The 229235-nt window shown below is 40.6% G+C and overlaps 8 protein-coding genes and 2 long non-coding RNA genes across 10 annotated transcripts; 5 read left to right on the plus strand and 5 right to left on the minus strand.

The window, feature by feature from the left end:
• Positions 1-57780: 57780 nt before the first annotated feature.
• On the minus strand, positions 57781-77724 carry LOC135084098 (uncharacterized). The gene is made up of 16 exons (XM_063978841.1): positions 77636-77724; positions 76659-76817; positions 73596-73705; positions 72326-72445; positions 68134-68258; positions 66811-66960; positions 66659-66711; positions 66355-66475; positions 65315-65478; positions 63992-64609; positions 63548-63659; positions 62968-63100; positions 62422-62585; positions 60016-60908; positions 59257-59511; positions 57781-58237 (listed from the first exon to the last, which is right to left on the minus strand). Exons 1-16 carry the CDS (start codon positions 77722-77724, stop codon positions 58204-58206), a joined length of 3300 nt encoding a protein of 1099 aa, XP_063834911.1. The 3' UTR covers positions 57781-58203.
• A 7-nt stretch (positions 77725-77731) lies between these two features.
• On the minus strand, positions 77732-79539 carry LOC135084222 (uncharacterized). Its single transcript, XR_010259791.1, has 3 exons — positions 79515-79539; positions 78888-78991; positions 77732-77807 (listed from the first exon to the last, which is right to left on the minus strand). It is a non-coding gene; the product is annotated as an uncharacterized LOC135084222 (long non-coding RNA).
• A 19887-nt stretch (positions 79540-99426) lies between these two features.
• LOC135084221 (uncharacterized) lies at positions 99427-102280 on the minus strand. Its single transcript, XR_010259790.1, has 4 exons — positions 101897-102280; positions 101557-101710; positions 99987-100182; positions 99427-99578 (listed from the first exon to the last, which is right to left on the minus strand). It is a non-coding gene; the product is annotated as an uncharacterized LOC135084221 (long non-coding RNA).
• Positions 102281-102325: 45 nt separating this feature from the next.
• On the plus strand, positions 102326-155757 carry LOC135084099 (tyrosine-protein phosphatase 69D). The gene is made up of 30 exons (XM_063978844.1): positions 102326-102573; positions 104646-104793; positions 106008-106166; positions 110961-111073; positions 113471-113665; positions 113999-114549; positions 114977-115156; positions 116379-116485; positions 117191-117335; positions 117409-117836; positions 117915-118065; positions 119470-119549; positions 120071-120208; positions 121579-121848; positions 123044-123168; positions 123984-124093; positions 128398-128522; positions 133393-133537; positions 134682-134867; positions 136078-136289; positions 137076-137179; positions 138078-138229; positions 138902-139093; positions 140825-140974; positions 141678-141855; positions 142171-142286; positions 142919-143050; positions 145992-146143; positions 148273-148408; positions 150873-155757. The coding sequence occupies exons 1-30, from the start codon at positions 102489-102491 to the stop codon at positions 150942-150944; spliced, it is 5037 nt and encodes a 1678-aa protein (XP_063834914.1). The 5' UTR covers positions 102326-102488; the 3' UTR covers positions 150945-155757.
• A 3138-nt stretch (positions 155758-158895) lies between these two features.
• Positions 158896-159726, plus strand: LOC135084216 (protein lethal(2)essential for life-like). The gene has a single exon (XM_063978953.1). It carries the CDS (start codon positions 159010-159012, stop codon positions 159631-159633), a length of 624 nt encoding a protein of 207 aa, XP_063835023.1. The 5' UTR covers positions 158896-159009; the 3' UTR covers positions 159634-159726.
• An 8161-nt stretch (positions 159727-167887) lies between these two features.
• On the minus strand, positions 167888-168688 carry LOC135084206 (protein lethal(2)essential for life-like). The gene has a single exon (XM_063978942.1). It carries the CDS (start codon positions 168579-168581, stop codon positions 168042-168044), a length of 540 nt encoding a protein of 179 aa, XP_063835012.1. The 5' UTR covers positions 168582-168688; the 3' UTR covers positions 167888-168041.
• Positions 168689-174549: 5861 nt separating this feature from the next.
• On the plus strand, positions 174550-180665 carry LOC135084215 (next to BRCA1 gene 1 protein-like). Its single transcript, XM_063978952.1, has 7 exons — positions 174550-174744; positions 174925-175094; positions 175415-175599; positions 175811-175910; positions 176531-176737; positions 178110-178262; positions 178744-180665. Exons 1-7 carry the CDS (start codon positions 174653-174655, stop codon positions 178854-178856), a joined length of 1020 nt encoding a protein of 339 aa, XP_063835022.1. The 5' UTR covers positions 174550-174652; the 3' UTR covers positions 178857-180665.
• Positions 180666-180753: 88 nt separating this feature from the next.
• LOC135084214 (heat shock protein 68-like) lies at positions 180754-183157 on the minus strand. Its single transcript, XM_063978951.1, has one exon. The coding sequence runs from the start codon at positions 183024-183026 to the stop codon at positions 180918-180920; it is 2109 nt and encodes a 702-aa protein (XP_063835021.1). The 5' UTR covers positions 183027-183157; the 3' UTR covers positions 180754-180917.
• A 323-nt stretch (positions 183158-183480) lies between these two features.
• LOC135084100 (titin homolog) lies at positions 183481-220274 on the plus strand. Its single transcript, XM_063978845.1, has 21 exons — positions 183481-183711; positions 184060-184198; positions 184413-184424; positions 184883-185002; positions 189080-189244; positions 191724-193119; positions 193826-193963; positions 194871-195044; positions 197547-197747; positions 201103-201220; positions 202239-202380; positions 203477-203997; positions 207061-207699; positions 208365-208521; positions 213843-213987; positions 215264-215397; positions 216007-216082; positions 216504-216609; positions 217896-218097; positions 219151-219330; positions 220078-220274. Exons 1-21 carry the CDS (start codon positions 183616-183618, stop codon positions 220272-220274), a joined length of 5058 nt encoding a protein of 1685 aa, XP_063834915.1. The 5' UTR covers positions 183481-183615.
• An 81-nt stretch (positions 220275-220355) lies between these two features.
• Positions 220356-222975, plus strand: LOC135084101 (uncharacterized protein DDB_G0284459-like). Its single transcript, XM_063978846.1, has 3 exons — positions 220356-220445; positions 220885-221094; positions 222139-222975. The coding sequence occupies exons 1-3, from the start codon at positions 220356-220358 to the stop codon at positions 222973-222975; spliced, it is 1137 nt and encodes a 378-aa protein (XP_063834916.1).
• Positions 222976-229235: the final 6260 nt, after the last annotated feature.

Raw genomic sequence — 229235 nt, forward strand, 5'->3', positions numbered from 1 at the left:
GAATAAAAACTTTAAAAGCAATTTTAAGAACATTTGAGCCTGTTTTTAAACGTCACATAAGTTTTTTCGTCGCTTAAAAGTATAAGAGCACTTTTTAAAAGCCTGTTTGCAGAAATTAAACATTACTTTTAAGTTTACCAACAGGTTTTGACAAATTGGTGTAAGAAATGACATCGTACTCTGGGCTCATAAGAAAGAAAATGTTCAATGTAAGTCACAACGAGTAAATATAACAGTGTGCTTACCATGAGTTTACGTTAGGTGTGCTCGCTAGCGAGTACGTCAAAAAAATCTATGAAGATTTTATTTCTTGAAAGTAGCCGCTAGGGGCGCTGCACAATTATGTCATACATTTAAATGTCACTTTTTTACGCAGTCGCTAGCGAGCACACCTGTAACGCAAACTCATGGTAAGCACACTGAGTGCTTATAATGCTAATGTGTGCTGGTAATTTATTCAGTTTTTTCGCTCATCTGTAAAATTTATTTGAGCTATAATCTAAATATAGCTATAGCTAAAATGATAAAAATTTTAGCAGTTTAATAAAATTAAGAAAAACTACATAAGAATAGATTCCTGTAGGCGTTAATATTATTTTCTTGTTCTAATCGGATTATCGGAGAAAATTAACATGATCCGTTGTTAATTGATTCAAGAAATTTCCATTCACTATAATTAGGTCGAAGGCTGTAACGGCACGATTAGATGCCAGATGGAAAGTGGATGAAGTTTAATGTAATTACATGGAAATAGTGTTTAAACAAAAACATTTACCTACTGATTTCTTCAGTATCAATCAAGCCATTTGTGAAAACAGATATATTTTATAATAGGTTAATCTTTAATTGGGTATTTAACACAATTTTATTGTCAAATTATAAGAGCTGTTAAAATAATCCTGAGTTACGAAGTCACATTTCTGCCAACTCAATTGACTATCTATATTTATATTGACTATCTATATTTATATAAAAGCGAAAGGTCACTGATTGACTGACTCACTCATCACGAAATCTCAGAAACTACAAGTGCTATGAGTCTCCAAATTTTGCATGGGGGTTCCTTTTAAAAGGTGCTCACTAAGAAAGGATTTTACGAAATTCCACCCCTAAGGGGGTAAAAAGGGATCCATGCGTATGATCGCGGGCGGCCACTAGTATACAAATAATTTCATGAATACTATACAAAAAATGTTCAATTTCACAAGACCTCTCAGTATAGATTAGCATGGGCAGTACCTTCATCAATCCACCCTACATAGGGCACGTGGGTAAAACAAGATAACGTATCATCGACCGACTTGGGTTAATCCTAGATTAGGGATTAGATGCGCGGTGAAACCCGCCGCTAAATATAGTACCTACGTCACGATAACGTGACGTCTTTCATTCATCCCATTCGTTCAATAAATAACCAGTAAGGCTGGTTTTAGTGTCACGCGGACTGTCAGTGCGGATCGCTCCGCACAGCCGATCTGTATGAACTGCTTGGGAGCGCAGCGGTTCCTCCGGACCGCATTACTCTAAAACGCTCCCTAGAAGTTCATACAGATTGGCCGTGCGAAGCGGGTCCGCACCGGACGGTCCGCGTGACACTAAAACCAGCCTAATACAATGCTTGGTTGGTACTATTTTAGTACATTTTTTCACTACGTTTTCTGTTTGATTTGTCACTAAAATGAGTCTTCCAGTGATTTGGCCCACTTTAAGCTTGGTACGGCCAGGTCACTGGATTGATATTTTTAATATTTTTTCTTCCAGTAACTGGGCCCACATTCAATGTTTTAGTAATAAATTAAACACCAAATCAACCAAAATCTACTCTAGAATCTTAGAGAGTACCCAGTAGCTGGGGAAAAAAAATTCAGTCTATTAATTTGACTCGTGGACTAAGAATAACTAAAAGTGGGCCAAGTCGCTGGAAGACTTGCTAAAATGGCGCTATACGAAAGTTCTTATTGTTATACGAAATCTATGTCAAAATTAGGTGAGTGCAACCCAACGATGTTACTATGACTGCCAATTTCAGGGTCGGTAATTAGAACCATGGCATCCAATAGACTTTTATGGTGAACCCACTCTGTTGTTAACACCCCATGTTAACGGGACAGTTAAGCCTTAATTTGTGCAATACAAAACTACTAGAGCCTTTTTTTGGGATGGACTGTCCCGCTTAAGGTGATGCCTTGCGAATATTGGGCGTTTTAAAGAAGCGCAGAATTAGTTTTAATCGTACTTTTCTTATTACTTATGTTCTTATTTTGAAATATGTCATAGTTGACTAATAAATCTAGTGTCTGGTCGAAGCCGAAACATGAATGGAAACAATTTTCTCGATAGAAAAAAAATCCGAAGATGACCCTTCTATTACTCGGTTTTCCGTTTTATAAGCAGATAGGCTAATATTTCAATACCAAATTTTGTATATTGGTAAGGTAATAACATATTCTAAGTACTGGTCGAGTTATTTTCTTTAAATAGTGTTTGGTTTTTCAATAAATACATGATTTCCGATTTTTGTCGCTTACGTTATTTTATTCCGCGCCGCGCGCGCTATTGCTGTCCCTTTCCTCGCACTGAGAAATCATATTTCTATCCCTCTGTGTGCGAGGCATTCAGTCGGCCGAAAACTTTTACGAGGTAGCGCCTTAAGCGCACAGTGACTTCGCTTCATTTTACGCCCGTTTCCCATATTCAATGCTTGTCCAAATCCGGATTTCAACTGTCAAATTTTCGATGCACTTTAATATTGTCTAAATAGTCTTATAAAAATATGAAATCATATAAAATATGATACATCGAAAACCGCAGATATTTTGACTAAAACATATTGAAATTTGACAGTTGACAGACGAATTTGGATTAGGATTAGGATTGAATATAGTAAACCAGCATTCAAGTAAGTAAGATGTGGACGCCCCCTTATCTCGGATAGCGAACAGGCCCGCTCAAGCGCGCCTGATTACTGGCAGACGATGTTGCCAACTGTGTAATTGGGCTCAGATAGATAGAGCCTTCATTACTCACTAAAATAGATATGGAGGCGGGTAATGGCAACACTACGCAAGTTGAGATTAGTGGAGCCGCTAGACACATTTGTGGTTTAAGACTTGGCGGCTTAATACTAAATTTGGAGTTAGAGTTTCGAAGAAGATTAAATTTTATCGATAACATGTTAATAACAATAAGTTTAATAACACGTAGATGGAAAAGTCTTCATACAAATGCTTCGTCTAAAGTGACAATGTCATCTTATTAATAGAAAAGTTGAAGAATGCGTTTGTTTGGTTGAACGCGCTAATCTCAGGAACTACATATTTGGTCCGATTTGAAAAAATATGTTTGTGTTGGATAGCCGATTTATCGAGGAAAACTACACGAATATGGTACTCGTAGATGTACAGGGTGGAAAAGATATGTGATCTCACTCGATTATTTCTAAACTATATAAGATATCGAAAAACTGGTTACTGATCCTGAAAGTGCTTTACGAGCTCTATCAAACTCATAATAAGTTACAGAATAATCTGTATCTATCCGAAATTTCAATGTTCTTTAATTTTCTTGGAGTTACTATCCGTCTACTAAATGATCTCATAATTCTATAAATAAACAGCAAACACGTGGCTGTAATTTTGACACAATATTTTCAACTTTTCAAAAACAATGAGAGTTTTGAAGGCTGTCGAAAAGTGGGGTATGGACCCTTCAGATTTCAGGGGTGATTAGGAAAGTTAATACAGGAAATTATGTTTACATTTTGGTTTGTTAACTTAAGTTTAATTAGTTTTATGACCCTTCAACGTTGATGGACTAAAAAACCACTGTTTTTAGTCCATACTTATACATTTTGCTGCGTGAAATTGTCCAAAGATATTTATTATTATTATACATAGTTTTCAACTCAATGTATAGATGAAAGCACATCAAGCTAAACAGTGGCATTTTATCTCCATGTAACACAGGCTTTGTTGCAAATAAATGTATAGTTTATTGTGCAATCGACTGACGTCCACATTCCTCGGATATCATGTGGCAATCCTTTACCAGTGTGATACAGATCTTTACCAAACATGTACACAAAACGATACAAAACCAATGCCTTAAACCTGGGGAAAATTTCTAATACGCATTTAATACCCGATATCTTCCATCCTTTATTTACGATCACTCTAGAAATATCCAAAAAATATCGGCACGTTCGATTTTCCATGGGTATGTATGACCTTCCAGAACTTTCCTGAACGATCGACAAAATTACATAACTTAAAAAAGTTGTTATTTTATTACCTTATTGGGATTCTTCTTTCGTAACAATACGAAACATAGCAACTTGGCAAGGCATTGGTAATAAACAATAACATCGAAATCTATATTTAATTTTGTAACCGCACAAAGAAAATCCTTAATACATAAAATTAAAAATAACCATGTGATAAAATAGTAGTTTTAGACACGCTGCAGCGTGTCAAGCCAAGTTTAGTCAATATTACTTATTTAAATAGGAAAAACGCCATCAAATGGTAATAAAAAAAATTACACATTGCATATTATGTCACATAAATCACCAAACATCTCTTTTATGAGTGAGCAAGTAAAGTACGTATGATGCATGAACGACTTTGAGATCAAGGCACTAAAGTCTTCCGTCATAAAAAAATCCGTTCATCCGTCTTTCTATTATTTTACCTACGATTGTTAAACTCCAAAAAAGTATGCGAAAAGTATTTTTGATTAAGAAACGACTTGCAAGAAAAAATGTTGAAACTTTGCTTTGATACGACTTTATTAAAATGAACAACGTGCTTCGAAACGAAATATCTTTTTTTAACATTGATTTTATGCATTTTAGATATTGAAAATTTTATACAAGTTTCAGTCACGTACCTAGTATGAGCTATGCTTAAAAGTTGAATTGATAGGAGATTTTAATAAAACTAAATAAAACTTATTTTAAAAGAACAAAACACCGTTGGGTGCAGACTTTTTCTTACGACTTTTTATGCTAAGTGAAAATTTTATTTGACATAAGTAATGTCATTCTTTGTAAAGGTTGAAACGACTATAATGCAAGGGATGACGATATTCTTAAAGTTAGTTTCTACTGTGTGAAAGAAATTTAAAAATCCATGCTTCGCAGGGCATATTCGTTGAGCAATGTTAGACGCCTTTTGTGACTCATGACACCAATATGGTGGCCTGATGCCGGTTTTCACCATCAATCCCTAATTTTTAAGTGACCCCGATGAAAACAAAATTCCTGTAATGTATTACCATAGGAGTCACTTAAAAATAAGGGATTATGGTGAAAACGGGCATGGCACACTATAATAAAGTTAAAAATAAGTAAATACACTAACGCCCGTATTCACAAACATTACTATGAGGTCTAACAGTGCGCGTGGACGCACAGAGTGACACACGAACCAATCACAGAGCTCTATTCAACGCTGTGCGATCGATTCGCTGCTTCACTTAAGCAAGCATCGTTTGTGAATACGGGCGTAAGAAAAGTTTTAAGAAAAACACCATAGTTATTTTAAATGAATTACTCTATATCTAAACGCGTCAGGTTCGTTTTAATCAACGCCTTGAAGGCCAAGGTCTCCGATTCCCTTAGGGCTCCGCATCGATTGGAGCAGCCTTGTCTTGGGAGGGTATTTTAAACCTCCTCTCAGAGGGAAATGTTTAATTTACTCTGAGTAATGAATTGCTGGACTGTGTGCACAGTGCTGATCATTACATTTTTATTAATGTGTTTCTCACAGAGTCACATATTTGTAGTATAATAACTCCATTCTCCACGCTTCAGTTACTATTCTATGCTATTCCATTTTTTAACCGACTTAATATCGTGTTTACTCGTAGAATGAAATAATTAACTTGCTTCTCTTACTTTACAATTAACTGTTTTTTTAACAAAACCTGAAACGTTTTCTAACGTTTTTTTACACCAATCGTTTTCGTCATTTTTATTTTAACCAAGTAAAAATGCACTTAAACACAAACAAACCCTTTTTGCACAAAAAAAATATTCTTGTAAGAAGTAAAGAATACGTACAAACATAAACGAAAAATACCGAACTTACAAACCTTGCAAAAATAACGAAATTTTTCTGTAAAAATTCCACTCCCCATCACTTTCCCAGCTAGATAACGTTCTTAGCACTTCCATAGTAAGTGCTCCCTTAAGTTCCGAGTGTGTTGAGTAAGATAAAGAGCTAATTGCTAGTACTTAGCCTTAAAGGATTACTCACTTCACGGTCGAGCACTTGACGAGAAGCGGCTGCGAAGCAAAACCGGCAAAGTATACTTTATTATTTTTTGTTTTAATCAAAACTTGCGATGAAAATGGAAATCGTAAGCTCACGAACGTTGAAAAAGATTTTAAAAATATTGTGATTCTGTTGTACTTTCTTTAAACGAAACAAAAGTACGTCAGATCCACACTAATCTGTTCTTATGAACAGATTAGTTGTTCTTATAAACAGATTAGTTTAATTATTTACAAAATCAGTAGTCCTCCATGGTTGAGGATTCAGGGTGAAACTCGCTTCCACCTTCGGCCTGATCGTCACTTACCATCAGGTGAGATACAGGCCAAGAGCTTCCTCGTTGTGGATAAAAAAAAGTCTTGGAAGTCATTTCATTTATATGGACACTGCTATTCTATTGCAAAAGAGCAGTCTGTCATGTTTATAGCGGACCAGACCCTAATAATATTTGTTCGTTCGTTTCAGCCCAAAGACGTCCACTGCTGGACAAAGGCCTCCCCCAAGGATTTCCACAAAGACCGGTCCTGCGCCGCTCGCATCCAGGCACCTCCCGCGACCTTCACCAGATATGATATTACATTAAAGTAATTTCATCCATACTGACAATGTGGTGGGTAGAATGAAGAAATTACCATTATAGTGCGACAAGCTATTTGGGGAGATTTAAATGTCATTACCGAAGGAAGCATGTCATTAATATTGACGTCATTATTACTCATAATGTGAGGAAGCCTTATAAAAGAAATGAAATAGCATCAAAGAGTACCAGAGTCAATAAGCTTCAGTAGATGTGGGATGACGTCACGATTTTAAGTAAACACGTGGTCCATTTATGGACACTTTCGCCCACTAGCAACCCATTCGGGTTATCATTAGTCAGCGGGCACGAAACTGGCGACGGCCGAGCGATGGCGGAGCGACGCGACGGCAAAACGGCGGCGATGCATACAACAACATACAGGGTGACTTTGAAATCGTTGGCTTCCTTTTATCATAAGACTCTACTCATGATACATAGTGCATTCCCCAAATATGAGACAAATCCAATGAGATTTTTTGTGATAATTTTTACTATAAATTAATCACATTTAACAGTGATTATTTAATAATTCAACCTTGGTACTAACAAATTTCATAAAAAAGAACAACATCTTGTGTACGTGCTCGTGTACAGCCAAACTTTTGAACGTTTTGATATCATATATTAATATAATTTGGCATAATGAGTTTGGAATGTTTCTTGCATAATATTACTTTTCCATGATGCCTATAACATAATGTTTTGATTTAAAGTGAAAAATAGGTTAAGGTGCGGCGGGGGTGGCCCTTGGGCCACCCCTAAGCCGCCTATTTAGTTTTATACACACATAAATGACCTCATATTAATCACATTTACTAAATCGTGCGGTGATTATTCATAATAACCGGCGATTATTCATAATTTTCACATTTATCACTTTGACCGTAACATAATATATATCCTCTCCAGTTATCTATTAGTACATCGTTCCGTCAAATCTTGTACAATACCAACGACACAAAGACCTCGGATAATATTCAAAAAGGGGTTTTGTATGAAGAGCCTTTTATCCCTAACGCGTACGTGTTACAGAACTCATAATCGCTTTCAAGAACTTTTCACTCCGTTTAATCGTTTAATAGCAACAAAATAAGAAAAATTCATTCAAAAGACAATGGTGTGAGACAGATTTAATTTGTCGCCGCTGTTCCGGCGAACAATGGCTTCTTTTGAAAGGCTGTAGCGGAGTTTTTTAAAGAAAAATGAATCAATGGGAGAGTCCGTGTGTTCTTTTTAGGCCTTGATTACACGATCAAATGTCCGAAAGGCGTTGAATCGAGGCTTACATAGACTTTATTACGCTATGTTAGAATATAATATTAGAATATGTCAGCTAGGCATTATTCACATAACACTACATTGTAATACAAAACAGTATTCACAAACCATGCTTGCTTAAATGAAGCAGCAAATCGAACGCACAGCGTTGAATGGAGCTCTGTGATTGGTTCGTGTGTCACCCTGTGCGTCCACGCGCACTGTGAGACCTCATAGTAATGTTTGTGAATACGGGCGTAATACTTCAACCTACCCGTTCTTTTGACGACTTGTGTCATGTCACGATTTTCGCTGAGCGGGCGCTGCTTCAGCATGCCTCAATAAAAATAAACAATGTATTTTATCTAAATTATTGTTAAGTGCTGAATAAAGTAACTCTATTCTATTACACACTACAATGCCAATATTTATAACCACTTTTTCCGTTGGATAAAATTATTAACACCAAAGTGACTACGGACTACGGCAGCTACGAAATCCGTAGCAATGCCACTACGCAGATATGCTGTAGCAGAAATTCGTAGCGCTACGATCAATTCAAGAAAATCATACAAGTTATTTATTGGGGAATTATAAAACGAGCGACTAAAAAAAAACTTTGCGACTGATGATGGCATACTGTTTTAATACCTTGAGCGGTATGAATTTGAGTAAGCGAAAAATTTACCAAACTATCGACGAATATTGATCAATAATAAAATCCAGAACGAGCTTACAAAATGTTGGTTTTGATTATTACATTTCAGACATAAAAATACTATCCGGGCGACTAAATTACTAAGTGAGCGACTAGAAATACAGAGAGGGCAACTTTAATATGAAGATACATTAGATTTTTCTAATTGAGGTTTTACTGAACGAACTACAAAAAAGTTAATTCTAAGCAAAGTTTTGTGAGCTGCTTTATTAATGATTATTGGTTACTGATATTATATTTGAGGTCTCATGTTTCTTAATTTGATACGCTTTATTAATGAAAACTACAGATTGTTGCAGCGCGCGAATTCGAATGGGGGCGGGGCGACTGTCCCGAATTTTTAACAAAATATGTATGCAAACACGTTTTGGGTCTAGCAATTCGGCTGAAACTAACAACACCGCCACTGGAAGCAAAACTGATACCTATTGGACAAAAAAGAAAACGAGGCCGGCCCGCTAAGTCCAAGCCAGCACTTATCATACAGTGACGATGAGTAGGTAGAGCTCCTCAATCCTCATAGGTACCAATCAATGAACCTTATTAATAATATTACTTTTTTTGGGTTGACAGAAGCGACTTATTTTATTTTGTTTTTTTTTGTTGATTCGATTTAAGAAAATACAAATTTATTTCATTTTTCGTAATACATTGTTTCATTTGATTACCTACCCTTAAATTTTAATGATTAATTGTTTTCGCTACTACACTCGCGAGCAAAAATATGGAATCACCCTATTTATTCCGAGTGATCATAAGAACTAAATGACTAATAGAAATTCAATAAAAATGGTACTATTTTAAAGGTGATATTATAAGCTTTAAATTGATACCATAGATACATACAATACGTAGTCATTCAGTACTTAAGACCGCTCGGAACACAAAGGGTGATTCCATACTTTTGCTCGTAAGTATAGAATAGTGTTCCGTCAAATATTTATTTCATAAGATCATTTTTTATTTAAATGTGGGCTCATAATACGCTGCTCATAATAGAATTTTTAAAGTAGTTTTTGCATTCGAAACACTTCATTAAAGTTAAAAATACCGCTCAGTATAAAAAAAAGCATTTGCCAAATATTGAAAAAAATGCAGGACCTAACGTTGACACTCAATCAAATATTAGGTCGCTCAAATATTATGAAGCTTCTCATTTTGTATTTTAAGGAACTCAATTTTTTTTTGTAAGTTGCTGTTCTTTTGATTTTTCGTCACTCGCACTCAGTCGCTCACTTAGTAATTCTTTAGCCCACATTAATTATTTTTGACACTTACAACATAAATTTACAGTCACTCGTTTAAATACTACCCTTATTTATTTATACGTTATTTCTAGAATCTTATATTATATTATATTATATTGTATTATTACGTTACGTTATTTCATTTTTATGGTTCTGCTTGTTTCGACATTATCCTATGTTATAATACCTAATAAAATAAATAAATAAAACTACAAAAATGAGATACTTCAAGTTATATGATAGCTTTAATATTCTATAAGTTACCTTCCAAGAAATAACAATTTCTAACACTTCTTGGAAGCTTTCTCTCGATTCTATTTATCTCGCTTTGCTTCAGGCTATTTTATTTAGTTATCACGAAATAAATTACAAATTATTTCCATTGTCATGTAATGAGGGCTATCGTTTTTATACTTAACAGTTGGCACCCCTGGCGATTGACAGGACCTTACTCTACAGTGGCGCCATCTTGATGAGTGCAAATGCGATAGTCCTCCTACCACTTTCGCGCTCACCAGTTGGTGCCACTGTCTTCGCTACTAGCAAGTGACAGGACCTTACTCTACAGTGGCGCTAACTGGTGAGCGCTAAAACGATAGCCCTCATTGTTTTAGATGTTTAAAGTTAGGCTATTTCTTTCAATCTATTTTGTATCTCTACCAAAGTGTACAGTCAGCGTCAAATAGTTCACCCAAAGTGGCCAAAAAGTTAAATAAATATCCTTGGACATTTTACACTGCGCTTCTAGTCCCAAACTAAGCAAAGCTTGTACTATGGGTACTAGATATAAACATACTTAAATACTTTTTTTTTGTAAATACATACATATCTATATATATAAATAAAAATGAATTGATGTTCGTTAGTCTGATTAAAACTCGAGAACGGCTGGGCCGATTGAGCTGATTTTGGTTTTAAAATGTTTGTCGTAGTCCAGGGTAGGTCTAAACGGTGAGCAAATACGCGCGCGATATTGTTTTTCTGTGACAGACAAAATTCCACGCGGGCGAAGCCGCGGGCGGAAAGCTAGTTATACATAGAAAACACCCAGTCCAATACAAACAAATATGTTCATGCACACAAATGTTTGTACTGTGCGGGAATCGAACCTGCAACCTCCGGAATAGTAGTCCGTTTCGAACCACTAATCTATACCAAACGGCCGACTTGACAACACAACCTTAATCCAAAGTAAAAAGACGTGTTGCGATATTTTTGGCTACTTTGGGTGTCACGTACCTATGGAATTTTACTATCATTCATAGAATAGATCTGTTAAATGCCAGCTTAGGATTTGATATGGTAGACCGATATGCTAGGAGGTTGGTTAGCCATTCGAAGTTACAGAGAAAAGCCTTTAGAGCCTTTTTGATCTACATACCTCATGTCAAATTGCTTGCCTTTCGTATTTTCCTGATACACAGATGTACCTAACTACTCTGGTATAGGAGTGTAAAAGGGACTTCACATAGTCGTCCAGTTCCTTTTTTAGCGAACTATACGGCTAAATATCCAATGTCCATTCTTTCGCAGTTGAAATCCCATTGGTGCGAGTACAAAGGATTTAATTACATTTACATGGGTACTGATTGGATATTTTCCCTGTTTCTATCTTTCTGCACTACTGAGACTTTGATTAACGTACGTGATTTAAACATCTCATTTTATTTTATACTAGCGACCAGCCCCGGCTTCGCACATGTGCTATGATTTATAAATATAAACCTTCCTCTCGAATCACTCTATCTATTGCTGAAAACTACATTAAAATCGTTGCGTGGTTTTAAGATCTAAGCGCAAGACAACACTGTTTTATGATGATTAACTAATGTGTAAACATTTTAACGAAATGTTTCCATATGAGTCCCAAATGCCACAAGCGTTAAAAGTAAAAAAGTGTAAAACGCAAGCTCTTAGATATAAAATAAATTTAATAAGTGCCTTTTCTGGTTAAGATTGAGGACCCTCTTCCCACGCCGTCCGGTCAAGATGAAAAAGAAGTTCCCGACAAATACTAGCCAAATCTATTTCAAAACAAATATTAAGTCGCAATTTTGACATACCTAACACTCAATACTCAATCTCTTGCAACTTAGGCAATATACAATGACTAGCGGCCGCCCTTGACTTCGTACGCGCGAATCCAGTTTTACCCCCTTAGGGGTTGAATTTTGTAAAATCCCGTCTTAGTGAGCACCTACGTTCTAAAAGGAACCCCCATGCAAAATTTGAGACTCCTAGCACATGTAATTTCTGAGATTTCGTGATGAATGAGAGAGTCAGTCAATCAGTGACCTTTTGCTTTTATAGTTAATGATGGACCCAGTAAAAGTCAACTTTTGGAAGGAAGCAGAATGCTCTAATTCAATTCAATATTATTTATGGATTCAATAAAGGTTGTATGAGGCAAAAATAAACCTAATCTTCGATATTTGAATAATATTTGGTATCAGCGCTACAAACTTGAAATACTTCTGAAGCAGAAACCAATACAATGTCATCGGTAAAGATAATATCCCATGGAACTTGTTATGTTGACTCAGATCCCCTCAAACCCTCTTCAGAGCCAAACAAATAGTAGAGTAGTCATATGACCACGCGAAGACGTGAAGCTTTAGTAGTTCCCATGCGGCCATGGTAGTCCGAAGGATTGGAATCATATTATGATTAGGTACTTTGTACTAGATGTTTTAATGAAACGTAATAAAGTGTACTTTAGTTAACATTTTTGACTGCCGACTTTAAATCGACCAATTCAATTTCAAATGCTTATGCTATGTAGAAAAAATACAACGTACTCTTAAGTGCTGACTTTTGTAGACTCTTGTGTACTTTCAGATGACCAGATTCAATAGTTGTCTGTGCATGGATTCTTTCATGATAGTGACAGTTCTTTCAACAAAGAGTTTTAATTAGCACCCTAAATTAAAAAAGAAACATGCCTGAGTATTTATTATTAATATGCTGAAACATTGAGGGGATTGGCTTGACTCTCTTTTGATATGTGCTCAGTAGGTATCAAACAGAGATGTATTCGTATCTTCAACATAGAGGGGATTGGCTTGACTCTCTTTCATTATCAGCTCAGCTTCAAAAAGAGAGATGATAAAGGGTGAAGATAAGCTAATCTTAAGCATAGAAGGGATTGACTTGACTCTCCTATTTATGTCGTCTATCAACATAGAGACGAGAGGATGAATGATAAATCGTTATGATTCTATCGTAAGATCGTCATGACTGCTGACGGATTGTTCATGCTCTATGAATCGAGAGACATTTCTTTTCATACAATCAGGTTTATTTAACCCTGTATGGTTTTACTAAACTGGAAATAATTACTATCTGGTATCAAAATATATAGATCTCGTGTCTTGGCTACCAACGGACATCAAATATGCGAACATCAGGCCAACGAAGGGAGACCAAATCCTTAATTTGCCTCTAGCAAATTAGAGAGGGTGTCCAATGGAGATTAAGATTAAGATACAGATTATGACTTGGGGCTAGATTGGTAAATATACAAAGTGTTTTCTAACACCACTGTAGGACTGAAATCCATGTATACATGTAGAGCTTGGCAAATAAAACTAGTAGGATAGATAATCTCAAGGAAAAACGGCACTGTTCTCTCGCTATAGATCAAACAGTTCGAGGTTCGATTAGAAGCTTCAAGGTTCGTGCCCCAGGCAAATTATTTTTACTGCCTGCCACTACTTTTCTAAGATTAAAAATTAAAAATTAGCCTTGAGATTCTCTTTGTATTCCAGTTCGCTTGAAAGCTAATATAAGTATGATATCAATAAATCCGTCGAGTATAATGATGTAAAAATCAATTAGCTCATTCTGACTTGGCACAGCGTTACGAACTTATTTTATCTTATCTTTTTTGCCAGAAATACACTGAAAAGATGTTTAGTTACTGCTTACACAAAAAAATTACTTGGGTATTAAACATTAAGTTTCATTCAGTACTATTGAGGTTTTTGACGAAGGCTTCGATATTTGTTTAAGTAAAAAATACGTTTCGAGTGTTGTAGAGAATACAACCCGCCCAAATCCAACCTGTTCAGGCCAAAGTCACCCCAGAGACAATCGATATAAACCTTTTCTTCCAACGGGATGTCCCCACGACAATCTGCGCAATATGAGGTCCTGGACTACGCCTAGGGACCTCAATCCCTTAAATATTTAAAAACTATCTTACATTAAAAATGGTTAAACACATTTTAATACATTTTGGTTAGGGAACCTAAGTGGACATTACGAAAGACACAAAATGGAATGGGTTAAATACTAGAATGATAAATTCAATGTACTGATGGATACAATATTACAAAATTGGTTAATGAACATTGATTTAGTTTTATGACCGTTGCTCGTCCTTTTTTCGTATTTTTTTATGTTTAATATACATAAACATGCCAAAAATAATAAATCTATATTTTATTATTTTACAAATGCACATAAATCTTAAAAATATTAATAAAAGAGTTATCAGAGATCTGTGGAAATATAAAACATGAAAAGGATCGCTCACCTGTTGGTCCTGACGGCAACCGCTCCACAAAACAGTCCTTTAACGTATATTTATTTACAACGAATCTACTAACATCAATATCAGTCTAAATTATTGTCATATATTTTATGGAAGAATATTCGACTGTTTTTTATTGTCAAAGAGTCATTGCCGTCGCGCGGTACGGGTCTCACTCGCGTTCAGTTGTAGTATTGACGCTTGGGGCAGGGGTGCGGCACGGAGCGTGCGATCTCAACGGCCTCGGAGGTACGACTGAGGCTGTGGGCTGGAATCAGGGTTATACCCACGTAGGTGTACCTCGAGTGGGTGTTCATAGAACAGGACACAACATACAACCGCACCCAGGCGAAACAAGGATAGAGGATAGGCGCAGGGGTTGCCACTCACGTACTCTTGATGTCAGGAAAAAATGTAGGCGTACGTAATTGTACCTTTGATTGGGGTTTTCCGAATTTAATAAGTGACTATGTTGGCTTTTATAGTCCTCACCTGCTGAGACGGGGACCTTTATAAACCATTGGCTTTTACAACAAAGGGGATGATTATGAGAATAATGGAGCCTGCAGACGCTAACTGTTTTGTGAAAAGAATTGAATAGGAGGGCAAGCGTAGGGTGTGCTTACAGGAATTCAAATTAGGAAGCTTAGTCTTTGGAGATTACAAAAGATGGGGATGGCGGCAATTAAGATCAGACGAACGATTTTTAATGGTGCAATTTTATTATCTGTCATTTATTACATTTCGGTTAAGATTAGATAATGCGATTAAGGGTCGATTCGACCAAACAAGAGTAAATATTAATCTCAGAATAAACTTGTCATTTTGACATATTTCCCATACTGAGACTGTCAATAAAATTTGCCAGTTATAGGAATTATTCTCGGATAAAATTTTGGTCGAATCGAGCCTAAATGTTGGTTGTGTCTTGTCGAATAAGGCATTCCTTTTTGAACACTGGGTCTATACTAGAGAGGTCTTGAGCTAGACTTTAGCGTAAATAGACATACATTACATTAATCTAAACACTGTAGCGTCTTATAGGTAAAATGTTTGGTAATGCAAAATGTAAAGTGCAACATACTGTCAATAAATAAAAATCTCCTTTTCCACATTTGAGAAGAGCCTTTGTTAATAACATCGTACAATATAATAATTTTATACCTAATTTAGATTTATGGAAAGAAAATACAATAAATATTAGAAACAACGGTTACAAAGGCTTTACAAATCCGATAAAGTAGTCAAATTGATGACTATTTAACGAGTAAACTTGTTATTTTACAATCTTATTCCTTCAGATCTTAGCCAAGGAAGCTTTGCGTCTGAAATTTAAGCAGGTATTTAACTTTCTTGTGTACAATGGACAGCATATTTTATTGCAAAATAGAAAACTAGAAGATATGGGACTATTCCCACGGCTGCAACTCCTGTGTAGCTAGGATCTACAGCTTGATCGCCAATAAAAACCCAACCAGTGAAGGTCAAGTTTTTTTGATAAAAGCGAAAGGTTGTCTGACTCACTCATCACGAAATCTCAGAAACTACAAGTGCTAGAAGTCTCAAATTTTGCATGGGGGTTCCTTTTAGAACGTAGGTGCTCACTAAAACGGGATTTTGCAAAATTTAACACATACGGGGGTAAAACGGGATCCACGCGTACGAAGTCGCGGGCGGGCGCTAGTAGCTTGATAACAGCACAAAGCAGGTATTTGACTGCATTCACATCTGATGTTTAGTGTGATGCAGTCTAGGATAGTATGGATAATTTAAAATCTATAATTTCTATAGTTTAGAGACATGTTTTTTTTCAATGTGATACTTACGCCCGCATTCAACATTACTATGAGGTCTCACAGTGCACGTGGACGCACAGGGTGACACACAAACCAATCACAGAGCTCTATTCAACTCTGTGCGTTCAATTTTCTGCTTTACTTAAGCAAGCATCGTATATTATTTTCGTAGACAAAGTATAGTTGTAATAAGAGCGAGTTTACTAGGTACAAAAAACTCTTTATTGTCTGATGTGCGGTCTGTACATTGATATGTCGTACCAGAATTTCCGATAGAGCGTCGTCTCACCCCAGTTTCCATTGTAGCCAAGTAATTAGTGTCAAAGATGCCTTCGTTTAATCTTCGTGTATCCGTGTCACTCATCTTTGTAACCAGACAATTAATTAGGTAACTAACTTTACATTTTAAGGCACAAAGGTTGTTAGTGAAATGTCAGTAGATATTCTAAGTTCTTTGAACAAACCCACTCTATCATTCTGAATTATTACGATACTAGCTTTTGCCCGCGGCTTCACCCGCGTGAAATTTAGTGTACAGATCGGCATAAAGTATAGCCTATATGTTAATCTGGGTTACAAACAATAATACTGTAAAGTTTCAACAAAATCCGTTCAGTAATTTTTGCGTGAAAGAGTCACAAACATCCAGACATCCTGACATCCAAACTTTCGCATTTACGAGTATAATATTAGTAGGCTAACCTAACCTAACCTAACCTAACCTAACCTACCTACTGAGAATTATGATAACAAGATTGGGCTACTTTGCAAAAACTTATACCTATGTAGCATGAAAAAAATGTATTGCTTTTATTATTATCCACGAATTGGGCTACGGGAAGTCTAAGATAAAACAAAACTCGATAAAAACTTCTAAAATACATTTGGTATTTTGGTGGGTCGAGTAGGCGTACAAAGTACTTCGGCAAATATCCATAAATAAAGTAATATCCTTGGATATTATGAAAGTTGATTTCAGAAGAATAAACTTGACGAAAATCTCAAGAGCTTTCCAAGTTTGTTGGGAAGTTAAAAGTTTGATAGATCAATATCCTGAAGCTTAGACATACAATCAAAAGCGGCTTGATACCGGTCACCACCATTTTGACAGGCTGTTAATGAACTGTCAAAACGTTGTACCCCAAGGATTTTTTTAGGAATTAGGTAAATGACGAATGATTCTTAGGCATGATGATGAATGTTGCGTAATTTATACAGTCGGGAAACAAGTAGCAAGTTGTATTATTAGAAGAAAACAACATAAGGCGAAAATTTGGAAACAGGCAATTGAAACGATTGTAATTAATTAATTAATTAATTGATTAAATAAACATAAATGCAAAAAAGTATTCATAACTCGTTCGTTTTTTGGTTACCTTTCAAATTAAGCCATTGAACCGATTTAGATGAAATTTTCTACGAGATATAGTACTCTGAGACCCAGGAAAAAATACGTTTTTCCTGGCTAAAAAAACTGTAGCCTATGGCTACTTTTTATCCCAGTTATTTTTTAATTGAGGGATACGCGAGCAAAATGAACATGGACAAGACGAAAATCATGTCTAATGTCCTACTAGGTGGACCGACGATCTGGTAAAGGTCACGGGAAGAGCATGATGCGGGCAGCGCAGGACCGTTCATTGTGGAAAACCTTGGGGGAGGCTTTTGTCCAGCAGTGGACGTCATTTGGCTGAAACGAACAAACGCGAGCGTTTTAGTCCTAAATTCGATTGTCTTTGATCTAACTGAAATAAACGCCGTTGAATAAGCATACAAAAGTAGTTTATAAAATATTGAAAATGCATCCAAAACTCCAGTTAGCTCAACCATCTTTCCAGCACGTACAGACTCTCAGAACTTCCAGAACATATAAGAATAGAGAGTATTCTAAGCGCTGCTTTGCTTAATGCTTTCGCATTTTGCTCGCCATTTGGGAGAGCGATGCCGGCATTTGCTTTAGGTAAGGTTCGATGCACACTATCATACTTTAAAATTTAATCTAAATATAAAATATAAAAGGAGAAACTGACTGACTGACTGACTGACATATCAACGGCACATCCTAAGCGGCTAAACGTAGGCACTTGAAATTTCGAAGGGACGTAGCTTAGGTACCGTAGAGGTGCGCTAAGAAAGGAATTCCCGAAATTCCCACGGTAACGGACCCCTAAGGGGGTAAAACGGGATCCACGCGTACGAAGTCGCGGGCGGCCGCTAGTAATATTCTATTTCCAAAATAACATTTTATAATATCTTCAACGGCTAACATAGCCCTCTATTAGGGTTTTATTTAATTGTGAATAGGATAAGACACCAGTTGAAATGGTGTAGTCTTGTACTCTTTATTAAAATATGGAAACGTCGTCTACGTATGGACTTCCACTACAGTCGGGTTTAATTACAGTAGGTACTTTTTCATTTGTATGTTTGTGGTGCGACGTGCTTATTACAGACCTTAGTAACCACAGTTGCTAATTGTACAATATTTGAAATTGAAATTGAAATATTTATTGTCAGACCGGGGTCCATAATCGTGTTAGTAACAATTTTCACTTAGCCTATGTTAGTAAGATACAAATAATGATGATTATAAAGCCGCTTATATAGCACTGGAGACGTGCAAGCTAAGCAGTAGCACAATAGAAACGCGACTGCAACGCCAACCAATGACAGTTGCTTGCAATTCAATTGCTTGGCGCTAGGTTTCATACGATTGTCGCAGCAGCGTTGCTATACAATTAGCAACCGAAAATAGAGAAACTCGGGTCTCAACGCGCGACATTTTTTATATGAGTTCACAAGTACTCACGGCTTGACGTTTCGGCTGCTATGCTGCAGCCCGTATTGCTCGATTTTAGTTGAAATGGAATATGAAAGTAAAATCTTAAATTAGCAACCGGTAGCTGGATTATTGTCCCGCGGATATGTGCGCTAGCCTTTAGGAAGCTCCCGGGTATTCGGTGGAACAATGCCGCCTTTCCACGGATAATTCCGGTCATTCAGGCCCGAGCCGATATTCCATTCACCAAAAGACCAATACGCCGTTCCCGCCGTTGCCATATCCACAATAGATTCGAATCTAGGATTGTTCTATCCTGATTTACGATGGGAAAAGATTTTAAGTATCCATTAATGTTGCGAGGTGTACAACACATAAGAAATGTTTTAAAATATATGTTGATATGTTTTAAATTAATGCTTAGTTCAAATTAAACTACAGATTAGATTATAATGTAGATATCAGCTCAGAGTAAAATATAGAGCCTTTCACTAATGAAGTACTAAGGGAATGACATAGGCGCTGACCTCAAACATTATAGATGTAATAAACAAGACATTGTAAATAGTAGACATTGCGATTGAAATGTGCAATCCTGGTTTCAAGACTTGTAGGAATCACTCACAGCACTTGGACTTATTTTATCTACGAGTAGGTATATCAAGGCAAATTTTAGGATAAGGCCAATTTTAATACGCATATTTTTGCCACCCACAAGGTGGACCGACGACATCATAAAGGTAGCAGGAAAGCGCTGGACGCAGGCCGCTACCAACCGGGCAACATGGAAAACATTGGGGGACGCCTAGTTCAGCAGTGGACGTCCTATGGCTGAGATGATGATGATGATGATTTTTGCCAGCTTACAGATGACTCTTAAAAAATAACAACCTTTCCAAAATAATATCCTCTTTATTTTATTAGCTAACGAAGTTAAAGCAAATAAGATTGTCTAACACGAAATAACTTTCTAACCTTTAAATTAGGAGGAAACTCGTGCAAATAATAAACTTCCAACCAATTTTGTTAATTGATTTTACGAGGGTGGAAGGCACTTATTTAATAAACGGGTACATCCATTCGTCTTTATTTTTCTTCCTGATCAATTTATTGATTATTAATAACCTAGTCCCACGGTCTTTGCTAACTTTTTAAACTTCCGGCCCGTGGGCTGTAAAAATGAAGCATTAACACAGCCTTCGGACTTTTTGAGCTTTTATGTAAGTTGTTACCTAAGTACGAGACTACGAGTATTTAAAAAACCAGAGTGTAAGGTAAAGTTTGGTGTGGATTTAAATAATTCATTTTTCTTAGTCACTAAAAATAAAACAAAACACACATCAAAAGAAATACTCTTACCAACATTGGAGAAGCTCTTGGCCTGCATCACACCTGATGGAAAAATATGGAAGCGAGCTTTACCCGGAATTCTCAACTACAGTATACACAATCTTTCCATTTACAGAAAATAGTACTCTTACGTATAAACTAAGCGTAGTAACTGGCACTAAGGAATCACGCCCGTATTCACAAACAATGCTTGCTTAAGTGAAGCAGCAAATCGAACGCACAGCGCTAAATAGATCTGAGCTAGATATATGTATAGAGGTCTGTGATTGGTTCGTGTGTCACCCTGTGCACTATCCACGCGTACTGTGAGACCTCGTAGTAATGTTTTTGAATACGAAAACTGATCTTTTGCTGTTTCAGTCTTTGATGAAAAACCAATCAGACCTATACCCTGTAAAGGTATATACCTGCACACAATATATTTGTAAGTAAATACAGCCTGATACAATTTGGATGCCGCCCAAGTGGTGATTACGGCGCCGTTTGTTTGATACGCTCCATATTTGAAGCTAGTGATGGGAACATTATCGATATTCAATAAACACAGAACTTTTTTACTCGACATTGGCGAAAGCAGTTTGCTTCAAATACGCACCATTGAAGCCATTAAACAGAATAATAACAGAACTATTTAAATGCAGAACAGTTATTTGATTGCAATTACACCTGATATTAAATAAGATGCAGTCTAGGATGGTACATGATGGTATATGATGGTATCTGACCTGTAAGCTGTAAGTGCCTATTCACTCTCGCCTTGAAAGGCCCGCTGAATGATCAAACGAGAATTTGCAAAAACCGGACATTCTTATGTCATAGACATCATCATCCATCATCATTTCAGCCTCAGGCCGTCCGTACTGCTGAACAAAGGTCTCCTCCAATGATTTCCAGATTAGCCGGTTCCAGGTTGGTAGTTTTGTTTATGTCATCGACATAATACTCGATAACTTTCCTAATAAAACCTACGTCTAGTACCCATAGTACAAGCTTTGCTTAGTTTGAGACTAGAAGCGCAGTGTATTTATTTTATTTATTTATTTATTTACTTTGGATTTCAACTACAAAACTTTAATGCACAAGCTAATTTCCAATTAATTTTACTGGCTTTAACCGTCTTATAGCGGGGTACGGTATGTCTGTGTTAAGTCTTAAACTATTTTATCGACAAATTCTAATTTTCGGCAACACTATAAGCACTCATTCCATCGCAGATCAATCAACTTCCCATTGATCGATGGCCCAGACTATAGAAAAAGCTAAAATAACAGTCTCATTTACGGGATATAATATCAACAATAGATATTGTAATCTTTAAACCTGAGCAAGCCACGTGTATGTAGGATTAAATATTTAGTAAAAAAAATGCATCTATAATTCTTAGGATTTTTGCGTTCATGATTAGCTTTGCTTTAAAGAAGTAATTAAAAAAATATACTGAGGCTGTTGATTTTTGATATTTGCAAGTTTTAATCAGAGTTATTAAACTCTCTGATTGATGTGTTACATGGGTTCAAATTTCAGAACACTGAGCAATCTTTTCAATAATTATTGAACCAATATGTGAATGAACTTTGACTCTAGAATATTGAGATCACTGATACAGTAACCTACTCATATTGCACCTAATAGGGATGTTTCCTGGGCAAAAAAGCAAGAGTTTGAATTAGTCCGTCGGTTAACCCGTAAAAAAATACAGGACACGTATTTTTCACTTTTTCAAACTAATGAAAATTGAAAGAGATAATGTCCCAAAGCTCAAAAGAAGATGCCCGTGACGACAATGCGTGCATGAAAATGTAGCACTTTGTGACGTTACGTGTAACTTCAACGCATTATAATTTTGTAATAACTTGTTTGATTGACAAATAAATACGTGTCCAATATTTTTTGATAATATATTTGACGGACTAAAAGTTTTTTTTTGGAAACTATTATAATATCTGTTTGAGCCTGTGTGAATAATTGACATTGGCAGATCAGAGCTCACTATGTAAGTTTTGCCAACATGTCCCATACACTATACTATTTCAATATCATTTCCGGAGGGAGCGGGTTCGATTCCCGCACAGTACAAACATTTGTGTGCATGAACATTTTGTTTGTATTGGACTGGGTGTTTTCTATGTATAGTAAGTATGTATTTACAAAAAAAAGTATTTAAGTATGTATGTTAATACTTAGTATTATGTACAAGCTTTGCTTAGTTTGGGACTAGAAGCGCAGTGTAAAATGTCTAAGGATATTATTTATTTATTATTTATTTTATTTATTAACTTTTATCTCAAGAACAAAATCATTTTGACATAATAATATTTCCATACCTACATAATTCTTAATTTAAGAGTTATTCGAGAATTGGTGAAAATTAATTTATTTATTTATTTATTTATTCATGAATAGAACGGTAGTACCAATTACACTATTCAAACAAGACGTAACAAAGCTCAGAATAACATTTAAGTAATTAAAAACAATTTAACTTAACTTAATTTAGGAAAAGTACATAAATCAGATGCGATTATTTTAACAGTAATTAAATATCAGCCCCAAAACAAATATCTTTTCTATGGCAGAATACGTGTCGAAAGATGATTCAATGTTTAAAGTAGACACGCAGATATGAATTAATATGTAATAGAAAGAGAGGTCAATAAGACAAAATGACTAGCATGCAACTACTCGCGTATAAATTGTAATCACGCACTTATTACAATACATACATAATTAGTCCGTCCGTATGCGTACTGGCGATGTATATTTTGGAGTAAGATAATTGACCTAAGTCACTACAAAGTATACGCGAGCAGTACGCAGCATATGCGTACTGGTCGTGTATAGTTTGGAGGAGCTTAGTAAAGAAAGTCATCTCCAAACTATACTCGATTAGTTTCACACCCTTGCGTTCTGGCTATGTATAGAACGGAAAGACGCGGCGTGGCGTCATCCGACCCTCCGGAAGTTCCGCGCCGGCTAAAAGAATTTCAAGATTACGTCACCCGACCTATCGGTAGATCCTCGGGAGCTTGAGCGATTGGAAAAACATTTTATGATCAGTTACTCGTAGTAGCGATTATTTAGAGCTTGGATAATAAATTATAGTTGTTGCAATTCACAAAGCTTTGCATGTGGTTACTTACATTAATCAGTACACGCATCAATTTTGTTCAGTCTTTTTGTTTATTAATAAATAAAAACATCATACTAAAATTGCATACATATTTGTTTGTATTGGTCTGGGTGTTTTCTTTCCATAATTTATGTATAACGTATGTACGGGACTCTGTATCAAAAAGCTTGCCATCTTAAATGAACGGTATAATATCGAGGTTTCGTCAGTACAGTTGCGAACAAAGGTGTTTGTGTAGTGTAGTTGAGTTGAGAGGTCAGATTATTGAAATAATAAAACGAACATTTTATTTTTTAAATACATTTTAAAAATAATTTACATTACAGATAACAATGAGAGGATGACATTGCAAGGTGGTGCCAGTCCAGTCTTAAATCCGTTGATATATGCTGCATCTGCCATGGTTTTGGCTAAAAGATTCTTCTATCTTGCAGTTTAGACTTTTATTACAGACCTCAGACAGTATTTTTGGAAAACTTTTACGCATGGTGGAGGAAGGGACGCTCTAGAGACTCAAGTCTAGAAGGAGTCACATGAACTCCAAGTTTTAAATCCGTTGACATCTGCTGCATCTGCCATCTTTTTGGCTAGAAGATTCTTCTATCTTGCAGCTTAGACCTTTAGCTACAGACCTTAGACAGTATTTTTGAAACATTCTTACGCATGGTTGAGGAAGGGACGCTCTAGAGCAGTGGTTCTTAACCGGTGGTCCGCGGACCACTGGTGGTCCCTGGAGGCATTCCAAGTGGTCCACGATGTGCACTTGCACACCTTGGTCAAAACCACTTTTAACTGATTTTTGCAGTCAAACTGGTTTTGACCGATTATGAGGTGGTCCCTGACAAGACAGAAATATGGTGAAATTGTCCCTCATGACTTAAAGGTTAAGAACGACTGCTCTAGAGACTCAAAACTACAAGGGTACACATGAACTCCAGTTTTAAATCCGTCGATATCTGCTGCATCTGCCATGTTTTTGGCTATAAGATTCTTCTATCTTACGGCTTAGACCTTTAGCTACAGACCTTAGACAGTATTTTTGTGAAAATTCTTACGCATGGTGGAGGAAGGGACGCTCTAGACACTCAAGTCTACAAGGAGTCACATCAACTCCAGTTTTAAATCCGTTGACATCTGCTGCATCTGCCATCTTTTTGGTTAGAAGATTCTTCCATCTTGCAGCGTAGACCTTTAGCTACAGACCTTAGACAGTATTTTTGTGATAATTCTTACGCATGGTGGAGGAAGGAAGTCACATGAACTCCAGTTTTAAATCCGTTGACATCTGCTGCATCTGCCATCTTTTTGGCTAGAAGATTCTTCTATCTTGCAGCTTAGACCTTTAGCTACAGACCTTAGACAGTATTTTTGTGAAAATTCTTACGCATGGTGGAGGAAGGGACGCTCTAGAGACTCAAGTCTACAAGGAGTCATATGAACTCCAGCTTTAAATCCGTTGACATCTGCTGCATCTGCCATCTTTTTGGCTAGAAGATTCTTCTATCTTACAGCTTAGATCTTTAGCTACAGACCTTAGACAGTATTTTTTATTATTTATTTGTGTCAGTGTGCTCTTCTAAAGAGTGTAAGACGATTGTATGTAGGTACTATTAAAATGTAATTTTAACTCATTGGTTTTGTCTCATATTTGAGGAATGTACTATGTATCATGAGTAGTCTTCGTTTAAAAGGATGCGAACGATTTAAATTTCAATAGGTAGACAAAATTGAATTGAATTTAAGCTTTCTCCAGTAACACTTATATTATTATACTGTGACTCATCAAAGTCATCATTGTCAAAAATATTGACAAATCGCGAACTGTCACGACCAAAAAACTGACACGCGTCCGTCCTCCGTAAGCGCCACCGCGCGACTGATTGAGATTGTCCAAGCCGTCATGGACGATTTTTTCCACATTTATTAACATAGTAACTAAATAAGACGCAATTTAAAAATTTCATCCGTTAAAAGCCCTCAAGTTATTTCTGAACTTTAGTTTAGTAAAAGATTTAGAATCTAAAATCGCTTATTTTAAAAATAAAACCATAAATAGAAAACGAATAGAGGTAACTTTGGGAATTTATTCTATCGAGTCAACTTCATCAAATCGTGTTTCCATCCGTTAATAGCCCTAGAAAATATCCTCAACTATGTCCAATAAAAATCTTAGCCTTTAATTTTACTGTTTAGTACCTCAAAAATGAAAAATGAAAACCTCATTTTCGCCATTTTCTCTGCTACCCGGCCTTAAATATTAGTGACATAGAATATATTGTTTTAAACTATCATGGTCACTAACATAATTATTATTATTGACTGGATTACTACCATGGCTCTTGCAACAGTGCCGATATATCGGAAACACATGGTAGCAATCCCGTCAGTAATAATAATTATAGTGACATAGAACTTTCATAGGGGCTTTTTTCCCTGAGTCAGTCCCCATAACTACTACTATTTCTATTTATTTATATTAACCGGCAGACAGTGGTGACTGAGTTTGTTGCGGCGCTTCTTCTCAGCACTTGCCAAATGTTGGTCTCGAAGCGCTGGTAGGGTAAAAAGATTATGAGACATGTAGAGGCTCCTTAAGAGCAAAATGACGATTTGTAAGAACTATTTATTAGTCCAAACAAATAAAGAAATTTTGACTTTGACTTTGACTTAACAACAATGCTAACAGTTCCTAAATGTTCCAGCAGTTGCGAGATGAGATAGTCAGTTTCTCCGGGTGATGCTCGCTTCCACCTTCGGCCTAATTATCACTTTCCAACAGGTGAGATCCAGGCCATGAGCTTCCTTGTTGTGTATAAAAAGCTCTGATCAACTTTTTCCTATCAGGCAGTCCACTAAGCTACTATTTAACTTATGCCTTCTCAGTTCTCTCCATTCAGAAACTCTATCCTGTTCTATTCATAACCTCTCTTTCAAGCATCTCATCTATCTCACCCCGCTTGATTCCAATATTACAAATAAACGCTTCACTGATTTAATTCGCTTCTATATTTACCGTTGTCGATATTAGTTTTGCTTATTGGCGTCGGCTGATATTGAAAACATAGGTACTAAATTCATTATTAAAGCTTGATTGGCGTCGGGAAATATTGAAAACGTACTTAATTCATTATTAAAGGTAGCTTGTAAAAGTTCCTTATACACCGTGTTACTTTGCATTCTTGCCATATTCACAGAGATAAAAGTAGGTAACAATACCTATTATTTAAGATAAACAAGAGACTCTCATAAAGAAAGTACACTAAGATTTTAGTAAATTTGGTTTTTCAGTACAAATTGGAATAAACCTATTTTGTCTCGCACGTTCTACAGGTGCAAGTGGAATAAACCTAGTGGGCGTGGCCTAGTTCTTAATTTTATGGCTTTGGGTACCAGCCTTTTTATCCAGTCATAATAACTATTTTAAAATACTTTTCAGTTGATTTCAGATTTTCCTTTCTACTTTACGGGCTTAGGACCGTCAAAAATACGTAATAATTAATAGGGTTTCAATTAATTTACATCATTGTACCCTATTTTTACAAATTAATAAATTAAGTATGAAATGAAATCACCTTTTTCACAATTAATTATTTATTTATAAGTTTCTACTTACAAAGTTTACGTACTGCGAAGCAAGTGTTCAAAGTCTCCTCCGTTCTGATGAAGGCACAGTCTAGCACGGCGAAGCGTAGGTTTTTCGCTTTAGTTTTCGCAACACATAAACGTTTTGTATCACAGTTTCACTAAAACAATCCTTTCATGTAACGCGTTTACACTGTTTATCTCTTCTGCGCATACCAGTCGTTTCAAGTCACTCCAAAAATCCATTGGTGTCAGGTCCGAGGATCGTGGTGGCCAAGCTAGGACCCCTCGTCTAATCCACTGTTCACTAAACGTATTATTCGCGCACTTGACGTCCTTATTGTGGGGGAGCACCATCCTGCTGGTAGTAGAGCATTTGGTGTAACGCTAAGGGTACGTCATCAAGCATTTCGTCTAAGACGTCTTGCAGACACTCCAAGCACCATTTTGATTAAATTATTCGTTGTTTGAATACACTTCAGTCATTTTTGTATTATTTATAACGTGATTTGTGTTTGATGGATTTCTCAGTTTTTTACAAGTGTCAAAAAGACATTTTAAAGACAATAGATTGCAATAGATATTTAAAAATACAATAAAAAGTAAAAAAGTCACCATCGCCATCGCCAACATTAGTGATGTGCATGCGTTACGATAATTAGTGGTGTGTTTAACAGATTGTCGATAAAATAAAATACTCAAGATTAGAAAAAAATTTTTTCGGCCATTATTTTTTTACGGATTTGTGTTCAGTATCAGTAATATAGTAACCTCTGTAAATATGGCAAGAATGCAAAGTAACACCCTGTATAAATTAAGCTGTGTCGTGTCTTCACTACATATTATAAAACAAGATCCTTCCTGTACCTGTCTGTTCTCGATATACTTAAAAACTGCTACATGCGGTTCATGGATAGAACACAAAATAAGAATGATTCACGAGGATTTGTCACGGTTTTGTTTTCGTTCGTTTCAGCCAAATGACGTCCACTGACAGCCGGCCCTAAGTATGCTGCCCGCATCCAGGTACTTTCCGCGACCTGCACCAGGTTTTGTGTAAAGTGGTTGAAATATTTCAATATAGCGATATTAACTTACAAGGATACATAGTAAAGTAAGTCTGGCTGTGACAAATTAATTTTATACGAAGCCCCGGGCAAAAGTTTATACAGGTGGTCTAAGCTTTAATGAAACATGAAAGCCCAAGCAAGCTCCTACGTCACTTACGGAGCACGATATTGCATCCAAGCGCTTCCTACGCGGTTACAGCTTAGACTCCGGACCCCGGCAAATTGATAAACTTTGGAACGAAAGCGGTATTTTGGTCACATGAAACACATTTCAGCTTCGTTAATGTAGCCAAAACGCGTAGGTTTCACGTTATCTAGCATTTGAACGTTTCTAGTAATTAACATAAACGTCTGTAATTTTCAGTGCTTAATTAGTGTGCCCATAAATAACCTACAGGGCTCAGTTAGGTATAACTGTGTATTTGTGACGCACGTTGTACAGAATTACTTTACGTTTTACTTTTATTTTTTTATCATTGAAGACAGGTAGACTCATTTTATTTTGAGGCTTTTGATTGGCTGATATTTTTTTTTCATTTGTTTGGGACAAAAAACAGTCTTGCAAAATGGTTCTTAATTTAGAATCATACTGAATTTCAATATTTAGAGCAATCAGATAGCGTTTGACTGATTGAATCGATTGTTGAGCGTTGTACGCGGATTTTAATAATACATGTTCGACCCAAAAACGTGTATTCATAACTTTTGAGCAAATTCTTTTACCTTCGTCAAGTCTCAACCTACTGTGCTACTTAGAAAGTCTTAAAGATAAAACTTCCCTTTTTGCGTTTCGCTACAGTATCGTCTTTAATAACAAACTTGCTGCTTTTGAGTTTCAGTCCGACTGTAGGTACAGTCTCACACCTGAACATTTTCATTGCAATATCGTATTTAATACAACTACATAAGGTACCAGTGTTTAAATTGATTTGCCGCCTGTCCAAGGTCCAAGCATTTGCAAGTAGATTTTATTTGTTTTAGCAGCTTATTGAAACTTTATTTTCTCTTAGTCCATTTCCATAATCTATAAATTATTAAAGGAAAACCGCTCTAAGTTTTTCAACCGTTTTGCTTTAAAAGTTTCATTTACATTTCAAATGAAGACCGGAGGGAAAAGAATACATTTTAAATAAGATCCACTTAGTGTTTTCGTTATTTGCTTAAATGGGTAATTATTTGTATTTTACTTCGTATTTTAAGATCAAGGTTAATACTCGTATTAGGTATAGGGTTATGAAAAAGATATGTTTAAGACCTAAATTAGGTATGGACTTAAAGTCTCTGAAGCCAATACTTCATGAGTAGGTAAGGCTCAGTAAGTACACTTTACATTAAATATTTCCATACAAATTGACAGTATTTTCATCACACGCTACTTCAATAAACGTTAACAATGCTTACAGCTGTCAATTAATACGGAAATATTACACCACGTTCAAGCCTCACAGCGACTCGAGGTATATTTACGAGGTATATATGTTACGGTCAAAGTGATAAATGTGAAAATTATGAATAATCGCCGGTTATTATGAATAATTACCGCATGATTTGGTAAATGTGATTAATATGAGGTCATTTATGTGTGTATAAAACTAAATAGGCGGCTTAGGGGTGGCCCAAGGGCCACCCCCGCCGCACCTTAACCTATTTTTCACTTTAAATCAAAACATTATGTTATAGGCATCATGGAAAAGTAGTATTATGCAAGAAACGTTCCAAACTCATTATGCCAAATTATATTAATATTATGATATCAAAACGTTCAAAAGTTTGGCTGTACACGAACATGTACACAAGATGTTGTTCTCTTTTATGAAATTTGTTAGTACTAAGGTTGAATTATTAAATAATCACTGTTAAATGTGATTAATTTATCACTTTCACCGCTACTGTCGGGAATTATTCATAATAACCGGTTATTATTAATAATTTTCAATTTATCACATTAACCGTAACATATATACTATTGTACTATTTCATGAATATTTATATTATTTTAATCAAAATTATGAAAAATGAAGCTATGTAAGCTTGTCCCAGAATAGCCTTGGCACTGCAGGATATTTGAAAAGGAACTCCTTGATCGTCAAAATTGGTGTGTAATCAAGTCGAAAAAAATATGTATAGTTTTTTCAGTAAAATTCGTTGCCTTTATTATAAGTTCACCAATTTTGAAGATCAAGGAGTTTCTTTTTAAATATCCTGCAGTGCCAAGGCTATTCTGGTACATTTGGTCCTTCGAGCCGGATATGAACCAGCGACCTATGGAAGTTTTATCAACTTTCTAAAGTCGGCAAATGCTTTGCATATATTACCCACTTATGTACGAGTTGACAGAGGCCTTCCATCTTATGACCGAAACAACGGGGACTCAATAATCAGCTTATGACAAACCAGACAAAAGAAAGAAAATTATGAAAGAAGCCTTTCCGCCATTTTCCAAACAAATGAAACTTAAAGCCGTAAAATCACAAAGAGCAAACACGATAAATCAATGCTGACACGAAATCAGACCAGCTGGCTCGCTCGGGCATCGAACGTGCGACTGCGGCTGCGGGTGATTTATATGACGTCACCCGAGGAAACTATAGTGAGAGCACATGATATTTACTGCAAATTGAACTTTCAATTATATTTGACAACTCATAATGTACGGCTACTTACTTATAAATTACTAGCTTTTGTACCGTTTTGCACGCGTTGAATTTCGGTCTGTGACAGAAAACTCTACCAATATATATTTTTCCAAATTGAAAACTATGTATTATGTCCTTGCCAGGGTCTCACAAATTATGTCCCTATCTTTTATTAATCTACAACGAGGAAGCTCTTGGCTTGCATCTCTCCTGATGGAAAGTGATGATCAAGCTGAAGGTGGAAGCAAGCTTCACACGGAATCCTCGACCACAGAGAACAACCATTCATCTAAATCGGTTCAGCGGTTCAAGCGTGAAGAAGTAACAGGCAGATTTTCACATTAAATATCAGTATGGATTTCACCAAAAAGTGACATTCCATTTTTATTGATTTTTTCTACATTAATTCTTAAATTACCTTTTTTGTAGAGATCATATTACATACTTAGTTTATGTAAACAATCCAATTTTGGAAAGAAAACACATCACTTAATTGATTTTCAGAACTTACCTAACATTATAACCACTAAGTACGGAAATTGTAATTGTCCCGATCAACGTACTGGAAAAGATATAAAATGTTCAGCATTAATTTCCTGGAACGTCTCATCACATTTGCCATAGGGATCCGTATTTTATGTTATCTTTGGGCCATCTTAAACCTTTCATAGAAAAGTATTTTTAGCGTGGATAATATAAAATATGTCATTACAATATTATGTTGCTTCTTGCCATTGTCCAGAAAAAAAATGCAAAATGGAATTTGTAACAGTTTTTTAAAAAAACACCAAAATTTTTTTTTGTATGATCGCAATTTATCATAACGAATTCTACAGTGTTTATTTTTTAATGGAAAACATTTTCTCGTTTTTTTCTTGCTGGCCAGTCGTTTAGCAAACTAAGGCTGAGTTGCACCACCTAACTTTGACGGTAACTATTACGTTATCCGGTGTTTTTTGTATGGAGTTTGACAGATTTTTGACATTTGTCACAGTTAAAGTAAGATGGTGCAACCCAGCCTAAGAGAACGCAACACTTCTTTTAAATTACTTACAAGTCATTGTGTATACTGAGAATGGGTTGCAGCCTCTGAAAATAGCATTTCTGTAAACTACACTCGGCGTCAAATAAACCGCACCTCCCGCGACAAGCGCGTTTATTGATATAAAACTGTTAAATTGGGATTAATCGCTATCCATCTGTTAAAGACAAGTGAGATCATTATTTGGTTTTATAACCACAAAAAATTGGTCTAATTAGTCCCAGAGTTGTCCCAACATTGGCTTTTTCAAGTCACATTTGTGATACTCACGTGTTAATTGTTTATAAAAAAATCAATGTTTTTTTCTTTAACTTTATTATTGGGCTTTCAAATAACACCGACATTGGGGGGCGGGGTAAGTTATTGGGAGGTGCAATTTCTTTGACGCCGAGTGTATTGTACCTACCTAAGCTCTTTCTAAAGGGTCAATGGAAAAGCTTGAATATGCAGTACTAGAGCCTTCCACGTATTTCACGAGAGCTTCCAGAAACTCGAGAGTAAGTCTATTTTAGTAATTCTGTTGACTTGGAACCACAGGCTCAATAATTTAAGATCAGTGTTTTCGCTCAACATTATTAATAGGGATGATGACTGGGTAATGAAATCGAAATTCTATTTAGTCCGTCAGACAGATAATAAAAAAATTTTGGACACATTTTTTATTTTTTTTCATAATCGAATAATTATAGTATTATATTGAGTTGAAATGTCGCGTGACGTCAGTTTTGAGTAAAAAATCTACTCAAGCGCGACGTAACGCGCCATTTCAACTCGATGTAGCACTGTTATTATTTAATTATGAAAGAAAATAAAAAATATGAGTCTAATATTTTTTAATTATTTATCTATCTGACAGACAAATAATTGAAATTTTGTCATCTAGCCTATTATAGTAGCTTTATCCTTTCTTAGTCATTTTATTCATATCAAATATATCAAAAGACAATGAAATATGAATTTTTGTTTTATGGAAAATTATAAAATTGAGAATTATTGTGTCCTTATGTCCTTTTTCAAGATCCATTAGGTAGGTACCAAATTACCAAAATAAAATTCATCAAACTGAAGTCGGTAGAAAGTGTTTTAACTGAAATACAGATACTTTTGGCATTTCAAAACTTAATAAGTACCTACCTACTCAATAATTTTATTTAATTTGTGTGAGTAGACGAGTTCCCTAGAAACTTCGCCGGAATAATATTTGTGAATAAACAAGGATTTATTCTTATCCGTATTGGAGTAGACTGAACAAGGGCACCCAACAAGACGAAGTAAAGATGGCGAGGTTCGGAAATAATTTCTAGGAAATATTGTATTATTACTCAACGTGGTGGATTATTATATGAAAAGCTCAAAAGTAAAAGGAGATCATTCATGTTTTGTTGGTACCAACAATTTTTTTCTTTCTTTCTTCCATAACATTTTGAAGCCTTTTCTAAAAGAGCCTATCAACAAAAGACCTTTCTAAACAATAAGGTTACACCTGCTCATTACTAGCATGAAAGCATATCACTATTAATTGAGCAATTGCTACTTAGTAACATTTTGTGTCAAAAAATTGCTAATAATAAGCATGCTCATTTTGAATTGTTAGAGCACGCTTGTTTTAAGCATGCTAATATGAGAGTCATTTTCAGCTTGTGTAGCTGGTACCTTTAAAGAAGAAAAAATATAAGTCTGGGTTTTACTATCTTACTTTAACTTTATCAAATGTCAAAAATCTGACAAACTATACAAAAAACACTGGTTATAAGGTTAGGTATAGTCACGGTTAAGATATGGTGGTGCAACTCAGCCCAAGAATTCGTTCTTAATTTAACATTCGCTAAAAATCAATCGTATAAAACCTTATTTAACGATAAGCAATCAAAACCTATCAATCAAATTTAAAAAATGGAACGCGTTCAGCCAATCGGAAAACCAATTTCGAATTTGGAAGCGGCCCACGCGGCGTAGTATAGCTAGTATAGTGTGTACTTTAGGTCCATTCTGGAGGCACCAGTTGCTCTATGAATGGGCCCATTCAATAATGCTGGGGAGAGGGCGCATGCGTCGCATCGATCCGTGTCTGGAAGGGAGGGGTGGGGACGGTTGTCCAGTGGTTTGATGTGTCGATGATTTTGGGATGTAACGCAGTTTTAAGAACATGATGTCATAAAAGCAAACCGCGAAAGACAAGAGAAAAAAAAAGAATATGGTGATTATTTCCGTGTTCATTGGAAGAACATGTAATAAGTAGGTACCCTTGTTAAGAGAGTTGTTTTCCGAATCACTAATTCAACTTAATAAATTGAGTTAATTAAAAACGCTTTTTCAAAACCAATTAGGGCCATTATTCAATAAGTGACTGTTTTGATTAAGAGTCGCATATTCTTTTATCAGTCTCAAACTCTCAAACTTACTAATTGAAGTATCCTGTTTTTTTAAGTATGTGCTCTAATTTCCATGATACAGACGCTGGTATATCAACCTAGACCCTGTACAGCTACTTTGTAACAAAAATGTATAGTGTGACATTTGATCTAAGTCCTTTTTACAAGTTTTAGGGCACGTAGATGTGATTATTCCAACCATATCTAACTTATTCATAAAACACAATCGTTCAATGAACGCTTACACATGAATGAACCAAGATTCAAGCTTCCGACGCGCAGTTGTAATGGAGAAGCGCCGCTCACCAAATGTTACGTTTGGCCAAATAAGTTCTTACATGTAGCATATAGCTACGTTACATTATTGTGTTTTATTAACCCAAATTTTTCATACAGCTGCGCCGAAATTGATAGATTATAATGTTGGCTATAATTAGATATCGCCTGTTGGAAAAACCCTGTCGTATCTTTCTCAGTATCTGGTTTAGGTACTCAGTACTAGCTAAATGTTTTGTATCGAGAAATTCGTGAGAGCTCTCTATAAAATGCTAGTACTAAAAGTCAAGGGAAATGGAGAATATCATTTTCATTTGGGTATTTTTCTGGTGAATTTTTCTGGAAGATCTGGTGGAGGTCAGGGGAAGAACCTGGATGCGGGTAGCGCAGGACCGGTCATTATGGAAAGCCTTGGGGGAGGCCTTTGTCCAGCAGTGGACGTCATTTGGCTAAAACGAACGAACGATTTTTCTGGTAATATTTACTCAATAATTTTATAGCAAGATCTTATGAATGAAATAGAATCTACTACATCTACTGAACATCATAGGATAAAAGCTATTTCAAGCATTGTAATCCTCTAAAGCAACTATTTATAATCACCCTGAAGAGACCGCATCCTAAGTCGACAGAATCGTGTCCTACATTTTGTATTTATTTTATTTCTCAATTTTGTATCGTATCTACCTATAATATCTATCTATAATACCTATGTTCTTATTATCAGAAATCATAATATTAAATTTATACTCTCTTACGTTGTCAATGTCTTGCTGAGCCATCGTCGGTCGCATTAATTTATAGAAATAAAGATTTTATTTTTATTTAGTTCAAAACCCTTAGACTACAACATCAGTACATCATAAGTACATTAGTTTGTTTTATTTGAACCAAAATGGCAGCCACTCAGCATGTGTTATCTAGGACCTAGAGCATAACGCTGGTATTCTGTAGCAGCCATATTTTACTTTTATGGTTGAACCTAAATACTGAGCAATCCCATCGATCTGTCGCAGGCAAATTGTATGATTCCGCATTTTACAAACGGCGTCGTCAGTTTACAAACGCTCGCTGTTCTGTGAAATGCCGAAGGCAAATTGGCGACTCGTTCAATTGATAAAATTTCGACTATGATTGTTGCAATAGGGTGACCATCATAAAACACATGTAGGATAAATCGGACCTTATATCAGTAATTCAAATTCTATTCAAATAGACAATATCGATCTTTAATTTGGTACTGAATTTTGTCTCGACTACCATGTCCACTGTCCCTATGAATATCTAACAATATTTATTTATTTGGTCACCAGCAAGGTTACACTTTAGCGTTCACATATCATAATAGTCTTCCATAGGTATGTTTTCCGTTGGGCTCTCAGGGCTGTCTTTTTTCAGAATAAGATAGTCCACATCGCCAATACTCATACTGCTCATACATCATATTTTTTATACCATATAATATTCCGCAGCAGTCCTCCGAGCACCAGATCCCATTGTCACCTTAGCGTTTTTTACATGCCTGATAACCTCAAAAACTTTTTCATTTGTCCACGGCTTTTTCACTGCTCCTATTTTTGAATCGTAAAATAAATGTCTTTAAAACAATAGTTTTTTGTGAAAAGTCCTTTGAATACATAGAATTTGCACTGTTTTCAATATTTTTCTGTATCACAACACCACTACTCGACGCCATTTTTCTTGTTTTGATTGGCAGCGCCTTGCGTGGTAAGAAAAAGAACTAAATTCTTCAATTTGCCGCGGCATTTTGTAAACGGCGATTGAATTGGCTATCAAATTTTGTGGCATATTATAAAGTGCCAAGGCAATTTACATTTTGCCTTCGGCATTTCATAGAACAGCGAGCGTTTGTGAACTGACGACGCCGTTTGTAAAATGCGGAATAATACAATTTGCCTGCGACAGATCAACTAATTACGAGAACTTCGAAGTTCAGGACCAACTTCACAACTTTCCTCCCGTGCAAAGCGGAAGGCAGGTGACATGACATACATAAATCATCTAAAATAATTATACGGATAATTACCCCATTACGTAGGCTGTTAATTAAGTAGATACTTCTTAATTTATCACGTGGAAACGACTAAGGGTGACTAAGGTCATAACCCTTTGGGCTCTTTCAAATTAGACGTCTTGAAACGGACGTTTGTCTTTCGTTTGCAAGACCGCACACTGTGACATTTTTATATGTCACTAGCTTTTGCCCGCGGCTTCACCCGCGTGAAATTTAGTTTGTCACAAATCGTCATAATTTATAGCCTATATGTTATTCTGGGTTATAAACAATAATACTGTAAAGTTTCATCAAAATCCGTTCAGTAGTTTTTGCGTGAAAGAGTAACAAACATGTTAACTGGATGTTTGGCATCCAGTCTCCAGACATCCATACAAACTTTCGCATTTATAATATTAGTAGGATATTTGCAATGGAGGGAAGTCGAACCTTATAATTTCGAACTCCTCCTATGTTCTTCTGATAATTTCGTTGCGGGTCCAATGACTGTTTAACTTTCCCCCGGGACAAACTTGACCTTCATTGGTTGGGTTTTTATGGCGGTCAAGCTGTAGATCCTGGCTACACAGGAGTTGCAGTGGTGGGAGCGAGAGGTGGGAATAGTCCCGTAAGTATGTCATACAATTTTCAGTGTGCGGTCGCAAACGGACGACAAACGTCCGTCTCAAAACGTCTAATTTGAAAGAGTTCTTTGTGAGCCATCATCAAAACCGTGCCATATCATTACAAAAGCCTGAATCTTAATCCGTCAAATCATTTTGAAGATCATCATCATCATCATCATCATCAAGCAGCTTTGTTTGCTGATCGTAAGCCTCCAAAGCTAAAGAAAGCACGAAGCATGATATCTAGGGTTTTTAAACATGCGGTCGCCAGCTATCTTCTTGAGGTCGTCGGTCTATCAAGCAGGTGGTCCCACACTACGTTTGCCGTTGCCAAAACATGATCTCCAGTCTTTTAAGGTTTTCGGGATAAATGAGAACATTCGTTGGGACGCAAATGACAAACAAATTATAACTGTGATCAATGAATCACAGACATTGTTTAAAGCAAATTTTGAATAGCATTAATTCTAATAATAGCCTGGTGTAAACTCCAAGTAAAACAATATCCCAATTCGGCGCATTCTCTAAATCTAATACCAAGTCTATTTTAGGAACAGGGTTCCATTCCGTAAAATTTTTAGACGATTTTTCTCTATCTGTCTCTGTTACACAGCAAGAACAGCTGGTATGAGAAAAAGAGATAAAATAGAAGAGATGTGTCGACGTATTTCGGGGTAGACCACCAACTCTCTTGACCCAGATCGTAGTTAAAATTATGTGCCTCGGCGTTATTGGCTAAGTCTGCTTGGTTCAATAGTATCGTTTCATTACGAAAGTTTATATTAATTTTAGGTATTAGTTATGTAGAACATTGGAAATTGAATATTTTTCTTATCACTTCTACTATTTACAACAATTACTTGACCCAAACTAAGAAGATGTTGAAATTAATAAATTACAGAACATAGAATTATAAAAAGGTGACAACCTCATAAAGGTAAAAAGGCCACTACCAACCGCGGTCATTAAGGAAATCATTGGGGCTTATGTTCAGCAGTGGACGTCCTATGACTGAAATGATGATGATGAAAGAGGTGACAATATCCGAGTGGTGTCGGTTTCGGACTGCCGATTCGAGGGCTGGTACTTGATCCCTTTCGACCGCTGGACAAATGTGGTGAGCCCACTCCTCAACTACAAGGGTCAACCTTTGTTTTATAAATCAAAAATGGATAAAATATAAACCAAAATAAAGGAAGAACGATGTTTTAATTTCAAAGTGACCAATAAAATCCTTTCCATTAAAAGGTTTCTTGCCTCGAAAAGGTAAAATGGGTTGAGAAATACCTCAACCTTTTTTTTTTTTTACTTTTGGGATTATACTCTTAAAACGTTTTCTTATTTAAGTGCGAACCCTTGCTTAAGTAAGTGACTTATCAACATTATTTTTACAATAGATTTAAAACTAGCAAATCTTCTTAGATTATTTATATGAAAAATCTATTGATGTAAGACATTTATGAAAGCTGCTAAAATAAGCTGAGGATTAGGAATTAAGTTATTGTAAGTCGTCCGTAAATAGCAGCTAGCTATGTGGGCAGCCGCCCAGTTGTTTTCTTTTTTACATTAATAATTTTTTTCCAGAGAAAAATTCCAGAATTTTTCACTGTAAAACCTTTTCTTGGCCCACGTCTGAGAAGAAAAGGTAAGTAAGTACCTTCGCCAAATCCCGTTTTCTGCCTGGGTGGAGGATTGACTAACATAACACTTCAGCTTGTGCTATTTTTATCGAAATGTTCGATCAAATATTTTCGATGCGTGACGTGGGACGAAATTCCAAAACTCGCAAAACACGCGCCTTAAAAACTTGTTTAGGGTTGCTTGGGGGAGGAAAAAATTGGGGAAGGTCGCATCGGGCCGCTAAAAGACACAGGGTTTCGTATGAACATTAAAGACAACTATATTTATGAAAATAGAAATAACATGGAGTATCGCATAAAATATTAGGTATATTCTCATGTGAATTATTATTTATCGTCTTTCGACTCTCAAACAAAAATCCAAAGTAGGGGAGATGGGCCCAAAGCGGGTAACTTAAGGTTTGTGTCAATAAAAAAGACGTTACTGCAGTTGCAAAGTTATATATTTTTAATAATTCGTACAAGTATGTACTAAACTTTGTAATACAAACTAAAAATCACTTCTCTTGTAACAAATCACTTCAAAAATTTAAGAACTAATCAGTCGGTCATTTTACCCGGTTTGCCCGAAGGGGGTGCCCAAAGCGGGTATGGCCCCTGGGGCAAAACGGGTCGACTGGGCAAGGCGAGTTACTGACGTTGGCTTTGGCTTTCTTAATGTTAGTTGGGGATATCTCTTTTCAAAGGCTTTACACCAATCTTCTCCAGCAGTTTGATTTTTGAAAGGGTGCGGAATTCTATTGCTCACTGCATATTGATATACGAGAGATAAAAATCGGATTTTGTCAGACCAAAAAAAAAGATTATCCATGTGAAACAAGACTTCTATCAATTCAGATTCTTGTTCAGACAAAACAACAAAAATTACCTATGACACTAACATTTTTGTATCCATATATAATTAGAATAAGAATAAGAAGCGGTTACCCGTTTTACCCATACCCGCTTTGCCCAAAAGATACTTTTTCACGTTTTGTAAAATAATCTCAAAATCTTTATCAGAAATGTTGCTCAAACAATAAGAATTCTACGCTGATTTAATGCAAAATAATACACAAGTAACAGATTCAACACAACTTTAAACAGAATGAAGTAATTCATATTCACATATCTTGATATTTTTTTGTGAAACAGGCAAATAAAAACATTCGCGTCTCGGAGCTCCGCCACGCGTCGCCGCGTCTTTCCGTTCTATACATGGCCAGAACGCACCCATAGGAAACTGCTCGTGTATATTTTGGAGTGTCTCTTTGTAAGTCGGTCACTACAAACTATACACGAATTTTGCGTACTGATCGTGTATAGTTTGTATCGTGGATGGATTCCGTCTTCGCTCCAAACTATACTACACCACTTACAGTTGACTAGAGTGTGTTTAGTTTATTTGATTTAATAAAATATGGAATTATATTTAAAATTATTACATTTATTAGATATTATGCTCGTGCTTTGTCCTCGAGATTAGAAATAAGAACTACCTATGTAGATCACGTACGGTGATGCCATTTTTAAATTCATTAATTATTACATAAAATATTATTATTTTACTGAATCTACATATTATTATAATAAATCTAGATTTATAACACTAATGTAAGTGGTTTCTGAAATTAAATTGATTAGGTAGATTTCAAATTAAATAACAATTATTTATTAGTGAGAGTGAATGAAGAAAGTTAATCGTGCATTATTAACTAAAATTGTCGACCGTTCGGTGTAGTGGTTCGAAACGGATAACTGTTCCGGAGGTAGCGGGTTCGATTCCCGCGCAGTACAAACATTAATTTGTGTGCATGAACATATTATTTTGATATTTGTTTGTATTGGACTGGGTGTCTTCTATGTATAATAAGTATGTATTTACAAAAAAAGTATTTAAGTATGTTTATATCCGTTATCTAGTACCCATAGTACAAGCTTTGTTTAGTTTGGGACTTGAAGCGCAGTGTAAAATGTCCAGGGATATTTATTTTTATTTATAAGCTTTTATCTCAAGAACAAAAATCATTTTGACATACATAATTCTTAATTTAAGAGTTATTCAGCCCCAAAACAAATATCTTTTCTATGGCAGAATATGAAACACCAAAAAGCTCTTTATCAAAACAATGGCACGTGTCGAAATTGATTCAATGTTTAAAGTAGACACGCAGTTATGAATTAATATGTAATAGAAAGAGAGGTAAATAAGTCAAAATGACGAGCATGCAACTAAGTACTCGCGTATACATTGTAATCGCGAACTTATTACAATACATACATGATTAGTCCGTATGCGTACTGACGATGTATATTTTGGAGTAAGATAATTGACCTAAGTCACTACAAAGTATACGCGAGCAGTACGCAGCGTATGCGTACTGGTCGTGTATAGTTTGGAGGAGCTTAGTAAAAAAAGTCACATCCAAACTATACTCGATTAGTTTCACACCCTTGCGTTCTGGCTATGTATAGAATGGAAAGACGCCGCGTCGCCGATGTTTCGGCCAAACTGATTCGTGTCGAAACGAGTTCGGGCATTGCCACGAAACGCACACATGTGCACAATCGGCTTGTATACGTGAATAACGAAGGCTACCCGCTTTGGGCGGTATACCCGCTTTGGGCTCACCTCCCCTACATACATAGACTATCCTGTTTCTGAATAAGATATCATACATAAAATCGTACTCACTTCTTATACCATTCACTGTTTGGATTTTTGCTTACTAGGTAGGTCGTTTCGTTTTATTTCGTCCTTTTTAACGAGTGACAGTGTGACACCAAGCAAAAACCAATTCCCGCTTTTCCGTTTAGATACTAACCTATTTATGCGTAGGCTTTATAAGGATAAAGCTTACAGCAAGTGTGTCAAACTACAAATCGATTGTACTAAGTAGATAATTTTCGTTACAAGATCTTTTATTTTTTATGATTGTTTCAGAATTAGGTAACCTCCTACTTTGAACTAAAAATATAAATAGATAGCTCGCTTATAATCACATGAATTCTTTAAGGCAGTCGCTAATCGTTTCCATTTCATTCAGGTAACTGATGAGGCTGAAAGGCTTATTTTGGCTTTTCACAGTGCAAGATCAAACTAAAACATATTAACTTACTTAGTAAGATGCCATTGTAATTTTTCTGCGGAACCCTAAAACATATCGCGGCAGCGGGTGGACCTTTGTAGCCTAGAAATATTGCGTATGATATTGCCCTTCGTTCCCGTATTCTTGCCGGGAACTGAGGAAGGACACGCCTCACCGCATAAGTGCTAGTTCAAACTACTTCAGGGTCATGTCGTGGGTATACCTAATTTATATTACCTATGTAGGAGATTGGGATAGGAACGGGATGGGATACCTTCGATTGAGCAGACTCCACAGGACGGTCCAAGCTTGGTTCTTCTTTCACTTTCACAAACACTTGAATTTTTATTGAGATGAGTTTAGCGCGCGATTTGGGTTTATTTGAATTGGTTTATTTTGGATACTTATTTAGTAATAAACGCCCAGATAGGTAGGCGAAGCGGCGCGTTGCGATGCGAGAGCGAGACTGAAGGTGGGAGGGAGAGGATAGGAAAAAGGACTGTCAGAATGAGTGATAGAATAGTGTGACATGAGTTCGAAATGTATGAGGTTTTAATGCTGGCGCGTACAACTCCCCCGGCCTAGAGGTCTTCCTCTAGATTGAGTAGCGTTTGTAAAAAAAAAGTTAAAAACGTAAAAAAACATGCGTTAGAGAGAACTAAACGAGTTAAATTAGCGTTAAAGTTGTGTTAAATTAAAGTTAATGTTAAAATAAAGTTAAGAACATTATTTGAGTTACTGTAAAGGAAGAGGACAAACTCTAACTACAGGCCGAACATAAGTACCGGTTGCAGTGCGAATCTTTAAGGTGCGAATGATTTTGTCCTTTCCGGGATATACTTCCACAACCACACCCAATGGCCAACAAAGAGGATGCGCATTGTCATCTTTTATAACAACAACAGAGCCCACATCTATCGGTTTGGTCACCGTATTCCACTTTTCACGGCGTTGTAGAGAAGTTAAATACTCCTGACTCCAGCGACGCCAAAAGCTTTGCACTAATTTATTGACTAACTGATAACGCGTTAACCGATTGTCAGAAATATCAGAGACATTCTCTACTGGTAAGAATTTCAGTGGAGTTATATTGAGAAAGTGATTGGGAGTGAGAGCGGATATATCAGATGGGTCAGAGCTAAGAACACACAATGGTCTACTATTCAATAAGCCTTCTATTTGTACAAGTACAGTGTTGAACTCTTCGTATGTTAACACTTGAAGACCAATAACTTTATAAAGATGCGTTTTTACATAACGAACATTTATCTCTGTGATGCCGTTAAAGTGCGGACCATATGGTGGACTATGAAGAAACTTAATGCGTTGTTCAGCCAAATGTGAACTTAAATAATTTTTGTGAGAGTCAGATTCTAAAAGAGCGTAAATTTCGTCAAGCTTGCGTTTAGCGCCAATGAAGTTAGTACCTCCGTCGCTATATATCATGGAAACGGGGCCTCTTCTACAAATGAATCGACGAAAAGCGGCGAGAAATAGATCAGAGCTTAAGTCTGAAACTAACTCTATGTGTAGAGCCTTAGTTGTAAGACAGCAAAATAAACAAATATAAGCCTTCTGGCTTTTAACACCTCTGCGGCGAATGTGAGTAATAAAGAAGGGACCTGCATAATCGACTGATGTATAAACAAAAGCTTTAGCTTCTGAAACGCGGAATGATGGCAAGTCGCCCATAAGAGGGTTTGTAGATTTAGGGTTTAAACGAAAACAGATATTGCATTGATGCACTCTTTGACGTACTAAGTTACGTGCGGAAAGTATCCAAAATTTCTGTCTAAGCAGACTGAGTAGAAGTGAAGGACCAGTATGTAAATTACATACATGAAAGTAATCAACTAAAAGTTGAGTGAAGCGATGTTTAGGCGATAGAATGATTGGATGCTTTTGTCCATAGTTGAGTTGAGAGTGAGTGAGTCGACCTCCGACACGAAGTATATTATCAGAGTCAATGAAAGGGTTAAGTTTGAGAAGCGATTTGTTAAAGGGTTTATTATTTTTAATTGCGTGCATATCTTGAGTAAAAAATAGTGCCTGTATATGGCGTACTAAATAGAGTTCAGCGAGTTCTAAATCAGAGGATGTAACCACTCCGTTTGAACGTAGTATTTTAGCGAAGCGTAACACGTACACAGTAGCGCGTAATAATTTTGGGTACGTGGAAATGCGATCAATTAATCGATCGAAAGGGTGAGAGTTCGATTGAGAGTTTGTCTCTGAAACAAGAGCGATAGTTTTCTCTTCCCGTCGAACACTGTTAGATGAAACTTGAAATGGCTCGATAGGCCATTGCGAGATTGGCTGAGCTGTCCATTGAGGAGAGTGAAACCAATTTAATTGATTTAATAATGCTTTAGGAGTTACAGGTCGCGATATTACATCTGCAGGATTTTCATTTCCATTAACATGATGCCAAATTTTTGCGTTGAGTTTCGAATTAATTTCAGTAATTCTATTCGCAACAAATGTGTGAAATTTGTACGCGGGAGAATGTATCCACGTGAGAGTGACAGTCGAGTCTGAAAATGCGTAAATTGAGTTAACAGGATAACGATTCTCTATACTATCGCGAACCGATAATAAAAGATTTGTCAAGAGCAGCGCTGCGCACAGTTCAAGCCGCGCAAGAGATATTTTCTTTAAAGGCGCGACGCGCGATTTGGATGCGATAAGAAAGACTTCACCGGGTGAATCTGCATCAGAGCTCACGCGCACATAAACTACAGCTCCGTAGCATACTTCGCTGGCGTCCGCGAAGCCCATGATAGTGACGTGACAACCCGCGGTGATTCCTATATGACGAGATATTTTTAATTGCGATAAATTGTTAATCTCACTATCAAACCGATTCCATTTATTTTTTATTGAGTCTGGAACTGGCTGATCCCATTCAAGTTCGCGCTGCCAGCATTCTTGAATTAAAAGTTTGAGAAACGCTGTCACAGGGCCTAGCAAACCCAAAGGGTCGAATAATCTAGCGGTTGCGGAAAGAATCGTGCGTTTTGTGCATTGGTCAGAGTTAGTAGAGTTAATGTTGTAAAGAAAAACGTCATCATTAGGAAGCCACTGCATGCCTATGATTTTTGTCGTAATTTCTGAGTCAGTGTCAAAATCGACGAGCTGTGGATTTTTATGCGAATCGGGAATCTTATTTATAAGCTCAGGGTTGTTCGAGATCCACTTAACCATTTTAAACCCCCCGGCCATGAACATCTTAACCATTTGATGGTAAGATTGTTCAGCTTTTTCTAACCCGTCCATCGATGAGACATAATCGTCCATATACATACAGATTTGAGCTTCAGACGCGGCGATAGGATAATTCGCGCGCTCGTCCTCAGCGAGTTGGCGAACGACACGCATAGCGAGGTAAGGCGAGCTAGAAACGCCAAAAGAAACCCTATTGTATTGATAAGTATCAATCGGTGATTCAGGATCAAATCGAAATAATATGCGTTGAAACGGGTGGTGATTTTGATCAAGCTTTACACAGAAATACATCTTTTCAATATCAGCAGATAAAGCGACTGAGAAAATGCGTAAGTTAATTAAAAGATCAAAAATATTACTTTGTAAGTTTGGGCCAGTGTAAAGAACATCATTTAACGACTTTCCAGAGGTTGTTTTACAACTTGCATCTAAAACGACTCGAGTTTTTGAAGTGAGTTTATCTGGTCGGTATACTGCATGATGAGGTATATAATAATTTGGAGTATTTTCCTCTGAATTCGATGCGTTTTCGACTTTTGACAGAAAACCGCGATCGATACAGTCTTGAATATTTTCATTATAGTTAGTGCGTAAGCCCGGAGTTGAGTCTAACCTTTTCTCTAAGTTATAAAAGCGACGCCTAGCAGTAAAGTAAGAATCGCCGAGTTCTGATGGGTCAAGTTTAAATGGCAAAGAAACGGTATACGTCCCAGAGTCGTCGCGAGAATGAGTTGATTGGAAAATGTTTTCACATATTTCGTCGTCAGGGCTGATGTGTCTCTTAGTAGGTACACTTTCAAGCTCCCAAAAGCGTTGCGTGAGTGATTCTAATGAGTGCGAGTCTACATTGCAAAAGAATGCTTTATTATCATTGCGTGAATGAGCTGAGTAGCACTGAGCGCGTCCCATAGCGAGATATCCGAGCGTGGTTTCGATAGCGATGACAGAGGATTGCGGTGAAGTTATTTTATTACTACCTAAAAGAAGCGGGAATATCTCATTGCCTAACAAACAATCGATTTCAGCAGGGATATCGAAGCTGTCATCAGCCATAGGAAGACCTTGTAAATGCGATAACTGGGTTATGTCAACCCTTACATCAGGTAAATAATCGGTTATTGTATCAATGACGCGTGCGTTTATTGTGTATTTACACCTGGGATCAAAGCGTGAGGCAATTGTGAAAGATACATATCCTAGCGACACACTTTCAGACTGACCTATGCCCTTAATAGTGGTAGGTAGCGGATTGACTTTTAAGTTCAGTCGCGCACAACATTTATTTGTGATAAAGTTGCTCATCGAACCTGTGTCTAGAAACACGCGTAATTTTTGACACGTCTTATTATTGTCATAAGTATACACTGACGCGGTGGGTAATAAGACCGTGGTACTAGATTCATCAGCGATCGACGGCGTGACTGCAGAGAGAGATACATTGTTGGTTGGCATCGATTGCAACGGCGGCGTGACCGGACCGGGCGCGGACATGGACGCGTCGGTCGGCGAAAGCGTCGCGCTGCAAGTCAGCTGTTGTGACGTCATAGGTCTATTCACGTTAAAGTTATCTATATGAATAAGAGTGTGATGTTTACGTTGGCAAACTGAGCAACGATTTTGAGATCTGCAATCTTTGATGTTATGAAAGCCTAAACAATTGAGACAAAAGTTACATTTCGTAACTAAAGAGTGGCGAGTTGGCGCATTTTTCGAGAGAAAATAACTGCATTTGAACAGGGCATGTTCAGGTTCCGTCTTACAAAGTTGACAATTCTTGCGTACAGCGGATGGAGTGTATGAGCCTTGCGAATTCGGTTGAGATTGGAAGTAATGTTGATTGGGTTTTACTCCAGAAGCTGTATTAGAAACAAACGACTGTGTCGGTTTCGAGTTTTTAGACTGCGATGCGAAATTCGTTTTATTATTAACGTACAGCTTATTCTGCGTAAAAGATGAGCGTAAAGAATGGATCTTATTCTGTTCTTTTATAAAAGTCTTGAGATCATTAAACGTAGGCATTTTTACGTGCTTAATGGATTGTTCAAATAAATTTAGAGTGTCTTTGTCTAATTTACTGAGAGCAATATGAGTCAAAATGAAATCGGAAAGGTCATCAATCTGTAAACGTCGTAAGGCAGCTTCAGCTGAGCAATACTGTTCCAAAAATTCATCTAAAGATTGCGATTTGAAGTTTATTAACTGTTCCAAATACATAGAGGCTTGTACTCTTATGTCTTGGTATTTTTCTAATAGGTTGTTCCAAATTATGTTATAGTTCTCACCAGTCGGTGGAATACCCGAGCAAATTGTAAGTGCTTTTCCGGAAAGTTTTCCTATAAGGTATTGAGCCTTTTCACCTGGAGACAAACCAGTGTTCTCATGAATAAGAGTTTTAAAATTTTGGTAGAAAACGGGCCACTTGGAAGGGGCTCCGTCGAAAGAGACTAGTTCTAAAGGCGGTAATTTTTTTACGAAATCCTGTTTGCGACGCTCTGTGTTGGCCTTTAGTTGTGCGATGGAGCTTTGCACCGAAAGGATGTTACAGTACAAATCGTCAAACGAGTTGAGTGCGGCAAATGTAGGTTTGAGTTCCTCATCATTTTTCATATAACACAAATTAAGTTCGTCAATAGTATCAAGAAAATCCGATCTTGTTTTTTCAATCGAATGCATGCGAGACATGAAAATTTGTTCAATCTGAGGGTCGGAGACCTTTAGGCTGAGGTCGTATAGTTCCTGAACCCTCTGAAAAAGCGCTTCTTTTTTAGCTTCAAGCAAATTAATTTTGCGTTTTACTCCCTCCATTGTATTGTAGGTGAGCAAACACACGTACGAGGGCTAGCGTTAAAAATGAGTTGAGTTGTGCGTATTTATTTATAATCCAGTAGGAAAATAAAATGCGTAGCGTATGTAAGCGAATTTGAAATTGAATTGAAATAAAATTTTAAAAGATTGAATTTAAAAAATACACGTGTTTACAAACAACGAGTTGACGTTTGAGCGAATAGTAATTTCTAGAATGTGTCAAATGTCAAACGAATCGAACTTTCCAGAAAGAATGTGTCAAACGAGCGAATTTTCTAGAATTTTCTAGAGAGTTGTCAAAATGACGGATGCGTGAAAATGTGTAGTTGTGATTTTCTGTAAGTGTAAAGGATAGGAAATGAACCATCCGGCTCGAAGGACCAGAAAGGAGTTGTAGGAGATTGGGATAGGAACGGGATGGGATACCTTCGATTGAGCAGACTCCACAGGACGGTCCAAGCTTGGTTCTTCTTTCACTTTCACAAACACTTGAATTTTTATTGAGATGAGTTTAGCGCGCGATTTGGGTTTATTTGAATTGGTTTATTTTGGATACTTATTTAGTAATAAACGCCCAGATAGGTAGGCGAAGCGGCGCGTTGCGATGCGAGAGCGAGACTGAAGGTGGGAGGGAGAGGATAGGAAAAAGGACTGTCAGAATGAGTGATAGAATAGTGTGACATGAGTTCGAAATGTATGAGGTTTTAATGCTGGCGCGTACAACCTACATACTGCCTACCTAATATTGGCGTATCTAGGCTTCTTTTTCAGGGGGAGCCTGTGCGATATACGCGATATTAAAATAACAATTTCAGACAATAACCAATTTGGAATACCATAGATCTTATTCGAATAAACAATTAATGGAAAATTGCGAACGTGATTGTGTAATTACATGGTCAATTGTCGAAAACTAGTATAACGTACCTAACATGGCCGTGTTTAACTGATTACGTACTTAGTATGTGCACAAGTTGTAGCAATTTTATTAACTTGAAACTTTTGGATCGTAGTAAGTTATCAGTTAGCGTTTAGCAGAACGAAACGTGGTTTCGGTAAACTGTTTTCGGCTACTAATAAGGTTTTAGTTGGTAGTTTATCATCATCATTTCAGCCACAGGACGTCCACTGCCGAACATAGGCCTCCCCAATGATTTCCACAATGGCCGGTTGGTGGTGGCCTGCGTCTACATCCTCCTTACCTAGGTACGCTTTAAAATACAAGTATTGTGTAAACTTAAATTTAAGCTTGAAAAATCCCGGAACTGCTCTGGTTCTAACATATTATTATCTGAACATACCGTGGGCGTATTAAAATTTCATTGGTTTTTAGGACCAAGCAATAAAAATAGACGTAGTGAGTATGGATCACGTAAACGTAACGCATGTGTGTCCAAAAATTTTACTTTCTCAAGACTTTATACGAGTACGCCCGTATTCACAAACATTACCTACTATCAGGTCTCACAGTGCCCGTGGACGCATAGGGTCACACACGAACCATTCACAGGGCTCTATTCAACTGCTGCTTCAATTAAGCATCGTTTGTGAATTTAACGGGTGTAACTACTATTTTAAATCAACCCCTAAAACCTGAAATGAATGGACAAGTCATCTAGGTAGGTATACCTAGAAGTCCTGTTTGCATGGATCATACGTCAAATATGTAGAAAATCGTGGATTAATTTTGGCCATAAGCATACATGGGTAAATGGACATACTGTTCGACTACCCACAGTGGCGCTGACACCCGCACCCACGCGTTTACGACCGATAGCAGCCGCTTTACATAAAACTGTATTGTACCCGCATATTTTATGTGTGAAAATCGCTTCACAAAAAATATGGATGAACTTTGTGTAAAGATTTAAGTAAGTCTGAACACTGTTGCTGTGTCAACGTTTCGAAATTCTACATAAAAATTGCGGGGGTGGATCTTTTCAAGCACAATTTATTTTGACGGGTTAGGTATATTATCATACCATATAGACAACATACTTAGATAAGGTACGAGTACGTTGTCTTCATACAGTGTGTATGAAGATATACCTCTGATCAAAATGAGGTTCATTGAGTTCAATGAGGTTTAACCCAGCCTAAGGCTGAGTTGCACCACTTAACTTTGACCGTAACTTTAACGATAACCCGTGTTTTTGTATGGAGTTTGACAGATTTTTGACGTTTGTTTAAGTTAAAATAGGATGGTGCGACAGAGCCTAAATCCATCGTACGTAACGCGATCCAAACAGAAATCTACATCATTCAACCAGTTAGTATACTGAATCACGTATAATACAGAATATTATACGTGATTAACGTATGATGATCTCCGCTTACCTTTGGGTGGAAGTCAATCCTTTTAGATGATTCAAACTCCTTCCCTAGTTTGGTTCTAGCGGACAAACGGTTATCCTCAAGATTCCAGTGGTGGGAATAGTCCCGTTAAGAACAACTAAATAAATGTATGTTTAGGCACTAGGCGTGAGACGTGAGACTAAAATAGAACCATGTAAATTGTGGAATGTCCTTTCAGTGCGTGGGCGAAAGTATATAGCTCTTAACCCTTACACAAAGCAAAGGTGGAATCAGAGGCCAGATCAATTTGAACTTTATTCTGTGAAGATACAGTTGAAATCCAATGCAAATATTTTTTCCTAAGCTTAGCTAAGGGTTAACGGCTGAATTCTAGAGGATTATAAGGGAAAGGCGTCAAATAACACAACCATCTAGATTTCTTAATAGGTATATTTTTACATTGGAAATAATACAGGCGGTTACATAAAATAAATAGGGTACGATTTACATATCCAAAGTGATGTTTACAAACGAAATGCAAGAAATATACTTATCTACATGCGAAGTTGCGAACTACGTTGTTGTATTGATCAGTTTAGTAGATTGGTGGTTTTAATTATACACATGTTGTATTCTTGACGAAGTACTTTTTGCACCAATCTGTCAAAGAGACCAATACCTGATAGCCAAACTGTACAAAATATAAGAAAAACCATCCTTTGCTTAACAACACTAAAGATGGTTTCATTGAATCTTAAACCATAGTTCACACAATGTCCATTTTTATGTTATCAACAAAACAACCTTGTGCAAAATGGCATAGGATTTATTCTGTTAAAAAATAAATAATAATATCCGGATTTTTATGTAAACATTATGTGAACTACTCATAAGTAATTAACATATTAAATATATCATAAGGAATATTAAGGAAGGGGTAGTAATTAACTTGACACCAATGTGTCCTCGGCTGTACTAAAAAAGTGAATAAATTAATTTCAATTACATTTACCTTATCTAAATTAGACATCGAATAATACTTTAAGCATCTGAAAATACAATTCCTAAGAATCTAACAGCATTATTGTAATTTTTGGTATAGTAAATTTTTTTCTATAAAATAATAAACATAAAATAAAAAAATTACAACAATTATTCACATTTTTAATACAACCTCCTTGTTAAATAATATAGTTTTAGTAACAAAATTAAAAATATTGCGTTGTGATGGTAAATAATAATAACTTTTTCTTGTGCTTTCTTTTGTGTAGACTTATTTTTAATGTTAGTTTTAACGGTATACATTTCCGATACAATATTCATAAATCCACGACTTGTTAGTTAGTTTATTACAACTAAGTTTATGCAGAAAGCGTACTACGAATTGGTCAATATGATCAATTGGTAAAAAATGTATAAAAATCATACACATAACTAAATAATAATACATAATCTCAAAAAATACTATGCCGTAACAGTAATTAGTATGTGGGAAACTAACGGTGGATAATTTTAACCTATTTATTAATTAGGCAAGTGTAATTCGGTACGAAAAGCAGTTTTTATGTCAACAACCAAATTATTAGATTGATCAAACTTTGATTCAATTTTATATGCCAATATTTCAAAGTCTTTATTGTTTCAGTGATGTACGATACCAGCCATTTTAATAATGTGATGCTAACATAAACACTGCTTTCCTTTAAAACAAATTGGAATGCGTCATACCGGTAGGGAAGTATTAAAAAATTGGCACAGTAACGTACGTACAAAGGCGGTATTAATAGGTACACTTCAATATCGTTATTAAAAACCTGGCAACATTTTTACACCTTACATACTAGCAACACTCCTCAGGCGTACATACAACATAGAACATGAATTAAACTAGCAATCTTCTGACTTGTATTCATAGTATGACTTACCACTACTGTAGTGTTCATTTACTTACATTTCGACTACATAAAAAACACAAAATGCTGATTCTGGAGGCATTCTCTGTTTTTTGTTAAAAGAAAAAAGTAGCGCTAAAAATATTTACTTCAACGATACATGACAATACTTTATTTTTTTCTGTATTATACACCTAGTAATAGGAATTATCGTAGACATTTTCACTAATAAGAAATGTGGATCAAATCAATTATTAATAATTACGTAATAACCAACAAATCGTCGCTAATGGGACAACTATGCTAATAATCAAAATAGAATATTAGAGAATGCTTAGCAAAATCAGCCAAGAGCTTGCCACTTATAAAAAACGTAGCGTGTATACATAAGGCCGTGGACACACTGTATAACCCAATAAACGTTAGGTTAGAAGAGTGTAAGCTGAAGAAACAAGATACAATTTTAATAATGAACTAACTACATGGAGTTCTTCACACAGCGATGGAGTAATAAACAACATCTTTGCTATGTGTGTCGTGCCATTTTGAGGGCAAACTGTATGATACTTAGTCGGGGTCTTATCTTTTTGCAAATTGGTATTTATTAGAGCACTTTAAAGTTTAAAGGAAGGTTTGTTACTAAAACTATTAGATCACTTCAACTCAGTAAAGGTCAGATCAAACAGGTTTCAGATGACACGGACCAGGTTTTTAGACAAAATCTAACCAGTCACAACATTAAAAATGTATAAAGATTCAAACAAAATATGACATTGTTTATTATATTAATCAAAATATAATATAAACAAAAAACAAACTCAAGAAGGAAATGGAGTTATCAATTTAATCTAACAGCCTATTTAATATTTTCCAGATCAAAACCAACATCCGTGGTATTTGATATAATTTGACCCAAAAAAAAATATTTCAACTTCGAGACTTTGAAACTATTAATTTTTATTTAAATGCAGAAAGAGAGCTGTGAATGCGGCAAATGTAACAATACATGTAATAATATGTAAACTTTACATTTATTAAAACATGTATATTTAATTACGAATAACTTTAAAAGGACTCAAAGTTGTATCAATTAGAAAAAAAAATTTAACTGTCTATGAAATATTATTATGACATCCAGATTTCTAAATTGTAGCTAACAGTCAATAATGTGTATAAACAGGATCATACTTAATATTTTTAAAGTCCATGAATGTATGAATTACCCTGATCATTGTAAATAATGAATGATCGTGTATTTAACGCAAACAAAAACTAGATAATTTAAAAAATATACAAAAATAACTTTCATGTGTAAAAAATATATAACAAAATATGAAAAAAGAAAACTGTAGACTGTAGAAAATAAATATTGAGATATTATATTTAGATCTACTTTTGAACGCGGTCTGTTCTTAGTCGGGAGAAACTTCATTTAGAAATATGTGAGATTATTATAATTTGTAGTCAGTACTCAGCTTTACAATAAAATAATGGTTATGATGATGACTCCATAAATGGATTTCGAAATAAGAATAATAGGAGATAACGGCAAAAAATCGTCTACTTATTTATCTTTTGATTGTAAGTTATTTAAAGTACAGTCACGGAATGAAAAGGTTCGTCAGTTTTGAAATTGATTCCTTCAACGAATCGCGAGCACATATTACCTTTTGAAACTATGTTACAGAATAATCTCGAGTTAGAGAAAATAATCTTTAACTGTTCGTCAGTAAAGTTCAAAATTATTCAGATCAAAGTTGTTTGACGATTTATCTTGTCAAGAAGATTATTATGATTGATAAACTAAAACCTTCTTGTTGGTTCAACCTGCCATTATTATTTCTTTTAATTAAAAAAAAAATAATGGCAATTGGTCAATGTCATCATTGCATTGCACTGATGGGATAGAAAAATAAACAAGCAAAACCTTATTCGTTAGCAAACGTCATATTTATTTAAATGTTAGCAACACTGTTTCTTGTACTGTTATGTTGGCAGGTTTGACTCTTACAGTACCTAGTGCAAGCGAAAACCGACACTAAGGTGACGAACCTTTTCATTCCGCGACTGTACATATACCAATTAATTGTGGTTGTTTTCAAATTTTAAACTTTCAGAAACACAAAAAGTTGTATGAATAAATTTAGATATACCGATAGACATTTATATCCATAAATACATGCAATGTTGTCCCATAAAAGCCTATCCTACCAGTACGCTACAGACCGACTATCCCTACAACCATCACATATAGAACAACATACATTGACGCTTTTCTTTGGTTCACCGAGTAAATGCGGGTAGTTTGCGCGCGTTGGATTTGAGTAACCACAAGAAAAAATTTGGGATATTGTGGTATGTTATATTAGCTGTAATATACAGGGTGTTAGGTAAATGGGTATATGAGCCGACACTAGCCCATGTTAACATGGTCATATAAATGGTATGGTGAAGTCAGAAAATTGATATCTTCATTTTAATTATTTTAATTTTCATACAAATCGGATTTTATAAAATTTATTTTGTATGAAAATAAAAATAAAAAAAATGATGATATCAAATTTCTGACTTCACCATACCATTTATATGACCATGTTAACATGGGCTAGTGTCGGCTCATATACCCATTTACCTAACACCCTGTATAATACCTAATTTACTTGGAATAAAGTTCAACGTTTGTCAAAACTTTTGACTCAAAAGTGTTCCTGCAAAGATTTATTTCGTTGCAAACGTACATAGTAAGTTTTTACATAAAGATAACACATTTTAATCATAAATAATGACGGTATGTACTCAAGAGTTACAAAAAGCAATCATTACGCGGACAAATCTTGACTTTCCTCTTACGTAGTTGTAACAATTTTATTATTATTGGCATTGAACACTTCGAAGATAAATAAAAGGACATGTAACGGGAAATATAAACAAATGCGAATATGATAGAATAAACTATAGTGGAATCCGCTTGGAAAAGGTCTACAACGTTAACAAATAACTGACTGATCTTTGACACCGTACATAAAAAATACGATGTCAGCGTCCTATACATGACAGAAATGTCACGTATACTTGACCAATCCCAAACAGAGGTGGAATTGTGTAAAGCAATCGTAATCATTTGACAATTCATAACGTACGACAAAGTCAGTGAAACAAAGCGTTTGACAGAATAATCGTACGTTATGAACTGTCAAATGATAACGATTGCTTTACACAATTCCACCTCAGATGTAGTTCACGTGTATATTTACTAAACTGATTAAAAATTGAAACTATCTATCGGCGATATACATAGTGTATAATATTAGGCTACATGGCACGTTGATCGCACAAACGTCACCCGCTCTACGTTCGACACATTTCAAAGCTAGCAACACCGAGTACAGTGCCACAAACTTAAATACGACGCCAAAGCAAAGTAAATTCTATGCAGATGTGTATAAAATTTTGATTTTGTTTTGGCGAATTTTACGCAATGTTACGCAAAACGCTGTTGTCTCTCAATATAATAATTTATACCATCATTAGAGAAATCCTCTTGTCTTTTGTGCCGATTCATTCAATGATATGGTAAAACTATTTAAAGTTTTTGTAGGATGCAACATTGACTTCTTAAACATTTATGTAATCATACTTTTGTGTATTCTTTTTTTGGTGATTAAAGGATATTCCACGACCTCAAATTAATCATAATAATTAAGTTTTGCGAAATTAACCCAAGTTTGTAGCACTGTAGAACAAGCTGGAGGTTTACTCCGAAAAACGATAAACGATATATATCGTAACAATAATCGATACGATAACTATAACGAACATTTAAAGAGGTAACAATCCGACGCACTGTCGTTTGATTATATCGACATCGTTTATAGAGTAGACCCCCCAGAGTGGATAGCGAAAAATAACTGCAGACTTTAGTGGATTTGAATCCCGTGTTTTTCTAACGATTTACAAGGAACACGTAGCTATGAATATAATAATAACTAACATTTAGCCTCGTCTTGCTAGATAAAAAAAGATGGCAACACCAAGCTATCCACTCGTGCTATGTCATTATCAATCAATATCTGAGGACTTGACAACAATATTGAACTACTACTATTTTTGATGAAAATGGACAGAAAAATCTAGTGGCGCTCATTCACTGGGGCTATTTACGTGTAATGTTACCGTATAACGTTCTTTTTGAGCTTAATGTCTTAACCTTTCGCTAGAATACTATCTTGAGCCTCATGAAAATGCTTTCGGTGAATGAGCACCTTAAAAATAGCCGGAGAAAAGAAGACAACGCTCTATGAAACGCAAGACTTGTGTCTCTTTTACACCAAAACTTATTTTAAACGCATTAACATAAGATTGAATCTAGATAAGCATTTAGGTACTTGTAATATGAACATGTTGTGTTTTAAATGTTACGCTCTTCTTCCAATATCTCTTTGTCGAAGTATGTATGTTAGGGTACAATTCTTTTAGAAAGTCTTTAAATTATACTTATGCCATGATGAATTAATAAAATGATACATTACACTACAAATCATTGTAAATGTTGCTATAACATAATAAATATTATTGAAGAAATAACATGTTCAAAAGAATTATACCCTTTTCTCAAACAAAGTCCATCTTCACTTAATTGACACACCACTAACAGCAGTCTTCACATTTATATTAATTACAATACAATACAATACGCTAAATTACATTGTTATAATAAAAAATACTGGACCATAAACTTGATTTAATAGGAATTACAAATAATGTCCGTATGACATTCGAAAATTTACCGTATTGGTATAAAGAATAGAACGCAATTTTGCGCTAATCAATAGAGTATACTTTCCAATGCGAATATAGACTAATCCGTCTTATCGACGGTATGATATATTACACACTTGTGTATATTTAAATTACAAAGAAAAACTCCACCATCGACCGAACAACCTTCGCCTTACCATAGACAAAACATGGCTACGAAAAAAATATTAAAAATATATTCTATTCCTTGCCTATCGGAACACGTAAAGATACTATTGCACTGGGTCTATAACTGTGTGGAATACTACAATATGGCTTTTTGCTATTCTAAATTATAAATTGTTCGTACTGGTTTGCAGCGGTACCTTCGTGTATAAACTCACTGAATTTTCACCTTTGCTGGGACTTATTTCTTTTTACCACACAAAAAGATGCAGTTAAGAAAAAAATAACAAGCAGTATTTTCTCTGTAGCAATACACATTAATCAAATCAGTCTTGAACAGTCAAAAATCTCGTACCAATTGAGAGACTTGACCACATACAATATTTCTTAACAAATACACTGTAAAACTCAACTATGAGTGCATTTCAGTAGTTAATATTATGCATAGATTTGCGCCAGGTGTAATGTAGTTTCACAAAATGAAAATCCAACGAATTTATACAGTACTGCTCGTCACTTGCGACAATCTACCATACCATAGAAAAAAATGCTAGAAAAATCCACATCTGCTGTCGTAAATATATGCACACAACCACATCTTATTTCATAAGAGACGAAGCCTTACACCAAATAATTTATAAATCCCGCTAATTTTATTGTTTTAATACATTTGAGCATTACAGATTGCCACATTATTGAAAATTACTGGTCTATAAAATAATAAATGCTAGTCACGTACAAGCGTTGCCAACAATACGAAAGGCTTGCACTTAACTGTGTTTACTTCACGTTGGTAGGTGGTTTGGGATGTTCACAACGAATTATGTATCATAATAAGCTTGAAAAGTCATATACATTAAATATACATTGAGTATTGGACACCACTCTGCGCGTCAACTTGACGGATGGCCGTGCGTGAAATTCCCGCACGAATTCACGTCGTGCGCGTCACTTTGACGCATTTCGTCGCGGGTGAGTCAATACCTACTGTCCTACTTTGAGGGCGACAACTAAAACCGCTCGCGTGTGCACGCGTCTGAGTATTCATTCAATTCGGATACAACCTGTGTATTACCGTGACACTTGGTGAGATGCGCTGGAGTACCTGGAATAAGCAGTTTCAATTGGTGAATTGTTTTAAAATAGTAAATTAAATAAACTAACTTAGACATTGGATACATTGAGCAAATCATCGCGACATTATGCTTTGCAGACCGTAAGTAAGAAGTAACCCCTAAGTAAATAAGAAGATACGTAGAGCTAAAGTAACCTACATAGCCCGCACATTTACCAGACTGAAGTAGCAGTAGGCGGGGCATGTAGAACTCACGACGCGGTCATTGGCGGGCCATAATACAGCACCCGGGTCATGAGCGGGCAGGAACTAGGCGCCCGAGTCCTTAGCGGAAGGAACTAGGCGCCCGGGTCATTGGAGGGTCGGAACTCGGAACTCGGCACCCGGGTCGCTGGTTATAGTAACTAACAGAAGTTTAGACTGAAAATAGTTTACCTGTGCTCTGGCGCGGCCAACAGTGTGCCGTAGTGCGCCAGCGCGCAGTACGACGCCAGCAGCGCAGGCAGCGCGTGCGGCGCGTGGCCGTCAGGTCGGAACTCGGCACTGCGGTCGCTGGCGGCAAGCTTATACAAACTAACAGTGGAGACTATGGAAAATAGTTTACCTGTGCTCCGGCGCGGCCAACAGTGTGCCGTAGTGCCCCAGCGCATAAATACGACTGGGTCAGTAACGGCTAGCGTGCAGAATTTCAGCAATGGAGACTAATGCCTTATTTAACATAGTTTACCTGTGCTCGGGCGCGGCCAACAGCGTGCCGTAGTGCGCCAGCGCGCAGTACGACGCCAGCAGCGCAGGCAGCGCGTGCGGCGCGTGGCCGGCAGATCCGAACTCGGCACTCGGGTCGCTCGCTGTAGAAACTAACAGAAGTTTAGACTGAAAATAGTTTACCTGTGCTCGGGCGCAGCCAGCAGTGTGCCGTAGTGCGCCAGCGCGCAGTACGACGCCAGCAGCGCAGGCAGCGCGTGCGGCACTTGGCCGGCTGGTCGGAACTCGGCATTCGGGTCGCTCGCTGTAGAAACTAACAGAAGTTTAGACTGAAAATAGTTTACCTGTGCTCGGGCGCGGCCAGCAGCGTGCCGTAGTGCGCCAGCGCGCAGTACGACGCCAGCAGCGCAGGCAGCGCGTGCGGCGCGTGGCCGGCGTGGCAGCGCGCGTGGGCGGCGAGCGCGGCGCACGTGTAGAGCGAGGCGGCGCGGTCGCTGGCGGGTCGGAACTCGGCGCCCGGGTCGTTGGCGGTCGGGTCGCGGGCGCCGCCGCACGCTGCGCTGAGCGTGCAGAAGCTTAGGGCTTTGCTGCCGCCGTATCTGCAAAGTAAACATACGTATTAATCTTCGCCCTAAACGTCCCTTGCTTTACTAGCTAATTTAATTCTTAGCAGGTGTGTTACTGAAGCCACAAACCAAGTAGTGCAAGTTTGATTTATTTTATTTTTATTTTATTTATTTGGAAAACAAAACATATTACATTCTTTACATGGTTTAAACAATACTTAAATGTAGATATAGACTAAAATGTGACCCTAAATATGTTTTCACAGATTCGTTATACATGCATTAGGTACGAAAAGAATAAATAGTTAGATGATTAGTTAGGAACATAAGAATGTGCGTAACGGGTGGAACGTGATCAGCGTGACCTTATCTCAAAGTTATTGGGAACCGCCACGCCGCCAGACGCAGTACATTTTTAATTATTTTGAGTTAAAATTAAAATGTCAATAAAAATGAGTAGGTAGCCATTTCCGTGAAAAAAATACATAAAATTGAAGTTTTTAAGTGAAACAATAGATAATAAAAAAATACACTTACTTATCAACAACGACGACAGGACCGTTCTTGTACTCCATCTGGCAACCAGCGACGAACTCGATAAGCCCAAATGAGTCTTTATAAGGCTGTATGAGCCTGTCCACCGCCGCCTCCCTCTCAGAATCACTCGCGGCCTCTTTCACAGCCCTCACGAACTCATTCTCATCAGGGTTCCCCGCCTTATACTCCGTGGTATCCCCATCTAACCACCCACTGCACTTGATAAACTTAACACTGAGTTGGTAGTCGTCTTGCAACGAGTGCACACTGACGTTTGTGACCTCGATCACGCGATCCGAAGGTATGCTGTCAGGAACTCGGTCCACTTTCTCGAACATGTAACAGGGTCTCCGTAATTCGGCTTCTTCTTCGACAGTTAGAGCGGGGGCTACGGGCGGGGGAGGAGGGGCTACATCGGGGGGCGAGCCGCAAGCCCGGGACCCCCAATCGGGAAACTTGAATTTCGTGGGCGAACTCAACTTGAAGTTTTTGAGCGACATTTTCGACGGACTTCTCGGCGATTTGGGGCCGTTTTTCTTCGTTTCCGACAGCGAGGAGAATAGGTCCCCGTTGGCTATGGATTTCCGCGCAGATAGGTCCCTGTTTCCGCTGCTGAGGCGTTCCAGTCTCAGTTCGGTTCTGTCGAATCTGTACGCGGGTTCGGCGTCGTTGACTGGCGAGCCGTTTTCTGGTATGAGCCTCTCATCGTCCGCACAATCGCTGCTCTCCTGCCTCCTATATCCGTTAGTCTCTGGTTCCACCGGGGTCTCTACCGGCGTTTTTCTTTCCAACTTACGGTACGCCACATAGATGTCCTTAGACACGAAACTAGCTCTGAAGTTGGCCACAAAGAGTTCTTTTTCTTCTTCCGTTGGCCAGAAAACTTCGCATTCCTGTAAAGGAAAGGGATATTAAAATTTACGTGATACGTGAGATTAAAAATGTTGCTTGCGGGATATATTTGATTTTGTTATCTAACCATACACAACGAACAATCGACATCATATTATTTTTATTGTCCATGGAATGTCATATAATCTCCACTCCACACCCTCTTCGACTAACGAGAGAAAAATTGATGATTTGGCCTGTAGGCCAAGGAGTGTACTCCCCAGCCGGTCAAACAGGTTAGGGAGGCCTGATATTCGCATATTTCTCCCTGAACAACCCAACTCCTGTGACTCACCGGGTCATTCTCCGTGTCCGACAGCGTCAGCACCAGTTGAGCCGTGTGGTCCCACAGCAGCCGCCATAGATCCGGCACTGCCGCGGCGGTGGGGTGTTGAGCCAGACTGACTATGAGCTGGTCCTATCGCTGACTCACCGGGTCATTCGTGTCCGACAGCGTCAGCACCAGTTGAGCCGTGTGGTCCCACAGCAGCCGCCAGAGATCCGGCACTGCCGCGGCGGTGGGGTGTTGAGCCAGACTGACTATGAGCTGGTCCTATCGCTGACTCACCGGGTCATTCGTGTCCGACAGCGTCAGCACCAGTTGAGCCGTGTGGTCCCACAGCAGCCGCCAGAGATCCGGCACTGCCGCGGCGGTGGGGTGTTGAGCCAGACTGACGATGAGCTGGTCCTATCGCTGACTCACCGGGTCATTCGTTTCCGACAGCGTCAGCACCAGTTGAGCCGTGTGGTCCCACAGCAGCCGCCAGAGATCCGGCACTGCCGCGGCGGTGGGGTGTTGAGCCAGACTGACGATGAGCTGATCCTATTGCTGACTCACCGGGTCATCCGTGTCCGACAGCGTCAGCACCAGTTGAGCCGTGTGGTCCCACAGCAGCCGCCATAGATCCGGCACTGCCGCGGCGGTGGGGTGTTGAGCCAGACTGACGATGAGCTGGTCCTATTGCTGACTCACCGGGTCATTCTCCGTGTCCGACAGCGTCAGCACCAGTTGAGCCGTGTGGTCCCACAGCAGCCGCCAGAGATCCGGCACTGCCGCGGCGGTGGGGTGTTGGGCCGACTGACTATGAGCTGGTCCTATCGCTGACTCACCGGGTCATTCGTGTCCGACAGCGTCAGCACCAGTTGAGCCGTGTGGTCCCACAGCAGCCGCCAGAGATCCGGCACTGCCGCGGCGGTGGGGTGTTGAGCCAGACTGACGATGAGCTGGTCCTATCGCTGACTCACCGGGTCATTCGTTTCCGACAGCGTCAGCACCAGTTGAGCCGTGTGGTCCCACAGCAGCCGCCAGAGATCCGGCACTGCCGCGGCGGTGGGGTGTTGAGCCAGACTGACGATGAGCTGATCCTATTGCTGACTCACCGGGTCATCCGTGTCCGACAGCGTCAGCACCAGTTGAGCCGTGTGGTCCCACAGCAGCCGCCATAGATCCGGCACTGCCGCGGCGGTGGGGTGTTGAGCCAGACTGACGATGAGCTGGTCCTATTGCTGACTCACCGGGTCATTCTCCGTGTCCGACAGCGTGAGCACCAGTTGAGCCGTGTGGTCCCACAGCAGCCGCCAGAGATCCGGCACTGCCGCGGCGGTGGGATGCTGAGCCACTGCGTACTCCCGCGTCCGTCGCCGGCCACACACCCACGATGCGTTGACGTATTCACTACCTAGTTGGGTAAACACAAAGAGAAATAGAATTAGCGGTTGACACTATTACACTATTATACAAAAGTATTATTTTTGTGAAGAAATAAAAATAACAGAAGCCTTTAAATGTGACACTAGGGCGAATTTAATTTAAAACGCATTGTAAGGATAGTTATAAAAAAAACTTCAGATCACGACAATTTACTCAGTACAGTATTTTACTCGGTTCACTCACTCATGTAAGTTCAGTTACTCACTCATTCGTTCGCTTTATTGTGAAGGTTTTCACATTGAACTTGAAATATTAAGTCACTTTGAACTTGTTTTTGCCATGGACATGACATAGTTAAAACTATAAACCACCACCTTAAACCACTTCTTCCTAATTTTAACCTAACTAACCTTCGACTCCCGGTTTGGGTACAAGCATGACCCGAGCGGCGTCAGAGGGCAATACTCCAGAAGGTCTGTTTTTGCTTGCGTTGTGGGCGGCGCGCGCGCAAACACTCGGCTCCACGCACGACCTTGTTATTAGCTGTGGATTAAAAAATGTATAAATACTAACACTAGCCTGGAAGAGTTAACGGGGATATTCGTAATTTATTAAATTGTAGGCAGGTGGTCATTTTAAAAAAAATCTTAACTCTGGACTAAGAAAGTCCTTAGAATACCTACGCTGCCAAAATCTTGTTCAGTTTCTGGGCACAGATTCAAAACCAGAACTTTCAACAAACCTGAATAATTACACACCGATCTAGGTACGGGACTAATCCCACCTCTCGTTTCCACCAAGTCACTGTAACTTCTGTCAGCTACGCCAAAATCTTAGGCGTCAATGAAACCTAATCAATAGGCAAAAGGAAAAGGATTGACTGGTAGTGAAATAGTTATGTGAAAAAAAACATACATACAGCCGAACATATAACCTCCTCTTTTTTTGAAGTCGGTTAAAAAAACCTATTAATAGCCATATGAAACGTACCAGGAATTGTTTCTCCAGCAAGTTGACGGGCGGCGGGCCCTGATACGTGTGATGTCTGTTTGCGAGCGAGCGCATTCGCTCTAGAAGTGCGTAGTTTTCGGCGCGATTCACCCTGCAAACAACGATTTTAATAATGTAATAACACATCTGGTGGTAGCCAATAGAAATGATAAAATTGTCTGAAATCTTCTTCATCTTTTGGCCTTACGTAAACTCTAGATTATTGCTATAATTAAATAATCATTTCGACTTAAAAATTACGTAAAGAATAGAAACATACGGCAGTTACATAACAATTTCCTTATTACATAAGGAAAATGTAGCAACGTTATGTGTTAATATTCTGTTCAAATAGTACAGTACAAGTAAATTTTGTATTTCTCTTGTAAGTATGTAATTATTTTAGAGAAATAAATGTCTTAAATTAAACCATTAATCACTCACCTCCTAATTTCCTCTTTCTCCTCTTCATTCATGTTATTATACGCCATCATCTTCTTACTATAAGTATCCGTGGACCGCGGCGCCAAATCGTACACTCCCTCCGTTTCCTCCCCATTCACGAGAACCTCTTTCGTCTCCCCCTCCCCCTCCTCTGTTACATCCCCCATAGACCCCTCCGACTTGCTCTGATCCTCATCCAAGTCTATCCTGCTCGACACCTGACTCCCATTCTCAATGACATCCTGCTCGCTACACTCCGCTTGATTAGACTTGATGCTTGACGTATCGCCGTTCTCAACACCGTTCGTCAGATCGTTCATGCTCTGTTTCTTGTTAGAATTGAGGTCCAAAACGGCGAGTTCCTCCTCGGATATGGGCTCTAAGAGTTTGACTAGATATTCCCTCGCTTTGGGGAACTCGACTTCTGTGTTTCCTGAACGCACGTGTTCTAGTAAAGCGTCGTGGACGAAGACGTATTGCTCCTCGGTTTGCACGAGGTGGTTCCGTTGCGTTCGCGCGCGGCAGAGGAAGCCGAGAGGGGATAGGGTACCAGTGAGCTTCAGCTGATTCAGCTGAGCGTCGAGGACTATGTACGTGCCAGTGCGGCCGACGCCCGCGCTGGAAGTAGAAAAAAAAAACATATTATTATTTATATTGGTTTATGGAGTTAGAACATCCTATTTTAGACCTCGTCATCGCTCTTCCTCATCACGAGTAAAAGTACTTTTGGCGAGTCAATGTGCTTGTATTCTCCTACGATTTCAACTGTTATTTTCATAGAGTTATCGAGTATAACCTTCTTTATATTTCACTGAGGGCTCTAAGCTATGAAATATCTTTTGACATATCAGACTCGAGAGGCAATCTTTTATTTACAATTATCATCGGTTATCAATAGTAGCTTCAAGTTATTGACTATGACTGCAAGAGCGGTATGTTGATCACTAACTAATGCTCGAGTTGTCCGCTGTCACCACTCGACGTGGAAGTCGCACGGGTCCTTAGTGACTTCGTCTTCCCACCGGTACCTGGCTTACTTATCACCTAACTATCGATTCATTATTTACCAGTATTGCATAAATTGCAATGAACTAGCACTAGCTGTCGACTGCTCTCGCGCAGTCCGCCTGTGCTCTTCATTCCACGTCGCGCGCGCTTGTGACTTGAGCAGTTGATACCAACCGCTCCAGCTGTTAACAATGGCAGCTGGCAGCAGCTCGAGCTGTACTAGGTGGACCGTCGATCTGGTAAAGGTCGCGGGAAGACCCTGGATGCGGGCAGCGCAGGACCGTTCATTGTGTCCATGGTTTAATTATTATTTACCTGCAATGCACCAACACAGTGCCGGGGTCGGCGGCGGCGGCCCTGACAAAAGGTAAGACAGCTAGCGGGTGCCGCGGCGTGCCGTGGTCCGGCCACACCGTGTAGTGGTACTGCGCTATGGAGCGCCAGCCGCCGTCGCTTGATCCACTGCCGGTGTCGCTAGCCTGCAGAAAAATGTGATGGTAAGAAAAACATATTTTTTTTTATTCATAACAAGGCAGGTATTTGACCACAATCGCACCTGATATTAAGTGGGATGCAGTCTAGGATGGTACATATCTACCCTGTAAGTGCTTATTCACTCTCGCCTTGAAGAGGCCCGGATTATAGTTTTCGGGAAAGACAGCAGCAGGCAACGAATTCCAGTTAGGCAATGTTAGGGTAAATCGAAACCAACCAATAAAGACATCTATCTTTATGATCCGTTGTCTTGGTAAACGACAAACGCGGCAACGCGAATCGAAAATATCAAGCAGTCGATGAATATAATAGTGGCCTACGTAGTCGCGTGTCATGACATGTAATAAACGTCAAGTATTGGTCGCATTACGTCCCATCGCTTCATATCACGTACAGTTGCTCATCTAGGACAACAGATTCGTAATTTTGCCCAAAGCCGAAGACATTTACAACGCCTATTTACATTTAAATGCATTGAGTATCCGATTTGGAGCCATGTTGTTGAAAACGATTCGGAATCCGGATAGGCTAAACCTATGACGTCATCACCTACCAATAGGCTGGCAAGATCACGACTTCGATGTTTGTTTTAAGTGCTACTGTCCACGGCGCGTAGAGTACTAAACATTACATTGTTTATATGTAAACTGCAAGCAGGCGTACACCAAGCGTATAGCGACGAATACGCATCTAGTACGTTGCGGGCCGTGCAGTACCATTGAATCTTCTGTAAACGCCTGTCTGATAGACAATATTGACGTTTTCCTTAATCCCATGTCATAGCGATGCCTTCTTTGACAAATATTAGAATTCTTTGACAGTTCATTTTTATTTGCAAAATCCTTCACTCGTTTACGTACCTGGTCCGCCTCAGACGCGGCGAGTCGCACGCGCATGTGACGCACGGTGTAAGCTGCGCGCACGTCTTCGTGTAACAACGTCACGCGCACGCCGCCGTATTCAGCCGAGCTGCCGCGACCGCTGCCCGGCCAGTACATGTCGCATTTCATACCTGGTCCGCCTCAGCCGCGGCGAGTCGCACGCGCATGTGACGCACGGTGTAAGCTGCGCGCACGTCTTCGTGTAACAACGTCACGCGCACGCCGCCATACTCAGCCGAGCTGCCGCGACCGCTGCCCGGCCAGTACATGTCGCATTTCATACCTGGTCCGCCTCAGCCGCGGCGAGTCGCACGCGCATGTGACGCACGGTGTAAGCTGCGCGCACGTCTTCGTGTAACAACGTCACGCGCACGCCGCCATACTCAGCCGAGCTGCCGCGACCGCTGCCCGGCCAGTACATGTCGCATTTCATACCTGGTCCGCCTCAGCCGCGGCGAGTCGCACGCGCATGTGACGCACGGTGTAAGCTGCGCGCACGTCTTCGTGTAACAACGTCACGCGCACACCGCCATACTCTGCTGAACTACCACGACCGCTGCCCGGCCAGTACATGTCGCATTTACGCTGGAATAAACAATTACGGTCATACATTGATATTAAGCCGTGTGGTGACGGCAGAGTAGAATACATTTGTCACCAACCCCTACTCTTCCCGCGGGTGTCGTAAGAGGCGACTTAGGGACTACACATCAAACAGAGAATGGGCAGCAGCGCTCTCTGAAAAACATCAATTTTAAACTGCGATCTCCAACCCGCCTGCCAAGCGTGGAGATTATGGCAAAACCCTCCACTATAGTGAAGGAGGCTCATAGTCCAGCAGTGGACTGTAAAGGGCTGTTGATGATGATGATGATTGATATTAAGATCATTTCATTTTAGTCTCCACTGCAGGAGCATGATCGTCTCTAATGTACCAGAGACAAATGAGGGATTTGGCCTACACTCCTCTGTACACGTCGCATTTGCACTGCAACAATAACGGTCATACATCATCGTCATCAGGGAGTATAGTGCGTGTTTACATCAAACGTCATCACTAGCGACTGCGTAAAGAATTACATTTAAAATTACAATGATAAATGACATTTAAATGTATATTGTACAGCATCCCTAGGACCCTAGAGCATACTTTCAAGAATTAAAATCTTCATAGATTTTTTTAACGCACTACGTTCAATGCAAACTCGCACTAAGCACACAGGTCGTTTCGTCTCCACTTTAGAAAAACAACCCTCTCTAATATACCAGAGACGAATGAAGGATTTGGCCTACATTCCCCAAAACATGTCGCATTTGTGCTGCAACAAACAACATTCTCATCAGATCAATTAGTCTACATTGCAGGAACACGACCCTCTAATATACCAGAGACAAATGAAAGATTTGAGGTCTCGCAATACCATGTATAGTCTGGTCCGGGAGCACGTAGAATTTTGTCCAATGACCCCAAGCTACCCATCCTTATCGCTCGCGCGTAATTATGTTGCTGTCACGCTCGCACACTCACTGCGGGCGCCCGTCCCACAGTCGCGACAGCAATATAATTACGCGCGAGCGATAAGGATGGGTAGCTTAGGGTCATTGGACAAAATTCTACGTGCTCCCGGACCAGACTATAGTATTACTCTAAGAGGTCTTGAGTGAATATCACAAACTCTGACGTCACAGAAGTGCCCCCTTTGGGTAACCTTAAGCCTTCTTACGAATGGAGAAGTCATAGTCTACACAAATATTTACCCTGCCTCGCTCCACCAGATTGGTGATCATGACGATGGTGTGCACGCGGTGTTGCCAGATCATGCGCCAGAAGGCATCGAGTGTAGCTGGTGTTGGTCCTTGAGTCGCGATGTAGCGGCGCCGCCACACCAGCCATTCTAGTTTCACTCGGGTTGGGACGCCATCTGTGGGGGAAAAACATTCAAACTAATAAATTGAAAAGCGGGACAATATGATTTGAGCATGAATTCGCGGATAGTGAATATTTGTGCGATTTAGGATGCGAATGGCAATTTCCATAACTTCAAAATTCACTAAATCAGTGCTATGAACAAGCATCAAATGAGATTGAAGAGAACAAAACTTAAAAATATATTCGCCTCCTAAATTTTTGTTTAGGGTATTCCTGCTCCTTGAACGATTATACAAATACTAGCGTAAATAAAATAGCACAGTAGTTTGCTAAAAAAACCTACTACCAAACTAGACTTATATACAAAAATCGACTCTTTAGGATAAAAACGTTTGAGGAATGTAATCTAACGTTAGAGTAAATAATAAAGTAGTAAGGAAGGTTACAAACGAAGATCGTTTTTGTACAACGAACAAATGAAGATCATTTTTGTACAACGATATACGATAAATGATATACACATCTTCCAAACTCACCGATATCGACATAAACGTCGTCCAGCTCGCAATCGTCATCACTATGATCGCTGTCCGAGTCCTCATTCTGCTCGTCAGACTCCACGATGCCCGAGAACTCGATGTTCAGGAACGCCGACTCGATGCCTTCCGCTAGGTTGGGCGGAGGCTTCACTGGCTTTGTTGAGGGTTGCCTGGGGTTTGAGAAAAATTGAATTAATGTATGAATTAAGTTTAGTATTTGTTCGTATCAGCCAAATGACGTTCACCGCTGGACATAGGGTACCAAGGATTTCCACAACGATCTTGCGCTGCCTGCATCTAGGTGCTTGCCGCAACTTACCTGAAATAGCGGCTAATAAAGATCAAAGTTATTGATTCCAGTCAGAGTTGTCTCGGAGCCTTTTTTTGTCTTGAAGTCCGGATTTTGAACTTGCTCTGCCTGTTTAAAGTTCACAACGCATGTGCGTACAATGTATACTGCTCAATCAGCGGCTGCAATGACAGCCTTGTTCCCTCGCCATAAGGTTCTAACTCCTCGCTCACCTCTGCAGGCGGCGTAGGCACTGCAGGCAGCGAGTAGCATGGGTGCGTTCAGCGCTGCAGTTGTAAGATGCTCGCTCTTCTGTTCCAATAACATCCTGAGCTTTATCCCCTTGACTTAAGGTACTCCAGCCGGCGGCGGATGATGAATCACAGGCGCGTGATCTGTGCTCATCTATTGCAATATGAGCCTTATCCCTTCACTATAAAGTCCCAACTCCTACTCACCTCTGCGGGCGGCGCAGGCGCTCTAAACGGCGCCGGATGCGTCGCAGCGCCGGCGCGTGCAGCGCGGGCAGCATGCCATCAATGAAGTGACTCACGCTGAGCCATGTTCCTTCGCCATAAGGTCGCAACTCCTGCTCACCTCTGTGTGCGACGCTGGCAGGTTGGTTGCAGCGTTGCAGTGGTACTCCATAACTCGTTCTCGAGCCTTATTCCCTCACCGTAAGGTCGGAACTCTTTGTTCACTTCTGCGGACGGGCACGGGTGCGTGCAGCGCTGCAGTTGTAAGATGCTCGCTCTTCTGTTGCAATAACATCCTGAGCTTTATCCCCTTGACATAAGGTACTCCAGCCGGCAACGGATGAAGCACAGTACAGGCGCGTGATCTGTACTCATCTATTGCAATAAGAAACCTTATCCCCTCGCCATAAGGTCGCAACTCCCGCTCACCTCTGCGGGCGGCGCAGACGCGTTTGCTGTACTCATGCTGCTGCAATAAGAGCCTTATCCCCATGACTTAAAGTCCCAACTTCCACTCACCTCTGCTGGCGGCGCAGGCGCTCCAGACGGCATCAGATGAAGCACAACGCAGGCGCATACAATGTACTCTTCTTGCTCGCTCTCCTGCTGCAATAAGAACCTTATTCCCTCGCCATAAGGCCCCAACTCACCTTTGCGGGCGGCGCAGGCGCTCTAAACGGCGTCGGATGCGTCGCAGCGCGGGCGCGTGCAGCGCGGGCAGCATGCTGTCGATGAAGTGACTCACACTGAGCCTTGTTCCCTTCATTTAAGATCACATCTCACACTCACCTCTGCGGGCGGCGCAGGCGCGTTCGCTGTACTCATGCTGCTGCAATAAGAGCCTTATCCCCATGACTTAAGGTCCCAACTTCCGCTCACCTCTGCTGGCGGCGCAGGCGCTCCAGGCGGCGTCAGATGAAGCACAACGCAGGCGCATACAATGTACTCTCCTGCTGCAATAAGAACCTTATTCCCTCGCCAAAAGGCCCCAACTCACCTCTGCGGGCGGCGCAGGCGCTCTAAACGGCGTCGGATGCGTCGCAGCGCGGGCGCGTGCAGCGCGGGCAGCATGCCGTCGATGACAGTGCCTTATTCCTTTGAACTTAAGGTCCCAACTCGCAATAAGACGCATGCGCTGTACTCATGCTGCTGCAATAAGAGCCTTATCCCCTTGACTTAAAGTCCTAGCTCCTACTCACCTTTGCGGTCGATGAAGTGACAGTGACTCACACTGAGCCTTATTCCCCCGCCATAAGGTCGCAACTCCCGCTCACCTCTGCGGGCGGCGCAGACGCGTTCGCTGTACTCATGCTGCTGCAATAAGAGCCTTATCCCCTCGCCATAAGGCCCCAACTACCGTTCATCTTTATGGGCGGCGCAGACGCTCCAGGAGCGTGTAGCACGGATGTATGTAGCGCTGCAGTTGTAAGATGCTCGCTCTAATATTGCAATAGCAGCCCTATTCCCTCGCTATAAGGCCCCAACTCACCTCTGCGGGCGGCGCAGGCGCTCTAAACGGCGTCGGATGCGTCGCAGCGCCGGCGCGTGCAGCGCGGGCAGCATGCCGTCGATGAAGTGACTCACACTGAGCCTTATTCCCTCGCCATAAGGCCCCAACTCCCGCTTACCTCTGCGGGCGGAGCAGGCGCGTTCGCTGTACTCATGCTGCTGCAATAAGAGACTTATCCCCTTGACTTAAGGTCACATCTCTCGTTAACCTCTGCGGGCGGCGCAGACGCTCCATGCGGCGGCGGATGCGGTGCAGCGCAGGCGCGGACAGTCTATTCTTAATGCTCACTTTCTGGCTGCAATGACGTCCTTATTCCTTCACTATAAAGTCCTAACTCCCGCTCACCTCTGCGGGCGGGGCAGACGCGTTCGCTGTACTCATGCTGCTGCAATAAGAGACTTATCCCCTTGACTTAAGGTCACATCTCTCGTTAACCTCTGCGGGCGGCGCAGACGCTCCATGCGGCGGCGGATGCGGTGCAGCGCAGGCGCGGACAGTCTATTCTTAATGCTCACTTTCTGGCTGCAATGACGTCCTTATTCCTTCACTATAAAGTCCTAACTCCCGCTCACCTCTGCGGGCGGCGCAGACGCGTTCGCTGTACTCATGCTGCTGCAATAAGAGCCTTATGCCCTTGACTTAAAGTCGCAACTCCCTCTCACCTCTGCGGGCGTCGCAGGCGCACCAAACGGCGTCGGATGCGGCGCAGCGCCGGCGCGTGCAGCGCGGGCAGCATGCCGTCGATGAAGTTGGCGTTGACGTAGTCGCAGGCGGCGCAGCGCAAGCGCGTGTAGCGCTGCAGTTGTAAGATGCTCGCTCTAATATTGCAATAGCAGCCCTATTCCCCCGCTATAGGGTCGCAACTCCCGCTCACCTCTGCGGGCGGCGCAGACGCCTTTGCGTGCAGCGCGGGCAGCATGCCGTCGATGAAGTGACTCACACTGAGCCTTATTCCCCCGCTATAGGGTCGCAACTCCCGCTCACTCTGCGGGCGGAGCAGACGCGTTCGCTGTACTCATGCTGCTGCAATAAGAGCCTTATCCCCTTCACTATAAAGTCCCAACTCCCGCTTCACCTCTGCGGGCGGCGCAGGCGCTCCAGGCGGCGTCAGATGAAGCACAACGCAGGCGCATACAATGTACTCTCCTGCTGCAATAAGAACCTTATTCCCTCGCCATAAGGTCGCAACTCCTACTCACCTCTGCGGGCGGCGCAGGCGCTCCAAACGGCGTCGGATGCGGCGCAGCGCCGGCGCGTGCAGCGCGGGCAGCATGCCGTCAATGAAGTTGGCGTTGACGTAGTCGCAGGCGGCGCCGCGGCCGGCGCCCACGCAGCCGGCGGCACCGCAGCGACCGCCAGCCGAGACGCAAACGCGGGAGTGGTCATCTGTAAGGAGAAAGGTGTTATAGTGGTGTACGGGCGGGAGGCAGTGGTTGTAAGGCACCGCTCCCGTGCCCGGGATATGATGTCAGGAAGGGAACTAACTCCCTAGTGAGCCTAGAGTCCCTATTCCCTAAGACACTAAGTCCCTAGAGCCCTAGCCCTGCCTAACAATAGATACTTAGACATAATAAGGGTTTGATAGGAAGGAAGCTGCTCCCAGGTCACCCAGGGCAGCAGCGTTAGGACGGCAGGTAGGCGGCGGGGACCCGCTGCCAGCCCGGCAGACTCACCGGACTGATCATAGCGACGGCTAAGGGTGTCTTGGCCGCAGCGGGGGGAAATGAGACACAACGACGGACGGTTGATATCTGTTTATTGTTGTAATGCTATTGCTATTTATACATAAGTTATTTACTGTACACAATGAAAGGTATATGCTAGTGTGCCGTCGGTGTAGAGTGCCGACGGTGCACGCTGAGGGTTCATGGGTCGCCCGGCGGTCGATGCTGACGGTGCAGCAGGATGTACGATCGTGCTCGTACAAGTGGTGTTATATGCACGAGCCGTGGGCGATTTTCCAGGTTAAGACAATGAGGGTTTTCGCGAATGAAAAATCCGCCAGATGGCAATACGTAGACGCGAGGTCCAAATGCTGCATGATTGGTTATTTTTGACATGACATTGACAGATATGTCAAAATCCACCAATCACGCAGCAGTCACACCCCACATCCACGTCCCGCCATCTAGCGGATCTTTCATTCGCGAAAACCCTCATTGATCATACTCGGGTATCATTATTTAATTTTTTGCATTTTATGTTGCGTCTCCTAGTCGAAAACTAAGCAAGACTTTTTAATACGTAGACCTATAATAAGTATAACTGAAGGTGTAGCGCTCAATGGAGTAGTTTCCTGATGTTAAAAACAAGATTTATAGAAAAAAAATTGGAAACTTGTCCATTCAGTCAGTGACAGGGATATGGGTGCGGCACAGGAGGGGCGACATTAACATATGACGAAACAGAGCAAATAAATCTGAAGATCTGAAGTCTCGCTCATGTTTGACGTTACAAAAACACCCTCCCGTGCCGCTCTCATACCTCAGGCGCTGACTGAGTTCAACTCTAGATCTGTAGCTAAATGAATACTCACAAGCAGTAATATTCAAATATCTATTTTTCAGTCTGTTCTCGGGACGGTGGCTGTGGTGGCTCGTGTGCCCCAGTGCAGCCGATCTCGCCACTACGATCTCGTACTCCTTGCTGTGAACAAATAATAATTATCATTTTTAATACTTATAGCATGATGATGAAAGATAGATGGCAGTTTGAATCATACTGGAGCTTCAATGGACAGTGGCCAATTTATTTTTCGCAAAAGCTACCAAGGGTGACGTGAGATACGTATGGTAGCTCACGTCTTACGCCTACTACAAATGATTTCCACAATGGCCGGTTGGTAGCGTCCTACATCCAGCGCTTTCCTGCTACCTTTATGAGGTCGTCGGTGCTAATTTGTCGCTGCTGGAACCGCGGCTGCTCTAATGGGCAGCCTCGACCCCTACTCTAATGGGCGTGTCGCTGCTTTGTGGCCTGTATCCAGGGCCTTCATGTCGACAGGGTCGTCGGTGCTAATTTGTAGGTGGACGTCGCTGCTGAAACCGCGGCGGCTCTAATGGGCGCGTCGTTGCTTTGTGGGGAGGGGGGGGCACGCTTATTTACGTCTGCCTGCCTGAAGCCGATGTCTCCGTCAGCAAGGGAAGTCCTAAGAAGGCCTCGCAAGCGCCTTGAGCGTATTGTGTACAGGAGCGAGTGTTCTTTATGTCTGCCTACCTGAAGCCAATGTCTCAGCCGCGACGAAAGCCTCGCAACGTGTCGTGCCTCAGGTTGAGGCAGCGTCTCCATTTGAGCAGCCGCGAGGCTGCTTCTAATGGAGATCCAGCTTAATAACGTGCTTGGGTAAGTGTGCAGCGGGCACGGGTAAGTCTGCAGCAGGCACTGGGGGGAGGGGGGAGGGGGCATGCTTAGTAGTGTCCGACCGAATATGGATTTTCGGCCGAAAACGGAAACGAAAACGAAGCTTCGGCTGCAGTCTAATTTTCGGCCGAAAACGAAAACGAAAACGAAAATGACCTTCAACTCTCAAATTTCAATCTGAAATTATGTAAAAACTTTGAAAACCGTTAATGTTTTGACCAAAAACATAATGACGTTTGACAGTTGATTTTGATAAGGATTGATTAAAGAAAACCGGCATTAAAACACAAAAAATTTAATCATGAATAAATAAATATAGGGAAGTAGGGAAGTAAGTAAGTATATTGAAATATTGGGAAGTGAAGAAGAAATAAAGGGTGTCCAGTGGGAATTTTTGACTACAAATAAATTAATGATTTTTTTATTATTTATTACAAATGCAAACTGGAGTTTAACAATGCGAATTTAATTTTTTATAGGCAATGTCTTAGATGATGCCCGTTTTATTTATAGGCACTCTCACAGCCGGGCCCTTATATTCACAACTATGCGAGAGCAAATCGCGCTAATAATTTTCCTGCAACTTCACGGCGGATATTTTCTTACAGAACCTGAATTATTTAAGGATTGTTTGCTGTAAACTATTGACTTGAGATATCCCCACAAGAAGAACTCGCATGCATGGTGTGAGATCTGGTGACCGAGGCGGCTAGGGTATGTCCCTGTACTTGCTGATCATTTATTTGAAAAAAAAATAGTCCTCAGTGTCTCCATCGAGGTAATCTTCGTGTGTGGTGAGACACCTTCTTGCTGAAATAGAGTTACGTAGTTGACCGGGATGCAGTTGCAGTTGTGGTATCAGACATTCATCGATCATTCGATAATACATTTCAAATACTTATTGCTCAACTGCGAACGCTCTGTAGGCTCCCGACCAGTGACTCATGGCGTATTTCAAATCCGCATTAGACTCTATTTTGAAACAATTAAACTTAATGAAAACTCTTTGGTTTTATTTGTTTTCAATTTTGAACTTGGAAAATTCTCGCTGGACACCCTTTACAACGTAAGCGTCCGTTCAAGTCTGATTGGAACCATGAGTGCACCAGATTCATTCCCGAAGATATCGGAACGATAAACGTCACCATCTTATTCACGTATTTCTGATATTCGGTTTGGCCGAAGCTTCGGCTTGTTTTTGGCCGAAAACGAAAATATGGCCGAATGTCTATTTTTTGGCCGAAAATGGCCGAAAACGAAAACGAATATTCGGTCGGTCACTAATGCTTAGTTATGTCTACCTTCCTGAAGCCAATGTCAGCAGCCTCGACCCCTACTCTAATGGGCGTGTCGCTGGTTTGTATGTACCTAAATCCGGCATGGGGGGGGGGGGGCACGGTTATTGAACCCACCTGAAGCCGATGTCTCCGTCAGCGTGCAGCGCGGCGACGCGCGCGGGGAAGCGGGCGGCGGGCACGGCGGGGAGCTGCGCGCCGGCCATGCGCGGGGGCCGCGCCGCCGAGCACGCGCTGCCGTTGGCGGTGCCACGGGGCAACACAGGGAGCCTTCGGGCTTACAGTCACGTGATGCTGTTCTTTGTTGCTGATGTATTTTAGTAGATACGTGCAAGTCACGGGTCATGAACCTCAGAAGTTCTACGCGGCTCGTGCGTCTCTAATGGGCGCTTCGCCGCTTTGTAAGTGTGTACCTAAATCCGGTGTCTCCATCAGAATGCAACGCGGCGACATGCCCGGGGAAATCGGCACCCGTTAGTTGTACCCCCCATTTCAAAAGACAGAAAGCCTTTAGGCTTATAGTCACGTGACAAGCCTATGTATCATTGTTAATAAAGCCGCGTAAAGGCAGCCTCGGGCCGAGCGGCTGCCTCGTCCCGAGCGACAAAATATGGTTCGGTAAGAGGCGACAAAAACCTCACAACGTGTCGTGCCTTAGGTTGAGGCAGCGTCAACCTAAGGCAGGATCTCCATTAGAAGCAGCCGTGAGGCTGCTTCTAATGGAGATCCAGCTTAACGTGCTTGGGTAAGTCTGCAGCGGGCACGGGTAAGTCTGCAGCCTGCACTGGGGGGAGGAGTAGGGGGCATGCTTAGTTATATCTACCTACCTGAAGCCGATGTCAGCAGTCTCGACCCGCGGCTGCTCTAACGGGCGCGTCGCTGCTTTGTAAGTATCTACGTGAATCCTGGAATGGGGGGGGGCAAGGTTATTATTGTCTACCCACCTGAATCCAATGTCCCCGTCAGCGTGCAGCGCGGCGACGCGCGCGGGGAAGCGGGCGGCGGGCACGGCGGGGAGCTGCGCGCCGGCCATGCGCGGGGGCCGCGCCGCCGAGCACGCGCTGCCGTTGGCGGTGCCACGGGGCAACACAGGAGCCTTCAGGCTTATAGCCACGTGAGATGCCTATCATTGTTACGTGCGTGTAAAGACGCGTATCTACTAAAGACAGCTGCGACTACTCAAATGGAGACTAGGAGAGCTATCGGACCGAGCAACATTTTGTGGCTCGGGACGAGACAGGCTAAGTCGCCGAGCTGTCGCTATTGCAAGTCGCCTAGTGTCACCTACACTAATGGGGATTCAGCTAAATGGACGCGTTTCTGCTTTGTTAGTGTGTACCTGAATCCGGTGTCTCCATCAGCATGCAACGCGGCGACGTGCGCGAGGAAATCGGCAGTCGCACGCGCTGCCGTTAGTTGTACCCCCGATTCAAAAGACAGGAAGCCTTCAGGTTTATAGTCACGTGATAAGTCGTGTAAAGGCAGCCTCGGGCCGAGCGGCTGCCTCGTTCCGAGCGACAAAATATGGTTTGGTCCGAGGCGACCAAAGCCTCGCAACGTGTCGTGCCTCAGGTTGAAGCAGCGTCTCCATTTGAGCAGCCGCGAGGCTGCTTCTAATGGAGATCCAGCTTAACGTGCTTGGGTAAGTCTGCAGCGGGCACGGGTAAGTCTGCAGCAGGCATTGGGGGGAGGGGGGAGGGGGCATGCTTAGTTATGTCTACCTACCTGAAGCCAATGTCAGCAGCCTCGACCCGCGGCTGCTCTAATGATCACGTCGCTGCTTTGTGGGGGGGGGGCACGCTTATTAATGTCCACCTACATGAAGCCAATGCTGTCAGCAGCCTCGCTCGACCTGCGGCTGCTCTAATGGGCGCGTCGGTGCTTTGTGGGGGGGGGGGGGGGGCACGGCTATTGAACCCACCTGAAGCCAATGTCTCCGTCAGCGTGCAGCGCGGCGACGCGCGCGGGGAAGCGGGCGGCGGGCACGGCGGGGAGCTGCGCGCCGGCCATGCGCGGGGGCCGCGCCGCCGAGCACGCGCTGCCGTTGGTGGTGCCACCGGAGGCGCACGAGCGGAGCGGGGAGCAGTTCACCACTGGGGGAAAATAATAATAATAAATAAATATCCTTAGACATTTTACACTGCGCTTCTAAAGCCTGGTCCGTGAGCACGTAGAATCCCGTCCAATGACCCCAAGATGCCCATCCTTGTCGCTCGCACGTAATTATGTTGCTGTCGCGTTCGCACACTCACTGCGGGCGCGCGTCGCACAGTCGCGACAGCAATATAATTACGCGCGAACGATAAGGATGGGTAGCTTGGGGTCATTGGACGGGATTCTACGTGCTCACGGACCAGGCTTTAGTCCCAAACTAAGCAAAGCTTGTACTATGGGTACTAGACAACGGATATAAACATACTTAAATACTTTTTTTTTGTTAATACATAAGTAGGTACTTATTATACATAGAAAACACCCAGTCCAACACAAACAAATATGTTCATGCACACAAATGTTTGTACTGTGCGGGAATCGAACCCGCTACCTCCGGAATAGTAGTCCGTTTCGACCCACTACACCAAACGGCCGACCGTACACGAATCGGCACAGTTAGAAAAATATTCAAAAAATTTAACACAATACGGCCGATGGGGCAGCAAGGTTCTGGAGTGGAGGCCGCGTACCGGAAAACGCAGCGTGGGACGTCCACCCACAAGGTGGACCGACGACATCATAAAAGTAGCAGGAAGGCGCTGGACGCAGGCCGGTACCAACCGGGTAACATGGAAAGCATTGGGGGAGGCCTATGTTCAGCAGTGGACGTCCTATGGTTGAGATGATGATGGTGAACACAATATCAATAATTTGACGGATTATTGAAACAGTGGATGTCCTATGGCTGAAATAATAATAATTAAACTTGAGCCTTAGGATTATTTCTCCCTCATTAGATAGGATACAGATTCAACTTAACCCCTGAAAATAAAGTCCTGGAAAAATGTTCGTCATCATGTGACCCGCAAGTAAAATGTATGCAAAGATGTATGAAGCAGTCATGTACTAAAAATGTTCATTATTTCATTATAAGATCTTACAAATTTAACTGCACAGAATCAATAACACTTCTTATAAAAAATATCAGTTTCTTCCTTTAAAATTCAATCAAATGTTACCTGGCTTCTTGTACGCGTTGAGAGGCGCCCGCGCAGCTCTCTCGCCGCCCTCTTCCAAATAATTATACACTGCGCTCACGCATTTGCTGAGGCGCGATCTGCATCTAAACGGACAACACAAGAAACTGATTACAAAACAACACATTAGTAAAATGTTTCTTATTTGGCTTGTTGCAAAACAAACATCACTGAAATACCAATTTCTAGCAATAAAATGTGACATTAGATGCTTGATTCACGTCGTATGAGTGAGCACGTAAGCTCCAGAGCTTCAAGACGATGGCCCTGACACTAGACACCCTGTATATGGTTGATGGCATACCTCCAGTACATCAAGGCGACCCCAACAGCAGCTAGTAAGGCTATGGGCGCGATAGCAAACAGCGCGGCGGTGTGTACTCTCCCTGACACTAATGGGGCGTTGCTTGGTGGCCTCTCTGACACTAGACACCCTGTATAGTCTAGGGACATACCTTCAGTACACCAAGGCAACCCCAACAGTCGCTAGTAAGGATAGCCTTAGTGATGTAGCAAACAGCACCGCACATTGAACGCCCCTTGACGCCATTGGGGCGTTGCTTAGTGGCCTCCTTTACGTTAAACACCCTATATAGTCCAGTGACATACCTCCAATACACTAAGGCAACTCCAACAGCAGCTAGTAACGCGATGGGAGCGATAGCAAACAGCGCGGCGGTGTGGACGCCCCCTGATGCCACTGGGGCGTTTCCAGGCGACATCGCTTCAGAGTGGGCGGCGCACCATTCACTGGACACCTCCTAAATAAGAAATATTTAAGTAAATATGCGCAAACTACATACAAATAAACGCTTTGGTAAGTATACCAAAGTGAAAATTGTCTTATGGTCTTCAGGCAAGTTCATCTCATTGGGAATTGCAACCCTCCACGTAACTCATCGAATATTATTTAGTTCATACATAATCACATTAAATCGTTCAGGTTTAAAGTAGGTAGAATAACAATATTCTTACCGATCGATTCAAACAGTAACTAAGTAAATAGTAACTTTAATTCAAAATAAAAGCATTGCAAATAATTTTATTTTACTATTAATTGACTATACTGTTATTTACTATACTTTTACAGGATGTTATTGTTATTACTAATTAATAGATAGATAACTAACAATATAATAATGTATCACAGATCACAATTTCCTGATCTAACAAACTATTATAACCATACGTTTTTGTCTTCTTAATAACGGGACTATTCGCACCGCTGCAACTCCTGTGTAACCAGGATCTACAGCTTGACCGCCATAAAAACCCAACCAATGAAGGTCAAGTTTGTCCCGGGGGAAAGTTAAACTGTCATTGGACCCGCAACGAAATTAATCAGAAGAACATAGGAGGAGTTCGAATTTAAGCTTTGACTTCCCTCCATTGCAAAGCGGATGACAGGTAACAAACAAAGGTTTAATAACCTTTAAGAAAAGATACTCACCACGGACAATAAATATCAATTAAAGGGGCCTATCTTATGAGCAATTAGCTGCCTGTCAATAATATGTTTCACAAAATCGCTTAAAAGCACGGAAATTTTTCCTTGTCGCGACAAGATCGGTGTAATAAATTGCAGAAACAGAGGCTTCATAATAAGCAATAATACAATAAAATAGCTTACCTCGGGCGGAGATTCGGAGCCGTTGATCAGAGCGTTAGCGCGAGCCACCGACTGCGTTACCGCGTAGATCTTTACTTCATATCGCGTCACGTTCCACAGTTCCACTTCCTAAAAGATGAAATAATCCTTCTTCAGATCAGCCGCACTAGGATGCTCTGATAAAACCTTATCCACGATTTTAGACGACAAATGCATGAGCTTATCGTGCAAAATCGATAAAAACAAATACACACTGACCCGGGGCCTAGAGTTGATACGTACGCCCATTAGTGTGATCTACTGGTCTAGTAAAACGCCTTAACGGAATAATGTTCTGATGCAAATAATGCTATTTTAGTATTGCGTAAATATTAAACATTGAATTATCCTCTTAAATAATAATATTCTACGTTTCCTGTTTGGGATATGTGTGAGGGCGCTACGCAAGCAAGTCACTATGGGAATAGCTGTATGGTAATAATAATAACGCACGCAAGCACGTATACTTTGTATTCCAAGAAATACTATACAGAGTGGAAACGATAAGTGATCTCACACGATTATTTCTAAACTATACAGGGTGTTTGGTAAATGGGTATATGAGCCGACACTAGCCCATGTTAACATGGGCATATAAATGGTATGGTGAAGTCAGAAAATTGATATCTTCATTTTAACTATTTTAATTTTTATACAAATCGGAATTTATAAAATTTATTTTGTATGAAAATTTAAAAAAATAAAATGATGATATCAAATTTCTGACTTCACCATATCATTTATATGCCCATGTTAACATGGGCTAGTGTCGGCTCATATACCCATTTACCAAACACCCTGTAGAAGATATCGGAAAACTGGTTACTGATCCAGAAAGTGCTTTGCGAGCTCTATCAAATAGAAGCTAGTATTTAAATTGAAATGAAGCTAGAAAATAATTGAGGAGCTGTAGAACAACCAATCGGATTTCCGAACCGAATGTGAGGAGAGAGAGGTGATATGGAAATAACAAAATCTGGTTAGTTATTCGAACACATCCCTCCTCTCCGCTTTGGTAGAAACTGGGCCTAATTGTCTTCTTGCACAATTGAAGCTTGATTTTTATTTTTTTATTTGTGTTGAACGGCTATTCTGGTTTTGTAAAGTCCCAGTTCACTGCGACCGGCATCGGTCTATTGTGATCGTCACTGTTTTCCTTAAGGTGCGTACGGATTGCACCTACCCTGGTACGCGTACTCAGTTTACGCGTATTCGCCTAGTCCATGTATGTATGGACCAGTCCATGTATGTATGGACTAGGCGTTCCAGATACGCGTAAACTGAGTACGCGTACCAGGGTACGCGCAATCCGTACGCACCTTTAGGCGATATTTTATATTCTGTGGGCTTGGAATGTGTTTGCCCAGGTGCAAAAGCGTTGAAGCTTGATTCTTCATAATGCATTTTGTTTTTAAAATTGTAAGGATTAAGGATAAATTATTTCGTAAACATGACTTACCACACTGATAGTCGTCTCAATATCGTTCTTGTTAGTCGGCAGAGTGAGCCGAGTCCGCGGCTGCAGTTCTGGGATCTTCCGCAGCGTCACCACGTACTGGTCTAAGGTATTGTTGTATTCCGTCGGCTGACGCCACTGGAGGTACAACGTGCCTGCCAAGAAGGGAACTGTACTCAATATTTTGATGTTTTCTTCACTATAGAGAAGGCATTTCATCATCATCATTTCAGCTACAGGACGTCCACTGCTGAACATAGGCCTCCCCAAAGATTAATATGTTCTTTACCATAGAGAAGTAATTTCATTATTATCATAATTTCAGCCACAGGACGTCCACTGCTGAACATAAGCCTCCCTCAATGATTTCCACATTGCTGGAGAAGGCATTTAAAACGGGAATATTCCCACCTCTCGTTCCCACCGCTGCAACTCCTGTGTAGCCAGGATCTACAGCTTGACCGCCAATAAAAACCCAACCAGTGAAGGTCAAGGCTTTTAAAAGTGACGTCATTTTAGATAGTATTGTGGTAGTTAGCGTGCAGCTTGTTATGTTCTGACGTATTTAGTAAGTACTTACGAATTCTCAAGTACTTAAGAAAACAAGGTGTGCTTGTTGTACTTTGTCAGCTAGCTAAGTACCACCAGGTTATACTATTTGTTTCGATCATCTCATACAATGCAATAATACCCTGTGGGTGGACAGACACCCTAGTCAATTGACATATTTTTGTGGTTTCATATTTTTTTTTTGTTTTTTATTTTTAAGCTCTTGGCCTGTATCTCACCTGATGGTATGGTGGTATCCAGGCGGACTTAGAAAAATCCGTACCACAAAAAAATCTGCTCCCATGGGAATCGAACCTGACACCTGTGTCGGTTTATTGACACTTACGTTTAGGCATGTCACAGGTCAGGTTGAGGATCTTGGGCGCGGAAGGCGGCATGACGTCAGTCAGCGCGTAGACCGGCTCAGACTTGTTGCTGAGCCGCTCCAGTAAGTCCGAAGACATCACGCCATCTAGCGGGAACTTGAAGAACGCGCGCACCCAGATCTTGTATGGGGTGAAGGGCTCTGAAATTAGAACAAGATTATTAATAAGAAATTTTGTGAGAATTATGATTTATTATTGTTTGTTATTTCGTGCAAAAATTGCGGATTTTAATGCAACTTCCAATGTTAAAACTTATACCTACACATCAGGAAAGTCTAACCACTAGGAAGCTGTCACAAAAGCATGTCGTCTCCTGTTTTTGGTCACATTTTACAGCCAGTATCGTTAAATTACATAATGAAGGAGTAATATCAATTAATAAATATTGGTATACAATGTGGACCGACGACCTCATAAAGGCTACCTTTATGAGGTCGTCGGTCCACATTCGAACATCCAACTCCACATAGGAAGGCGCTGGATGCAGGCCGCCACCAACCGGCCATTGTTGTGGAAATCATTGAGGGAGGCCTATGTTCAGCAGTGGACGTCCTATGGCTGAAATGATGATGATAATGAATGATACAAGAAAAATATATTATTATTACTTACTCAGATTCTTCAACCTGAATCCGACAACGTTGGTATTCTTCCCAGACTTATTGACGAGGGTCAGATTCTTCGTCGACCTGGAATATTCCTCCATTCCAAGGTCACTGGAGAACACATTGTTATTCTTCACGTCCGAAGAACTCTGTACTGAATTCACTGTGGTTATATCGAACCTAGGAATTCCTTGTTCATAGTAGAGAACATACGCAATCTGGCTGGCGTCGACGTGTGTCCTAGTCGGAGTATAAGATTTCTTCACCATATCAATCGAATTCCCTATCTCCAGGGCTTGGTGTGTTTCCACATCCCCTGTACTCTCAAACTCCAAGCTTTTAGGATCCGTGCCGTTCTCCTGCCGTCTCTTTCTGTGCCTGTGAGAGCGTCCCTCTCTTTTCTTCCTGTACGAATTCATCATCATATCAGACGTTGAATAGTCATCGTTGTACTTCGGTTTGTCGTTCTTGTACAAGTTGTACGTTGCGTATTCGAATTCTTTTAACTTTTCCGCGGTGTCTGGTTGGTCGTTGGGGGCTATGACGTCATTGACGGGCGCATCTGATTGGTGCTCAATCTTCTTTTTTGGGAGGACGGCGAATTCTGGGTCGGGATTGGTGGTTTTCTTCTCTGGGGCGGGCAGAGCGTGGCGGTGGGCAGGCGGGGCCCATGATAGGTGGATCTCGGTTGACGTCACGACGTTGACAGCCAGATTCTGAGGTGCGGACGGAACTGGAACAAACGGACAACCTTGTTATATTTTATACATGATATAATTAAGGAAAACCATAGCAAGTCCAATGCAAACACACTGACTATTGTCCCATTGTGGTCGGGTGTCTACTAGGTATAAGAATACTATACTATATCCTCTATAAGCAAATGACGAGTGTGTTCCCAATAGACAAACTAGCAGGAAAGAACAGTTCAAATTCCGAAGGATGTGATGTGTAACAAGTCTAAATTAAGAACAGATAAGGAGCGCTATTGGCACCTCTTGATTTACTGGTGCACTAGAATAGTTCGTTATCTTGCCGTCTTCCGGCTTAAAACTTTATCTGGTGGTGGCAGAACGGCACCATATTTTGAACTTTAGTGAGATAACATAAGGTTCAAACCAATGAAAAATATTTTTCCCTATACCCTTTGCCCTGAAGACGTGTGCTAAACTTGTACCTACAAGAACAAGACCACCTTTCTCTCTTCAATAGCATCTAGGATTGTAATAATGGTTGCTAGACACAGGGGAGGCCTTTATCCAGCAGTGGACGTCATTTGTGACGAGGCCCCAAAGATTTTCACAACACCAGGTGATTGTAACATCAGTGATCATTTCAAGTTTACAACCCACTCGATAGAAGATCAAAAATAATAAACTATAATACCTAAGTATAATAATATTCCATAGTTAGGATTGTGTTAAAACGATAAATACTGCATTTGTATATTTATCGATTATTCTAGTTTCTATTCAACAAGGCTGCTACCATCCACAGTTAATCGATTCGTTTCATTTGCATACCTGTGCGCACGCGCAGCAAACAATATGTTTGATAATTTCTTCAATTGACCTAGAAATGGAATACCTAAAAAGGATATCTGTAAAGAAACTGGACAGCTTGTTTTGTCGTGTGTACAGTTAAGAGGAAAAATTTATTTTACTTTGTCCTTATAGGCGTGATAAACATGGAAGTGCAAGATGACCTAACTGCATCGCAAACTTTACTAAAACAAATGGCTTCGTTTTTACAACAACAATGTTGAAAGAAACTCGAATCTTGGAGTCTTTAATAAAACTTGAGCTATTTTTGAAGACTCAGTCTAGCTCAAAGCACTTAAAAGGATCAAAAGGACTCAGAAGACTTAAAGGACTTGGACTCATGTGACTAACAAGTCCGAGTTTTGAAAATAGACTCAAGTCTCGAAATCAAGACTGACTCGAGTTTTTTACAACTCTACCTATAGGAGACTCATTTGCACTTAACTTAAGAGAAAAAAATTAATTGTTAGTTTGTTTGTATTGGATAAGTAGGTTCCGAAACTACTGGACCGATTTGAAAAATTCTTTCACCATTACAATCCTACATTATTATATTAATTAATTTAAATAATATGTTTAAACAATTTATCAGTTTGAATGTGACTTCTTGGCTTTTCTAATATCATTCAATCAACCTTACTTTATCTCGAATCTAAATACAATGATAAAGTTAATAATGATAACATTGTTTTAAACAAATACTTTTGTTCTTTTCACTATAAATCACTCCACGAGAGTAGTTCTTACAGTATCAGTATCCTAATTACTTTTGCATTTAAAGTAGAGTCATAAAGAGCATAAATACTAAATCTATACTAATGTCTAGGGATAATTACTTCCCAGTCTTAAATCCAGACAGACACGAACAGACCAAGACGGGACAAAAGCTAAGCGAACATTAAACCAAACTTCATTATCTTCAGGCATTGTAAATCGCGAAGAGGGCCATTGTCGAAAGCGAATGAGGTGGTAATTATGACAGTCGTAATTGGCGGCAAAACAATACTTATGCAACAATACAGTTAGAGGTCAATGCCCCGATACAAAACGATTGATTGTTGTTGCAACAAAGGTGGTAAAACAGGTCGCAGGTATATTCGTCGGTCAAGGTAGGAAACGAGCGACAGAAATTATGAACACACTGTTTGGTTTTGCAAAAAGTAGGCTTGCAAATCCGGCAGATAAGTTATAAACAGTGTCTCTAGTATTTGTCTAAATCACTGAACAAATGTAGAATGTTTGACAAGATTAGTCTAATAGCGATATAGCAACTAGGCTACATAAAAACGTCGGTCGAATTCGTATTTCCACTCTCTCGAATCTAGTAAGAGTGAACAGAGTGGACTATGACCATTGATTGAAAATGCCACAAATGATAGAAAGTCGGACTGTTCCATCTACCACCAAAAACAGTTACCATGTAACATTGGGCAGGAATCCAGGACCAAAACGAGTTACTGACAATCATAACTAGACCTAGATGTGATCAGATTCCTAGAAACACTGAGGTACAGTACCTATAAGGCTCAGCGAGATCCCAATGGACCAAAGTCCAATGCTCATGGCCTTTAGAGGCCTAGGTCTCTACCAAGAAGACTATTCCGTCATAATAACAAATACGTAACGACATAAGTTACTTTTCTACTGGGACAACAACACAAATCACCAGTGACAAGCTGAAATCCATGACCGAAGCTACAAGCAAGGTTCGGATCCACCTTTTAGGCCCGGTTTCCATCAATGCATTGCGGACGAGAGATGTGCGGCAAAGCTGGCAGGCTATTTCCACCAAAGCGGAGCGGAGAAGAGAGCTGTGCGTAGCTGTCAGCTGTCAGTCTATTGCTATCTATGAGACACCGCACCGCTCCCGAAATCTCCGCACTGCTCCGCGCCGCCGCCGCCGCTATCAAATTCTATAGAAAAACAAGTGCGCCCGACACTTCCGCTCTTCTTCGCTGGATCCATTTCCACCGAAGCGAAGCGGAGTAGAGATGTACAACTAATGGAATCTGAATTCAGAAAACTTCTTATCTCCGCTACGCGTTGGTGGAAACCGGGTCTAATAAAGGAAGACTGCGTGAAGTTTCGCGATGCGAATACGCAGGGAAGGTCAAATCAATTTATCCTCTGACTCACAACTCGAACACTGCACCTACCTACCGTGTGACGTGTCAACCTGCATTTTACGACTAGTCTTTGAGCGTTGCTCCACTCGCGTGGACCTTACAAGTGGTCCAAAATCTTCTGATTGATTTCGTTGCGGGTCGAATGACAGACTAACTTTCCTCCGGGACAAACTTGGCCTTCACTGGTTGGGTTTTTATTGGCAGTTTTGGCAGTCAAGCTGTAGATTCTGGCTACATAGGAGTTGCAGCGGTAGGAACAAGCGGCGGGAATAGTCCTGAGCGTGGCCCAACATCAGTAACGAACTACATGTATTTCTTGATGATTCAAAGTAGGTCTAAAATTCAGGAACAACGTAGCTTTCTAATGATGACATAATCAAATAGCAGTTCCGCAGATTAATTCGAGCAAATCTGTTTACAAACAAACTTACAAATATCAACAAACTTGTATTGTGAACACACGCCATCATGCACTGCATTGGCAGAGCAGCGTGCGTATCAGTTGCAAAGCAAAATTGATTTAATTTTATATCGGATAAGGGCGACAGCATATACCTTGGATTGCTTTTGCATTTATACACCCACGCGGAAATAGTTTTGGTTCTTTTTTGTGGACTAATTCCCGTACTTTATCTTTATCTATCTCTACCACTCTTTAACGAATATGTATCAATAGAATGTACTGAAACACATTAACGACATTAGGAGTGACTGCACTGCTAAGCAGAGTTGATGAGGCGAGACACGCCCGTATTCACAAACGATGCTTGCATAAAGTGAATCAGCAAATCGAACTCACAGCGTTGAATGGAGCTCTGTGATTGGTTCGCGTGTCACCCTGTACGTCCACGCGCACTGTTCTTACAGTGAACTGGTCTTCCTCATAGTAATGTTTGTGATCTACGAATATGTAGCTTTATCGTCACTTGTAGGTACAGCGCGACCACATTTAGTCATAAATAAATTTCTTATACATTTTATTAAAGAACGGTCGTGTCCAAGCCACAGGCATTCAATTTAACCGGCTCGACAGAGTCTAGTTACTAGACTATTAGGCAGTTAGATAAATATACGCCCTAACTTCTAACCTGGATATCACTGGGAAGCAGGAACATTAAAGAGTTTACAAACAAGAACAGTAAGCTCTCTTAGATGATTCGATATCTTATGGAAACACGGGGTATTGTACTATTTAACTTCCTCATAGATTTAAGCCCCAACATACAGTTTGAGATACCAGATTTTACGACCTCATGGAAGATACTTTGACATTTCCTACAATTGCCAAGTCTATTTTACAGCTGTTTTGTACATCTGCTCTGAATCAATTTTATTTTACAGCTTTTATAATATCCAACCACCAAAAAGAACGATCTCGTGGCTTCACAGAAATAGATTGCTTTCTTTTTGCGGCGAATTTATTACTTACAATAGATAAAGTTTGGGTTTTAGATGCATGCAGTGCATTGGTTTGCGAACCATTTGACGAAACTTTCACCGCTCTTTAAAACCCAATGAAGTCTAGTCTAGGTTAGCCATGCTTTATCAATCTAAGCTAAGAGGAGGCTAAGGGGCACTTGACCCCTCCGTAATAAGCGCGGTCATCTGAGAACGAGGTCAAGTTAAAGTGGATGTCGTTTCTGTCTATCAACACTAACGGCGATTGGTTCCATGCGGGCGGAATCGTCGAGTAAGCTTGGTGGTTAAAAGATTTTTATTAGCAAAGCAACTCAATTCCCGAATATCGAGGCTCAGTGTTCTGTACAAGAATTATTATTATAATCCTAGGGACAAGAATGAAACGAGTTTTGATTGGCGTATTGACTCCAAAACGCAGTTTAGTTTCGGGTCTTCCACCGTCGCGTCGCTCACGCTGGCTTTGCGTAAGAGGGATGCAGATGGCAACATTCGAAACTTTGGATAACGTTTTTCAGAGTAACCCCCACGGACCACTTATCTGAAACTCATCAGAAATCTTAAGAATGAGACCAGAGAGTTCAATTGACCTACATATTATTACGAAAAGAAAACAACAGCTTCGTTCGAGGAAATAACTGCAATAATCTTGCGGTCGCGTTTCAACGTCGTTTATTCAATGCTAAAAGAGTCAAGTCATCCATGACCTCTTGATCTCATGGAATTACAACCCTTAAGACTATTAAAGGACATTGTCAGAAACCGCCTAAAAAACCGCCCAAAAACATTAACCCATCATAATTATTTTCTATTTTTTTTAATACATTAAGCACCCTTTCATTCTAATGGACACTTAAGCATTGAAAAATTAAATAAATAAGTCTTTTAACGTTTATTCTATAATACTATTACAACTTCCGGACGTTTTGGTGCGTGGCATGGTCTAAAACCTATCAAGTTCCATAATTTTTGCCGATAAAATCTGTACGAGGCATTACCGTACTTTATTGCTGGGAGTCCATGTATAGTGACGTTCCTGCGGCCATCATAGACAATAAAATATCGATTTTGAAAATAAAATAAATCGATTAAACTGCTTTGAAGACTAGATTTGCGTTAAAAGCTAAAAAGATATTGACAGTTTGACACTATTACAAGAAGATATCTAAAGTGTCCAACTGGTCGAAGGTCGTAAATAAAATAAAAATAATTAGGACCATAAACTGATATTCATGGTATCATAACTGTAAAAGTGTCAGAATCCGATGTTGAATCCAATGCCAGTTGAAGTGTGAGAAACATATATATTTTTTTTTTATGTGACAGGAGGCAAATGAGCAGACGGATCACCTGATATCAACCTAGTATAGTTGCCAGTCTCTCATAATCTATGCCAATGAGGGTTTTCGCGATTGAAAAATCCGCCAGATGGCAATACGTAGACGTGAGGTCCAAATGCTGCATGATTGGTTATTTTTGACATGACATTGACAGATATCCACCAATCATGCAGCATTTGGACCTCGCGTCTACGTATTGCCATCTCGCGGATTTTTCAATCGCGAAAACCCTCATTCATAGCACATGTATAATAATAGACCAAATGAACTTTTATAGATTGTGAAAGAGAAGATAAAGATTTTATTATTTTATTAAAATCTTGCCACGAGGTAGTTTTTCAGTAGAAACCAGGATTGGATAATCGCTACAGGCAAGTATCAGAACATTTTATAAATATTTTTAATCGATTATATCCATGTGAATCGTTTTAATAAATTGTCATTTTACTTTTTCAATTAAAACTTTTTCAATCCCTAGTCTTGTCAAACTGTCATAATGTCAACAAATTATAAATGTCACGTCAGTTGACTCAATTTCAGTCTTCTGTGCGTTTATTGTATTTTTATTTCAATGAAATAGTGCTAAAGGGTTAGTACTAAAACTGAAAGCCTTTTTTCAGAAAGAAAACCAATGTGGTGCCCTTATTATTCATGCTGTTTGAAAGTTACAAGTCAGTGATACAGAGTTGCCGACATTATAACTCCGTAGTGATACCATACCAAAGAAGAAGTTTTCCTAAACACTTGTGTTGTTTTTATATGTGATCGAATAAAAAGGATTAATTCTACTGCTCAAATGGAATAACTTATCCCAAGAGACCGAATATAAAAAAAACCTCTCCATAGAAATTATCACCATCACGAGGATGTGAATTTTTTTGAGAATTTGATATTGGTCCTGTAAGAAAAGTAGTTGTATTTCAGTAGTAGAATCAACCCTTCTTGTTTCATCAGCAAGAGTAACTATAAAAACGCCCTGTAGGTAGGTATTATTAAGCTGAAGAGTTTGTTTAGTGTCAAAGACTGTCACACAGTGTAACTTAAATTGGCATATTATGATAATGAACATAAAAACTTAAATAAATATTTATGTTAATATTTTTTCTATTTATTTATTTTCCCAAAGCTTCACAGTGACAGCTGAAACAGCAATACTGTTAACAAAACAGTAAAACTAAACTTGGAACAAACTGTTACAAATATGAGGGGTTTAATATTTTACAAATTAAAATAAAACCGCATGTTGCTTTACTTTCTCGTATAGGTAATAAATGTAATTAATGGCTAGATTTTTAATGTTACTTTGTTACCCTCAATAGTGAGGAAATCTTATAAAATGGTAACCCTGATTTTTATTGTCATTCAAGTGCTCTTTCTTCGCATAGGCTTCTGTGATTTGGCCAAGGGCCACACACATTGCGATAACATTATGCGACATTGATTTGACAGCAGCGGAGTGAAGTCTTGCGACTATGCAAAATGATACCCTGTAATCGTAGCGCATACAGACATAGACTGGGCGGGGCACATAGCTCGTAGAGCTGATGGCCGCTGGGGCAGGAAAGTTCTTGAGTGGCGACCACGAGCCGAAAGACGTAGCGTGGGCAGGCCTCCCACTAGGTGGACCGACGATCTGGTGAAGGTCGCGGGAGGTGCCTGTATGCGAGCGGTGCAGGATCGGTCTTCGTGGAAATCCTTGGGGGAGGCCTTTGTCCAGCAGTGGACGTCTTTTCGGCTGAAACGAACGAACGAACGATACGTATTACCACTATTTACCAGAAATTACTATTTATTGCATACTCGCCGGATTACACGTAGGAGCACGCGCGTAACAGCTTCGGCCTTGCATTATTATAAGATCTTGTTCCGCCCTTTTACGAACTTCCTCCGTGAGGATATCCCCGCCGAATTCTATGATGAACCTATCAAAAGTCATATTCTGCAATGTCAACCCACCACAAGGTGGACCGACGACCTGATAAAGGTAGCGGGAAGGCGCTGGATGCAGGCCGCTACCAACCGTGCGATGTGGAAGTCATTGGGGGAGGCCTATGTTCAGTAGTGGACGTCCTGTGGCTGAAATGATGATGATGATGAAGAAATGAATGAAAATGACAAATCTTCGCACGTGTATAATACCGTGCCAAAGTAATCATATAATTTTGGCACCTTAATAACTATTGCCGTTTTTGTTGTAAAGATCATGCAGCGCTACTTGCGGATATTATTGGAAAGAAAACTATGTGGGCTCTAGATCTGAAGCCGCTTTAACGAACACGAAGTGCTCATACAATGCGGCGTATTTTCTTCCAGTCTTTAGTCAGGACTTTAGTCGAATTAAAACCCCGGTTGAACGTGATATAGCCGCACTAGAATACGATGCTTTTTTGCATAATCGCAAGACTTCGTTCCGGTGTCGACCGAATGTTATCATGATGTATGTGGCCCAGGGGTTACCGTAGCCGCTAAGGTTTGAAACTTCTTGCTTAAAATATTGTAGTCTTTGGCATAGACTACGATGGTAGTCATGGAGATAGGAGTTTGTTATCTCGTGTCAGATGTAAATGGTGAAAAGAAAACTCATGATTCGTGGTATTTTTATGTAATATGTAGGTATTTTATAAAAGTGGAACCCCGAGTGATCTCCAAAACCCATTCTATTATTATATACGATTCGGCTTCGATATCTATAATACAATAGGAGTTTATTTCATGTGTCAGATGACAAGGGTGGAAACAACCTACGATTCATGTTGTTTATTTACGTGCAATATGTGGGCATATTGTAAAAGTGGAATGCCGAGTTGTATTTCTAAAACTTGTTCTATTATTTTATACTATTTGGCTGCGACTCGGCGTGACGACAATACAAAACATTTTTCGCGAATCGGTGTTCATACATTCACACAATACATTAGACGCCATGTTGTCATAAACGACATATTATAAAATCGCTGTGATTTAATATTCTTAATCATTAATTTTATGGCAAGTGTCCATCAGGAATCATTGTTCTTACACACAGAATCGTATTATTTCGCTTTCGGGTAGTAATATGTCAAAATTGTTGGTTCTTTAGGCGAACAATGTATGGAGAACGAACATTGTCCTTTACAACTCTTTTATCTTATAATATTACATATTATTAATATTCAACTGCAATATTATGGAAATTGTTGTGTGTACAGTGTACCTGACCTGTAATTGGAGAACATATTATGTATTTAATCTAAAACCCTACTAATTTTAATTTATTTTATTTTATTTTATTTTTCTTTATTCAGAAAACCACAGCTCTTTATAATAATAATACAAACAGGTTTTTTGTTCTTACAGCCAATAATACTGCAAATTGTCTTAATGTGTTTTGGTGTAACATACCTTTCTTACTAATATAAAGTAAAAAAATATCTCATCTTTTTTGTTAAGTTTCACATTAAAAACTTTGTTAAAACGGCAATTGTTTAGATCTAAACAATTGCCATTTTTTTAAGAAATAGACATAAAGATATACACAACACATAATAAAAGAAAAGTTTGTATCTGTCTGCAAAGATGTACTCATTTATATTTTACAAGGAAAAACTAATTATCCATGACTGTGAACCTACCAAGTACTTTCCATCTGGAGTATATGTCCAATTATTACAGCGCTTACTTGGACACAAAACCAAAACCTCAGTGCTGAGTATTCCTTGGGTAGGGAAGTTACAATAAAAATCTTTTGAAAAATGAAGTATATGATACATAATCATGTTGGGACGTGTGTAAGTGCCCTGGAAAGGGCCATGTACTGAATAAACTACATATTTTATGTAATTTCAATCATTAATTTTAACTTTAACATAATTAAACAGTGAAATCCCATAAATCTTCAACAATAATAAATCTTAAAGAAAAGTAATTTATGAAAACAGATTGTTTCACAAAACAATTTATAATTTTAACTACATCATGTCATGTAATACAAAAATTACAACAATCAATTGGAATTTTAAATTAATTGTTTAATTAATAATTAAATCAACTTCCTACAGATTGTTATTGATTGATGAATAACTGGATTTATATTTTTTAAGTAAAAAAATAAAAAGTTCCACAATGATGAGCTCTAATTGATTAATATTTTAATTCAAGATTTTTTATAAAAAACATAAAAGTTATTAGATTGTTTATTCTACATAAGTAATATCTACTCAAAGGAAAATAAGACTGTTCTTGAGTGCTTTACTTAACCACAGGAAAAAAGTATTTCAAATGTCTAGTAATTTATTTATTTATTTAAGTCTGAAATCTGTAATTAAGCTCAAACTTAATTCAAACTCAAACAATGGTTTATGCCTGTGCTCGGTTGAATTCCAATTTGGAAATCAGACTAATCTCCAGTCTTATACTATTACATACATAAGCATTATCTCATAAAGATTTACATACAATTCCCATGGCATATATAGTGGACTTTTGATGTTTCTGAATACTTTGCCTCTTAATCACTGTTTTTATGATAGAAAAACTTAAGAAACCTTTTAAAATCACCCTCTTAGAGTCTAATCTGTTGAACTGCAATAAACAAACAGTATATTAGATGACTCATCCCGTTTCTAAAAGGTAGATCATAGCAACATTTAGATTATGATCCTCTTTAGTGCCTGATACATTTCACTCAATAATCTACTTCCAATAAGAATAAACTCACACCTATGTTTTATTATTGTTGAAACTTTTTGGTGAAAAATAATTAGGCATCATTCCAGTACAATGCATTAGATTGCCACAGAAATTCTCAATTCAGACTACATTACACAAAACGAAGAGATAATTAAAACCAGTTCAAAATCAACCAGAAGCTCAGGATGTTGGAACTTGGTCCACGCCTCGGTCTTCACCACAAGCTTGACAGATGAACTTACGGGGTTGTGGAGCGCGTGAATCGTAAAGCATTCAAAAAACAACATTACCGGATTACAATACCTACTTAATCTACTCATTATCTTAGTAAAATCTGTTCAACTCACCATAAATTTCCCTAATTTCGTTGTCATTTCCTGCATTTACACAATGAACGCATAAAATAAATACAATAAAAATGGCTCCTAATGAGTACGAAAAATACATTTTTTACCGCGACACACGCGTTAGAAACGCGCGTTAATGCTTTATACAGAGTTCTTGAACCACATTTTCACTTGTATTATCAACAAAAACGGATATAATCTTTAAAACGAGTCATTAATTACTGTAAATTGTTTCGTTAGCTGCCATTGATAGACCCCGCCGTCTGTCATTTCACTTGTCAATAAACAAATAATGTTGCCACAAGAAAATAAACACATCCATACTAAATATTATCGTCGCAAACCCACTTGGTAAGAAAATCAAATCATATATTATGATGACTGACTGACAACCGATTCCTCCTTAGATTCTTCATTTAAATTCAATAACAAGAGCGTGGTACAAAAAAGCTAATGCAATTGGAGTTTGAATTATGGAGAACAAACAATAATTCCAATTTACGACCAAATGGACAGCGGTCTTGAGCGGTCTAATGGCAACTTGCTACATTGTCTATGTATTACTTAGTATTGCTAGAAAAAGGTGCAATTACCCTCTTTTTAGGGTTCCGTGTGTAAAATGAGCAAAAAAGATAAAGTAAAAATTAATAATGTTTTTGTAATTTGCTTGTTGACATAGAGCTTTAATGTTGCGGCGCCCGGGTACTGCTTCAGAATCTTAATAACAAGAATCTGATCAGACTTACATACTTCAGTGTAAAAAAAAAAAATTATCCCGATTAAACCCGGGTCTCCCTCCAGTGTGTGTTTTGCCCTACATAATCAATCGGTCTTGTCATCATTGCATGCATTACTTGTTTATGTAAAGATGTGTTGTTGGTAGATCTTTGTCAATAAATAATTAATAATCAATAAACATTTTTAAAGGCAATTTTGTTGAATGTTGACACAATTGTTTTTGTTGGTTGTTTGTGTAGCCTGTAGGGTAAAATAAAACCTTAGATATTTACATACATTTATAAGCGGCAACGTTTTTATCGTTATTTTTTTACAGGCTTTTATTTTTGTTGTGCTGTTGTATACAAAGTTTATTATTATAATAATATTATTTATCACCATGATTAAATAGAAAATAATTTAAAGTTGTTATTTACACTAATAATTATTGGCACATGAGCTGCTGAAACAACGAGTTACGGTGATAGGGTGATATTAACGGAGTTGAAATAAAAATAAATGAGGACAAACGTGTTGTTGCGGACGTTCAGTGGTAAAAGCACAGAATACATAATAGTAGCAACAGAAATTGCACTCCTTTGTGTAGGATCAGATGCCGACATTTTAACGGTAATAATAATAATGCAAAATATCCAACGCACATGGTGCATTCGAAATCGCACCTTACTACTACGCTCACAAGAGCGCATTTTTTTTGTGTTTAGAATTGATCTACGTCACCGCTCAAGCGTCAGGGTTGTATGAGCAAAGTAAAATAAATAAAAACTTAATTTTAAGAAGCATTTATTGTATTTACGATTAGAAAACTTTAATCTAGTGGAGTTTGTATAATCGTACCATCTCTAAAGTACCTATTAATAAACTTCAGTGTTGCGATAATTCGAAATTAAACAAACAGTTTTAAAAGGTGTAGTGTCGGAAAATAGACACGGTGAAGTAAAGTTAATGTTTTTATTAGCTAAAATAATTTTTTTGCTATAGTTTTTTGTCATAAGTATTTCAAAATAATTTATTATTTAAAAAGTGTAGTTTTTTTTATTATTTAAATCACTACAGTTAATTATTATTCCTAAATATTAAAAATTTTCATTAAAGAAGAATAACAGTCCTGTTGGAACAATAAACCTTGATTGCGACTATGATCGACCGAGCGTGTATAGATACGCGTGTGCAAACAGGCGCGTGGCGGCCCGGACTGATTTGCAACTTGAAGTTGTCGCGCGCTGTAGGTAATTATCTCGGCCGACATAGGCGAGTGACGGAGGCCTGGTAAAAGTAATTTTACTAATTGCAACACTCCCCAGTGGGATTGTTTGTTCGGACTTTTTGGCGGGCTTTTGAACGCACTAGGCGCGATTTTTGAAGCCAATTTTGTATTTTTCTCTTTTTGTGTTATAAATAGTTATCTATCTATTGGAAGTCGTTAAGTCAACTTAAAACTCGACTATGCCGGACGGGGACGGTAAGGACCCGCCCAGGGGCAAGGAAAAAAGGAAGGCACCAAATAGAGATCACACCTATACGACTGCAGATGAAGATTTCTACAAACCGTACGTAAAACCAGGGTATAGAAGGCTATTCGCGGAGAACACGGTGAGTGGCGAGTTTTCTGTATTTGTGGAAAGCACGAAAGAGAATGAGAAGATCGGGAACAACAATCCCATCCTGACTACCAACCTTTTCAAAAATGAAATCAAGGGCATTACCAATCTTAAAAGAATTAACGCCAATAAAATATGTGTCACATTTTCCCAGTCTAGTAATGCCAATAACTTCCTGAAAAACGATCCCTTCCTAACCAAACACCAACTCAAGGCATACATCCCAGCCACAGCAGTAGAAACAGTCGGCGTGCTTCGCTTTGTACCCACTAGTATCAGCAATGAGGAACTTTTTAAAAAACTCTCATCTTCTTATGAGATCATAGGTGTACGTAGGTTCACCAAAAGAGACAACGGCGACATAAAGCCATTCCAATCTGTGTCTATCACATTTTTATCAACTGTGTTACCCGAACATGTGTATCTAGACCTTTTTAGGTTCAGAGTATTCCCATACAACGCTCCATTGTTGCAATGCTTCAAGTGTTTCAAATTCAACCATGGTGCTAAAATTTGTAAATCTGTGCAAAAATGCTCAATATGTTCTGAAGAACATCATTTTTCTGAATGTACTTCTAATAAAATAGCCAAATGCATAAACTGTCAAGGAGCTCATCTTGCGATTTCACGGGACTGTCCTGTCAAAAAACAAAAAATGGAAGATAAAAAAAATAAATTAACTTACGCTAATATGGTCTCCAGCAGTGCTGCGGCTACTAAGAGTAGCCCAGTTATCAAAAACTACATAAGCGAGTTTCCGCTACTGGCTGCTCCTAAAACTAACTTAAAATCTATTGCATCAAGGAAGCCACAAGCTAGCTCGGTTTCAACAGCGACCTCTTCCACTTCAACTAACTCGATGGAAGTTAAAGAAAAAGAACCACTTACCAATGAACAATTAATAGATGAAATATTAAACAATGATTTTATTCGCAAGGGCCTTGTAGGCGCCCTTGTCGCTATTGGCAACGAAACGAGGGCAGTTAATAGTTCTATTATACAGGAAATTCTTATAAAAAGTTTCAAAGGGCTTTAAATGGATAAAAGTTTCATAAGAATCTCTCAATTTAACGTCGAAGGTGTTATTAACAAAAAGCCATTACTTATAAAATTTTTGATTGATAATGATATTGATATATGTTTGTTAAACGAAACATGGTTGAAAGAAAACAGTTCTTTTCGTATTCATAATTACAATCTAGTTAGTAAAATAGGTAAAGAAAAAGAAGGCCGGGGTGGAGTCGCCATCCTAGTCAAAGACACTTTGAAATATTCAGTAATAGAGCTTCCCTTTTATGATTTTCTACAACCTGTAGCTATTAATCTGCGAACTGGCATAGGTAATTTAAGTATTCTATGTATATATTGTCCACCACCTAAAGAAAATAGATCAAGATTCAATGGTAGCAAACTGAAACAGATTATTAACTTACTACCTAAGCCACTTTTGCTATCAGGTGATATTAATGCTCACCACATCGCATTCGGCTGTGCTACTAGTAACGGTCGAGGTAATGAAGTTTACAATATATTTGACGAGAGCGACCTCTGTATCCTCAACTCAGGGGCGCCAACCACTGTTGGTAGATCTGTTCATAATCCTTCGGCTATAGATGTAACATGTGTCAGCCCTTCAGTAGCTCCATTATGTGATTGGAAAGTCTATGATGACCCAATGGGAAGTTATCACTATCCCACTGTAACAGATATCCAGACTTCTGTTGATAAATATCAGATAGGTGAACCAGTACACAAATTTATTTACAATAAAGCTGATTGGTTTAAATTTCATACTGAAACAGAAAACATGGTAGTTAATATTAATTTAGATAATACAGATCCATTAATAATTTATGACGATTTTTATAATAATTTAATTAGTATTAGAGACAAATGCGTACCTAAAGTAGTCAAAACCTCTCCCAATATAATGAAAAAGCCTGTACCTTGGTGGGATGATGAGTGTAATAGTGCAGTTAAAAAGAGTAAAGATGCTTTAAATTTTTATAGACGTAATCCAAGCATTGACAACTACATTGCATATAAAAAATTGGATGCTGCTAAAAAACTAACTCTTAAGGAAAAAAAGAAAACTGGATGGAAATCTTTATGTGAATCTTTTAATAGATATACTCCTGTTAGTACAGTATGGAACTATATGAAGAGGTTTAAGCGTGTTTCAATTCCCAAACTGCCGAAGAATGATGAATGGATTCCCTCTTTTTTTGAGAAATATTCTCCTCTATCTCCTCCTGAAAAACAAGTAAATAATTCATTATTGCAAACATATTTCTCTCAAATTGGTGATGAAAAAGCAGCTTTTTTGTCTCAACATTTTTCTTGGGAAGAGTTTATGACTGCTCTGCAGTCTCGTAGGAACACTACTCCTGGTTTAGACAACATTCCTTATGAAGTTATTCGTCGCCTACATATTAATGCCAAAAAACTTTTACTCTACATTTTTAATTTACTATGGCAAACACAGGTCATCCCAGACTCATGGAAGACTCAATGTGTCATTCCTATACTTAAACCAGATAAGCCTCCTGATGACTGTAACTCTTATCGACCAATTTCTCTGTCTTCATGTATAGGTAAAGTATTTGAGTGCATGTTAAAGACAAGATTAGATTATTATGTCGAATCAAATAATATCTTACCAAATGAACAATTCGGATTTAGGAAAGGCCGAAGTGCAGCAGAAAGTTTTACAGCATTGGTCTCAGATGTTAGGAATTCTCTTGACGGTCACTCTGCAACAGCTTGTGTCTTCCTTGATGTACAGGGCGCATTCGATAACGTGGTCCCCTCAATTTTAATAGCCATCTTATGTGATATTGGAGTACCCGGGGTAGTCTGTAAATGGATTTTCAATTTTTTGTACAAAAGAATAATGTATATAAAATTTAATAACATTATTCATGGACCCGGATATGTATATAAAGGCACAATGCAGGGTGCTACGATTTCGCCATTATTGTACAATTTATACACCAGCCAAATTAATAAGTATTTACCACAAGGTGATATAAAATTTTTACAATTTGCTGATGATTTATTAATTTATACTGTAAATAAGAATGTAAACACTGCTGTGCATAATCTAAACCTAGCTTTAGTTGAAATTCATAATTTTTACTCTGGTAAATTAAAACTTGATATTAGTCCCAATAAGAGCGGCGCTATGATATTCTCGAAAAAGTATAATGACTGTAATTCTACTATTTATTACAATAATAATCCTCTTCCATGGATTCAGGAAAAAAAGTTTTTAGGAGTGTGTCTAGATAAAAAACTCACATTTGAAAGTCATATTAAGCTTCTAATTCGCAACTCTTCTAAGGCTTTAAACATATTGCGTTCACTAGCTGGTGTAAGTTGGGGCTCTGATCCCAAGATTTTATCAATGTTATACAAGAGTTTAGTACGCAGTCATTTCGACTATAGTACTTTGGCATATATGAACTGTAGCCCAACCCTACTAAAAAAATTAGACGTTATTCAGAATAAAGCACTTAGAATAATAACAGGAGCTATGTGTTCAACTCCTATCATTGCTATGCAATGTGAAACATGCATTCCACCTTTAGTACTGAGACGTATTCAACTAGCAGGAAATTTTTGCCTTAAACTAATAACTTCAACCAACAAACCAGTACTAGATAGAATCATGCCTCCCTTATCATCCCAAATGTGCTCTACTCCTCCTCCTCCAATTACAGGTAATGAGTTAATATCTGGACGCACTCCAGCCTTACTAAGAATTGCATTGTATATAGAGTCTCTCACTGTAAATATGTATAAAGATAAGCCATGGCCCATGTATAAAGTTAATTATGAAGATCTTGTTGTAAAAAATTTCACTATTTTAAGAGAAAAGATCACCAATCAAATCGATCTTAATAAATTTCTAAATAAGTCTTATTATAAAGTGTACACAGATGGTTCAAAGAAAGAGAATAGAGTAACCTCTGCATTTTATGATCCACAACTTAAACTTACTCAAAGTCATAAAATTGAAAGCCACTGTAGTATCTTTACTGCAGAAAGTTATGCTATCCTCTTAGCACTTAAACATATCTGTACATGTAATCCACCATCTGACAATATTATTATTCTAACTGACTCTAAAAGTGTATTACTAGCTCTGGAAAATAACTCTTGTAAATATAATTTGAATTATATAATTTATGATGTTAAGAAATTAATTAATAACATATATAGACTTACTGGTAAGACACTGCTCTTCCTTTGGGTACCATCGCACCGTGGCATCAGGGGGAATGAAATTGTTGATCTGGCTGCAAGGAATGACTTTGATGTTGACCATTCTACGTTGTTGAAGTTACCTCACACTGACTATCAAGCCGCAATCAGTCAAGACCTGAAAAAGATATGGCATGAGTACTGGACAATTACTAGTATGGAAAAGGGAAAATGGTATGCTAAGATCCAAGGAAGCCCGCCCGCCAAACCTTGGTACCATCGGAGGAATGAGAATATAGATAACAGGAAGTTTATAACCATCATAAATAGGCTGAGATTTGGCCATTGCCACGCTCCCACTCACCTGAAGAGGCTCAACTTGATTCCGAGCCCTGAATGTACATATTGCAATGAAGAGCTTGCTGATTTGGAACACATAATCTTGAAATGTAGAAGTTTTGGAGTTCAGAGACTGGTCATGATCGATGACCTTCAATCTATTTGTGAACGTGTACCAGAGTCGTTGGACGAGCTCCTGAAGGATCCGAAACTTTTCAAACCCTTATATACTTTCGTGGTTTCAACTCTGGGAACTATTTGAGAAGAGAATATCAGTGAATCAGTTGGAATCATCAGTGCTGTGCATCAGTGCAGTGAACTCAGTGAAGTGTCAAACACAGATGTGATGTGTCAAATTCAAACAAAAGTTCAACGGACTTCAAAGACTGGCTTAAAAGGGCTTGCACCCAGAGCCGTGAAAAACAATATTAAAAAAAAAAAAAAAAAAGGATTGTTTGTTCGGCTTCAGTCGGGTGTCAATCTCTAACTTTGTTTTAATTTTAGAAAATATCAGTGCTATCGCCGTGCAAATGAATTGAAAATGGTCTAATATCTGTGAGATGTGTTTATTATCGCACCTTTACGGATATCATTCGTGAAAAACTGTTGTTTCCGCCATGACAATGGGTCGCAACATCAGGAAGTCTTCGGCGACATTTGGTCTATATTTTGCATGTATTGCGTTGTGTTATCCAGTTTTAGGTGAGTAATAGTATATTTTATAACGTTTGTGCTAAAGCTATCGGAGTTTTTCATCTTGGTATGTTATTTCTGCGAAAACGACAGCCTGTCCATAATTTTTGTAGAGCGCATTTGCTAAATTGATGTTTCCTGTAAATTTACGGGGGGCGTGCTGATGTTTCAGTCCCTGAATGGAGTTTTTCTATCTGACTCATACAATTATCATAAATCGAGATTTAGGGATTTGTATTATCACAAAAATGTTTGTAAGATGAGCTGTAGGCACACCACTGTAGTTACTTGGCAATAAGAGTCAGTATGAATGTTTCCTAAATAAAAACAGTCAAGGAATAAGTACTTTTGTTTGTATTAAGTTGTTAGTAAATATAACTTTTACTATCTCTTCTCACCTTAGTAACTAGTGTTCTGAAAGAACTCATTCTTCTTGCTTTATAAACATCTTATGTTCAAGATATTATAAACTTTAGTTTATGTAGTTCATAAATATGTTAATTTTATCACTAACAATCCAATAAACTATTGGTTATTGCACTGTGACCTGCAATATTGAGTATTATCTATTGAATTACGTATTAATGAAATAACTAATTTCAGTGGTCAGCTAATATTATAATGGCCTAGTAGGTATTCTGTCTAATGTTAGTATAAAGTTGCTGCTAACAAAATAAATATTTACTATGTATTACATTTTATGATAGCTTCACAGATAATCATCCTTATCTTTGAAATTATCACACAATTTGCTAATTAGGTGGGTTTTATAAATAAAAAACAAGTCTAGAAAATAATTGATAATTAATGTCAATAAATGCTAAGAATTATTGATATTGTTTATAACATCTGTTATTATCACCAGTTCTGTTGTCCCTCCATATTTATTGATGTAATTGATTTTTTTAACTGATAACAAAACTAATTAATTTTAAGTTTAATATAATAAGTAGTTAGGATTTGCTGAAAAAAGATATTGTAAGTTGGGACTGAGTCTTACACAATTTCTCACCGCTAGCAAACAATATTTTCCCAAAGCAGTTGTGTTGGAACATTAAAAAAGTTTGTAGTGCTCATGTTACTTCAACTCACATTAGAAATGTTGCATTTGAGACCCATGTTTCCCAGTTTCCAAACCCAGTGTAAAATAATTTCTAAGTCGCAAATTTTTATTTATTTAATGAGCAACATAATAAGCTTACAGAAAACCCAAAGCGCTTACATGTTTAGTCACCACATCGATTACAATAAAATTATGTCAAAAAATTAATTAATTAATTTTAAATAGCAATGACATTATTTTAGTTATAACCCTTTATATGTATATCTTTACATACTATCCCCAGCACATAATCCTACACATTGCCATTGCAAAATAGCATCTATGACTATGGTTCTTAGCTTCATGTGCCCCATACAGAGTTCTGAATATGATACAGGCAAACCATAACATAATGTTATCTTAATTGCTCAATGACACATAACTATATTCCTGTTTTGTTAATAAAGTTGTTAAACAATGCTACATAAATGTGCTATTTGAAGCCTGGGAATGTAAGGAAGTTTAATAAAATGAAAAATGAGTATTGGCCATCAGTTGCAGTTGTAGGTAGATAGTTTTCTTACATTTCCTACTTAATGAAAAGATTTCCAAGAATATAATCAACTAGCTATGCCCTGCGGTAAAACGTAGCCTATGTGTTAATCCAGGGTGTCAGCTCCTTACCAAATTTTATTAAATTGCTCCAGCTGTTTAGACACGAAGAAGTAACAAACATTACAAACATACACACTCACATATATGCGCCTTTATAGTATTAGTGTGACTCCATATACAGACGATTGATTACTACTATAAGAAATAGGCAATTTAGAGAAATTTAAATTGTCGTTATCTTTAAAAAAATGTAAAGCTTTACCATCAATCAAGATATTAACAAAAACTCCTTTATGACTATTATTATTGTTACACCAATAGTGTCACTGAATTGGTATAGAAATTAATTCCGAATATCTACCCTCCCGGAAGCAATTTACAAGGCCTTCTAATAGTTTTAAACTTGGGTGGTTTATTGTTCCAGCTCAAGAAACCATAGACATAGATTTGCCTCCACCGAAGGGTGAAATCGGCGGAGATGCGAGCTTCAACTGCAGCGTGTCTCCGGAGACTGAATCGGTCGAGTTCCTCTTCAAGGGGCAGCCGATCACCGACGCTACACATCCTAAGCGGTCAGTAATTTACTTATTTAATTTTTAGCGTCAAAGAGTTGCATCTCAAACCAAATTATAAATAACTTGAAAAAATCGAACTGCCTAAGGCGGAAATCGAACCCAGTCGAAGTCAGTAATTTATCTGAAAATGAAAATATTTATTGCCAGATTTTAGTACAAAAACAATAAGACAGACCTCCACACTAGACATTGCCGGTGGAGAAAGGAATCACGATCTCTGTCTCAAAACATGATAGTAATTTATACAAGACTCATCTTAGGCAGAGTTTCTCTAACTTTACTGTAAGTTACCTTAATTTTTTCCATAATATGACTTCAAGCATCTTAATTTAAAAAGTTCTGGATAGTAAAACATTTTGTTTGCTGCAAAGTAGGTACTTACTAAAAATATGCCAAGTGCCATGATCACAGAGTAACTCCATTGTTACAGTGCTAACATAATATGGGAGTTTTTTTTAAAGAGATAACTTGGCATTGTCATTCTCACTAAAATGTCTCTGGGGTGGTGGCGTAGTGAGGCGGGTCGTTACATTCCCTCTAATATGGTCGAGTGAAGCGATGGCTGGTTCACTCGTCATGTCTGTGAACAGGCGCTGCTTTCGGGGACTGGTCAATCCAAGTTATTCAAATTTATGTATGCGAGTCATTTCTACTAGTACCTTAATATGTAAGTCTAGATATTAGCACGTCACTACCTTGTTTAATATACCACGCAATCTTGTATACCCATTCTTATGATACACCATACAAGAATGCATGGTAAATTCAGTGAACTGCTCCTGAATCGAATGTACCTACTACTACTATTTCTATTTATTTATATTAACCGGCAGACAGTGGTGACTGAGTTTGTTGCGGCGCTTCTTCTCAGCACTTGCCAAATGTTGGTCTCGAAGCGCTGGTAGGGTAAAAAGATTATGAGACATGTAGAGGCTCCTTAAGAGCATATGACGATTTGTAAGAACTATTTATTAGTCTAAACAAATAAAGAAATTTTGACTTTGACTTTGACTTCGTAAATAAGGGACATTGTAGCAATCCCTTTTTTTTCAATTCTAATGTTAGTGACCAACCATGAAAGTTTAAAATAATATATTAAAAACATGTTGTTATTATTGTTACCAAGCTAACTCTGTTTCAAGTTATTCCACTAGCTGACCAGTTATTGTACAAGTACTTCTCTGTAACATTAATTAAACTTCTCTCGTCAGGTTGAAAGTGGTACCAATCGAAACGAAGTTGCCCGACAGAGACCGCGATGGCAACACGAGGAAGCGCAAAACTGTCAAGTTGACGTTGAGCAACGTCACCGACGCTGATGCAGGCGACTACGTCTGCCTGGCCAAACTTGGCGAGCTCACAGATAACAGGTGAGGACTTGCACTTAGACTTTTAGGCTGAGTTGCACCATCTTACTTTAAAACTTTGACGAACGTCAAAAATCTATCAAACTCCATACAAAAAATACCGGTTAACGTTATAGTTACGGTCAAAGTTAGGTGGTGCAACTCAGTGTTAGTATAGGCGCACACTAGGCGATACGCGACAGCGACAGCTCGGCGAGTTAGACTTAAAGTCCGAGAATTTCATAATATTTTGTTCAAAGCTCCGTACACTTGGCATCAGAGTCGCGGAGACGCGACGACAAGCTAATATATGAAATTGACAAGAATAGGTGTCTAGGGGCCGTCCATTAATGGGACTTCTGTGCTTCTCTCTTTGAGATTTATATTATACTAGCTGACCCGGCGAACTTTGTTCCGCAATTTACTAATAATAAACTTTGTTTGGCAACAAATAAGCAGACTTTTTTTTTTAATTTCGAACGGGATAAAAAGTATCCTATGTCCTTCTCCTGGCTCTAACCTACCTCCCTGACAATTTTCAGCTAAATCGGTTCAGCCGTTCTTGAGTTATAAGTGGAGTAACTAACACGACTTTCTTTTATTTATATAGATATAGATATAGAATATAGATACTCTGTCACGTCATAATGTGTCAATCTCGTCATGTCTGTGAACAGGCGCTGCTTTCGGGGACTGGTCAATCCAAGTTATTCAAATTTATTAGTGCGAGTCATTTCTACTAGTATTTAAGTATCTTAATCTGAAAGTCTAGATATTAGCACGTTACTACCTTGTTTAATATACCACGCAATTTTGTATACCCATTCTTATAAGATACACCATACAACAAGAATGCGTGGTAAATTCAGTGAACTGCTCCTGAATCAAATGTACCTACTACTGCTTTTTCTATTTATTTTTATTAACCGGCAGACAGTGGTGACTGAGTTTGTTGCGGCGCTTCTTCTCAGCACTTGCCAAATGTTGGTCTCGAAGCGCTGGTAGGGTAAAAAGATTATGAGACATGTAGAGGGTCCTTAAGAGCAAAATGACGATTTGTAAGAACTATTTATTAGTCTAAACAAATAAAGAAATTTTGACTTTGAATTTGACCACAGAATAAGTAATAGTACAGGTACAGAAGGATTACTCCGCAAGACGATTTAAATAAATGCGAGTCTTGCTACGACGCGATACAGTGGAATTCAGCTCGCACAGCACTACGTACCTACAATTTTATTCACCTACAAGTTTTGTCTCTTTCTATCGCGTGCCTCTGAACTCTTCTTACGCTGTTAGGGTTGCTGTCAGTCTAGTAAAAAAATAATTAATCTACTTATTTGTAATGAGGTACGTATGTAGGTAAGTACGCATTCATTATGGAAAACCTTGGGAGAGGCCTTTGTCCAGCAGTGGACGTCATTTGGCTGAAACAAACGAACGCATTCTGAGCAGTAGTCATGGTAGGTTAGGTTCCTATACTATCCTAAGAATTATTGATTACTTACATGGCCAACATACCTTTCAGCATCTTTGGGAAGCGAAAAAAAAAGATAAATCCGGTAGATTTCTTTTCGAATTTAAGGCTTGGTATTTCTGCTAAAGTAGGTATTTCGCGCTGTCAAAATCTGCGCGCGCAATTCTTCGCCGAAGACAGCGCGCCAAGGAGCTCCCGCCACAATTTTCAGCTACACAGTATAGAAATACGCAGCTGGTTAGGTTAAGTTGACTTCCTTCCCTTCAAGCGTCACACTCACAACACTTTCTAATACAAATCATATCCAAGTGATACAAATTAAAACACCTTTTAGACTTTTTGGGAATATATTCTAGAATCGAATAAATATAAAATATAACTGCAGAAGTAAACACAGTTCAAAGTGGCCGTGGCGTCGCCCGACCTTCTGGAAGTTCTGCGCCGGCTTAAAGAGTTTCAAGATTACGTCACCCGACCTATCGGTAGGCCCTTGGGAGCTTGAGCGATTGGAAAAACAGTTTTATGATAAGTTACTCTTAGTAGCGATTATTTAGAGCTTGGATAATAAATTATAGTTGTTGCAATTTACGAAGCTTTGCATGTGATTAATAACATTAATCAGTACACGCATCAATTTTGTTCAGTATCTTTGTTTATTAATAAATAAAAATATCATACTAAAATAGCAGAAACATATTTGTTTGTATTGGTTTGGGTGTTTTCTTTCTATAATATGTATGACGTATGTACGGGGTTCTGTATCGAAAATTACTATGAGCATCACACGCGGTTACCTGCGTACCTCTGTGCACTCATGGGAGTTTAAGCAGAGGTCCCTAGAGTTTGACTTTGAGCTTTGTTTATAGTCATTACGAAGCAGACTGATGGGAAACTGCACTGTCTTGAATTCGAAAGGGTAATTTGACTGTGTTAGGGGAATTCTAGGAATAAATACAGAGTCTCCTCATTGAGATTGAGGTTTTTCAATTTGAGATTTCACTTGACATTGAACACAATCTGACATGGAGTTTTCAAACACTTGTAAAAATAAAAAGTAATTAAATCAAAGGCACGAAGTAGTATTGATATCAACTTCGAAGAAAATGACTGCCAAAATTACTTTCTACCCGTTCCACACGTCTTTCATGAATTATATTGAGGAATTGTTAAGCTAAATTTCAAGTAGATTGAACCAAGGAATCACTTTGTCCCATACAAACTTTGCCCCCTTTTTTTACCCCCTTCATTTCATGACCCCATTTCGGAAAATCTTTTCTTATGAGATGCCTAAGTCATACAAAGAACTCACCTTCCAACTTTCAGGTCTCTACGATATCCGTCAGTCATTTTTATTAGTTGTCCAATACTCTATCGTTCCAGGTATGTCATTGCCAGGAGGGCGCTACTATCTTAATGGGTTATTCATTATGCCCAACTTTATGCCACTTAACATTTCAGAATCATTTGAGTTTAGATACCTAAGCGATTTGATATTTGGAGTCTTTTAATGAAATCAAGTTCTGAAATAACTTGAGGTGTTGTACCCGATCAAGCTTTTCATTGCAGGACAGTTAAATAGTTTTATTATTAGTTTCTTCTCTAAGTCTTAATTTGTCAGAGTAGGTAAAGGCTCCATGAGAGCAAAATTTAGCTTTATAATAGTTTTTAATTTTTTTCTTGAAATATTTGACGCCTTGTAATCTCTCGTTAATATAGGGCCACACAAATAAAGAATGTTTGACTTTGACTTTAATAATTATGCTCTTACATAATTATAAATAAACTAGCTTTCCGCCCGCCGCTTCGCCCGCGTGGAATTTTTCGGTTTTTATATAACCTATCCTATTACACTCAGATATAATGTGGCTTTCTATTGGTGAAAGATTTTTTAAAATCGGTTCAGTAGATTCCGAGATTACCCCTTACAATTTAAAAAATATACAAACACACAAACTTTACCTCTTTATAATATTAGATATAGGTAGGTAATTTGAAACCCTATTTTGTTTTATTCTTTTTTTTATTTTAATATTTCACAATCCAAACTAATATTTACTGTAAGTAAATGCTAAATAGTAAATATTAGTTTGGATTGTGAAATATCCTACTAATATTATAAAGGCGAAAGTTTGGATGTCTGGATGTCATGATGTCTGGATGTTTGTCCAATTATAACTCTATTTACATCTGCATCTGTAAGCAAGGATTCATGTTCTCCAGCCCAGATGCCGAGTAAACAGAATCGTCTTTCAGTGACGTGCAGCTGCCCCTATATTTGACCCACTGACTTAATTTTTTATTATGTATTTGTGTCAGTGTGCTCTTCTAAAGAGTGTAAGACGATTGTATGTAGGTACTATTAAAATGTAATTTAAACTCATTGCTTTTGTCTCATATTTGAGGAATGTACTATGTATCATGAGTAGAGTCTTAGTTTAAAAGGATGCCAACGGTTTAAATTTCAATAGGTAGACAAAATTCATAATTCTTAATTATCAAAAATTTTAGCTTTCTCCAGTAACACTGATGTTATTATACTGTGACTCATCAAAGTCATCATTGTCAAAAATATTGACAAATCGCGAACTGTCACAGCCAAAAAACTGACACGCGTCCGTCCTCCGTAAGCGCCACCGCGCGACTGATTGAGATTGTCCAAGCCGTCATGGGCGATTTTTCCACATTTTTTAACATAGTAACTAAATAAGACGCAATATAAAAATTTCATCCGTTAAAAGCCCTCAAGTTATTTCTGAACTTTAGTTTAGTAAAAGATTCAGAATCTCAAATCGCTTATTTTAAAAATAAAACCATAAATAGAAAACGAATAGAGGTAACTTTGGGAATTTATTCTATCGAGTCAACTTCATCAAATCGTGTTTCCATCCGTTAATAGCCCTAGAAAATATCCTCAACTATGCTCAAAAAAATTCTTAGCCTTTAATTTTACTGTTTAGTACCTCAAAAATGAAAAATGAAAACCTCATTTTCGCCATTTTCTCTGCTACCCGGCCTTAAACACCCGAACGCCGCACAATAATATTTCTTTCTCTTTATGTCCATTTTTAAATAATACTTCGATCATAGAATTAGGTACTACAACGCACGCGTGACACTCGACTGATATAATACCCGCCGGCGGGGCGCTTCGCTGTAGGTAATTATCGGATGTACCGCGCGGAGTGAGCCAGGCCTGCTTTGACTTGTCAATGTCACGTCTCCCGTGCCGCTCCCATACCTCAGGCACTAACTGAGTTAAGCACTATAGACCTATAAATGCCTGTTACAAACACTTATTATTACAGCAGACATACTTTGTAACTTTTAAATTATTCCCACAGGACTGCGACCCTGGATCTCAGATTCGATGGCAAGCTGGTGACCAAGACCGCTGGCCCCTTGAAGCTCAATGTGTCTGACACGTCCCACGTGAAGCTTTACTGCGAATTCGAAGGTTTGTATGGTCTAATAGGACTAGCTTTTACCCGCGGCTTCACACCCACGTGACTTTTTGTCAGTCGCAGGAAAAATATCGCACGCATCCCTGTTTAAAAAACCTGGGCAAAAACTGGCCTATGTCCTTTCCCGGGACTCAAACTATTAACTACTGAGCCACGACGATAGCCGAACGGTGAAGGGGTCGGACTGGCCGACTCGTGATCCGGGAAACGTGGGTTTGGTCCCCGCCGCCTATTGATTATTGTGGTGAGCTCACTCGTGATACAAGCATATTTAGCTTAGTATGAGAGGCTAACGGGTATATTTTATTAGTCATTTGTGTAATATTAACAATAAAAAAAAATCTATACCAAATTTCTAAAACCGGTTCAGTGGTTTAGGCATGAAAGCGTAACATACATAACAGAGCTACTTACGCATTAATAATATTAATAATCTGGGAAGTAGGGATCATTAGTCGTGTGTTATGAAGTAGAACCTGTAGCCTTATTCACGTAACAAAATCAACGACAACAAAACACTCGAGTTGCGATCCTATCGAGTAATCGTTCTATCAAAATGCCCCTTGTGAATACGGATTTAGAACTGTTTTTCAATGGGACGACGTAACAAAACTTCAATGACAACAAATCGCTGAGTTGCGATCCTATCGAGTAATCATTCTATCGAAATGAACCTTGTGAATACGGATTTAGAACTGTTTTTCAATGGGACGACGTAACATAACTTCAATGACAACAAATCGCTGAGTTGCGATCCTATCGAGTAATCATTCTATCGAAATGAACCTTGTGAACACGGGTTTAGAACTGTTTTTCAATGGGACGACTTCTGAACGTCAGCGAGATCTTGACTGTCAAAATACGTGAATTAGGCCACTGACCATACACAAGTTGTCTATTGATGGGTTGTTGTTCCAATGAGGCTTTTCGCGTATGAAAGATCCGCTAGATGGCGGGACGTGGATGTGTGGTCTGACTGCTGCATGATTGGTGGATTTTGACATATCTGTCAATGTCATGTCAAAAATCATTTGGACCTCGCGTCTACGTATTGCCATCTGGCGGATTTTTCATACGCGAAAACCCTCATTTCAATATCAAAAATGTTAAATGATTTTAACCACACTGGATGCATTCTGCGTTCAGGCAGAGTAAATACAAATGAGTAGGTCATATTCATAGAAACGCACGGGCGCGATTTGTATGTGAGCGCGCCAACACGTATGCGGCGCGCACGCACACACTGACAAAATTTAGCGGGGAGCCAGTCGTGGTTGCGCCGAATTCTGTCATACAAACCGCGCTCGTTGCGTTTCTATGAAGATGGTCTACTCATTTGTATTTACTCTGGTTCAGGTCAAAGTGAACGCAGCCCAATGTTTTTAATATGTGATGCGGGCTGTGTTCACTTTGGCCTGACCGCAGAACGCATCGCAAGGGCACTGCACGGTGCGGCTCAAAGCGTCCAAATATTATTTATTTTAAATCGTATACTCATGAACCATTTAATAACAATTAAACTACTTTTCCCTGTATGAAGGAAAAAGCGATAATTAAGTATCGTTTGTAATATATGAATTATTTATTTTACTAAAAATAATATCCTAATAACAACAGTTTTCCTGAGTTCTATTATGTTAAAGCGATATTAACTATCGAATGTATGAAAATTGCGTCAGATAAGTATTAAAACGAATTAATTAGTGTATGAAAATTAGTTTTTATGCAAAGTGGCTGTGTTTATGTAATTGGGTTTGCGGTCAGACTGTTTCTATGCGAATCACATGAAACAATAGTTGAGGAAACAGCTGAATATCAGCGGTTGTAGGTCTTTTAAACTCCATTGTCTAAATGTGACATTATGTTTGCCTGAATAATAGGGAGAAATTTCTGTCTCAAATATCGTGGGACGAATCACGAAAAGGCGCATCTACAAAATGGCGATATTAAGTTAAACACTCCATGTTATTAAATGTACATTTTAAAACCTCACAAAAGATCGTAACTGAATTATTTGTCAGGAAGCCAGTATTGACAGTTAAAGAGGGCCAGGAATGATTTTTTCCATACAAGTGACAAGGGGGCGGGGCCGGTGTCGCAGCAATATGCCCAAAAACGGAACACATTTCTCGTGTATGCAATGATGACAGCAGCGACGTTATAATGTAAACAGTTTACATTGCTTGCGTAGTAGGTACTAAAGATTATTCGAACGTTGAGTACTGATACCGCAGTGGATAATGAGAAAATATTTTGATTACTTTGTGTGCGTGAATTTCTAATTAGACACTGAGTTTCAAACTCTGCGCATTAGTTGGCATCTCTCTATATTATCTCTATGAATTCTATCAATATTAAACTCTACTTATATCACAAAAACTGTCCGACAGTGTACAACAAGCCAACAGAAGTGCGATGGTACAAGAACGACACCGACGAAAAATCGCCGGAGCCGCAACTACGCAACGCGAACCCCGTCGGCTTGAAGCGAATCAACAGCACCTACGATATACACATCACGGCCAACGACAGCGGGACTTATGTCTGCGAGATCAACGATACTGTCTCCAATACTGTCATCAGGGGTAAGTTGATTCTTTCGTTTCAGCCAAATAAAGGACACTACTGGACTAAGGCCTCCGCCAAGGATTTCCACGATGACCAGTCTTGCTTGCTAATCTTAAGTAACGTTTGCAGTGTGGACTGGCCTCCCACTCGATGGACCGACGATTTAGAAGGTCGTGGGTAGCACCTGAATGAGGGCAGCATAGGACCAGAAGTTGTGGAATCCCTGGCAGAGGCCACTGGTCATGATAGTTATGGAAAGTGTAAAAGTCGACCGAGTAGCAGCCGACTAAATCTATAAGATAATTTCTGTGAAAATGTTTACTTATCACTGATGTATTTTTCTTAAACAGGAGCGATTGACGTCATAGTGTATGCGCCGCCGGAAATCGTCGGCTTCAACGTCACAGCCATCAACACGACCCAACTATACATCAACTGGACGGTCCGCGCCTACAACTCGCCCATAGAGTTCTACACGCTCCTCATTAGAGAACTACCCTCAAAAGACTTCAGACTGTACACGCGCGAGAAAATCGGACAGAAAAACACTTCGTTCGTCATCAACGGCCTAAACAAATCCACTGAATACGAGATCAAGTTGGAAGTGAAGACGAAGAATTGGGTCAAAAATGGAGAATGGTTACATAAGAATATCGTGAAGACTTTGGACAAGGAGCCGGTATTTGTTCCTAATATTTCTATAAAGGGATTCTCTGCGACCTCGGTGACGATAGGCTGGCCCCCGCCACCGAAGGATATAGCCGACTTAATACACTACTACATACTAGAGGCAAGGAAGAAGGACGACAACAAGGCACGCACGGCTTACCACTCGAGAGACGGTAGAAATCTACCGTACATGTTCGATAATTTAGAGCCGTATAGCACCTACGTGTTTCAAGTAAGATTTCACAAGATTAACAGACATTATGGCTGCAAATAGAGCTTACTTTAGAACGTAGTGATATGAAAGTAGAGTAGTAACTGCAATTATAGTATGTGACGTAAAATACGACTTTTTAAATTTAAAAGTCCACTATTGCATGCCGTGGCAACCTGTAAATCCTTTAATTAAGTCAGCACTTAGATTAAGTTCAAACACCTTGTAAATATTGTTTTAGTGCATGTCTTGTTGGTTGTCCTATGAAATAAATAAAAGAGTGAATAAAAGATATGAAATAAAGGCTGACAATAGTGACTGAGTGTTGAGACAACCCATTTGTCGTCCCGAAGCAGTGGTAGGCTTAAAATAAACTGGGGCATGTAAAAGAGTTTTATAAAAAGCCTACTTGCAAAATAGACGAATTCTTATTTGACTTTCATAATAGGTATCCGCCTGTTCGGACTACTCTAAGCAATGCGGGCAGTGGTCCGAGAAGATGGAAGCGGCCACCTTGGACGGCATTCCGGGAAAGCCCAGCAACGTCACCGTGGACTGCACCGGCGGCTTCATGAAGCTGGCCTGGGAGCCGCCGAGGAAGCCCAACGCTGAGATCAAGGGGTACTCGGTGAGTGTAATAGATATAGTGTCTCTTGTGTCCATCAGAAAGCTGCTGGATGCGGGCAGCACAAGCGATCGTTGTGTGTCCATCAAAGCCATCAAAAGACACCTCAATGCGGGCAGGATCCAGTCGTGGAAATCTTTGGAGAAGCCATTGTTCATCAGTGGACGTCCTTTGGTTGAAACGGCAAATATCAAGGGGTACTCGGTGAGTGTATAGAATAAGACAGCAGCTTGGGAGCAGGGCCGTCTTTAATTTACTAGGGGCCCTGGGCACTTAAGGATAAATAGAGGCTCTTCTCATTTGGAAAAAGGTATTTTTTGAGAGCAAAAGGGGCCCCTGGGACGCGGGCCCTGGGTACGTTGTCTTGGTCTTTTGGATCAAGGCTATCATCATGCATCCTTTGGTTGAAACGGCAGTGGTCCGAGAAGATGGAAGCGGCCAACCTGGACGGCATCCCAGGGAAGCCCAGCAACGTCACCGTGGACTGCACCGGCGGCTTCATGAAGCCGACTTGTGAGTCGCCGAGGAAGCCCAACGCTGAGATCAAGGGGTACTCGGTGAGTTTGATAGATATAGTGTCTTGGTTTTTCTGTGTCCATTAAGATCACCAGACCGATGACCTCATAATGGTAGCAGGAAGACGCTGGATGCAGGCCGCTACCAACCGCAACCGGCCTTTGTGGAAATCATTGGGGGAGGCCTGTGTTCAGCAGTGGACGTCCTATGGCTGAAGTGATGGTGATGATGAAGGCCACCAGAAAGCACCTGGATGTGGGCAGCAGAAGCGGTCGTTGTGGAAATCCTTGGGGAGGCCATTGTCTATCAGTGGGCGTCCTCTGGTGGAAACTACAAATATTATGCTACATGGTAAAACACGGAAATCGAGGGATACTCGGTGTGTGTATTGAATAAGCAGCAGCTTGAGAGTAGGGCCGTGTTTAATTTACTAGGGGCCCTGGGCACTTAAGGATCAAGGTCCCGACTCTTCTCATTTGGAAAAAGGTATTTTTTGAAAACAGACAAAGGCCCTGGGCATATGTCTAGAGTGCCCAGTTGGAAAGAGGAGCTTGCTCGTCATCCGAGAAACACGGGTTCGAACCCTACTGACGCTCGACTATTGTAGTGAGCTCACTCGTGACACAAGCATATTTAGCTTAATACGAGGGGCTAACGGGATTATTAGTAACTTCTGAGCTGCATTAACTATTTTAGTTATTCTTTTCAGATTGAGTTGACGGGCAACGCCACGTACAGAGACCGATTCGGAACTGTGAAGGAAGACATGTGGGGTCCCCTCGCTAGATTCATGGCCAACGACTCCAGAACTGCTAGGTACGTCCCATAATAAGTAACCCATAAAGTCTTCTCCTAAATCTACTATAGTTCTAGCGTTTAACTCAGTCCTGCACCTGTAACTGAGGTATGGGAGCGCCACCATGGGAGGGGCGACATTAATAGCATGACGTGACAAAGCACACTAATCTGAAAGAAATCGTCTTGTTGACGTTTGACGTCTCAAAAAACACACTCCCATGCCGTTGCCATACTTCAATCACTGAGTTAAGCACTCGACCTGTATTATTATTTCTCTCTATTATACTTCAACTAGCGGCCGCCCGCGACTTCGTAGGCGTGGATCCCGTTTTACCCCCTTCATCTATCTGACGCGGTTTAGATTTTTTCATACAAAATGTTTTTTCCCGCTAACTCCCGTTCCCGTGGGAATTTTGCAATATCCTGTTGTAACTAAGCTTTAAGTTTACAAAGGTACCTGCATGCCAAATTTCAAGCGTCTATCTTACGCGGTTTAGATTTTTTCATACAAATGTTTTTTCCCGCTAACTCCCGTTCCCGTGGGAATTTCGGGAATTCCTTTCTTAGTGCACCTCTACGGTACCTAAGCTATGTCCCTTCCAAATTTCAAGTGCCTACGTTTAGCCGTTTAGGCTGTGCGTTGATCTGTCAGTCAGTCAGTTTCTCCTTTTATATATTTATATAGAAGAAGATGATATTTTGACATTCATGACATTTATCTAGGTTCGACGACCTGCAACCGAACAGCAACTACACCGTTCGCCTCAGCGCCATGACGCGCACGCGGCGCCGCGGCGACGAGGAGACGCGCCACTGCAGCACGCCCCCCGCCCCGCCGCACTCGCCGCCCCGCCCGCGGTGGCGCAAGGTGAGAGTCATCTCCACGCAGCAGCCGCACCGCCCGCCTGGCGCCATGACGCGCACGCGGCGCCTGGCGCAAGGTGAGAGTCATCTCGACGCAGCAGCCGCACCGCCCGCCTGGCGCCATGACGCGCACGCGGCGCCGCGGCGACGAGGAGACGCGCCACTGCAGCACGCCCCCCGCCCCGCCGCACTCGCCGCCCCGCCCGCGGTGGCGCAAGGTGAGAGTCATCTCGACGCAGCAGCCGCACCGCCCGCCTGGCGCCATGACGCGCACGCGGCGCCGCGGCGACGAGGAGACGCGCCACTGCAGCACGCCCCCCGCCCCGCCGCACTCGCCGCCCCGCCCGCGGTGGCGCAAGGTGAGAGTCATCTCCACGCAGCAGCCGCACCGCCCGCCTGGCGCCATGACGCGCACGCGGCGCCTGGCGCAAGGTGAGAGTCATCTCGACGCAGCAGCCGCACCGCCCGCCTGGCGCCATGACGCGCACGCGGCGCCTGGCGCAAGGTGAGAGTCATCTCGACGCAGCAGCCGCACCGCCCGCCTGGCGCCATGACGCGCACGCGGCGCCTGGCGCAAGGTGAGAGTCATCTCGACGCAGCAGCCGCACCGCCCGCCTGGCGCCATGACGCGCACGCGGCGCCTGGCGCAAGGTGAGAGTCATCTCGACGCAGCAGCCGCACCGCCCGCCTGGCGCCATGACGCGCACGCGGCGCCGCGGCCGCGCTGGCGCAAGGTGAGAGTCATCTCCTTTGCCCGAAGCGAGGTTACGTATTTCCCGCACTGCCTTACCCATTTCCCATACTTAGAGCCTGTGACACCAGCGCTAGCGCAAAGTAAACCACTTAACGCGCTGCACTCGCCATTCAAGGAAAGGGACATCTCCTTTGCCCGAGGCGAAGTAACACCCGCGCCAGCTAAGCTGGCTTACGACCTAGATGGCTAACTTACCTCACCTCACCTTACGGTAAGCCTTCCTCCCATTCCCCATACTCAAGGGCCTGTGACACTAACACTAGCACAAGGTACTTAAACCACTCGACGCGCCGCACCCTCGCTCATCATCATCATCATCATTTCAGCCATAGGACGTCCACTGCTGAACATAGGCCTCCCCTAATGCTTTCCACGTTGATCGATTGGTAGCGGCCTGCGTCCAGTGCCTCCCTGCTACCTTTACGATGTCGTCGGTCCACCTTGTAGGTGGACGTCCCACGCTGCGTTTTCCGGTACGCGGCCTCCATTCCCTCGCTCAATGCAAGGTAAACCCTACACGTCTCCTTCGCCCAGGGCCGCGCTTCCCATACTCAAGGGCCTATGACACCAAGCGCGAGGTAAACCAATCAACGCGCCGCCCGCTCATTTCAAAGTAAACCCCGCCCTAACTCGCCTCCGTGCCGTCCCTATGCTGCTGGCTCAGGTTAACCCTACCCATCTCCCTCCTCAAAGACCCCGTAAGGCCTCAGCCTCGAACTTAGCGGGCAGCGGGGCGGCGGCGGCGGCGGGGCGGGAGCGGCAGGATCTTATGCGTAAAATCAAATAGACCGGTTCTCGAAAACAGCGGCGCGGCAGCGGCGCCGGAGCGAGCAACGAGCGGGCAGCGGCGAGGGAGCGGGCAACGAGCGGGCAGCGCACTCCTTCTTATGCCCACAATAAATCGAGCGTAAGGAATAAATTTGAATCGAAATAAAATTGTCGCCGTTGTTCAGACATTTCGTTCGCGAATAAAAACAAATATCTCGACAACACAACCCCGAACACAACACTTCGCCGCTAAAGCGCCGCGCGAGCTGCCCGCTGGTTTCGAGAACGGGTCTGCGTTGCCCGCGCCGCCGCCGCCGCCGCCCTGCTGCCCGCTAAGTTCGAGGCTGAGGCCTAAGGCCCGCGCTGGTGCTAAGTAAGCCACGCCGTATTACGCTGGTCCGCCTCTGCCCCAAAAACTTCGCTTTACGTGCCGTTCCCGTCTGCAATAAAGCAAAGTAGCCCCGTACTTGTTCTCCCACAAAACTAGCCCATATCCGCCTTGGCTCTAGATGCTATGCTGGCGCAAGGTGCGGTCCTTGACGCGGCTCACTTTCCTCTTGAAAATACGTATCGCCCCATTGTAACACGTAACAATAACCATGTTTTCGTTTTCTAGATTTTGGAGGAGGACAAATTCATGTTCAAGATGTACCTGCCCAGAATAACTGAGCGCAATGGCCCTATTTGCTGCTACAGGTATGTCCAGGAGATTGTATAAATAAAGTATTTCTAGTACTCTTGTTCGCTAACATATTCGTAGGCGTCAAGCCAGAGGGTCGCAAAGAACACTTCTTTCAAGCACCAGCCCTTACCTTCCCTCTATTCCACCAGTGAAGTGGTGGTAGGGTAAGTTAAACTGATTTAGACACTAGCTTGACGCCCGAGATATGCTACTAATTAGTTACTTTACTTTGTTAATAGTTTTTTTGCTCATCAATATAATTATTGTTATAACGATACGCTCTTGGAAGCCTTGTGGATTTACGCCCGTATTCACAAACTACTATGAGTGCGCGTAGACGCACAGGGTGACACACGAACCAATCACAGAGCTCTTCTTCTCTCGATCTTAGATTTTCTGCTTCACTTAAGCAAGCATCGTTTGTGAATACGGGCATTAACATCATAGGAGAGTACGCCGTGCGTGTTTTGTTTTCGATGCACACTCGCGGAGATGAACAGGCCTGTTAATATTTGTTTGTTCCAATGATTCCCAGGGTGCACATGGTCCGAATGCTGCCCAACACGGACTGGAAGAACCTGCCTTCGCCGCGGGACATCAGCATCATCGACTACGAGGAAGCGCACGCTGTTCAACCGGTGCTAGGCGCCTACATCACTGATGTCTTCTCCAAGTATGCTTCTTTTTTACCTACACAGCGTCAGCCCAAAACTCCACCACAAGAGTGGCGTTGTCAGTATAGTTCCAAAATACTGATCTGTCCTATCCATGACATTGACAGTGGGGCGCCACCGTCTATACCAGATCGCTAGTTCCGATTTTTGCCATGTTGGAAACCATATAGTTGAACGATGGTAGCGCCCCCCTGTCATTGAGTTTGGTGGGACAGTTCAGCGTGAGTCATCTATAGCCTTCATTAAATCTTCCTTAATTACATTTAAACTTGCCGTTTATGTCATAAAGGTATGAATTAGACATGGGGCGGGTACCCGGCTTGGATCCGGTACCCGGCAGATCCGGCACTTTTTGGTGGATCCGGCCGGATACCGGATAATTGCCGGGTAATTGAAAAAAAATAGTACTATAATAATTGGAGCACAAATGGTAATCTTATAAATAAGTAATAAAAGGCTGTAATGGACAATTTTTTTACGAAATAACGATATTTTTAGTAGGTACTGATATTTAAATATTGGTAAATTATGATGCAAAAACGCCAACTTTTCAGCCCGATCAGCATTGAAGCGGCTTCGTTTTTTTTTCTTTTTAGTTGCGCCCGAGCAGGCAAGCGAGACGCACGTCACACGACCTGTAAGCGCTGCCGGATACCCGGCAAAAATTGTGCAGGGTCTGGGTACCCGCCTGACGGGTACCCGGCAAAACCACTACCCGCCCCATGTCTAGTATGAATGCGCTTTTATAGTCGAACGATTTTGAAACGTCAAATGGCAAAGATCGGAAACAGTAACCGGCATTGATGACAGCGCCCTCCTGCAAATGACATTTCAGTTGCGAAAATCGGAACCAGCGATCCGGTATTGACGGTGGCGCCCCCTGTCAACCAAACGGATGGGACATTTCAGTGTAGGACATCTATAAAAAAATTGTTGTCAATTATGATTCTAAATGTTATATGATATGAGTAAAAAACACCGAGAAAAGGAAAATAAAACTATAAAAGCAAGTAAAACTTTAATTCAGCCATAAACCAAGTTTGGTATAATGATGGCTTAAACCAGCGTATTTTTTGTTCTATTTATCCTTGTGGTTTCTTTAAATTGCGCTCACTAGTTGGCGCTACTAGCTTGTGATAGGAACTTATTCGACAGTGGCGCCACTGTCTTAACCACTAGCAAGTGACAGGGCCTTACTCGCCAGTGCAGCCAACTGATGAGCACAATTAAGAAATTTGAAATTGTACCCCCTCATTGAAATTGTACCCACGAAGATGACGTTTTAATATTATTTTTCAAATGTCTAATTTTTCTGTCATTAACGCTTATTTTAAAACATCATTCACCAACAGTTCCTAATTATTTCCAGCGACAAATTCCCCTCGGATTCCGAACTAATAATGGGCGACAGAAAAAGCCTATTCGACGAGAAGGAACCAGTTTTCGCCAAAGACGCCTGCCGACGGTGCCTGTTGAAACCTCGGCGGCTGCCTCCAGACTTGCCTGTCCCTCCCACCACCACAACTACCACCACCACTTCTATGCCGACTACTACTGAAGATGATTTACTGGATGATACCACCGAGGACGTGTTGGAAGTCGAAGAAAACGTTAATAAGGTCCGGAGGTCTTTGGGAAGGTATGGTTCATTATATACTCAACATCAAATAAACCGCACCTCCCGCGACAAGCACTTATCAAACGTATGCATCCCCACTTCCCACCAACATTGGTACCATTTGAAAGCCTAGTTCTAAACTTCATTTCATTAAAGGAAAGGTTTTTACCCCAAAAATGTGTCTTTACAAGGATCCAGAGTCACTTCTTCAAAAAATAGGTGGTTACGCTATAGCCATTTTTTATGACTATAAAACTGTTAAGTTGGGATTAATCGCTGTACATCTGTTAAAGAGGACACGTGAGATCTTTATTTGGTTTTATAACCATAAAAATTGGTCTAATTGATCCCAGAGGTGAGCCCAAAGTGAGGTCTATTTTCAAGTCACATTTATGGTATATGTTAATCATTTATTTAGAAATGACATGTATTTTTCTTTAAGGATATTTATTGGGCTTTCAAATAACACCAATATTGTTGGGGTACCATGATTGTGTCAGAAGAAAATCTTTAAAGTTCGCGTCGCGGAAGGTGCGGTTTATTTGATGTTGAATGTAGTTTATCTTTAGTGCTTCGTTTCAGCCAAATGACGTCCACTGCTGGACAAAGGCCTCCTCCAAGGTTTTCCACAATGTACGGTCCTGCGCTGCCCGCATCCAGGCTCTTCCGCGACCTTTACCAGATCGTCGGTCCACCTAGTAGGAGGCCTGCCCACGCTACGTCTTCCAGCCCGTGGTCGCCACTCGAGAACTTTTCTGCCCCAACGGCCATCGTCTCTACGAGCTATGTGCCCCGCCCACTGCCACTTGATTTTAGCTTTAGTGCTTACTAGCTAAAATCCCAGGGTATAAAATATTACTGTTATTATAGCTTGACCACAAAATCTATACCGCTTTTGTATTTGGTCCGCAGCGAAATGCGGATTGCGAAAGTTATAAATTGTCTGTCCACAAAGATCAACTGTAACATCAAACGAACGTATACTAAAAACTCCAAATCGATTTGGTGCGGTTTTTTTTAAATAAATAACCCCTTCGTTCCTTAAAGCGATCGAGAAATTAATTTGACAAGAAATATGACTTTTTCAGTATTAATTCGTTTGAAGCAAACTTTAAATTCATCATTGACATTGGACATCAGCATGAAGATTTATTTACTCGTTCGAGCTCTACTCTTTGTTAAGCAAATATTAAAGGAACATCCACCTTATTTCCAGCGATTACAACAACAACCCAATGATGAGGGATAAAAACGAAGATGACAAGCCTGACATGAAGCTGAGACCCAACGATGGACCTTTGGACTCCACCTCCAACTACACTATGTTTGTGGAGTGCATCAGTAAGTATTCATTATTGTCTCTAATTTCAATCTTTGTCTCCGTATTCTCTGAACTGTCATCTATGCCAGTCTTTCCCAAAGTGGGCGATAAAGCCCCCTTGTGGGCGCTGCAGGCTTAAAGGGGGAGGCGGTAAGAGACCCAGAAAAAAAATCGGGACGTTGTATAGAGGCTTGGGAGGCGTCATCTACTAGGAGGACTCTTAGACACCGACTGAGTTCGACTCTTGACTACAAAAATGGGGGGCGCTAAAAAATAATTTATTATCAAAGTGGGCAGTAGACTAAATAAGTTTGGGAACCACTGATTCTATGCCCATAAATTGTGTATTTCAACATTTCGAACAATGCGGGCTCAACAGTTGGCGCCACTGGCGAGTAATGTCCTGTCACTCGCAGAGGCGCCAAATGGTGACCACAACTATAATATTCGAAGTTATTAGTATTTTCACTCACCAGTTTGCATCTTTATCAAGTCTAAAGCCCGGTCTGCGAGCACGTAGAATTTTGTCCAATGACCCCAAGCTACCCATCCTTATCGCTCGCGCGTAATTATATTGCTGTCGCGACTGTGCGACGGGCGGCCGCAGTGAGTGTGCGAAAGCGACAGCAACATAATTACGCGCGAGCGATAAGGATGGGTAGCTTGGGGTCATTGGACAAAATTCTACGTGCTCGCAGACCAGACTATAGTCAGACCTTACTCGCCATTTGCACCTAATAAACAAAAGACGGTAACCCATTGATCTGGTGATCAAAAATATTTCTGTATACGCTGTGAAATGCAATAAATAATTGAGTATCTTGTACGTCAACAGCTGAGCTGATCGACGTGGCGCCGATATACAGCGAGTATGTGAACGCGCTTACGCCGGCGCCAACACCGCCGGTTGCCGTCGCCTCCACACCTCTTGAAGTTGCTTTGCAGGTAAATAGTACTTTATACCTGGTTATAGAATAGAATATTGTTTATTTGGCACTATACACAATACAAGATATAGGCACAATACAAGATAAAACATACATAAAAGAACAAAAAAGAAGGCTTATCCCAATTAAAATAAAATAGATTTTAAGTGCCCTGTGCCAAAAAGGTCCCTGGCTCAGCATTAGTCGTGACAAAGGTGCCACGACTCTTATTTTCAGCAAGGACCTTTGGGGCACTAGGGTCGCCGTAAAATAAAAAAAAACACACACACACACACACACACAGATTATACCTAGGTACCACATTATAGACTTCGATATGGAAAAAGTATGATTAAAACCGACTCAAACCTTGACTAAACTGCTTTAGTAAGTCGTATAGATACTCAAAAGTTAAAAGGTTAATTCCAATGACCAGCAGTTTCTAGATGTAAAATTTCTGTTCGACTAATTCCTTTCAAACGGCTATTATATGGCTCGAGGGACTATTCCCAACTTGTGTTCCCACCGCTGCAACTCCTGTGTAGCCAAGATCTACAGATTGACCACCAATAAAAACCCAACCATTGAAGGATAAGTTTGTCGCGAGGGAAAGTTAAACTGTCATTGAACCCGCAACGTTCGCAAATTATGGGGCACACTGAAAACCAGCGTCGTGGCCTTCCCCACTGTGGGCCACGGCATACGAGTATGCTGAGAGGAGTCCCATTGCGATGGGCATCGCTGTTGCGACAGGGTAGCACTGCTCAGTTCACTTTTTATTTCCTTGTAATATTTGTGTTATTTCTGTCTTTTCCGTATACCTTCTTTGTCATTAAGGCTTGGTATTTCTGCTAAAGTAGGTATTTCACGCTGTCAAAATCTGCGCGCGCAATACTTCGCCGAAGACAGCGCGCCAAAGAGCTCTCCCAGCTACACAGTATAAAAATACCAGTTGGTTAGGTTAGGTTGACTTCCTTCCATTCAAGCGTCACACTCACAACACTTTCTAATACAAATCATATCCAAGTGATACAAATTAAAACACCTTTCAGAATTTTTGGGAATATATTTTAGAATCGAATAAATATAAAATAGCCAAAGTAAACACGGTTCAAAGAGGCGTGGCATCACCCGACCTTCCGGAAGTTCAAAAGAATTTCAAGATTACGTCACCCGACCTATCGGTAGGTCATTTAATGATCAGTTCATCAGAAAAACATTTTATGATCACTTACTCGTAGTAGCGATTATTTAGAGCTTGGATAATAAATTATAGTTGTTGCAATTCACGAAACTTTGCATGTGGTTAATTACATTAATCAGTACACGCATCAATTTTGTTCAGTCTTTTTGTTTATTAATAAATAAAAATATCATACTAAAATTGCATACATATTTGTTTGTATTGGTCTGGGTGTTTTCTTTCCATAATTTATGTACAACGTATTACGGGGCTCTGTATCGAAAATCACTATGAGCATCACACGCGGTTACCTGGCGCAGGCACTCGCTCTGAGCACTCATGGGAGTTTATGCAGAGGTTGCTAGAGTTTGACTTTGAGCTTTGTTTATAGTCATTACGAAGCAGATTTTGATGGGAAACTGCACTGTCTTGAATTCGAAAGGGTAATTTGACGGTGTTAGGGGAATTCTAGGAATAAATGCAGAGCCTCCTCATTGAGATTGGACATTTCAATTTGAGATTTCACTTGACATTGATTGCAAACTGACATGGAGTTTTCAAACACTTGTAAAAATAAAAAGTAATTAAATCAAAAGCAGTAAGTATCTAGTATTGATATCAACTTCGACGCAAATGACTCCCAAAATATCTTTCTACCCCTTTCACACGTTTGTCATGAATTATAATATTAAGGAATTGTTAAGCAAAATTTCAAGTAGATTGAACCAAAGAATCACTGTCCCATACAATCTTTGCCCCCTTTTTTCACCCACTTCATTTCATGACCCCATTTCGGAAAATCGGATGCCTACGTCATACAAAGAACACACCTTCCAACTTTCAGGTCTCTACGATATCCGTCAGTCATTTAGGACAAAGCATTTTTACTAGTTGTCCAATACTCTAACGTTCCAGGTATGTCATTGACAGGAGGGCGTTACTATCTTAATGGGTTATTTATTAGTCCCAACCTTATGCCACTTGACATTTCAGAATCGTTTGACTTTAGATACCTAAGCGATTTGATATTCAGAGTCTTTTCATGAAATCAAGTTCTAAAATAACTTGAGGTGTTGTACCCGATCAAGCTTTTCATTGCAGGACAGTTAAATAGTTTTATTATTAGTTTCTTCTTTAAGTCTTGATTTGTCAGAGTAGGTAAAGGCTCCATGAGAGCAAAATTTAGCTTTATAAGTTTTTAATTTTTTTCTTGAAATATTTGACGCCTTGTCTAGGTCTAATCTCTCGCTAATATAGGTCCACACAAATAAAGAATGTTTGACTTAGACTTTAATAATTATTATGCTCGTACATAATTATAAATAAACTAGCTTTCCGCCCGCCGCTTCGCCCGCGTAGTATTTTTCGGTTTTTATATAACCTATTACACTCAGATATAATGTGGCTTTCTATTGGTGAAAGATTTTTTAAAATCGGTTCAGCAGATCCCGAGATTACCCCTTACAATTTAACAAATATACAAACACACAAACTTTACCTCTTTATAAATTAGATAAAGATAGGTAATTTGAAACCCTATTTTGTTTTATTATTTTTTTTATTTTAAACATTTCACAATCTAAACTAATATTTACTGTAGGTAAGTAAATGCTAAACTAAATAGTAAAATATTAGTTTGGATTGTGAAATATCCTACTTCCTACTAATATTATAAAGGCGAAAGTTTGGATGTCTGGATGTTTGTTACTCTTTCACGCAAAAACTACTGAACGGATTTTGTTGAAACTTTACAGTATTATTGTTTATAACCCAGATTAACATATAGGCTAACACTTATGACGATATGTGACAAATAAATTTCAATAAATAAATAAGACGTGTCTAAAAAGCGCCATTTACCTATCGTCATTGGTTAAAATCTACAGCGCTGGACAAACTACTGTATGACGTTCGTAAATATTCATTTGGGGGAAGCCGTGAAACGCCATCTATCAACATGATATCTAACGGGGGTAAAACTAGGTCTACGCGAACGAAGTCGCGGGCGGCCGCTAGTTTATATAGGTAGCTTTCCCTCCGCAACCTTATTGGTATTCCATGTATGTGTCTTTTAACTGATTTCTGTTACACGTTTCATGTAAAATTTGTCCAGTTATAACTCCATTTACATCTGCATCTGTAAACAAGGGTTCATGTTCTCCAGCCCAGATGCCGAGTAAACAGAATCGTCTTTCAGTGACGTGCAGCTGCCTCTATATTTGACCCACTGACCTAATTTTTTATTATTTATTTGTATCAGTGTCAGTGTCTTCTAAAGAGTGTAAAGAAGTATGTAGGTACTATTAAAATGTAATTTTAACTCATTGGTTTTGTCTCATATTTGAGGAATGTACTATGTATCATGAGTAGAGTCTTCGTTTAAAAGGATGCGAACGATTTAAATTTCAATAGGTAGACAAAATTGATAATTCTTAATTATCAAAAATTTTAGCTTTCTCCAGTAGCACTGATATTATTATACTGTGACTCATCAAAGTCATCATTGTCAAAAATATTGACAAATCGCGAACTGTCACGGCCATAAAACTGACACGCGTCCGTCCTCCGTAAGCGCCACCGCGCGACTGATTGAGATTGTCCAAGCCGTCATGGACGATTTTTTCCACATTTTTTAACATAGTAACTAAATAAGACGCAATATAAAAATTTCATCCGTTAAAAGCCCTCAAGTTATTTCTGAACTTTAGTTTAGTAAAAGATTTAGAATCTCAAATCGCTTATTTTAAAAATAAAACCATAAATAGAAAACGAATAGAGGTAACTTTGGGAATTTATTCTATCGAGTCAACTTCATCAAATCGTGTTTCCATCCGTTAATTGCCCTAGAAAATATCCTCAACTATGCCCAATAAAAATCTTAGCCTTTAATTTTACTGTTTAGTACCTCAAAAATGATAAATGAAAACCTCATTTTCGCCATTTTCTCTGTTACCCGGCCTTAACTAAGTGATGTTCATCGTAATAAATGTTTCTTTCTTTCAAATTAATCAGAGGAACATAGGCGGAGTTCGAATTGAAGTTAAGGTTCTACTTCCCTTCAGTGCAAAGCGGATATATGGCTCATTAAAGACCTCTCTTGGTTTTACTAGAATGTTAAAAGATACTTTTACATTCCACAGGTGACTTGTGCCATCGCAGCTGTCGTTCTACTGGGCATGATAATATTCTGCATCCTCCAAACGCGGCGCTCGCGCAAGTTACCGCCGCCGGCGCATGAGATGAACCGCATACAGCAGGCTCTCAGGTAAGGCAAAACTAGAATGAGCTTTAAAGCTTAAGTGAATAAGGTCCGAATTACAAAACAACTCTAAAGTTTTACATTGGGTAATGTGATCGGTTTAAACATTGATATTCAATTAATCTAAAGCCACGATGTATGTTGTGTGTCTGCTCATGCAATTTAAATACATTATTTGTATTCAAGTTTGCTGTATCGTTTATGCGTAAATACTGTCCGACATTTGCCTAAAAAAGTGGAGCTAAGGGCTACACTACTATAATCGATTGTCTCTGATTCTTAGCTCACGATTATGTGAAGATTCATTTGAAATCAAATATCAAGGGTCATTTTTACTACTTTTCATAAAAGAGCATTTACTGGGCTGGTATGAACCACCCTAGACTGCATCTCACTTAACATCTAGTGTGACAAGTATATCTTTATTTGCTTCGATCGATTGCAGTCAAATATCTACCTAGTTCTGCTAAAAAAAAATCAGTTATAATAAAGTATTATACAACGTGCTCCTTTTGTTTTCCGGAAATTTTAGGGGTATATTCTATAAATGAAAACTAGTTAAACAGTCTAAGGAATATGTGTTTCTAAAAGCATATTTTTGAAGATATTGTGGATTCTAGATTTAGAAGATACCTAGTTGATTTAGATTATAGTATCATCAATATAGTTTTTTTTTAATTGTCCTAGTCTTTTTGTGTAGACTTTTTATTGATAAGTGTATGTAAATTATGAATTATTTCAGTGAAAAATTATGTTTTTAGAATAATTTCACATTTTTTTTTTTATGTGATAGGAAAAAATAACAATATATCACATGAAAAAATAAGTCGAAAAAAATTGTTAAGGCGATTAGAGTCCTCAATGACCTTGGGCGTTTGACCTTCACGCCGCGAGCAACACCCGCGTACCCCGCACCAAAAACTCCGATTTGACACCGATCAAAAATACACGGGCATAGGTAGATACAGAATAGAAGCTCTTTCTTCATACATTACTGCCTATTATTATAGACTTAAATTGATGAACCTTGATGTCGGTGTCATTTAACTCAGGCGTAAAGGTATTTAATAAAAATAACAAAATCCATGAACATTTTGTACGGGATAAAATTTTATTTTATTTTTCGTAAATTTTCTAATGCTTTTGTCGGTTCAGTCGTTCTCGAAATTTGAACAAACCCGACTTTATTACAAGCTTTTATTTAGCTTGCAATTTATGATGTATGTAGGTAATTACATAAATGTTTGTTCGGGTGGAATCTTGCAAGCTGAATTAGTTGCAAGCTGAATTAGTTAGACCAACTTCCTGACGACAACTAGGCTAGATGACAAACCCCTGACCCTGTATAAGCAAGTACCTAATGTTATGTAAGTAGGTACGCTACTTTGAAAATCACGAGTCTTCAATTCTCTAAGGGAAACTGCAGGGTCTGATGATGGAGCTGGAATGTGGCCATAGGAATAGGCTAGTTTCTTTAAAAAAGACTTTTGGTCCGTCAATTTTACATTATCAAAAAATATTGGACACAGGATATTTTTATTTTTCAATTAAACAAGTAATTACGAAGATAATGATGCGATGAAATTCCGCGTGACGACACAAATCGCCACAATTTTAAGCATGCCTTGACGTCATGTGCCTCATCTTCTGAACTTTGGTGCGCTTCATCTCTTTAAATTTTCATAAGTTTAAAAAAGTGAAAAATACATTTAGAGCTTTTTTTTTGGTAAGTTCACCGACGGTCTTATTCAAACTCTTGCTACTTTCTTGCTTTATCCACGAAACATCCCTATTCTTCGAAATTATTACGATCTACAAACGGAAAATCTCTGCTACTACGCCGCAGTAAATTCCCCATCATAAATAAAAAGATTTTTTTTAAAACAAGCTCTTGTATGCTAATAATTTTGGTTTCATGACATGCTCCTAAAATTCATCACCTTATAAGAGGATTTCAGTTTTTATCTGCGAAACTTTTTAATAATATAGGTACGTTTCATGGTTTGGTAATTTAGGGAAGTTTATTTGCACTTAACATGAAAAATATGGTATCAATGTACTGAGTACCTATGCACCTTCAGTGGCAACAACAAGGTCTACTGGGTACCTATAGTCTACTAAAGGCATGAAATAGATTAATTTCACTAAAAATTAAAACCAACTCCAAAACGAATCACCAAAAGGTAGGACACCGACACCGACTCCGAAAATGGCTAATTTTGTAATCAGTATCCAAATTTTTAATAAGCTCTATAGAACAATTCAATACCACTTTATCTTAATTTTTTTTAATGTGACAGGAGGCAAACGAGCAAACGGATCACCTGTTGGTAAATGATTACCGTCACCCATAGACACCCGCAGACCCAGGGGCGTTACAGGTGTTATTTTTAATTGTGGTATTTTCGCGAAGAAACATATTTAAAATCTAATTCTAATAAGTATGAAAAATATAAATTGTTTTCTTCACGTAAATCGATTAAGTTACAGATTCTGACTAGCTCCTAATTTGGATACTGATTGCAAAGGCCTAGTAAATAAATAACGTAATAATTTTTCTACTTGTATTTATCTAGTGCAGTTGTTTTGGAGTCAATTATAGTCTTTTTACACTAATATATTCTATTCAGGTAGAAAATAGCGTCTGAGCGCGTCATAATTCAATTGTATTGTCTGACTGCATGTACTCTATGAACAATTCTGACATAAAATCTATTGTCGAACAAAAGCTGGGTTGCACCATCTTACTTCAACTTTGACAAGCGTCAAAAGTCTGTCTAACTCCATACAAAAAACACCGGTTATCGCCAAAGCTACGGTCAAAGTTAGGTCACGTCAGGTGGTGCAACTTAGCCAAAGAAAAAATTCATTTTGATCGCTAATGTCAGTTTGTAGCGAGTGACACAACCTCCCCGTCTGAAGGCCAGCGGCCGACTGCCGCCCGCACCCCGCGAAGGCCCCCTCAACAGCAAAACGTTCGGAATTTATCAAAAGTAAAATTTATGAATGAAAGTAATGTTCGATTGAAAAACGCAACGTGTCATTTAAAAATTAAAGAATTCCCAATCTATTCGTGCAAAAATCTTTTAAATTAACATAGCCGTTTTGGAGGAGTAGGGAATTTAAGTAAAAAATCGATGTCCCGTATTTATTTTTTTAATCCAAAACAAAGAGACGTAGCGAAAATTCAAACGTCACAAATGTAGTCCTTGAACTGTTGTATAACATATATTTTTTTGAACTATTTCTGTCCAGCAGTAAAAGAGGAGTAGGCTTTACAAAATGCCCATTTGGCGCGGATTGAGGACACTAATCGCCTTAAAGGATGATGGGCACTTTTCTATGGAATCTAGGCGTAAAACCAACAGAAATGTAACTACTATTATTTGTTAGGACTTAATATCAGAAATATATTGTCATATAAATAACTACCAAAAACTCCCGGGTTTGCTTGGAAATTGACATAATGTGAAATAGTAATAGGTGCTTTATTGCGCAAACAAAAAATATTATTAATTAATATACTTATCTACTTACATTTTACATACATTAAGTTATTTATCCATTATTATGTCCAACAGTTCAGGAGTGGGGCCAACAAATGGTATATTTAAACCATGTTCTACATTATAAGCGTAGGACCATACCTAGGTACCATTTAGAGAAATGACATGAACACAGTCATGTTTCAATGGGTTTCTACTAGTTAAGTTGTAGTGTTGTCGCATAATCGATCACGGATCGATTATTAATCGATATTGCCAAATAACGATTTATCGATTAACAATTCGATTAATCGATTTTATTGATTACCATCATTACTATCGATTGTTAATTCAATTCTTTATTTTCAGCAATATAATCGATTATTGCAATCGAATAATCGATTATGATTTATTCGGTATACATACTTACTAAATCGATAGAATCGATAGTAAGACTCTCAATATGATCGATAAAAGCAATCTAATTGATCTAATACTATTTTTATTACCCTAATGTGATGTGAAATACTATGGAAACTTTGCATATTCAACGACCTCTATCTCCGTATCCCCGCGTATTTCAGGATTGTTGTCATACTATGACTACCTCACATTGAGCAATATAAAAATATAGAATTACCCACAATGAAATGAAGTACTAGTATTAAGCTTTAATTTAGTATACTTTTCAACCGACTTCAAAAAAAGGAGGAGGTTCTCAATTCGACCCGTATGTTTTTTTTCTCTATCTTTCTCTATGTTTGTTACGCGATAACTCCGTCAATTATGAACCGATTTGAACAAACCGATTTTCGGCGTATAGGTAATACCTCAAGGGTGGTCCCATTTAAATTTAATAATAAAAAAAACAACCCCCAAGGGTGGAAAATTGGGGATGAACTTTTTTATACGCAATATCTCCGCCGATTATAAACCAATTTGAACGATAATTTTTTTGTTGAATAGGTATTATCAAAAGGGTGGTTTCATGCGAATTTGAAGAAAATATTTCACCCCCAAGGGTGGAAAATTAGGGAAGAACTTTTTTATACGCAATATCTCCGCCGATTATGAACCAATTTGAACGATTATTTTTTTGTTGAATACATTAAAATAATTTATTAAATATTTATTATCAAAATTTTTTAATTTTTAATTTTTTTTTGTGTTCACGCATTTGAAGTCGGTTATATTTAAAAAAAAAAGTTAATTATTGTTTCTGTTGGTTTAACGCCCAATATGCCCATCATCCTTTAAAGAAAATGTAATGCCATTCTATTCTTTGAAGTGGTCTTATTAATACCCTAGAGTTCCAGGAAATCAAAAAGAGCGTTGTATACACACAACAACTATTCTTTGACACTCATCATCAACATAATGATTATCTCCAGATACGTGGTCGGTCACATCGGAGGCCGGCAGCAACTGATCTCCACAGTTCCCCCAGACATGCCGCCGATACCAAAGGACGAGCTGGCGGCGGCCTATGCCGAGAGGCAGCTGGACTCCGACTACGGCTTCCAGAAGGAGTTCGAGGTATTTCACTGTTTTTAACACGCTTTTATTAGGCCGTCGTGTATGTAACTATGTAATGAAATCTAGGAATCTGAATTACACTCACTTATTGTAACTCTTGTATGATCAGGAAACTTGGCAATTATATGTAGATTAGATGACAATACAATATTATGGTACCATCGAGCTGGTCTGATGATGGGACTGGAAGGTGGTCATAAGAACTCCTAAACGAAACGGCGGAATTGCATCGAGTTTAGGCACTTTTCAAGCAACACAATGTCTATTAATGAACCAATTTCTTTGCATTGCTGGGGGCAATCGAAGTGCGTGTATACAACTTGCATTTAAACAGCCACTATGTTGCGAGGAAAAAGTAAAAAATAAAAGGTATATCTTTTGTACAGACAATAAACACACGTGGAATATTAAGTAAGGGCTAGATTTGCTCTCAGTACGTATAGGATTAATTTAATCATGCATGAAATTTCAAAGAAATGAGTGTCCACATTATTACGATTCAACACGTGACACCACAACACAAGAGTGTAGATATAGCTTATATCTCAGTTATCAACCACTGTCCTTATGCCCTCGTATCTCGGTAAGATAATAAAAACCACAATCGAATGGGAGAAGCGAGTGAGTGATATTGGAAGAGTTATTGTATAAAATAACATTTCATAGAAATGTTACAGGTGCGCATGATACCACAACTTATTATTACTAAATGAACGTCTGTATATTAATACATGTTTGTTCGAAACGCATACTATTTGTTTATGAACTCTTCATGGACAACTGTAAGTTTTATGTAACATTTAATTTCATATTGAAATAAAATACTTGCATTGTTTTAATAATTTACTTCCAATCTTATTGTTTCTTTATTTTGTGGATATGAATGTCGAATGCTATAGATTTTACTGTCTCCATTTGCGTTTTAATGTTTTACTAGTGTACTAGTGTGCCGAATTTATTTTTTCTCAGCTAAAGTTTTAATTTTGACATTTTTGATGTTTTATTATAGCATTAACTGTCATAGTGACTGTCTAATTTAAAAATATAATCTCATTTGTATTTCTTCGTAGTAATTTCGTTCTTTTTCTCATTTCAACATGTACCCATTACAACCCAACTAAAACTCGAACCAAACCGGGTCAAGTTGTTACAGATGCTGCCCGAATGCTTCCCGGACCGGACCACCAACGCTTCGGAGGCCCGGGAGAACCAGCCCAAGAACCGGTACCCGGATATCAAGGCGTATGACCAGACCCGGGTCAAACTGTCGCAGATAGACAGCATAGCCGGCTCGGACTATATCAACGCTAACTACGTTATGGGATATAGGGTGAGTTTAATGTAGCGGGATGAAATGATATAGGGTGTTGTTAGGTATAAATTGGTGTTTGAAGAATATAGGTTGATTTTGAATCGTTCTGGGAGTTTAAAACTTTCAGATATGTAAAAAAAAGTGATGGTCACAATTTTCAAATTAAAAACCTGCATACTTTCGTAGTTCTGCAGTGAAATACCAATATTGCATAGAAAATAAATGCACTATGACTTGTTTGTTCACTAAAACGTAGGTACAAGTTTTCAAACGATATTGACACCTAAATGTAAATGACAGGAGGAATAAATCTTATTATTCCACTGTGATTGTCGACATAATTAATTAAGCTATCTTCTAACTTAAAGAAGAACAGTTCATACGACAGTCCATCAGCCTACCTTTGGTTCAAAAACGCTCCAATTACATCTTCATAAGATATCTATTTCTTAGCTTGATGTGACGTCATCTGTACAAAATGTACTCTTGTACATACAGCTTGATGCCTATCGTTTCCATTCTGTCTGTGTCTAACCTGTGCTCTTCTGTCCTGTGCCGTCTAAGGACCCTGAGGAACCTAATCAGGTATTGCATGCATTTCCGTGTACAGTCAGCCTCATTACTAAGAATATTTTTTTCAGGCGATTGACTACATATAAATAAAATTGTATGCCACATGATCCCGGGGTCAAATTGTAACTAATGTGTTAAAAGACATCTTAACATATTTCATTTAATATTAACAGTATTGATTCGTAATTAAAACCTATACCTATGGCATCATTTGTAACATTTTCAACGTTATAATTAAAATATTTTTTAATAAATTAACTTGTCAAAAATACAGTGGTAGCACTTTTTTGCCTAAATAATAGCATAAAAAGACTTCAATAGTCATTGTTAGTTAAATAAATTAAATTTATTGAGGATGACTGTACAATCTGTGTTGTGTGTTCCTTCTTTCCTGTGTTTATTTTGTATATTTTTCTGATAACCTGATTTTATTTTGCTGTAAGTCTTCATGTTATGCATAAACCAACATCAAGAATAATTTATTAAAAATATTTACTTTGTGCCAATATTTTATTGTCACAAAAAAAGACTGGATTTTTCTAGAATATTCTAAATTCCAGTTCTAAATCCTCTGTTTCGCTTACTTTGGATTGGGACTAGATGTCGCTGTAATAAAATTTCGAAGCATATTTTTTATTTATTTATTTATCTATAGGAACGCAAACAGTTCATCTGCGCGCAAGGTCCAACCGACACCACTGTCAACGACTTCTGGCGTATGATCTGGGAGCACGGTCTTGAACTGATCGTGATGCTGACAAACCTGGAGGAATACTCCAAGGTCAAGTGCAGCAAGTACTGGCCTGATGAGGTGCGGGGCGCGAGGGTTTTCGGCGCTATTACTGTGCATCATGTTGGTGAGAAGAGGTTGGTATATTTGAATATGCTTTTGCAAAATGGCATCTAAAACTACAACAGTTGTCAGTGTTTTGTTTGACGCGTCGTCACAAGTATAGTTCCAAAATACTGAACTGTCCTATCCATGACATTGACAGCGGGGCGCCACCGTCAATACCGGATCGCTGGTTCCGATTTTTGCCATGTTGGAAACCATATAGTTGAACGATGGTAGCGCCCCCCTGTCATTGAGTTTGGTGGGACAGTTCAGCGTGGGTCATCTATAAAGTCAAACGATTCTGAAACGTCAAGTGGCGCCGCCCTCCTGTAAATGTCATAATTATATGGGGCAGATATCAGTGTAACTTTATACAGATTGTCTAATGGTAACTCAAGCTCAGCTCATCATCGTCAGCATTTAGTCACCACTGCAGGAGGACGACCCAATCTAATATAAAAGAGTCAAAAAAGACAAACTTTGTCTTACACTCTCCACACTGACTAGACTGGTTGAATTAGCCTGAAGCTCAGCTCAATTCCTGCCTAATTCACTTAAATTGTAGTTTAATATATATTTTTTTATCCACTACGAGGAAGCTTTTGGCCTGTATCTCACCTGATGGTAAGTGACGATCAGGCCGAAGGTGGAAGCGAGCTTCACCCGGAATCCTCAACCACGGAGGAACTGGCTATCTCACCTCTAACTGCCGGAACACAATCTGCTTGAATAAAGATAACATCCGAAATGATAACTTCTTCAAGATAATGCTAAAGACGTGACATTTTTATTCAACATTTGTATTTTCTAATATTCAGATATTCGGACTACATCGTCAGAGAGCTAAGGATCACGAAACAGCCCACGAATGCAGATGGACAACCAATAATTGAGAACAACGGCATTGCTAAGAGGAATGGTGGTAAGAACATAATAAATATCTTACAACATTTTGTTTCATACTAGCGGTCGCCCGCGACTTCGTACGCGTGGATCCCGTTTTACCCCCTTCATCTATCTTACGCGGTTCAGATTTTTTCATACAAATGTTTTTTCCCCCTAACTCCCGTTCCCGTGGGAATTTTGCAATATCCTGTTGTAACTAAGCTTTAAGTTTACTAAGATACCTGCATGCCAAATTTCAAGCGTCTACTCGTAACTTAAGCGGTTTAGATTTTTCATACAAAAGGATTTTCCCGCTAATTCCCGTTTCCCTGGGTATACTATAACCTGCCCAGGAGTACGAAGAATAATTGTACCAAGTTTCGTTAAAATCCGTCGAGTAGTTTTTGTTTCTATAAGGAACATACAGACAGACAAAAATTTTACTGATTGCATTTTTGGCATCAGTATCGATCACTAATCACCCCCTGATAGTTATTTTGAAAATATATTTCATGTACAGAATTTACCTCTCTACAGATTTATTATAAGTATAGATGAATAAAAAGATGTTTCATAAGAATCTGTCAGTCAGCGTTAAATAGTTCGTGACACCCAAAGTAACCAATAAGTTGGCAACACCTCTTTGTTTGTGCTGAAGTAAGGTTGTGCTGTCAACTTTTTGTCCACTTTGAGGGTCACGAACTATTTGACACTGACTGTACCATTACGTAACTTTTTAGGTACACTCGTCAGCACATCTAGTATATTAGTTGGTGTTCCAAAAGTTGTCCATATGTCAGCGAATATGAGCGATCTGAAGATTAACATGTTATAATGATTAATTGTTTTGTGTGCACATAAAATCGTCTAAAAACATCAGATTTAGCAATATTTTCTACGCTCATTCTCGATATCTCAACTTCCTTGTTCCGCAGATTGTAAAGAAGCATCAGACTCCAGCGCCCCCACCTCCCCGCGGGAAGCCAAAGATTCAGGCGAGGGCCGTACCGTCCGCCAGTACCACTTCCTCATGTGGAAAGACTTCGCGGCGCCGGAACACCCTCACTCTATACTCAAGTTCATCAAGGTAAAAAAACGCCATAAATCATGTGTATTGTAATGTAACAACTGTCTTTTCAACCTTATTTCAGACTTGTAAGTTGCCATAGGTGTCAATCTCAATCAAATCGACGATTTTACGACATTATTTGACCTACATATTTCAAATGCAGAACTAAGGCTGTGGTGTTCTTTAAATACCGTAGGCCGCATCATGATGCTTACTATAAAAATGTACTGTTGTGATTACTTTCAGACGTTGATATCGGTATATTTTATGGCGTCGATATCCAGGTTTGATGCTACTTCGTACGCCGCGTATAGCGTTTAATAGGAGACCGTAGCCTAAGTACGGTTACACAGGTTTCTATTTAGAGATAGACATGAAACAGAAATACAGAATCTAAATAACGAAAAAGATAAAAAGATGCCATCTATATCTAGCGACGATAGCCGAACGGTAAAGGGGTCAGACTAGCCCACTCACAATCCGAGGAACGCGGGTTTGATCCCCGCCGGCGCTCGACTATTGTGGTGAACCCACTCGTAACATAGGCATATCTAAGTTATCACGAGGGGTTAACGGGACTCTTGGACCACCTATGTGTAGACGCAGTGCACAAGAACTACAAGCCAAGTGTACACATGATTCTTCGTTTTCTTTCAATCTTTAAGTTAACATTGTTTCTCCTCATTGCAGCGAGTGAACGAAGCATGGTCAAACATGGTGGGGCGTCCCGTGGTGGTGCACTGCTCAGCCGGCGTGGGCCGCACCGGCACCCTCGTCGCGCTGGACTGTCTGCTGGAGCAACTGCAGGCCACCGGCCACGCCGCCGTGTTCAACACGGTCGCCGAGCTGCGCCGCCAGCGGAACTTCCTCGTGCAGTCGCTGGTCAGTACCCGCGGCCACGTGGCTCCCCCACCGGCCCCTCGTGGCCTGGACTGCTGCCGGAGCGACTGCAGGCCACCGGCCACGCCGCCGTGTTCAACACGGTCGCCGAGCTGCGCCGCCAGCGGAACTTCCTCGTGCAGTCGCTGGTCAGTACCCGCGGCCACGTGGCTCCCCCACCGGCCCCTCGTGGCCTGGACTGCTGCCGGAGCGACTGCAGGCCACCGGCCACGCCGCCGTGTTCAACACGGTCGCCGAGCTGCGCCGCCAGCGGAACTTCCTCGTGCAGTCGCTGGTCAGTACCCGCGGCCACGTGGCTCCCCCACCGGCCCCTCGTGGCCTGGACTGCTGCCGGAGCGACTGCAGGCCACCGGCCACGCCGCCGTGTTCAACACGGTCGCCGAGCTGCGCCGCCAGCGGAACTTCCTCGTGCAGTCGCTGGTCAGTACCCGCGGCCACGTGGCTCCCCCACCGGCCCCTCGTGGCCTGGACTGCTGCCGGAGCGACTGCAGGCCACCGGCCACGCCGCCGTGTTCAACACGGTCGCCGAGCTGCGCCGCCAGCGGAACTTCCTCGTGCAGTCGCTGGTCAGTACCCGCGGCCACGTGGCTCCCCCACCGGCCCCTCGTGGCCTGGACTGCTGCCGGAGCGACTGCAGGCCACCGGCCACGCCGCCGTGTTCAACACGGTCGCCGAGCTGCGCCGCCAGCGGAACTTCCTCGTGCAGTCGCTGGTCAGTACCCGCGGCCACGTGGCTCCCCCACCGGCCCCTCGTGGCCTGGACTGCTGCCGGAGCGACTGCAGGCCACCGGCCACGCCGCCGTGTTCAACACGGTCGCCGAGCTGCGCCGCCAGCGGAACTTCCTCGTGCAGTCGCTGGTCAGTACCCGCGGCCACGTGGCTCCCCCACCGGCCCCTCGTGGCCTGGACTGCTGCCGGAGCGACTGCAGGCCACCGGCCACGCCGCCGTGTTCAACACGGTCGCCGAGCTGCGCCGCCAGCGGAACTTCCTCGTGCAGTCGCTGGTCAGTACCCGCGGCCACGTGGCTCCCCCACCGGCCCCTCGTGGCCTGGACTGCTGCCGGAGCGACTGCAGGCCACCGGCCACGCCGCCGTGTTCAACACGGTCGCCGAGCTGCGCCGCCAGCGGAACTTCCTCGTGCAGTCGCTGGTCAGTACCCGCGGCCACGTGGCTCCCCCACCCTGCCCCTCGTGGCCTGGGCTGCTGCCGGAGTGACTGCAGGCCACCGGCCACGCCGCCGTGTTCAACAGTCACAGAGGTCCCCGCCACTGGCCACTTTGGCTCTCCTCATCACCGGCCAAAATGGCTCTCCCCGCCACCTGCCACTGTGGCTCTCCCCGCCACTGGCCAATGTAGCTCCCTGGCACCGGTCACTGTGGTAGTAGAGCTACGCTGCGAGCGGCCACTGTGGCTGCCACTTCAAGCTACTGTCTTCGATAGCGACTGAAGTGACCGCTAAAGGAACTTCTTAGTTTACACCCTGAAAGTAACTCAATCGGCAGTTCTAAGATTTATTAATCGACAAAGAGTTCAAAATGAATACTTGTTAACAAAAAAGCTGACTTAAGCTTCGAACTCCTTGATTTGACTGAAGCATTCATTGCATTGCTTCTTGTGAACACTGTTACCAGAGCAGTAGCAGCGGCAGTGTTATGCAAGAACGTGCAAAAGAGTGATCGGTGAATCTTATAAGTTTATTTTACCGTCCACAGAAACAATACGTGTTCGTGTACCGAGCGCTGGTTGAATACGCACACTATGGAGACACGGAGATTCCGGCGTCGCGGCTGAAAGCGTCCATCGACCGGCTGCGGAACACACCTGAAGGCGCCGACAAGTGCCTCATGGAGCACGAGTTCGAGGTGACTTGTCAGCTTAGATATTCGTTCGTTCGTTTCAGCCAAATGACGTCCACTGCTGGACAAAGACCTCCCCCAAGGATTTCCACAACGACCGGTCCTGCGTTGCCCGCATTCAGGCTCTTCCCGTGACCTTCACCAGATCGTCGGTCCACCTAGTGACACCAGCTTAGATATTAAAAAGATTACTTAGCTTAAGATTTCCGCTTAGTGACGCCGGCACAAGGACAGCTTGTTTTATGCGAGCTACTCCGGCTTCGAGGGGACCCTGATCCGCTTCTCCAGTTATTTTTATAGAGGTTTTCGCCTCGCGACCCTGGTAAAACAGGACTCCTGGCCCGCCGTAGCGGGTTTCGGTGTGCTCTATGCCGCTGCTCAGTCAGTTCTACTGATCAGAGGAGTTCCGAGAGTGGCCCTCGAAAGAATAAGCCCGGGCAAATGTCCAGGCAATTTTTTAAAGATGTCCCTATATCGAGGCCTGGGAAATGCCTGGCCTTGGCCCACTCAATTGTGGATTACAGGTCGCCCGAAAGGCTCGCCGAGTTGACAAGACCTGCCGCGATTTTTTCCTGCGCCATTTAACCGGCACCCTCCATGACTGTTCTCTATCCGCAACCGTCCGATTGCTCAAAAACCTAAAACTGTAGACGGAATCCCTGCAATACTAACGTATTTTGTCTCAAACATCGTATTATTTATTTTCCAGAAAATGATAAACAGTCCAGTAGCCGAGCCAGTCAAGTCTTGCGCCGCGGGTGCGGGCGAGGAAGTCCGCAGCCGGAATCGAAGCCCGGACTGCTTGCCTTACGACCGAAATCGGGTCATCCTGACCCCGCTGCCTGGTCGAGACTTCTCTACGTATATCAACGCCTCGTTTATTGAAGGTAAGAGAACTAATATTTTCTGCCTGCCTTACGACTTACAGTTAAAACAATGACGTCTGTTGGTAAGCGCTGAAGCAGCAGAAGGACTAACGCATTTGCACTCATTAAGTTGGCACTACTGTAGAGTAAGGTCCTGTCAATCGCCAGTGGTGCCAACTGTTAAATTAAATGAGCGTCAGTGACGTGAGTTGTCTATTACGGAAAATGGGGCAGTTCTAATGCTAACTTCTTCCATGAACAATCCCTTGATTGGTGTAACTAACCCAACTTTGCTATCGATTTATAGTTAACTTATAATAATGTTGTTTTTCGCAGCATACGACAACTCAGAAGGCTTCATAATCACGCAAGACCCGTTACCGAACACGATCATGGATTTCTGGCGGATGGTCTCTGAACATAACGTGTCCACCATCGTCATGCTGAGCGAGGTAAGTCTAGTTTTGTTGATTTATGGTGTTTGAACTTACCTAAAATTGCTATTATGGAGTTAGAGTAACTCATAGGAGTTTAATCGAAGACTATTCGGTGATTATACGCTATCTACTGTAACGCTAAAAGACGACGCTTTTTTATTAAGCGTCGTCTTTTTTTAAACAAGTACTTGCACTGATGTATAGGTCACGCAGCAAAAGTTGAGGCGATCAACACAAGCACGATTTGTATCTGTATACGCTTGCCGCGCTAACGTCTTGCTTGGACATACTGATTAAAGCCTTCTGTCTTGCTTGTACAAATTTAGTAAGAGTGAGGTAGCTAGTGTATTTGATATTTGAACTTAGAGTCTAACGTGTTGTGTGTATTCTGACTGACTCACTCACTCATCACGAAATATCAGAAACCACAAGTGCTACGAGTCTAAAATTTTGCATGGGGGTTCCTTTTAGAACGTAGGTGCTCACTAAGACGGGATTTTGCAAAATTCAACCCCTAAGGGGGTAAAACGGGACCCACGCGTACGAAATCGCGGGCGGCCGCTAGTATTACATAAGACAGTCTTATAAAGCAGTTCGTCTCAACTCTTGTTGCGCAACCTATAATAAAGATGTGACGTGTTCTGTAGATCGGTGACGGCAAGTGCCCGCGCTACTGGGACGACGGCACGGCGCAGTACGAACACATCGCCGTGCAGTACGAGGAGAGCGAGTCCTGTCCCTACTACACGCGCCGCCAGTTCCGCGTCACCAACAACAAGGTATGTTTTAGGCAGACCATGTTCTGACAGGAGTTACTGAAACGACAGTACAGCCGCATATCCACTAGAGGCAGCCTCGGGCCGAGGCAAAGCAACTGGGGACGCTACCTTAGTCTGCGACACGCTGCGTCCTGAAGCAAATTCGTCGACGCGAACCAAACCATATTGTGTCGCCGCGAGCCGAGCCATATTAGTTCGGGGCGAGGCTGCCTCTAGTGGATACGCGGCCTTCGAGGAGAGCGAGTCCTGTCCCTACTACACGCGCCGCCAGTTGCGCGTCACCAACAACAAGGTATGTTTTAGGCAGATTATGTTCTGACAGGAGCTACTGGAACGACAGTACAGCCGCATATCCACTAGAGGCAGCCTCGGGCCGAGGCAAAGCAACTGGGGACGCTACCTTAGTCTGCGACACGCTGCGTCCTGAAGCAAATTCGTCGCCGCGAACCAAACCATATTGTGTCGCCGCGAGCCGAGCCATATTAGCTCGGGGCGAGGCTGCCTCTAGTGGATACGCGGCCTTCGAGGAGAGCGAGTCCTGTCCCTACTACACGCGCCGCCAGTTGCGCGTCACCAACAACAAGGTATGTTTTAGGCAGATTATGTTCTGACAGGAGCTACTGGAACGACAGTACAGCCGCATATCCACTAGAGGCAGCCTCGGGCCGTAGCAGAGCAACTGGGGACGCTACCTTAGTCTGCGACACGCTGCGTCCTGAAGCAAATTCGTCGCCGCGAACCAAACCATATTGTGTCGCCGCGAGCCGAGCCATATTAGTTCGGGGCGAGGCTGCCTCTAGTGGATACGCGGCCTACGAGGAGAGAGTCCTGTCCCTACTACACGCGCCGCCAGTTCCGCGTCACCAACAACAAGGTGCGTCAGACATGTTGCAACAGGAGCGGCGACTACTAGAACGACAGTACGGCCGTATATCCACTAGAGGCCTCAGGCCGAGCGGGTGCCTCGTACAGAGAAAGAACAAGTGGGGACGCTGCCTCAATCTGCGGCACGCTGCGTCCTGAAGCAAATTCGTCGACGCGAACCAAACCATATTGTGTCGCCGCGAGCCGAGCCATATTAGCTCGGGGCGAGGCTGCCTCTAGTAGATACGCGGCCTTCGAGGAGAGCGAGTCCTGTCCCTACTACACGCGCCGCCAGTTCCGCGTGACCAACAACAAGGTGCGTCAGACATGTTGCAACAGGAGCGGCGACTACTAGAACGACAGTACGGCCGTATATCCACTAGAGGCCTCAGGCCGAGCGGCTGCCTCGTACAGAGAAAGAACAAGTGGGGACGCTGCCTCAATCTGCGGCACGCCGCGTCCAAATATATGAAAATTTTAGTTCTTTAAAGTTTCAGCTAGGGGCGCTGTACAATCCGTCATACATTTAGTAATTTTTTTACGCGCTCACTAGTGACAACGTTTGATGTAAACCGACACTTAGTCCCCTGAAGCAAATTCGTCGCCGTGAGCCGAGCCATATTGTGTCGCTCTGGGCGAGGCACCGGCTCGGCCCGAGGCTGGCTCTAGTGGATACACAGCCTACGAGGAGACCGAATCCTGTCCCTAATACACGCGCCGCGTCACCAACAACAAGGTAAGTTTTAGGCAGACCATGTTCTGACAGGAGTTACTGGGACGACAGTACGGCCGCATATCCACTAGAGGCAGCCTCGGGCCGAGGCAGAGCAACTGTGGACGCTGCCTCAATCTGCGCCACGTCATCATCATTATCATTTCAGCCACAGGACGTCCACTGCTGAACATAGGCCTCCCCCAATGACTTCCACATCGCACGGTTGGTAGCGGCCTGCATCCAGCGCCTTCCTGCTACCTTGATCAGGTCGTCGGTCCACCTTGTGGGTGGACGTCCCACGCTGCGTTTTCCGGCACGCGGCCTCCGCTCCAGAACCTTGCTGCCCCATCGGCCGTCATGCGCCACGTACTGAGTCAAATTCGTCGCCGTGAGCCGAGCCATATTGTGTCGCTCTGGGCGAGGCACCGGCTCGGCCCGAGGCTGGCTCTAGTGGATACACAGCCTACGAGGAGAACGAATCCTGTCCCTAATACACGCGCCGCGTCACCAACAACAAGGTAAGTTTTAGGCAGACCATGTTCTGACAGGAGTTACTGGGACGACAGTACGGCCGCATATCCACTAGAGGCAGCCTCGGGCCGAGGCAGAGCAACTGGGGACGCTACCTTAGTCTGCGACACGCTGCGTCCTGAAGCAAATTCGTCGACGCGAACCAAACCATATTGTGTCGCCGCGAGCCGAGCCATATTAGCTCGGGGCGAGGCTGCCTCTAGTGGATACGCGGCCTTCGAGGAGAGCTAGTCCTGCTTCTACTATACGCGTCACCAACAACAAGGTATGTTTCTATGTTCTGATAGGATACGTCATCATCAGCTCAGCTAGGTGACGAGAGGACTTGCAAAAGTCGCTTTGAGGAGCTGGATGCAGCAATCCAAAGACTAGGTAAATCAGCGCGTTGGAAGAGGCCTATTGTCAAACAGGCATCTGTGATATTACGTGTTTGCCCAGGTGTAAGCTACGCTTGCGTATTAAAGGTCCGCAAGGATGTATAGTGTCGTCACTGTTTTGTACCAATAAATCAATCACTGAACCAGTCACCACGTATTTGAAGCACTATTTTCTCATTCTGCAAATAAATAATGTCATTTCATTTCATAAACATCCACGATTTCACTCACGCTAGAGTTCAAATTTTCAGCGTGTCAATAAGTGTTAACGAACTGTCAAATAGTTGCAAAAAACGGTTCTGTTTGACGTGACGGCGACGGCATCACGCATGCTCTTTATCACACAGTGTTGCTGCTAGTGACATCTCGTTCGCTCAGTCCTTTGTTGCTCTATTCCGCTAGGTATATAAACTTTATGAGTGGCGTTAAAAAACTGTTATATTGTGTGTTGCAGAACGGCGACAGCGCTTCGGTACGCCAGCTGCAGTACCAGGGCTGGCCCACGGCGCCGGGCCACGTGCCCGAGGTGACGCGCGGCCTGGCCGAGCTGGCCGACGCCGCGCGCCAGCACCGGCCCAGCGACCACACCATGCTCGTGCACTGCCAGTGAGTATAACCACAGAATAAGTAATAGTACAGGTACAGAAGGATTACTCCGCAAGACGATTTAAATAAATGCAAGTCTTGCTACGACGCGATACAGTGGAATTCAGCTCGCACGGCACTACGTACCTACAATTTTATTCACCTACAAGTTTTGTCTCTTTCGATCGCGTGCCTCTGAACTCTTCTTACGCTGTTAGGGCTGCTGTCTAGTGAAAAAATAATTAATCTACTTATTTGTAATGAGGTACGTATGTAGGTAAGTAAGTATTACTGTTATTTTACCTTTGTAAAAATAACATTTCAAATATACCTAATTAGGATTTAAAAAACTTGTTTTATTACAATGTCTTCATTCATACCTATTTTAACATAAGACAGATAAATTAAACATACTATTACAGAAAAAAGAAGAATCCTATACTATCCTAAGAATTTTATTATTGATTACCTACATGGCCAACATACCTTTCAGCATCTTTGGGAAGCGAAAAAAAAGATAAATCCGGTAGATTTCTTTTCGAATTTAAACACCCGAACGCCGCACAATATTTCTTTCTCTTTATGTCCATTTGTAAATAATACTTCGATCATAGAATTAGGTACTACAACTCACGCCAACGTCCTGACGGCCGCGCGCGTGACACTCGGCTGATATAATACCCGCCGGCGGGGCGCTTCGCTGTAGGTAATTATCGGATGTACCGCGCGGAGTGAGCCAGGCCTGGTATAACCCAGTCTTTCCCAAAGTGGGCGATAACGCCCCCTTGTGGGCGCTGCAGGCTTAAAGGGGGGCGGTAAGAGACCTAGAAAAAAAATCGGGACGTTGTGTAGAGGCTTGCGAGGCGTCATCTACTAGGAGGACTCTTAGACACCGACTGAGCTCGACTCTTGACTACAAAAATGGGGGGCGCTAAAAAAATAATTTATTCTCAAAGTGGGCAGTAGACTAAATAAGTTTGGGAACCGTTGGTATAACCTATAGAGGATCCGGCTCGAAGGACCAGGGAATGAGGCGGTCCTAAAAAACTGCCTTGCACGATACCAATAAAATGAATGCGCAATAAAGACATCTGTAAGACACACACTGACCAAACTAATATGCACAAACACTTTCTGTAACGAGCACGAGCGACAAATTGTGGCTCAGTTCAATTTATTTCGCAAATGGGTCTTGCCTCAAGTTTATTTATTTGTTTAAAATAGACAAACAGATCATCACTGTCCACACATAGCCATGAGGTTGAAGCAGCGTCTCCATTTGAGCAGCCGGTCGACTCGAGGCTGCCTCTAGTGGAGATCTGGCTTAAGACACCCGTAGACTAGACTTTTATGCCCATTTTCACCATCAATCCCTAATTTTCAAGTGACCTCTATGGTAACACATAACAGGAATGTTGTTTACCTAGGGGTCACTTAAAAATTAGGGATTGATGGTGAAAACGGGTATTAGTCTCTTCTACAGGCGGGGGCTACACGCAACGTCTAGCGGTACAATTAGTAGGCCTGTTGCAAAGCGCAGACACACGCGGTAGCCCACCCGCGCAAGTTTTGGTGTACGCCTATCTATCTATACTAGGCCTGTTCATCTCCGCGAGTTTACATCGAAAACAAAACACGCACGATGGCCCACCTACAGGATACTATTCGACAAGGCCTCACATACGAGCGAACATTGACTCACGCACGCGTATTCTTGTGTATGATGGCAGAAAATAAAGAAAATGGTGTACTTAATACTGTGCAGCATTTAACTGCCTAAATAATAATAAAAACACAAAATGCACTTTTTTAAGTTGCCTCAAGACACTGAGAGGTAAATAAGTAGTTAATATTATTCATGATAATTCATGCTAAATCATGTATTTCCTCCGCCATTTTCCGCAGTTTGGCACCTCACGTCACATCATTTTACCGAAGTCAGCCCTATAGCTTCGGCGCAGTGCCGATCACTGACGTTTGTCAACAAAATGGTGCTTGACTCTTGAGACAGGCTAAATTACACCATATTGTTAATGACATTGAGCATACATTTTTTTAAATACCTTCGCGAAGTAAAACTTCTGTACGTAGTACTTATTATTATTCTGTGTCTATACTTTTAATTTTACACTTACATTTCCTTTCCACAGCCTGGGCACGGAACGGTCGGCGCTATTCGTGGCTCTATGCATCCTGATCTGCCAACTGCGCGTGGAGCGGCGCGTGGACGTCAACACCGTCGCGCGCAAGGTGCGCTCGCAGCGGGCACGCACCGTCGACACCTTCGTAAGTACACGACTAAAGCCTGGTCCGTGAGCACGTTTTTTTTTTTTTTTTTTTCTAATCTGCTACTCGGCAATCTGTTTCCGCGAAACAATAATCCAATTATCTGTCCGATTTCAATCCGGTTCTTGAGGCGTTCAGTAAGAGACTAGTCCAGTGAGTCATCTCTTATTCTTTCACTGTGAATCTTTTCGCTAGGTTTTGAATGCTATGTCTCTTCAGTCTAGAAAAGTGGAGACTGCCAGTTCCTTGCAGTTGAGAGGCGAGTTCGTTTCTGTGACTATCCAGTCTCAGTTGGTAACTTTTACTGTACTTTTCAATTTGCTGTTTCACTGTATCCAGCTTGATATCCATGTACATAATCTTGTTACTGACATAGGGAGGTATCTTAAAATCTTAATCCTTATCGCTCGCGCGTAATTACGCTGCTGTCGCGCTCGCACACTCACTGCGGGCGCCCGTCGCACAGTTGCGACAGCAATATAATTACGCGCGAGCGATAAGGATGGGTAGCTTGGGGTCATTGGACAAAATTCTACGTGCTCACGGACCAGGCTTTACAAGTGTTTAGTCTTTACCTTCGTTCGTTCGTTGCGGGTCCAACGAAAGTTTAACTTTCCCCGGGACAAACTTGACCTTCACTGGTTGCGTTTTTATAGGCGGTCAAGCTATAGATCCTGGCTACACAGGAGTTGCAGCGGTGGGAACGAGAGGTAGGAATAGTCCTGTACCTTACCAATAGCTATCATAATGCTTTGGTAAAGCGAGACTATCCCCGCCAGAAGGGCGGGGCCTGCACACTAAAACCCGACGGCATCTTCTGGAACCATTGAAATGGAACCGCGATTTAGTCCTAAAATCGACATTGGTCCGCAGCTCCGTCTTATGCAATGTATAGCTCGCTCTTGAGCAAGCCTCTCCAGCTTTTAAGATAATAGTAGTTCTCCTCAGGTCATCCGCTAACGGCGTACTGGACACTAGTGCGCCGTCGCTTCCCGGCCCACAGTGTGTTATGGGACTGTATAAACGGACATTCTCATTGATTTGATGAAACGTATAGAGCTCAGTTATACAAACATGATAGTAAAACTCCCGTTTGAAAATTCCACGTAGTTTTCGCGGTATAAAAATTCAAAGTTACCTATTTTTTTACTTCAAAATTATGCAAAAATATTCTCACTCGTTAACTAATAACATTTAATTCAGAATTGTTACAATACTTCATAGAGCTCTTAAAACTACACGTAATAAGCGTATTAAGTGCTTCGTAAACGCATTCAGTTAATTAGGAAAAATGATTTTAGTGATTTTTGTTTTTATTTTTTTTCTCAATTATATCTTAATATATGCAAACATTTTTAAGTGCAAGATATAGTCTGATATTTAGTCTAATTGCATAAAAAAAATCAACTTTAAATTCCGTGATATATTTGAGGAAAATCAAATTGAAAATATGCGCAATATAGAATTGTAAATTTCCCATCACTTTTTAATAGCAATATTTCTTTTGGATGTTTAAATATCATCAGCTCGATTGTACCAAATTATTGTATTGACATTCGATTTACATAGGTTTCAAATCGATGAGAAAATTATTAAAGGTAGGATAAATTTCGACTTCCTAGATTAGTTTACATACTTTTTTAGTTAGTTACTTACATACAACTTAAGTTAATATAAGAGTGTTAAAAAAGAAAAATAACTCGACTTGAGAACCTCCTCCTTTTTTTGAAGTCGGTTAAAAACAATGTGAATGTGACTTTTTAGAACCTTCAACACTATGCACATAACAGGCGGGATTTGAAACTTTTTAGACATGAATTATTCCTTCCAAAATTGTCGACCCTAGACTCGTAAAAATTTTATTAAGACGTTTTATGTTTTTTCTCAAATATATCACGGAGTTTAAAGCTGATTTTATTAATACAATAAGATTAAATATCAGACTATATCTTGCAATTCAAAATGTTTGCATATATTAAGGTATAATTGAGAAAAAAAATAAAAACAAAAATCACTAAAATCATTTTTCCTAATTAACTGAATGCGTTTACGAAGCACTTAATACGCTTATTACGTGTAGTTTTAAGAGCTCTATGAAGTATTGTAACAATTCTGAATTAAATGTTATTAGTTAACGAGTGAGAATATTTTTGCATAATTTTGAAGTAAAAAAATAGGTAACTTTGAATTTTTATACCGCGAAAACTACGTGGAATTTTCAAACGGGAGTTTTACTATCATGTTTGTATAACTGAGCTCTATACGTTTCATCAAATCAATGAGAATGTCCGTTTATACAGTCCCATAACACACTGTGCGGCCCTTAATTTTACTTTTTGTCTAATTCAACTCTATATAAAAATAATACACACCACTAAGCGCAGAACCAACTTTAATTAGGTGGATTTAGAAAACCCGAAATCTAGATGAGAATGAAAAGAACGATAATGTTTTTCCTCCACAGTTGCAGTACGAGTTTTTACATCGTGCCATTCTCAACTACGCGGAACTTCACAATCTACTGGAGGACAGTTAAACTGCCACGCCACAGTAACTATGGTTTTCAACTAGTATTTTACAACGTCAAATCCTAAAATCAGGCGATTGTGTATACCTTTCTTTATCTCGAGGGTAAAAAAGGAAAACTAAAACTAAATTGGAGGTAGTGTCCGGAATTCTCAAGTATTTTAACCTCAATTTAGCGCAATAAAAACGACATAAAATAAAAACGTTGATATAATTTCAGCTTTATATCAAGCTGTTTAGAAACGATATTACGACGAAAACTCTCTGTTGTGATTATTCGGAATGTTACGACTTAATTTTACGTTATTTTTAAGTTAGCTTATTATTCGATGATAATTAATTACCTATTACGTAAATATTTGTATAGAAAAGGCGCCGTTTTGGCAGACCCGAGTTATTTCATCGTTTCCGAGAAATCTATCCTACTTTTACATACTTTTTTTTTAATTTGACATAATTTTCCTGTTCTTCAAAGGCAATCAAAGACATCACTATAAAGTAATTTACTAATTTGACAATATTGTAACAGATTTCAATAAATAACAGATTATAAAATTCAATTAGCAACCGAATCAGAGTTTCCAAATAATATATCACCAATTTGACATAATTATTATGTATATCATTAACTTAAGTTTTGTGTCTATTTGCTAGACGTGGCTATACAATTCCATAGAATAAATTAAAGTGTTTAATTATTAATAATACACATAAAAACATAGCTTTAGTTTGCACCGACGCTTACCTTGCACTTTCCCAAAAAAATGAAAGAGATAGACAGAATATGTATCAAAATAGCTTTTGCAGATGCTCAGTTCAATATTTTATACATATAGGTGCTTTAATTTTTACATTATGCCTTTCTTACGAATTTACACATTATTTTAATATTTTTTTCGTATAAAAATCTATTTTTTCTTACGTTTTGTTATCGATATGTAAGTTGTGTACAAATCATTGATATACATCTGATTGTAGGTTTTTTAATCGTAGCTCTTAGATAGGTTTAAATAAAAATCCGCTTTTGCTTCAAACCATTTATGGAAAAACGATCTTTTTCCCATATCAACACGGTCGAGAACGGTTCTGCAGGCTCGGCCAATGTAAGTCTGTTGTTGAATACTTTCAAGGTCAACATTTTACTGAACGTTCTTCAGGATACTTACGTTGGTTCTCAAACCATACCACCATAGGATAGATCTGTCTTTATCTATAAAATTAGACTTTTATTATTAGTTCTTGGTATAAATCATACCAAACTGAATCGTGTCCAAAGAAAGGGTTAGCTGTTAAAATATCATGAAAATAAAAAATAAATTTAAAATAATACTACATATTTATTTTGATAACGAAAGAGGCCATATGATTATGCATTTGTATTCAATTTAGGTTATTTATATCGAGTCACTATATAAGACTTACATTTTCGGTATAAATACGGTGAGGTTTTTAAAAAAGACCTTTTAAAAAATGTTAAGGCCAAAAGCAAAATTATACCCCAATGTTAGCACAAATTTTAATTAAAGGTGCGTGCATACTGTAATGTTTAAACTAAAGAACTATTTCTGTACTATGTAAATAATCCCTTTTATATGAAGTGAAGGAACACGTTGTATCAGTGTGCACCGACCCTAGCGACGACATTTTTGATGTATTTACTATGATTATTGTTTTTTTCGTAAGATTAAAGCAGGGCTAATATTGTCACGCCTGTGGACGACTGTCTAACTTATATGTATTTAGGTAATAAGCTATGTAACTAGATTTTGTATGAGCTAAACAAAATATACAATACGTTGATGTTGTTGAGTGTACCGTGTTGTAGGTGTACGCTTTGGTTCTTGAAAATTGGCGTTATAGACAAAACTCGAATGTAACAGTATTAGAAAATTCATTCATTTTCCATTGATAAGCATTTTTGTTCACACTAAATATTATGGTTTAAACTGTTAATGGCTGTATTAAATAAAAAATAATGAGGCTATAAATCATTATATAGTGTGTATTACCATTTACAATCAGTATTTGATGTTAAACAAAACTAAAGACACCGTCATAGAGAAAACTATTTAGACAGTTTCAAAAGAGTCAAAACGAACACTGCAACATGGCGAATGATTCACGCAGTGGCGCATATTCACTATGAGCGAGTGATTGTCGTCCTTAAGACAAAGCGATGAGGTTTAGTATGCGTTGTGTTCAGTGCCACTGCTGTGACATGTAAGGGGCCACATCGGTGGTGGAATTGGAAGCCAGGGATAGTCAGCATTGGTCTAACAAAATGAAAAATGTCACGTATAATGTCCTGGAAAAGTATCAAAACTTAGCGTAAAAAAATGCTGGCCGTCTCTGGAAATTTAACACGTTGACTGTCCTTTGTTATATCTTGTGGAACAACTCAGACAGATTCCAGTCTAATAGTGTCGTAATTCACTCCAAATGATTTGCTATTCCGTAACGTTTGTGGTGGTCAACGTGTTAAATCAAAAGTTGGTGTTATAAAGGACTTGCACGATCTTCCCTGATACCATTCAGAGGTGAATTTTCAAAATAACAATCGTCTATGGCCTATTGGCCGACCCCCTTTTAGTTTAGAAATTCTTCTTAGTTTTAAATCCTAACATGCCAAAGTTGTTCTGAAATAGAATAAGATAAAGTGCGAATTCTGAGACATATCACTTATCCTTTTCTAGCCCGTACAGATAAAAGAACAGATTCAACCTTCAAAAGATTAAAATTAAATATAACTCTCAGAATGAGCTAATGAACAAGTGGAGTTGTGATTTTTATAAAACAACAGGCTTCCATGTAAAAGAAGACTCACAGATCATATCAATATGAAACCATTTTGATACGAATTCGAATTTACACGCACAAGATATAGGTTTAAGAATAAACCACCGCAGTTATGATGATCTCACATGCGTTGTGTTCAAGTTAGTTTTATTCAGTACTATTACTATTTTGTAATTCGTGAAAATGTGCAAAAAAAACCATTCATAGTTTTTCTTACGGCGGTCACTGGTTAAGTTTGATTCGTATGTCCATTTTGGATGCCCAATGAGGTACCTATTAGACCAGTAATGTAACTGCCATTTTAATAAGAGTATATTCCTATAAAAATATGTTGTCACTAACATTTTAAATCTAGTTTTCAGAATTTATATTAAAAATAAGTCGTTCGTTCATATTAATTGTATATATAAACATACACCATCATATAAATTGTAAAATAGTAATCGTACGGATTGGGAAAGCGTGCAAGTCCGAGAGTGACTGATATTATGCGTGTTTTTATTTTAGCTTTTTGTATCTATATAAAAAGTAGGGATGTTACAACTTTTTTTATTAAACAAACGTAGATAGTAAGTTAGGTTAGACGATGTTTGGCGACAAATAAATGTGAGTATTGTGGGCGGGGAAATGAGGTTTGAATATTTTTGAACTGTTATTTCACTGTAGGAAATTCTATTGTAGAATGTTTTCTTCGGTTTTAACTTGCCAAAGACTGTATCACTGTGTATGTTTTTTGTTCAATTTGATCAAGGCCAACTACCTGGTGAGTCTTCTTTATTATCAGATGGTAATGAAACTTCACGTCAAACTACACTTTTAAAACATAATATTTGATTGTTTCTTTTATATCAAATATCTCATTTACTTCTCACAATACAAAATACGATCAGGATCTGAACTACGAATATTTCTTGCATGTATCACAGTATACCTTATTTACCTTATTTTATACACTCGACTTATACTGCGGTGCATTGCAAGAACTATCTGCAGTTGCAAATACCGCTATGCCGGTACCAGTTACGTTTATACAAAAGATCTTGTGTCTTCGACATAATTTTGTATAGAAATGTATAATGTTTAGCTGAAACTGGCCATTGTTTAGAAGTCAAGCTCAGCTTGGTTGTTTGTTGGCAGCAAATGGGATCGGAATTGTTATTTTTCTAGATATTGTAATGTAGTTTTCATAAAAATATCGGGAGTGAAACCAACGTTACAAAACAACGCTCAAAAAACTAGACTCGATCTTAGTCATAGATTATGTCCTGTTATTGGACTAAATATTGAAATGTGATCAATCAAAAGCCTAAGTCTATATTTGAGATTGAATCATTGAGCATTGAGACCCTTGATATTATAGATTTCTATAATTGCACATCAAAGAGTTGAAAAAAAAGTAAAAATATACCAATTTTGATGCCGATCTGCTGTCACTAAACACACTCACCCCGATGCTTAACTGTAGTGGATACTGACGCTTTTTGTAATTATAAAACTACAAATCAAATAGGCTCTAACTTCTCTTAAATTTACGTTTCGTTTACAATAATTTTGTGACATGTGCATTTTTTTCTTTCGATGTAAAAATTACATTCTGTAATACGTATTTATTTATATGTACACTGCAGTTTATATATTTATAATTTTTATGATTATTATTTTACACCAATACTAATTAATAATGCTCAAATATTGTATGTTTTGTAGTTATTTTGTATTTTTACATAGTTTTATATGAAAATCTCAACGTTTGCTCAGAGTGTGCACATGTTACATCTTATCAGTTTATGCAAAGTTTGGTATTTCCAGAAAATTGATGATGTGACGAGGATAAAATTTTATAAGGTGTTTATTATAATTTTGTAAATATTATATTTAAGTGCATCTACCGAAGCTATTTAATTTAATGTACGCAGTCTTGACAGTCGTGAACCTGATGATTTAATTTTATTATGTTTCTAAATCTGTAAATAGATAATGCAGGTCGTGTCATACAATATTTTTGAAAATATACCACTATTTAGAAACTCATGGTTTTTATTTAATCACCTTCACTTTTATCAATAAGATGAAGTTCCTAGCTCCTAGAACTAACAATCGCATAATTTCCTAGCAACTATCATGACATGACAGAGAAAACACTACAGTTTAAAGTGGTTTAAAGTTGTGCAATAACAAATTACTAATAATAATCTTTTGAAAAAAAATTATAAAGAAGAAAAGAAACTTATAATAAGTTATAGCCAATGTCTAGCCCTCAATGTGATAATGATAAAATTGGTCTATCATGCTTTATGGCACTAACTATTTATTGCCTTTGCCATACATAACTACGTAGAGGGTTGATGATGAAAAAATATTTCAAACATTCTAAAGCCGCGAGAGCCTTATAGAAGAAAAAAAAACAATCAGAATTGACCGATTGCCTCTATTTGATTGCGTGGGCTTTTAGAAACCTACCTATCAAAAAGTATATTTTATGAATGAAAACCAAATGTTAAAAAGACAATGCCGGAAATTGGCGTCTTTTTTTTTCGCGCGGCCATAGATTTGATTACAAAATAGTGTAATAAACCAAACTTACTATGACATGTATACCTCTAAACTCAGTCTGGACTGAGTTACAAGCATTAGAAGTTTGATGATTTTACATCCATACAAAATCTGGCATTGCCATTTACAACTTCCATTCAAGAGTTGCGCAACGCAATCGGTAAAGTACATAATGTGGTAGGTAGTTAGATATTTCGTTTCGAGCAGTTCGGGAATATTCGCGAAAAGGGCGGAAATTCAAGTCATTGACTGTCGTCATAGCAACTCGTAAACAATACATCGGCAAGTTCAACGCTCTTATTGTCTGTAGCGTAAAGTTGAACATTGATTCGTTTTCATTCATAGAAGTAGTGCTAAGCAATACTGCTACTCCCCACTAGATGTCGCTAACAGTTCAAAATGAAAGCAGGCAGAGCTACTTAACATTTTTCACATTGAAAATATTATGTATAACACATTTTAATGAAACTGACAAAAAACTACTTTAGCTAGTTTTCATTAATTAAAGACTATGAACAATTTTTACTACGAACTTAAGAAGGTCCTATATAGCTGCCTCTTTGTTTTTGTTATTCTTCGATTTATCCACTACTGTATTGAAGAATGTCTAGTAGAGATCGCTACTAGTAATAAGTCTGCTGTGCCTGTTATTTACTACTGTTTAGTTAATTTAACACTAGTATTGTATTATCTGTGATTTAACTTTATTATAATTTGTGAAACTGACAAAAATACAAACTTCGTTCTGAAATTCCGATTTACAACCAAAGATTCATAAAAATATGAGTGTTAACTAATAGGTACGGATTGTCAAAAATGGGGATTACTAATGTTTGGCCAAAAAACGTTTCCCAAATTATCACATCGCAAACAACGTTTCGCAAATTTTCATTTGGCAAATTCTCATTTGGCAAAACAACTTATTGCAAATTTTTAATTCGCAAATGTCGTTTTTGGCATATTATTGTTTAGCAAATTATTGTTTGGCAAAGTATGTTTAAATATTTCACGATAAACTATTTACAAAATAATTTGATTGTCGCATAGAATGGACTACAAATTAGCTTGTGGTTATTATTTTGTTTAGTGGGTAGATAATATAAAATTTGTTCTAAATTAATTTTCATATTTCATTCTTTTTATCGCCAAATGATTAATTAAACAATAGAGGTGATTCTAGCAAAATTACAAATCTAGAGCCATTTTCAGTTTCGTTGTTAACGAAGCGTTGAATGGCGCGCCCGAAGCTTAGTTCAAACGATCATTGCAAACGTTGTGATAGGGATAGAGACATGCGATTTTTGGTTTTACGAAGGTAATACAATAGAGAATAATACAAAGTAATAAAAACCACCGGTTATAGGGGCATTTTTTGGAGCAATTTATCAAATAACCAAAAAAACACGAATTTAAATGCAATTTTTTTTTAAAAAGTATCATTTTTTATTAATTGTTGGCTTTTTGTGTATTTTATGTAATTTTTTAGTATCGCCTGTTATTTAGCATTATTACTGTTTTTATTTTATCAGGATATACCGCTTAGTTTAAAAGTTATTACGTTTTCTTTGCAATAAGTAATTGGAAGAAAAAAAATTCTATAAAAAATTAAAAAAAAATCTCAAAAATTTTTTGACCTCTTTTTTGTCGATAAAAATAGGTCTAGTTTCATCTATTTTCATATGTACACTTTAACGTGACTCACACTGTATATAAACATTTGCCAAGTAAAATTTTGCTAAATGATAATTTGACCAAATGAATTAGTTGCGAAAAGTACAGTTGCTAAAAGTTCATTTGGGAAATGTAACTTTGTCGATAAGTTGTTTGCGAAGTGAAATTTGGCGAAAAGTAATTTGGCCAAACGGAAGGATACCCAAAAATGGACTGAGTTAATTAATAAAAATAAATCATTGTTGTAGTGTTCTCGCGACGCACTGCTCAAAATTAAAGCGTCATTAAAAAAGTTAAAGCCAGGAAAATATATCTAAGTGAGGAATCAAACATGAGATCCACAGCATTTAAGATGATTCGCCGCGCCACTACGACATTATGGTGTGTGTGTGTCCGACGTCCGCGCGTTCGTGTGGCACTTAAATGACCACGAGTAAAAGATTCGTTTTTTTTACTCGGTTGTGTTGTAGGAAAAACATTAACAAGTTGGTGAAAATAAATTAAATAAAAATTTGATGATGGTTTTATTTTATTTTAAATTATGATGATTAAATTACAATCTAAGATTACAATAGTATTGTGATACCTATAACAACTCTTGTTGTCATTTATGCACCTCGCTAAACAATCGCTTGGTATTTTTATCAAAAATAATTAATCAATGAAGGAAATGTCCAGACTCCAGTCGTAAGAACAAGATAATTTTAATAAATAAACATACACACGTGGTCGTTCTGCAGTTGGACACGTCTGTCTACCTTATTGATATGAGAATATTTTTATTTTCTGTCTCTTTCCCGTGGTATTGATACAATACAAGAGTGAGCAGGACCACAGGTCAATGTTCGAAAACACAACTCGATAACTCGAGAAAAGCCTTATCTGCGCAGCCGAGAAATTTCCACTAGCCGCTAGATGTCGGGAGGAGTATAAAAGCGCATGAAACGCGCGCATTTCAAGTGAATTCAAGTCAAGCTCTACACATAGTCAAACCAAAGTGAATCAGTGCAACTTATTTGTGCATAGCGGTGCATTTTTGACAAAAATCAGTGAAGATGAGATCGTTTGGAGGATTTTCTTATTGCCTAACGTTGGCTATCATATTCTTCGGAATTGGCTCACGTAAAATAGCATTCGGCGATGAATGTCCCGGCAAACAAGACAACAAACTGAACGACCAGGCTTTCGGAATGGCGCTGACACCCGACGACTTCTTAACCTCCATGATGACACCATGGATCGTGCACGATTATTTCCGACCATGGAGGCAACTGGCTTCGATCGCGAAAGACTTGGGATCGACCATTAAAAATGAGAAAGACAAGTTCCAGATCAACTTGGACGTTCAACACTTCGGACCTGAAGAAATCACTGTGAAGACTTCGGATGGGTATGTCGTGATTGAAGCCAAGCATGAGGAGAAGAAAGATGAACATGGCTTTGTGTCTAGGCAGTTTGTGAGGAAATATGCGCTACCTGAAGGGGCGGAGTCCGAAAACATCGTCTCAGAGCTGTCTAGTGACGGAATCCTAACTATTACTGCTCCAAGAAAGGTCATCGATGACAAGGGAGAGAGAATAGTGCCAATCACCAAGACTGGACCAGTCCGAAAAGAAGCTAAAGAGGCACCACAGGAAAATGGTTCCTGCAAAGCCAGTGACAAATCTTGTAAACTGTAATTTCTGCATTTATTATTATTAATAATTTAGGACTAGTCATTTGTTGAAGACTTAATTAAGTTCCAATAAATTATTTAAGTTTCTTTAAAACTACTTCCTTGTTTCATTTACCTACCCATTCATTATAGGTATACGGACCTAACTCTTTATAATAGGTACCGAGTGAAAATTGACCTTATTTATTTTTCAGCTGAGTTGCACCATCTTATAGTTCCAAAATACTGAACTGTCCTATCGATGACATTGACAGCGGGGCGCCACCGTCAATACCGAATCGCTGGTTCCGATTTTTGCCATGTTGGAAACCATAAAGTTGAGCGATGGTAGCGCCCCCCTGTCATTGAGTTTGGCGGGACAGTTCAGCGTGGGTCATCTATACCAATCTTACTTTAACTTTGACAAACGTCAATTCAAACTCGAACATCAATAAAATGTAATCATACAGGGTGTCCCAAAAACAATGGATAACCCTGTAAAACCATCGATAGGCCTCGCCATGGTCTCCCTAACATCAAATTTTGACCCTAGTAAAAATATCACCGTTTTCCAGATTTTTAAGTTTATGTGCATTTTTAGAAAATTGCCACCTACGATTACTTTTTCTCATGCCATTTCTACAAATGAGGATATTTTTCAATCTAGTTTATTTTTCAGTCTAAGTAGCCATGAGATAAAAATAATACAGAATACATAGGTTTGTGATAATACCTTTTTAGAATCTTAACTTACCAAAGAAGTTTTTAAGAATAATGGACACAATGGACTTCCTACATTTTTTTATATGATGGCTGATCAAATGTGCAAGAATTAATTATTCCTTCTCTTCTGCGATTTCTTTAATTTTTCATACTTTTCAACTAGTTTGTTGAACTTTAATATTTTCTTTTCATAGCCTAACTATCCCTTGTGATGAGGATGAGGAAAAAAACTAGATTGAAAACGGTGATATTTTTACTAGGGTCAAAATTTGATGTTAGAGACCATGGCGAGGCCTATCGATGGTTACAGACAGGGTTATCCATTGTTTTTGGGACAACCTGTCTATTAAGTAAACTGTTCATTATCATGTTTAGGTACTATAAATATTTTCGAACATTGGGCACTGCCAATATATTTATGAATTCGACTGTACTTACCTACTAAATAAAAAGTTATCTACACCGTTTCCTTTATTGTGATTATTCTACTTCTCATCAACTTTTAAAGGCAACATTTTAAAACTAAAAAACAACTAGCCTCAAAATTATGCTCCCCTACTTATCCCATTGCAACTGCAACATTCATTATGTCAAAAGTCATGGGTTCGACAATCACCACTAAATACAAACTTTTGTGTGAACAAAAATACCTATCCGATGTCTGGCTGTACCCATAATATCGTCAGTTGCAGGTTCACTTGGGGTAACTGACAAAATACAGTTTTTCAGTAGAGCCGTTTAAAGTTTTTTTTCGTCTTAAATCGGACATAACTTTTTTCCTATTTAACATTTTTTAGATCTGTTTTTACAGAAATGCTTAGAATTCTACGCGGTTTTAGATTAAATAAAAAGAAAAATCGAATATGTATTAGTTAAGGAAATAAATTGCAGTTACACCAATGCATTTTTGTACTTTTGACAGTTACACTGGTGGTGTAAGTACTGCCCAAATTAAAATAATTTGATGTATTTGCTGGGTTTTGTTTACTTAGTTGCTGTATAATTTATGTAAAAGTATTAAAAAATAAGAGAATTCATGAAAAAAATAACATTTTGTCGTTTTCTTTATTTTTTTTTAAATTTCATTAGAAGTAATGTTTATTTTATTCATTAAAAATGTTAATAAAGCTACGAAAATCAAGAAAATATGTGTATTTAAGACAGAAATATTGAAATAACTAAAGTATTACTGTGAAACTAAGTAATTTCAATATTTTTTTAAGCTTTGACTTACCAATACCGTATTTAGCTCTACGGGGCAACTTAAACTGAAAACAAAATGGATTTAATTTTCCACCTCTTTATAGCAATGTTGAATTAAGGTCATGAGTACTACAACAGTAAAAGTAACAGAGTAACAACAGGTTAATGTTAGCAATGCGTAGTGACGCCTAATTGGCTGGATAGTTGCTCAATTTCAATTTTTTTTTGTTGAGCTAACTTTAACTTCTTTAACTGATACTGCTGGTATAATAATAGTACAAGTTTTACAAAACAATAAAACTTGTATTATTGAGCAGAGACGATGCACAGCATCTGGTGAGAGATGCGTCTACTTCCGGTGTAGTTTTTTAGCATTTTATACCTTAAATGACGTCATTTCCGCAATTATTTAATAGGAATTGATTTGACTTACTTCCGTTTGCCGCCATTTTAGTCACCTGGGGGCGAGCTTGCTCGGAGTTCTTCATAGAGAGCTCACCAGGAGGCCTTCTTGGGATGCTGTGCATCGTCTCTGCTCAATAATACAAGTTTTATTGTTTTGTAAAACTTGTACTATTATTCGGCATGTGACGATGCACAGCATCTGGTGAGAGACTTGTTTATTAGCTCCTGGTGACTACTTACCAATGGCGCTATGTGATGAAAGTTTTCGAGTTTCTGTAACAGAACTAGATTAGAACATGATTAATTTCAGGGTATTAACATGTTTTGTTCTAAATGCACAGTGAGAGCAGCACTAATATCACAAAGTAGGAGGGTTTGTACTTTTGTATGTTTGAAATGAATAAACTGGAAAGCTACTGAACTGAATTCAGAAATTCTTTCCTCATTAAAATGCAGATTGAGTGTGTATTGATATAATTTGCCCGTATGGCAGTAAGATTCATGCGAGTCATCAACATAAGTTTATAATACAGCCGTACGATGTGATTGAAGAGTATCCAACATGCATGCTTTAGATCTGTTGATTGAAAGTTATTAATTAAATAATATGTTATTTGGTGTATCGGTCGTAGATCAGTTAATAAAAGTGTCTGCCTTATAATATTGCTATTATTGTTCTGCCTACACCAATATCTCATCAAATAATTTCATCTATATGGCTAAATATCACCCAAATTAAAGATGCCAGAACGAAGTCAACAATGCCAGGAGAGGTTTTAAATCCAACATCCTTTATACTGTTTTTATCCATGTAGATTCCTAGCATTACTTGGTGTTGAAAAAATAAATAAATAATGTGTTATTATATTCCGCTGTTCGCCTCTGCTCGCCTGATTCCAGTAACTTACGCAACCGTAACAAGGGCATACCTATGTTGTTTTTTTGGGATTTGCTGTCATTTTTCCCAGTTGTTTGTATGATGCCGTAACGGTGCCGAACTTACTCGTAGGTCAAGGTTTATTAACTTAATCTTGAAATTATTCAGGTGAGACTATGTTTTGTCATGTCAGCAGCTGATGTAGATGGTAGGAGAAAAATATACATATTAAGCTAGTCTACGAGAAGCCTCGTAAAGGTCACATTTTAGATACCTACTGTTGGGTTTAAGGCCTTTACCATGAAGTGAAATTGGTTAAGCTTTTATGCTTAGTAAGAAAATTAAAGTTATCTTTAATATAGTTTTAGATTAGTAATACCAGCCCCCCTAGACAAGTAGCACTTTTTGATCGAATCGAAAATTGGATACGTTATAACTTCATATAGAAAAAAAGAAGGCTAATCGACCATCCTTCGACTGGTTTGCGATTTTAAAGTAAATTTTGTCTAGACCCACAGGGCATAAAGGTAGTAGAAGAGTAGATAAACGATTTAGTCTAGCAAATAAATCTTGCTGTCGAGCTTCAAGAGGTAAGTATATAGCTACGACTGTTTTCCTTAGGCCATTAGTTTAACCACCAAGGCCAGGTTATTTTATAAGTTTTTAAAGTGGATTTTTGCCAGGTATGTTTTAGGAACGATACCTTATTACCCCCAACTCAACATACTAAAAAATTACATGTTACCTGATCCTGACGTGGAGGTCACCATGTGGTAAGAACATGGTGGAGATTCTGTATTTTGAGGGTCGGCCTCGAACCCTAAGAAAAGAGCTGAGAAAAGCCAGAAAGGTCACTTCGAGGTGCTAAGCAGGTACCTTTTGCTGTGGTGAGAAACGGGACAGCAAAGATTTAGCCTAGTTTACCACCATAGCCACCCTGGTTGAAGTCGTTGCAAAGGCTGCTGGTGAATCTCTGTGGGGTCTCTGGATATCCAGTTTCCCGAACTTTTGGAATATTTACCTTTGGATTTGAACCCAGGAGATGCCACTAAGTAGGTTGTTTTCCCCGTAAATCGACCTAGATCGTCAGATAAATTTGATTGAATCGACCTGGGAGATAATATTTTGCGCTGTCAGAGCTATTTTTACCCGACTGAACCGAAAGGAGGTGATGTTTTTCAAGTTGAAAAGTTAGAGAGACAGTTCCAATAGAGGCTCTGAATGTGCCCCTTCCTCCCTTAGTTTCGAGTATAGGCTATGCTTTGATTGTCCGATAGCAAAATTAGTGAACGCACATGAAATGAATGAAAGAATGAGAAATCCCCCATCGCTGATTATGATTTCTGATATTTTGTAGACATCCAGATTGTTGTTAAGAGATGCTGAGCTGGAGTCTTGTGTATTGGATCGGTTGTGTGGGGTCGAGTTGTGATGAGCCCTCACTGGAGATCAAGCTTACCATTATAGGCACTTGTTGAGTCGTATAGATTTCGTATTTACCGACTAAATCCTTAGAGATGACGACTTGTTGAACCTGAGTTCACGTAATTGACAAGGTTTAAAGTGTTCCAGAAGATAAAATGTTACACACTAACCTTCCGTTCTAGTAGTTGCTGTCTCGTCTGGTTTGTCAAAGGTGACGAGGTTTAGTAAGTAGTTTGTGATTGTATTAATGTTTTTCGGTATGCAGTAGAGAACGAGAGATTGATAATTTTAGGGTACCTTGACAAGACATGCGGAGAGGCCCGCGGTGTCTCTGTGATCGGTATCTGCATCCAGATTTAGAATTTAGCATTCAACTACTTCAGATCAGATCAATACTTACATAATTGTATCTACTGATTAGGACGTTTAATAGAATAGGTTGTTTGGTCTGTCCTTCTTGCGAAGGAATATTGTGAGGAGCAGGCTCATGCTGAGCGGTGCCTTATCTGGTAATTTCAGCACCTGTTTTAACAGGATTTCGGTTTATTTGGTCAGCGTTAGACAGTCAAGAGTGTTAAAACGCTGAATAAAGCACGGCGTTGAAGGGACAAGCACCGGCTTGGAGGTGAATGGCAGACGCATCCCTGGAACCATTGTCAGATAACAGGTTGACCTCCGCAGTCTGATGACGCCTGCCACTGCCTAAGATACGCTCAAAGGCAGCCTCCGTAGAATTTGCTGAGTGGAAAGTCACTTGACTTTGCTATTCTTATTTGGTCAGCGCTAGACAGTCAAGAGTGTTAAAACGCTGAATAAAGCACGGCGTTGCAGGGGCAAGCATCGGCTTGGAGGTGAATGGCAGACGCATCCCTGGAACCGTTGTCAGGTAAAAGGTTGACCTCCGCAGAATGATGACGCCTGCCAATGCCCAAGATAGGCCGGTATCATTTGACTTATTGGTCGTCAAGGGGACCTGAAGGGACTGATTTGGAATCCTTGGCTTTTTGTTCTAAATCAAAGGGAGTTATTTTGAGGCTTATGTATTTGCTTTAAAGATAATAAGATGTGTAGGTAAAGGTTACTTACTTATTAGTATTTGACGATTTGTAAGAACTAATTTAATCAGTCTAAGCAAATAAAGATATTATGTTTTGATTTTGCTTGAAGTGACCGGCTAGAGAACCAAGGTCGGATTATTTTTTAGATATCACTAGTACGAGCACAGGGTGATTTTGCCGAACAAAAATCCAGCACTGGGAGGGTGCTCCTCGCACAATGCTTATTAGGAATTTTAGCCAGGATACGCTCGTGACATGTTCAAATTCAAATTCAAAAACGTTTATTGCATGTCACATTACAATTTATATGTTGTTGCAAAATAAAAGTATACATGTTCGATGCACTTAGCACATTTTTTCATACTTATTAAGCTTCTTGATTTGCAAAAAACATTAGAATTTATTAAGAAACTCGTACCAGAAAGAGTTATCGTTCGATTGTGGTGATGCTAACAACGTATTTTGATTGGTAATGTTTGCGATTGGGGCTGACGGGGCTGCCGTTAAAATTGTATAAGATGGTTGTGGGTACGTTATTCAATCTATTTATACAATATAGAGATTCGCGAGAATGCTCATTTGATCGAAAAGAGTGTTAAAGCTATCAGAATCCCACGTACCTCGTTTCATCCGTTTTGAATCTCGCCGGGGTCCGAGTTTCTCCGGTATCCGACGCTCTGGGTCCACCTGCTCGTCGTCCGGAAGACACTCGTCCCCTTTGGCGCCGACCACCATCACGTACATGTCGTTCGCGGTCACACACGCGCGGTCAATTGCACTTTTTAATTTTAAACTTAGTATTAGAACGTTGAGAAATAAATTATTTCAGTAAAAATCTGAGCAGAGTTTCTGCTTACGATGTTGCTAGTTTGGAAGTTAAAGACGCTATATGAAGAACTCCGAGCAAGCTCGCCCCCAGGTGACTAAAATGGCGGCAAACGGAAGTAAGTCAAATCAATTCCTATTAAATAATTGCGGAAATGACGTCATTTAAGGTATAAAATGCTAAAAAACTACACCGGAAGTAGACGCATCTCTCACCAGATGCTGTGCATCGTCACATGCCGAATAATAATGTAATATGCCTTAAAACTTTCTAAATTCCTATTTTATTTCATGTTATAAACCTTAGCAAATCAGTGTAATTGCAAAGTTTTGTAGCAAAATTTTTACATTATTACAGATACACCAATTCAACCTGGTAAAATTATTACAATGTCAGTTACACCAAAATTATGAAGGAAATCTGAAAAGTTCACACCTGAAAATGTCCATGTAATTGTATTTTTTTTCAAGCTAGAATTTTTTTACGTATACCATTCGAAAGAGCAGAAAAAACTAAGAAAAACTGTATATTTAACTCAAAAACCGTATTTTGTCAGTTACCCCAAGTGAACCTGCAACTGACGAATATTCTCGATAACACTTAACACATCATTCAAGATTTTTTTTGCACCAATTACACCTGTAGGAAACAAGTTATATGCCCATTATTTTATAGCCTGACCAGGAACATAAAAACCCTGGCATAGAGGCGCGTCAATTGCATTTGATAGTGCAACACTGAGTACAGTCGTACCTGTGTTAATTAATAGGCTAACTTTATGTATCAGGAATCAGGATTCAGGATTACGGGCTAATTTGATATTTTCATAAATTAACGAAAAAATATTATTATAGGTAACCTGGTTTAAATAAATTAAATGAAACCATCAATCGAGCTGGAAGGATTTATTTTATTATTCATCAATAATCAAATTCAGAACTTGAATATTCAACTGCAATGTTTGCTCATGAACGCTTCAAACTCTGTACTTCTTTCCCAATTCCATAAAATTCAACACTTAGAAAGTGACAAAAAATTTTAAAATGGGTAGTTGAAACAAACCACAGCTAATTTTCATAGTGGACTGTACTATGCGATAAACATGTCAGTCAATTTGACAACCTTTGTCGGAAACATTATTCAATGAAAATATTGTCCGAACCCTTAGTATTTCTCTTCGACAAACACTTTAACACATTGTAAACCACTTTTCTTTCACGACTATAAAAAGATTTTAGCAATTTAATTCACAAAATCAATTGCGCACATTTAAAATAAAGTTTGTTTACACTTTGACAGCAATAGACTGACATGCAAGGTGACATGACAATGAAGTTTTCAGTTACTGTTGCCATTAAAAGAAATTAGTACCATTAGTTTTCCGCAACATGGAGAGGGTTTTTATGTTCCTGGTCAGGCTATAAAAACTTTCTTTTATAGTTTAATCCCGTGGTTTTCTTTCAATACCGGAACAACCAGTTCCGAGAATCTTTAAGAAGAAAATATAAATAATAATATGTATTAGGTTTATGTCCGTTGGTTGTCTAGTTAGTACCTACCCATATTACAAGTTTTGCTTAGTTTAGGACTAGAGGCGCAGTGTAAAATGTCCATTTATTTACTTTCTCCTATGATGAAAAATTTCATACAGAGGTATTTTTTTCTTATTTTCAATACGAAATGAGATGTAGGTAGGTACCTAATTGTTTTTATTTTAAGATTCCTCGCTAATGAAAATAGGATTAAAAAATGAAACTCAAAATGAAGTAGATTTATGAATTTATTACGCTTCACACTTACTTAAATTAATATTAAACTTTTATCAGTCTTTAATCACAAATTAACACAAAATAATACACACACAGACTAACACACAGAGCATGACTTTTTTTATCACAGAGGAGGGTAGGTATCTCTCATTTCGCCTGTCCGTTAGCGTTGGCCTGGGGGTTCTGGTCTTTGATCTCCTTGCGCACCGGCCCAGTCTGCGAAATCGGGACAGACCTTTCATTCTTCAGCGCTGGAGCCACTCGGGGGGCGATGATGGACAGCACGCCATCCGAAGACAAGCGAGATTCCACCGTATCAGGGTTGCAGCCTTCGGGCAGCGCGTAGCGGCGGGTGAACTGCCGGGAAATGTAGCCATGTTCGTCCTTTTTCTCCTCATGTTTACCCTCGATGATAACATAACCGTCAGCCGTCTTGACCGTGATCTCCTCCGGCGAAAAGTGCTGCACGTCCAGATTGACTTGGAACTTGTCTTTGTCGGACTTGATGGTGGAGCCGACGTCTCTCGCAGCGGCCGCCAGCTGACGCCAGGGTCGGTAGTAGTCGCGGTTCACCATAGGAGCCACCGCAGCCGTCAGCAAGTCGTCGGGAGTCAGCGCCAGCCCGAAATCTTGGTCAATCAGGCGGTGAGGGTGGTCGTATCCGAGGATGAAAGGCAGCAGAGACATTTTTCACTTGGTTTGTATTCAAAAAGTTGCGTAGAGTTGAGATCGCAGTGCTTTCGCACTCAGTTGTATTCGCTTGTAGAGCTTGTTCAATAATACTTGTTGGTGAAGCCGGCCGGCGCGCTTTTATACGCTCGACCCGCTGCGACATCTAGCGGTGGGTAGAAAATTCTAGAATCGTCGAGTAGCGATCGTAAACCTTTCCGTGTGTGCGTCGTGCGTTCTCGTAGTGAGCGAGCAGCTGTTGTATTGATTATTATTTCTATTGGGGACCGGCGCGCCGCGAATACGCGAGTGATTTCGCGATTATTCTTTCAATCCTTGCAAGGTTACTGACATCAATACGTAACATAACAATGAATGAATGAAATGAAATGCGCTCATTACGAATTGGATATTCTGCCTTAGTAATGTTATGGCATGAAATTGATTGTTGAGTAAGGTTTCAGCGTGGTATTTTGATGTTTACCTATCTGAAAGTCAGCTGTTCTGTGTTTTGGAACCATCTTTTGCTTCTTCTTTTGAACGATTTTAAGCTTATTAGCCGACTTTTAACTTTGAGTGTCAATGTCATCAGTCATTAGGGTTTCTGATTTCTCGACCTATTTTTTTTCTCGAGTTTCGGGAATTCTCGAGTCCAAAGTCTCGAGTTTTCTCGGGTCTCGAGTCTTTTAAGTAAAATTGTTGAAATCGGTTGAAATTTGATAAAAACACAGGTTTTTTAAATCTTATATACAAAAAAACTAGAATCTACGTAAAAATGAACTGAAAAGATAGAAACAAGACAAAGTGTTCACAAATGCAGTCGGAGACATCAATGACTATTTTTTTTTGTTGGTGATAAGCCGTGTGGTGACGGCAGAATAGAATACATATTTTGTCACCAACCCCTACTCTTCATAGTCCGGTAGTGGACTGTAAAGGGCTGTTGATGATGATGATGATGATAAGTGTACGTTTGATGCCTCCAACTGCATTTGTAAACACTTTGTCTTGTTTCTATCTTTTCAGTACATTTTTACCCAGCTGGGGTTTTTTTTTTTTTGATAATATATTTAATTTAATCTTTTAGTTAAAGAACATCCATTTTGCAAGCTATTTAAAAACCCTTAATTTTGATACCCCACTTGATAGGTTTTGAGATATTTTTAATACATATTATGGCGCCAAAAATCGGCCATTTTTATATTTTCAATTTTGATATATCCAGTGTCACTCTCACAGTCAAAACAATTCTAACGATACCTCACATGCCATAGTTTGTTGAGTTTCACAATATTAGTCAAGTAGTCACCATATTGAATTTTTACTAACGTTATGTCTTTAGTGACACTCACCGGACTAAGAGGAATCGATTGACGTGCAAATCATAAAAATCGACCCAAGAGTTTGCTCTCTACAGTGCTTCAAAAACATACATACATAGGCTGTTAGACACATTACCACTCCTTTGCGTCGCGCAGTCGGGTAAAAAAGGAAAGACTAGACCAATCTAAAAGCAACGTTAACCTATTAAATAATTAAAAACTTACTTTTGTCTAAGAAAATAGGCTTTCAAGAATATTAAAGCTTCAAATTCGAAACTCGAGAATTCTCGAGCTCCGGTAATTTTTTTCTCGTCTCGAATGAAGCCAAATTTCTCGAGTTTTCTCGAGTTCGAGAAAGCTCGAGCAGAAACCCTCATTCATGAAGCATCAATGAAAAATTGGAACAAATAAAACGATTTTCACGCGAACGAAGTCGCGGGCACTTCCATAATATTTTTTATACATTTTAAACAAAGAAAACCAAATGAAAGATTTTGAAGAAACAAAAAGTACTGAACGGATTTCAATTAAACTTTACAGTATTATTGTATACTAGCTTTCCGCCCGCGTGGATTTTTTTTTTGTAACAGAAAAACTTTATCGCGCGCGTCCCTGTTTCAAAAACCGGGATAAAAACTATCCTATGACCTTTACTGGGACTCAAACTATATCTTTGCCAAATTTTATCAAAATCGGTTCAGTGGCTTAGGCGTGAAAGCAAGACAGACAGACAGAGTTACTTTCGCATTTATAATATTAGTATAGAAGTATACATAGAATATTTATGACGATCTGTGTGACAAAATAAATTTCGCGTTGGTGAAGCCGCGGGCAAAAGCTAGTAGGTAGGTCAAATAAAAAAAATCTCATGAGATATTTCTGTAGGTATCATGACGTGACATATAATACTTCAAACACGAATACCTGAATCGTCATCTATCAATAGCTCATGAAACCAGACACGTCTAGACCAAGTTACAGATAAACTGCCTGGCAACCATCTAGCTATTTTTAGCTCAAAATGGCGGCTGCAGTATGCACTGAAGTTCATCGCTCGCCCGTCCCTGACTGAACACAAGTATGCATTGTTGTACAAATGTACAATGCCGATAACAATAACGAATACCTACCGAGCGTGGCTCGTGGGCAACGGAACCGGGACCAGAAAATACCAAAACATTCCAGAAAATTCTACAGTGCATTACTGTTAGTTAACTAATATTAATATAAAAATGTTTAGTAAGGAATGGACTGACCGACTGATATAATATGAAGACATTTTGGTATTTTTTTTCACATTGTTTGAGTTACTTACTTATAGGTACTTTAGTGAAATTATAGAGAGGAAAGATTTGTTTTTTGTATGTTTGTATTGAACAGGCTTGAAACTACTAGACCAATTTCTTTTTTTAAATATTAGTCTTATGCCCGTTTTCACCATCAAACCCTAATTTTTAAGTGACCCCTATGGTAACACATTATTATTATTATGAATTTTGTTTTCATAAGGGTTATTTTAAAAATAGGGATTGATGGTGAAAACGGGCATTAATTAATTAAATTTAAAACATTTTATACCTATTTTCACCCGTGTGATAGTACGTAGGTACTACCATCTACCACCGATAATAATTATTATAAACTACACAACGTAGGCCAAGAAAGCAGGGTCAAAAGCTTCGTAGAATCTTTGGTGGAAGAACCTTTCATAAACTAAAATGTAAACATACAAATAGTTATGCAAACGTAGGCCAAATAAAATCAGCGTATTTTGTAAAATGTATTTTTTTAACGTTCACTTGTAAAGAAGTGAACGCTTTCAAAAATTATTGTTAATTGTGAAAATCTAAACAATATACGTAATTAATAATACAAAAAATCGTTGTTCTTATTCTAAGATAGGAAAAAATCAAATGATATCGCGATCTAAAAGCGCACAGCTCCATCTGTTGGCAATATAAATTATGGTCATCATACACTCACTAATGGTGAATGCAATTTGGTGCACTTTAAATTAATATAATATAAGTAATGTCCTTATTTTTTATATAGTAACATTTATTTGTTTAACGATGTTGCTAATGTGATTCTTTGATATTATTATTATGATGAATGTTTAGAATCGCATGCATGCATAGTTTTCTACAATTTAGGTAAAAAGCGTGATTCATAACATTTTTAATTAATCATCATATTATTATTTACCTAAAACTTTATAGCACAACTAGCGGCCGCCCGCGACTTCGTACGCGTGGATCCCGTTTTACCCCCTTCATCTATCTTACGCGGTTTAGATTTTTTCACACAAATGTTTTTTCCCGCTAACTCCCGTTCCCGTTGGAATTTCGCAATATCCTATTGTAACTAAGCTATAAGTTTACTAAGGGACCTGCATGCCAAATTTCAAGCGTCTAACTTAAGCGGTTTAGATTTTTCATACAAAAGGATTTTCCCGGTAATTCGTGTTCCTGTGGGAATTTCGGGAATTCCTTTCTTAGTGCACCTCTACGGTACCTAAGCTACGTCTCTTATAAATTTCAAGTGCCTACGTTTAGCCGTTTAGGCTGTGCGTGGGTATGTCAGTGAGTCTGTCATACAAAAGGAATTTCCCGCTAATTCCAGTTCCCGTGGGAATTTTGCAATATCCTGTTGTAACTAAGCTTTAAGTTTAATAAGGTACCTGCATGCCAAATTTTAAGCGTCTAACTTACGCGGTTTAGATTTTTTCATACAAATGTTTTTTCCCGCTAACTCCCGTTCCCGTGAGAATTTTGCAATATCCTGTTGTAACTAAGCTTTAAATTTACTAAGGTACCTGCATGCCAAATTTCAAGCGTCTATCTTACGTGGCTTAGATTTTTCATACAAAAGGATTTTCCCGGTAATTCGTGTTCCTGTGGGAATTTCGGGAATTCCTTTCTTAGTGCACCTCTACGGTACCTAAGCTACGTCCCTTATAAATTTCAAGTGCCTACGTTTAGCCGTTTAGGCTGTGCGTGGGTATGTCAGTGAGTCTGTCATACAAAAGGAATTTCCCGCTAATTCCAGTTCCCGTGGGAATTTTGCAATATCCTGTTGTAACTAAGCTTTAAGTTTAATAAGGTACCTGCATGCCAAATTTTAAGCGTCTAACTTACGCGGTTTAGATTTTTTCATACAAATGTTTTTTCCCGCTAACTCCCGTTCCCGTGAGAATTTTGCAATATCCTGTTGTAACTAAGCTTTAAATTTACTAAGGTACCTGCATGCCAAATTTCAAGCGTCTATCTTACGTGGCTTAGATTTTTTCATACAAATGTTTTTTCTCGCTAATTCCCGTTCCCGTAGGAATTTTGCAATATCCTGTTACAACTAAGCTTTAAGTTTACTAAGGTACCTGCTTGCCAAATTTCAAGCGTCTAACTTAAGCGGTTTAGATTTTTCATACAAAAGGATTTTCCCGCTAATGCCCGTTCCCGTGGGAATTCCTAAGTATCCTATAACCTGCCCAGGAGTATGAAGAATAATTATACCAAGTTTCGTTAAAATCCGTCGAGTAGTTTTTGTTTCTATAAGGAACATACAGACAGACAGACAGACAGACAGACAGACAGACAGACAGACAGACAAAAATTTTACTGATTGCATTTTTGGCATCAGTATCGATCACTAATCACCCCCTGATAGTTATTTTGAAAATATATTTCATGTACAGAATTGACCTCTCTACAGATTTATTATAAGTATAGATAATAATTTAACTTAATGCTATTCTCTTTCAGTCAACCTTAGGGCCAAACAAAATAATCTGGCTAGGGCTAGAGGTATAAAGTTAATATTGTTTAATAAAGTCTAAGATAATAAGTTAAAATACTTACAAACTGACATATTATGTAAGTACCTACCTACTACACCTCTAGTCTCTACCTACCTACGCAAAGTAAAACCAATGGCCCTTTCTCAACTTTTCTGGAAAAGGTTTCTTTTATCTGAAAAAGCTGGAGAAAGCACACTCAGTAGTTTAGCTACTCAACACGAGATGGCGTTAGTAGAACTTTTAAAACTTCAGATTTTTTATATTTAATTTTAGGCTATCATGTTTTATTTTACTATTATTTTCGGCGAATAATTCATTAGTACAATAAGTTAGTGCTAAGTCAATTTCAATTTTTTCGTTCAATCAACACACTTAGATTAATTAAGCTTTAATCTAAGTCAACACAGAAATACTGTAAAGAAGGGCTTGTATTAAAAAGGTGCTAAGTCCAAGAAACATAATTATCATTAAATAAGCACCAACTAACTATAATATAGTTCCAAAATACTGGACTGTCCTGTCGATGACATTGACAGTGGGGCGCCACCGTCAATACCGGATCGCTGGTTCAGATTTTTGCCATGTTGGAAACCATATAGTTGAACGATGGTAGCGCCCCCCTGTCATTGAGTTTGGCGGGACAGTTCAGCGTGGGTCATCTATACACCTTACCCATCAATGCCTTACCCCATGGCCTCACCCATTACCCCCATTTTTTAAAGCCGTCTCCCCAAAAAATACATCTCAATCTATTCTATTTCTCGTTTTATTTTAACGTTTCTGGCCAATCAGTGAATGTACAAAACACCTTCGTTGTTGCTAAAAAAAAACAAAAATGTGTCTATTATTTAAAAATGTCAAATGTCATTTTACTGTCAAATTGCATTCCTCTTTGTTGTTGTCGCGTTTGTTTACGATTTTTAATAAATAAAAGATAGAAAACTATATAATCATTTTCTCGGTATCTTACAATGGTCAACTATTGCTGTGTAAGTGGTTGTAGTCGAAATAGTCGTTTGAACAACCACTTGACGTACTATACCTTTCCCAAAGATGTAAACCGGTTAGTAGTTTTAAACAAATTAATAAATTAAAGAGCAACAGCTAGAAATATCAAGGAATTCAATTTACCAATTTGTAGTGATACTTTCTCTGCTTTGGACTACTGCATGGTTAGACAAATAAGAGATTAGCTGAAAATGTTATTATAATTGGATCTACTTGTATAATTTATCAAATTCAGGCAGGAACAGTGGCTAAGAGCAGTAGGACGCGAGGATCTCATTGACAAAGGCGAACTAAAGAGTGGATACCGGGTCTGCTCCCGCCACTTTTCACCGAACAGCATAAAGACGCAGTCTAAAAACCTCTGTCCTGACGCAGTGCCCACTTTATGCCTGCCTCCCAATGAAGGTATACTTTGAACTGATTTCTGTATTATTTTTCTTTAAGTGGTAGGTTAGATGACCATTTACAAGTCCAAAGTGTGCCCAATTATTATTGTTTAACTAAGTCACACTTGACTATTAATCATAACAGTCAATAATATTACTTGGCAGTGTTAGTCCACTACCCAATATTAGGATTTAATTACATAGAGAATAAATTCCCATACTCAGAAATACTTACTTAGACAAAAAAGATCAGTCTCTTGTATATTAAAAAACGTGAACTGATATTTCCTGATATAATTATTACCTGTCTTTTAATAGACATGTATTTTGTTTTTGCAGTTAACACAATTGATCCAGAACCTATGCAGCATGATGACATTGTGTGCAACAGCTGTCATAAGCCAATCCGTGGGTTCCGCTACAAGTGTGTCTCGTGCGATGACTATGATCTATGCCCCAAGTGTGAGTCGATGGAGACTCACTCCAACCACTACATGCTGAGGATACCCAAGCCTTTAAAATTTGTAGGTAGAAGTTTAATTATATATTCCCAACTTATTTTTTTTTCATTAAAAATAATACATATCTAATAAAATTTTGTAAACCTTCATTTTCCTAATAAATATCATCATCATCATCATTTCAGCAATAGGACGTCCACTGCTGAACATAGCCTCCCCCAATGATTACCATAATGCAGGCTATAATGATTAACAACATGTAATCTTTTTCCAGATGATTGCTGACCAACTCATAAAAAAATGGAAGAGATTTTTTAAAGCAGAACATGTGGTACCTGACTGCCAGGATGACTGTAAAGATGGTATATTGGATGGTAAATAACATTTTTTCCAGTATTTGCAAATTGCAACATTTTTCATAGAAGCTTCTCTCCTATTGGTGGTTGCGTGATGTAATTTGGTCATAGCCTTAGTTCACATATGGACTATCCATCACATAAATAATTTTTCAGTTCGAATCAGTACTTCCTGAGATAAGTGCGATCAAGACAACGATAAAATATCTTGTAACCACATTGTTTTAATTATTACACTCACTGCTAGACCTGTGGTTGACTAGTAGAGAATGCCACCCGGCATTAAGTCTTCCACCATTGTACAGTCACCGTCAAATAGCTTGTGACCCCCAAATCCAATGTAGCCAAAAAGTTCGGAACATCTTTGTTACAATGTCCACTTTGGGTGTAACGAACCATTTGACGCTGACTGTGATGTACAGTGTACATCATTTATTGCTTGCAATAAGCCCAGGCGCAGACCATCGATTTTTCGTCTGCCGATAGTTTAGTCGTGCAGTTGATCAGTATGGGCGCACATTACACCGATTCGATTTGGATGATTCTTCATACAATTTAAAATCGGGCACAACTATCGGCCAACTAAAAATCGGTGGTTTGCGCCTAGTCTAAAAATTAAATAAATAAAATTGTTTCAGCTTATTCTGACGAAAGTGACGATGATGTTCCAATCACGAAGTACGTGATTCGAGCGAGCCAAGACAGCGATCTGTCAGAAGACGTCAAATCCGAAATACGAAACGAGATCGCCCGCGTCATAGCCCTGAAGAGTGCGGAGAAAAGAAAGAAGAAGGAGAAAGCAAAAGGACAGACGAATGGCAGGAAAAGGAGTGGAGTTGATTTGGGTTAGTATAGAATAGAATAGAAAAGGTTTATTGACACAGTAAAAAAAGACACAATACAAAAAAAAACAACAAAAACACATAATAATTAGGCTATTAAAACAAGTGGTGAGAAAAAACTGTGCCAATAGGCACCCGCTCAGCATTTATCGTGACATGCTCAAAAGGGCAAGTCACGAAGCTGGTCTTCCGCGGACGCCCTTGCTTATTGCGCAACCCTTGGAGAAGACACCGTCTAAAAATAATGTAACCGTAAATTATAATTAGTGAAAGTTCGATGTCTCTCCAAGGGGCACGCAACGCAGGGTTGTGTGTATAATTCGGTTACAGTACGCATCAAGAATTAAAAAAAATACAATTAACTTATCAAAACAACACAAGAGAAGAATAAAAATAAAAAAAAAAACAAGACAAGATACAACAATAACCTCGAAAATCGAATTATCGATTAATAGCACAGATGATATCGTAAGTATCGTAACAACTCCAGTGTGTACTAATTATTTATTTAAGGTAATTGACTGATTATTCCAAAGAAAGTATGATTTATTGTTACGTTTCGTTCGTTCGTTTCAGCCAAATGACGTCCACTGCTGGACAAAGGTCTCCCCCAAGGTTTTCCACAATGAACGGTCCTGCGCTGCCCGCATCCAGGCTCTTCCTGATCGTCGGTCCACCTTTACGTCATATTGTTACGTTTACATCGGCCTATCGAAGAAAAACTTATTGAAATAAAAAACTATGCTTTGTTTTTTTCTGGATCCCATCTCTATACCAAGTTTCATATTCATAGGTTTCGTAGTTTAAACGTGAAAAGATAACAGGTGTTTCGTATGTACAATGTAACCGAAAATATTATGCCATAATTATAAGTATGGCAATTCTGTAGAGTCTACAGAATTGCCATACTTAAATCGCATAATAATGTCGGTTACAATATAATGCGTCTACAGTGTAGACTATATTGGCTACTTACTATTTAATTCTCCTACAGATCTCATTTCTGATTCGATTACGTAAGGAAACGCCGAGCATTATCACACTCCATCGCTGACAAAGCTTAGTGCCCGTTTTCACCATCAATCCCTGATTTTTAAGTGACTCCTATGAATACAAAATGCCTGTATTGTGTCACCATAGGGGTCACTTAAAAATTAGGAATTGATGGTGAAAACAGGCATAAGAATCTTATAAATAAGGGACTTCAAAAAAGGCCCATGCGCAATGGGAGCAAAGTTTACTAATTTGATTAGGCAAGGCTTTTTACGGTCTTCAAGAAAGTGTCCGATTACTTAGTCCAAACAAATAGACATTTTTGATTGATTTTTACATTTTTGAGGAGAAGGTTCCTAATCGTCTGTATTTTCTTTTCCAGCAAGTTCAGTCAAGAAGCCGCGGCCATCTGACCTGGTGGAAGACCCAGTCCTACCTCCTCCGCTGCTGACGCCGACACACGAAGTTGCTTTCGCTGACGTCAACGAGATGTGTGACGTAAAGACCGAGGTGCCTGCTGCGATGGCTAGCACAGGTATGGATAATGGATGAACCATTTCAGACGTTGGCGTAACCTTTTGGGCTAGGGGGAGCCATCTAGCTCAAGGGGGTCAAATAGTATTTTTAGCTAACTAAAAAGACCGGTCTTCCCTCTTAAACAATTAAGAACTATGACTTTAGACTATTGTCCAACGTTAGACATAAACCTTTACGAAGGAACGCTATGAAGTAAATAGGAATGTTGGGGTAAGATTTACCAGCCGGACTAAGATGCGCGCCGTGATAAAATCTTTTAGATGATTTTTGACGACAAATGTAAACAGCTTATCACGGAGCGCATCCAAGGCCTATTGGTCGTTCTACTCTATGTTTTTGACACGTAGTCTCTATTCAAGAATCAGTCGTTTAACCGACCCGACAAAATGATCAGAAAAAAATAATAATACATAATTCAAATAATACCCAGTCTATGTTATGAAACCACAGGGTAAATAATATTTAAATGTTTGTTACAGACACAGAATTCGGGCAGCCATTGATGCACGTCAGGCTCAGCGACGACCTAACAGAGCTGATGATCGAAATGGCGGGAGAACCCAAGACAGTGTACCGATACACTGACAGCTAGCAGTAACTTTAGTTCGAGTACACAAACAGATTTGTTGGTGCTGTCATGCCAAAAATACAGGGTGAACGCTTAAAATAAAATCAATAGTTTGGACCATGTAAATAATGATCAAAATTATTTACTCTATCCAATATTTTTATCCTTCTAATCTCGACATTATGGTCTATGTAATTTATGTTTATAAACTTAACTTTTTAAATGTTTTTTTAAATTGTAAATTCAGTAGCACTCAAGTAGGTATTCTAATAAACTGTCTTTTTTGTACTAAGAAACAAATAAAATAGTATTGTTATTGTTATAATTTATTTATAAGACAGTTTATATTGCTTAGGAATATAGACGACTAATTTTCAAAGCCAAAGTCCCTCCTGATTACACTGCACCCTGTATTATTTGGCAAATGTACCAAGTTTATTGATTTCTGACCCACTTTGACTCGAACATGCTCGAACCTTGTAATGTTCTCGCATGTTCGTTGCAATTCTATTTTTATTTAGGTATTGTCAAACTTATGTTGGAGTCTTTGGATATTTTTTACTAACATACTAGCCGGCCTGCTTACAGATTCGTGGTTTATTATTCTGTAAATATTTATGTAGCTAAGTATGTAGAATCATAGTATGGAAGGGAGTATCAGAATAGTAAGTTTATTGCAATTAAATGTGTGTGCAACGGGTCCATATTGGCTCACCTAAAGTTATTTACCCGAAATTGTTCTTCCTAACGATTTTAAATCCGAATGATCACTCTTCCTAAAATTTTTCATCCTAAAGTTTTCATTCATACTATTTGTAGTGCTACCGGCGATGTTCATAACACTCATGTTTCCGAAAATTTTAATTAATAATATCATTTATGTAAATATATTTAAACTCCTACTGTTTTTTATCATAACACTTTTATCCCTAAACATTACCATAATATTTTCACTCATACCATAGAATAATAATAAATACTACGTACAGAAGTACGTTCTTCGCGAATAAAACGTAAGGCCACAGTTCTAACCTAACCTAAACCAATTATAATGAATAGACCGATTCGTTTCTGGAACTTGACTGAATGACTGGAGCGGGACTCTGGCTTCGCTCGCTCGGCTCGTGCGTTGTGGTCACAGTTCTAACCTAACCTAAACCAATAATTATGAATAGGACCGATTCGTTTCTGGAACTTGACTGAATGACTGGAGCGGGACTCTGGCTTCGCTCGCTCGGCTCGTGCGTTGTGGTCACAGTTCTAACCTAACCTAAACCAATAATTATGAATAGGACCGATTCGTTTCTGGAACTTGACTGAATGACTGGAGCGGGACTCTGGCTTCGCTCGCTCGGCTGGTGCGTTGTGGTCACAGTTCTAACCTAACCTAAACCAATAATTATGAATAGGACCGATTCGTTTCTGGAACTTGACTGAATGACTGGACCGGGACTCAAGTATACGTGCTAATGCCAACAAACTTGAACTTTAATATATCGTTAAAGAAAGAAATCTAAACAAAAAAGATATGACTTTGAATAATAGTGTAAAATATGGTTATGTTTAGAAAATCTAGGAGAACAAATAAAAGTGTAATAGATGTTTATTGCTAATGACATTATGAAGTTGAATGATTCGGAATTATGAACATTAGAGACAGAGTAGTTAGGAATTGTGATTGTTAGGATGAAAAATTTTAGGATGAACATTTTCGGACTTCCAATTTTCGGAGTTGAAAATTTAGGTGAACTTTGGCGCACCCGTGTGCAACTGCAATTTTGAATAATTAAGTGTAAATATTATGTGAGAAGTTTAATAAATGTGTTGCCTATCTATGAATTGTTTTATTATGCCATTTTACTTGTATTTTGATTCTTGTTAAAATGAGTAGGGAATAGACACTTTAAATAAAAGAAATATAATTTTAATCACATATTTTATTTATTGAGTCCAACAGATGATCACAAGTTACTAACAAACTTAAACATAAATTATCTACTTAAAACAATCAGTCTTAATTTTTTTGGGAACAAATCAACAAAATTTTTGGGGACTAGATTCTATGGAGTCTTCAAACTTCGTAGCTTAGTCCATTTCTTCGATGGTGGGACCGTCGGAGCCTTGTCGGTAGCCGGGCATTCCTCCTGGCATGCCGCCGCCGAACATTCCTCCCATACCGCCTGGCATGCCTCCCATACCGCCTGGCATGCCTCCCATACCGCCTGGCATGCCTCCCATACCGCCTGGCATGCCTCCCATACCGCCTGGCATGCCTCCCATACCGCCTGGCATGCCTCCCATGCCTCCAGGCATACCTCCTGGCATGCCACCAGCGCCGCCGGGCATTCCACCACCTTGTGCTTGCCCGCCGCCGTGCATCTTAGTCATGAGCGGCTGGCACACGTTCTGGACCTCCTTCAGTCGATGCTCGTACTCCTCACGCTCGGCTAGCGCGTTGTTGTCCAGCCAGCGCAGGGTCTCTTCGCACTCCCGGCGACCCGTATCCTTGTCTTGCTCGCTCAGCTTGTCACCCGCCTCGTCTAGTGCTTGTTTCACTCCGAACACGTAGGCTTCCAACTTATTCCGAGCAGCCACGCGCTCCCGCTGACGATCATCTTCTTCCTTGTACTTCTCCGCGTCCGCGAGCATTCTATCGATCTCCGCCTGCGACAACCTGCCCCTATCATTCTTGATGACAATCTTCTCGCTTCGTCCGGTGCTATTCTCCTTCGCTGACACGTTCAGAATGCCGTTCGCGTCCAAGTCGAAGGTGACGTCGATCTTCGGCACGCCGCGCGGCGCCGGCGGAATCCCGGTCAAGTTGAACGTGCCCAGCAAGTTGTTGTCCTTCGTCATCGCTCGCTCGCCTTCGTAAACCTGAATGGTTACAGCTGGCTGGTTGTCCGAATACGTCGTGAAGGTCTGAGCCTGGCGGCAGGGAATCTTCGAGTTGCGTTCGATGATCTTGGTCATCACACCTCCGGCAGTCTCGATGCCCAGCGACAGTGGCGACACGTCGACTAAAAGGACGTCTTGAATGCGAGTGTCGGTGTTTCCACTCAAGATGGCCGCCTGAACTGCAGCTCCGTATGCGACGGCCTCGTCCGGGTTGATCGACAAGTTCAGTTTCTTGCCACAGAAGAGGGTTTGCAAGAGGTTTTGGATCTTCGGTATACGTGTCGATCCTCCGACGAGAACCACGTCGTGTATCTGGCTTTTGTCCATCTTCGCGTCGCGGAGGGCCTTCTCCACGGGCTCCAGCGTCGACCGGAACAAGTCTGAGCATAGCTCTTCGAAGCGCGCGCGGGACACTCGGGTGTAGAAGTCGATGCCTTCGTACAGGGCGTCGATTTCAACCGTGGCTTCAGTGCTAGATGAGAGCGTTCTCTTGGCACGCTCAGCCGCAGTTCGCAGCCGGCGCAGCGCTCGCGGGTTGCTTCGCAGATCTTTCTTGTATTTTCTCTTGAATTCCTCCGCGAGATGGTTGACCAGCCGGTTATCGAAGTCTTCCCCGCCGAGGTGCGTGTCGCCGGCCGTCGCCCGCACTTCGAATAGCGAACCTTCGTCGATTGTGAGGATCGAGACGTCGAAGGTTCCACCGCCGAGGTCGAAGATGAGCACGTTGCGTTCCCCTTTCAAGTTCTTGTCGAGACCGTACGCCAGGGCGGCGGCGGTCGGCTCGTTGATGATTCGCAACACGTTGAGGCCGGCGATGGCTCCCGCGTCCTTGGTGGCTTGCCTTTGCGCGTCGTTGAAGTACGCCGGCACTGTGATCACCGCGTCGCGCACTGTCGATCCGAGGTACGCCTCCGCCGTCTCCTTCATTTTCGTCAGAACCATACTGCTAACTTCTTCGGGTGCGAAGCGTTTCGTCTCGCCTTTGTATTCGACTTGGATCTTGGGCTTGCCGCAGTCGTTGATCACTTTGAAGGGCCAGTGTTTCATATCTGCCTGGATCTTCGGGTCGTCGAACTTGCGGCCGATGAGACGTTTCGCGTCGAAGACTGTGTTGTTGGGGTTGAGAGCTACCTGGTTCTTTGCCGCATCGCCGATCAGTCGCTCGGTGTCCGTAAACGCGACGTATGAGGGTGTCGTCCTGTTTCCTTGGTCGTTGGCGATAATCTCCACATTTCCGTGCTGCCAAACTCCAACACACGAGTAGGTAGTTCCGAGATCAATTCCAACAGCTGGCATTTTTCTTGAAGCACAATAGATTTCTTCTCTTCACAATAAAATTCACTTCGAACTTGTTGTCGTAGTACAGTGGTTTCCCACTCTCCTTCTTTTCGCTCCGTTTGCTTTGTGTTTACAAATAAGACTGAATTCTCGCGCCCTTCCTTCCGTTTATATACCCAACGCAGCCGGCCAATCACGGCCCAGTATTTTCGCCAAAGTTCAAGAACACGAATCGAGAATATTCTAGTCCCTGCCAATCAGGGAGAGTCTCGATCGTTCTCGATAAAAAAGACAGAGACAAGCTTACGTGTTAGATAGAGATAGAAGTATAATGCAAGAAAGAGAGGCTACTGCTAAACAGAGATAGATACAAACTTTTTTTGTATGTTGTCAGCTTTGGGATCAAATGTTTTAGCCAAGTTTCATAGACAATTTTTCTAGTGACAGACAGTCGTTAAAATAAGCAGCCATCTTTAGTAAAAAAATAATGGTTGATTGATTGATTGTCAAAAAATAAAAAAAATATTATTTTACTTCATTTACCAAGCATTACACGCCGAAATGTGGAAATTAGACTAAAAATAATTGAATTTGAATCAATTCTAAAATGGCTTCTGGTAGGCCAAGAGTGTCGGCCCATGGCGATTCCATGAACTCCGACGATCTTGTCCCGCCGGGAACCACAGGCATGGAGCAGGATACAGTAAGTAGCTTCTCAGCTTCTTTGAGAGATATACAGATACTGCAACTTGATGTAGACTATCATTATTTTAACTATGTGTAGGCACACTGGTGGCAGGATATTCGCACTTATCCTGTCTCTGTGCTGTGTTACTTGATGTTGTATGGCTGCATGTCTTCATTAAATCAGTAAACACTACTCAAGTACTTATATTTTCAAGATCGAAACTTCACAATTTTGCATAATCATTTGGTAAATTATATGCTTAGTGGATAAACATTTCGGGAAATGTAGATAGCACATTAGAACTGACTTTTACAAGTTACTATTAGTCATTATTTTTCAATAGCAATTCTTTTGCCGTTACAGTCTTCACTGACCGTGCCCAGAGTAGTCAAACTGTCCAAGAAAGGCATCGAAAATGCCAAGAAGAGACTACGGGCGTTCTCCATTCAAAAGAAGACGCCAATCACGCCTATTGTAGTACCAAAACCCGTTAACACTGGAAGTATGTATAAAATTAATTACAACTATCTATTAATCTTAATTTTAGGCCTTACAGATTTTGAATAACTTTATTATCAGCTTGTACGGCTGCAAAATTCCTTAGATGGAATTTTGTTGCGATATTTTAAATTGTACGGATAGTTAATTTTAAAACGTGTTTCACATTAATCAATGAATGAACTTTTCTTTCATGCTATCTGGGTGTACACGTAAAGACCAAATCCAAGGTACTTTTAACATTTTGACAACATGCATAATAATTAACTTTCATTTCATTATGACTGCTTTTGGTATCCATTTGCATGACTTGTTATAAACAATTATAAATCCTTAAAGCAGTATTTTAGTATAAAAGAACTTTATAAATAAGAAATCAGGATGTCTACTGTCTGACTAACTAAACATCACATTAATCATGTCTAAATTGAAAATTTATAATTTCATCATCTGTCTAATTGTATGCATGTTATGTTTAATTTAAAAACACCTTTTTAGATGACATGCATAGTATTTGCATAGTTCATTCTTCAAAATCATCAATACATGTCAACACTTATAATATTGCACTATTTTATTAAATTATGTATTAAATAGTTCCATAATACCTTTCTACTATAACTAACTTTAAAATAATGTTTCTTTGTATAGACTCTCATCATCTAACATCTGTTCTTGTACTTTCCAGGCACTACAGTGTTGATCGGCAAGCTGAGCAGTGTCCGAACCACCCCGAAGCCAGACGTGGAGCCCGACAAGAAGCCGCCCAGGCCGCCCAAGCCCGGGGCCAGTAAGAAAAATTTTCAAGGTTATTTGGCTTCAGTATCAAATATTTTTTTTAGTCTTTTAATTTGCACATTTTTATTTGTCTTGTGTATGCTGTACAAGTAGATAAATCTTTTATTCTGCTTGCTTAATGGTTTCACCATATTAAAATAATTATGTACAATTTTAATTGTTGTCGAAAATAATAAAAATATCAAAATCTTAATACCATTAATTAATAAAATGGTGATACTGTTAGTCTTTTTTTGTCTATATGTTACGGTTAACGTGATAAATTGAAAATTATCTATACTTATAATAAATCTGTAGAGAGGTCAATTCTGTACATGAAATATATTTTCAAAATAACTATCAGGGGGTGATTAGTGATCGATACTTATGCCAAAAATGCAATCAGTAAATTTTTTGTCTGTCTGTCTGTCTGTCTGTCTGTCTGTCTGTCTGTCTGTCTGTATGTTCCTTATAGAAACAAAAACTACTCGACGGATTTTAACGAAACTTGGTACAATTATTCTTCATACTCCTGGGCAGGTTATAGAATACTTAGGAATTCCCACGGGAACGGGCATTAGCGGGAAAATCCTTTTGTATGAAAAATCTAAACCGCTTAAGTTAGACGCTTGAAATTTGGCAAGCAGGTACCTTAGTAAACTTAAAGCTTAGTTATAACAGGATATTGCAAAATTCCTACGGGAACGGGAATTAGCGAGAAAAAACATTTGTATGAAAAAATCTAAGCCACGTAAGATAGACGCTTGAAATTTGGCATGCAGGTACCTTAGTAAATTTAAAGCTTAGTTACAACAGGATATTGCAAAATTCTCACGGGAACGGGAGTTAGCGGGAAAAAACATTTGTATGAAAAAATCTAAACCGCGTAAGATAGATGAAGGGGGTAAAACGGGATCCACGCGTACGAAGTCGCGGGCGGCCGCTAGTTAATAATAACCGGTTATTATGAATAATTATTCACATTAAATTAATCACATTTAACAATTATTATTTAATAATTAAACCTTAGTACTAACAAATTTCATAAAAGAGAACAATATCTTGTGTACGTGCTCGTGTACAGCCAAACTTTCAAACGTTTTGATATCATATATTAATATAATTTGACATAATGAGTTTGGAATGTTTCTTGCATAATATTACTTTTCCATGATGCCTAACATAATGTAGTGAAAAATGGGTTAAGGTGCGGCGCACAGTAGTTTGATTTTAAAAATAGGTGGACATACGATCGAAAGTCATAATTTTACCGAAACAAAAATTGTTTTGGATAGCATTTTGAATGCTGATCAACATTTGTCATTATACATTTTTCGATAAAACGAGCCCTTCATGCTTAAAAAAAATATGACAAGAAAATTTGTATGGAGAAAAATCTTTTTTTTTTTTTTCTGGCTACTGTTGCAAACTGTAGCGGTCAAACCTTATGTAGTCGTAAGTACCTATGGTGCCGAATATTACTACATAAATACTTTTTGCGGGCACGCGCGGCGAAGCGAGTAATGGACATGCAAAATTTTAAATATTTTTATTTATGGATTATTGATTTTAATGCACTTGAAGTAATTATTAATAGAAAAATATACTTAGTCTAACTTACTACAGCCCCCTATTACCTCATTTCACGCCAAAACCTTTCAAACTAGAACCTACGTTTGTAGGTACTAGGTAGCCTAAGTCGATCATTGACAATAAAATATTCACTACTGGTCTACTGGTTATGGTGTAAGGTAGATTAGGTAGATATCTACCCTTTACCTAGCTATATACCTACTTCTTGGCACTTATAATACCGACAGACATGATTAAATAAGTCTTCAAGCAAGAACCCTTGACTTTAATGGTTATGAAAAATATTTTTACTTTCTAGAGTAGTCCTGAATAGATCCCTTAAATCATTTTGACTGACATAATCGATTACAGTAGGTAGTGGGTTCAGTAACAGTTTCAACCCATATAGTAAACAATACATTTTTTGGCTCTTTATTCAAGTTCGTCGAATAATTCCATCATAAATGGGAATATCCGTAACCCTCCTCCACACATTATTCATCATCCATCATCATTTCAACCATAAGACGTCCACTGCTGAACATATGCCTCCCCCAATGATTTCCACAATGGCCGCTTGGTGGTGGCCTGCATCTAGGGCCTTCCTGCTACTGTGGTCGTCGATCCACCTTGTGGGTGGACGTCCTACGCTGCGCTTTCCGGTACGTGGCCTCCAGAACCTTGCTGCCCCATCGGCCATTACTTCTGCGTATTATGCCACTTTAGCTTGCTAATCCGTTGGGCTATGTCAGCGACTTTAGTTCGTTTATGGATCTTCTCCTCATTTCTGATTCGATCTCGTAAATAAACATCGAACAATCTCTCCATAGCACGTTGTGCAATTTTGAGCTTATTTATAAGGCCTATATTGAGAGGTCACGTTTCCGAGCCGTATTGCAGATCCATTATGTTCACATCTACCTATAGTTTTATATGCCAACTAAATAACGTACACAAAAACTGCTGATACATGATGCAGATAATGTGATAACATTTTTGTGTACTGCATAACTGCCTATTGGATTCTTTCGGAAAAATTAAGTATGTGAGTGACTTTGATTATTTTGAACACTCTGTTCAAGATAAGTGAATTAGGCTAAAATATCTTTTTTGATTGTTTTTCGAACGAAGATAATAATTGAAGACATGAATGGAAGTAGGTGATTAATGTCGGATTTCAGATTTTTCTCAGTTTGATGATTGGATAAAGATGTTATATTTCAAACCTTATGTTTGAAAAGAAGGTGACCTACTTGATGAAGGTGTTATGTACGTTATCTTTTTAAAAAGGAAAAGGAACTCACACCTCTTTAAAGAAGCCAAAAAAACGAATATTTTTGCGAAAGTACAAGACTATTCAACAGAAGAACTGGAAATTATTACAGTTCTATCAAAATTGAAACTATCTCGCTACCTACTGTAATCAATTATGACAGTCAAAATGATTTAAGGATCTATTCAGGACTACTCTAGAAAGTAAAAAAAATCTTTCATAACCATTGAAGTCAAGGGTTCTTGCTTGAAGACTTATTTAATCATGTCTGTCGGTATTATAAGTGCCAAGAAGTAGGTATATAGCTAGGTAAAGGGTAGATATCTACCTAATCTACCTTACACCATAACCAGTAGACCAGTAGTGAATATTTTATTGTCAATGATCGACTTAGGCTACCTAGTACGTACAAACGTAGTTTCTAGTTTGAAAGGTTTTGGCGTGAAATGAGGTAATAGGGGGCTGTAGTAAGTTAGACTAAGTATATTTTTCTATTAATAATTACTTTAAGTGCATTAAAATCAATAATCCATAAATATAAATATTTAAAATTTTGCATGTCCATTACTCGCTTCGCCGCGCGTGCCCGCAAAAAGTATTTATGTAGTAATATTCGGCACCATAGGTACTTACGACTACATAAGGTTTGACCGCTACAGTTTGCAACAGTAGCCAGAAAAAAATAAAAATGATTTTTCTCCATACAAATTTTCTTGTCATATTTTTTTTAAGCATGAAAGGCTCGTTTTATCGAAAAATGTATAATGACAAATGTTGATCAGCATTCAAAATGCTATCCAAAACAATTTTTGTTTCGGTGAAATTATGACTTTCGATCGTATGTCCACCTATTTTTAAAATCAAACTACTGTGCGGCGGGTGCTTAGGGGTGGCCCTTGGGCCACATCACATTTACCAAATCATGCGGTAATTATTCATAATAACTGGCGATTATTCATAATTTTGACATTTATCACTGACCGTATCATATACATATTCATAAGGTACTCTCTTTGGAACATTTTCTTTAAACAATGTATTTTTTAACCACAGTACCCTTACTGTGTAAAGTGCTTCCTAAGTAAGCAATAAGTAGATATCTGTTCTACTTATCTATTTCAGGCCCAGAGCATATTCCCATTTTCTCAAGAAAAAAAAACTGCATGTGATTTATGTTTAAAATACTTTATAATGAAGACCAACATGATGCAATAAACATTTATGACTATGACTAATATACATTATGTAACCGAAACCTTTCAGACTCATACACGGAGTTGCAAAAGCGCACCCTCTCGGAAATCGAGGATATGAAGCGGAAAATGGAGCTGGTGGAACTGGGCATCCCGTTGGGGCTGATATGCCCCAGCTCGACCAGCGAGAAGGCCATGCCTACGAAAGCCATGCCCCCCATTAAGACATTCTTAGGTGAGATATCTTTAAATAAATAAATAATAATAATTTTACACTATTACCAGACAAAATAATTAAGGTCAATATATTGATTTAAACTTTCATTGTCATTAACATAAGTAAACTAGTTATTATTATGGTCAATAGTTTAGTCAGTAACAATTTGACCTTACTAATGTTATGAACAGCTGTTAATTTAACGTAATACATAAAGAATTTGTTAGTTTTCATTCATAGTTTATGATATTTATTGTGTGTGTGTGTGTGTGTGTGTGTGTTTCATTAAATCTTTATGTATCTTAGATTAAAATAAGTAACTAGGTATAATAATTAAAACTGAGTAAGCTTAGTTTTTCAAAATCACTGTAGTATGTTAAAGAGCAATAGCATTGTTTGCACACTTATTGATTGATAGTAACTTATTTTATTTATCTTTTCAAAACATCCTTGTCTTTCTTGTCAAGAAAAGCATCATATAGCACATTTATCATAATTTTAATTTTTTGCTGTTTCTTTAGTATTAAAAGCCAATAAAATCCAGCTATGTTGCAGACAACATTTTACTAAAGTCCGGTTGCCAAGCACGCTCACTGCGGGCGCTTGTCGCACAGTCGCGACAGCAATATAATTACGTGCGAGCTATAAAGATGGGTAGCTTGGGGTCATTGGACGAAATTCTACGTGCTCGGCGACCGGACTATAAAACAGAAATCTCTTTTCATATAACTTAAGTTGATTTGCGTCACAGAACAGACAGTCCATTGCCAATAAATTACTATACTTACTTGATCAACATGGAAATTGGGGGAGGCCTATGTTCAGCAGTGGACGTCCTATGGCTGAAATGATGATGATGTTGATTTACTTACTCGTTAGTACTTGGACTTTTTTTATTATTATTTTTTATCCACAACGAGGAAGCTCTTTCATTTATTTTTCATTTGTGTGCAATATTGTTGGATTCCACTGTCGTCAACTTGGTTATAACGCTTGTTGTGTGGTACAAAGCACGCAAGTTCCGAGTTCACCAACCGACCGGGCAAAAGCGATGGAAGACACGATGCCGCAAGAAGAAGCGTGAGTCGGAAGACTTCATTGTAGCATAGTGAAATGGATAGCAAAACACTACTTACAGGCACTTAGAGTAGGCGCACACCGTTGATTTTTAGTTGGCCGATAGTTGTGCCCGATTTTAAATTGTATGAAGAATCGGCCAAATCGAATCGACGTAGTGTGCGCACTCCCATACATGCCCATACTGATCAACTGCCCGACTAAACTATCGACCGACGAAAAATCAACGGTGTGCGCCTACTCTTATAGGGCAGATATGTACCATCCTAGACTGCATCCCACTTAACATCAGGTGCGATTGTAGTCAAATACAGTCAAATACGTCAGCAACAGTTCGGTTCAGATCTTCTTCAGATTTAGATGCCCTGTCATTCCTCCCGTGCCGCGCATATACCTCGTTAGCAGAGTAAATACAAATGAGTAGGTCATCTTCATAGAAACGCACCGAGCGCGGTTTGTATGTGAGCGCGCCAATATACGTACCTATGCGGCGCGCACGCCCACACTGACAAAATTCGCAACCACGACTGGCTCCCCGCTAAATTTTGTCAGTGTGTGCGTGCGCGCCGCATACGTGTTGGCGCGCTCACATACAAACCGCGCCCGTGCGTTTCTATGAAGATGACCTACTCATTTGTATTTACTCTGTCGTTAGGCACTATCTAAGTTAAAAGCTAGACCTATAGCTGTACGTGCGACTTTGTACGCGTGAAAATGTCGTAACGTGATGGTATATAGCCTTCCCCGATAAATGGGCTATTCAACACAAAAATGTTTTTTGCAAAGACCAGTAGTTCCTGAGATTAGCGCTTTCAACCAACCAAAAAAGTTCGAGAAACTCTTTAGCTTAATAAGTTTAGTTTCGATTTATTTTGATGGGTACAGTAAAGAGTTTTAACTATAAATAAGTTATATTTACATTACGACCGTTTTTATTACTTGTGTATTTGTATAAGTGTGCGCAGACACTACACTGTGCGCGTATGCACTTTGAACAGAACCGGGACAAAATCGGGACATTATATTTGAAAGAATTTTGCTATTCATTTTTCTATGCCTGTAGCCTTATTGTAGTTAAGGACGGGTAGTGGTGACAAAACTAGGAAGGTAACAGGGATTTTGAAATTGAAGGTTCATTACTTTGTAATTTGTAGGAATATTACCGTTATTTAATTATGTATCATGTAGAACTAGCATAATAATTTAAGTAGATAAGTAGAATTTATCATTTTTATGTTGAAAAGGAGTGATGTGACTTAAAATTAGAGGGAATCATAAAGAAATAGCAACACTAATTTTGGGTCAAACTCTTTTACAATGTAGTTTAGTTAAAATAAGTTAGTCATATGAGTATTTAGAAGTAATTAGTAAGTAAATTATTATCATTTACATTGCGTTTAACACTTTATTTCGATTTTAGACGAAACAAAAGTGGATGAGCTCATACGTGAGGCTAAAAAGGCGAAGGCTGCTGGCAAAGATTTCAAATTCGACTACCAGAAACTTCTGCCTGACTACGACAATCCGTTTCAAAGAAAAAAAGATGAATTCGTGCCGAATGAAAAAGAGAAAATCGAGGACGACCGCGCTTCCTCCTCAAGCAAGAATATATCAGATAGAGACAAGAAAGATTCTGAATCCAGTTACAAACCCAGGACATCTGATAAGTATGAACGAAGGCACTCTGACTACAGAAAAGATGACCGGAAAGATAGATACAAAGATAAGAGTAAAGAAAGAGACAGGGAGAGGGATAGAGAAAGGGACAGAGATAAAGATAGGGATAAGAGTAAGGACAAAGAAAAGGAAAAGGACAAAGATAAAAAGGACGCAGATCGTGAAGTGAAAAAAGATGATAAAGTTCCTAAAGAGACAGATGTGAATCTAAATGATTATTTAGTCTGTGATACTTGGTCTTTAGATAATGAGGATAAGTCTATTTCTAGTCCCAAGGTTGACCCTACGAGGTACTCGATGATGAGGGCTAAGCAGGCAGCAGATTTGCTGAAAGCAAGCCTTATGAATAGGGACAGGTGTTCAGAAAGTCCCAGCGGTAAACCGGCGAAGTTAGAGAAACTGCAACCAGTGATGGATTCTTTCGAATACGAAATTGACCCGACCGAAGACGAAGCGTTAGACATGTTTGACGAAGATTCGGTGCTGGAAAAGTTTAATAAACCGACGATAGTTAAGGACGACCCGTTCGATTCTCCGATAGATCTGAAACTGTTTGATTATGACCAAGATTTGACTAAGGAAGGTGTGATAGACGCGAATGACGATAATTTCTTGGAATCTGTTATTAACGAGATCAAGCAAGAGAACATGAGTGATGAAACTAGTCAGGACAAGGGTTTGGTTGAATACGATTCTCCCAAAGACGATTACGATGATAATTCCAAAAACGACGCGAGTTTGGGCTCAGTTACACCTGAATTGGATGACAGGATGCGAGACTTGCAATCGAGCCAGCGTAGCAACTACTCAGACGGTTACAGGTCTACCGAAAGCGGTTACAAGTCTACCGAAAGCGGTTACAAGTCAACTGAGAGTGGTTACAAGTCAACAGAGAGTGGTTACAAGTCGACAGAACCTAGTTACAAGTTGACAGAACATGGTTACAAGTCAAAGGATCGGTATAGGCCGAGCACTCGGCAAGCGGACAACTACCGTCTTTCGGTGGAGAAGGAATTGGACGATTCGTTGGAAGCCAACAATATGTCGAAGAGCACCGTGGATTCACTGGAGACGTGGAGCTTCGTGCTCAAGATATGCCAGCCGTTGCTGTTCAGGCACGACAGGAATAAATGTTACAAGTAAGCTTCTATTTTTTAAGTAAGACAGGTAAGGCCCAGAACAGACGGTGAAACGCAACTGCAACGAAACTGCAACTGCTAGTTACTTTTGAGTTGCATCTAAGTTTCTGCCATAGCGTCCGTTGAGAGACCACACATGACGCGACCAGTTTGAAACTTTCAGTTTCATTCATCAGAATCATTAGAAAGTTGCAGTTTCGTTGCAGTTGCGTTTCACCGTCTGTTCTGGGCCTAAATAGAGATTTTACATTTTTACATTTAGTGAGTTTGTGATAGTAGATTGATTGATAAGTAGATCCCTATCTATTTATTGCTACAAAGCAGTCTATTTCAGACAACAAAGAGAGAGTTATTTGAAACAAAATGATTCTGGTTTATTTGAAAATGTTTTAGTTTTGTTTCGCTGATGTTCCATCAAGCTGACGGACGGTTAAGTAGCGACTTTATGTGTATGTCCAACAGTAAACTGCTATAGACCGATGATGATGATATACTTTCGTAAACTCGAAGCTTCTTGTATCTTATAATACAAGAAGCTTTAAACTTTCGCGTTCCATTTCAACTAAATTCGGCTATGATGCAGCCGAAACGTCAAGCCGTGAGTACACAATGTAACTTATTCATCAACGTCGCGTTAAGACCCGTGTCTTTCTATTTTAGTCTTCTTGTATTATCTAGAGTCTAATCCATCAATGTCTGTTTCCAGGGAGACGCACAGCCACCCCAAGATCTGGTTCGCGGAGAACCCCAAAGGCTGCAGCTGCGTCAAGGACCGCTCCGTGGTCTACGAGGAGCTGGAAATGTGCAAGATGGCGCTTGTAGACCGTGTCTATGGCTGCGACCAGTAAGTGACTGTTTGTTTTTTATGCCCGTTTCACCGATAAGCCCCTACATCGGCGTCCCCTAAGGCCTGGTACAGACACAGCTATAATTCCGCGGTTGCTAGGCAGTTCTTGTATATTTGCATCAAATCGTTACCGCACGGCTACTGCCTCTGTGCCTCGCCAATCAGAACCACCTAGAAACCGCCTGTGTCTAAACCAGGTCTAAAGTAGTTTCCCAAATCAGATAGGATATAATGGAAAAACTTAAAACTTGAATCCTACTATTCTACTAATATTATAAAGGTGAAAGTTTGTGTGGATGTTTGTTACTCTTTCACGCAAAAACTACTGGACGGATTTTTATGAAACTTTACAGTATTATTGTTTATAACCCAGAATAACATATAGGCTATAATTTATGACGATCTGTGACAAACTAAATTTCACGCGGGTGAAGCCGCGGGCAAAAGCTAGTACTTCATAAATTCATATCATCATACTAGATTTATATTGTTTTTATTTTTAAAGAAGTGGTGTCTTGGAGTTTTTGATCATTGTATTATGTATTGATACTAGCTCTGCTTAGTTTTTTTGGCTCTGGCTTGTTCCCATAGTCAAACTTATATTGAAATGATATGCGTTACTGGATGAAGTAAAATGCCTATTACATTTTTGAGATTGTATACATTTTTGGTGCTCGGCGATGATTACGAGAAAACAAGAGAAGTTGGTTTATTAACTTTATCATATAGACCCAAGCTTAGTAAGTTTTGGGACACTGACAGTATTAAATAAATAAATAAATCTTTGGACAAATAAATAAATCTTTGGACAATATCACACAGCGCCAGCTAGCCCCAAAGTAAGCAACTTAATGCTTGTGTTATGGGTGCTAGCTTAACGGATATATTAATCCTTTTCCTCCAGGATCCCCGACGAAGCCCCGCTAAAGGCCCGGGCTTGGTACCCGCGCGGGGCGTTCTGCGGCCCCGCCCCCGCGCCCGCCTCCGACTGGGAGGATGAGGAGCGGCCCCCGCCCCCGCCAGGGTCGCTGACCCCGCAGCATACCGAGGAAATATACCTGGATAGGGAGTATCAGAGGTAAGTGGGGGATGTATGTAGTTGTGGAGTGAATGTAGCGAGTAGATAAACTTAGAAGAAGGTGTAGTAAATAATGAGTAGATTTAGACAAACTTACAAGCAGATATCACGCTCCAAAGAATCTGGAAATTTATAGACTCAACGGGACTAAGCAGTGAACTCTAAAGACAAGGGCTGCCACAATAGATCAAACCTGGTCGAGTTGGCGCAAATAAAAGCCCAAAAACCAATAATAATAATAATAGACAAACTTAGAAGATAGGTTTAAAGCCCGGTCCGTGAGCACGTAGAATTTTGTCCAATGACCCCAAGCTACCCATCCTTACCGCTCGCGCGTAATTATATTGCTGTCGCGACTGTGCGACGGGCGCCCGCAGTGAGTGTGCGAGCGCGATAGCAACATAATTACGCGCGAGCGATAAGGATGGGTAGCTTGGGGTCATTGGACAAAATTCTACGTGCTCACGGACCAGACTATAGCATATAATAGATTTAGATAGACACTTAGGTTGAAGATAGGCTTTTGTAAAACTTGAAAAAATCTATTGCCTCAAGTGGGATTTGAACCTGTAAATTGCTAAGAAACTAAGATGCATAATGCTAAATTCATAACTGCAGAATATAGGCTCATCTTGATAGTTTGTTGTTATAGAATCTAGAATAATATTTAGACCTTACTTACAGTCTACTAGAAAATTGAATTTTAACGGAATAATTTAGATAGAAATTATAAATTATTGACGATTTTTTACATGCCTAAATTGAGTGACTTTATCGTTCACTGATCCTTAAATGTAGATGCAGTTTAAGGCCTTCAGACGTACGTTTTGTCTAATAACCCAATCGTAATCTAGCTGCATTCATGTAGGAACCATTTAAGGCTGCCTTGATCTCATCAGTATAATAAAGAAATAAGGAAGGATAAACATAAACCAACTCCTAGGCTGGATTCCTTAACTTTGTCTTGGGCGACTAATCGTTCAAGGACTTTCTGTCATCACCCAAGAAGCTGCCTTCTGCCTATGAGTATTAGCACTTAAGTATAGGAGCAGTAGGCTCATTATTGTGTAATTTTCACGCCGACCCGCCTGCCCAGCGAGTGGGAAACCGAAGAGGATCCCAGCTCGTTCACGCCACAGCACGGAGAAATGTACTTGGACAGAGAGTACCAGAGGTGAGATTGATGCCCGTATTCACAAACATTACTATGAGGTCTCACAGAGCGCGCGGACGCACAGGGTGACCAATCACAGAGCTCTATTCAACGCTGTGCGTTCGATTTGCTGCTTCACTTAAGCAAGCATCGTTTGTGAATTCGGGCGTGAGTGTTGTCTCAAACCTACCTTGGAAGAAAAATTGGCAGCGAATTTTGACTCAGTTGAATGGGCGGAGTCAATCAAAATTGATAGGGTGTTTGATTTGTAAATGAATGCAATAAATTCTATATCCTTTATGTCTAAGATTGGCAGATTTCCTAGACAAAAAAATACTAAATGACCCACTCATTTTGTGTCTTTAGCTAAGAGCAATACTGTTAGGTCCCTACTGTTAAGGGTAAACTTGAAAGGGCAAGAAACGTTGGGCAAGAAGGTTGTGTTTCCTGTAGTCAGGTTATGAGATAATATTGATACACGACATAGTCTAGCTCAGTGCCTAGGGTCAGTATGGACCCCCTGTGAGTCCGGTAGATTTTGTAGTCACAGTCATTGCTTTGAAGTCTTAGCTCCAAGCGTCTGATCTCTTAAGCTTTAACCACACCAACGCGTGCAAATCGCCATCGCCGGCGCGATCATAGGCCAATGACAGGTCGCGTGAACTGTCAAGGGTCGCGCGAACTGTCATGGGTCGCGTGAACTGTCATGGGTCGCGTGAACTGTCATGGGTCGCGTGAACTGTCATGGGTCGCGTGAACTGTCATGGGTCGCGTGAACTGTCATGGGTCGCGTGAACTGTCATGGGTCGCGTGAACTGTCATAGGTCGCGTCAACTGTCATGGGTCGCGTGAACTGTCATGGGTCGCGTGAACTGTCATAGGTCGCGTCAACTGTCATGGGTCGCGTGAACTGTCATGGGTCGCGTGAACTGACAAGGGTCACGCGAATTGTCATGGGTCGCATGAACTGTCATGGGTCGCGTGACTTGTCATGGGTCGCGTGAACTGTCATGGGTCGCGTGAACTGTCATAGGTCGCGTCAACTGTCATGGGTCGCGTGAACTGTCATGGGTCGCGTGAACTGACAAGGGTCACGCGAATTGTCATGGGTCGCATGAACTGTCATGGGTCGCGTGACTTGTCATGGGTCGCGTGAACTGTCATGGGTCGCGTGAACTGTCATGGGTCGCGTGAACTGTCATGCGTTGGTGCGGTTAAAGCTTTAGTAGTTACGATAGAAGTCTTGATCCTAAGCGGGAAGAAAATGACACAGCAGGACATATCAAGAAAAGCTCAATTAAAGGTCAAAAAAGTACATCTTCTACAATAAATAAACCTCCACAACGCAGGTTCATGCAAGCCGTCTGGCCGGACGTGTCCGAGCCCAAGGACACTTCTCGCAGCACCACGCCCATCCGCCAGGTCGCCAGAAAGAAGAAGAAGCCAGAAGAAACTGAGAAAGAAGAAGATAAGAAGAAAGCAAAGAAGGTCAAGCTTAGCAGCGAGGGGTGGAGCCAGGAGTCCGATGTGGAAGAAGAGAGTGAGAAACAGTGAGTGGTTTTATTTGGCTATCAATTGTTTAATTAATTTAGTATTAGGCTGGTTTTAGAGTCACACTGACGCACGCTAACCGTTCCGTCTCCTTTTTGCGAGTGTTCCACTGATGATGTCAGTCATGAGCAGTCTGCCCATCATATCTTGTGGGAGTGTGATCTTTGGAAACATGAACGTGATATAATGCTTAATTCAATACAACATACATCTGTTTCCGCAATTTATTACACCGATCTTGTCGCGACAAGGAAAAATTTCCGTGCTTTTAAGCGATTTTGTGAAAAATATTATTGGCAGGTAGTTGCTAATTGCTCATAAGATAGGCCCCCTTAATTTAATTTATTGTCCGTGGTGCATAATCTTTTCTTAAAGGTTTTAAACCTTTGTTTGTCACCTGTCATCCGCTTTGCAATGGAGGGAAGTCGAACCTTAATTTCGAACTCCTCCTATGTTCTTCTGATTAATTTCGTTGCGGGTCCAATGACAGTTTAACTTTCCCCCGGGACAAACTTGACCTTCATTGGTTGGGTTTTTGTGGCGGTCAAGCTGTAGATCCTGGCTACACAGGAGTTGCAGTGGTGGGAACGAGAGGTGGGAATAGTCCCGTGACGCACGCTAACCGTCAGCGCTGACAGCCAAAATGTATGAAACGTCGGCGCCGAGCGATCATCGTCACTCAGAAACGTTCCCTTCAATTACATACATATTGATCTGTTAGCGCCGACGATCAGCGAGCGGTCAGCGCGATTCTAAAACCCACCCGTATTCATAAACATTACTATGAGGTCTCACAGTGCGCGTGGACGCACAGGGTGACACACAAACCAATCACAGAGCTCTATTCAACGCTGTGCGTTCGATTTGCTGCTTCACTTTAACAAGTATCGTTTGTGAATACAGGTGATAGTGTCTATGAAACTGGTGATTTTCTACTAATGCTATTAATAAGTGGGTCATTCATGTGGGATTTTTTTTAGTATACTTATATCATGTGAAGTTGCTGTATGGAATGTAGAATGACTTTTTTCAAAGAAATAAGAGTTAAAATAAACAATTTCGAAATGTCTTTGTACGACTTTGAATATAATTGTACACTTTTGAATGTGAAAATATTGAAAGAACTAATCTTTTTTATACCATAGTGGGACTCTTGGGTGCCTTGAAACAAATAATAAAATTGTGCAATTGCTTACGCTGAGGGCCAGAAGATGGTCGTTTTAAGACTATTTACTCGATTGCGCCAGAATTACATATTGCGCCCTTACTTGCATATATTGACATTTTTAGATAAACTGATTAAATGGGTGAAAAAACTAATTTATTACTAGCTAGTATTAGAAAATGACATTGTTTTTCATTAGTACTAACGTGCTCTCTACAGACGGGCGACTGCGGCGGTGGGCTTTGCAGACGTATTTTCTCTCAGTCCCGAGCCTGTCACTGTCCAATGGTACACGTAGACATTATTATGACCCCCACTATGCCCCTACCTTCGTTTTCACTTTCACCGTATACCTTCCATCCCCCCCTTTTCACGTTTTGTTTGGACGGTGTCTGGTGTTCGATGTACTTTAATTGAACGTTTTTTATTTTAGCGTCATTCATACCAGCTTATTTTAAAATGTTGTTACTGATTTCTTACTTACTAATTACACTTTCAATATTCATTTAGAAAGAGACTGCTTTCGGTCGATTAGCTTCGCTTTTGCAGACCGTTATGTTCGTTTTTCGAATTGTCTAAACTAAAACCATAATGCATCAGGGCGTATTTGCAATTTTACAAATATGCCAACGTCGATGTGCCTGATACAAAAGCATAGCGTATTGTAACTTTTGCACATGTGGACAAGGCTTTAGACAGACGCCTCTACAAAACTGAAGGCCGATTATCCGTAATCTAAATATTTAAAAACATCACCTTGTCCTTGAATCTTCAGCATGTTTTATGGCATGTTACCACCACAATTCCACCACCATTGTACGAAATGTTATTTGTGATTTATTTTACCATATTATTTAGCATATAATGAATAATGATTTTTATTTCTAATTCACGTGTGTGCTTTAATGATTGTTGTGTATGTGTTGGTGTTAAATGTGTGAGTGTGTATACAGTTTATTGATTTCAATAGAGACCAATTTCCTCGTAAAATTAATAAATATCTGTGAAGTTCCATTGATATTCTTCCTTGCATTTCTATTCTTTCCATATAAGATAAAATATGTTTTCGTCATCATCTTCATTACGTCAAATATGTTTCCCGCTTTTGTAGATTAAAAAAACACTAAAAAATTTTATCTTTATGGACACGAGTAGATTCATACGTCCGTATTCACAAACATTACTATGAGGTCTCACAGTGTAAGACGCACAGGGTGACACATGAACCAATCACAGAGCTCTATTCAACGCTGTGCGTTCGATTTTCTGCTTCACATAAGCAAGCATCGTTTGTGAATACGGACGATAGATTTGTAGCGTCAAAGGTGGGTTTACACTATGTTCGGCCAACAGATATATCAAGCATGATTTATAACTTGTCAATATTCAATGAGGGCTATCGTTTTTATACTTAACAGTTGGCACCCCTGGCGATTGACAGGACCTTACTCTACAGTGGCGCCATCTTGATGAGTGCAAATGCGATAGTCCTCCTACCACTTTAGCGCTCACAAGTTGGCGCCACTGTCTTCGCTACTAGCAAGTGACAGGACCTTACTCTACAGTGGCGCCAACTGGTGAGCGCTAAAACGATAGCCCTCATTGCCTTAGTTATGCCTCGTACCCACCTACGATCTTGGCCCGACATAATCTGAACCAACACATACCCTATTTATAAGGCCTCAGCCTCGAACTTAGCGGGCAGCGGGGCGGGAGCGGCGGCGGCGCTGGAGCGGGGCGGGCAACGCAGACCCGTTCTCGAAACAAGCGGGCAGCTCGCGCGGCGCTTTAGCGGCGAAGTGTTGTGTTCGGGTTTGTGTTGCCGAGATATTTGTTTTTATTCGCAAACGAAATGTCTGAACAACGGCGACAATTTTATTTCGATTCAAATTTATTCCTAACGCTCGATTTATTGTGGGCAAAAGAAGGAGTGCGCTGCCCGCTCGTTGCCCGCTCCCTCGCCGCTGCCCGCTCGTTGCCCGCTGCCGCCCCGCTGCCGCCCCGCTGCCGCCCCGCTGCCGCGCCGCTGTTTTCGAGAACCAGTCTATTTGATTTTACGCATAAGATCCTGCCGCTCCCGCGCCGCCGCGGCCGCCGCCCCGCTGCCCGCTAAGTTCGAGGCTGAGGCCTTACACTTGTATCTCAATAAATCAATAATTGACAATATGTTCTGCAAATTATTCCCTTAGCAGCAAGAAGTTAAAAACAGAAAAAGAGAAGTCACGCAAGAGGAAGCACTCGGTGTCGAGCGAGACCACGCCCACCGAAAGCGATGATAGCAAGAAGAAGAAAAAGCTAAAAAAGAAGGTAATTTATTTTACTTATGAGTGAATTAGAAACTCTAGCGAGTTTGGCGAGGCACATACACTGGTCATCACAAAAATCGACCCTCCCGCGACAAGCACTTTCAAACGTATGCATCCCCACTTCCCACCAATATTGGCACCATTTAAAAGCCTAGTTTCTTCATTTCATTAAAGGAAAGATTCTTACCCCAAAAATGTGTCTGTAGAAGAATCCAGAGTCACTGCTTCAAAAATTGGTAGTTACGCTTGAGCCAACTTTTATGGCTATAAAACTGTTAAGTTGGGATTAATCGCTATCCATCTGTTAAAGAGGACACGTGAGATCATTATTTGGTTTTATAACCATAAAAATTGGTCTAATTGATCCCAGAGGTGAGCCCAAAGTGATGTCTTTTTTCAAGTCATATTTATTGTATATCGCGTTTATATTAATCGTTTATTAAGAAATTAAATGTGTTTTTCTTTAAGGATATTTATTGGGCTTTCAAATAACACCAATATTATTGGGGCACCATGATTGTGTCAGTAGAAACGAGTTTTCCTGTAAAACGTAGGTGGGCCGATTTTTGTGATGACCAGTATAGTTCATCGAACTGATGGCCGTTGAGGGAGAAAAGATTTTAAATGACATAATGTATATGACAATAACGTTTATATCAAATACTAGCGGCCGCCCGCATCTTCATACGCATGGATCCCGTTTTACCCCCTTAGGAGTAGTTTCGTAAAATTCTTTCTTAGCGGATGCCTACGTCATAACATCTACATGCATGCCAAATTTCAGCCCGATCCGTCCAGTGGTTTAGGCTGTGCGTTGATCGATCATTATGTCAGTCAGTCAGTCACTTTTGTATCTTTTATGAAGGATTTTCTATGAATATAACGATTCAGTAGACATGTGAATCGTATGCAATGCAATAACATGTGGTATTTTTTTATATTTAACTTAATTGACATTTCTGTACGAAGAAGTAATTAGTATTCATTCTGTGGTTGAACCTATTATTTGTAATTTACAGGGTAGTAAGAAACTAAAGGCTAAGTTGGCAAAGAAGCGTCGCATGGACAAGAAGATGAAGAAACGCCTGAAAGACAAACAGAAGAAGAAGAAGAAAACACCGAAGGTCGAGGAGATCAGTGACGACTCTGGAGATGAAAAAGGTACTGAGTGCTTCATTATTATAATAATAATAATCCGAACTTGTACTTGAGAATAGTCAATACAGACTATACTTTGACCGCGCTATACTCACCGATCGGACTACACACTATAATAGACCAGACATCACGCTTCAGGATAAGAATAACCGCACAGCAACTATAATAGATATAGCTATACCCAACACTCATAACCTGCAGAATTCAATATCAGAAAAACTATCCAAATACACAGATTTAAAGCATGAAATCAGGCGGATGTGGCGCCTTAATGAAGTTAACATCGTTCCAATAGTGCTTTCAACAACAGGCGTCATACCGAAACAACTACACCAATCATTAAATACACTTAATTTACCACCACTCACCTACATATCACTACAGAAGGCAGTAGTTCTGAACACCTGCAGAATCGTAAGAAAATTTTTACAAACCCATGACAGCCATAACCAACCAACAAGGGCAGACACCGACTCTACAACCACAAACTAAAGATACAATTTTATCAGGATTGCACTTGGCTTAGGCCCGTGCATTCCCTCGAAACCGGCGAAAAGCTGAGGCACAAAAGTGTACACCGATAATAATAATAAATTATTGTCATTATAATATACTTTGAACTTTATTAAGATGATGATAAGGCTATAAATAATTTAAAAACATATTCCCTTGATGAGTCTTGTTAAACAGTATCATTAGCCCAGTCAATGACTGCTCAAAACGCGGTATATTATACAGGGTGGAAACGATAAGTGATCTTACTCGATTATTTCTAAACTATACAAGATATCAAAAAACTAGTTACTGATCCTGAAAGTGCTTCATGAGCTCTATCAAACGGTATCAATAGTTTAGAAATAATCGAGTGAGATCACTTATCGTTTCCACTCTGTATACGTATTTCCCTTTATAACTCTTTCTACTGGACTACATTGTATTTTTTCAAATTCGTAACTAAAAAGTAGATAAACTGTTGAAGGGCCTTCTCTAATTTCATAAAAAAAATAATATCCTAAGTAAACTTAATATTATAAAATATTAATAATATTATAAAATTAACCCCGCAAGTTATTAATGAACTATCTGTTTTAAATTGTAGAAAAGAAAAAGAAAATCAAAAAGAAAAAGCAACTAAAACTTAAGAAAATCCAAAAGAAGAAGAAAGTGCAAGTGAAATCATCCAGCAGTTCGTCATCAAGCAGTAGCAGCTCTGACAGCGAGTCCGAAGAAGAAAGAAAGAGGAAACAGAAGAAGAAAGAACTAGCCGCTAAAAAGAAGAAAGATAAAAAAAAGAAACGTAAACAATCTTCAGAGAGCGACGAGCTTTTCGACGTTAATGTACTTAACAACATAAAGACAGAAAGATTGAGCGACGATGAGTTCTCTCCAAGACGGCAGAAGCCAAGAGAAATTATTAACGTGAAAGAACTACAAAAAGATTTTGTAGGTAGTAACATACATATAAAGCAGGAGAAAGTGGAGTCCCCTGTAGCATCACCTAAAGAAGCAGTTAGTCCGCCGATAGTAGATATTAAAGAAGAGAGCTGTGAGGTGCTGCAAGACCAATCTACGCCGCCTGAGAAGGTGGAGACTAAAGTAGAAGTAGTGGAACCAGTGAAGGTAAATCAAAATCAAAAAATCAAAATCAAATACACTCGGCGTCAAATAAATCGCACCTCCCGCGACAAGCACTTTTCAAACGTATGCATTCCCACTTCCCATCAATATTGGTACCATTTGAAAGCCTAGTTCTAAACTTCATTTCATTAAAGGAAGGGTTTTTACCCCAAAAATGTGTCTTTAGAAGGATCCAGTCTTCTTAAAGCCAGGTAGTTACGATTGAGCCAACTTTTATGGCTATAAAACTGTTAAATTTGGATTAATCGCTATCCATCTGTTAAATAGGACACGTGAGATCATTATTTGGTTTTATAACCACAAAAATAAATATTGGTCTACTTGGTCCCAGAGGTGAGCCCCAAATGAGTGAGGCCTTTTTTCAAGCCACATTTATGGTACCTGTTGTTTAAAAAAATTAAATGTATTTTTCTTTAAGTTTATTTATTGGACTTTCAAATAACACCAATATTTTTGGGGCACTATGATTGTGTCAGAAGAAAATCTTTAAAGTTCGCGTCGCGGAAGGTGCGAGTTATTTGATGTTGAGTGATAAAATACATTCAATATAATATTATTTTATGTTAAAAGGTGAACCACCGTTATGGTAAACTGAATTGTACATTGGTACGTTTTTGATATTATATTACGCATACATTAAGGAATATTATACGGTAAAAATGAGAATTTTAACTGATGCTGTAAGTCTTATACAGTAATTAAAACTAATTAATGATTTCATCTAAGATAACGTAAAATGGAACGCTGAAAGTCAATCGGTTAAAGACCCAATACACTGGACTGTCCTTCCCGTGACATTGGCAGGGGGGTGCCACCATCGTTCGATATGGAAATAATCGGAACCAGCGATCCGGTATTGACGGTGGCGCCCCCTCTCAATGTCTCGGGTGGGACAGTTCAGTGTATTAGGTCTGTAAGGTTTTTGGTTTGTACAGATAAAACCAAAATCAATAGTTCGTTTAATCATCTGTCAGTGTAGCAATAATATGTTACTTGCGAATGCTTATTGAAACTATCGGTGTCTTGTATTTATTGCGATTAATAACATTTTATGCTATTTCTAACGGATTCTGTTTGTGCTTGCGATTAGTCTAACCTACGTTATAAAAAAAGGTTTTAGAATAAAGTGTCATTACAGAAAAGAGAATTTCTAGGTGAATTTAGATTTTTTCTAATTTGGTTTTCTCGAGAAATACATTAGTTAGTTAGCAATCTCAAATAAACGCAATATTATACTAATACGAGCAAAAGTATGGAATCACCATCTTGTTCCGAACGATTTGAAGAACTCAGTGCCAAGCTTTAGTTTAGTTATTTAACTGGTACCATTTTTAATTTAATCTTCATAGTCATTTTGTTCTAATGATCACTCGAAACTAATGGGGTGATTCCATACTTTTGCTCGCGAGTGTAGTATAAGAAGGCATAAAAACGACATGAAATTTGTAGCTGTACATAGAACTTAGTACCGGCAGGCCTGTTCATCTCCGCGAGTTTACATCGAAAACAAAACACGCACGGTGGCCCACCTATAGGATACTATTCGACAAGGCCTCACATACGAGCGAACATTGACTCGCGCCATACTCGCGCACGCGTATTCTTGTGTATGATGGAAGAAAATAAAGAAAATGGTGTACTAAATACTGTGCAGTATTTAACTGCCTAATAATAATAAAAACACAGAATGTACTTTTTTAAGTTGCCTCAAGACACTGGGAGGTAAATAAGTAGTTAGTATTATTCATGTTAATTCATGCTAAATCATGTATTTCCTCCGCCATTTTCCGCAGTTTGGCACCTCACGTCACATCATTTTACCGAAGTCAGCCCTATAGCTTCGGCGCAGTGCCGATCACTGACGTTTGTCAACAAAATGGTGCTTGACTCTTGAGACAGGCTAAATTACACCATATTGTTAATGACATTGAGCATAATTTTTTTAAAATACCTTCGCGAAGTATAACTTCTGTACGTAGTACTTATTCTGTGGTACCGGTACCAACGCTTCATAGAAAGTGATCACTTTTAAAATGTATCTTTTAGCTCTGCCCAATTGCATTTTGTGACTGTTGTAATAACTTAACATACATCATAGGAATTCACGTGTTGTGATTTTTTATGTAGTAGCTTAGAAACTTTAAGAAAGTAGTTTTTTATCCACAGCTTGGAAGCTTTTGAACTGCATTTCAACTGATCGAAAATATTGATTGACAATAAAAATAATAAAACGTAGCAATCACGTAATAAAAATAATTGACAAGTGTAACAAAATTACTTATAGCCTGACCAGGAACATAAAAACCCTCGCCATGTTGCGGAAAACTAATGGTACTAATTTCTTTTAATGGCAACAGTAACTGAAAACTTCATTGACATGTCACCTTGCATGTCAGTCTATTGCTGTCAAAGTGTAAACAAACTTTATTTTAAATGCGCGCAATTGATTTTGTAAATGAAATTGCTAAAATCTTTTTATAGTCGTGAAAGAAAAGTGGTTCACAATGTGTTAAAGTATTTGTCGAAGAGAAATACCAAGGGTTCGGACAATATTTTCATTGATAAATGTTTCCAACAAAGGTTGTCAAATTGACTGACATGTTTACCGTATAGTACAGTCCACTATGAAAATTAGCTGTGGTTTGTTTCAACTACCTATTTTAAAGTTTTTTGTCACTTTCTAAGTGTTGAATTTTATGGAATTGGGAAAGAAGTACCGAGTTTGAAGCGTTCATGAGCAGACATTGCAGTTGAATATTCAAGTTCTGAATTTGATTATTGATGAATAATAAAATAAATCCTACTAGCTCGATTGATGGTTTCATTTAATTGATTTAAACCAGGTTACCTCTAATAATATTTATTCGTTAATTTATGAAAATATCAAATTAGCCCGTAATCCTGAATCCTGATACATAAAGTTAGCCTATTAATTTAACACAGGTACGACTGTACTCAGTGTTGCACTATCAAATGCAATTGACGCGCCTCTATGCCAGGGTTTTTATGTTCCTGGTCAGGCTATAAAAAACTTTAACTTTACAGGAACCGACCCCTGAGCCAGTCCAAGAAATTGAATCGCCGAATAATAATATGCTAGAGGAATCTCACTCCATACCCCTCCCCGACGATCCAATCACAACTACCAATTTGGAAGATATTGCTCTTCCATCTGAAGACAACAGAACAGAACAGAAAGCAGAGCCCTCTCAAACGTATTACGAAGTTAAAACCGATCAGGCTGACGTCTATCAAAAGCAGGGCGAGATATATGAGAAACATGGGGACACTTATCAGAAACAGGGGGATATTTATCAGAAGGAGGGGGACCTCTATCAGAAATACGGGGATCTGTACCAGAAGCAAGGGGACGCATACCAGAAGCAAGGGGACGCCTATCAGAAACAAGGGGACACCTATCAGAAACAAGGGGACAATTACCAAAAACAAGGGGACACCTATCAGAAGCAAGATTCTTATTCGAAACAGACTGAATCGTATACGAAACAGGGTGATGTTTATCAGAAGCAAAGCGACAGCTATCAGAAACAGGGCGATCAGTACCAGAAGCAAGGGGACGTGTATCAGAAAGATTTAGAAGTGGAGGGGGAAGAGAAGTTTGCCGACAGCTATGAGATGTTGGAGCAGATGGCGATGGCGTATCAGAGCGATGTTGCTAATCAGGTAATTTATTATTGCTGCTTTTGGAATTTATACTTTTATAACTATCCCATGTGTAAGGCGGCCACGACCCAAGGCGGAAACCTACGACCGTTATTTAACTTTAGACAACGTTTAAGCATCAGTTCACGAGTGAGACAGAGACAGGAGACAGATAAAGTAATAAACACATAAAAAAATCACGGTTTTCCTTCGCGACCGCTTTCTCTTAAGACGACTTGAGTTTTTGAAATTCATAGTGTCATTATTTCATTTAATTCATAGTGTCATCATTAGCTTATTTAGTCTCTACTGCAGGAGCTTACCATAGGACAATTAAGGACATTGCCTCCACTCCTTATGCCAAGGCTGCTCAACTCCAGGCCCGCGGGCCACAGTGTGGCCCCCAAAAGAATTTTAAGTGACCCGCGCATGTACAGTTTGAAAAAAAAAACGCACCAAATAAAAAGTCCCGCCGAGCACAGTACAAACTTTAAGATCTCTCTGAAGTTAGCTGTCAAAAATGTAGGTGGCCCGTCGTTAACGACTAAATTCACCGTTTGGCCCGACTCTTCAAAAGGTTGAGCAGCCTTGCCTTATGCTAACCAGATGGGTTGGTCTGGAGATATTTATCACTCTCTAGCTAAGTTCCGTTATAGTCATATTATTAAGATGTCGGTATATTCCAGCACCTATCAGGAACAGTATCCATAGACCCGGCGTTGGATTCGCCGCAATCGCAACGCATCGAGACGGTGGTCCGGCGGCGCGGCGAGATCAAGTGCGACTGGCGCGCCGGGGACACGCCTGCCGCCCAGCAGACGCAGCAGCGGCCTTCGCGGTGGGGTGAGTGGAGACAGGACTTGGAGTCTACTTCCAGGCTGTCTATTACAGGTCGAGACAGACGTCAGAGTGTCCTCCTGCTGGAGTAAGCCAGGAGAACTTCTGCAGGAGCCTTTAAGGCTTGTCGCAGCGCAAGTTTACTACAGGTTTCTGACCCAAGTGAAGCCAGGAAAACTTTTGTAAAAGCCTTTAAGGCGCTTCGTCGCAGCGCACATGGCTGTAGTGTATTACAGGTCTAAAGAGATAGTCAGGTGTCTTCGAAGAAGGTCAGCTAATAAAGCTGCCTCGCGCAGCGCAAGTTTACTACAGGTCTCTAGCCCAAGTAAAGCCAAGAGGACTTCTGTAGGAACTTTAAAGGCGCCTCGTCGCAGCGCATAAGACTGTAGTCAGGTCTAGATAACACGTCAGCCTGCTCTCCCGCTGGAGTGAGACAGGAGAAAGACTTCTGTAGGAGCCTTACTCTTGCGCGCTCTTCTCGATGCGCTAAGACGAGGCGCCTCATCGCAGCGCATCGAGACGGTGGTCCGGCGGCGCGGCGAGATCAAGTGCGACTGGCGCGCCGGGGACACGCCGGCGGCCCAGCACACGCAGCAGCGACCTTCGCGATGGGGTGAGTGGAGACAGGACTTCTGTAGGAGCCTAGGAGCCTTAGAGGCTGCCCTACGGAGCCAGGACTTCTGAGGAGCCTCATCGCAGCGCATCGAGACGGTGGTCCGGCACACGCAGCAGCGACCTTCGCGGTGGGGTGAGTGGAGACAGGACTTCTGTAGGAGCCTAGGAGCCTTAGAGGCTGCCCTACGGAGCCAGGACTTCTGAGGAGCCTCATCGCAGCGCATCGAGACGGTGGTCCGGCACACGCAGCAGCGACCTTCGCGGTGGGGTGAGTGGAGACAGGACTTCTGTAGGAGCCTAGGAGCCTTAGAGGCTGCCCTACGGAGCCAGGACTTCTGAGGAGCCTCATCGCAGCGCATCGAGACGGTGGTCCGGCAGACGCAGCAGCGACCTTCGCGATGGGGTGAGTGGAATCAGGACTTGGAGTCTACTTTCAGGAGGTCTATTACTGGTCGAGACAGACGTCAGAGTGTCCTCCTGCTGGAGTAAGTCAGGAGGACTTCTGCAGGAGCCTTTAAGGCTTGTCGCAGCGCAAGTTTACTACAGGTCTCTAGCCCAAGTGAAGCCAAGAGGACTTCTGTAGGAACCTTAAAGGCGCCTCGTCGCAGCGCATGAGACTGTAGTCAGGTCTAGACAACACGTCAGCCTGCTCTCCCGCTGGAGTGAGACAGGAGAAAGACTTCTGTAAGAGCCTTACTCTTGCGCGCTCTTCTCGATGCGCTAAGACAAGGCGCCTTCGTCTCAGCGCATCGAGACGGTGGTCCGGCGGCGCGGCGAGATCAAGTGCGACTGGCGCGCCGGGGACACGCCGGCGGCCCAGCACACGCAGCAGCGACCTTCGCGATGGGGTGAGTGGAGACAGGACTTCTGTAGGAGCCTAGGAGCCTTAGAGGCTGCCCTACGGAGCCAGGACTTCTGAGGAGCCTCATCGCAGCGCATCGAGACGGTGGTCCGGCACACGCAGCAGCGACCTTCGCGGTGGGGTGAGTGGAGACAGGACTTCTGTAGGAGCCAAGGAGCCTTAGAGGCTGCCCTACGGAGCCAGGACTTCTGAGGAGCCTCATCGAGACGGTGGTCCGGCGGCGCGGCGAGATCAAGTGCGACTGGCGCGCCGGGGACACGCCGGCGGCCCAGCACACGCAGCAGCGACCTTCGCGATGGGGTGAGTGTATTCAGGACTTCTGTAGGAGCCAAGGAGCCTTAGAGGCGCCTCGTCGCAGCGTACGAAGCCTAAGTCCACTACAGGTTTCTTATAGGTAACCCTTCCGCTGAGGAAAGTGGAGCCAAAATGACTTGTGTAGGGGTCTTAAAGGAACCTCGTCGTAGCGCACATAACTGTAGTCTTCTGCAGGTCCACCCGAGGATTTCCACAACGATCGGTCCTACGTTGCCCTACGGAGCCAGGACTTCTGTAGGAGCCTTTTTCTTAGAGGCGCCTCGCCGCAGCGCATCGAGACGGTGGTCCGGCGGCGCGGCGAGATCAAGTGCGACTGGCGCGCCGGGGACACGCCGGCGGCCCAGCACACGCAGCAGCGACCTTCGCGATGGGGTGAGTGGAGACAGGACTTCTGTAGGAGCCAAGGAGCCTTAGAGGCTGCCCTACGGAGCCAGGACTTCTGAGGAGCCTCATCGCAGCGCATCGAGACGGTGGTCCGGCAGACGCAGCAGCGACCTTCGCGATGGGGTGAGTGGAATCAGGACTTGGAGTCTACTTCCAGGTGGTCTATTACAGGTCTAGACAGACGTCAGAGTGTCCTCCCGCTGGAGTAAGCCAGAAGAACTACTGTAGGAGCCTTTGAGGCTTGTCGCAGCGCAAGTTTACTACAGGTTTCTGACCCAAGTGAAGCCAGGAGAACTTCTGTAGGAACCTTAAAGGCGCCTCGTCGCAGCGCACATGGCTGTAGTGTATTACAGGTCTAGAGAGATAGCTATTAAAGCTGCCTCGCGCAGCGCAAGTTTACTACAGGTCTCTAGCCCAAGTGAAGCCAAGAGGACTTCTGTAGGAGCCTTAAAGGCGCCTCGTCGCAGCGCTTGAGACTGTAGTCTACTACAGGTCTTGACAAGACGTCAGGCTGTCCTTCCACTGAAGTGAGTGAGCCAGGACTTCTGTAGGAGCCTTAGATGCGCCTCGTCGCAGCGCATCGAGACGGTGGTCCGGCGGCGCGGCGAGATCAAGTGCGACTGGCGCGCCGGGGACACGCCGGCGGCCCAGCACACGCAGCAGCGACCTTCGCGATGGGGTGAGTGGAGATAGGAAACACTTAGCAGCCTCTAAAGGTGACTCATCGCAGTGCAAGTTTACTTCAGGTCTCTAGACAAGTCAGATGGCCCTTTCCGCTGGGGTAAGTGAAGCCAGGAGGCAGCGCATGAGACTGTAGTCTACTACAGGTCTAAGCAAGACGTCAGGCTGCTCTCCTGCTCTAGTGAGTGAAGCCAGGGCTTCTATAGAGTAGCCTTAGAGGCGCCTCGTCGCAGCACAACGAGACGGTGGTCCGGCGGCGCGCCGGCGACACGCCGGCGGCCCAGCACACGCAGCAGCGACCTTCGCGATGGGGTGAGTATCTACTTACAGAAGCATTGGATCGACACGGCACACCATAGAAGGAAATAGAGTCTTTGTATGGCGTTAAGTCAAGTGAAAGCAACTTGTGTCTACGTTTGCGCAGCCTCTAATGGTGCCTCGTCGCAGCGCATGAGGCCAAAGTCTATTACGGGTTTAAATATTCAGGTGACCCTTGGGATTGGATGAGTGCTCGTTTATTTCAGCCAAAGGACGCCAACTGCTCGACAAAGACCTCCCCCAAGGTGACTCCTCCCACAACGACGCTGCTCGCATCCAGGTGCATTCCGCAATCGTCACTAGATCGTTGGGAGTGCTCGAGACTGTAGTCAGGCTGCCCTCTCGCTGTAGTGTGACAGAAGGACTTCTGTATGAGCCTTAAAGGCGCTTCGTCGCGATGGGGTGAGTGGAGCCAGGACTTGGAGTCTACTTCCAGGCGGTCTATTACAGGTCGAGACAGACGTCAGAGTGCCCTCCTGCTGAAGTAAGCCAGGAGAACTTCTGCAGGAGCCTTTAAGGTGCCTCGGCGCAGCGCACATAACTGTAGTCTACTACAGGTCTAGAGAGAGATAGGCAGGTCTCCGAAGGTCTCAGAAAAGGACTTCTGTAGGAGCCTTAAAGGCGCCTCGTCACAGCGCTTGGGACTGTAGCTTACTACAAGTCAAGACGTCAAGATGCTCTCCCGCTCTAGTGAGTGAAGTCAGGGCTTCTATAGAGTAGCCTTAGAGGCGCCTCGTCGCAGCACAACGAGACGGTGGTCCGGCGGCGCGCCGGGGACACGCCGGCGGCCCAGCAGACGCAGCAGCGACCTTCGCGATGGGGTGAGTATCTACTTACAGAAGCATTGGATCGACACGGCACACCATAGAAAGAAATAGAGTCTTTGTATGGCGTTAAGTCAAATGAAAGCAACTTGTGTCTACGTTTGCGCAGCCTCTAATGGTGCCTCGTCGCAGCGCATGAGGCCAAAGTATATTACAGGTTTAAATATTCAGGTGACCCTTGGGAGCGAACACTCGTCCCGTTTATTTCAGCCAAAGGACGCCCACTGCTCGACAAAGACCTCCCCCAAGGTGACTCCTCCCACAACGACGCTGCTCGCATCCAGGTGCATTCCGCAATCGTCACTAGATCGTTGGGAGTGCTCGAGACTGTAGTCAGGCTGCCCTCTCGCTGGAGCGTGACAGAAGGACTTCTGTATGAGCCTTAAAGGCGCTTCGTCGCGATGGGGTGAGCGGAGTCAGGACTTGGAGTCTACTTCCAGGTGGTCTATTACTGGTCGAGACAGACGTCAGAGTGCCCTCCTGCTGGAGTAAGCCAGGACAACTTCTGCAGGAGCCTTTAAGGCAAGTCGCAGCGCAAGTTTACTACAGGTCTCTAGTCCAAGTGAAGCCATGAGGACTTCTGTAGGAGCCTTAAAGGCGCCTCGTCACAGCGCTTGAGACTGTAGTCTACTACAGGTCTAGACAACACGTCAGCCTGCCCTCCCGCTAGAGTGAGACAGGAGAAAGACTTCTGTAGGAGCCTTACTCTCGCGCTCGCGCTGCGCGCTCTTCTCGATGCGCTAAGACGAGGCGCCTTCGTCTCAGCGCATCGAGACGGTGGTCCGGCGGCGCGGCGAGATCAAGTGCGACTGGCGCGCCGGGGACACGCCTGCCTTCTGTAGGAGCCAAGGAGCCTTAGAGGCGCCTCGTCGCAGCGCACAAAGCCTAAGTCTTTTACAGGTAACCATTCCGCTGAAGAAAGTGGAGCCAAAATGACTTGTGTAGGGGCCTTAAAGGAACCTCGTCGTAGCGCACATAACTGTAGTCTACTGCAGGTCCACCCGAGGATTTCCACAACGATCGGTCCTACGTTGCCCTACGGAGCCAGGACTTCTGTAAGAGCCTTAGAGGCGCCTCGTCGCAGCGCATGAGACTAGTCTACTACAGGTCTAGACAAGACGTCAGGCTGCTCTTACGAGCATGTCAAGAAGCTGGTCTTCCGCCGAAACCCTTGTTGAAATGTAAAAGGTAGTAGATTGTACCACTTTGTCTGTTCTCATTGTTTATGGGCTAATCAACAAACCGTACTTGAATCATTTCAATCATCAGTGAAATTTGTATCCAAAGCTATAAGATCAATAGTAAACCTTGTCATCCTTCCCCACCAGGTCTGAAGCCGGGAGAAGTGAACATAGTCCTGACAGGAGGGCCGGCAAGCGAGCCCGCCGTGGCTTATCCCATCCGCAGCGTGCTGGAGCGCGGGCCCTACGAGATACAGACCCTCGCCAATAGGCAGGACCACCAGAACATCGGGTGAGTGGGGTATTGTTTTAGGGTTACAGAATACTGGGCGAGTTGAGTGCTGTTTGGAAATTCTAGTAACATTGAGTGAGTTTAATGCTGTTACTGAGAAATACAGACCGTCGCTAATAGGCAGTACGACCAGAACATCGGGCGATTGGGGTATTGTCACTGAAAGTTCTAAAGCCTGGTCCGTGAGCACGTAGATTTTTGTCCAAATACCCCAAGCTCCCCATCCTTATCGCTCGCGATTCTACGTGCTCACGGACCAGGCTTTAGAACGTTGGAACATTGGGGGAGATACAGATCGTCGCCACCAGGGAGGACGACCAGATTATGGGGTGAGTTGGACTATTGGAGGTCCAAAAGTTGGAACATTGGGGGAGATGCACCACAGGCAGGACATCGATTGAGTGGGGTATTGTCAATGAGAGTTAGGGAAATATTGAGTTAGTTGGGTATCTGTTACTGAGAGATGTGAGTTGCTGCCCACTGTTTCGGAGTACTAGGGCCGCGTATCCAATAGAGGAAGCCTCGGGCCGAGCAGCTGCCTCGTCCAGGCAGAGCAAGCAGGGACGCTGCTTCAACATGCGGCTGCGTCATGAGGCAAATTCGTCGCCGCGAGCTGAGCCATATTGTGTCGCTCGGAACCAGGCAGCCGCTCGGCCCGAGGCTGTCTCTAGTGATATTTTGTAAAAAAACTAAAACCTCATTAAAACTCATTTATTTCTGTAAATAGGCTTAAAAAAAGCACTTTTATCAAATCAAATCAAATCAATAAAATTTATTTCAGACACAATACAGTCCATACAATAAGGAAAAATACTTTTACTGTGAGTTCGGTTCTGTTATTGATAGTTTCTAGTAACATTGAGTGAGTTGGGTGCTGTTACTGAGAGATACAGACCGTGGCTACTAGGCACAACCACCAGAACATCGGGTGAGTGGGGCACTGTAACAGAGTTATAGGAATATTGGAGCAAAGACGGGAGAGGTAAACATAGACCTTACCGTGGGCCCTTGAGCCACCCTCATCCGCAGCGTATTAAACGTAAAATTGCTGAAGCTAGGAGAGGTTTTCTCCTGTTCAAATTGTCGCTCCACTCTTCATTACATTGTAGACAGCTAACGGATAAGCCAACCAGCTAAAAACAATATTGAGACACTCCCGAGTGTTTCGATTAATGCTGAACTGAGAATATTGTGACAAAAAACCGCTCTTGACATAAAATTCACTTCTCTTTGTTACAATTTTTTATCATTAAATAATTATGGTTCTCTCTGTCAGGTACGATGAAGCATACATGGACATGTTCGGCTCTTCCGACCGCATGCAGTACGGTGACTGCTTTGCCACGGAAACCCCTGCGCCGCGTCTGTCATCCCTGGATGAAAGAATCAACCGGGCACTCAGGGAAACCAGTGAGTTGTAGTGCCTTCATTATACTGGTGGTCATCATCAATCCGGGCTAGAAATAATGGACATGATTGCGATTCGGGCCGCATAAAGAATCAACCGAGCACTGAGAGAGACTAAAGCCTGGTCCGTGAGCACGTAGAATTTTGTCCAATGACCCCAAGCTACCCATCCTTATCGTTCGCGCGCAATTATATTGCTGTCGCGACTGTGCGACGGGCGCCCGCAGTAAGTGTGCGAGCGCGTCAGCAACATAATTACGCGCGAGCGATAAGGATGGGTAGCTTGGGGTCATTGGACAAAATTCTACGTGCTCACGGACCAGGCTTTAGTGAGTGGTTTAGCCTTCATCGTGATTAGGTCATTTGGTCTCCAATGCTCCTGCATGACCTGCTCTAATTTGCTTTCACTTCCACTGTTTATTCCACTTTGTTCACCTGTTTGATATCACCTGGACACTAAAGATTCCACTTTCTTCACCCAGGTGAACAAAGTGGAATAATCCCTGGTTAGACGCGCTGAGGAGGCCACATATTTTTAACTACTAAATATTCATCTACCTGAATTATGTAAGGGGATATATCAATCAAGCTAAAGTGGTATTCTGATTTCAGATCTTGGTGAAGTGACGAAAGAGACAGATGATGTGGAAACAGACAAAGATACCCCAGAAAAGGGGATCCTGGTTACGTAAGTATAATTTGATTTTATATAAAGTTAGCCTTCAAGATTTTCTGTTCATGATACCTACTGATAGTGACGTATTGAAATTCTCGTCCACACCTATAGAAATGTTAAAAGTATATCTGTCATTGGCTTGGACTATAGTCATGTAAAAGTCGCAACACAAACCCCCCTTATTACAAAAAGTTAGACTCTGGTTGAACTCTGGTTTAAATTGACATTAAGGCTGGGTTGCACCATCTTACTTTAACTTTGACAAACGTCAAAAATCTGTCAAATTCCTTACAGAAAACGCCGGTTATCGTTATAGTTACGGACAAAGTTAGGTGATGCAACTCAGCCTTCGCATGGAAATGTAATTTTAAACCAGTGTTCGTTCCGGGCTTAACTTTTTTGTAATAAGGCGCAATATGTTTGTGTGTTACAGCAAGTCGTTATGCGTGGAGCCTTCTCGCAGCGCCAAGCGAGTCAGTTTCGCCGACGGGTACAAGCCTGGACAGGACTCGGACACAGAGGAGCCTCCCGTTAAGAAGGTAAGGTCTTTGATTTAAGAATTGACAAATGTGGTCCGCGTAAATATTCTTCGAAGTCTTAGCAAACCAATTAACACTAGTATCTAACTTTTTAAGACAACTGTGATTGCAAGATATTTAGATCACCTTTTCTTTGATTCCATACCGAAATATTGGGAATACTTTGTCAACAAAAAAGTCCTTCTACAAAAAGGGCTTCTCATTTTTTTAATGTGACGCCCTTGGGATTTTGCTATCATACGTCATAGTTGGTTCGTTCGTTTCAGCCGAAAAACGTCCACTGCTGGACAAAGGCCTCCCCCAAAGATTTCCACAAAGACCGGTCCTGCGCCTCTCGCATCCAGGCACCTCCCGCGACCTTCACCAGATCGTCGGTCCACCTAGTGGGAGGCCTGCCCACGCTACGTCTTCCGGCTCGTGGTCGCCACTTAAGAACTTTCCTGCCCCAGCGGCCATTAGCTCTCCGAGCTATGTGCCCTGCCCACTGCCACTTGATTTTAGCGATTCTGCGGGCTATGTCAGTCACTCTGGTTCTCCTACGGATCTCCTCATTTCTGATTCGATCACGCAGGGAAACTCCGAGCATAGCACGTCATAATTGTAGTTCTAAAATCCTAAGTTTACTTTTCTGCGCATACTTTCTCAGAATGGGGTTCAAGTTTCAAATTGAGGACAAGAGCTTCCTAGTTGTGGATAAAAAAATGACAATCTGTTTCTCTGCATTTGTTTTCGATCGCCTCACGACGCGTTTGGAATAGTGTCACAAAAAGACAATGCCGGAAATTGGCTTCTTTTTTTTTCGCGCGGCCATCGACCAAACCATGTTTTTTGGATACAAAATAGTGTAATAAACCAAACTTACTATAAGATGTATACCTCTAAACTCAGTCTGAACTGAGTTACGAGCATTATAAGTTTGATGATTTACATACTAGATTTGCTTTTTGCGCGCAAGTTTTGTAAGAAATTGCAACAAAATAGTGACATTGTATGTGTAAACAAACAATACCACCCATTGACCTGATGTCTGGAGTAGAATCAGCGCAATAAAAAATAGCGCAATATTTTGTTGCAATTTCTAACTGAACTTCTAACGCTCGTAACTCAGTTCAGACTGAGTTTAGTGGTATACATGTCATAGTAAGTTTGGTTTATTACACTATTTTGTAATCAAAAAACAAAGTTTGGTCGATGGCCGCGCGAAAAATAAAAGACGCCACCTTCCATACAAAATCTGGCATTGCCATTTGTGAAGCCCTGCTACATTCTGTTTTATAATTGACCAGCGCAAGAAGGCCCGTCGCACCGGCTGCGCGTGGCCGTGTCCCGCGACGCACCCGGACCACGTGCCGCTGTGGGACGCGCTGCCGCCGCCGCCGCCGCCCGCGTCCCCGCCGCCGCCGCCCGCCGCCCCGCCGCCGCTGCACCTGCTGCGCCGCCCGCCCGCCCAGCCGCTGCTGCAACCGCCCGCCCATGGGCTCAAGATGGGTGAGTCGCACTAGACTAGATTCCCCGCGCTTAGGATCTTCCGTAGCCACCTACAGACGTAGCAGACTAGAGGCTCCTTTCCTGTGCTGTGGAATATGCTACCCCCGTCTAATCTCGTGTGTCTCATTGGCCTATAGACCACCTATGGGTCGCCTTGTCGCCGCTCGCTTAAAGGCTCAAGATGAGCAAGTCGCTGTAGAGATGCGCTAGAATACATTTCCCACGCCTAGCAGCTTCATAGCCTATCTTAGAGACAAACTTCTAGGCTGATTAGTTTCCTAGATCGGTGAGTCTTGCTGAAGAGACACACTAAACTAGATTCCCTGCATTTAGATTCTTCCGTAGCCACCTAGCAGACTATAATAAATAAATAAATAAATATCCTTGGACATTTTACACTGCGCTTCTAGTCCCAAACTAAGCAAAGCTTGTACTATGGGTACTAGACAACGGATATAAACATACTTAAATACTTTTTTTTTTGTAAATACATACATATTATACATAGAAAACACCCAGTCCAATACAAACAAATATGTTCATGCACACAAATGTTTGTACTGTGCGGGAATCGAACCCGCAACCTCCGGAATAGTAGTCCGTTTCGAACCACTACACCAAACGGCAGACAATAATAAACTCCTATGTTGTTGAGATGCGTTCCTAGTAGTCCCCTGCTCTCTAGTCTTCCGTGTCGTTGTGGGATGCAGAAACTGCACCTGCTACGAAGCCGCTGCTGGCGTCACCCGCCCATGCGCTTAAGATTGGTAAATGACCTAGTTTTAGTGTAGGGATACACAGCCCCTCTTCTAGGATCCTGTGTCATCGTGGGATACGCTGCCCTTGGATTTCTTGTCTGAAGGTTATAGGAGTCGCTGTCCTCTTTTTTAGTATCCTGTGCCTACGAGACACAATGCTACTTCTAGTCTCTTTGTAACATCAATTTTGGACACGCTGCTCTCTCTTTTTGTCCTCTGTGTAACAGGGGGACATAATGTCCCCTAGATCGGTGAGTCTTGGTATGAGAGAGACATTAGCATTTCCCACGCCTAGCATCTCTTTGGCCGTGTCCCGCCACGCACCCGGACCACGTGCCGCTGTGGGACGCGCTGCCGCCGCCGCCGCCGCCCGCGTCCCCGCCGCCGCCGCCCGCCGCCCCGCCGCCGCTGCACCTGCTGCGCCGCCCGCCCGCCCAGCCGCTGCTGCAACCGCCCGCCCACGGGCTCAAGATGGGTGAGTCGCACTAGACTACATTTTAGACGTTTAGTGTCTTCCATACTCACTTAGGAGGCTAGAAACTCCTTTCCTGTGGTGTGGGACATGCTACCACCTAATCTAGCTTCTTGTGTCGCTGTGGGAAGCACTTTCGCTACCGCCGCTCGCCTATGGGTTCAAGATTGGTAAGTCATCCTATAGAAATGCGCTAGACTAGATTCCTTGCGCCACGCATCTAGTAGCTCCCAGAGCATTTTAAGATACTATAAGCTCCTAGATTGTGGGACGCGTGCTTCCCTTTGGCTATGGGACATGCTACCTTCCATTCTAGTCTCACATGCCGCTGTTGCGCCGTCCGTCCTTGGGCTCAAGATTGGTGAGTCGCCTAAACTTACTTTAGGGCTCCTTCTAAGATTCCTGTGTGGCCGTGTCATACGCTGCTCTTTCTGCCTTTCTTGTCTGACGGTTGTAGGAATCGCCGTCCTCCCTTCTAGTATCCTGTGCCCATGAGACACGATGCTCCTCCATTCTAGTCTCCTTGTACCTCCGTCGTGCACCTACCAGATTATAATCTGCTACGTTATGGAACGCGTTGCTCCCCCTTATAGTCACTAGCGGTGGGTCATGCTACCTTCCACTCTAGTTAGTTAGCGATGCTATGCTTGCCTTTCTAGTCACTTTATGCCTGCATTGGAACCTTGTAGCACCTAGTAGACTATAAGCCCTTGGGTTGTAGGACGCGTTGCTCCCCCTTATAGTCACTAGCGGCGGGATATGCCGCCTCCCACTCTAGTGAGTCTAGTCCCGCGCCGCTGTGGGACGCGCTGCCGCCGCCGCCGCCGCCCGCGTCCCCGCCGCCGCCGCCCGCCGCCCCGCCGCCGCTGCACCTGCTGCGCCGCCCGCCCGCCCAGCCGCTGCTGCAACCGCCCGCCCATGGGCTCAAGATGGGTGAGTCGCACTAGACTAGATTCCCCGCGCTTAGGATCTTTCGTAGCCACCTACAGACGTAGCAGACTAGAGGCTTCTTTCCTGTGCTGTGGAATATGCTACCCCCGTCTAATCTCGTGTGTCTCATTGGCCTGCAGGCCACCTATGGGTCGCCTTGTCGCCACTTGCCTATGAGCTCAAGATTGGTAAGTCATCCTATAGAAATGCGCTAGACTAGTTCCTTGCGCTACGCGTCTAGCAACTCTCAGAGCATCTTAAGATACTATAAGCTCCTAGATTGTGGGACGCGTGCTCCCCTTTGGCTATGGGACATGCTACCTTCCATTCTAGTCTCACGTGCCGCTGTTGCGCCGTCCGTCCTTGGGCTCAAGTTTGGTGAGTCGCCTAGATTAGTTTACGGCTCCTTTTTTAGATTCCTGTGTGGCCGTAGGACACGCTGCCTTTTCTTCTAGCCTCCTGTACAGTGGTAGGAATCTCCGCCCTTTTTTCTATCATCCTGTGACTATAGAATGATCCCCATTGCTCCCCCTTCTAATCTCACCTAGTAGACTATAAGCTCCTATGTTGTGGAACGCGTTGCCCCTCCTTATAGTCACTAGCGGTGGGACATACCTCCCGCTCTAGCTGTCTAGTCCCGCGCCGCTGTGGGACGCGCTGCCGCCGCCGCCGCCGCCCGCGTCCCCGCCGCCGCCGCCCGCCGCCCCGCCGCCGCTGCACCTGCTGCGCCGCCCGCCCGCCCAGCCGCTGCTGCAACCGCCCGCCCACGGCCTCAAGATGGGTGAGAGACCTAGTTTTAGAGGAGACACATTCCAGACCAAATTCCCTGCGTTTAGTGTTTTCCATAACCACTTAGGAGTCAAGCTTCTTGGCTATGGGACATGCTACCTTCCACTCTAATCTCCTGTGTCGCTATCGGACACACTGCCGCTCCTGCTCATGAGCTCAAGTTTGGTGAGTCGCCTGTTTTGATGTAGGGACGCACTAGACTAGATTATCTGCATTTAGGATCTTCCGTAGCCACCTAGCAGACTAGAAGCTCCTTTCCTGTGCTGTGAGACATGCTGCCCCCCAGTCTAGTCTCCTGTGTCACTATGGGTCGCACTGTCGCCACCTGGCTCGCCGCCGCCGCCCGCCCATGGGCTTAAGATGGGTAACCTAGTTCCCTGTGTCACATGTCTCCCGGATCCCATAGCCGCTTAAGAGGCTATAAGCTCTTGGGCTTGGCTGTGGGACATGCTACCCCCCAATCTAGCTTCTTGTGTCGCTGTGGCTCGCCGCCGCTGCCGCCGCTCGCCTATGGGCTCAAGATGGGTAAGTCACCTAGTCTTAGTGTGTACACAGACCCTCTTCCAGTCTCCTGAATCCTGTGGCACCGTGAAACACGCTGCCTTTTCTTCTAGTCTCTTGTACCATTGTAGGAATCGTCCTCCCTTCTAGAATCCTGTGATTATGGGATTCGATGCACCAAACTAGATTCCTTGCATAGCCACCTAGCTTATAGTAAGCTTCTATATTGTGGGTCGCGTTGCTCCTCCTAGTAGTCATCTCCTCTTTAGTCTCCCGTGTCGTTGTGGGATGCACAACCTACACTTGCTACGAACCCGCTGCTAGCGTCACCCGCCCATGCGCTTAAGATTGGTAAATGACCTAGTTTTAGTGTAGGGATACACAGCCCCTCTTCTAGGATCCTGTGTCATCGTGGGATATGCTACCCTTTTTCCTTTCTTGTCTGGAGGTTGTAGGAAACGCCGTCCTCTAGTATCCTGTTCTTGTGGGACGCAATGCCCTTCTAGTCTCCTTGTATCTCCATCATGCACCTAGTGATAGTAGTTGCCCCCCCTTATAGTCACTAGCGGTGGGACATACCTCCCGCTCTAGCTGTCTAGTCCCGCGCCGCTGTGGGCCGCGCTGCCGCCGCCGCCGCCGCCCGCGTCCCCGCCGCCGCCGCCCGCCGCCCCGCCGCCGCTGCACCTGCTGCGCCGCCCGCCCGCCCAGCCGTTGCTGCAACCGCCCGCCCATGGGCTCAAGATGGGTGAGTCGCCTAGTCTAAGTGTAGAAATAGAAACGCAGAAACTTTTACGTCTCTTGTGTGGTCGTGGAACACGCCTGGACGGACAGGCACACTCCAGGACTGACAGGGACACGCCAGGACGGACAGGGACACGCCAGGACGGACAGGGACACGCCAGGACGGACAGGGACACGCCAGGACGGACAGGGACACGCCAGGACGGACAGGGACACGCCAGGACGGACAGGGACACGCCAGGACGGACAGGGACACGCCAGGACGGACAGGGACACACCAGCACGGACAGGGACACGCCAGGACGGACAGGGACACGCCAGGACGGACAGGGACACGCCAGGACGCACAGGGACACGCCAGGACGGACAGGGACACGCCAGGACGGACAGGAACATGCCAGGACGGACAGGGACACGCCAGGACGGACAGGGACATACCAGGACGGACAGGGACACGCCAGGACGGACAGGGACACGCCAGGACGGACAGGGACATACCAGGACGGACAGGGACATACCAGGACGGACAGGGACACGCCAGGACGGACAGGGACACGCCAGGACGGACAGGGACATGCCAGGACGCACAGCGATATGCCAGGACGGACAGGAACATGCCAGGACGGACAGGGATATACCAGAACGGACAGGAACATACCCGTTCTTTTAGTTCTAGTACGATGGTAAAAATCGCCGTCTTCCCTTTTAGTATCTTGTGGCTGTGTGATGCTATGCTCCCCTTTCTACTCTTTGTTACAACTATCACATCAACGCTGGACACGCTGCTTAAGATCAGTGAGTAGCCTAGTCTATATGTGGGGACGCACTAAACTGGATATTCCTCGCGTCACGCATCTAGGTTTTGGGAACGCGTTTCTCCACCTTATAGTCATCTTGGCTATGGGACATGCTACCCCCGGTGTCGGGCACCTAGTAGTCTATAAGCCCTTGGGTTGTGAAACGCGTTGCCCCCCTTATAGTCACTAGCGGTGGGACATACCTCCCGCTCTAGCTGTCTAGTCCCGCGCCGCTGTGGGACGCGCTGCCGCCGCCGCCGCCGCCCGCGTCCCCGCCGCCGCCGCCCGCCGCCCCGCCGCCGCTGCACCTGCTGCGCCGCCCGCCCGCCCAGCCGCTGCTGCAACCGCCCGCCCACGGCCTCAAGATGGGTGAGTCGCACTAGACTAGATTCCCCGCGCTTAGGATCTTCCGTAGCCACCTAGCAGACTAGAAGCTCCGTCTAATCTCCTGTCACATTGCCCGATGGGCCACCTATGAGTCGCATTGTCGCTACAGGGCTCGCCGCCGCCGCCGCCGCCGCCGACCGCGCAATGGCTCAAGATTAGTGAGTCATCCTATAGAGATTCGCTAGACAAGATTCCCCGCGTCACGCGTCTAGTAGCTCCCAGAGCATTTTAAGATACTATAAGCTCCTAGATTGTGGGACGCATGCTCCCCTTTGGCTATGGGACATGCTACCTCACATTCTAGTCTCATGTGCCGCTGTTGCGCCGTCCGTCCTTGGGCTCAAGATTGGTGAGTCGCCTAGATTAGTTTACGGCTCCTTTTTTAGATTACTGTGTGGCCGTGTCATACGCTGCTCTATCTTGCCTGACGGTTGTAGTAGGAATCGCCGTCCTCTATTCTAGTACCCTGTGCCCATGAGACATTATGCTCCTCCCTTCTAGTTTCCTTGTACCTCCATCGTGCTCTAGCAGACTATAATCTCCTATGTTGTGGAACGCGTTACTCCCCCTTATAGTCACTAGCGGTGGGTCATGCTACCTTTCACTCTAGTTAGCGATGCTATGCTTCCCTTTCTAGTCACTTTATGCCTGCGTTGGGACCTTGTAGCACCTAGTAGACTATAAGCTCCTATGTTGTGGAACGCGTTGCCCCCTTTATAGTCACTAGCGGTGGGACATACTTCCCGCTCTAGCTAGCTAGTCCCGCGCCGCTGTGGGACGCGCTGCCGCCGCCGCCGCCGCCCGCGTCCCCGCCGCCGCCGCCCGCCGCCCCGCCGCCGCTGCACCTGCTGCGCCGCCCGCCCGCCCAGCCGCTGCTGCAACCGCCCGCCCATGGGCTCAAGATGGGTAAGAGACCGTGTCACATGTCTAGCGGATCCCATAGCCACTTAAGAGACTCTAAGCTCTTGGGCTTGGCTGTGGGACATGCTACCCCCCAATCTAGCTTCTTGTGTCGCTGTGGCTCGCCGCCGCTGCCGCCGCTCGCCTATGGGCTCAAGATGGGTAAGTCGTCTAGTCTTAGTGTGTACACAGACCCTCTTCCAGTCTCCTGAATCCTGTGGCACCGTGAAACACGCCGCCGCCGCCCGCGTCCCCGCCGCCGCCGCCCGCCGCCCCGCCGCCGCTGCACCTGCTGCGCCGCCCGCCCGCACAGCCGCTGTTGCAGCCGCCCCCACATGGGCTCAAGATGGGTGAGTCGCACTAGACTAGATTCTCCGCGCTTAGGATCTTCCGTAGCCACCTACAGACGTAGCAGACTAGAGGCTCCTTTCCTATGCTGTGGGATATGCTACCCCCCAATCTTCTTGTGTCGCTGTGGGACGCACTGTCGCCACCCGGCTCGCCGCCGCCGCTCGCCTATGGGCTCAAGATTGGTTAGTCGCTGTAGAGATGCACTAGACTAGATTCCCTGCGTTTAGGATCTTCCGTAGCCACCTAGCAGACTAGAAGTTCCTTGCTGTCCCCCCTTTTAATGGCCTGTGTGGTTGTGGGACGTTGTGCAGTGAAAATGTAATAACAAGACAGATCGGAACACTGACTGAACTACAAAATTAGCGATAATTTGGGTTATTATTAATAATTGTGGTAAACCACCATTATTAATAATAACCACAACCAGCTCCGTCTAATCTCCTGTGTCACATTGCCCGCGCATGGGCTCAAGATTAGTGAGTCATCCTATAGAGATTCGCTAGACAAGATTCCCCGCGTCACGCGTCTAGCAGCTCCCAGAGTAATTTAAGATACTATAAGCTCCTAGATTGTGGGACGCGTGCTCCCTTTTGAAGTCACCTTGGCTTGGCGTCGCTGTGGGACGCACTGTCGCCAACCGGTTCACCGCCGCCGCCAGTCGCCTATGGACTCAAGATTGGTGAGTCGCCTAAACTTACTTTAGGGCTCCTTCTAAGATTCCTGTGTGGCTGTGTCATACGCTGCTCTTTCTGCCTTTCTTGTCTGACGGTTGTAGGAATCGCCGTCTTCCCTTCTAGTATCCTGTACCAATGAAACACGATGCTCCTCCCTAATCACCTTGTGCCTCCATCGTGCCATAGTAGACTATAAGATCCTGTGTTGTGGAACGCGTTGCCCCCCCCCCCCCCCTCTTATAGTCACTAGCGGTGGAACAGAAAAGTGTTGCAGCCGCCCGCCCATGGGCTCAAGATGGGCGAGTCGCTGTAGAGATGCGCTAAAATATATACCACGCATCTAACAACTTCAATAGCCACTTAGACATGCTATGCTACCCTCTAGTCTAGTTTCTTGTGTCGCTATCGGACACACTGCCGCTCCTGCTCATGAGCTCAAGATTGATGAGTCGCCTGTTTTGATGTAGGGACGCACTAGATTAAGATTCCCCGCGTTTAGAATCTTCCGCAGCCACCGGGCAGACTAGAAGTTCCTTGCTGTCCCCCCTTTTAATGGCCTGTGTGGTTGTGGGACGTTGTGCAGTGAAAATGTAATAACAAGACAGATCGGAACACTGACTGAACTACAAAATTAGCGATAATTTGGGTTATTATTAATAATTGTGGTAAACCACATGACCGTTTTACGTTTGATAGTTATTGTTATTGTTTGTATAGGGAAGACATACATTTTAATTTTAATATTATCGGTATATTAAATCGGCAAGCAGTAAAGATAATGAACTAATCCAGACTGACTTTGAAAACACTTAATATTGATAGGGTGAACTTGTACTAGTTCTTAGCAGTTGTTTATCTTACATGACACACTCTTATCTTGTAGGAAATTCTGGACGCGGTGCATACAGAACTAATTATAATTTATTAAAACAATCATATAATCGGTTATTTCTGTAATAGCCAGGAAAAGTCCAGAGCTACAACCGAATTCAGAATTTCCTTATGAATAAAACGTTAATTTTAAGTTAATTATTGACGTCCCCTCCAGAATCTAGACTCGAAACGAAGAACCGCGTAAATAGTCCATGTGACGGGAATATTCATTTTACCAAATTTGCGTACATTCCAGAGAGATAAATGAATGTAGAATACATTAATTTTAGAAGGAAATTCGTGACGTCCTTGACCTACAAACCGCGTGTGTAAATTCAAAGCGATTTAAAGTTTCGCTGAACGCTATCACGTACTGTCGGCTCAGCGGTAAAATTGTCGGCCTCCTACGCCGGGATTGTGGGTTCGAACCTCGGGAGTTTTAGACCAACAATTTCATAGCAGACCAAAATCGCTGAGCCGACAGTACTTCTGGAAAAAAGCTTATATTTATTACATTGATCACATGGGCTTGGACAACTTTTGTATTGAGTACTGTGCTTAACAACAGCATTCCAGTCGACTTAACTTCCACAGTAATTAAACAGAGATTCTTGAAGATTTTCTGCAAGTACTTAATATAAAATGTGTCGTCACGCCATCTACCTATTAAAAACAATCTTTGCTAAAAACGAAAATAAAAAGCATAGACCATTTTGCCACACGTTTGTTTGTATACTACACTGTATTATTATGAAATTATTACCTACTCCGAGACAAATTCAAGAAAAATTAAGGCTGGGGTGTACCATCTTGCCATCTTCGTTCGTTACAGCCAAATGATGACATTGCTGGATAACGGACTCCCCCAAAGATTTTCATAACGATCGGTCTTGCGCTGCCCGCATCCAGGTGCCAGAGACCTTAAGTCTGTCAAACCCCATTCAAAAACACCGGTTAAAGTTGTAGTTAAGGTGGTGCAACTGACGCTAAATGTTCTATAACCACAAAGGACTAAATATGATCAATTTGTTTCAGACCCAAACGTGTCTCTGCCGCAGTTCATGCCGCCGGAGCCTCCGCCCGGCCTCCTCAACTTCCCCTGAGACCAGTGATGTTGTTCTAAGATTGACTAATAATTGTTTTATAGATATAAGACGAATTGTAAATAAATCTACTTTTTCTAAAACTAGTTTTATCACTTTCGGCAAAATTTTCAATATGAAACTACGTTTTATTATGTTCCAACTAAACACCTAGTTTCAAAATAAACAGAAAAATACTAGGTACATGACGGATAAAATAATTAAGAAATAAGAAACAAATGAATTTAATAAGATAGTTAAGCTCGTCATATTTCTAATTGCCACCAGCAGAAATCGAATCCGCCATCGTACCTTTCCTGACGTAATGTAAGACGTATTAAGAAACAGGTTACTTTGGATGTTTTACAAAACAAAAACTACTCACACACTTACTTATAGATGACCTACGCTGAACTGTCCCACGAAACTCAATGACAGGGGGGCGCTACCATCGTTCAACTATATGGTTTCCAACATGGCAAAAATCGGAACCAGCGATCCGGTATTGACGGTGGCTCCCCACTGTCAATGTCATGGATAGGACAGTTCAGTATTTTGGAACTATACTTTCATTCATTCGATGACACTAATAATGCACATAATTTACTATTTTTTAATAAACCAGTGGTCTTATTTTTGTAATTAACTAATTATAAAAACTGACACATTATCTTGAAATGAGAACGCAGTTATACAATGCAATTAATTTTGCGCTTGTGACAGTTAGTGTCAGAAGATTTTGGATCTACCCTCATTTTCGGTCGATATTTATTGCTTTATTTGAACTCACTATTGTATTGTTGTCTCGTTCTATGAATGATTTTATGTATAGCGTACTATTCTTGTCTCTTTCTCGCTTATAAGGTTCTCTCTCTTTCTCTGAACATGAGTATACCTCCTCAAACTGCATGTGCTCCTGGTAGTTCCTACTGAATAGCAGCAAAATAATGACGTCATTTGTGCTAAATTAGACTTTATTGCGATGTGGTAGTGTTGTCTCTGTTTCTTTTATGAGAAAGAAAGTTTTGTCTTTTTCTCGCCTTGATACGGTTGGCTGAACATCGGGCATAATTTCTTTGTTGCAAAATGCACCATATTACAACGGCATACGATTGCTAATTGTATAACACTTTCTTCCTCTGAACTAGCGCCTACCTCTTCGAATATTATGCGTCCCTGGTACTTTCCAATATAGTTAAGCGTTATTTGACGACTTAAAAGGCGTTTATTAGCGTTAGTAATTTACAAGAAGTTTTCAATAACTTCAATTGTTTTGCGTAACATTAATCCATTAAATTGTAATTTATGAATTTGTTGCGAGTAGGTACACCTAATTATGGGTACATACAGGATGTTAGGTAAATGGGTATATGAGCCGACACTAGCCCATGTTAACATGGTCATATAAATGGTATGGTGAAGTCAGAAAATTGATATCTTCATTTTAATTATTTTATTTTTCATACAAATCGGATTTTATACAATTAATTTTATATGAAAATTAAAAAAAATAAAATGATGATATCAAATTTCTGACTTCACCATACCACTTATATGACCATGTTAACATGGGCTAGTGTCGGATCATATACCCATTTACCTAACACCCTGTATGTATTTATTTACCTCTAGCGAATTATTATTATTTGAACTTTAGGTCGCAGCGCATAGTGCAGACTTATGATATGCGTAGATATTTTTTTACAACTTTATCGTTGCGATTTTACAGAAAAGTTTTTTTCCTAATATTTTACTCCTACAAACCTTCTTCAGTATCATTGGGATATCGTAAAATGAGGACTTCGCAAAATTACTAAAAACTTTTTCACGGTAGATGGCGTAACACGTCTAACAAGTAGGTAAACTAATTTGATAACGGCGAC

The sequence above is a fragment of the Ostrinia nubilalis genome, chromosome 25, assembly GCF_963855985.1.
Source record: "Ostrinia nubilalis chromosome 25, ilOstNubi1.1, whole genome shotgun sequence".
Taxonomy (NCBI): Eukaryota; Metazoa; Arthropoda; class Insecta; order Lepidoptera; family Crambidae; genus Ostrinia; species Ostrinia nubilalis.

Coding starts and splice junctions, on each gene's coding strand:
- LOC135084098 (XM_063978841.1), bottom strand. CDS start 77,724: ATGGCCGGCGCGCAGCTCCCCGCCGTGCCCGCCGCCCGCTTCCCCGCG. Junction 72,446..73,595: donor ATATTTGAATATTACTGCTT/GTGAGTATTCAT, acceptor TTCTCCTTACAG/ATGACCACTCCCGCGTTTGC. Junction 68,259..72,325: donor CTTCATTGACGGCATGCTGC/CCGCGCTGCACG, acceptor AATGGCTGGTGT/GGCGGCGCCGCTACATCGCG.
- LOC135084099 (XM_063978844.1), top strand. CDS start 102,489: ATGACAATGGGTCGCAACATCAGGAAGTCTTCGGCGACATTTGGTCTA. Junction 120,209..121,578: donor ATCACTGATGTCTTCTCCAA/GTATGCTTCTTT, acceptor AATTATTTCCAG/CGACAAATTCCCCTCGGATT. Junction 137,180..138,077: donor CATTGCTAAGAGGAATGGTG/GTAAGAACATAA, acceptor CTTGTTCCGCAG/ATTGTAAAGAAGCATCAGAC.
- LOC135084216 (XM_063978953.1), top strand. CDS start 159,010: ATGAGATCGTTTGGAGGATTTTCTTATTGCCTAACGTTGGCTATCATA.
- LOC135084206 (XM_063978942.1), bottom strand. CDS start 168,581: ATGTCTCTGCTGCCTTTCATCCTCGGATACGACCACCCTCACCGCCTG.
- LOC135084215 (XM_063978952.1), top strand. CDS start 174,653: ATGGTCAACTATTGCTGTGTAAGTGGTTGTAGTCGAAATAGTCGTTTG. Junction 175,095..175,414: donor ATGCCTGCCTCCCAATGAAG/GTATACTTTGAA, acceptor TTGTTTTTGCAG/TTAACACAATTGATCCAGAA. Junction 175,911..176,530: donor TAAAGATGGTATATTGGATG/GTAAATAACATT, acceptor AAATTGTTTCAG/CTTATTCTGACGAAAGTGAC.
- LOC135084214 (XM_063978951.1), bottom strand. CDS start 183,026: ATGCCAGCTGTTGGAATTGATCTCGGAACTACCTACTCGTGTGTTGGA.
- LOC135084100 (XM_063978845.1), top strand. CDS start 183,616: ATGGCTTCTGGTAGGCCAAGAGTGTCGGCCCATGGCGATTCCATGAAC. Junction 215,398..216,006: donor CCGGGCACTCAGGGAAACCA/GTGAGTTGTAGT, acceptor TTCTGATTTCAG/ATCTTGGTGAAGTGACGAAA. Junction 216,083..216,503: donor GAAAAGGGGATCCTGGTTAC/GTAAGTATAATT, acceptor TGTGTGTTACAG/CAAGTCGTTATGCGTGGAGC.
- LOC135084101 (XM_063978846.1), top strand. CDS start 220,356: ATGCTACCCCCGTCTAATCTCGTGTGTCTCATTGGCCTGCAGGCCACC. Junction 220,446..220,884: donor TGCCTATGAGCTCAAGATTG/GTAAGTCATCCT, acceptor CTCCCGCTCTAG/CTGTCTAGTCCCGCGCCGCT. Junction 221,095..222,138: donor CCAAATTCCCTGCGTTTAGT/GTTTTCCATAAC, acceptor CTCCCGCTCTAG/CTGTCTAGTCCCGCGCCGCT.